Source organism: Cricetulus griseus, chromosome 4 (genome assembly GCF_003668045.3).
Source record: "Cricetulus griseus strain 17A/GY chromosome 4, alternate assembly CriGri-PICRH-1.0, whole genome shotgun sequence".
Classification (NCBI taxonomy): Eukaryota; Metazoa; Chordata; class Mammalia; order Rodentia; family Cricetidae; genus Cricetulus; species Cricetulus griseus.
In genome coordinates, this window is record NC_048597.1 from 173,430,736 (window position 1) to 173,719,093 (window position 288,358).

General features: G+C 44.3%; 4 protein-coding genes, 1 long non-coding RNA gene and 1 other non-coding gene across 13 annotated transcripts; 1 reads left to right on the top strand and 5 right to left on the bottom strand.

Moving 5' to 3' along the window:
• Window positions 1-18,939: 18,939 nt before the first annotated feature.
• Window positions 18,940-20,680, bottom strand: Rplp1 (ribosomal protein lateral stalk subunit P1). Its single transcript, XM_027414823.2, has 3 exons — window positions 20,486-20,680; window positions 19,996-20,070; window positions 18,940-19,188 (listed from the first exon to the last, which is right to left on the bottom strand). Exons 1-3 carry the CDS (start codon window positions 20,555-20,557, stop codon window positions 18,991-18,993), a joined length of 345 nt encoding a protein of 114 aa, XP_027270624.1. The 5' UTR covers window positions 20,558-20,680; the 3' UTR covers window positions 18,940-18,990.
• Window positions 20,681-20,759: 79 nt separating this feature from the next.
• LOC103161108 lies at window positions 20,760-29,934 on the top strand. Its single transcript, XR_003485174.2, has 3 exons — window positions 20,760-20,907; window positions 22,200-22,260; window positions 29,241-29,934. It is a non-coding gene; the product is annotated as an uncharacterized LOC103161108 (long non-coding RNA).
• Kif23 (kinesin family member 23) lies at window positions 23,967-53,793 on the bottom strand. The gene is given in 23 exon segments (NM_001243981.1): window positions 23,967-24,332; window positions 25,134-25,204; window positions 25,827-25,908; window positions 26,080-26,162; window positions 27,399-27,626; window positions 30,559-30,870; window positions 31,283-31,462; window positions 31,627-31,800; window positions 32,250-32,407; window positions 33,384-33,542; window positions 33,879-34,005; window positions 34,367-34,486; window positions 34,573-34,652; window positions 36,782-36,884; window positions 38,611-38,732; window positions 38,880-38,992; window positions 41,816-41,986; window positions 43,432-43,541; window positions 43,904-44,040; window positions 44,238-44,343; window positions 50,911-51,039; window positions 52,345-52,414; window positions 53,782-53,793. Coding segments are annotated over 23 exon segments (2,862 nt in total). The 5' UTR covers window position 53,793; the 3' UTR covers window positions 23,967-24,316.
• Window positions 53,794-63,631: 9,838 nt separating this feature from the next.
• Window positions 63,632-63,789, bottom strand: LOC113835570. Its single transcript, XR_003485215.1, has one exon. It is a non-coding gene; the product is annotated as a U1 spliceosomal RNA (small nuclear RNA).
• Window positions 63,790-64,771: 982 nt separating this feature from the next.
• Paqr5 (progestin and adipoQ receptor family member 5) lies at window positions 64,772-138,875 on the bottom strand. Its single transcript, XM_035444220.1, has 9 exons — window positions 138,455-138,875; window positions 137,935-138,052; window positions 99,212-99,344; window positions 87,745-87,872; window positions 84,233-84,438; window positions 80,445-80,571; window positions 75,200-75,296; window positions 72,431-72,572; window positions 64,772-65,313 (listed from the first exon to the last, which is right to left on the bottom strand). The coding sequence occupies exons 1-9, from the start codon at window positions 138,873-138,875 to the stop codon at window positions 65,072-65,074; spliced, it is 1,614 nt and encodes a 537-aa protein (XP_035300111.1). The 3' UTR covers window positions 64,772-65,071.
• A 21,058-nt stretch (window positions 138,876-159,933) lies between these two features.
• On the bottom strand, window positions 159,934-228,501 carry Glce (glucuronic acid epimerase). 8 transcript variants are annotated; one of them, XM_027414814.2, is made up of 9 exons: window positions 228,297-228,501; window positions 219,612-219,786; window positions 204,769-204,852; window positions 202,930-203,021; window positions 195,970-196,059; window positions 177,139-177,208; window positions 171,472-172,070; window positions 170,426-170,671; window positions 159,934-163,909 (listed from the first exon to the last, which is right to left on the bottom strand). In XM_027414814.2, exons 7-9 carry the CDS (start codon window positions 172,055-172,057, stop codon window positions 162,885-162,887), a joined length of 1,857 nt encoding a protein of 618 aa, XP_027270615.1. In that variant the 5' UTR covers window positions 172,058-172,070; window positions 177,139-177,208; window positions 195,970-196,059; window positions 202,930-203,021; window positions 204,769-204,852; window positions 219,612-219,786; window positions 228,297-228,501; the 3' UTR covers window positions 159,934-162,884. The 8 variants fall into 8 exon arrangements, with proteins under 8 accessions (XP_027270615.1, XP_027270616.1, XP_035299640.1 ...); XM_027414815.2 differs by lacking the exon at window positions 219,612-219,786; XM_035443749.1 differs by lacking the exons at window positions 204,769-204,852; window positions 219,612-219,786.
• Between the last annotated feature and the right edge of the window lie 59,857 nt (window positions 228,502-288,358).

The following is a 288,358-nucleotide window of genomic DNA, read 5'->3' on the forward strand; positions in this document are numbered from 1 at the left end:
AAATCCATCTCATAAAAACTAGCAAATTAGTACAATGAATGTATAATATAATATAAAGATGATGAACCTATGAGTTCAAGAGCAACCTAAGCAATTCACAGGAACCCCCTCCAAAAAAGAAACAAGACCCAGAGAGGGGTATGGCTATGCCAAAGTCAGTGTCACATACAAAGTAAGTTAGGGCTCTTAGCAAGAGTTCTTGTTTGTTGTTGGAATCAGTGGTGGGTTTTTGAGTTGGTTTTATTGTGGGATGGTCTCAGAACTGCTATGCAGCAGAAGATAATCTTGAACTCCTGATTCTCCTGCCTCCCAAGTCCTAGGATTATAGGTGTGCACTACAATGCCTGATCTATGAGGTCCTGGGGATCAAACCGGGCTTCTTGAACATCAAGCAAACACTCTATCAACTAAGCCACATGCCCCGCCAGACAATGAGTGATTGAATGGCTAGCTGAAGCTCCTGGAGTTCTTGCCCAAAGCCCTTTGGTTAGCAGGTATCTTGGCGTTGGCCCCAGCAGTTCTACTGACAGCAGATTACAGACACCTATACTAAGGCCTTAGACCATTAGAAAGCATGGCCAAGATCACACAGTGACCTACTTGCCTGGAAAGCTGCTGCCAATGTAGAACTACAAGCTTCTTCCCTCTCCCCACCCCCCCCACATCCTCCTCCAAGCAAAGGGCAGCTGGGAGGCCCTCACTGAATCCTCATGCCCAGGGTCAGCCGGGCACTCCCCACAGGCAGAGGAAATGAGGACTCACACCGATTCTGTGAGCTTTGGGTAGCTGTAGGCTGACCACCACCACAAGGAGGTGCTTCTCCCCAGGCAAAACACACCTTTGGCATAGACGAATAGGCGGAAGGACAGCCCCAGCTTTGCTCAGAAAGATCGAGTTTCGCCTAGAAGCTTTTTCCAGCATAGCTGGCCAGGAGAGATTAAGATCTCGGAGAACAACATGACTGTTGGAAAAGGTGGCTCGTCGGTTCTCAGGTGCTTGTCTCCCCAGGAAGGCAGTTTTTTGAGATCTGACTCCAGACTGCAGGATGAATCTGTGCCAGGTCCCACCAGAGCTGGCAGGAGGAGAGCGGAGAGGGAGAAGGCCTCTGGGCAGATAGAGGCAAAGGTGCCTCAGGCCAAGTCCTGGAGGACCCGGGCTTCTGAGTCCCTGGAGGACCTCGGTCTGTGACACAGGCTCTTCTTGCTGATGGCAGGTCCTCTTGAGTGAGGCTCCCAGCCTAGCTGATGCCTTGGTTCTATAGAGCCAGGCTGTGCTGAGAGGAATCCATTTGGGAAGGCTGGAGCCTGAGGGAAGGGAAGACAGAGAGAAGTGAAGAAAAGCCAGGTGTATGCAAGCTGGCAGAGCCTGGAAAGTCAAGTGTGAAAACCTGACAGTGTTTTACACAGGGAACCCCTCCCGCTGATACAGGAAGCTCAATAATGTCTCATCGCTACCGTGACCTTGAAACAAGAGGGTCAAGGAAAAAGATCCAGGCCCGATGTTTGGCTCAACTCTAATGAAGAGATAATGGAAAGTCACAAGGTAGTAAATGAAAACCAGGTAGAGGCTGGTGGCTAAAGGCAAAGTGGATACTTAGATTTTTCAGGATGTTGTGCCTTAAAGGGCTTTGGGCTCCCCCAGAGCAGGAAATGAGGGGCTAGCCACTCCCGTGTGACCTTTAGCAGCTGAGTCCACATAAGCACATGTTAGACTAGCCTAAAGATGGAAAGTGGCAGTGTGTCCCTGCTTCTCAGGAGCTCCCTCGTGAGCAGGTAAGACAAGCATTTTTAAAAAAGGAAAGAGAAGAAGGGGAAAGAACAGAAAGAGGGGATAAAAGGAGAAGGGAGAGTGAGAACTGAGATCTAGAGAGAGGCCTGGGGGTGGGGACAGGTGGCTCAGCTTGTAAAGTCAGGCCTGGCAACCTGAGTTCAATCCCCTCCTTGTAAGAGAGAAGCAACCTCACAAGGCTGTCCTCCAAACCTCTGTGTATACACAAAGAATAATAAATGAAAGATACGGAGGTCTGCAAAGACCTCATGACAGAATGGAGCATGCAGCTTTGTAGAACCTGAAAAGAGTGTCCTCCCAGCCCCCTCCTCTGCATCCAGCTCGCTCTGGAACTCTAAGGCTCATCCCTTCCAGCCTCTAGTACCACCCAAACCCCTCAGCTTCTTTCATCCACTTAGCCTTGTGCGGGCTTCACCTGCTAGCTGCTCCTCCCCTCCCATCCATCCCAGATCCTCCAGACTGAGAGGCTAAGAAACAGGACCTGATGGTGCACAATGTGTCCTAGAGGCCCAGTGGACTCGCTGCATCAAAGATGAAGTGGACAGACAGCACCCGGCTTCCTAGCCAGTGCAGTTTCCAGACCCATGGCTCCCTAGAGCAGCTCCTGCCAGGTGTCCTTAGCCTGTTTTGGTATCCATCCTGTTCTACTTCCAGAGAATGTTCTAGAGATAGTCACGGCACAGAGCCTGGGGAAGCCAGCTAAGAGCCCCACGGTGTCACACCAAACGAATACGGAGATCACAGAGTGGCTTTGTCAGAAGCCACGTCGCTCTGTCCTCCCCACTCCAGCAACACATGGGCAGACAGGTTTCAAAGACACTGCCCCCCGGGTCTGATTTCCCAGGCCCTAGGCTAGCAGCTACTCCCTGGCTTGCCCCCCAAGGAAATGCCTAATCTGGCCCCCAGACTGAGCTTTGTAAACAACCAGCAGGTGTATTTACTGAGAGTCCTTGACCTTCCAAAAGCAGGGACAGGACCACAGTCAGCTCTTTGAGTGCAGCTGGCAGTGTCCACGTACAAATTGACTTGTCCAGTAAACAGATTCAGAGCCCTGCACCACCACAGCTGCTCCAGTGCGGACCTGAGGAGCTGATGCAGAGCTCAGGGTCACCACCCAAACCCAGGAGCCTGACATCCCAACTGAATCCTGCCACAGTCACCACATGACCCAGAAAAAGACTCCCGACCTCTTGGTCTCTTCCTAGGGAACTGAGTAAGGTCCTTGGAGCTTGGATGGAATCAGGGATGCCCTGCAGAAGCCTCCTTCCAGCAGGCTCCCTACAGGACCACGCTTCCCTGACTTCACACATTGTCAGGAGCAAGCTTTGTGGGTAGTGTTTACATGGGAACAACATATTACATATGTTTCCAAATTCCTGTGTGCCCTTTTCTCACTCTCTCTCTCTCTCTCTCTCTCTCTCTCTCTCTCTCTCTCTCTCTGTCTTTTTTTATTTGTTTGTTTGTTTTGTTTTGTTTTGTTTTTCGAGACAGGGTTTCTCTGTGGTTTTGGAGGCTGTCCTGGAACTAGCTCTTGTAGACCAGGCTGGTCTTGAACTCACAGAGATCCACCTGCCTCTGCCTCCTGAGTGCTGGGATTGAAGGCATTTGCCACCACCACCCGGCTCACTTTCTCTCTTAAATTACATTTTATCTAGTGTGTGTACATGTGTGAAAATTAGAGGACAATTTGTGAGAGTCTGTTCTCTTTCCACCATGTAGATCCTGGGAATCAAACTTGGGTCCTCAGGCTTAGTGGAAAGTGTTCTAACCTGCTCAGCCATCTTGCCAGTCCCCAGTATAACATTAAAAACAACAAAACAGTATGTGTGAGAAGGATGGAAGGACTTTCCTAAAACAATTAGCAGAATGAATTAAGTTGTATTCTGAAATACATGGAGGTTAGATAATGAGGGGTATGGTGCCCCTTGGCCATTGCTGGCACTGAGTGGTAGAGCCCTGCAGCAGAGTGACTGCTTGTTAATGTCCCTATTAGTCCTGGTGTGACCAGGAAGCAAAGCTATAAGCTTTTTACAGCTGAACATGATTGTGTGTAGCACATAGAAACACATTGGTATATTTTACTAGATTTTAGGAAATTGGTTAAGAGACTTGGGCTGACAAGCTACAATATAATTTTTCCTCTTTAAAAATAATGGAAAAGTGGAGCATGGTAGCTAATGCCTGGATTCCAAAACTCTGGAGGTAGAAACAGGATGATCAAAAGTTCAAGGTCACCCTCAGCTACATAGGGAGTTTTGAGGCCAGTCTTGACTATATGAAAGTCTCTATCAAATAAAATTTTCCTTGCTGAAACAAACCAAGCCAAATATCTAAAACAATTTTTTAAATATGAAAATAAGGAGCTGTGGAGATGATGGCTCAATGGACCTGTGTCCAGGTCCCCAGCACCAAAGCAAAAGCCAGATAGGGCTGCATACAGTTGTTAACCCAGCACTAGGGGGAACAAAGACATTCCAGGTGCTTGCTGGCCAACCAGCCTTGCTGAACTGGTGAGCTCTAGGTTCAGTGACAAAGTCTATCCCAAAAACTCAGATGCATAGCAGTAGAGGAGGGTGCCAGATGTTAACCTCTGCTTCCACAAAATGTCTTTGTCCCCTGTTCACTCTCATTCAGACTCCCAACTCCCTGTCCCCAGCAACCAACAAAGTCACTCACTTCCTTCTCAGGGGACTAGTGTCTTCTAAGAGTTTAAGAAGTAGAATTACATAATATGTGCCTAGCTTTATCACCTTCAACATTCATCCACAAGGGTGGTCCACACAATCCAGGGAGCCTGTCTTAAAATACGGGTGGGGCTACAGAGATGGCTCAGTGGTTAGGAATATTGGCTGTTCTTCCAGAAACAGAGCCTAGGTTCAATTCCTGGCACCCACGTGGTGGTTCATAACCATCTGTACCTCCACTTCCAGGGGATCTGGTGCCTTCTTCTTGCCTCTGTGGATACCAGGCACACAGATGGTGAACAACCATTTATGCAGACAAAACACCTATATACATAAAATAAATTTTAAAAAAGAAATAGACAGCTCCTGAAGAATAACATCCAAAGTTGACCTCTGGTCTCCACAAGCACATTCCCGGGTGTGCATATATGAACACACTAGAGCGCTCAAACACACACACACACACACACACACACACACACACACACACACACACAAAACCATCGGGGAAGGAGGGAGAAGGTTAAAACACTAGAGTCACAAATCAAGAAAGAGCAAAGAGCAGATTCCAAAGTCAGTACCCAGAATACCCACCATGAGGGAGCCTTCTGGAGACCCCTTTGGTCCTCAGCTCTTGGGCAGAAGTTCCTTCCTAGGCCTCATCCAGTCTGGGCCTGTCTCCCAAGAGCCCCGACCCTCCTCAGGGAAGTAGCAGCTTTCTGCTGGTGCCACAGCGCCCCCTGCTGCCCACTCTCATTCTCCCGCATCAGTTCCTACTGAAGTTCACACTGCCTGAACTCTACTTTCTCACTGACCCCTTTTCCCTCTTGAAATCCCTGATGGATCCAGCATGGGGGGAAAGCATGGGTGAAATGTGGTCATCTCTGACCTTCTAGTCTATTACAAAAAGGACCAAATACCGCCCCCCACCTCCCGCCGCCCCATACCTCCCTCCCTCCTGTCACAAATAAGGAAAAGCAGAACTCTGGATTCTGTGTCAGAAACTGCAAGGCCACCCCTCCCCTGCCTGCAGTTCTTTCTACTCTTTAGACCTAGGTAAACTGAGTCTTGGGTGCCTCATCTGCAAATCGGAGGTATAAATACCTGTCTTCCCACAGGAGGGACACTGTGTGTCTAGTACCAGTATCTGGCAGGTAACAAGGCATCTGGTTGGTACTGAGAACAGACCCCTCTCCTTCTTGAGTCATGGCTTCCTGTTCTCAAGGTGCTAAACAGACACCTGATTGGTGCAGGCATCTGCCCCTCCCCTGCTTCCCTTCACTCAATTGTCCCAGTACCATACAAAGCACAACGGGGGACACTGAGGCCCAAGGGCATCTAGCATTTTGCCCCAAGTCATACTGCTGGCACAACCCACTGACAAGATTTATTCAACTCAGGCAGCCTAATCACCTTGCCACGGGGTCTTCCACTGTGCAACAGAAACCACGGTGTCTCATATGCAGTGTGCAGTTCCTGCAATGATGATGGGGAGGTGAGCAGAGGGAATTCCGAGCACTGAGAAATTCACTGCAGGGTCTTGGGTCCATCCCCACAGGCATCCTAGAGAAGGCACGGGCTGAGGCAAATCTCAATACAGCGATTACAGCAATTTGTGGGACCAGCTGTCCTCAGGAGAAGTGTGCACTCAGAAAGGCTGACATCTCCCAATGTCACAGGATCCTAGAGGGGAAAAAATGGCAGGTTGGGCCTGCTACATAATGAACACGTGGGTTGGGTATCCACACAGGGCAGGCACAGCGCCAAGTCATCCTACCTAATCTACAGCTGCCATTACACCCCTTGCACCCAAGGAAACGACTTCTTGGGTGTCTTCCCCAAGGCCTCACAGTCTGAGTGAAGACTCAAACCCAGGCAGCTGGAATCAGAGCCCTGTGCTGCACACAACAAAGCCGCAGCTCCTCTTCCCCGATCCTCACTCTCCTTTCAGCTCCACTTGGGTGGTCCTCCTGGGCGCTTTCCCTGGAGACTTCACAAAGACGATGGAGAAAGCCAACCCCACCTCTTTTCCATCCTTCAGAAAGAGAAGAGGATGCTTGGATAATCAAGACACCCGGCCTTATTCCATGTTGCTGCTGCCCCCTGCTGCCCAAAAGGAGAACTCCACAGACTCAGCCCTATTGAGAACCAGATAGGCCACCCGTGAAAAAGGCACAAGGTTGTCCTTGAGTTTGTTATTTATTTCTATTGCTAATCAACAAATAATAATGGCATATATTTGCGGGGTACCATGTGACATGGAATAACTGTATAAAATTATAATAAGTGGAGATAAATAACATATCCATAGTCGGGGGTGGTGGCACACGCCTTTAATCCCAGCACTCAGGAAGCAGAGGCAGGCAGATCTCTGTGAGTTCGAGACCATCCTGGTCTATAAGAGCTAGTTCCAGGACAGCCTCCAAGCCACAGAGAAACCCTGTCTCGAAAAAAATAAATAAATAAATAAATAACATATCCATTGCCCTCATCCTTATTTCCCACAGTGAAAATGTTTTATCCTTACATTTAGACAATTTTGAAGTATACAACATATTACTATTAACTCTGGCCTCCTTGCTATGCAACACACCTCAGGAATCTCACTCCTTCTGCCTGAATGAGACCTTTTAATCCATATAGCCCCAATTTCACCCATTCCATGTCTGGCAAATACCATTCTGTTTGCTTGCAAGTTCAATTTTGAAGTCAGCTATAGTGTGAATTCTAATTGGTCTTAATAATAAAAACCCAAAGACAGATATCAGGGGGTGAAAGCTGAAAGATCAGAGAAGCAGAGCAGCCAGCCACTAGAGTTCTTACCTCTATGAAATTCTCAGACCTCAAAAGGGGGTGAGCCCCTGTCTCTGTGTGCCTTACATTCCTCTCTCCACCCAGACATATCACTTCCTGTTTCCTCCTCCCTAGTGCTGGGATTAAAGGCATGTGCTTTCCAAGTACTGGAATCAAAGTCATGAGATACCAAGTACTGGGATTAAAGGTGTGTGCCACCACTGCCTGGCCTCTGTGGTTACCTAGCGGCTACCTCCACACTCTGATCTCTAGGCAAGCTTTATTTGTTTGAGCACAAACAAAATATCATCACAGCCAGCCATGTTGACACCTGCCTATAAACCAAGCACTGTGAGTCAGAGGCAGGAGGATCACCATGAGCTTGAGTGCAACCTGACCCATGTAGCAAGTTGCAGGCTAACTAGGGCTACATAGCAGGACCTTGTCACACCTACCCCCATCCCCACCAAAAATACAAGTTCAGGTTCACTGTTGCTGTTATTCAATGCCTTGCTGATAGGAAGCTGTCTCGGTGGTGGGAAAGTGACTCTCTGTCAACGAGCTACATCCTCAGCTCAATTCAGCAATTTCTGACTTTGCACGAGAGGTTACTTGGTGCCCATCCCTTCTGTGCCTGTCATGTTCATCCAGGCTGCTGTCACAAATGACAGGTGAAGGCTGACTGACAGTCCATTATGTCCCGGGAAAACTTCCAACCTACTTTTAATTTTCTATGTATTTATTTTATTATGTGGGACACATATGCCACCAGTCATACCCTCTGGAAGCCATCGGCAGCTTTGAAAATCTTCTTGGAGCTAGAAAAAGACTCAGTGGTTAAGATCAATAGCTGCTGTTCCAGAGGACCCAGGTTCAATCTCCAGCATCCACATGGCAGCTCATCAGTAACCCATCAGCATCACATGGCAGTTACCATCAGTAACTCCAGTTCCAGGGTGTGCTGCGACACACTCTTCTGGCCTCTGAGGGTGCCAGACATGTGCATGGCAAACAGACAAATGCCACAGCCACTGATCAAGAGTCATGATGCTGAGTTCTGGGACCACGTAACTGTGTGGCCACAGACACATCACTTGCCCTCTCTGAGCAGCGTCTCCACAAATGTAAATGTCAGAAGGGCTGGGTACACTGAAGCCCTTCCTAGATCTAGAATGCTGTGCTTCTCGCAGAGGCTCTGCTGCTTCCTTTGTGCAGGAACAGCCAGTCTAACACACAGCCAGGACGAGAAACAAAGTGCATAGGTGTAAGCAGGCTGTTCAGCCGAAAAAGGGGACAAGGAGGATCCAGGCCCTGGGAAATGGGGAAATGTTATGGGCTGGGTGAGCAGTGAGATGCTGTGGAGAGGAGCTGAGCTAGAGGTTGCCTGGCAACAGCATTGGCCAGACCTGGCAGCACCTGAGGAGAAATAGACCATATCTCCTGCAAGAGGCATCCTTAAGACCTGCCCCCACCCCCCCGGGCCTCAGAAATCTATGGGGCCTCTTGTAGTAGTTCAGTACTTATCCCTAGCATAGGAATGGACTTTGGGAGCCCATTCCACATAGAGGGATACTCCCTCAACCTAGATACACGAGGGAGGGCCTAGGCCCTATCCCAAAGGATATGACAGACTCTGAAGATCCCCCATGGAAGGCCTCACCCCCTCCCTAGGGAACAGAAAGGGTATGGGATAGGTAGGGTATTAGTGGGGGGGGGGGACTGGGATTGGAAAGAAAAATACCTAACCCCCATCCCAGAGACCTGCTTCTACTTCTCCTTACAGCACCCCAACTTCCTGAGAGGAAGCAAATGCTTGTTCAATGAGAAGCAAACGTTTCCCACCCTGGGGGCCAAGGTGAATGGCTGCATGAACGGCTGCAGAGTTCCTGCCGTCAGAGAAAAGTAATCAATTTTTCATTACCCAGTGAAGGCAACAGGATGTCTTGGATGTCAACAGTTTCTGGGCAACAAAGACAAACCTAATACACAGCCTTCTCACCTGAAAAGACATTCCCTTTACAAGCACCTGCTGGGGTGGAAAGAAGAGGAGCCAGGCAAAGAAGGCAGGAGAAACCACTTCAGCCTCACATCTGAACCTGTGACACCCTTGGCAGATCCTGTCAGACAATGACTCAATGCAGCCTGCCTTTGGGAGGGTTTGGGTGCAGGTTGAAGAGATCAGCCAATGTGGTGTGTTCATTCACTCAACACATAATTTTGAATATTCTAGCACAGGTGCTCAGACTGAAGGTGCAGTCAACCAACTGCCACTCACCACAAAAATGGACACTGAGGAAGCAGAAAGATGGCAAACCTCTGTAAATCTGAGGCCAGCTTGGTCTATATGAGGAGTTGTCCAAGCCAGCAAGGGGCTACATAGTGAGAACTTGTCTTAAAAAAGTAAATAAATAAAACAAGCAAAGAGGAGAGAGAGAGAGAGAGAGAGAGAGAGAGAGAGAGAGAATGGGACACTGAAAACCAGAGGAAGAAAGGTATTTTCCCATGGCCACTAAGAGCATAGCTGGAATTGAACCCACAGCCCATGGCACTGTGAGAGTGTGCCAAGGTCCCCAAATGTTGCTGGCTCACATGAGGTCTTGTGAAGAAAAACCTGGGAGCTTCTTAGAGACCTTCCAAGTGCTCAGCTACTGAAACCCAAAACCTGAAAGAGATCATTGTTACCTACCAGATTCGTTAGGACCAGACGAGCCTGGGCCCTGGCAGTGCTAGCCAGCTAGGCTCAGCCACCCACTTCAACCGGCCAATCAAACAGGCAAGCCATAATGAGGAGAAGGAAAAAGGAGATTATCCAATGTAGCTACATTTGGAAGAAAAACAACGAGGTCAGAGAATGCCCAAGTCCATATTCTGAGTCCTGACACAAGATTTAGGTTTAATTAGAGAACAAGAAGCATGCAAAGCCACGCAGTCCTGGTTCCTGCCCATCACTGTCCAGCTCCAGTCTCCTGTGTGGAGTTCCTTCCTTGAAGACAAGCTCCCCTCTGGCTAGCACCAGGTCTCACATTTTTCCTTCTCCTAGCACAAAATTCTGGGGGAAATTCCAATTTCTTGGGGTCCACTGCTTCAATTGTGTGACAGCCAAAGTGGGGGCACAAGTGTCTCTTCAGGATATCCTCATTGCCGCCAGGACAGTTACAAATTGGAATCTCTTCAGTGTGTACGGTACTATTTTTACCTCAGGGGGTGATTCCAACCAAAACAGAAAGCATGGCCCTTTCCAGGCAGGTTCCTAGCACTGTGTCAGGCCGGTGCTCCCAGGCTGTCTCTGTGTTTGTGTTACCCAGTGAATGTCAACGGAGGCTCAAGAATATGTCAACACAAGTCTCCCTGTATGTGCCAAGGCTTGTTAGCAGAGTAAACGGTGTGCTTAGCTCGTCTTAGAAGAATCTTTGCTGAGTAAACAGAAGGAAGGTTTTGCTTGAGAATAAACAGAGCAAGGAGCTGAGGTGGCCATGGGGCGGGAAGGCAACTCCACCACACAAGCCAGAGAGAGGGAAGCCAAGACTGGAGTCCTTGAAAGTCCTTGATGCAATGGCCAAGAAATTGAGGTTCCAGGAAGTAACTGGGACTGGCCAATGTCGCACCACAGCTCCTCTCTCTTCCACACAATCTCTGCCCTCCCCACTTCCCACTCCAGGAGCCAGCCACCTCTTCTGGTGGAGAGGCAAAATCCCAGACCCCGACAGGATCCCACAGGAAGGAAGACCCAGAAGCAATCTCATTGGCTCTGAAGTCTTTTTTGTCTTTTTTTATTATTATTATTATGTCTTCTGCCTGCCTGCCAGCAGAGGGCACCAGATCTCATTCAAGGCAGTTGCGAGCCACCATGTGGTTGCTGGGAATCGAACTCTGGACCTCTGGAAGAAGAGTCAGTGCTCTTAACCGCTGAGCCATATCTCCAGCCCCCGGCTCTGAAGTCTTAAGATACCGATGTCTTGACCTCCCCAGGAAAATGTTTGTTTTTCAAGAAAACTACAAGGCACGATGTCTTGACCTCCCCAGGAAAATGTTTATATTTCAAGAAGACTACAAGGAAACCAAGCCCTAGCTTTGTAATCCCAGTACTTGGGAGGAGAAGCAAAGAGTATCAGTAGTTTAAGGCCAGCCTTGATTATATACTAAGTTCAAAGCCAGCCTGGGTTTCATGACACCCTGTTTCAAAAACAAAATAAAAATGCGTAATAGTGGCAGGTGTAACACCGCAGCACTAGGGATGGGGATGCATGAGGCCCTGGGTTTGATCCCTGGTACCGTATAAATTGGGCGTGAGGATGCAGTCCTATAATCCCAGCACTCACAGGGATAGGAAGTTCAAGGTTATCTCAGCTACATAAGGACTTCAAGGCCCTAGGTGCTACGTGAAATCCTGTCTCAGATGGAGGAAGAATAAGGCAGAAGTAGGAAGATATTTTCTTTTAAGCTTTTTATTTATTTATTCTGTGTGCATGTCACATGTCACAGCATGTGTGGAGGTCAGAGGACAACTTATCTGAGTCAGTTCTCTCCTTCCACCATGTGATTCTGGGGGTGGAACTCAAATGGGCAGGTTTGGCAAGCAGGTGCCTTCACCACTGAGCCATCAAAAAATAATCTTGATCCCATGTAACCACCAACGTTTTGCCTCTAAGTGTTTACACTGATTCAGTATTATCTCTGGGAGGGGGTGGATAAGGGAACAAGCGTTCAGCCGGATCTTTTAACACACCTTCGACTTCCTCCTTGGCCTCATTCACATGAGGTTCTCATTTACCCAAGTAAAGAGACACCCTGGTCTAAAACCTTTGATCCATATAAACCTGTCAGTCCTAAAACTAACTTGGATCCAACCCCTGGCTAAAATCATCTCAAAGAACTTATTGTCACAGCTATGCCCAGAACCTTGTGAATGTTTCCCTCTTCGTTTAATTTACGAAGTCCTCTGTCCCCTTTCTCAAAAGGGCATGAAGACGTAGATCAAAGTGCAGATATGCAGCCAAGTCAATGAAAGAGCCCTATAAATTAAACAAGAAAAATCAGTGTCAAGTCCAGGAGGAAGAAGCAGAGGCATTGTCTGTGTGGGTCACTTCTTCCAAGAGACGGTGCTATCAATTCTCCGGATGACTTTCTCAGTGGCTGAGTGGCTAAGTCGCAGAGCTCTTGTCATTCTAAAAGGGGACAGGACTGGCAAGATGGCTCATTCCTGAACAGGGCTGAGGAATGGAGTTCAGAGCCCCAGAACCCACATGAAGGTGGAAGGAGAGAGCCGGCCCCTCAGGGTTGTGGTGTTCTGACCTCCACGTGTGAGTCCTGGCACATGCATACATCCTTGCCCACATCATGCAATAATAATTTAAAAAATAATCTTAAAAAAACAACTAGAAAGGGTTCTGGAGAGATGGCTCAGAGGTTACAAGTGCTTCCTGCTCTTCAGAGGACTAGAATTTGGTTCCCAGAACCTACCCTGAGTTTACAGCACGTAACGCTAACACCTCAGGATCTGACGCCCTCTTCTGGTCTCCAGGGGCACTGAGACACACATGGCATACACTCATGTGAACACACACACACACACACACACACACACACACACACACACACACAAGAATAAATCTTAAAAGTTAAGTAAAATAACACAAAAATCAAAGGAGAATGACACAGATGACACAAACTTTGCCCTAGGTCTCCATTTCACAAGAAATTTTCTTACTTAGGCTACACAGCAGCACCTCTGAAAGTTCATGGCAAAAGCAGAAGCCGTCATCATCTAGCTGTTTCTTTCAACAAGCCTGGAAGGGCACAGGGTCCACCCAATTGCAGGATGGCTCAGCCACATCCTTGGCTCTCAGACAAGAAATGAATTTGAAGCCGGGCGGTGGTGGCACACGCCTTTAATTCCAGCACTCGGGAGGCAGAGGCAGGTAGATCTCTGTGAGTTCGAGCCTGGTCTACAAGAGCGAGTTCCAGGACAGCCTCCAAAGCCACAGAGAAACCCTGTCTTGAAAAAAAAAAAAGAAAGAATTTGAGTGTGAGAAGGGAAAAGCCAAGTGTGTGAAAGTAAATTACAAAGAAGGTAAGACCAAATTCAAATGCACTTGGCTTCCTCTTGGCACGCAATCTTGGTTTTCTTAGCAAGGTGTAGGCTCCCTCCCTCCCATTCCAGGAGCGTCCAGCTGTGAAGCCATTCCCACAACAGGCCACTGTGGGGCAGCACTGAGCCATCATCCTTACAAATTATTTGTAACCCATGCAAATCCAACACGCACAAAATCCTACCTTCGTGAATCCCGAAATCCCAGTATTTGGCTTTACCCATAGTTAAAATATGCAAACTAAAAAAGTTCCTGCAAATCACTTCTCTAATTCCCTTTTAAACAATTTTTAAAATAATTTTTAGCATTAATTTGTTGGGGGGGTGCACTGTGGCATTTGAGTGCAAGTGAGAGGAAAAATTGTGTGTGTGGGGGTCACTTCTCTCCTTCCATTATGTGGGTCCCAGGGATCAAACTCATATCATCAAGTGTGGCAGCAGGTGTCTCTACCTGCTGAGCCGTCTTGCCATTCCATCTTTTTTTTTTTTTTTTGATTTTTCGAGACAGGGTTTCTCTGTGTAGCTTTGCAGTCTATCCTGGCACTTGCTCTGGAGACCAGGCTGGCCTCGAACTCACAGAGATCCGCCTGCCTCTGCCTCCCGAGTGCTGGGATTAAAGGCATGAGCCACCAACGCCCGGCTCCATTCCATCTTTTTATTTAAAAAAATATATGTGTTTGTTTTTGAAATGGTGTCTCATTATGTAACTCAGGATGATCTGGAGCTCAAACTCAAAGAGATCCTCTGGTCCTGCATCCCGAGTGCTGGGGTTTAAAATGTGCCCACAGCATCCAGCTCAGATTTATTTTATTTCTAATTATATGTTTTGGGGGTGGGTGAACACTGATGCTCATGGAGTCCAAAGACTTCAGATTCCCCTGGAGCTGCAGTTCCAGGTGGTTGTGAGATGCCCTACATGAATGACAGGAACCAAATCTGGGTCCCCCGCAATGGCAATATGAGCTCTTAACCACTAAGCCATCCCTGCATGTCTGTCTTTAGATTTTTAAGCATCAACCTATTATGAGAAAGCTATGACATGAAATGCTAATGCCCCATTTCCTTTGAGACAGGGTCTCACATGGCCAGAACTGGTCAGTGAAATCACCCACTGAAATGTTTGTACCTTTTCATCCTCCCAAGTGGTTGGGACTAAACTACACAACAATGACCAACTACACTAATATCCTTTTTTAACCAGAACTGTGTGCCGGGCAGTGTGGCACACACCTTTAATCCCAGCACTCAGAAGGCAGAGGCAGGTGGATCCCCATGAGTTTGAGGTCAGCCTGGTCTACAGAGCAAGTTCCAGGATAGGCTCCAAAGCTACAGAGAAACCCACTCAAAAAAAGAACTGTGTAAATGCTTTACCCATACCCACTCACCCTCCCAATAAGAGCTCAGTGAGGTATCATTAGCTACCACCACTCCCACCCAGCATACAATAAACCAGAGAGGGAGATTAATCTTTTTAAGGCCACACAGCCCTGGCATCATTTGGATCTGACAAAACGCTAGTAGTTTGCCATCAAATCACTTAACCCTGCATCCCAAAAGACCTACAAAGACATGGTAACAGGAAGATATAACGTTAGGTTTAAACATGATTTGTTACCCAGAGGTTTGTGTCCCACAATCCTTGTCTACAGTGTGGTAGTCCTGAGGGGTAGAATCCCCTGGAGATGCGACAGGGCCTAGTGGGAGGAGATTAGGCCATGAGGCATTGCCCTCAGAAGGGACTTGTGCAGGTCTTGTGGGAATGGGTTGTTAGGTGACTTGGCACCATCCCTGATATCTCTCCCATGGATGGTGTCTGTCCCCTTACACACTATGACACCAGCCACCATGTTGTGAAATAGCCAAAAGGCCCTCATTGTAACAAATGGGGCCACCCAATCTTGCATTTTCCAGGCTCCAAAACTATGAACTACATTCAAACCTCTTTTTGAAAGGTACTATGCAGGGTCAGGTCAGGGTCAGCTAAGGTCAGACTAAGCCAGCGGTTCTCAACCTTCCTTATGCTGAGACCTTTAGCCCCATTCCTCATGTTGTGGTGACCCCCAGGAATAAAAATATTGCAGCTCCTTAACTGTAATTTTGCTACTGTTATGAATTTCAATGTAAATACCAGATATGCAGGATATCTGGTATGTGACTCCCAAAGGGGTTGTGACCCACAGGTTGAGAATCACTGCACAAAGGCAAGTGGCTAGTCCAAATCCATCTCAAAATATTACCCTCCCTCTCCCAGGCTCTGAATGAAACCCAACATGGCTTTTCCTGATTCTGCTTATTTTGAGCTAAAGCTGTCTGAAAACTAGTCAGAGTTCTTGCCTCTGAAACTACCTGGAAGTTAAGTGTCTCTTCCATAGGAAATCATGCCCACATTTAAAGCAAAACAAACAAACAAAAACATTTTAGGAGAATGCCTGCAATGGTGTCACATGACACCCTAACCCTAGCACTTGGGAGTAGAAATGGGGGGATAAGGAACTCCAGGTCCTCCTCAGCCTCACAGGGGTGTGTGGTAAATGTATGATATGGGTGTGCATACAGGCACATGCACGCCTCAGCACACGTGTTTACGCCAAGGACCACTCTCAGGAGTCAGTTGCTTGCCTTTTACCTTGCTCTGAGGTGGGGCGTCTCTTCTTTCTGCTCTTTCTCCATGTACAAATTCAGACATGGGTGTGGGCATCTCAAAGGAGAGTTACGTTAGCCATGTGTAGTAGCTAGATTTATGTCAACTTGACACAAGCTAGAGCCATTTCTCCAACCCAAAAGTCGGTCATTTATTTTGGGTCAGGTGGGATACACTTGCAATCCCAGCCAATTGGAAGGCCGAAGAAAGACTATGAGTCCCAGGCCAGCCTGGGCTATATAGTGAGACCCTGACTCAAAAAACCAAAGTGGGTCTGAGGTTGTAACTCAATGTAGAGTCCTTGCCAAGCATCTAAGAAGCCGTGAGTTCAATCATCAGACAGACAGACAGACAGACAGACAGACAGACAGACAGACAGACACACACACACACACACACACACACACACACACACACACACACACACACACACACACACACACACACACACAGAGACAGAGCCTAGACTACATAGGAACAGGCAGGAAGGCAGACCGCAGGCTATCACCCAGAAACCTCCAGAATACTGTTGCTCACCACCCCTCACAGCACAAACCCGGATCATTATTTCCAGTTTAGAAATGTGTCCTGTCCCGCTCCTACTGCTTAATGAATATGTGTGCATCTCATTTTACGAAAGATCAGTTTCTTTAATGCAAGACAGGAAAAAAGCCCAGCACTAACAGGCATGCGCACAAACTTCAGGACCCATGCGCGCCCCTAGCGCTTCTCAGGCCTCATAGTCATTGAGAAACGGCTTGACTCCGGCCGCGCTCGGCTTCCAGCCCCGCCTCCTTCTCAGCGAAGAACTTCGGAGGCGCATGCGCCATAACCACCCCAGCCAGCCAACGTCCCTCAAGAAACTATACGGATGGGGCTGGAGAGATGGCTGCCTCTGCTTCCCGAGTGCCGTGGTTACCAGCGCCTCTGCATCTTTTAAGAACCTCCACAGCCCGGCTCCAGTATCTCCTGGAAAATCTTCCCAGACGCCTCGTGGACGGTAAGGCTTCTGACACCTGGCGTTAGAAGTGCTGAACTGAGCATGTGGGAAGGAATTCTGAAGCCAGACTTGGTACCAGCCCTGGAACCTAATGACAGACACCTGTCCCTGGCACGCTTGACAGTGAGCGCTTCCAGCGAGGTGAATGGATGAGGCAGGCGGGCTTTGCCCCCAAAACGGCACTTGGTACAGTTGGCACTTACGTCCCAGTTATGGCCCTCATCCCATTGATACTGGCGGGCTGGTTTGTAAACGTAGAGCTGAACTATGTATTGAAGACCAATAATGAACACTAAGGAGAGCAGTGGTCAGCTCACAATATGTGCCGAATATAGACAAGCAGTAATAGGTCTAGTTAATGATCATCTTCCAAGAGTTTTACCTAGACGCCAGAAGCCCTGGGTTCAATCCTCAGCACAGCATAAACCAGATTGCACATATGCAATCCAGACCATAAACTTCAAGCCATTCTCTACTACATAGTGGTCTGCAATATAGGGAATTTAGAATGGTAAGGTTAATCCAACCTGGAGCGGGCCCACTTTAGGAGGAATTTGGTTTAAGGAATTTGGGTTGTTTTAGCTTGTCAAACAATTCTCATCCACACTTGACTGTAGCTCTTGACATTTTACAGTGACATAGGTAGAGTGAATCCTCGCTGCATTTTCTTAATACAGTATAGGGCAGTCCTTATGCCTTATCACGGCTTTGACCCTAGCAGCAAATCTTGAGTAGCCATCTCTATTATTACCCCCGTTATCTTTGGTTACCACCTTCTTGATGGTGAAGGGCCCCTTCTTCCTCACACCCTTAAGAAGGTTCTAAGCCAGAAGTGGGCAAAGGCCAAGCTGAGTCCTGCCTGGTAAGTTGGCTGCACAACACTGCCGATCCTGGAGTCCCATCCACTTTCGTGAGGCTGAGGTAAACCATTCTACACACATTTGCATCTATTGTCTTCCAACCTGGAACTCTTCAGGTCCTGCTTCCATAAACCTAGCCCCTCTCCCCACTTCCGATCCCAGAGCTTCAGCTCTACACAGCCTCCAAACCTCCCTGATCCCCCTATCTGCAGTGCTGGGATTAGTGAGAACCAGGGTGCCAGTCCAAGAGGCCGGCCTGAGCAACCATGTTATCTATGTACTTCATCTGATGTATGGAAATCCACAGCCACAAACGTGTGTGCCACTGAGCTGTATCCTATTTCTGAATTTCATCACAATAAAACCACAAATATGCAGAAATGCTGCTTGCAACTTCAGAGTATCAATGCACGTTCCCAAATCATTTGTCAGTTCAGTCTCAGGGATTTAGCTTTTCATATGAAAACTAGTTATGCTTGAATTCTTTTAGCTCCTGCTTGTTCTACAGAAAGCCAGGTATAGCAATGCACTCCTTTAGTCCCAGTGCTTGAGAGTTCAAAGCCAAATAGTGCAGGTTGTGTTGTGTTCTTTGGGACAACAGGCTAGAACCTTCTTTACAGCTGTTAAGAGAAAAACAATGGCAGTCTTAAGCAAATGCATAATGAAACAACCCAGAGACAAGGTTCCAGCCCAAGAACCAAATGCAGGTGCACTTGGAGTACAGTTGAGACAGCAAGCCTTGACGACCAAGTTTACTGACCTGCTTATGCCAAGTGGAGTTTCACAGACAAAGACAGGGTGCTCACTAAACACAACCAACTTCTACTCAGACTCAGCCCATAACAAGTGCTAGCTATTAATAGCCTAAGTGCTTCTAGGGCTCTGCTCAAATGTCACTGGAAAGTGCCTTTCTGGAGACAGACTCAGATGGCTGAGTTTAGGGCTACAGAATAACTGACTCAGGCTTCTTTTGAGACAATTAACTCAATGCTGATCTTGAACCCAAAAACCTCCTCCTGTGACATTTTGGGGACCTGCTACCATCACTAGAACCCCAAAGAAACTTCCCGTAAAGTACAACCGAGACTAGTACAACTAAAGTTTCTTTTTATTGGACATGTTAACAAGAAAGAGGCTTAGTCAAAAAGACCAAAGCCCATGTCATCATCAGACTCCTCAGATTCTTCTTTCTTTGCTTCTACTTTCTTCTCCTCAGCTGGGGCAGCAGCGGTAGAGGGGGCAGGACCACCTGCTGGTGCAGCTCCAGCTGCTGGAGCAGGTCCACCAGCCCCTACATTGCAGATGAGGCTCCCAATGTTGACATTGGCCAAGGCCTGAAAAAGAAACAGACAGGGGCTAGAGTGATAGTTCAGTGGTTAAGAGCACTGACCACTCTTCCAGAGGACCAGAGTTCAGATTCCCAGCACACGACAACTCAGAACTGTATGGAATTGCGGTTCCAGGGATCCAGACACCCAATGAACATAAAATAAAAACAGGTAAAGCTGGGTGGTGGTGCACCCCTTTAATACCTACAGCTTTCATGGGATTTTTTAAAGGGGAGACAGACAGATCTCCGAATTCCAAGACAGTCTCAGAGAAACCCTGTCCCAAAGACAGGCAAAAAAAAAAAAAAAAAGGCCTTTAAGACCTGTCCTTTATGTTTCAATGATGCAAATTCAGCCTTTTCCAAGCCAATGCACCTGGACTAGTCAATATACAAGCAAAATTGATATTCGGTGTGAACTGGGCCGCTATTTGGTAGCTGTTTTAAACGGCAGATAGCCTCTCATGGCTAGCCAACTGTTCTAAGTAACCCAACAAAAGTATTGGGCAGACCTCCAAAGTTTCTAAATTCTGACTCCAGACCCGAAAATTGGTTGATCTCCCTTGCCAGAAATAAAGCCATTTGTAGCTTTCTGTCTTATAAGAATCTTGATTGTTCCACGCGCCAAACTTGCCAGGTCAGTAAATTCCAATTTCTACAAAACACGGGCTAACACGTACAAGATTTGCTTGTAGTGGCACGGTTAACAAGTACTTAATCTGTTAGAAACTGGGGACGGACATATAGAAAAGCTACACCAGTGAGCACAAACTAAGACACAAAATCCATTTATACAGGACTTCCCCAATCTTACCTTTGCAAACAGGCCAGGCCAGAAAGGTTCAACATTGACACCAGCTGCTTTAATGAGGGCATTGATCTTATCCTCCTGGAAGACAAACGCCAATCCATCCGAGCGATCAGAAAACGGTTAAAATCAAGTCACGGAGGTCCCTCCTGCACAGCCATGTTGTCAATTTCGGCTTTCTATGGGCAGCTCATGCATACCTGGGCTTACTTAAAGCACTGGCCAGGCTTGAAGGCTCGGGGGCCAGTGCGGTTGCCCCATAAGCCAGACCACCTGAGTTAGAATCTTACGAGCAAGTGGAAAGACAACCCACTCCTAACACTTCGCCTCTAACAACAGGCGGGCTGGCGGCCGCCATTCACGGCTGTTGAACCGCGCGGGCAGGACAGCGCACGCGCGCCACGGTCCTCCGCGCCCGACAAGTCGGCTCGCCGAGTGCCCGGTCCCCGTCGCAACACACGTGGCCGCCCCGCGGCGCCCCAGGCCGCACACTCACCGTGACTGTCACCTCGTCGTCGTGGAGGATGAGGGCGGAGTAGATGCAGGCGAGCTCAGAGACGGAGGCCATGTTGCGGACTGCCGGCACGGTGCTAGTCGCCGGATGAAGTGAGGGCCTCACCCCAACGCGGCCTTAGCTCCCTCGGAAGAACCGAGCACCTTGGCGGCAGCTGAGGAAAGGGTCACACACGCCTGCGCACAGCCTCTTATGGGGGCCGCATCGACCAATCGATGCCCGGCTCCGAGCGGAAGGGGCAGAGCCAAGAACGAGAGGCGCAGTTCCGGATTTGCGCATCCTGTTTCCGGTCTGGCCGGCGACTCGCGGCTTGCGAGCATTGGCAACGCCGAGCTTTAGGGTTTAGCAGCTAAAAGGAAAGTGATGTGGGCGAAACGCACTGGTCCGGTCCCGTACTTGAACTGGTAGGAGCGCTCCCGTGCCGTGGGCACACTGTCCGAAAAGTCACTAGCCGACTCAAGCCCTGGCGGTCACGTGGTCGGCCCCCCCCCCCCCACCCTGGAACCAGAGACTCTGGCTCTGGAGTAGGCAAATGCGGTACCCTGAGTTGTGTATCGAATGCAGTGTGTCAGGGTCCATCCCTAGAAAACTCATTACATTAAGAGAGCACAGAAGAGCCGGGCGGTGGTGACGCACGCCTTTAATCCCAGCACTCGGGAGGCAGAGGCAGGCAGATCTCTGTGAGTTCGAGACCAGCCTGGTCTACAAGAGCTAGTTCCAGGACAGCCTCCAAAGCCACAGAGAAACCCTGTCTCGAAAAACCAAACAAAAAAAGCACAGAGGGTGCTGAAGATGCCTCAGAGGTTAAGCCATTTTACTGCTCTTCCAGACGCCCCAAGTTCGGTTCTGCCACCCCAAAACTCGAATTACAGTTTAGGGGATCGGATCATAGCAAACATCAGCAGATACGCTCACACAAAAGTAAACACATTTTAAAAGTATCATGCAAGGTATGGTGGGGCGGGGGAACAGAAGTAGACCACGTGATAAAAATAGGCAACTGATCACATAGACCCCTAGAAAACTAGGAGAGTAACTTTGATAACCCGGTAAGAATATTCAGCAGAAGTTAAAAGCAATTTTTTTTTTCAGGCTGGCCTCGAACTCAAGGCCTGCCTCTGCCTCCGGAATGCTGATATTAAACGCATTTGCTACCACAGCTCCAACCAAAGCAAAGACCTTAATAGAAAAAACTTTCTTTGAAAATGGGGGAATAAACATGAATGTCTTCCTTTGCTTCTGTTTCAGTGCATAGCACTTTAGCACAACAATAGAAACCCCAAGACTGCTCACACACACACACACACACACACACAAAATCTTAAAAACACACCTCAGTGCTGGGCGTTGGTGGCGCACACCTTTAATCCCAGCACTCCCGAGGAAGAGGCAGGCGGATCTCTGTGAGTGGAGGCCAGCCTGGTCTCCAGAGAGAGTGCCAGGATAGGCTCCAAAGCTACACAGAGAAACCCTGTCCCGAAAAACCAAAAACAAGCAAGCAAGCAAACAAAAAAACCACTTCAGGTTGAGGTACAGCTCAGTTGTAGAGCTCTTAGACAGTTTGTGTAAAAGTGGCCTTGGGTTTCAAGTGCTAGGGAGTTAAAACCAGAGCCTTAAGCATACTAGGCAAGTAGTCTATCAAAAAAACAGTATTTCCAACGTGTGATGTTTTAAAGTGCATATAATTCGATTTCAGCACTACAAACAAGCTACAAAACAGTTATCACAAGGAACTTGCGGGGCAATACAGTTTTCAGGTAAGACCCTAAAGGGGCGGGGTGTGGGAGTGTCTGGGGAGATGGTTTAGAGGTTAAGAGTACTGGCTGCTCTTCCAGAGGTTCTGAGTTCAATTCCCAGCAACCACATGGTAGTTCACAACTAAAATGAAACTTGGTGCCCTCTTCTGGCCTGCCTGCATCCCTAAGGGGATAATTCTCCCTAAATTAGATAGTTCCAATCGAAATTCTATTCTCATAGAAATTTGAAAGCTGGCCTCAAATTTTAAAACAAAAAACTGACAGGGTGTCATGTACCCCAGCTAACCTTGAACTTGCTGTGTAGCTGAGGATAACCTGGAATGTCGGTTATCCTCTTTCTGCCCCTACCTGGGATTTATTTTTAAGTGTGCACAACTACAGCCAGTTCATGCAGTGCTAGGGATCAAACCCAGGGCCTGATGTACCTTATGCAAGCACTCTACCCACTCAACTATATCTCAGGCCCCTCACTATACAACCCAATTGGCCTGAAGATTCTGTAGTCCAGGCTGGCCTGGCCTTGAATTTGTGGTAATCCGTGTCTCAACCTGCTGAGTGCTCTTACATTAGAGGCTTGCACCACACCTGGCCCTAGAGAAATTCTTTATTAGTGTTATTGGCAATGCAAATAGATGTGCAGACTGGAACAGAGAGCCTTAAACACATTCTCATACTAAGAGAACCTGGTAATGTCAGTAGAAAGAAGAAATCCAAGGAGTATATAGATGGGTGTTTCAAAACAGCTTTGCCAAAGGATGGCAGGGGCTCTGATGGTAGAATGTACTCCTTGAATGCTGAGGACATGGAATCAATCCCTGGCATCATAAATAAAGGTGCCATAAAAAAGTCATAGGCAGGGAGATCCAAAGTTTCAAGTTGCAAAGGATACATAAAGTCCTACACACCCAAGATCTTACTAAGTATTTTTATTGCAAAGACTCTTATATTTGAGAAACCAAATCACAACCTGGAAATATTCATTAAACCAATGAGATCCTATTTCATGCTTATCAGTTTGGAGAGTTGCTAGTGAGAATGGCAAATTTAAAACAAATTTAAAAAACTTGGCTAAAGCTGGGTGTGCACAAAACCTACAACCAGCACTTCTAGCCATCGTCTCTACCCTCAATACGCTAGAATATATATATGCTCAAGGGGCCAATTACAGCACTATACTCTGCAGTGTAAGGAATACTGCACTCTTGAGGAACAGAGAGGATGGCATAGAACATCCTGCAGTCACCTTCAGACATGTCCATCATCTCAAGTGAATGATGGAACACTGAAATATCCTGCTAAACCTGGCCTCCATCTGAGGCTTTGATTTTGAGCACTTCCCTTCCAAGGAATGCCTGAGTTATAAATCAAAGTTGGTTTCCAACTAAATTAATCATTAGGAGCTAAGAAGTGTCCAGCAAAGCTAATGTATTAAAACAGGACGAATAGCATGGTAGTTTTGATGTCGGACTTGGTTTTATAAGCCCACGAGCAATATCTTACCTGTTTCATACCCCAACTCACTTTGTAGACCAGGCTGGCCTCAAATGCTGGGATTAAATGCATGGGCCACAACCAAGGCATGCCACAACCAACTTTCTATTCTCTACATTTTCTTTCCTTGTATCCCACTAACACCAAGTACCAGATAAACAGAACACTCCAGTTGCTTGGGATCTTGCTGAGTGAATGTCCAATACACAACTTTGTGCTTTTTAGTGCTTTTTATTTCAATTCTTTTGGCATATATAAAAGCAGAAAGTGAATATATACATACAGAATTCTAAACATCTTCCTAAAATGGTTTTACCATTGCCCACTCACCATCTTTAAATTCTTAAATATGTCTAAAGTGCATTTTTTGCGGCTAATCAATAGCAGCATTTTTTTTTTATAAAACCTTAGAAAATATTCAGAACAGTTGGAAAAGTCACAATAAAAAATACAATGTGATCCAGATACATTCTTCTGTAGGATGATTCAGATACTGCGTCTGGCACAGCTTTGGAGAAATCACCAACACAAACAAAAACATTCTTCGGCCACCAGGGCTATCAGGTCAAGGCTTCTTTCGCCTACAACACAAGAAACAGCATGTAATATTGAATTCTACACTTGGCGACACAGTCAAAACAAATTCTCTTTGTGAGAATTCCTTTTATAAGAAGAAAATTCAAGTCCTTGGAGCAAGCAAGTAACTTACAGAATGTAACAGGAAGTAGCTTCCCTGTTCTTACCCTACTACAGTCATCTTCAAAATTGTCAAAGGAACCAATCCAAGGTGAAAAATGTAGAGAGAGATGTGTAAAGATTGGTTTTATGAAGAATGGAAAAAGAATAGGACAGCTCCCCAGTGTGGATTTAACAGAAGAGCAAATGACATGCTTCATTCATCATGAATTCTGGCATTCAGCTTTACCTATTTATATAACATGTGTACACCTATTCCAAAACTATGAGGTCCATTAGGTAAGAGTGACACACACAAACAATGCTGTCAACCCCAGTGTGAGTCATCCTGCAGAAGTACAAAGAAATCAGACCTCAGCTGAGAGCAAAGTCTTGTCTGTGATCCCAAAGACAGCTAGAAGTCAACATTTTTTGTGTATTAAATGCTTTGCCATATAGCTAATAGACATGCCCCTTTCACCTCCAGCTTTCAGCTCAGCCTCAAAAAGATTTAGAAGTGGCCAAGTGTGAGCAAAAGTCATCAATCTGCTGACATCTCCTCCAGCAGCTCTTACAGCACTCTGGAGAGCACAGCATGACAGAGGCTGACCACAAACTGTCAGCCTGGCCCAGGTAAAAGCCAGAGAGTGAGGCACAGCTGGAGCAGCAGTGGTGATGGAAAGCCTGGGAAAGGGAGTGGTGCTCACTTAGGTTGTGCATGGTGCTCATATCCGGGTCCCAGTTGAGATCCTGCTCTCATCTCAACAGCAACTGAACACTAGAGGAAAATGACAAAAGAGGGAAAGGTCAGCTCCCAACAATCCAGAAGCACATGTTCATTTATACGGGCTCTACTGCGATGAAATCCAACAATGCCTTAGTTCAGCGAGGACACCTAGGTTAAACCACTAGTCACACACAATTCATTTCTGCACAGGCAACAAGAACAAGAAGGGCCTGAGAGAGTATCCAGGTATCTTTTCATCTTAGATAAGGAATGAGAGAAAGGGGGGAGTCCTGAAGAAGCTGGTGGCCAGGGCCTTGCCCGATCCTTCCCCCAGGAGCCTCAGAGGTAATGGTCACAGGAAGCACTAGGTGCTGCTTCAGGTTAGTCCATCTGCTATGATTTTCATTAGTCTGGAGCAATACTCTCCATCCACTCTTGAGTCCTTTGTCCCCCATACACGTTAGTGTGCGCGTGCACACAGACACACAGACACACACAACCTCTAACTAAAGACCAGACCTAAAGAAATGCAAGTGCCCTACTAGAATGTTAGTTACAGGCCTCCAGGCTGCAGAGGCAGTATGTTGTCCCACCTTAGCAACTTCAAAGAGCACAAAGTGCTACAGCATTAGGCAGCTAATTTTAGCAAGCAAGTATTTAATTTCACCCCTACCCTTGTTTCTACATCGGTCCATTCAGACTCTGTACCATCTGGTTGGGCAGGTGCTACTGTGGATGATCTTCGTTTTCGACTACTGAAAAAGGGGAAACACGATGCAACAATCATTTTTGCATCTAAGAATGAAAAACATTAGAAGGGGAGAAACCACCTATACCCCTGCGGAGAATTAATGATAAACTTCACAGGGTATCTGTTCCTGAGAAGAGGCTAAGAAACAGCCCTTTTATTAGTGACCAGCACTCACCCAGTCGGCGATTCTTGTTTTAAAGTCTCAATATCAGTAAACTGAACAGATTGTCCACCACCTCTGGTCTTATAAACATCACCCTAAATCCAAGAGAAAAGGTCACTAAATCGACTGATCAAATGTTTCAGAAATTTCAGTCCACCTCTTACTAACTAAAGTCCAACACAGGATAATCAGTAACATTCCTAGCTATGGGGAGTATTTTATTATACCTATAAATTTAAAAGCTAAATTAACCCAGCAGAGGCAGCTCCATGTTTAAGGTGCTGTTGTCCTTCTGGTGGCAGCAGTTATAATTAAAACTGTCGGTCCTCTTGACCTGAAATGTACACCCCCCCCCCCACACACACACAACTTTTCATAATGGCTATAATGATCACAAGAAATCTTCTATAGGCAGAAAGTCTCTTCTTTCCAAGAAAGAATTGGGGTAGCTCAGTACTGAGTAACTTTCCCAATCAAATTTTGTGCATTATTTACTTTGAAACTGTTAATTTTTTTTCATTTGTTTGGTGTTTTTCTTTTTCTTTTTTTGGTGTGTGTGTGTGTGTTGGGGGGGGGGGTGTTTGCTGCCATGGAACCCTGTAAACCAGGCTGGCCTTGAACTAACAGAGATTCGCCTACTGAGTGCTGGGATTAAAGGCGAGCACCACCACCACCTGGCATAGAACATTTTTTTTTTTTTTTTTTTTGGTTTTTCAAGACAGGTGTTTTGGAATCTGTCCTGGAACTTGCTTTGTAGACCAGGCATTTTAATGCAAACATTTAATCTTGAAATAACAGAATAGGAGATGGTTGTTTTCTTTTGCTGCTATCTGGTTTTTCAAGTTAACTATGTGCTCCAGGATGGGCTCAAACTGGTAACCTGCCTTCCTAGGCCTCCCCATGCTAGGGCTCAGGCAAGTTGTCAATATGGCTCTGGATTTTTTTGTTTTGTTTTGTTTTTTGAGACAGGGTCTCTCGGTGTAGCTCTGGCTGTCCTGGAACTCGCTCATGGAGATCTGCCTGCCTTTGCCTCCTGAGTGCTGGGATTAAAGGCATGTGCCACTACCGCCTGGCTGGGTTTACTTTTGAAACTAAGTTTTAGGTAATATGTAGTAACTAAAAGTACATCATGGATCTAGAAGAAAACCCAAGACTCTAAGCCTATTTAAGCAGATCCAGCAGATTCACAACCTAAGCAACTACATTAATTTTCTGCTAAAAGTTCCACCCAACACCCCATTTATATTCTAGATCTCATCAAGGGATAGCAGGTCAAATATTTCTCAGTGCTATTTTTTTTTATATATATATATATAAAGACTTGTTTTTACCTTAATTACTTTAGTCTGAATCTCCCCATCGGAGGCTAGTTCCTGGTGGGTCAGCATGTACTTCTCACACTTAGCTAGCGCCTTTTCATTTGCAACAGACACTGTGATGGCATGAGGGACATGTGGCTGCATGACTGTCTCAGTTTGCACATTAGAGGCAGGCTTATGATCTACCCATCTGCTCCCTGCAGAGCGGGACCTTCTGTGTCGTACAGGAATTGGTGTGTTCTGATCAGGTTGAAAGAGGAATTGAGAAACAAGCACAGCCCAGGATTACTTTGAGGTACCATTAGAAGTGCAGCAGTTTACAATGCAAGTTCACAACAACAGAAATCAAACCTGTCCAAGCTAAAGGAGTAAGTCATTTAATGTTCTCTTAGCCAAACAGAACCAACAGACATTTTTAGACAACAGTATAGAGAGAATGGTCATATGGGAGTTTCTGTTTCAATAAAGGGCAAAAGATAAGATTGTGGTGACTCTAGATCCTCTTGTTTATGGCTAGTTCGGGAAAAATAATCCATTTTGTATTCTTGATTAAAAACCAATTATTATGCCTGCTTTGTGAAGCAATACATAGACTAACAGGTCTGTTAAAGGTAACAGCAGGATCAATATAACACATAAGTATGTCTGAGGCACCTAAATAGAAAATATTCCTCCATATACAGCCAGACCAAAAAACTGCAAGCTGTTGAAGCTCTGACTTAGCAAGAAAAGCCCCGAAGAACACAGGAACTTCAGGTGCAGCATGCCTAAACAGTGTCAAGCACTTCTAGGCACTTGCAGTAAAGACTTTTAATATCTCAAAACACATGCCACAAAAGCTTCAAATATACCAACAATTTTTCTTCTCCAAATGTTTCCTAAAAGCTCCAAGAATCAAAGACGATAGTATGAAATTAGCTTGTATCATATATAAACACTAGTTGTTTTCCAGTCAAATGCTATGTGTGCTAAGTTAAACAGCACATTCAGCTCAAGAAAATGTATTTCGTGTACATGATATAGTAATATAAGCAATTGTGTCTCCTGTTTGTTAAACAGAGTACAGGCAGAGCCTTTCCAACCTATCCAAATGAGGATTCTGATTCAGTTATTCAGTTATAGGAAACCAGCTCAGGGACAGCTCTAATGACACGTGTACAACAGTCACCACAACTTGCCACTAAAGACACTGAGCTTCCATGCAGGCAGAAAACTTTCCACTCTGAAAATGGTTTGATTGATGTTAAATAAGAAAACCTAGCTCTTAGAATCTAGCACTTGGCAGAATAGCGTCCCTGAACACATTTACGGCATAATACATTCAAATCAAACTTTGAAAAGGGGACAAACTGCAGAGAATCTACTAGCAGTCATGACAAGTATTTTGAAACTCTTTCCTCACCAAAATGTAAAGCTCAGTCTTCCTGATAATTTCTGACCAATGAACATGGACACAGAGATATAACCTCATGGAAACTTTTCTGCTGCACTTCTAAAAAGATTTGGATTTCAAGAAAAAAGTTAAAGTCTGTGTCTTAGTACATCCTCCTGACTGTCGCATGGCTAAGTCAGGCATTTTCTTACTGCTGGCAGGTATAAAACAGACCTGATAAAAAAGAGTCTGGAGTCTGATAAAAAAGAGGAGGATTTACTAAAAGTGATCACAGAGACCATTCACCATGATCGGCTCCCTGAAAGGCTTAAAGTAAAATCTGCAAAGCTAGAATTTAGGACTGTAGAAGTGTCTGCTGCCTTAGAAGAACCCAAGACTGATAATCATCATTAGCAATCAGATTGCAGGGCATTTATCACATTCTAAATCCTGTAAGAATATCTTTCTGGTTTTTGAAACAGGGTTTCTCTATGTAACAGCCCTAGATGTCCTGGAACTCATGCTACAGACCAAATTGGCCTCAAAGTCACAGAGATCCACCTGCTTCTTCCTCCCTAATGTGATTAAAGGCATGCACTACCACCACCCAGCAGGTAAGAGGATCTTATGCAAGTATTTACTACAAGATCATTTTACTTAGAATAATTTTAAAAGAGCAATTAAGATTTTATTGAATATCTAATTCACAGTATTAGTGTGATGATTTATTCAAATTTCAAGGAAAATTTATCTTAATATTGAAGAAAATATTAGGTATAGTTAATCACCTCAAGATTAAAATTTCAGGATGTGAAAACTGTCAGTAGTTTCAAACAGTTCAGATCACAAAAATTAAAAAGGTGAAAGCATAGGAAAGATTGGTGATTGCCACATGCAGTGTGTGCATCTGGACAGCAGCATGGGTTGAAAGGAGAAGCCATCACTGGGTCACGTAGGACAGTGAGAGGCTCTCCACTCAAGAAATACTGTCTGCCTTACAAGTGGTGAAGAGGTGGTTACACAGGGAAATGCTCTTTTTTTTTTTTTTTTTTGAGTGTCACAGCACCTGTGACTTACTTCAGAGTATCTCAGAAGAGGAAAGCCTCTTGCATAAAATAATAGTGACTGCCAATAGCAGAGGCAGGAGAGTCTATAACCCATTAATTAAACTTTTAAAATGGGGATGGCAGGGGAGGAGGGGAGGGAAAGGGACCTGGGATTTACATGTAAAATAATTTTCTTTTTAATAAAATAAAATTAAAAAAACAAAACAAAAAAACTTTAAAAATGAAATCCCACTCCCCACCCCCGAAAAACAAAAACAAACAAACAAACAAAAAAACAGCAAGAAAAGTTATATTTTGGGAAGGGGAACCAAAAGAAAAAAAAAGTATAGTCTTATACATTCATATTTGGGTTGGGGAGATTATAGCTTGGTGATAAAGCAATTGCTTAGCATCTTAGCATGTTGAAACTCAATCACCAGCAACAAGGGGGGAAAAAATAAGGAACAAACAAACAAAAAACCCTGAGAGGGATCAAGGAAGCAGCAAGACAATCATATTCCTAGATTCTGTGCAAAGCCCCTTGTTCAGGCTGGCATTCAGGGCTCACAGGCACAGGCTTCTGCTTTCTCACATGAAGAGCTCAGCCTCAATTCAGGGTGGCTCAGTCTTTAAAAGTCAGAGCTTCTTCATTTTGGAAGCTACCCATCTTTCCATCAAACTTTTCCAACCAAGTTACAAAGAGCAAATGAGGTAAGTCTGTCACTACAATGCTTTAAAGAATGCTGGCACTAACCCTGTGGCAATGGTCCTCTTCTACGCCTATCTCACTGCTGAATGTAGGGACCATCTCCCTGCCTTCAGTCCAGTACATCCCTCGCCTTCTGTCTGACACGATACATGTTTTACTTTGTCCTGGCTCCTGCTGCCTATGCCTTGCAAGAGAGGTGACATTGACAGGTGTGCTGAACGGAGATAGTTTCTGCTCCCATTCCGAAATACAGGAAGCTACAGAAATGCTGCTGCAAGAGTTAGAGCGCCTGTGTAGCTGTGGTTGGCTCATGAGTTGCTGGCCGTTGGAAATCTGAGCAATATTGTTACTAGAAAGCTAGAAAAATTGGAGAAAAATTAATGAATAAGACTGAAAAACTGAGAGAAACAATATTACTTTTCTACAATTATTACTACATTAAGATTTAACATTGTGAGAAACTGTTTGCAGTCATTAATTTTTGTGATATGCTTTTGCTGTTTTTCTGAGACAAGGACTCACTATATAGCCGTGGTTAGGTCTGGAACTTTGTGTAGACCAGGCTGGCCTATCTCCCTCCCAAATGCTGGGATTAAAGGCATGAGCCACCATTCCCTGCCCTTTTGTGCTAAGTTTCAAAAATAGAACCTTAAAAAAATAACATGAAACAAACAATTCTCACAGAGAAACCTCCTCTAATTGGAATAAATTTTCTCTAGCACTAAGCTACACATACTAAGTGTGTAAGCACTAAGCTGCAAACACTTACAGGCACAGGCGAAGGAGAGACCGATCTCTGAATGATTTTTTCCTGGTCCCTTTCTCGGGAGGGTCTCTCTGGCTTCTCAGGTTTTGGTTCAGTCACAATGGCCCTCAACTGTTTGAGCTTTTCATCTTTGACCCACAGTTTATTCTGCATCTCCAGCTGGGTGGCTGCCACCCGACGTTCCTATGGGGATCAATGGAAAATTACAATCTACTTTACCACTCTGCATAAGCACACCACCCACTTGAAACTGACAGTTCTCTACTTCTTCCAGAATTAACAGATACCACCAGAGCTCTGCCACAAGCACAGAAATACAAAACATTTAACCTAAGGAAAACACTCACACATTCCTTCTGCCATTTCATCGATGTTTCTGTCACCATGCCTTGCAACCTGGCTTCTAATCTGCGCTTGTCAGAAAACTGCCGCTGAAGCTTCTGATTCTGGCTCTCAAGTTCCTGCTGCAGATTGCGTTTATCTTCTTCATAGATCGTGGTTGTTTTCTCCAAAATCTCGATCTGCAAAGGAGACCACTGTGCTTATCATCTGCTGTGCAAACACCTCACCTAATTGTACAATAAATAGTCCTTCAATTGCTCACAAAAGCAAATTTGTGGAAACACAGAGGGAGAAGGAGGGGGAGGGAGGGAGGGAGAGGGAGAGGGAGAGAGAGAGAGAGAGAGAGAGAGAGAGAGAGAGAGAGAGAGAGAGAGAGAGAGAGATTGAGACATCACTTTTGCTCTCACTTGAATCCTCAGTTCCACTTTGGTCTAGAAAGAAGCTACTCAACAAACCCCTCAAGCCAGGGGCCTACATCTCCTCAAGCTAAGTTCTACTTCTAAGATTAAAAGACTACACATTCTCTTCCTCCCTTCATGCCCCTTCACAGCAGTGACAGGCATATGAGGTGTTCTGAAAGCAGTGCCCAATGGGCAGTAAGTACACAGGTGAAAATGTGACCACAAACCTTATACTCCAATGTTTTATTTTTCTTTTCCAGTCGTTCTATTTCTGATTTCTGTCCTGAGATCAATTTTTCTTTTTCATTTAGTTTTTCCTGAATGTAGTTTTCTTTATTTGAAAGAGAACTGTCAAATTCTTTTAATAAGGCTTTGAAAGTCATACCTGAAACAAAGTATACAGATTGTGCTGTTTAATGCAGATATAAAACAAAACCAATTTTCTTTGGCAGACACTTGGTAGAATGTAGCACTCTAGCAAATCCCCCTATGGCAAATGTACATAAGAAAGGCTGGGAATGAAGCTGTCTGTTACATATCTGCTTTGTATATGCATGAGGCCCTGGGTTCAACACCAAAAAATGAAAAAGACTGAAACAAGTTTGGTAAGAAATCAGGAGTTTGGTTCTCATATCTATAAGAGATGTTATAGGAGCTGGAGAGATGGCTCAGAGGTTAAGAGAATTGATTGTTCTTCCAGAGGTCCTGAGTTAAAATTCCCAACAACCACATGGTGGCACTTAATCATCAATAATGAAATCTTGTGCCCTCTCTGGCAAGCAGGCATATATGCAGACACTGTACTAAATAAATAAATCTTAAAAAAAAAGAGAGATGTTCATAGAAGTATTTTGTAACCTCTCTCTAACACTTAAAGCTTGCTTACAAATGCAAAAACAGAAATAATCCTGTATTTCAGATCAGCTGAGCCTGGGCTGAAGACCTTAGCATACTGCTTGGTCACTCACAGAGACACAGTCACTTCCATGGACTAGACTTGTTCAATTGTTCTACACATTTTCAAACATCATTTCACTTTTCCCTACACCACATTGAGGTACCAACAATTACAAAATATAAATTACTTGCCAACAGGGGAAAACTATATAATATCTTGTATCCATCACTATTAAAAGTAAACACAGATGAGGAGACACCCACTTTTTTCTCCTTATATTCCTTAAAAGTAAAATTGAGCTGTTGAGGAAAACAAAACCTTGCCATTCAGATTAAAAAACATCTTGAGGCCACTACAAAGCCAAGAAACAAGTCTTCCTTAAAGAGATGTCTCACCAAGTGGAGTCACTAAGACCTGTTTCTACCTCTGAAGTCACAGTAGCTGTAAGCAGATCTGTTCTTACATTGTCTGTTAAGCTCCTCAGTCATTACTTGGCGTAGGCGATGTCGTTTCTCCAAAGTTTCGATCAGCTTTGGAAGGGTCTCCTCATCATTGATATCCAAAAGTTTGCATGGAGGCAGTGGTGGGAAGCTCTGTAGACTCACTTCAGTCACCAAAGGTTCTGTATTGAATTTAAAATTATGAAAGAGCTTTTAAGCAAGTCTGATGCTGTGAGCAGAACCCCTGAACCAGTAATCACAGAATTTTATCTTTTTTTTTTTTTTTTTTGCCCTCAACTTACTCAGTGCTAGAATTACAGGTATTCTTCACTACACCCTGCTTTAGGCATGGGATTTCTCAAAAACTTATCTAATATTTTATCTAAACATATAACCAAGGAACCTTACTTTTTAGTTCAAAGTTTCTTGCATTTGGTTCTTGAGAAGGGTGTAAATAGATTTTTTTAAAGTTTACAGAAAGACAAGCAATTGAATAGCAATATAGCATGAAATCATACCATCTCCAACTGGGCCGCCCCGAGGCAGGTTTCTATATCGTCTCCCTGGTGTCAAGCCACATATCACCTTGTCTACTGGTCTCGCTACTTCAACTTCTTGGGTTACTTCAGCAAATCTCATAACTTGCTAAAAATACAAAGCAGAGTCTGTAAAAGCAAACCTACTCAAGTACCCCGTTACAGATGGCTAAATAGCTCTGTTTACATAGCCAGAGACCATCTATTAATCTACAAAATGTGCAGTGTGACTTTTTTTTTTTTTTTTTTTTTCCCTGAGACAGGGTTTCTCTGTATTGTTTTGGAGCCTATCTTGGAACTCTTATCTGTAGACCAGGCTGGCCTCAAACTCACAGAGATCTGCCTGTCTCTGCTTCCCAAGTGCTGGTATTAAAGGAGTATACCACCACCACCTGGCCAGTGCGCCATTCTTGAGGTAGCTGTTTTCCCTAAAGAAACCCAACTGTATAGGACAAATACACTTAAATTACCAAGCTTTCTTCATAATCTTCAGCCTTTGGATTCACACACACGATCATCCGCACCTTCCCTTCCCCATCAAAGTAGTTCTTGAACAGATGAGTTAGCTTTGAATCTCGATACGGAACCATCTATAAAGACATTCAAAACCTAAGCATATTAGACAATTAAAATGCATGATTAAACCACAAAGTGGTTGACTAAGGCTGCTGTGTACCTTGTTAGTTCCATATGTCTGGTTCTCTCGAAGGACTTCCATGCATGTTCTAAGCGTCATCAGTGACTGATTAATGTTACCTGAGAGGAAGTCAGACACAGAAGACATTTGAAAACAGCAAACGTAGTACATAATACATCTGTGTGTTTGTAAAACCTAAACTTCATTTAACTGCTGGGAAATTATATAGATCTTCATGGTTCAAGTTCAAGATATGTCCATTATGGTCCCACTATACTTTCAACTATATTAATCTTAATAGCTTCAATAACCATCTTTCAGGGACTCCATTGAAAAGACTCTCCAGGGCTGGAGAGATGGCTCATGGGTTAAGAACACTGCTTGCTCTTCCAAAGGTCCCAAGTTTAATTCCCAGCAACCACATGGTGGCTCACTACCATCTGTAATAAGATCTGGTGCCCTCTTCTGGCCTGCAGGTATACATGCAGGCAGGATACTGTATACATAATAAATAAAATCTTAAAAAAAAAAAAAAAAACTCTTCAAATACAATATTATTCTTTTTTTAAAAAAAGAGAATCTCTTTTAAGCTGTTTATTTTTATTCTTTGTGTTTGCCTGTATATATGTAAATCTACTTCATGCGCTTGGTGCTCAAAAAGGCCAGAAGAGGGCTTAGGATTCCCTGGAACTAGAGTTACAAACACTTGTGAGCTGTCATATGGATAGGACATAAAAAGTGAACCCAGCCGGACTTTGGTGGCTCATGCCTTTAATCCCAGCACTCAGGAAGCAGAGGCAGACAGATCTCTGTCAGTTTGAGGCCAGCCTGGTCTACAGAGCTGAGTTCCAGGACAGGCTCCAAAACAATACAGAGAAACCCTGTCTCAAAAAACAAAATAACAAAAAAAGTGAACCCAGGTTATCTGGAAGAGGAACAAGTATTATTTAGTTTTTTTTTTTTGGGGGGGGGGTTTCAAGACAGGGTTCCTCTTATAACAACCCTGGCTGTCCTAGAACTTGCTCTATAGAACAGGCTACCTCCCAGGTGCTGGGATTAAAGATGTGTGCCACCATATTTGGTGCAACAAGAAAGTTTAACTGCTGTTAAACTTTAAGTTAAATTAATTAAATAAATTAATTAAGTTAAATTAATTAACACTTAATTTTCTGGTGGTTTCAATGAAAATGGCCCCCATAGCTCATGTTTGACTGTGTGGTCTCCAATTGATAGAACTATTTGGGAAGGAATGGAGATGTGGCCTTGGTGGTGGAGGTGTTTCATTAGGGATGGGGCTTAAGGTCTCAAAAGCACAAGCCATTCCCAGGGTCTCTGTCTCTCTCTCTCTGTGTGTGTCTGTCTCTCTGTGTCTCTGTGTCTCTCTCTCTCTCTCTGCCTCATGGTTGTGAATCATCTGATCCCACAGCTACTCTACAGTAAGCTCTCAGCTACTGCTCCAGCACCATGCCCTCTGATGTGCCATCATGGTCATGGACTAACCCCCTGATGTAAGCAAGCCCCCAGCTAAGTGCCTCCTTTGATAAGTTGCCTTGGTCATGGTATCTCTTCACAGCAACAGAAAAGTTAACAGTTTTTTCCAAACTCTAAATTCTGGCATAGACAAACTCATTTATTTGACTTGTTTCCTTTCTTTTTTAGGGGTGGTGGGGCTGGAGACTGAACTCAGGTGCCTCATACATGGGAGGCCGGTCATATCCCAAGAACCACTTCAGACTACAATGAGAAAGGGACAGAAGTCCTTCCTATACCCAGAAGGGACATGTTTCCAGCAAACTGATCCTCTACAATCTCAACAGGATTTCTTAGTCATCAAGCTTTCTTTTTCTGATTTATCTCATTTGGATTTCTGAGCCAAGATAAGGCTAGTACATTAATCACACCTCTAAAAATTCAGATCTCAATTAGATCTCCAAAGTGGTTAAGAACTTTGTTCACCTTGAACACTGACTAAAACCCTCAATCATGCCTGCCAGATACATCATTTTAGCTAGATATGATACAAGCCTGTAATCCCAGCTCAGAAGCTTGAGGCAGGATAACAAGTGCCTGCCAGTTACCTTCTGCTCCTTATCCACTGACTCGAGTACACACACAATTAAATGCTAAGTTTAATAGTCTATGTTATTCCACTGATTAATCAGAAAATTAATCACCTATTGATAAATACAAACTGCCGTTCCAAGTTGTTGAAAGTTGTAGCCATAAATAAGTACAGTACTGCACTCACCAGCCTCACGTAATCTGTTCCCTTCTGCTTTAGTCCGGTTGGTTCTTTCACTTCCAGCAAGATCTACCAGAGACAACTGGCTTATGGTAATTTGTTCTTTTTCCTGCAAGGAATAAAGCCAACAATCTAAATTATACTTCGCTACAATGTTCTTTAAGATTCAGTTAACATGGTATTAAGTCTTAATGGATACTGTATGTGCACAATACAAATACCAGAATGGCAGAGGATGCATGATACAGTAGAGTTTGCAAAAGAGCTCATGACACTGAGTACTTGTCTGCTACCTGACTGTCCTTCTCAGAGCAGACATTAACTGACTCCTTAACAGGGATTAACAGGGATTTTGTTCCATTCTGCTATAAACCAGGTATTTAGTATTCCAGACTGGGAGTATTGAGCTCTGTCTGCAGAAACACAACACACACACACACACACACACACACACACCCCAAAAAAAGTGAAAGCATATTTAAAATAACATAATTTCACAGTACCGTAACTTATACAAAGAAATGCAAGTCAGGGTGGGCAGATGCTTAGTGGTTAAGAGCACTGGCTGCTCTTGTACAAGTCTCAAATACAGTTTTCAGCACCCATGAGGCTGCCTGTAACTCTAGTTTCAGGGGATCTGATACCTTCTTCTGGCCTCCACAAGCACCAGGCTCCCACACTTGGTGCACAGACATACTTGCAGGCAAAATACTCACACACATCATATAAAAATAAAGCTTTAAAAAAAAAGTCCCTGGGCATTGGTGGCGCATGCCTTTAATCCCAGCACTCAGGAGGCAGAGGTAGGCGGATCTCTGTGAGTTCAAGGCCAGCCTGGTCTCCAGAGCGAGTGCCAGGATAGACTCCAAAGCTACACAGAGAAACCCTGTCTCAAAAAAAAAAAAAAAAAAAAAAAAAGAAAGAAAGAAAGAAAAGAAAAAGTCAAGAAGCACCTAAATGGTATTATGCTTTTAGCAGTAATTCACATCCCTAGCACCAGAAAAGTAATTCATTGGAAATCAGGAAGACTTGTCTGTGGTCATTTTCTGGCTAATATTTATTGAGTATTGACTATAATCCAAGCAGTGGCCAAGAAACTTCACACTGCTTCCCTTAATTCTCACAACCTTATGAGAAGGCTCTCTTACAGTCAGATCAGACAGCGTCAAGAACCAGAATTCAAACTGTAGTGAACCTCAGCACTTTCGTGCCAGCCTAGACATGGCCACATTAAACAGTCATAACCAGTGAAACAAGATCTTAGTATTAGCAGGAGAAGCTGTGGCAGGGATCTCTGAGCTCTAGACTACATAATAAGGTTCTGTTGCAAAAAAAACCACAAAAACAAAGTCAGGTATGGTGGCATGAGCCTTTAATCCTGGACCCAGCCTTGCCAATATAGTGAGAAAAGAAACAAAAGAGACCATGGTTTTGAAAACAAGTAAGGGAAGAGTTTTGGGAGAGGAAAGGGAAGGGTGAAATGTAATTTACACTATAATTTCAAATGAAAAACAAATGTTCAGAGTCATACTGGGCTTGTTACACGAAACCCTGTCTCATACAAGGCAAAAAAACTAAAACAATGCATCACATTTCATTTTAAAGTTTTTCAGACCCTTTTCATGACACAGAAAACTACACATGCCCACATGCTATGCACTAGGATCACTCAATAGGCAGTGCCCAGAAACAGCACTGTTGGCACTTAAAAAAAAAAAAAAAGTCACCAGCTATACAGCTATTAACTCTAGAGTAATCTGCACCACCATGGTAGCATCATCTTCCAAAACCTTTGGGCTAAATTAGTAAAGACAAGATTCATACACAAACATTACCTGTAAGACATTGTCTCCATCAGCATCCAGGGGAGCCTGGACGAGTTTAATGCTGAACACGCTATGTGAACGGCTGGATTCTCTATTCAAATGGGTGTTAGCAATACGTCTCTTTTTCTGACCTATGATGACAGAGAAATCATTGATTATACTTGGACTCAGCCATTTATTATACCAATTAATCCAAAGGGACTGCTGTTAAATCATAGCAACAACTCTGAGGGTTAAAACCATCAGTTCACACTTTTCAAATTCTAGTTGTTTCTAACCTCTCCAAAAAACTTCAAAAGCTTCTTCTGTAGATTTCACTTCTACTTCTGTACATCCTGCAACATACATATTGTGGTTCTTATCCTCCCGCAGTATTTTAGATTGTGGGAGTCTGTGGGAAAGAAAGAAATGGTTAGTTTCCTAGATGAGATACAACAGTCTTCCTTTAAGTCTAAGGTTAAAGTGCCAAGCAACACAATATCCCCTTTCACCTTAACACTGACAGAACCCAAGCCTCATGCATGCTAGCTAAGTGCTCCACCACTGAGCACATTCCCAGCTTTTCTTAAATTCATTGCATGGTTCTTTTTTTTTCCCTTTAGACAGCGTTTTGCCTGCATGTATTCCTGCACACCAGAAGAGAGCACCAGATCTCATTATAAATGGTTGTAAACCACCTTGTGGTTGCTTGGAATTGAACTCAGGACCTCTGGAAGAACAGTCCGTGCTCTTAACCTCTGAGCCATCTCGCCAGCCCCCCTTTTATTTGGGAGGGGGGTTTCCGAGACAGGGTTTTTCTGTGGCTTTGGAGCCTGTCCTGGAACTAGCTCTTGTAGACCAGGCTGGTCTTGAACTCACAGAGATCCACCTGCCTCTGCCTCTGCCTCCTGAGTGCTGTGATTAAAGGCGTGTGCAGTGATTAAAGGCGTGTGCCACCACCCCCCAGCTTCACTGCATGGTTCTAAAAGCTGGAAAGTCCATGTGTGTAGTGCTGACACCCAATGGGAGCCTTCTTGCAGTGTTATGATAGAGGCACCACATGGTGAGACAGAACAAGCATGTTCCCATGACACCCTTTGTTTAATGGACATAAATTTATATAAGATCCCCAAAGAAATGGCAGATTTAAACAAAAGATGATTACACAGTTAAGATTAGTTATAAAGCCAGAAACAATTCTGCTTTTAATGTTTGCTCTAAGTCACCCTAAAAAGTACATTAAATAACTCTGACACTTAGACTATAACAGTACTATAACACTATCTTATATAGCACAAGTTACAGATCATAATGTAGCACTTTTCCTCATTTAAAAGATCAGCATATTCAACTGGTTCTGACCTTCATAACAATGAAGAGAATAAATTCAGAAGGGATTTAATATATTCCCAGAGTGCCAATCCCACAAAGTAGCTTGGTAAGTTTTAGTTTGCAGTTGGTTAAGGTTAGGTAAGGGTGCTTGCATGTTCTGTTTTAATTAATTTTTAAGAAATGTTTTTATTTTTCATGTATGGATGTTTTGCTTGTATGTAAATATTTGCATCACAAGTGTTCTTGGCACCTACAGAAACTAGAAGAGGATATTGGATCTCCTGGAATTGAAGTTAAAGAAGATGGTTGGGAACCACCATGTAGGTGCTGAGAATCAAAAGGTTCTCTGGAAGAGCGGCCAGTGCTCTTAATCACTGAGCAATCTCTTCAGTCCCGTATTTTCATTAATTTACATGGAATTGAATGTGTGGAGGTCAGAGAACAACTTAGAAAGTCAGTTTTTCCCTACTACCATGTGGGTTCCAGGGATAGAACTCAGGTTGTCAGTCTTGGCAGCAAGCACCTTTACCTGTTGAGCCCTCTCACCAGCCCCACTCCCCACTTTGTGAATGGTGAGGATGGAGACATTTACCAACCACCATCACTGACAATCAAGGGAAGATTTCTAAAAGAAAAGAAGGGTTTAGAGGTAGCAGCCTGCCCACTGCCCCCACTAGTGAAAACCACATCCTTCTCCTTAAGAAGAGTCAGTATCATCACATACACAGACTCTGCGTTCCTCATAGGTGTACTGCAGCCTTTCCACCTATCAAAGGAATAAGGCAGACATTAATGTTCTAGAGTAGCCATCCCGCCACAGCATTTCAGTCTAGACTAGTGACAGTGCTGGTGGACATTTTAAAACCCTCCACTTGAGAGACTCCACTGCATTAAAAGCCAATAAATATTAACCACTCAGAAAAAGAGAGCTGAGCCAGTTCCAGGACAAAGCAAGTTTCAGGACAGCCAGGGCTGTTAAACAGAGAAACTGTGTCTCGAAAAAACAAACAAAAATAAAAATAAGGAAAAAAAAAAAAAAAAAAGGAAGAAAGAAAAGCAGAAAAGGAGAGCTAACACTATCCTCACATTAAATCCACAATCAGTGCAATTTAGCAGAGTGCAGGTGCTGTTTCCTTTGCATGACTAAATAAAACCAGACAGTAGTATCACTTGAAATAAGCCAAACAAACTGCAAACAAAAGAAACATAAAAATAATATAGTAGTGTTGGGCTAAGTGAGGCATGCCTTTATTCCTGGCACTTGGGAGGCAGAGCCAAGTGGATCTCTGTGAGTTCCAGGATAGGCAAGGCTACACAGAGAAACCCTGTCTTGAAAAACCAAAAAGTACAATGTACTAATCAGACACAGTATTTGTGAATCAATTCTGGCACAAAGAGAGGTACTTTTACAAAGCTATATGGTAATTGGTCTTCAGATTCTTTAAGTCAAGACACACAGATATCTAAGCAGTAGCATTTTCCTCTCGAAAAATAACAATGCAATGTGGCTTTACACTAATCCACAATGGATGAGCTAAGAATTACTTGTACAGACAAGGACCCACTCTAAGAGACCACCAAGACACAGACAGTCAAAGAAGCTGCAACCACGCCAGCACTGTCAGGGTGTTAAAGATGCCCCCAATACCATCTACAAAATTGAGATTTGTCTCAAAACTAAGGCTAAGTTTTCAAAAGCAATTTCCAAGCTGGATCTTTAGGTCACAATGCCTTAACCTGCTACAATCTAGTTAAGATAAAAGTATTTGTTGAGCATGACTACATGATTTTTGTGCATTCTGAAAACTAATGTAAGCATTATCCTCACCTATACCCGAAGAAATCAACAATTGCTGGGGGTAGTTTTCCAGGATTATCTGAAGAGACTCTCTTCGATACTTACTTGGGCTTTATGGGATCAAACTGCACCTCTTCCAATAGATCATATATGTAATTATTATAGATTTCAATGTAAGAGACAAATACACCATAGACACTGTCTTCATCAACTTCTTCTGCTTTGCAAAATTCTTGTACATTTATCATATCGGAAAATTCTGGATCTGCTTGTCTCCTGAAACAAGAAACAGATTCCTCGAAGTCAGATTTTAACCACTGTGTTGGCTGGTTTTATGTCAACTTGACACAAGCTGGAGTACTTGGGAAAAGGAGCTCTCAACTGAGAAAATACCTCCACGAGGCTGGCCAAAAGGCAAGTCTGTCTAGCATTTTCTTGATTAATGATTGATGTGGGAGGGCCCAGTCTACTGTAGGCAGTACCAACCCTGAGCCAGTGGCCCAGGGTTGTATAAGAAAGTAGGCTGAACAAACCATGGGAAGTAAACCAGTAAACAGCACTCCTCCATGGCTTCTGCATCAGCTCCTGCTTAAGTTCTTATCCTGACTTTCTTCAGTGATGGACTGTTACTTAGAAGTGTAAGATGAAATAAATCCTTTTCTCCTCCAAGCTGCTTGGTTTATGATATTTTTATCACAGCAATAGAAACCTAACTGAATTGTTGGGAGTGGTGCATGCCTTTAATCCCAACCTGGTCTATAAAGTGACTTCCAGGCCAGCCAAGAATCCAAGAATATTACACAGAGAAATCCTGTCTTGAAAAACCACAAGAACAAAACAAAACAAAACAAAACACCTGAAATACCAGGGAGGAAATACTCTAACAAATGTTCTGCCATTTAAAACTGAAATCAAAGCAATTTTATTCAGATTCAAGGTGGGTCAAGGACAACTAAGCCCTCAAGATTCATAGCACAGGCACTCACCCTCCCCAACTCACAGAAATATCCTCTCGAAACCAAACAAAATATCAGCAGTTAAGAACATGCCTCGGTCCAGACCCCTGAACATGGATGTCAATAAGGAGGCCTCTGCACATCAGGGAGACTCTGGTGGTGGATTAGTATTTTTCCCTGGTGCAAGAAGGGACTTTGAGAGCCCATCCCACGTGAAGGGTTACACTCTGGCCCTGGACACATGGGGACGGGTCCAGGACCAGCACAGGAAGATTTGGTGGACTTTGCAGAGCCCCCGTTGAGGGCCCTACCCTGCCTGGGGAGTGGTGGGTGGATGAGGTGGGGGATAGGCTGGAGGTGGGGGATGAGGGTGAGGGGAGGGAGAGGGAGAGGGGACTTACATGTGAAACAAGCTTGTTCCCTAACTAGAACTAATAAATAAATTAAAAAAAAAAAAAAAAGCTGGGCGTTGGTGATGCACGCCTTTAATCCCAGTACTCAGGAAGCAGAGGCAGGCGGATCTCTGTGAGTTCGAGGCCAGCCTGGTCTCCAGAGCGAGTGCCAGGATAGGCTCCAAAATTACACAGAAAAACCCTGTCTCGGGAAAGAAAAAAAAAGTTTATAAAAGAACATGCCTCAACCCTAACCCTCAAGTCAACTGTAAGACTAACCTCTCTAATTTGTACTCATCTTCCCCAGACCTACATAAACTGCAGGATAGAATTCCATCCACCATGCATCAGTGCTACATATGAAGTTACTCACTTGCTAGAGGGGGTCTTTGGAATGGATACAGCTTCTCTTTTCTGCCGTTCTAATAAGGCATCAACTTCACACTGTATTTCCATGCTGTTCCTATCATTAGATTTAAAAACCTAAAATAGGGGCAAAAAAAGACTTTTGAAAAGAATTTACTTGAGAAATAGCAACATTTAAAAACAGGACGCATTTAACATTTAAACTTTAGGGGAAGGACAAAGAGTCCCTGGCCTGCAACTCTTGATCCTCTTGGTTCTACTGCCCAAGTGATGGCAACATAGACATACCTACCATGCCCACCACATCTGAACATATGTAACATAAAAGCAGCTCCAATGCTGTTCTTCCTCAGTATCACTGTATCCAGAGATGTCTCAGTCCTGTGTCTACAGTGACAGTCACAACCCAAAGGAGTCACTGTATCCAGAAATGTCTCAGTCCTGTGTCTACAGTAACAACCCAAAGGAATTGTACTTACATAACGTTTTGCTTGAAATGATCCTATGCTGTTAAAGATCATGTTCAAACAACGAGGAAGCAGACCTCCGGACCCTGGAGAACCTGTCATTGTGTGAGTTTTTCCACTTCCTGTCACACCATATGTGAACAACAGACCTATAGTGCAGCATCAACAAAGAGTTATAGTCTTAAAGTTCCACATAATATTTCATTGTATTTAAAACACTTAAAATTAACAAACCCAAAAAAGGGCAATGCTCTAATAAGTTAAATCTAAATTCAATGTCAAACAAATATTAAAAGGTTTTATCACAAGACTAAATAGAGAATTCAACTAAACTCAAGAATCATACCATTCTTGCCATGAATGAGGTCATCTACCAATGGACTAGCCACAACTTCAAAAAGTTCCCTCTGAGTGGTGTGAGTGCCAAATACCTGCTTAAATGAATACTGAGTCTGTGGAGAGAAGAAAAAAATAAATAAACACATGGAATTACACTAGACTAGAAGTATATATGTTCTATGCTTGGAATGTTTCTGTTGTGAAATTTCAAATCCAGACATGTAAAGAAAAAACAAGAATGAGTTTTAACCTTGGAGCCTTCAGTAGTCACAACATACATAAATCACAGCTATCATGAACAAACACTTTCAGTCCAAGCACTGAGTAAAGTGAAGAAAAATCAAGTCCACTAATGCTGCATAGATTAAAATTGATCAAAACTGAACATTTATACCTAGTACTACAGAGGCTGAGGCAGAAGTTTGCCATGAGTTTGATGGCAGCCCAAGCTACACAGGATTATAGGCCAGATTGGGCTATAATCCTGTTAACAAAGCAAAAAAACAAAACAAAAAACAAGAACAACAACAAAAAAAAACCCCAAGGTAACAGCCTATAATTTTAAATTTGTCAGGCAGTGGTGGCATGCAACTTTTATCCCAGCACTCAGGAGGCAGAGGCAGGAGGAACTCTGTGAGTTCAGGGCTGGCCTGTTCTACAGAGTGAGTTCCAGGACAGGCTCCAAAGCTAGAGAGAAACCCTGTATTCCCACCCCACCCCCAATTAAACTTATCAAAAATTTCAAGTGTTATGGTTTTCTATTTGTTCTTTTCTTTGGAGTATGTTTGTATGAAGAGTATGTCTGTGTTCATGGCTGGCCTATAACTTGCAATGTAGACCAGGTCGGCCTTCAGTTTTCAATGATCTTTCTGCCTCTCCTACTATCATAAGCATGCACCACCACCCTGTCCACTGCTTTCTACTTTTTCTTTATAAAGATAGATTTAAAGTAGCAAGGTCAACAAGGCTCAGTGCATAAAGGCAGTTGCTCGCAAGCCTGAGAACCTGGGTTCAATCCCTGGAACCCACATAGTGAAAGGAGAAAACTGTCTCCTACAGGTTTACCCTCTGACCTCACAAGTACAGATACCACATATGAGCAAGAATAATAAATATATAGAGACATTGTAAGTAGGACAGCAAAATACCAAGATTCCAGTATTTTAAAACTAGAAATGAGTTACAAATACCTTATCTGAGTTCTTTTACAAAATGTTACTTTGACAGTGTATTTGTTATGTGTGTATACATACACATATATATGTAATATACATATACATATATATATATATATATATATATATATTATATATATTATATAACCTTAAGACAATCTCATGTAACCCAAGGTAGTCTCAAACTCACTATGTAACCAAGAATGAACTTGAATTTCTGATCCTCTTGCCTCTACCTCCAGAGTGTTGAAATTATATGCTACCATGACAGTGGGAGATTGGTTCCAGATCCCACCATGGAAACCAAACTTATAAGGATCCCCAAGTCCACTATTTACATGGCATAGCATTTGTCATTTAATATACTTTAAACCATCCTGGGCTGCCATTATACTGATACAATGGTTACTCTTCTGTGTTATAGGGAATGTCAAAGAAACATCAGTCTATACTCAGTACAGATACCTATTTTTCCCTGAAGACAGTGAAGGAGTGGGGGGGGGGGGGTGGACAGTAACTGGGGATTAAATGTAGGACCTTCCTCACATATTCTAGGCAAATGCTCTACCAATAAGCTAAAATCCACAACCCATTCTAAAGATTTTCAGCCCCCAGTTAGTTGAACTCCTAGATGTGGGATTGTAGATACTGAAGCAAAGACAGACAGATAAATATGTATGTGTGTGATTTGTCTATTATTTTAAGTATGAGTGCCTGTCTTTATGTATGCATGTACTGTTTGTGCCTGGTGCCCATGGAGGCCAGAAGAGGGCATCTGATCCTGTAAAGCCAGAGCTAAAGAAGTTGAGTCACCTGGGTGTGCTTTACCGACAAGTGCACAGCAATGACTCGCAGAGCATAGCAACCACCCTGGGAGGGCCTATGGGCCATAACAACCAGTTGACCAATCAACACAGGGCAAACCCTCCAAGCCTGGAGGCACACCAATCCTGAGCCTGTTCATAACCCTAGACACTCCCCTTGAACTGCCCTATAAGATCCCTATGCAGACTCTTCGAGCTGTCTTTCCTAGCCATCCGCCATGGTGGATGGATGGAAGGCCTGGGCTAACATGGGGTTAGCTCATTAAACAACAATAAAGCCTCGTGCAGAAGTTGAGTCACCATGTGGGTGCTGGGAACCAACCCAGGTCCTCTGGAAGAACAGCAAAGTAACAGAGTAGATATCTCTCCAGCCCTGCAAACTACTATTTTATAAATTATAAAGAAGATTAAATAACCTGTCAGAGACAAAATATCAACTTCAGGGGCTGCAAAGATGAGTTAGCAGTTTCCAGCACCAACATGGTGGCTCACAACTATGTGTGTAACTCCAGTTCTAGGAGCTCTGATGCCTGCTTCTGACCTCCATGAGCATCAGACCCATATGTGGTATACATCACATACATACATGGAGACAAAACATAAAACTTAAAATCTAAAAAAAAAAAAGATTTAAAATACATACGTCACCTAGGCTTTTACCTTTGTGAAGTTTTCATTACCACTGTACTTCAGAATAAAGACTGTAGAAGGACAAGGATATATATACAGGGCAGTGCCAAGGAAAACAGAGGCTCTCCTCTTCATCAAGAATGCCTCCTCCTTTGGCATAATGAAAACAGGTGCAAGAAGGTCCCTGCTCAAGCCCCTGAAGTGGCAAAGTCAGCTCCACATGAATGCTCTCTGAGTACTTAGTCTCCACCAAACCTCATGATTGTATATACTTTAAACTCATTTGTACAAACTTGAAATTCAGTAAGTCAGTATTCAACTCCCATTATATCCTCAAAGACCTGCTCTGCTCCAACCTTCCTGACTATTCATTCTTGCTTAATCCAGACTTACTCTTTTGACAAACAGGACTGAAAATCACATATCCTCTGGTGCTTACAAGAAGAACAGAAAAGAGACAGTGAACACAAGTATAGACATGCATGTTTCAGTTCAATAAGAGACCACAAACAATGGTGGGCCTCTAAGATTATAAAGGTGATAAACTCCTAATGCCTAAAGGAAAGAAGCTTTGTTACTCCTTGACACTAGTGCAAAAAACCTATTTGGATAGGTACAGACGCACTGTGGTACAACTGCCTACTGTATTCCATACAGCAGTAATATGTGCCGCTGGAGTCTAACAGCAGTAGTCTGTATAGCCTCTGTGTCTATTACGGCAATCTATCTAGCATATGCAAGTACACTTGGTTATGTTCACAAAATGATAAATCTGCCCAGTGACCTGAGAACACACCTTCATCTTTAAACAATGCACAGCTATCAATAAATCAATATAGTAAGTGTTATAAAGGAGGCACACTGAATGAAGACCAGAGAGTGAGGTGCTGTTTCTGCTCGGTAGTTTGAACATCCTGAGGAAGATTTAAGCTGAAATTCAAGATGAGGAGGCATCCAGGTTACAAGGGAGAAGCCAGAGTGGCTGGTAAGCATGATGCTGGCTTACAGAGGCTCTCCTCTCCAAAGACTAGATGAGTACTGAAAGATAAGGATGGGAAGACAAGCAGGAAGCTGGTTGAACAGGATTTTTCCCCATCTACAGACTATATTCCTTGAGAGAGTTTCACGGGGAAATGATAAGATCTCTTTCTACTTATCAAGATCATCTGGCAACTCTGTGGAAACCATTAGACAAGATCCTCTGTAAAAGCAGGCTGCCAGAAAGGCTTCAGGAAAGGCTCAAACCATGCTCAGCACAGCGGTTCTTCTTAACATTAAAAAACATTTCCTGCCATCTTCCATTGCTCCACCTAAGCCTGCAGTCAATGTGCATGTCTCAATGCACACATTAGTAAGCAGTAAGTCAGGGGACTCACGCTGTTAGCTACATTTAGCACAAGCTAAAGTATCTGCTGCCCTGCCCTAAATCAAGATAAAAACACTTTCCCACCACAGACAGCTTAATTAGTAACCAGCTCAGAATAAGCTAGTGGTAGAAAGACACACAGGAAAAGATAATCTCAGCATACACTTTGCAGAACTGGCAGGATGTCTATGTGTCTATGTGTGGCAACTTGAGCAGATGCCAAAGAAAAGTAGCTTCCAGGTTTCTAAACTGGGCAACTGGACAACAATGATACCATCTTCTGAAAAGGTTAAGAGGAAAACATTTAAAGGGTAGTGAAAACTCATGAGCTCCTTTCAACATATAAAAGTTGAGATGGGCCAGGCAGCGGTGGTGCAAGCCTTTTTAAACCCAGCACTCCAGAGGCAGGCAGATCTGAGTTTGAGGCCAGCCTGATCTACAGAGTGAGGTCCAGGACAGCCAGGGCTACACAGAGAAACACTGTCTGAAAAAAAAAAAAAAAAAGCTAATGTGTGAGATCCTGTCTCAAAAAAATGAAGATGAGAAAGACAAAAAAAAAAAAAAAAAAAAAAAGGGGGGGTACCCTTAGCCTAACTTAGTATTCAGCGGCTAGACAGGAGATGCCAGCAAAGGGTGGCTAGTGACAAAACAGCCAAGAGATGGGAGAGTGAAACAAGAGAGTGCTTCAGGAAGGAACATGCTGCTGAGATAATGAGGACAAATTTGGCAGCAGAGAGGACATGGGTAGTCTAAAGAATGGTATCTCTGTAGTAGTGTGCACAAACCTAAATGGCAGCCCAGTGTGGTGGCTCAGGTCTGGAATCTCAGCATACAGGAAAATGAGGAAGGCAGAATGTCAATTTAAAGCCAGTTTAAAAATTTAAAGCCAGCCCAGATACACAGCAAGCTTTAGAACAGCTTAGAGAGTAGCTATGTCTCAACAAAAAAGAGTGGATGGCAGTTAGAAAGCAGACAGCTTGAATCAATTCTCTATTTTCTGTATTCCCATGTTCCTAACCCTTCAGCAAATCTCTTTCTGCCTAATTGTATGACCCACTTATCTAACAATTGTCAATTGAGGGTATAAAGTCTATAAAGGCATGATCTTCCTTTAAAAATCAAACAAAAAACCCTCCCTACCAGCTAGCAAATAGTTTCCTACAACATTTGGGGAACTAATTGAATTCTATTGCTATATATCTTTATATTTATTGTTGTTATATTTGGAGCAGGGTTCCCTTGTTAGCATAAGCTGGCATGGAACCCATGATCCTCTTGCTTTGGCCTCAATTACAGTATCACAGATGTGAAATACTATGCTAAGCTTGAACTCATGGTTTATAATTTATTCACTACTTTGTTAATATAAAAACTCCCTTCAACAGCTTGGTAATATACCTCAGTAGTAAACACTCACAGAGCATGCAGGAGGCCTTAAGTTCATTTCCCAACACTGCAAATAATAAACAAAACACTCTCTTCATGTACTAAATATGGGGATACATGCCTCTAACACTCAAGCTGTGAAGGCAGGAAGATCACCAGTTCAAAGCTAGACAGAGGGACTCCATCTCAAAAAAAATAAATAAATGGAAGGAAGGAAGGAAGGAAGGAAGGAAGGAAGGAAGGAAGGAAGGAAGGAAGAAAAGGATATAACTATGTAGTTAGTACTCAGCTAGCATGAACAAGGTCCTGAATTCAATCTCTAACACCACAAAAATCAAACAGCAAAAACCCACTCTCAAGGTATCAATGTGGTACATACCTCTAATTTCAGAAAAAGGGAGACCAAAACAGGAAGATCAGAAAAAGTTTTGAGGCTAGCCTGGATGTGGCTGGTCTGAATGAGGAAGCTCCCGAAACTCCCCCATAAACTCATACATTTGAATGTTTGGGTCCCAGTTGGTAAACTGTTTAGGAAGGATTAGGAGGGGCTCAGTGTCTCTTTCTTTCTGCTTCATGGTTGTGGACCAGGATGTAAGCTTTCAGCTACTGTTCCATTGCCATGCCTGCCTGCCACCACACTTTCCAACATGATAATCATGGACTAACCCTCTGAAACTGTAAGCAAGACCCCAATTAAATGCTTTCTTGGTCATGGTGTCTCTTTACAGCAATAAAACAGTGACTAAGACTACATGGTGATATTGTCGAAAAACAAGACAAAACAAAACCACTCCATTACAGATTGATCCAAATACACAACACTACTGTAGATGTGGCTCAAGATGATTGCCTAGCATGCATGAGGCCCTAGGTTCAAGCCCCAGCAAAAGGAAAAACATAAAATGCCTATTATTAACTATTACTCAAATCTCCTCATGTGAAGTTATATATCCAGTATAAGAAATCCTCTGAAGCTAGGCAGTGGTGTTACAGGAGGCAGAGGCAGGCAGATCTCATCGAATTTGAATCCAGCCTGGTCTACAGAGTTCTAGGACAGCCACCCTGTCTCAAAAATACGCCCCCCCCCAAAAAAAAAAAGAAAAGGAAGTCCTCTGAATGCAATCCTCTAATTCCAATGTACCAAAAGTCTATCTGTATGTCCTAGAAATCAAAGCCATTCTATATAAAGTGGCTAAAGTATCCCTTCTCACAAGTGAGATCACATGGGAATTTTTAAATTCAAAAATGACCATTCAGAAAACATCCAGTGAAAAAAACTTGGTTCCACTAGGAACCTACCTCCTTATAGTCTCCATTTCTGTTAAGTCGATAACCCTCAGGAGTATGGAGCTGCACCGTTGTATTACTGACCACTTCTACACAGCATTCTTGATCAGGACAACTCAGTGGGCGCACCCTACAATACACCTGGAAAAAGAGAAAGGTATTTAAACAAGGTTGACTTTTTGCCTGATTTTCTTTTTGGTTTTTCTGATTGTTTTGTTTGTTGAGACAGGGTAGCCCAAGTTGACCTGGAACTCTCAGCAATCTGCCTGCCTGAGACTGCAGGCATGAGCCACCTTGATTGTTCAGCACTCACTAGATTTTTCCATTTAAGCTTTCTGTTCATTCATCTACAAATAACTGATCTTCCACTCAAACATAAACACAGAATCATGAAAAATAAAATCTGCATCTCAGAGAGGCAGGCGGATCTCTGTGAGTTCGAGACCAACCTGGTCTACAAGAGCTAGTTCCAGGACAGCCTCCAAAGCCACAGAGAAAAACAAATAAAAATCTGCAGCTCAGAATGTCCAAATGCAAAGATGCAGTAAATCAAAATAAATTAAGGTTAAAATATTAAACTGTACAGTTTCTCTCCATTCTTGTGCTCAAACAAAATTGTACCAACATAAAAATCTCTCTGAAGGGCTGGAGAGATGGCTCAGTGGTTAAGAGTACTGACTGTTCTTCCAGAGTACCCAGGGTTCAATTCCCAGCACCCGTATGGCAGCTTACAACTGTCTGTAACTCTAGTTCTAGGGGATCTGATACCTTTACCCCAATGCACATAAAATAAAGGTTAAATAACTTATTTTAAAAATCTCTCCAAAATGCCTGAAAAGACTATTAAATTCTTTAGAATTGGATGCCATGCCAAATAGCCAGCCCAGGTGGACATGGTAGCACATACATGTAATCATAGCACTTGGGGGGTAGAGGAGCTCATTTAGGGAGAACCTGTCCAGGTGTACTCAGAGGTACAAATGAGCACCAGAGACCCTCTGCAATGGTATAGTGGGGTGGTGGTATTCAGAACACTACAGAGCAAGCACCCTTCTCCAGAGGTGGTTACGAACTATGCTGACACAAGTCTCTATGAATCTTGAGTATGGGGTTCTCCTTGAGACTGGGTCAGTTACCACATACAGAGGACTAAACCTAAGAAAAAGCTCCCATCCCAAAGAAGAACCTGGTAGGAGTTTCTAACATTTAACTTTTCAAATTCTAACTAGTGACAGCCAGTTCAGGTTCAACAATTAAAGACTTCCTTTTTCTGGGCTAATCCTGTAGAGAAAGCAAACTTCAAGGCTAAAGCCAGCATTATACAATTTAACTGTGTGCTCTTTGAGACAACTTTTCATATTATTTCTCCCTCCCCCTTTCAAGCACATACAAGACAGAAACATAATAAAGGAAGAACACACACACACACACACATATAAATCTTACCCCAACTGGATCTTTAAGGTTTGTCTGAGATCCTTTTTTTAATACAGGTTTCCTGGGCATCTTAGCTTTCCTGAAAAAAAAAAAAAAAGGGAAAAAAAAACTTAAAAAGGACAAATTTCTATTCAATACTAACAAGACTTCACAAATTCTAACAATGGTAATCTAAGTCATTAAAATTGTGATTGGGAAAATACACTTTTGATATCAGAGATACCCAGGGGGGACTTTTGTTTGACTTCATTTTTTTCTTTCAAAGCTGAAGAGCAAATTCAGAGATTTGCTCATGCTGGGCAGGTGCTCTCTACAGCAAGATACATCCCCAGTCTCCTAATTTATTTGTTTAAAAGTTGGTACATTTTCTTGAGCAACAACTTTACAGTCACTACCTATTTGAGAAGACAACATTTAACTTTATACAGGTGCACAAGTGCAGTGCATAATTACCTCAATTATAAAAATGCAAACAGCAGGGTGGTAGTGGCACTTAAAGGCATGTGACACCACCGCCGGGCTGACAAAGCTACTATCCTTTAGCCCATTCCCCAAACATGGTTCCAAACAGAAAATTTCTTGCTATTTTAAGTAAACAACAGAGGAAAAAAATAATTTATTTCAAAATTATCATATGACTTTTTTTTCCTTTCTCATTTATAGGCTACGGGAATATTTAACACTAAAATTAAAGGCTGGTTTGGAATGTAGATTAAACTATTTTTCTCAATATAGTCACATAAAATAGACGAAAACCGGAGTTGGGAGATATACTGGGGTAGGTGCCCTTGAGAGTAAATACAAAGACTGACGTTTTCTCACTTAAACAAGTTCCGTTTTCGTGAAAGGCTAGCTCCGAGGTAACGATTTCTAAATCCAACCCTCCTTCGCAGCGCAAGGGTAACCAGGATAGAGGCCCTCTCAAGTGTCGAGGAATTATTGAGGAATGTGGGCGGGGAAGACAGAGTAGGCGAATGGGATGGCCTGGGGACAAAGATAGCGCAAAGTACCTGAGCTGCAGAAGGAACCTGGCCTCAAGGCTAGCACTAGAGAAGGGATGCCCGTGGAGCGGGGGGGGGGGACCTCAACTCCCCCAAGTGCCAGCGCACACTCCCGGCTGCGCGCGCACTCCGGGTCCTGACACCCACCACCTGCACCGCGGGCCCGGAGGAAGGAAGCTGAGGAAGAACCGGCAGCCCAAAGGATGGCAACCCGGTCAGCCCGAGGCGGTGTGGCAGACACACCCGAATTCGGAGCAACCTTCGCGGGCAGAGTGAGGGTGTGGGCGTGGGCACACCGGGGTCGGCGGGCAGCGGAGCGCCGTGGCGCAGAAGTCCGGCCTGTACGCCCGGGCTCAGCTCCAGGACAGCCCCCGGTCACAGCGTCAGGAGGGTGGCGACCCCCGGCCCGTAGCCTCACCAGTCCCCTCCGTGGCTTGGTACTCACGCTGGTTTCATGACGGCAGGCTCTGTGCTATCCAGACACGCGCTCCGGACGACGGACTCCGACCCGAGCAGAACTGGCGGGGACTGAAGGCTGCAGACAGCGGCCGCGGGGATCCAGACTCGGTTTGAGGAGAACTCGCTGGCGACGCTGCAGAGATAAGTGTGCGCCCGCCCGGCGCATTTCAAACAGGCCAATCAGCGGCCGCCTGCGGCGAAGGGGCGGGGCCTCGTGGAGCACCCGCGCGGCCAGCAGGGGCGCTCGTCTCCTTGGCAACCCGGGAGAAACAGCCTGAGGCAAAGAGGGCTGCGCGCGAGAAAATCCCGTGAGGGGAAATCCCGGCCCTTCCGTTCTGACGCAGAGACTGAGGTCTCCCTGCCTTTGTCCTGAGAACCTCAAAGGAAGTAAAGTTCCTGCCGGGAGTATTCTACTCTCAGGATGGATGGTTGGCTTCCAATCCACCACACTGTCTTAACCATTATAATGTATTTTATATTTTATTTTCCTTTTTTACTAATAAGTTTACGTTCTACTTTACTTTTGATATTTATTTTGTTATTTTGAGACAAGGGTCTCATGAAGTCCACGTTGGCCTCAAACTAACCTCCGGGATGATCTTGAAGACCACCAATTTGGCAGTCAACCTTCCATGAGTTTCCTTCTCTGGGTCCTCCAGCTCTTTCGCGTGTGTGTGTGTGTGTGTGTGTGTGTGTGTGTGTGTGTGTGTGTGTGTGTATTTCTTTTCGTGGTAAGCATTTCGACGGATGGGGATGGATTATGGCATTTGGGAGCCAAAGAATACTGGATGTTACAGCTGGGATGGAAAGTATTCTGGCACTTGGGAGTCAAGGAATACCACAGGTCACAGTAAGCATAGAAGCTTACAGCCCTGCTTCAGGGAAAGGCTTCCCCAGTGTATCAGCTCTGCTCCATCAGGAGAGGGCTTCCCCAGCTGTAACAAGTTCAGCTCCAGTCACCCGAAGAGCAGAGTGTAACAACTCTGCTTAGCCAGGGGAAAGTTTCCCGAGTGAAAAGTGTTGCAGCCATGCTAAGATCTGCTCTGATCTGCTCTGCTCTGCTCTGATCTCCCCTCGGTGGTCTCTGCTGTGCTCCAGCAGAGAAAGAAGGTCTCACCCAAACCTCATTCTAGAGATTTATTGGGAGGGAAGAATCCAGGAGAGTGGCTGCCCTCTGCCAGGGTGGCAGAGGACAGCCCAGCAGCCCTAACAGCCACAAGCTAAACAGACATAGGGTTTATATAGGGATTCTTAGGGAGCAGAGTTTTTCCAGGGTGGGGATTGGTCAGATTTCAATCCCTGAGTTTAGGAAGGTTAGATCTCCTGCTCAGGGATTGTTTAGTTTTCTGCACAGGTTTAGGGTCAGATTTGGCTCTGGTTTCAGGGCCAAAGTGTGTTTATTTCACTGGTCCTTTTTAGCTTTTTGGCTCTAGTTTTAGGGCCAGGGTGTATTTCTTTTCACTGGTTCTGATTCCCAAGACAGAGTGTGTTTCTTTGGCTCTGCTCAGGGTGTGTTGTTTCTTTGGCTGGCCCTTTCCCCCTACAATTCCACTAATCTATACATGCGGAACCTTCAATTCTTTTGTTTGTTTTTTTTGTTTTTGTTTTTCGAGACAGGGTTTCTCTGAGTTGCTTTTGGAGTCTGTCCTGGAACTCGCTCTGTAGACCAAGCTGGCCTCAAAACTCACAGAGATCCACCTTCTTCTGCCTCCCTAGCATCCTCCACTAATTGATTCTAATCTCACTTCAATCTTTGCCCTATGCTGATGATCATTAAGGACATAATCACACTGTGTTCTGCAACTCACACCCCATTCAAAACCTCCTTCAGGGCCAGCACTGGTAAGGAAAGTCAGTTTAATATCCATAGTTTAATGCCCTTATTATTGGCATTTGTCTTCCCAATATTTGCTTTTGCAAACTGCTACAATGAATAAACCTGGAAATATGTCTTTTTATAGGGTAGAAGTAGGATAAGTTCCCAGAGGCAGATAGTAACCTAACAGGCTTTGCAGCTACCACCTTTCAATACAGTTCCATTAGACAGCCCTCTCACCTTTAAATCACATGTCTAGGTGATACTCTAGAGTGACTTCATCACCCTTTGCTTGAGACTTTCAATAGGGCCTTGAGGCTATCCTTTTCAGCTGTGTCACCTATCACCTGTCCCTACTCCACCACACATGCTTGGGACACTTCTGGCCCCACTCTGTCTCTTTGTTGTCTCGGTCTTCCTTTCCTCTGAGGGTGCCTCATCTCTGAGATCTACTGGAGACCCTTGCTGGATACTGGAGCTCCTGCAGCCTGTCACCTGCACTGTTGATTTCAGCATTCATCTCCCAGCTGACAGCCCCTGCTTTCTGAGTCCTCTCCGAGCCTATCCCCCTCACCCTCACTAGATGGCATTGTTGTATGCCTGGCGCTTAGCATGGCCCTAAGGTTTGAGAGGCTGGATGGAGGTTCTCATTGAAGGACATTGGAGGGGCTCTCCCTTTGCTCCATCTGCAGCTCTTCTTTAGGCTGGGTTTTCACTTCCTTGCTCCTATCCATATTAAAGCTCTCTAGCTCAATCATTTATTTGATTTTGTTTATTTTGGTTTTTCGAGACAGGGTTTCCCTACATAGCCCTGGCTGTCCTAGAACTCACTCTGTAGACCAAGCTGTCCTTGAACTCACAGAAATCTGCCTGCTTTTGCCTCCCAAGAGCTCATTCATTTTCTTAAAATTATCAATCACTATAGCCCTAGAAGATCTGCATTTCCCTCTAGAATTAGAGATACAGACCAGGGCAAGTACGGAAAAGAGGACAAAGTATATCTGGGAGACATCTTTCTTATTTATTGAAATACTATATATATATATAATATTATATATATATATATATATATATAGAGAGAGAGAGAGAGAGAGAGAGAGAGAGAGAGAATTTGGCTTTTAACTGCTGAAGCATCTCTCCAGCTGTCTAAAATGAACCCTTTTTTGTTCTTAGATTTGAGGGGCTGGCAAGGGAGGCAGTAGATTGCTTGCTCACTATACACAAAGCTTGGATTCCGCCCCGAGCACCACATAACCTGGTTCTGGTGGTACATGCCTATAATCTGAGGATTTAGGAGGTGGAGGCAGGGATCAGAAAAGTTCATGTTCTCCGGGCGTTGGTGGTGCACGCCTTTAATCCCAACACTCGGGAGGCAGAGGCAGGCAGATCTCAGCGAGGGAGGCAGAGGCAGGGGGATCTCTTTAAGTTCAAGGCCACCGTTGTCCCCATAGCAAGTTCCAGGACAGCCACAACTACAAAGAAAGACACTGTCTTAAAAAAGGGGGGTAGTTCAAATTTGAGCTATAATTTCTCTCTCCAAAGAATCCCATGCTATTCCTTAGTCATCAGCACCTACTCCATTACCTTGGCAACTGTTTGTCTGATTCCCTTCCCTGATGTTTGACTTCTCTGGTCTCCTCTTTCACTCAGCATAAGGTTTTGAAATGTATCTCTACACTTCATGTCTCAGTCATTTATACCGTTTCATTGCCAAATAGCACTGAACAGCACTGCATTGTATGAATGCTTGAAGGTTCTTCCATTCATTACCTGATGGGAATTTAACTGTCCCTCATTTTGGCAATTATGAATGAAACAGCTGTAACTTGCATAAAAGTTTGTATATATGCATGTGTATTCATGAGCGGGCGCACACACTTGAGGGCACACACACACACACACTTCTTTTGGGTAGGACTATGGGTCTTGTGGCAATTGCAGCTTTAATTTCTAGACAAAGAGGGTCTTATGCAAATAATTGAAAGGAGCTGGCACTACAGATGCTTAAAACTATACTTTGTTCCAAATGCACAGAGTGATGGTTAATGTACAAGTAGCTAAGATACCCAGGTAACCATCCCAGCTATGGGAAGCCTGTGGACAACAGTAAAGAACAGCTCCTGAAGCTCAGGATATTTGAGAAGAGGTAAAATGGAGACGGCTGTTCTGCAACTTGAACCCATTCAACACACCTCAGTCACCCTGAGTGGCTGTTAATCAGTTGTATTGGAAACACTGGCTCAGGTACCCAGGCAGGTGTACATTTTTAGATGTTTATCTTTTACATACTACAGAAACAAGGAATTGATCAGGTTGAGGGGCCTATAGAATAAATCCACATGAATTAAATCCAGTCTTGTAAGCCACATTCCAAATGAATAGCATGCACAGAAAGTGAAAGTAACTGGCCCAGCATTTTAGACTTCATAGACTACTATCCCAGGCTCCAGATAGAAGGAAACTGAAACACAGCAAAGTTGTGAGGACACCCCTTTCTCACCCTGGCATGGCTTAGTAATTCTGAAACAACATGTGGAACCCCCAAGGACTGAGCAAGTCAGAAAGGGCATCATGGCTAGGTGGCTAATGGGAGTAGGTCTCCCGTTGCTGCAGGAGGGGCTCTAAACATCAGAAGATGCAACATGTTTCTGAATCTGAAATTATGTTATTTTTAAGTAGAATTGAGGCTAATGAGATGGTTAAGCTAGTAAGGACACTTGACCCCAAGCCTGATGACTGTTGGGTCCGGGGGCACAAACAATGGGGGACAGGGCACCAACATCTGAGACAGAGCAAACTTTATTAAAAAAAGAAATCACCTCGGGCACAAAAAGTTTATCAGCTGAGACCACAGCCAGAGTTCAGGCTTCTGAAACTGTGGCAATTGGGGCTGGTTTGGGGCCGCTTAAAGAAAAAATCAAGCACCAGGTGTGAGTCAAAGAGCTTTTACAACCTTGAGGTCAGGCTTAGAGTCACATTACATTTTAAGTTTTACAACTTTTGGTTATAGGATGTTAGTATGTTTGCAAAAGCCTGTGGCTAACACAGCCGCTTTTCACTGTCCCTGAAAGAGTGCAAGGCAGAGAATAGTCACATAGGAGGACAGTTAAAAATTAAGGGAATACAACACAGAGGGTCCCATAGAGGCAATAGTTAGAAACTAACCTTTGTCCACTGTACCTGCCTCACTGGGAGGCTGGGAGACAGGAGAAAATTGTTCAAAGTTTACCTCTGTACACAGTGGCTGCCAGATGTCTGCTCTTAAGGCAGAAAGAGGTTGTTAAAGGTTAACAGTGGCTGCCAGCTTTATTAGTTTTTAAAATGTGTTTGTGCACCAGGTGGTGGTGGTGCATGACTTTAATCCCAGCACTCAGGAGGCAAAGACAGGCAGATCTCTGTGAATTCGTGGCCAGCCTGGTCTACAGAATGAGTTCCAGGATAGGCTCCAAAGCTACAAAGAAACTCTGTCTCGAAAAAACAAAAAACAAAAAAGGAATAGAAAAAAAAGTCACCTGGGCCAAGCCAAACCTGTTTAATCATGTCTTTAATCCCAGCATATAGCAAGTTCCAGGCCAGCCAGCAAAGATTATATAGTGAGACCCTGTCTCAAAAAAAAAAAAAAAAAAAAAAAAAAAAAAAAAAAAAAAAAAAAAAAGGACTGGGGATGTAGCCCAGTAATAGCAATTATGAAGGAAAACAATATAGCATGTATAAAAAAAAATCTGTCTTAAGATGTTTTCTTTTTTGTGGGGAACATGGAACATGGGAGGATGGGAGGGCTCGGGAATGGGGGGGATGGATATGTAAATATGAGTGGTAATTAAATAATTTAAATAAAAAAGACAAAAAAAGTTTTCTTTTGTAAGTATATATGTGTTTGTGTGTGTGTGTGTTGCTTGTATAGGTATGCACCTTAAAAGGCCATAGTTCCTCTGGAACTAGAGTTCCAGGTGGTGGTGAGCTACCTAATGTGGGTGCTGAGAACCAAACTCAAGTCCTTTGCAAAGACAGCATGCCCTTAAAAATGTGTTTAAATTTTTATTTTCTTGAATGTGTGCACTATATGCATGCCACACCTACAGAGTCCAGAAGAGGACGCTGTATCCTCTGGAACTGGAGTTACAGGTCATTGTGAGCTTCTGTGTGGGTGCTGGGACCCAAACCTGGGTCTCCTGCAAGAGCAACAGTCTGCATAAAGTTCTTTGATATACATGTTTTTCTTTTGGGCCGAAGCAAAGTCAGTTCTCGAAAGCTGATGCTTAGACAAGATGGCAGCTGATAAGTGTCTTGCCAGAGGTGCTTTAATGCAGGACTGCAGGCATTCCGCACTTAGAAAGGAGATGGGAAAGCCCTTGAGCAATCTCTCTGGAGAAAACGCAGAACATTCCAGAATTCGTCATTGTCTTCCTGAGTGCAGTTCAGCATTGCTGGAAGGAATGGCCTGGCTCCTCTCCTTCCAGTAAGACAGCCCTCACTGGCCCTAAGGCCTGAAATGTCTGTCCAATACTCCCCAGCCAGCACAGCTCCTTTGGCCCCTGAAGTCTCTCCTGAGCTGTGCTGGGCATTTCACTGGGCTACCTTCCTCCTGAGTCCCCTAGGTCTGTTTCCTTTACCCTAATTACCTTTTTCTGGATTTATCTGCCCATCCAGGGCTAGGTTCTCAAGAGCAGGCCTCAAAGGTTTTGTTCACTTCTGCATCCAGAGTGTTGGCCCTACACCTACTGTTTTTGTTGTTTGCTTTTTAAAGATTGTTTTAAGCCCGGTGTTGGTGGCACACGCCTTTAATCCCAGCACTCGGGAGGCAGAGGCAAGCGGATCCGGATCTCTGTGAGTTTGAGGCCAGCCTGGTCTCCAGATCGAGTGCCAGGATAGGCTCCAAAGCTACACAGAGAAACCCTGTCTCGAAAGACCAAAAGAGAGAGAGAGAGAGAGAGAGAGAGTTTAGTGTATGAAGTTTTGTGTACCCTTGGAGACCAGAATGAGGCCTTGAAACCTCAACAACTAGTGCAGTGGTTCATTATTCTTGTTGTTACTTCATAACTATAATCTTGCTACTCTTATGTGTTGTACTGTAAACATATGTGTTTTCTGATAGTCTTAGGCAACCCCTGTGAAAGGGTTGCTTGATCCTTAAAGAGGTGGTGACTAACAGGTTAAGAAACACTGAACTAGAGTTATCATTGTTAGTTGCCTAATGAATCAAACTGGCCTCAGACTACGTAGCAGTGTGTGACCTGATGATCCTCCTGTCCCCATACCCCAAATGCTGGGATCACAGGCATGTAACACCATGCCTAGCATATGCAGTGCTGGGTATCAAAGCCCAGGGCATGCCAGTCAAAAACAACCAACTGAGCCACACACCCAGCCCAATTTTACACCTTTTCTTTCCACCATAAAACTGGGGCTGTGAGAATGTAAAATAGTGGGGAATGCCATGAACAATGTCAGACTGCTATTAAAGAACAAAATTTATTGTGCAGCTTGCAATTAATGTAACAAAATTTACCAGCCCATATAATTGCATCAGTCTCCCTTCCTGAATGAGAAGTAAACAGACAATAAAACAATGAAACCATATTTCTTGACCACTCACATCCAAAATACTTTGGCTCTTGTCGTTAAAGGATGACACTGTGAGCTACTGGCAATGCCATTGGCATGGCTGAACTGCTTAATCCTGGAGTGGGTGTTACAGGCCAGAGGGTATTTCAGAGGTAGCAAAGAGGACCTACCACTGTGATGGATGGCCTCCCAAAGTCTTTATCAAGCACAGATCAGGTGTTGATGGACCTCTCTTAAAATTTGTTTTGTATCAGCATTTCTGGACTCCCTGAGAACACTATAAAATGCTGAGCCTTAATTACTAATGCAACAAACAAGAAATTGCTGTGTTAGGTATCATGAGCCTAAATAACAGAGCTTCTCTAAAGACAACAAATGAATCCAGAACAGTGCTGCAATGGCTGCACCCTGTGGTAAATTACATGCACATGAGGAGTCTAGGAAAGGGTGTGTGTGTGTGTGTCCGGGCCCATAGAGGTGGCTCTGTTCCATATTGATTTAGGATCAGAGAGTTCAAAACTACCCTTGCTCTTTCAAGGTTAAAGGTCTAAGACCCAAAGGTCTAAGATGTGGGTATGGCCACTGAAGGATGTTTGGCCTAAAGTGTGGATGTCTTACCTAGATTACAGAATCCTTGATTTAAGGTTACTAGACATCTTAATCCTCAAGGCTAAATAACAAGAGGTTTGATATAAGGAGTGGTTACTAAATGTTTGGAGAATTAAGGAAGTAATTAAGTCCATTTATTTCTAGTATCATGGCAAAGAAATCTTTTGCCCCCACCCCCTTTGGTTGGGCTATAAAGAATTTTGAGCAATAAACCTAAGGTGGACCCTGGTATTCACTGTATCTTCTGTCTCTGGCCCGTTTCTTTCCTCAATTCACACTCCACTCTCAGGTATGGACCTGACAAGTCCACTGGACCTAACAAGCGTGCCTAGATACTCTCATCCATGATGATGCATGTGGGACCAGAGGCTGACATCAGAATGTCTACCTCTGAAAGATTTTAGTTTGCTGAGAGAAAAAGTTTCCCACAGGCCTTGGCTCAGGACAAGGAAATTGGCCCCAACTCCAGGGCAGACAAACAATCCTTTTTGGGTCACACCTGGCCAACAGACAATCGGAGACTTTTCAGGGTACATTCATTCTGTGGTTTTTCGTTTGTAGAAAAGCAGGTCACACCTGGGTGACCACTCTAACATGAGATCATACTTTGTAATCAATCACTTTGTGCCCCTTGCCTGTATGCTGATCTACGGTTTTTTCCTATATAAGGAGCTTGCACCCCATGCTGGGGTGTGCAGCTTTCCCGATATTGCTGACACCCAAATATGCATTCGTTCAATAAACCCTTTTGCTTTTGCAGCTCTTGGTCTGGTTTCTGAGTCTCCGGGGCTCCTCAGGACCCTGAGGCCCTTAGGGGTCTGTGGTCTTTCACCTCCATTGCTTCTACCTTGCTGAGATAGAACCTCTCACTAAGCCTCTGTGTTTAGATAGACTATCTGGCCAGTTAGTTCCCAAGGCCTGCCTATCTCTGTTCCTGGTGCTGGGGTTACAGGTTATGTGCAACCACACCTAGGTTTCCATGGTGTATGTTGGGGGATCTGAACGCATCTTGATGTTTGCACAGCAAGCACTTTACCCACTAAGCCATCTTCAGCCCTATAAGGGGCAAAATTGTTAAGGCAAAATGAGGAGGATGCTATGTTGTGTATGAATACAGTACTATTTGGTTTTAAGCATCAATAGCAAGGGTAACATTGGTCCAAGGGCAGACAGGAAGCTATGGTTAGATGCCCCTGCACAAGTATTTTCTGTGTAAGGCTGCAAAGATCATTGAACAAGGTTATGGCTCTTAGCAGTGTTTCGTTGTTGTTGTTGTTGTTGTTGTTGTTGTGTGTGTGGTGTGATTTCTTGCTACTATTTATTTTTTAAGAAGGGGTTTATTTGGGCCGGGCGTTGGTGGGGCACACCTTTAATCCCAGCACTCGGGAGGCAGAGGCAGGTGGATCTCTGTGAGTTCGAGGCCAGCCTGGTCTCCAGAGCAAGTGCCAGGATAGGCTCCGAAGCTACACAGAGAAACCCTGTCTCGAAAAACCAAAAAAAAAGGAAGGGGTTTATTTGAGCTTATTGTTCCAGAAGGGATACTGCCATCCACCATGGCAGGGAAGGCATGGGTCCTGAATATGAGCTGGCCCAGCAGTCAGGAAGATAGCTGACCTCATTTCATCCACACACAGGAAGCAGAGAGCTTTAAATCAGCATGCATGCCTGAGAGCCTCTCCTTCCAGCCTCCTTCCTGGCTTTACTTACTTTTTAGTCCAGGGTTTGACCTACAAGACTTTTTTTTTATTTTAACCTCTTTAAAAAATGTTATTGATAGTAAAAAACTCTGGAGAGAAAGCAGGAATTTGCACATAGATGGCAGGTTGCTGCAACTTTTTCTTTCTTCTAGGGGACAGCATAAACACACAGTCCCTCCACTACCACAAATTTTGCAGTTGAATTTCCCACATTTGGGGAAACTGAAGGGGTCAGCACATCTGGACAGCAATGGGTAAGCCTTGCTCTGGGAAAAGCACCTACGCGATCAAGGTATCTCCCTAGATTGCTGGAGCTTTGACCAAGCTATAAATGAAAGACACCACAAATGTCTTTAGCTTTTGCTCCTGGCCCTCCTGTGTGGAAGACCTCTTGCAGATATGCTCTTTTCCACATTTGCTCTACAAAAAGCTGTCTTTAACCTAGGAAAGCAGAACCCCTAGGTCCACCCCAGGAAATTCGTGTTACAAGCTTACCTGGTGTTTCTGTTTCCCAGGACATTTGACTGTCCCATGGGTGAGGTCTTCAACACCCTCTGCAGACACTAAGTCCAGCAGCATACTGACATGCGAAAACAATGTCAGGCATGTAACATCTCCAAAGACAGCTCCTTCATTGCTTGAAAAGGTGACAGGGAGCCCTACCAGTTGGGATGACACACTTAGCTCCAGAGATCAACACATTTTGTCTGTACTGTGGAATATTTTGCAGCAGGTCCTGTGGGATGGAACTCCCATTGTCAGGCTTGGCAGGAAGCTTCTTAACTCATTGAAACATCTCTCTCATCTGGGGAAGAAGCTTAGCTATACAAAATTCATCAAATGCAGTGGGTTTCATTTTAAACATTAATATAAAAATTAGAATGGCATGGCAATATGCTTAATACAACTGTTTAAATAGAATTGAGAATTCTATTTTTTAGAGACAGAATCTCATGAATCCAAGGATGGCCTTAAACTCACTTAATAGCCAAGGATGAGTTTGAACTTCTGATCATCTGATCTACTTCTCTGGAGCTGGAATTATAGGCATGTACCATCAGGCCAGGTTCATGCTTTGTTGAGGGTCAAAACCAGGGACTCAGTATAGTGGTGCATGCCATTAATCACAGTGCTGAGGAGTCAGAGGCAGGCATATCTCTGAGTTTAGAGTCAGCCTGGTTTACCTAGTAAATTCCAGGACATCCTGAGCTACATAGTGAGACCCTATCTCAAACAGACAAACAACAGACAAACAAACAAAACCAGACATAAACAAATTCAGGGCTTTATATATTGTAGGCAAGCATTTACCAACTGTGCTATATCCCCATCCCGTAAATACCCCGTCTTAAATAAATTTAAAACTTATTTCAATAATTTTCTTCCCCAGGACTTAAAAAGGACTTCTCCCTTTTACAGAACACTTACGGAATCAGTGCATGTGTACAGAACTCTCCCCCAGCTAAATACTTTTTGTGATTGAACCCATTAAAAAAACTGTCAAGACACCAGTCACTACAAATACTTTTGGCCACTGTAAGCTGGCACCACACCAGTGACTTAACACTGAAGCCTGGCATGTTCTGAAATCACGTTTCCTTTTCATGTAATTCAGGCTCAGGGATCCTATACAGAGCAGCTGAGAAATAAATAATGTTGCTGAGGCTGAAGATGATACATAGAAGTATGGCTGCTGCTATCTGAGGCAAAGAGAAGGGTCTGGAGGTGGCCAAGAGCCACTCCTTCCTCAGAGTCTTGTCCAGGAGGATGGCTTCCATCTGCAAATGTGTGGCGAGGATCACACACACGTGAAACAGCTGGTGACTATGACCTATGAAAAAACACAAAAGGTCATCAAGATTACCATTCAGAACCAGAGAAATGGCTCCGTGGCTCCTGCTGCCAAGCCTGGTAACCAGGTTGCCACTCCTGCAACCCTCAAGAGAATATACATTCCCACTAGTTGTTCTCTGGCCTCTGCATGTTATGGCTTGTGCATACCAATATATATATATATATATATTATATATATATATATATATATATATATATATATATATATATATATATATATGTTCACATAAAATAAATTACGTTCTGGGAAGTCATCGATCAAAAGATATATGGACACAGACTATGATATGTATGCTAAAAATGCAACGGCTAAATCCAAGGATCCAGGCCAGAGATCACACATATGATTTTATTTGTTTGTTTAACTTATTTCATTGCTGATTGTCTTCAGAGACAGGGTCTCATGTAGCCCAGACTTGACTTGAACTCACTCTGTAGCTGAGGATGACTTTGAATTCTGATCCTCCTGTCTCCACCTCCTGAGTGCTGGGATTACAGGCTTGTGCAACCACACTAGTTTTATAATTCCACTTGTAAGAAATTCTTAGAGAGGCAGGTGAAAGAGCCATAGGTGTGCCTGTATCCTCATGGACACGGGCTGGCTGAAGACATTCACAGGCCTGCAGTGCCAGGCAGATAGATGCCATTATGATGAGCAAATATATGGTGGAGAAATGGGAGCGAGAAGTGGGCTGGTTCTTGTGCTGTGGAAAGAGACAGAACTGAAGAAGCAAAGGTGGTGAGAAACAAGCTAATGTAGGTGGCCTGCTTGCCACCCAGGGCCATGGTCCTACCCCAGTAGGGTAGTTGACAATCCCAGTCTGTGTTGACACCCATTGCCCACATTACAACCAAAGGCTACATTGATGCCCCAGGGTCTGGGCTGCCACCTGTGGCCATATTGGTGTCTGAGGACTGTGCTGCCATAGTGGCCATGCCAATCTGAGTGGCCTTGGTGTCATCAGGGCCCGAGCTGCAGCTGAGGGACACATCAGGGTTCATGACTGTTATTGTTTTGTTTAAAAAGAAGAAAAGAGAAATTGCTGAGACAGACATATTGACTATAAGTTTATTATAAGGCCCGGCAGAATGGGGAGACTAAGAAGAGGAACAGGGGTAAATGGCTGACCGCCATGGCCGGTCGCCATAGAGAGACAGAGCAGGGGAAACAGAGAGAGGGGAACAGAGGAACAAAGTGGGAACAGAGAAACAGAAACAGAGAAACAGAGAAACAGAGAAACAGAGGCAGGGACTTATCTTTTAAAGGGGTCCTCTGCACCTGTGTGTAGACTTAGTTCCCATGGAACCTTGGGCTGACCAGGGTACTGCCTGTTTCACCAGGTAACAGGGGCAGGCCAGCATAATGCCTGAACCTTTCAATGACCCTACTGCAGCCAGGTCTGTGTCGGTGTCCATACTTCAGTTACCATTGAAGACCAAATGGATGCCTGTGGTTGGGCCCGCCACCTAAGGCCATGTTACTGTCTGAGAGCCATGCTCCAGCTGTGCCATACTTATCTGAGTGGCTTGTGCCACCACTTGGGACCAAGGTGACATCTGGGCCCAGGCTGCTGCCATGAGCCATGTCTGGGTCTGTGGTCCTACCAGAGCTGGGGTCTATGTTGACATCCATGGCCTGTGTTTCCACCAAAGAACCACCCAGATCCACATCCAGGGCTTTGAGTTGGCCCACTCCAGCATCTACACCATCCATGACCTGCCTGAGTGCATAAAGGGACTGGTCCTACAGAACCATGGCCTCGGGATCTCCATGATACCGGGCAATGGCAGGATGAGATATCCAGGAGGAGTTTTGGTGAGGATCTAGTGGTGTACCAGAAGCCAGAGGCCTTGAACCAGAACCGTAACTCATTACAATGAACATTTGCAAGTAAAGTGGAGTGGACAAAAGGGTACATTGCATGACACACTGCAGCTCCCAATCGCTCTAAGAAGAATGAAGAGGTGATGGAGAGGTGGGAAAGATGGAGGAATGAAATGGGGTTTTTGTTGTTGTTTATTTGTTTTGTTTTGAATTAAGTTTTAAAAAATTTGGGGGGTGGATATGGAGGAACTAGGAAATGAGCGGAATTGGGATGCATGATATGAAATCCCCAAAGAATCAATTAAAAATTATGTTTAAAAAAGAAAGAAATGCTTAGGAACATGGTTCCGTATAAGACTGTTGTACAAACATGAAGGCCTGAATTCTAATCCCTAGTACTGGTGTAAACTGCCAGGCATGGTCAGGCATGCCTCTAAACCCAGTGCTGTGGAGGTGGAAACAGGAGGATATCTGGGACTTGTGGTTTTCAGCTGAGCTCCATGTTCAGTGGCAGATTAAAGCAACAAACAAGGCAGAGAATGATAAAGCATGGCACCTAACATCTTCCTCTAGCCTCAGAATGTAAATCTAATGTGTGCACACACGCACTCAAGTACACACCCACACGTACACATGCACACGCGCACACACACTCACTCATACATATGAACACATACAAACATTTTTTTAAACCTTAAAAATGAGCTGGGCGTTGGTGGCGCACGCCTTTAATCCCAGCACTTGGGAGGCAAAGGCAGGTGGATCCCTGTGAGTTTGAGTCCAGCCTGGTCTACAAGAGCTAGTTCCAGGACAGCCTCCAAAGCTACAGAGAAACCCTGTCTCGAAAAACCAAGAAAAAAAAAAAAAACTTAAAAATGTCAGGCTGGAGAGATAGCTCAGAGGTTAAGAGCATCAACTGTTCTTCCAGAAGTCCTGAGGTCAATTCCCAGCAACCACATGGTGGCTCACAACCATCCATTATGAGATCTGGTGCCCTCTTCTGGTGTGCAGATGTACATGGAAGCAGAATACTATATACATAATAAATAAAATCTTAAAAAAAAAACCACCTTAAAAATGTCCAGAATAGGTGAAGCTTTGGCAGAGAGTAGAAATGGGAATTCTCACTGCCTGGACAGAAGGGATTATACTGAGTTGTAGACATGTCCAGAATGGATTTACATTTTGGTACATCCACTGGAAGAATTATATACCCTTGTTTTTGTTTCTGTTCTTATTTGTGACAGTTTCTTGCTGTGGCACTCAGGCTAGCCTTGAACTCACTAATAGCCATTGTCCTCTTGTTCCAGTCTTCAAAGCATTGGGACTGCAGGTGTGACTCTCCCTAGCTGCTGAAAGTAACATTGAATTGTGACTCGTCAGTGGGATAGTAAGTAGTCACACATACTGTGGTAACTGATCTTAATTGTTAACTTGTTGGGATTCAGAGTTAGCTGAGGAGACCCCATCTCCACCCCACCCCACCCATGTGTGTGTGTGGTTCTATGCTAGAGAATCTGGCCCTAATATAACTCTCTACTGTATTTATTTTTAGAAATCAACATGAGAAAACTAGAAAGACTAATGAGCAAAATTCCTTTTCTAAAGCAACTTACCCTTCACGCCCATTTTCCAAACGAAAATGTGGGCACCCTGCTCTTCTCCGGCTCTAATTCTGACTTCCACCTTATTGGAAGAGCCAGAGTTTTCCATCTGCCTTTTCCCAAGTGTTCTTGTCTCAACTTATGGCTCATCAGAGACATGACAAGGCCATCTTCGGAGAGACAGTTAAATTCCAGTGAGGTCACTGGGGTGGGGCCCTAATCCACTGGATATGATCTACACTGAGGAAGAATCCCACAAAGACCGTGGAAAGGTACTCATCCCCAGGCCAAGGAAATGATGAAGACACCATCCTGCTGACAACTACATCTCAGACTGTCAGCCTTCTGAATGTGAGAGAATAGTGTTCTGTTGTGCTGGCCACCCACACTTGTATGCAGAATTTCCCTTGTGTGTGAAAACTGCAGGCCTAACAAACCAATACAACATGACCATTAAAGAAGGCTTCTCACACTGGGCGGGCGTTGGTGGTGCATGCCTTTAATCCCAGCACTCGGGAGGCAGAGGCAGGCGGAGCTCTGTGAAACCAGCTTGGTTTACAAGAGCAAGTTCCAGGACAGCCTCCAAAGCCACAGAGAAACCCTGTCTTGAAACCCCCCCCCAAAAAAAAAGAGAAAGGAGGAGGAGGAGGAGGAGGAGGAGGAGGAGGAGGAGGAGGAGGCTTCTCCATCTCCAGATAGCTATATCCAAGTGTAGTGGCACCTACTGGTCCCTCAGCACTCTTTAGGCAGAGACAGGAAGGTCATGAATTCAAGCCCAGTTTGGGCTATGTATTGAGTTTAAGGCCAGCCTCCACTACATGTTGAGAGCCTATCTAAAAATTAAATTTTAAAAAAGGGGGGATGTGTGTGAGAGAGAAGGCTCAGTGGGAAAGGCACCTCCCACCAAGCCTGACAACTTGAATTCAATACCCTGGACCACATGGTAGAAAGTGACAGCCTGTTCCTGCAGGACCTTTGACCTCTAATGCCCACAGTAGCACACAGACACATTAAACAAATTAACACACAATTAAAAAATAATGCATGAGAAAGCACTTTATGGTACCACAAAACCCATTTCAGGCTCCAGGGGTGCCTGGCCACAGCACCTCCACTTCAGGTAGGAGCTGAACCAGGATTGCTGAACATTGGCAAGCATGCCTGCAACTTTCCTTCAGCCCCAGCCCCCTCCTGTCCTAGGGGGAAGATGAGTAAATGGCACCAAGCCTTAATCAAGTTCAAAGAGCAGGCTGTGCCCAACTCCAGATACGTGTTCGATGCAGGCAAGTGATCTGCTGTAGCTGTGACACGGTGCCAAACACAGAACCCTGACTCACAGGCATTCACTAAACCCATTTCCATTAGAGAGATGAGCAACAGACATGCCACCAGCAATGGGAGCATCTGAAAGGGCCCCAACGGGAAGAGTGGCTTCAACTATCCTACCTACCAGGTCTCAGGAGCTTCCTGTAGGCCAGGGCTAACCAGACCTGGAAAGCGCCTTCCCCTACGACACAAGCATTTTTCTGCTACATATCTTTAGGTTCAAAAGGACAGGACTAAAGAGAATAAATAAAAGCACAGAGAAGCCAAAGGGCTGGCAAGTAATGCCCAGTCTGTGATACACCCCTGTATGTCCCTGTGGTCCCCCAGCTGTCATCTACAGCTGTCTTCCTTCAAGGTGGGGCTGAAGTAGGTGGTAGTTAGAGGCCTAAGGGCCTCCAGTTCCTGACCTCTGACCCTGTTCTCTAAGCATTTGGCTAGAGGCAGTCCCTTCTGGTAGGACAAAGGAGAAAAGTGAGACTCTAATCAGATCACAAAACCTATCGGGCTGCATCTCTGAAGGAGGTGGAGAGGACTCCAGTCAAGGGCAAAAGTGGCTTGGCGAGAGCCTAGGTGCTTGCTGTGGTGGGGACAGTAACCGGCCTTTGAAGTCTCATAGTATCTAATTAAGGAACTTTTGTTTTAAAGGCTTGTCACCATCTACAGAAGCCACCCAAAGGTGCTGTGATGGCTAATACTGTCAACTTCACGGTCTCTAGAGCCACCAGGAGACAAGCCTCTGTGTATGCCTGTGAGGGAGTTTCTACACTGGGTTAACTGAGGTGGGAGAACCTGCCATTTCATGGGCTGGGGTCTGGACTGGATACAAAGAATGCAAGCCGAGCAACAGGTTCGTCTCTCTCCTCTTCCTGACTGGGCACAATATTACCTACTGCTTCATGCTCGCCACCATGCCTTCCCTGATCATCTTGGGGCATACCCTCAAAGCAGAAACCAAAATAAACCCTTGAGGTTTTGGTCACAGCAACAGAAAAGACACAGGTGCTTCCTTCCCAGGCAGTGTCAGAGCCAGGTGAGACAGATGGGGCAGGTGGGAAGAGCCCCACCCATCCTGCTCTGGAGGAAGGGGAGGGAACATTGCAGCAGCTAGGAGCTCCTTCCTGTGCTCTGACACCTCTCCCAATCACATGCCCTCTCAAGTCATACTTAGCGAGGCTCCCTCCAGTGTCACATGGTCTCTGTGAGCGCTGGACTTGCCCCAGCTTTGGAGTTCTTGGGTTAGGAGGTCTGAGTTTGGGTCTGGAAGCTGCACCTGGGACCTACGGTTCCACAAGAATCCAGGCCATCCACCCACCATGTTCAAGATAGACTTTCTCCTCTGTAAGCTGCCTGTAGTCTGGGACCTTGAGTGACCACAAAGCCATCTTCCTGCTTCCCCTCTGTGGCTGCCACACCCCCCATCATATTGTACTGGGAAGTTAGACTCTAGGTACCAACAGGATTCACTGGAATGCTTCAGGGTCCTGAGCCTACCTGTCCCCATCCTCCCTGTCCCTGGCAGTACACTAGCAACACAAATGATGGCTTCAATCAAGATTTAAGGTCACTGCTGTACCTACCATGACCTGAGCCTGGATGACTCCTGAAAGGTTCAGGCTTTAATGCTGATCGGCATCTCTTTAAGAGACAGACCCCCTCACCCCGCCCCCTGACAACAGTCAGGGCACACACAGGAAAACGTGCTATGTCATCACCACATCACTCGCCACGCATTACTGCCTGTGTGAGGACTCTGGGCATGCGTTGGACCTCATTGCGCATGCACAGTCTTCCCTTTAAAAGTCCCAACTTCCCTGCTGCTCGCTCTCTTTACTCTCTACTCTCTTTGCTTCTGCTTTGCTCTCTCTTCTCCCATCTACATGCTCTCTCTGCCTCTCTATGGCGACCGGCCATGGCAGTCAGCCATTACCCCTGTTCCTCTTCTCTCTTAGTCTCCCTACTCTGCCAGGCATCTAATAAACTGCTTAATATGCCTCATCCACCTCTTTCCTCTTTTTCTTTACATCTAATTTAAACAAAAACATAACAACTCCCACTAGGGTCATTCCTCTCCAGGTCCTCTGCCTTGTGGCTATAATACACATTGTCAAGGATGTTTCCACCCCAGCCAAGAGAGTCACCCTCTGCTTCAGGGTCACCCCTGAAGGGACCAGCTCCCCCTATCAGCAGCCATAACCGCCTAGCACGTGCTTGCCTCGTGCTGTTTGCATCAAGTTTCCGCCTCTGACTGGTGATTGGGGTGCTGCGGTCCTGGATGGAGATCCTGGGGGCCTAAGTCTCCAGGGGTCTTTCAACCCCCACCCCTGCCCCACCACACTCACCGATGTAGTCAAAGCGTCCAGGAGCCAGTCGCTCTGGCAGGTGAGCAGAGTACAAGAAAGAGGCCAGGAGGGTCATGACCATGTGCTTCTGGTGGTACAAGATGGCTTCATTTCTTGAACTCTCCCCGGGGAGCAGGAAGAGCTGCAAATGTTAAAAAAAAAAAAAAAAAAAAAAAGGCCCTGAGAAGCCAGTACTTAAATCTTACTTAGACCCACGCCTCTCAGACACAAGTTCCACAGGCCCAGGTCTCACCTCCTCAGGGTAGTAGCTTGAAGGAGAGATGTGTGGGGATGAAGGGAAAGAAAGAAGAGAAGAGGACAAATAAAGAGATGAGTGCCAGGCAGTGGTGGCACACGTCTTTAAGTGCTGGGAGGCAGAGGCAGGTAGATCTTTGAGTATAAGGCTAGCCTGGTCTACAGAGTGAATTCCAGGACAGCCAGAGCTACACAAAGAAACCCTGTCTGGAAAAACCAAAAAAGCAAACAAACAGAAAGAGAGAAAGAGATGAGCAAAGAGAAAGAAGGAAAACCCTACTAGATATTGCTGCTCCTTCTGAAGATAAAATGCAAGCACAGAGAGGTGCCCTTGCTATCTGCCCTGACTCCAGATGCAGAGCTACAGAACTGAGGCTCATAATTAAGACTTCAAGGCTTAGTTAGATGCAAGATAGCAACATGGCTCAGTGGGTAAAGTCCCTTGTCACCAAGCCTGATGACCTTAGTTCAAAGCCCTGGACCCATGTAGTGGAAGGAGAGAACTGGCTCCTACAAGTTGTCCTCTGATTTCCATATGCTTGCTGCAACTCAAAGGTGTGTGTGTGTGTGTGTGTGTGTGTGTGTGTGTGTGTGTTGGGGGGTGCACAAAAGAAATGTGATAGGAAAAAAAAACTCTTTATAAACAAAAAGGCTTGGAAACCTTTCTGTATGATCAAAAAGGATCACCATTTGGCCTGGCTTGGTGACTCAAGCTTGAACTCACTCCCTGAGGCAGAAATGTTAGAAGTTCAAGGCCCATCTAGGCTATGGAGCTAGTTGAAGGCCAGCTTGAGCAACCTAGTGAGATCCTGTCTTAAAATCAATCAATTAATCAATCAATCAATCAGTCAATCAATCAGTGCTTGGGGATCCAGCTCTATGGTAGAGCCCTTGCCTCGCACACAGAAGACCTTAGACTTAATCCCCAGCATCAACCAGGCAGACCTCAATGTATGACCATTATTTTCCTTCAAGGTTAAGCAGAATGTTTGCATTATTTTTTATAAATAACAATAGTAGCTTCCCCTTACTAGAGGCACCAGTCCAGCCATCCCTATGTCTCAGATGGGGCCTGTTGTGGTTGGACAGCTTCTGCTGGGGTGATTGGAAGGTGTTTCCTTTGGCTCCTGGGACCTTAAGGCAGACTTTACCTCTGAATTCTGCACACAAGAAAAGTGAGCCTGAGACAGACTTGCAAACCACCAATAATGAGCAAAATGAGGGTTGGAATCTAGGCAGGGTAATTTTGGTATTAATGCAGCCACCCCCTGCCCCTCCGCCCTACTGTCCCACACAGCCTCTAGACAGCACCACATGGCATGATATCTGCATGTAACTGGTGACAGCTATCAGCTGACACTCCCTATGTGCATCTGCATGACTCCCTCCAGGAAGCAGTGAGAGCTCTGATTGCACTCCCATCCCCCAGTCTCCCGTGAACCCACTCAGGGAAATACAGAGAAAACACCCAGTGTAGCAAGTGAAACTCTTCACTGCCCTGTCCCCTCACCCCTTGCCATCTGGGTCTCACACTGCCTCTGGGAGAAGCCTACTCCCAAGGAAATGCTGAACCTGTAAGATCCATTCTGTCCAGGAATCCTCATTATCTCCTATTCAGAAGCAGATGGTAGCCTCATTCACAGATAAAGAAACCTAGGCTCAAAAAGCTTAAGTGTACTGCCTAAATCACACAGCAAGTAAACATGGAGACTAGAGTTTGGAATCAGGCCCATGTGACCTGCAAGTGAGAGTCTCTTCCCTTCCTGTCCTGTTATCCTGCCTCATTCTCATTTACCCTTTAAGACCTTTATCTCCACCTTTCCTTCAGCAACACACCATATTACTGATAATACACAACCACACATATATTGGCCTTTTCCCCCCAGCTGGCACTGATTATCAAACCTCAAGCCGTCTGCCTTGTTGTGATGGTTTGGATAGGAATGGCCCCCACAGACTCATGTGTTTGAATGCTTGGTCACAGGGAGCGGTACTATTGGGAGGTGTGGCCTTGTTGGAGGAAATGTGTCACTGTGGAAGTGGGCTTTGAGGTCTCTTATGCTCAAGCTACATCCAGTGTGGCTCAAAACCCACTTCCTATTGCCTGCAGATCAAGATGAAGAACTCTCAGCTCCTTCTCCAGCACCATGTCTGCCTGCATGCCACCATGTCCCTTCCATGACAACAGTGGACTAAACCTCTGAAACTATATGCCAGTGCCAATTAAATGTTTCCCTTTGGAAGAGTTGCCATGGTCAGGGTGTCTCTTCACGGCAATAGAAATCCTAAGACACTTGCCCAGGTCTCTGTGGTTGTTCCTAAGGTCCTAAGTTGTTTGTAAGTTTGTCTGCAAGGACCTCTGTGTTCACACTATCTCTAACCGCAGCACCTGGTCTCAACTCCTGTGGGTCCCCCAGAGCCCACTATGGGGTTATGACTCCCTCAGAGCTCAGGAAACAATGAAGCTCCTGGCATTGCTGACAGGAAGAGAGGCCATGTAGCCCACGTCCTTACCCTGTAGAAGATGGGGAGTGAGTCCCACGTGTAGGGGTAGGCAAAGGCGAGGACTCGGAGCAGCTTGCAGAGCCGGGGCTTCTGGAGTTCAAGAAACCTGAAGTCAGGGAGGAAATGAAAGCTTTTCAGGAACTCACACACGAACGAACACATGGGTCATCAACAGAGGACAAGCATTTTTAACATGGCCTCCTGTGGCCCACAGCTTCTCCACAAGCCTCTCTCACTCCTCCCACACTGGTGGAAAGGACAAAACCTCAGCCAAGGAGGAGAAACTTGCTCTGAAAGCACGAAATGCAATGGGTGCAAACCAAGACTGGGGATGTGTGTCTTCAGGAAGAAACCCTGCAAAGGTCAGAGGAGCAAAGAAGTTTTAGAAGGCTGACACCACTAAGGTAGGAAGGGGCCTCTCAAGCACAGACCCCCAGCCGCACATTCTACAGAAGCAGCCAATAGGAGCCACCCAGGTGATGCCATACAAAGACCTGGGTTCAAGGGGTGGGGAACACAGGAACACTGGCCTGGGGAAAGTGAATGTGTAGAGGGTCTGTCTTTCTCTCCTCTGTGAGCTTTCCCATTACCCTCCAAAGCAAAAACAGAATCCAACTGGAACCCACTGTACTGATTAGAAGCAAGAGGCAGGACTTCCTGGACAGGCCACCACTGGGCCTGTAGAGACCTAGAGAGGGGTAAACAGCCCTCTGTTAAGCAGTACAGCCACCCAGACTGGATATCAGGAGGTTAGGGTTGAGCACGGTATCCACACAAAACTGCAGTTCTGGGGCTGGTAGCCTGTCTGGCAAGCATGCAGAAAGCCCGGGTTCCAACCCTAGCACTCATGAACCAGACATGGTGATGCATGCCTGTGATTCCAGCACTTGGAGGCCAAGTCAGAAGGATCAGGAGCTCAAAGGCACTTTAAATACATTTTGTATATTAAACATATTTTATATTAAATTTAACATATTCTATATAGTGAATTTGAGGTCAGAAGGATCAGAAGTTCAAAGTCATTTTTAATATATTTTATATAGGGAATTTGAGGTCAGCCTGGGCTATAGGAGACCCAGTGTCAAAAAACCAAAACAAAACTCAATTACCATCTTGACTATGCTGTAACACTAGGGAAGGAGGCCACAGGGCTGTGGTTTCATAGGTTTCTACACAGGCTGGACGCATGAAGACCATACTGCTGTGGCCGCTAAAGCTGTGTGTGATCTGTCTCTCCCCCACAGTGTTGTTGTAAAGACTTAAAGAAATGAGGTCCCCAAATCACACACAGCTCAGGGACTAAATGGAGCTTAGAAAAACAAACAAACCACTCCCAGTTCATCTCACAGCTATGCTGGAGCAGAGGGTAAGAGCAAGAGAGATGGGTTCTGGGTGGACGGTCCCAGAAGGAGCTGAGAACAGACACCTCAGCTTTAGCCCAAGGTATCTGTCCCACAGAGTGTCACATTGTCCCTGCCTGGCCCTGATAGGCCCAGCCTCTCTGTCTTTTTTCCCCCAGGGGCCAAAGGAAACACCTTCCCACAACCCTAGCAGAAGCTGTCCAACTGCAACAGGCCCCTTAAGCATCCGCCATGTCTGGGACAGGCTCACTCCTAAAGAGTGCTCCTTGTGGCCACTTTCATGTGAAGAAAACCTGGCTCTGACTTGTTGAGGGCTGTCCCCTAAAACATGGGTTTCCTGCAACTTGAGACCACATGTCACCGGACCTGAAAAAGTACTTCCTCACGGGGCAAACGGACCAACCTCTCCAGCAACAAAGCTGAGTCTACAGGGGACAAAAAGAAGAGCGGGGGGGGGGGGGGGGAGGAGAAAAATAGGATAGAGAAAGCAACAGAGGGGGAAAACGGTCCCTTAACCACAGAAGACTCCAGGTGCAATTCCATATCCAACCACAGGATGTCGCCACAGTCAGAGATTCCTAGAGTAACAGCCTTGGCCGAGATGCCTCCAAAGCAACCAGCAACAGTTTCCAAAGCACAGCTGGCTTACACACCCTGGGGTTGAGAGCTCTCTGCTCAGGAAGCCGTGCAGGAAACACTGAATTGGGAGAGAAGCCTCCCTTAAGACCAGGGTGAGTCAATAAATCTTAGAAACTGAAATGACAAAACCGATGCCTGATGCAAGCAGTTAATTGGAATTATTCAATTGCAAAAGTACAAAAGTGTGTGTGGTGTGTGTGTGTGTGTGTGTGTGTGTGTGTGTGTGTGTGTGTGCACGCACTCGTGTGTGTTGTCTTTTGTTTCGTGGGGGTTTTATCCTAGTTTGGAGATTCACAGGAAAGGGGACACTTTCACAGCACTCTGTTACCTGGCTGAAGTGTCACAGCCTCCAGAACTTGGTCTGCTGAGCCACTGCCCCAGCTCTGCCCCCAGCCCTTTAGAGGCTAACTTTTACCATTCTACATACTGAGATATTATTCCTCTGGCCCAGATTATTTTGTGACGGTCACCATACTAACCTCAGTGACTTTGCAAAAAAAAAAAAATTTTTTTTTGATGGAAGTTGGGAGAGGTGGTGGATGTCTGTATCACCACTGGGGCAGGTACTCTCATAAGGTGAAAGGGTAGCCATAGGCTACACAATGGATATCAGAGCAGCCAGGGCTACACAGTGGGACCTTCTATCAAAACACACTAAACCAAACAAAACTCAATGGCCAGACAGGCATGCTGAAAGGAAGATCTACAGTGACAGGTGGCGTGAGGCAGAGAACAAGGACAGCTCGCTGGGCTGTACACTGAGTGCAGGGCCATGAGGGGAGGCTCAGGAAGGGAACATGTTGTGCTTAGCTCCCCACAAGTGTGGCAGCATGAGAGGACTTGCACACGGCTGCTGGTGACGTATCTCAAGGATCCTGTGGAGAGGAAGCTGAACCCAGAAAGAAGAGTTCAAAAGATGACTGTCCACAAAGAACAAAGGGTTGTCTTCTGAGAGCCCTAGACTTGCCAGATTGCCCTGGGGCCCTCTCTAGCCATCCTCCCTCCCACCCTAAAGTGCATTGCCCCTGTTCCTGGGCCCTCCACCCCTTACACTACCATTCTTGCCCAGGCTGTTTGGTCTGCCCCAAAGGCCTTGCCTTATCTCCAGCTCCAAGGCTGCCTCTTGCTTCCTCTCAATCCTAAGACAACTTCTCAAGGCCCTGTGTATCCTAGGATCTGACATTGACACGACACACTTCCCCTGCTCTTGGTTCTGCTTCATGAGCAATGGCAGTTCCCGCTCAGAATCTTTGATGTTTTGGTGTGTGCCCTGCCTTTCCTGCACCTGGCACTCTCTTTAGGCAAGACCTCACTCTGTCAGGTGTGGCAGACTTTTCACATGGGTCCCCAAAGCCCAGGCAGCCTTTGAGGAACATTGGTCAGGTGAGTGGGGACAATAGCCCAGATGTGCTCTCTGGATCATCAGAAACCAACTGTGTCATGGTCAAGGAAAGAAGGCCTAAAAGAAGGCACACAAGACATCCCTGCATCAGTGCCAAACACCACCCAAATACACCAGGCTCACTGAATCCACAACACCCACCACTGAGCCTGCATGATCAAGGGAGACTCTGGGTTAGAAGAAAGCAGTGGACCCTGGTGGCGAACAGGTGGTCTGTCAGGTGCTTTCAAAAACTTAATTAACTTAAAAGGCTACAAACGTCCCACCTATTATGCCCCTGGGAAATCGGTTTTGCCCTATTAATCATAGGGAATGTATCTTTCACACCCGTGAGCTGCTTCAACCCCCACTACCCAGAGCATTTGTTCCTTCTGATGCCAGTTTTGAGGTGCTTGGGAGCCAACTACACAGGGCAATAACTGACCCAAAGACCAGATTCAGGCGTGTCCAGGCCTACCCAGGGGTCCAGGCAGCCAGAGAAAAAGATCACCCAGGCACACTGCATCTCCACTGCACTGTAAGTATGGCTCGTACCATGCATGCATCTTGCTACATCCAAGATGGGGACCCCACCCCTCTCCACCGTTGGTGGTGTCCCCAGATTTCCACCCTGGAGCAGGGGCTATAGACCACACAATCTAATTCCTCCTGGAACTACAAGGGCATAGCAACCCAGGACAAGGGATTTCATTTTCCTAGCTCTTCAGGTAGATTCAAGCCCTGCCCAGCTGCCAGAGAATTCTGTGATTTTCACAAAGAAAAGAGAGACCCTCCCCATCCCCAGCAGTTTGGGATGGGGTAAGGAAGAGGGAATGAAGCCACACAATCCAGTGTGGGATACACAGAAAGGTGCTTTCACCCCTAGGGGGAGCAAAACATGCCTACCCCTACCCTTCTCAAACATCCTGACAAATGGAGGGCAAGCTGGGGTGAGCCTTTCTGATTTTGTATAAAAATCTATCCTCCCGGGGCTGGAGAGATGGCTCAGAGGTTAAGAGCATTGACTGCTCTTCCAGAGGTCCTGAGTTCAATTCCCAGCAACCACATGGTGGCTCACAACCATCCATTATGAGATCTGGTGCCCTCTTCTGATGTGCAGATATACATAGAAGCAGAATGTTGTATACATGATAAATAAATAAAATCTTAAAAAAAAAAACTATCCTCCCACATTTAAAAAAACAAAAACCAGTTTGGCAGGTTCCCCCAAACCTTGGTATCAACCAGAGGAAACTGGAACCAAAAGCATCTCAAAGAGGAAACACCTACTTTGCTGGCTTTTCCCTGGAGAGGGGACAGTGCAGTTGGGGACATACATGTAACCCAGGTGCCTCTCCTGACCTGTGAATTCCTGACATAGTGGCACTATCTAGATGAGACTGTCACCTTGCCACAATCATCTGGAAGGTTTCCTAAACGACCTAGGGAGCCTGTGATTTCAGGTAGTTCATTCCTGCAAAGACCAGCATCAACTAGCACAGCCGTCCCCATGACAACACTGCTCACACTCTATCCCACAGAGTCTTTCTTAAAAGGGAAAAGGATAGCAGGATTAGAGGTGAGGAGCCTGGCATGACTTGTGGCCACTTTTGTCACCCATCATAGGTACCTAGCGATAACACATTCACTCATAACTTTGAGTGGAGGACTGTCTGCTACTGAGGAACCTTCTCTGCCAGGCTTGAGCGAGGCATCCTGGGCACTTTTGTCAGTGTTTTGTCCTAACAATGAGCAAAGTAACCAATACATAAGACAACAGGGGCTCTACGGGGAGCCTGGTGTTGGGCATCTCCCATGGGGATGCGTGCTAGGTCCTCCCCAGCTTCCCACCTGAGATCAGAGAGCCCAGTACCTGGAATAGCAGGAGAGACCAGTGCTGAGAATGGTGTTGAACACAGCCAGGGCTACGTAGCATTCATGGAAAGTACTGCTGACCAGTGCATCAGGGAACGTGTATGCAGAGTAGGCGATGGCTGACCCTGCAGAAGAAACACCAGCCTTGAGACACAGGCCAGGCCACAGCACTATGAGGACCCTGGGAAAGACTGCCTCAGCCTTCATCTTCTGCACAGACTCCTGAGCTAGCCTGCCTCTGTGCCATCTCAGAATACCTCCCCCTTGTCTCTTTGTCCACTCAAAATCCGTAAGGCTATGTCCTTCTCAGAGATTGTGTGTATGTGTGTGTGTGTGTGTGTATGTGTGTTAACTCATTCTGACTTTACAATCCTGTCCCATATAAAATTTACACTTATCTTTTTAAAAAATTATTTATTTACTTATTTATTTATTATGTATACAGTGTTCTGCCTGCATGTATCCCTGGAGGCCAGAAGAAGGCATCAGATCTCATTACAGATGGTTGTGAGCCACCATGTGGTTGCTGGGAATTGAACTTAGGACCTCTGGAAGCACAGCCAATGCTCTTAACCTTTGAGCAATCTCTCCAGCCCTATACTTATCTTAAAGATAAGCATATAGAAGCACAGGGAGATCTAGTAATTTATCTGGAGTCACACATTAAGAAAATAGAGATAAGCTTCAAACCAAGGCAGCCCGGAGATGAACCATGGCTTCTAACCACAGGCTGCCACTAATGGTGACACCAAACTCATCTTCCTGTGGAAGGTGCTTCCTGAGAATCTCAGCATCACAGGAAAGAGGGCATCCCTAAGGACAGGGATGTCCTATCAGTGGGCTGGGGGGTAACCAGTGAGTGTGGGGTTTGGCTCTGGGTTTTGGAGTATGAGGGGGGAAGCTACATCAACACCTTCTAGAAAGACTAGCTGTGAAAGGTTTTGACTGGAGGAGCAACAGATACTATTTCCTATCTTAGAGTGTCCAGGGACCTCGCCCTTACCTATGGGAGAAGCTGGAACTGGTTCCAGTTCATGTTATTCTAATACAGTGATTCTTAACCCTCCTAATGCTTCAGTCCTTTAGTTCTTCATGTTGTGATGACCCCCAACCATAAAATCATTTTTGTTGCTAATTCATAACTGTAACATTGTTACTCTTATGAATCATAACATAATATCTGTGTTTTCCAATGGTCTTAAATGACCCCTGTGAAAGGGGTATAAACCAGAGTCTCAACCCACAAGTTGAAAACCAATGTTTTCATACATCAAGCACATTGGTTTCACAGCGAGAGGAAGAAACAGGCCACATTCAACCTGCCTTTTCTCCCACTCATTATGTGGATCCCTCTAGTAAAGCTGATTACAGGGGCAAGGGACCACAGCCTAGTGGCAACCACCCGAAGGGACCACAGCCTGGTGGTAGCCACCTGAAGGGACCACAGCCTGATGGTAGTCATCTGCAATCCCAGTGCTGGGAGGCAGGAACAGATGGGTTCCTGGGGCTCAATAGTTAGGCATCCTAGCCTAATCAGTGACTCTTGGGCCAGTGAGACCACCCGAGGTCCCCTCACCGCCACACATATGTAAACAAACACAAGTGCTAACAGAGAGGGCTGAGCATCCCCTTCCTGGCACAGTACAGAGTTCCTGTGAGAACTCACCCAGGAGCTCAGCTCCAGGAGACCAGGGAACCCTTCTCCAGACCTGATGCTCAGGGAGCTGTCTGGACCAAGATGTTCCTTCGATGCTGACTGGAGCCAAGGTGTACACCAAGCGTTGCATGCAATGCAAGAGTAAAGGACCTCAGACCTACCTGAAAATACAGCAGGAAGCAAAGCTGACCTGAGCCTAGGGGGTCTGGTAGGGAATGGGTATTTGAGATGGACCAGGAAGCAGGTAAAGGTGATCTGTCAATCACAGCAATGGCTACCCTGTGAGATAGACACGAACTCAAAAGCATTTGAATTTGTTCACAACCCTCCTATGTCTGCTCTAGAGAACAAGGCTTAGAGAAACTACGAAATGTGTCTAAGACTGAATTTGGGACTGGTGGTACGAGGCCGGGATCCGGGACTGATGCCGTGTCAAAAGGGCCTGAAAGATCTAGTTCAGTTTCCAGCACCCACATCAGGCAGCTCACAACCACCTGTAACTCCAGGTCCAGGGGACCCGATGCTCGTGCTGGCCTCCATGGGCACCTGTACACACATAGCACACAGACAAATAGAAATAAATCTTTTTAAAAAAGGGTGTGTGTAGGAAGCCGGTTCCTGCATTATAATGCTGCCTGAAGACACCAAGGTGTGAATTACTTCACAGGCGCTGGGTAATCTCCATTCCTTTGATCTCTGCCTATCCCGTGGCTCATTCTTGCCTGAGGAGCTGAAGCCATTCATAGGGTAATACGTCCCAGGCGGCTGGTCAGCCCTTTATATAGGAATGGTTTTCTTAGTTCAATGTCTCTGCTCAGTCTCTGCTCAGTCTCTGCTTAGTCTCTGCTTAGTCTCTGCTCAGTCTCTGCTCAGTCTAATGCATTAAAGCTTGTCTGCAGAAGGATCCGAGTGTCCTGCGTGTGTTTCTTGCTGGCGAGGAATACAGAGCGGGCGCGGGACAGGTGTGCATTTGGGGGCTCAGCACACAGTTGGACTAGAAGGACTTCTCAAAATGCTTGCTTGTATTAAAATCCCCAGGGAGCAGCTGAGGATATAGCTCAGGTAGAGAGGGCTTGCCTGGCACACATACAGTCCTGAGTCCCATTCATAGCACTGCCTAACCTGGCAATAGTGACACATGTCTGTTTTCACAGCACTTAGAAGATGAGAACAGAAGGGTCAGAAGTCAGGTTCATCCTTGATTACATAGTAAATTCAAGACCCTGTTTCAAAAAAGAAAGGGAAGGAAAGGGAGAGAGAGAGGGAGAGAGAGAGAGAGAGAGAGAGAGAGAGAGAGAGAGAGAGAGAGAGAGAGAGATGCAGGTGTACACTTGTGAAGGAAGAGAAAGAGGAAGAAGGATGAGTGTAGCCTCCTCCTGGACAAAATCTCGCAAACACAGATACAGTGACTAGCTTTCACAGCTAAAGCACGGCCAGGAGGGAGGAAGAGCCAGCAGCAGCATCCTAAGGGTTGGATGATAACCATGTGGAGGAGAGAAGCAGGAGGAAAGGCTTCCTAACCAGGGAAAAAAAAGTCAAAGAGGATGGGGGCAGTACCACCCAGCTTCACCAACAGTTCACCATTTCACTTCTCAGCGCTTTGGGAAAGTGTAATTCCTCTAAGCCTCCGGGCAAATGTGGTTTGTGATTCCATCCTCCTTTCTCTATCAGTTATACAGATCCCAGACCTGATGTGCTGGGGTCAGCCAAACTGTGAACATTTCAGAGTCCTTGCAAGCCTATAGTTAATCTCAGCCATCACTAAAAGTTAGAATTAACTAAATTACAGTAACCAAAGTCATAAGTACTGAGTACACAGATCTGTGTGATGGAGTTACTATGTAACTCCTTGGAGGTTACACCGAGGCTTCTCCTTAGACCTCTACATCTGGTGATGCCACTCAGAGAACAGGAAGGGAAGCAAGGAGGGGGCATTTATACCAAAGGAATTGGCAAACACTCCAGGTCAGGTATATCCACAGACAGCGCAGGTATGAACAAGCCTCTTACAGAGCTCTAGCCAGGGGTTCTACATCCTCATGACTCTTCCAAAACCCATCAAATCTCCTGGGAGACAGACAAGTGGCAGTCTCAGGTGGAGGGGATGGAAGGGCAAGGGCCTCACGTACCCAGGCTGAAGAGGTTGACAGCACCATAGTCCAGAAAGTAGCAGATATGCCGGGCGTTCTTGGACATAGAGCTGAAGGTGTGTGCACAGCTGGATGCCAGGGGGTACACACAGCTGGTACACATGTACACGAGCATGGGCCATGAGTAGCTGTCATTCTGGATGTCTGTCATATACAATGCAGTCGCGAACCTCCACACAAAGAACCTAGAACAGAATATGCACCCACTCAATCTCTTCTTGATTGTTTCCTTCCACCCCACTGGGAAATGGCCCATCCAGTGACTCTTCACTTAAATGAAGTGACATGTGTTAGAGAGGCTCTGGTGGGAGTGTACCATTTTGACTTAAGCAGTGAGTTGGGAACAGACAAGTAGGGTAAGAAGACAGTCCTTAGAAACAGGATCCTACCTACAGCATCTTGCCCAAGATATTCTCCAGTCTCAGCTTACATGCTCCTAAGAATGAGGGTCTCATCCCCTTTCATGGTAGCTTTGAGTATTGGGAAGTTCATCCTTAGTCACATTTACCTGGCCGACAACCATATGTGAGTTCTGCCTACACAACACCTCCCTTCCACAAACCACTACTGGAGAGCTAGGTCCCTTTCCCACAGTGTTCATCAAGAAAGGAACTCTACAAATCTCTTCACCCAATAACTGAAGGAGGGTCACAAAGCCTTCTGGCTGTCAGTGTGGTCTTTCTCCTATGGTCTAGCAAGGGTGGGGGCACTTAAGCTGTTTGCTGTCCCCCCACCCCCAATTTTTTCCTTTTGTCAACAACAGATTGATTATTCCTCATCCTATTTGCTTGCGGTATCCTAGTGCAGATTTTTCTGGGTTCTCCATAGTGCTCTGCACTGTTGGAGTGGATCATCTGAGAGCCTGGGCTGGCACCAGGAGCTGTGAGCAGTGTAGACAGCTCAGCTGTGCATGCACGCCAAGATGCACAAGCCATGGCAGGTGTTACATGGTGTCACAAATTCCAAAACAGCCTAAACCTAGACGGGCATAAGGGCACATGTACTTCACATGTAAAGGAAGGAGGATCATCCTTGGTAATATGGAGAGCTCAAGGCTAGCCTGGGCTATATGAGACCCTGTCTCCAAAAGTCTAAACCAAGGTAACAAAAAAGCCTAAGCAAACTATGGCCCATCCTCTGGTGAGAACACCTGTTCAGAAGCTTTGGCGTCTCAGGCACAGATGATGATGATGATGATGATGATGGTGATGGTGATGATGGTGATGATGGTGATGATGGTAGTTATTATTATCACCATCATCATCATCATCATCATCATCATCACCATCATCTTCGAGGGAGATGAGCAATGGGAAGACCATGGGAGAAATGACAGGGGTCTGGGGCACACATATGCCACAGTCAAGGTTTTCTGGGAAAGCTCTGGAGGGCACACAGAAACAGGGGGCCCCAGCAGCTCCAGGGATGAGAATGAGGGCCAGAGGAACAGTCTGGATGTATTCCCTTCCACAGTCTTCAGTTTGTCAGCATGTACAGGTGGTTGTTGATATTGCTGTGAAACAGGGCCCCAGTGTATAGCCAGGGCTGGCCCTCAAAGTCACGATTTTTTCTGCCTCAACTTTCCAAGTACTGGGATTACAGCCATGTACCACCATGTTCAGATAGCATAAAGTCTTTAAAATTTTTTGTATTCATTACTGTGTATATGGAGGTGTGTGTGTGTGTGTGTGTGTGTGTGTGTGTGTGTGTGTGTGTGTGTGTGTGTGTGTGCGTGCGCGCATGCATGCCATATAACATTATGTAGAGGCCAGAGAACAACAACTTTGTGAAGTCAGTTCTTTCTTTCTACTTTTACTTACGTTCTGGAGATCAAACTCAGGTTGCCAGGCTTGATTGCTAATTGCCTTTACTTACTGACCCATCTTGCCAGCCTCTGATTTCTATGTAAGCAAAGATTTGACGTGGCTAATGGCCTGCTTGAGCTACCAGATTTTGCTGCCACTGCCCTGACTGCAGGGTGCAGGGCAGTCAGGCTTCTTTATAGATCACTCCACTTCACCACAAGACCATGTCTTCTCTCTCCCCTCCTGTTAGTTGCTGGGTTTGCACTCTGTCTTCTGACATCTAGTTGGGCTGGCTGTTCCATGCTGAAATACAGGGACCTTCCTGGGGCTCATGTTTGCTTGCCACACTCAAGGACTCTCCACCTACCTCAGCTTCTCAACATGACTCAAAGGATTTGTTCAGGCCTGGCCCAGGGCCGCTATCTGTGTGTGGTATGGAAGGTTTCCCCTCTCCAGATGCATCTGTCATCATGTCAGCCCACAGAGGTCTGGGTAGGACAGTGACCTTCTCATCTCTGGGGTCCTCCTAGGCCTGACATATACCCAACTCTCCAGACCTCCACATTCTATTTTTTTCAGATTCAACTAAAATATCCCAACGGGGAGGGACCGCTTCCTCACTGAACATATACTGACATTTTTCTTGCCCTTTTTGTCTGAACAGTGTCACAACTTTTGGCATAGTATTTACTTTGCCTCAGGTGAGGAATCTGTAGATGATTTAAAGGGCAGAGAGATAGGTAAATACTGTGCCACCCGATGCATGTAGAACTTACACATCCTGGCATCTTTAGGGGACCCTGGAACCAATCCCCACATATACTCAGGGAGAGCTGCATCTTGATTTGGAGATGTGACTCTGTCCCCCCTCTCTGTTACCAAGCAAAGGTTCGAGGTGTGTAAAGTGGGCCTTCAACCCACTTTTCTCAGCAAGGAGCCTCTTGGCCTTCCTGGAACCCCCATTTCTGCACCCTTACTTCCTGGAGCTTGGCTCCTAGTTGGCTCCACTAAAGTTGACTAATGGCATATGGTTACTATAATCCTGGGATAATTACAAACACCCACAACTGGACCCATGTCTTTTTTGTTGTCTTTTTTTTTTTTTCAGAGAGGGTCTTATGTAGTTCAGGCTGACCTAAACTCACTATGTAGATGAAGATGGCCCTGAGTTCATAGTGTGAGGCTTCTGGGCCTGGTTTATGCAGTGCTAGGGATTGGGAGCAGAGCTTGTTGCAAACATACTACAAACTGTGCTACATCTCTATCTCCTGTATCTTTGTCTTTATCAGGGCCTTCTCTCAGTTCTCGCTGCAGCCCCAAGACACAGACAGAGGATCATGCCTGCTCTACAGGCAGAAAATGCCTGGCTCAGAGAGATTAAGTGACTTGCTCAAGTTAGTGACATTTTAATAAAGACTTCTTGAAGACCGCCAAAGCCTGTAAGACTGAAGGGGATGAAGATAAATGCTACCCAGTCAATGGAAACCCTAGACTCCTGTGGCAATCCACAGCCTGGCACTTAGTCCCTGACTGTCCCAGCGTCCTCCCCCTCTGTCGTACGTGCACCTGCACCCACAGGGGGACCCCTGGTCCTAGCATAAATCCTCCCTGCCTCCCAGTGTGTCTTACAAAGTCTAGTCCCCAGGAATCCCAAATGAGATAGGCTGTCCAGGGGACTGAAGGTACCAGAAGGGCAATAGGTGCGTCCAGATGTTGAGGGTCTCATTGGTCATTTGGAAAAGGCTGAGGACACAGGCAGTGGCGGAACTCTGTGGGTGTCGGTAGCCAAAGAGGATGCCCTGCTCATGGAACACCTGTGGAGTAAAGACAAGGAAGGGGCAAGGAGGTGAGACAAAGGGAAGGGTGTCTCTGGCTAGCATCAAGTTTCCTGGGTGACTGAACAGTTCCTTGTCCTGGTTCTCTCCCTTCCTGCCTTTGTCCACTCTCTTCCCAGTTGCTTTTAAGATCCTCTGCCCTCTAAGAAGTCCCGCCCAGTTGGGATCCAAGGGCCAGGCTGGCTTTGGGAGTGCAGTCTGGCTTTGCATTCCCAGCTATGCTTACCCTTGTCATGAATGTTGTCTAAGAGTCCGTGTTTGCACTCTGCCTGAGGCCTATGGCCTGGTCTTTAGATGACTTCGTGGTTGGCTCGCATGTATGCTGTCTGCCTGAGCCAGCCTGCCCTGGATGTCAGAGGCTGGTAGGGTAATCTCTGCAGAAGAGCCTCCCGGTGGGATGATGTATTCACAAGGCGCTTCATAAAGGCCTTTTGATGATGAAGCCAGTGATGCTAAAGCCTAGACTGTGGGAAGAGGAGGCTGGCCACAGCAGGGGAACCACAGTCCCCAGGAGGCCACCTAGTAAGCACTGCTCTTTTTCCCCCAACACCTCCAGTAAGAAACAGACTGGCCGGGTAAGACCTGGGGTATTGAATTGTCTGAAGTATCGTATTATATCCATTAAAAATGGCAACCGAAGGGCTAGGAGATGGCTCAATGGGTGAAGGGTCTGTTGTGCAATCATGAGGACCTGAGTTTGGATTTCAAGCACCAGGGTAAAGTACCAAGCATGGGAAGCAGTGATGGCCTGTAATTCCAATGCTGGAGAGGTGGAGACATAAGGTTCCCCCGGGGCTTGCTGGTCAGCTATTTTAGCCAATTGGTGAGCTCTGGGTTTAGGATGAAACCCTGTCTCAAAGAATACAGTGGCAGCTGGGTGTGGTAGCACATGCCTCAGGAGGCAGAGTCAGGCAGATCTCTGTGAGTTCGAGGCCAGCATGGTCCATGTAGCAAGCTCCAGGCCAGCCAAGGCTACATAGCGAGACCCTGCCTCAATAGATGAATAGGTAGACAAGGTGGTGAAGCAATGAGGAAAATGCCCAATGTCGACCTCTGACCTGCAGATAAACACACATGCACTCATGCACACAATAACCAACAAAACACTGGGGCAAGTGGGCCCGCATCTCAGAATGTAATATCAAGTGAAGAAAAGTAGGATATAGTTCTACCATGACTATGGAAATACATATACTCACAGCATGGTGGAGATTGATTGGGAAGAGCACAGAAAAGAAAAAGAGTCCATTTGTTGAGCTAGTTGGATAACAGGAAATGATTCTTCCTTTTTGGGTTGCTTAGCTCAAGGTTTCTTCATACTTCTGGCATCTGGGGCCAGATGGTTCCTTGCTGTGGAAGACTGGCCTATTGTGTGCCCAGACTGTCTACCTGCCACCTGCTGGAAGCACCTTAAGTACAAACGCCTTCCCGTGCCAAGTTATGACATCCCCAAATGTCTTCAAATATTGGAATGGTCTCTTGGAGGTGATATTTAATTCTGGTTAAGAACACTGATTTTTGTTTGTTTTGTGACAAAGGCTCACTCTGTATAGCTCAGGCTGACCTCAAACTCTTGGCATTCCTCCTGCTTCAGTCTCCCAAATGCTGAGATTACATGTGTAAGTCACCATGCCTGGCTAGAACCACTGATTTCAATGGTTCAAAGACTGTCATAACCTTTGGAAGGAAAATTATAGCTAGTGAGATGACTTCATCAGTAAAGGTGCTTACTGCCAAGCCTTACAACCTGAGTTCAATTCTCAAACCCACACTGTGGAAGGAGAGAGCTGACTCGGGCAAGTTGTCTTCACACACACACACACACACACACACACACACACACACACACACACACACACACACACAAATTATACAGGTGAGTTGACAGAAACAAATTATTAGTGTTGCTTGGTGTCTAGTCCCCACAATGGAAATTAAGTTACACACTTTCTGAGGTTTCCCCTTTGCTTTCTTATGGGAGGAGGGGACAGCTGCAAGAGCCCCCACTGGCTTAGCATGCAGAAAGCCTTGGGTTTTATCCACAACATTGAAAATAAAAGCAAGGCACTCTGCTGCTCCCACCTTCTGCTGTCCCAATCAAGAGTTCCTACAGAACTGTAAAGAAAGTAAGCAAAAGCTCATGTTCAGAAGCCAGGCCTGGTTGGCACATTCATGAAATCTAGCACGTGGGAGGCTGAGGCAGGAGCATCTCTACAAGTCCAAGGCCAACCTGGCATACATAACAAGACTTCATCTCAAAAAGAGAAGAACCACACTGATGGCCCTGTGGTACCATAGGACCTATGAAAGGGGAAGGTGGCGACCTGTATGGTATGTGTTACAGTTTCCTTTCTCCTGCTGTGATAAAATACTCTGACCAAAAGCAATTTAGAAAAAGAAAGATTTATTTTATAAACCCAGTTCCCAGTCCTTCAGGGAGCAAAGTCAAAGAGGAAGCTCAAGGCAGGCCTGCTCACTATTCCACACATCATTAACTCCAATCCAGAAACTCATTTCACAGCCAAGAAATACAGTGGGAGCCATGGAGAATGCTGCTTGCTAACTAGCTTGCTCACAGGCTCAGGCTCAGCTAGCTTTCTTAGATAGCCTGGGATCACCTGCCCAGGGAATGGTGCTGCTCACAGTGGGTGGGATCCTCCTACATCAACTAACAGTCAAGAGAATCCCCCACAGACATGCTCATAGGGCAATCTGATCTAGGCAGTTCCTGGGTTGGGGCTCCCCTCTCAGATGACTCGAGGCTTTGTCAAGTTGACAGTGAAGACTAACCAGGGAAGCAGATATGTAGCTTTCTGGTGTTAGCTCAAATTTCAGGAAATGTTAAGTTCAATGCTGGGTAAATGGGTGAGGCAGTGGGAGGGGGGACAGAGTTGCTTTACGGTCTCATAAAGAAATACACTTTGGGGGCTGCAGAGATCACTTATCAGCTAACAGCACTTGCTGTTCTTGCACAAGACCTCGGTTCACTTTCCAGCACACACACAATGGCTTGTAACCACATAACCACTTGTAATTCTAGTTCCAGGGGATTTGACACCCTCTTTTTTGTTTCCTTGGGCACCACACACACACAATCTGACTGGGGGGAAGTGAGAAGGGGAAGTTGGGGGTGGGTAGGATCAAGATACATTCTATACATGTATTAAATTATCAAATAAAAGATGCAAATTCATATATAAGAAATCAGTAAGTGTAATTTTTTTTTAAATACAGTATTAGTTAGGTTTGGGCCCTTAGCTAATGAAAGTGATTTGCTTCCAAATTGAAAAAGCAAATAATCTTAATATTCTATCTTTTGAGGAAAGGATCTTGTGTAGCCCAGGCTGGCCTTAAACTAGATACACAGAATGACCGTGAACTTCTGACCCTCCTGCCCTCACCTCCAAAGTGCTCATTATGGCATGCACCACCACACCCAGTTTATGGGGTTCTGGAATAAAACCTAGTACTTCTAGCATACTAGGCAAGCTCTCTACTACCTGAGCTACATCCAAGCCCTGTTCCAGTTCTGAATTCACCAGTCTGCTGATGTACCTGGCTTCAGTGAACAGACTCCTACAATCTTGACTGTACTTTCCACCAGGGCTATGGACAAGGAAACACATGGCCTTCTGACTTTGATGCATGTGCAACAGGCTGTCTCGGGTTTTGGGACATTAAGAAGGTCCTCCGTCAGAAAATGTGGTTCCTAGGGGCTTCTCTTTGATCTATCAGACTTCTTTTCAAGTGTTTGCTTTTTTCTTTCCTACTTAAAAAAAAAAATCCAGTGTGGGGGTTGCTGGGAAGATGGCTCAGAATTAAGAGCTCTTGCAGAGGACCTGGGTTCCATTCCCAATACCCACATGTCAACTCACAACTATCTGTTAACTCCAGTTCTAGGGCACCCTCTACAGGGTTCTTGGGGTACTGCACACACATGATGCATATACATAGATGCAAGCAAAATGTTCATGCATACAAAATAAATAAATCTTTTAAAAGTTTTGAAGTGAACTAAAGTGCTGGATGCTTATTAAAATGCTAAGTCTCCAGAAAGGAGCATGTATAATTAATTATTTGCTCCTTTGTGTGAGTTAGCTAAGCACATCCTTGCTTTAAATCATTGTGTAACACACAACAGAGAATACTTAATTCAGGGCCAATGTGATAGCTGTGACATAGGCAAATGGAGCACATTGAGGGCTAGTAGCTGGAAAATCCCTAAGAGGTAAGAGGAGCCAGGCTAAACTAACCCGACAAGATACTTGCTAAAAACAAGCCAGAGTGGTTGACTTTATCTGGAAGAGTGGGAGATAAGGAAGCTAATCTGATAGCAAGGGTGGTTGCATGTCAAGGAGTAAGGCTTCTGGCTAACCAGAAGAGGTCACTCACAAACTGCCCAGGAGACTCAGCATGCCACCACCAACCACTCTCCTCTTTGTGGGTCCTAGCATTCTGGCCAGCACAGGTGGAAACAGTCAAAAGCCCGAGGGAAGAGCAGGGATATTGTTCCTATTGACCACATCTGAGAACCTGGTCCCAGGGTCAGGATGTAGTTCAGTGGGGAGAGAGATTGCTTGGCAAGCACAAAGCCCTGGGTTTGTTCCTCCGTGTGGCATAAACCAGGCACGGTCTGGTTTACAGGTGCATTCCTATAATCCCAGCACTCAGGAGGTGGCAGCAGGAAAAAAAGTCATTCTTGGCTACCTATGGCATTCAAGGTCAGCCTGGGCTACATGTCCCTGACTAGGAGGAGGAGGAGGAGGAGGAGGAGGAGGAAGAGGAGGAAGAGGAGGATCTGGTCCCAAATCTAAGGGGGGTGTCTTTTCCAAAAGCAGGGCTGCATACTCTTAAAGAGCCTGCCTCCACATGCCCATCTATTTTGACCTTTACATGTATGATAAGGCCATGTGACATGGGCAGGATTTCAAGTAGCTCCTGAGAAGTCATGGCAGGTGGGTAGGGGAAAGATAAAGACAGCAACTCTCTGTGACTCAAGAAAAGAGTGACTCGCTTGAAGTAACACACCGATCCATCCCTCCCCTCCCCAACCCCACCCCCGCCCTCCCCAGAGTGAACCTCTGTTTATTGGACCAAATTGCTAGCACCCAGCTGCACTCCTGCTCCTAGCAGCCCCTTGTGCAAGACAGAAGCAAGTTCCCTCCCTATCACCACCACAGCCTCAGCAGAGCACTCCTCATGGAGCTGATCTTCACAGAACACAGGCTACATACATCAAAACAGCAAAGAGAACATTTGAAAACAATTTTGTATTCCAAGCTCAGTTTGATCCCCAATGGCAAATTACAATCATCGCCTCACTACTCTGAAGCCGGGCTCCATTTCCAGTTAGCACCCCCCCCCCCGCTCCGCATACCCTCAGAGTAAGCAGGCACCTGCTTATTTGCACAGCAGAATCGATTTGTAAGGTTCCATTTCGAATCTATGGTGACAGACTGGGCAATTTGGAGTGAAATGAAACCAAGTCGCATGCAGTCTATTAGGAGTGAGAACCTCCAGGCACCCGGGGTGGAAGGGTTAATCAGACAGTTTGCTCTTCTAGTGCTTGCCATAGGCTCAGCACCACAGAAGGCTCCCTGACACACAGCAAGCCCGCCAGCTGAAGCCTGAAATTCCACCCTTTGGTTTTTCTAGCTATTAAACTGCAAATCACCTGAGGGGAACTAAGTGAGGGTCTCTGTGGTAAATAACAGTAGAGTCTGATGGTGAGAAAAGGGGAAGAGGGGACTGTGGGAGGGAAGGCAGATGTCTTCCAGCACCTGCTCTTCGTTTCCTGTCCAAATGTCACAGGATCTTCACAACCACCTTGTAGAGCCCTTATTGCCCTCATGACAGAGAAAAGAGAAGGATATCTACTCATGTTCCCAGTGACCATTGGAGTCAGGTTGAGACCCACATACAAGCCTCAGGCTCCACTTCCAGCCACTTCTCCCCTACTGCTAAGCGGGGCATTGTTGAGAGGCGCCACTCTCATCCGATCCCCTGGGGTATGATTTCGGACAGTCCTGTCCTGTACTCTGAGCTTCAGTCTCTTCTTTTAAGTGTCCTTGAGCAGAGAATTGTCTCCCCTCAAATTTATAAGTTAAAATACTACTATCCCCTAACACACCATATTTGAAGATGGCCTAGAAGCCCTGGCCTGTGGATGACTCTGAACTTCTGAGCCTTCTGCCTCCACTCCAAAGTGCTGAGATTACAGGTGTGTAGCCCCACTCTTGGCTGGAGAGGAAACCCATGCATTCTAGGCAAGACTTCTTTCTATCTGAGCTACACTCCCAGCCCTGACAAGAGTCTCCAATGAGTACAATTAACACTTAAAAGGGAGCCGTTAGAACGGGCTGTTATCGAATCTGGCTGGTGACTCTAGGAAGAGGAAGTTTGGATTGACACGGAGGCTCCAGGTGTGTGTGTACAAGGTGAGGACCCCACGATGAGGCAACAAGAGGAAAGCCATTTGTGAGCCAAGGAGGGAGGCCCGAGGAATAGCCCCACCCACATCTTGATCTTGGTCTTCTGGTACCAAGAGCAGAGAGGATTTAGCCCTCAGAACTTCTTCCAAGGCTGTTCAGCACCATTCGTAAATCTGCTTCTTGGCAGGTCACCTAAGGGTCTCACTGCACATGGGTGGCTGGTATAAGACTCTTCAGTTATTTATGTATGTGTTTATTTATTTATTTATTTATTTATTTATTTATTTATTTATTGGTTTTTCGAGACAGGGTTTCTCTGTGTAGCTTTGGAGCCTATCCTGGCACTTGCTCTGGAGACCAGGCTGGTCTCGAACTCACAGAGATCCGCCTGCCTCTGCCTCCCGAGTGCTGGGATTAAAGGCGTACGCCACCAACCCCCAGCTATGTATGTGTTTATTATCTGGGACAGTTTCATGCATCCCAGGCTGAATTCCAACTCATTATGCAGTTGAAACTAGCCTTGAACTTCTGATCCTCCTGCTTCTGCCTCTAGAAAGCAGGAATGAGAAAGTGGCCGCAGCAGGCCTAGGGGAGAGGCTGCGCTCTAACAAGCTTTCTCAGATGCTCTTACACACCAAACCATCTCTCCAGCCCCCTGAAAACTTTCTTTGGAACAGTTCAGAGGTGTGTATTCAACATAGTGGTTCACAATCATCCATTTACTCCAGTTCCAAGAGATCCGACGCCCTCTGCTGGCCACCATGAGTACTGCATGTGGACAAACACCCACAAATGAAAGTAGGTAAAACCTCAAAAATAAATAAATAAAATAATTCTTAAAAGAGGATAGGAGGCCAGGTGGTGCTGGTGCATGCCTTTAATCCCAGAACTCAGGAGGTAGAGGCAGGCGGATCTCCATGAGTTCGAGGACAGCCTGGTCTACAGAGTAAGTGATGGGCTCCAGAGCTACACAGAGAAACCCTGTTTTGAAAAACAAGCAAATGAAAACAAAAACAAAACAAAAAAGAGGCTAGGAGGAATGGAGTCACAGCTAGGTGTGGTGGCACACGATTGCAATCCCAGCACTTAGGAGGCTGCAGCAGTAGGATCACCTTGAGTTTGAGGCTAATCTGGTTTACGTAGAAAGTTCCAAGTGAGGAACTGCACAGTGAGACCCTGTCCCGCCCCCCCCCCCAAAAAAAAGAGGGAAAGGGGGAGAAGGTGAAATGAAAAAGAGTATTGACAACTTATGAATTGGTAGAACTGTTAAGTATTCAGGCCTGAGAAGTCAGGGATGGCAGGAATAGTCAGCATTCACCAACTGCCCGTGTGCTTCCCCATTTCTTAGACTTGCTTGAAGTTTGTCAAAGTCAGGTGACTATTTCCAGGTAATGCTATCTCTTGGCCAGGACAGTTCCAAGTGTCACAATGCCTTGAAATTACAGTTCATTTTTCACACTTAAAATTTTTATTTATTTACTGTGTGTGTGTGTGTGTGTGTGTGTGTGTGTGTGTGTGTGTGTGTGTGTGTGTGTAAAAGTGCTTCTATAGAGGTCACAGGATAACTAGTATGTATTGGTGCTCGCCTTCCATCATTTGAGTCCTGGGGATCGAACTTGGGTTGTCAAGCTTGGCTGTAGGTGCCTTCACCTGTGGAGCCAACAATGCAATTCAGAGGGATATTTTCCACACTCAAAACTCAGCCAACTCACATCTTTGGGGGAAATTGTTTTGGGTCAAAGGGCACAATCTTGCCTTCATTATGTTCTCTTCGCAGGGTCAGTCCACCCCCACCTACCAAGGACTCAAAGTCCTGAGCTACTTTTTTCATTTGGGACAGTTCTGAAAGGAGAAGTGCTTGGCAGTGGGGATGCAGGATGGGGGAGGAGCCGCGGTATCCAAGGCTCTCCCCACCACACAAGTCCATCACATGCCCATCACACAAGGGCTCTGGTGTGATTAGAGGCTACACCAGCTCCAGTCTCAACTCTAGCAGGAAGGCCAGGCATGGGGCTGAGCAATGGAGAAGTGTAACAGGTCTTTCTTTGGACCACCAGCTCCGAAAAAATGACATGGAGACTTCTAGTTAATTATGAAAGCTTGGTCTTAGCTTAGGCTTATTCCCATCTAGCTCTTAACACTTAAATTAACCTGTTTATATAATCTACATTCTGCCATGTGGCTTGTTTTCTCTCTTCAGTACAGTAGTCTAACTTCTGCATCTGGCTGGTGAATCCCCTGCCTCTCATATTCTTCCCAGAGTTCCTATCTCTGCCTGGAAGCCCCACCTATCCTCTCCTGCCTAGCCGTTGGCCATTCAGCTCTTTATTAAATCAATCAGAAGGTGTCTTAGGCAGGTGAGATAAAACAGTGACAAATCTTCACAAAGTGTGATCAAATATCCCACAACAGGGAAGGGCTTGTTTAATAGCTCTTCTTGACTCCTTTCTGTGGATTCCTGGGACTAGGGAGCTATCCTGATACACATGGCACTCACAGCACCCAGCTTCCATAAGCCCTAACATTTTGGTTGTATGCTGTGCCAAACTGGTGTACCTCCATCTTGCCTTGTAAAGAACAGTGTAAAACTGTACCCCTCTCTCTGGGTCCAATTTCCTTCCTGCCGGATTGAATTAGAGTCAATACTGTTTTGTGGTGGGATGTTCCATAAGAGCCCCTTTCTGCTCAGCTGATTGCCACATACTGATGTCTTACAATACTTAACCAAGCTCAACATCACCTGCAGGACATTGAGCAGAGATACCTGACAGGCTCTAATCTGGAGGTCTAGAGCTAGGTGATGCCAGGGAGATGGTGCTGGGCAGAATCATATTCGGTACAGAGCAGTTGTAAGACAAGAAAAGCTGGAAGCTCTAAAGGGGGCCCATTAGCAGGGCCCTGCCTCTGGTTTCACAGGGCCACCCAGTCCCCACCCTGCTCACATATCAGTGGGTGGGACTCGTGGGAACAAAGGACAAGTCTTGAATTTATTCATTCATGACATTTTTATTGATTTCTTCCTGTGTGCAAGATGTTTCTCTACAGGACTCAGGGAAGACTTGCAGGCAAACTCTGTCCTTACTGGGCTCCTCTGAAGCTCAGGGGGATCTCAAAACACTCAGAGAGTCCTCTGTGAAGCAACTCAGAGGAGAGACTGTCACTTCTATCTCGGGAGGAAGGGATGGGGAGGGATTAAGATGAGTTTCAGGGGTTGGGGGATTAACAGGTGGTAAGGTGTTTGTTGTGCCAACCTGAGAACATGAGTGCAAATCCCAGAACTCAAGTAAAACAGCTGGTGAGTGTTACCCTGGCACTGGGGAGGCAAAGACAGGTGTGGATCCCTGGGGCTCACTGGCCAGCCAGGGTAGCCTAGTCTGTAAGCCCCAGGCCAGTGAGTGACTCTGTCTCAGACAAAACAACAACACAACAAAAAATTAAGATGGATGACACCCGAGGAAGAACCCGCTCTGGAGATTGTCCTCTGGCTTCCACACACATGTGCACACATATGCATGCATACACATACATGCACACATGAACACATACACACACTGTAAATAAATAAATGTAATAAAAAGCAGAAATGCCGCTACATAGTGTTGAGCCTCACGTAGCTCTCTGGTGAAGAAAGGGACAACTTTGCAGTGGTATTCCTCATGGTGCTTTGTCTCAGGTCCCAGCTGCTGGTGTGGTCCAGGTTCACCATTTTTATTACCATTTATTTGAGTCATCTCTTTGCCTGTGCCTTTCAACCCTTCCTGTCCCTATAGTTTAACTGTGCCTTGTGTAAACAGCTCGTGGTTGGAGTTTTAGCTTGGCGGCACACCGTCTTTTCAGCACTCCATTCGCTCTGTTAATGTTTAGAGTGATAGTTACAGAGGGATTTGCATTTGTTCCAACTGTCTCATGAGAATCTGTTTGCTCTGCTTCTACCTTCCATCCCAGTTGTTTGGAATAAAGTGCCACATTCTTAGTTTCTTTGTTCCCTTCTCACATTCTGCCCCCCACCCCACACTTACAGACATGTTTCTCTATCTAGTGGTTTAGAGATCACTTCAACTGTTTTATTGTGAACAGCTGTACTAGGCACAAAGAGTAGACAAACAGGGGTTAAAAGTCCCAGGACCACATGCCTACAGTCTCAGCACTCAGGAGATGGAGGCAGGAGAATCAGAACTTCCTGGTCATCTTTGGCTACATAGTGAATTTGAGGTCCACTGGGCTATGAGACCCTGTCTTAAACAAGTTACCCCGGATACCTCAGTGACTTGAGGTGTCAAAGATTTCTTTCACCTCGAATTTCATAGTCACTGGGAGATGGCAACTGTAAGCAGATGGAAGATCATGTCATCTCCAAGCTGCACCATCTGAAACAGGTGGCTTCCAAGGTCACCACAGAGGGGAAGAGAAGGGCCAGCATCTTCAGTTGGGTTTTCCAGAAACAAACTTTGAGATAGAAATTGTTGTGCAGAAGGATTGTGACTTTGAGAATAGATTGTCTCGAATGAGTGAGAGTTGTGGGAAGTAAGGGGGAGAGAGAACACTTTGCAGAGCCATACTTGGGTGACTGCTCCCTGGCCTGCTTTGAGGAGCCACAGTTCCTACCCAGCCTTCTCCTACCCAGCAGCTGCTACTACTTCCCCTGGCTGGGCCAAATCTGAGGTCTCTCTGAGGACTTTGCTTCTGGATGCAACATAGATGTTGCATTAAAGGACTACCCTTTGCCAGCCTCATGCATGGGTGTGGCGAGGGGGTCCTGATTTCTACAGGAGGGTTGGAGGAGAGCCTTAAAGAGAAGGGGCCTCTGAAAAGTATCCTGAACTCCCATATTGCAGAGGCTGGTCCCCTGCAGACCCTGGAACTCAGGCATGGAATGAAAGCACGTACCTGTGGCACCTGGTCTATGCGGAACAGCATGGGGAGCTTCTGGCTCAGCATCTTGACACCTGGGTAGGCAAGGTGGCCTCCCAGCAGGTCCCACTCAGAGTTGTGGCATACCAGAGATAGCTGGGTGACTTCCCTGAAAAAGGGCAGCAAGATGAAATCAGATGAGACTCCACTTAACTCCAAATGGATCAGGTACCTGGTGGTTAAACTATTGGACATTTGCTTTAGAATGATAGCAAAAAAAAAAAAAAAAAAAAAAAAAAAAAAAAAAAAAAAAAAAGCCAAGATTCCCATGGCTAGGGAATGTAGCTCCGTTTGTAGAGTGCTTGCCTGGCACACATGAGGCCCTGGGTCCAACCCACAGCACTGTATAAGACAGGCATGCTGGTATATGCCATCAATTCTGGCCTTGAGGAGGTGGAGGCAGGGTGATCAGGAGGTCAAGGTCCTCCTTATCTCCTGACTAACCTGGGCTTCTTGAGACCCTGTCACAAAACAAAAACAACATTTCTTTAAAGTAGCAATTCAGACTACTTCATCCCTCACTCTGAGAATGCTAACAGGTAAGCAATTAGATCCTTCAATGACTGACTGTTGTGGAATGTTATTTTAAGATGTGTTACATTTGTTTATGCTGTGGAACATTTGTCTTAATGATGCAAAGATGTGTTGCATTCTTTTATATTGCAATTGTTTAACTCTGTGAAGCTGTGTTACTTTGCCTGTCTAAAATACCTGATTGGTTTAATAAAGAGCTGAATGGACAGTAGCTGGGCAGGAGAGAGAAATAGGCAGGGCTGCCAGGCAGAGAGGATAAATAGGAGGAAGACGAGGATTGAGGCGCAAGAAAAGAAGGACTTCAGGGGCCAGGCACCCAGCTACACAGCAAGATGTGGAGTAAGAAGCAAAGAAAGATATACAGAAATAAAGAAAGGTAAAATCCCAGAGGCAAAAGACAGATGGGATAATTTAAGCTAAGGAAATCTGCCTAGAAACAAGTCAAGCTAAGGCCAGGCATTCATAAGTAATAAGCCTCCATGTGTATTTATTTGGAAGCTGGGTGGTGGGTCCCCCAAAAGAGCAAAGAATCAAAAAAAAACCAACAACAACAAAAAAACTATAACTGATTACTTCAAAATCTGAATGCTAGAATTTAACCCCTGTGTGATATGAAGTAAGGCCTTTGGAAGATAATGAGGTCATGAGGGTCCCACTCTTTTGAATGGAATTAGTACTTTTATCATGAGACCCAAGGGAGCTTTCATGACATGGGGCCCTGGGAGGACACAAGGAGAAGGAGCCATTCATGAAGAAGAAAGAGTCTTAGTATGCTGCCATCCTGAAGCAGTAAATTTCCATTGTTTATAAACTGCCTAATCAAAGGTATTTTTCTATAGAAGAATGAACTGAGACTGTGGTAGAAAACCATGAGGCTGTAGAGGACCTGAGGGGCGAGCAGTAGAATGCTTTTCCCAGAGTTGCTGAGCTAGGAAGAGCTGAGGCCACTCAATCTGTGCTCCACCATAGGCTTCCCTAGGTAGGCAAGGCAATCTCAAGCTTGTGCCACACAAGGTGACATGAGGAGACAATGGGGGAGTGAGACGGTTCAGTGGGTAAATCTGTTTGACTCCAAACCTGAAGACCCATGCTCCATCCCCAGGACCCCCATGGAAGGAAACAAAACAACTCCTGTAGGTTGTCCTTTACTATTGTACTGTGCCATTCATGCACGTACACACACATACACAATAAATAAACTACATCAATTTTAATAAAAATTTAAAAGAGGACAAAGAACTACGCTCTAACTCAGAGTTGGCTCTTCCAGAGCGCTGACCACAGCTCTGTCACATGAAAGAACCAGGCCAGGCAAAAATCCAAGGAGCTTCTTGGAGACAGAGCAGCTTGGAGTAAACAATAAAGTTGATCAAACACAGGATTAAGACTGTTTAGTAACTTGTAAATAATATGTTACAGAAATCTAAAGTTCTCACACAGGCCCACAAAACAAAAAAAAAAATGCTGCTTTAGCACAGAGAGGACAAAGCTAGGGACTGACCACAGTGTGGATCTTCTCTCTGCCATCATCCCTGGACCTCCTTAGAGCCCCCTTCGTGTTCCCATCAATGGAGGGGAGTCCTTCCCTGCCTCTGAGGGCCCAGGGACCTTGCCTAACCTCCCTGGATCACCGGCCACATTCCTCCTGGGACCTCTGTGGCTGTCTGGACAGGCTCACATCATGCACATACACACAGTGAAATAAATAAAAGGAAGGCAATTAGGGAAGACATGTAGCAACCTCTGGCCTCCACATCCACACACATGAACACATACACCACCCACAAATAACAGAATTGACTTTAATTAAAGAGAATTACACCCTGGCACAAAGCACCAAGACTGAGTTTTTGCCGAGCACTGGGAGATGATGGGAAACAGGATGTTTGTGCTGTGTGTAGCCTGGGCAGCAAGTAGTGAGCCACTCCTGCCAACTCAGCAAGCTGAGGCAAATTCGCAGATAAGACAGAACTTGACTGACCTGTTTCAAAAGTGCAAGGCTTCTGCTGTTATAGTCTTACAGCATTCAAAGTGATGGTACTGTCAGACAACATCTAACATGCCCATCTTTGTTTGTCAACAATTGCAGAAGACCAGTGGCGGATAGTGGGGAGTCATGGCACACTGCCAATCTTAAGCCTATCAGACATTACTGAGCCTAGAATGAACTCCTTGATCCTTTTAGTTCTATCTGTTGGGAAACAAGCTCTTCGTTCCACAGACACTAGAAAAACCAGATTGCAATTTGCAGGATCACCAACATTGCAGCTTGGGTTGCTGTGTCTTTGTCTCAGGGTCTAGAGACAAGCTTGAACTGAACCAAAGGGCTTCTGTTCTACTTTTAATTCTGTTGCTGTAAGTCACTCTGATTAAAAAGGAAGGAAGAAGGAAGGAAGGAAGGAAGGAAGGAAGGAAGGAAGGAAGGAAGGAAGGAAGGAACTTAGGAGACAAAGGATTTATTTTAGCTAAAATTTCCAGGCTATAGTCTATCACTTCCAGGAAGCCACAGTGGCAGGAGCTTGAGAGAGCTGGCCACATGACATCAACAGTCAATAGTAGAAGTGAATACAAGCTCACTGGATTGTGGTCAGCTCACTTTCTTCATTCTTGTGCAATTCAGGATTCCCTGCCTAGGGAATGATGTCACCCACAGTGGCTTAATTTTCTTACATCAATTAATTTAAGATAATCTTGCACAAACATCCCAAAGGCCAACCCAATGTTGACAGTTTTGTCAAGTTGACAATTAAGTTAACCATCACAATTTCTAAGATGAAATCCAAACACATCAGAATGACACAGCTTATAAGTGCTGTATACAAGACTTCATCTTACAGAAGCTTCTATGGCTTTAATAACAAAGGACCAGAGATGTTTCTCAGTTGGGAGTGTCCTTGCCTAGCATGCTTAAAGATCTGGGTTTAAACCTGAGCACAATAGAACCAAGTATAATGGTGCACACTTGTAACCCCAGCACTTGTGAGGTATAGGCAGGAAGATAGTTAAAGGTCAGCTCTGAGGCAGAGGCAGGTTAATCTCAGAGTTCCAGGCCAGCCTGGTCTACAAAGTGAGCTCCAGGACAGTCGGAGATATACAGAGAAACCCTGTCTCGAAAACAAAACAATCAAAAAATTTCAAGGTCATCCTTGGCTACACAGAGAATTCCAGGGCAGCCTGGGACACAAGATGCAGCACTTCAAAAAAGGAAGTGTGGTATTGTAATATATCCATAAGGACTTGCTGGAGTTACTCTGAAATAGTCTTAAAAAACCATGAGAATAAAACCATGATCAGGAGGTTTCATGTTAGGACTCAACCTCAAGGGCATCCAAAAATCAATAAGAGGTAGAATCTGAACTTGGGTACCTCATTCATCTCATGGGTTCCCTCCCCTAAAAGACAACAACCTCACCTAGGATACCCCATGCCTTAAAGGCTCTAGGTTTATATTAACTTGACACAAGCTAGAGCTACTCTGGAAGATGGAACTGCAATGGAGAAAATGCCCCCACCAGACTGGCCTGTGGGCAAACCTGTGGTACATTTTTTTTTAAACAGATGATCAATGTGGGCAGTGCCATGGCTGGGCATGTGGTCTGGGAACCACAAGAAAGCAGGCTGAGCAAGCCATGGGGAGCAGGCCAGTAAGCAGCACCCTGCATGGCCTCTGCTTCAGCTTCCGCTCCAGGTTCCTGCCCTGCTTGAGTTCCTGTCCAGACTTTACATGATGATGGACTATAAGCCACTGCAATATAAACTTAACCCTTTCCTCCCTTTTTTGATTTTGGTAATGGTGCTTTATCACAACAACAACAACAACAAAAACCCTAAAGTACCTAACAAATATTGTCATATAAAGTGGCCTGAAATAATCTGGCGTGTTGTTTCCCCAATGACAGGGTCCAAAAATTTAATAACTTAGAGTAATATAAATGAACCAACAATTAGTCACATTATAAGCATGAGTTTATTAACTTAGTCTAATATACATATAGGATCCCAAGTGTGTTTCATACAGTACTTAAAAAATTTCAACATTAATTAAATGTATTGAAGTCTTCATCGTGTCATCACAGACAATATCTTCTTTATAAACACTGTCACTTTTTTGAGTTGCCTCATACAATTTGGCTAAAAAATACTGTCTAATCATTTGTCCATTATACAGAGGCTCAGAAAACAGCATCCCAAAACATAATTCCTCATCAAGTTGAGCACTTAAACTGTGGGAGACTAGAATGCCTCAGAAACAAGGGCTCTCCGACCTTCTCCTGCCCCGTCCTCTGTCACCTCCCTCTCCTAAAGCAAGCTGTAACACCCAGAGAGTTCATGATCTCAGGTTCCTTTGCAGATCCTGATTCCAGGGGGTCTGGCCCACATGCAAAAGGAGAGTATGCTGCACAGAGAGGCAAAACAGACTCTGAGCAGACAGGCCTGGCTGGGGTCCCACTGACAGTCCTATGTACTAGGCCACACTCTGTGTAATCATACATTTCAAATGGCTGCCCACTCTTTGTAGAACTTGAGCTTGAATACAGTTCTCACTGGGTCTTTGGGCCCGTATCTCGTGCCATAGGAAGAGTGTGTGTGTGTGTGTGTGTGTGTGTGTGTGTGTGTGTGTGTGTGTGTGTGTGTGTGTTCACGTTTGTGCATGTGAAGGCCAGAAACAACCTTATATGTCCCTCAGGTGCTGTCCACTCTTTTGTCAGACAGAATCTCCCCCCAGCCTGGAGCTCATCTAATAGGCTGGCCTGTCTGCCATCTCCACTTTCTCTGTGATGGGACTATAAATGTGTATCTTCACATCTGGCTTTTTAAATGTAGGTTCTGAGGACAGAAGCACTTTACAGACAACCATTTCCTTGACCTCCAGTGTCCTTTACTTTTGAAACAAGGGTCTCCTATAGACTGGCCTTGAATTTGATGAATATGACTTTGTACATTGGCTCCTTCATCCACCTTTCAGGTGCTGAATTGTAGGTGTTATTTTAAAAATAACTTTGCCAGTATCTTTGCTGTGTAAATCTCTCATCTGCCCAAGTAACCAGACTTGCAGTCTCTAATTGTTCAGTGTGTACCATCACTCTTGGGCTTGGTGTGAGCTGGGGAAACATCTACTGAGCTGCATCCCCAGTGCCACCAGACGTTGATTAAATAAACTCACTGTGCTTTTTCTCTTAATAACCTAACTTAGGACGGGATATTGGCTGTGACCCTTATGATGGTGAGGAAAGGGATCTCATCTTTCCACCCCCCACAGTTCAAAATCTGCACTTGTTGAAGATGTGCTCCGCACTGACTGCCGAAACTGCATCCTAACACATATCCACTCATGTGCCGTATTATACTGTTCACGGGTCTGCTTTGAAGTGCTTTACATAGCGGGACTAGAGCGATGGCTTAGGGCTTAACAGTGCTTGCTGCTGTTGCAGAGGACCTGAGTTTGGATCCCAGGACCCACATGGGGTAACGTAAAACCAACCACCTGTAACTGCAGCTCCAGGAGATCTGACACCCTCTTCTGGCTAACACACACACACACACACACACACACACACACACACACACACACACACACACACACGTGCACATGTGCACACGAGTGCATTAGTAATAAACAGAGAGAGTCTGCTCTGAAGGCAATGTTTTAACCATAGCCCCATGAATGGTTTTTCCCATGGAGCACACATGAACTCACAAGAGAGGCTAGGTAGTTGGAACTCAATCAGATGTTTAAAGTATGCTACTGTCACAGAATTACATGCTTTCCTGGGGGTTGGGGTGGGGAGGGATCAGTTCACATCCTTAGAAATTAATAAAGGAAAAAGTTCTTTAGTAAAAGCACATGACTGGTTCTGGCTAATGCACAAAAGGGAACTGACTTTGCACAGAACATTTTTGCCAGTTTATATAGGGCTTAGGCTTATACTTCCCACATACAATGTCATCCTCAAATGTCCTTCAGGTCCTGGCCCCTGGTCACACTTTGAACAATTAAACAGACATAGAAGAATGCTAGTCTGGCCACTTGGGCAGATGAGAGATTTACAAAGCAAAGTATTGGCAGAATTATTTTTAAGTACAACAGTGTTGTTCTTTTGAACAGTTGTGGTACAGAACCTTCTTGCTTCAGTTTTTAACCAGCCTGGCCAGCACATGACTTACCTTCCAGCCCTATTGGAGGTGCTGCTCCTTTAGCTAAGTCCTACTTTGTGTAACAGTAATTCCTAAGCAAGCATATTAGTAAATCCTTTATAGCATGAATTTTACTACTTCAGGCTCCTCCTGCATCATTACCAGTGGCCTCAGGTGAACTCTCAGGCAAGGTGTGCTTGAGAGTCCCCCAAAGGACAGGTAACCTGTCCTGATGTCCTTATGATGCCCTCATGCTGCTTTGCTTAAACAAATACGGGCAGCAGAAACCCAGCACCAGCTTCTCACTATGCTGGGCTAACGACGGGCATGGATGGTCCAACTGTCCCCATGCACCTCCAAATATCATCTGAGCCCAGGATGGCATTTCAATGACCTTCAGACACTGTTAGCTGAAAGGCACATCACCATTTTCATGTACCAAAAAGAGAGGAAGTAGTGCCAATTATAATCAGGAGATGCTGTTGACTGGAAATGAGTTCCAATTTTAGAACTGCTAAAATGTTAGCCTGGTGAGGGATGGTGGCTAGAGAGATGGTTCAGTTATGAGTGTGCTCATCACGCAAGCATGAGGGCCTAAATTCAATCTCCAGTACACATGTAAATGTGTCTGTAATTCCAGCACTGGGGAAGTGAGAACAGGGCGGTAGGAATAGGAAGGTGGGAATGGGGAGGTGGGAACAGGAGAATACCTGGGGCCCTCAGCCAGCCTTGCAAATAGCTTCGAGGTTGAGATACTGTCAACTTGACAGGATCAAGGATCTCCTAGGAGACAGGCCTCTGGGCATACCCATGAGGGGTTATCTTGATTAGGTTAAGAGAGTTGGGAAGACCCACCCTTATGGGCTTTGTTCCTGGACTGTATAGAGAGGAGAAAGCAGGCTGAGCGCCAGTGAGCATCTTTCTTTAGCAAGCTCTGGCCCCGATGTGAAGGGCCAGACCCTGGAACTGTGAGCACCCAAGTAAAGCCTTCCTGCTTTAAGTTGCTTTGTCAGGGCATTTTATCACAGCCACAGGAACACGACTAAGACAGTGTGTCTTTAAACATTAGGGGAAAGAACGTATGGACCTGTGATGAAGGAGCCTTGTGATGAGGGGCCATGATGACTTTAGGTCTACTTCAATGGTCACTCTCTGAAACTATTACTCAACTCTTCAAGAGGCCATCAGGAATATCTGAACTTTATTTCAAATAGAAGACTACAGTCTCCCGTCCTCCCTAACGTCCCCTCCCCCTCCACACCACTTCTCTCCTGTGCTGGGTACCTCGAGGAATCCCAAGCACCACCAACTGGAAAAGCATCACTCTGTCAGGATGCCATCCTCAAACAGTTTACTGATCAGTGTACAGGAACACAATGACCCTTCGAAACTCAAAGACTCAGCTATGACACATTTCTTAGTTTCTAAAAAATACCATGTCAGAAAACAAAATTATGGAACTCAAGACATTAGGAGCACTAGCTGCTTTCCCAGGGGTTCAGCAACCACATGGTGGCCCACGACCATCTCTAATGAAATCCCATGTCCTTTTTTGGCATGCAGGCGAACATGCAGATAGAGCGCTCATACACATAAAATACACAAATAAGTCTTTTGTGTACATCTTTAATCCCAGTACTCAGGAGGCAGAGGCAGTTGGACTCTTAGTTCAAGGCCAGCCTGGTCCTCAGAACAAGTTCTAGGACATCCAGGGCCGCACAGAGAAACCCTCTTGAAATTTTTTTAAAAAAATAAAGGAAAAGGATAAATAATAAAATTATTCTTTGTTAATAATTTCTTATTTGTGGCAAGTAATCAAAATAAAAATAAATAAAATAATTATATTTTCAAGGGCTCCAAGGAGTCCTTGGTTTTAGACTTAGCCATGAAATATCAGGAAAACACTGAGCAGCATGGACCCAGGACCTGATGGATGTGATTATGTGGAGGGAACTTTCAGACAAGACGTCACACGCTGATCCGAAGAACCAGTGTTACAGAGGGACTTCGGGGCTTGCAGAAGGAAGTGGGGAGATGTTCAGAGGCACCTGTATCATCTTTCTGCTTGTCCTCAGAAACCAATCTGCATGACTGGATGCTGGTGCCCATTAGAGCCCAGCCTCCTTGGCGTGGCAGGAGAGGCTGACTTCTTTACCCAGAACTTTAAAGACATAAGCCCTGAACATGGAGTGGAGGCTCTTGAAGAACTCTAAGCACAGGACTGGTGAAATAGCTTGTCATGTAAGCCCAGCATGGACAGGATGTCATAAGAGAGACTGTGGCTCAAAACAGCAACAGTAAAACCATCAAAAACCTGAGCACTGTGGCACATGCTGTAGTCCCAGCTACTCAGGGTCTGAGGCAGGAGGATAGCTTCCATCTACAAGTTCAGGCTGGGAAACAACAAAACCAATCTAAAAAAGAAACGAGGCCAGCAAGGTAGCTCAGCAGGTAAAGGAGCTTGCTGCAAAACCTGACAACCTGGGTTTAATTCCGGGGACCCACATGGTAGAAGGAAAGAACCAACTCCAAGGTAGTCCTTGTATCTTACATGCATGCCCCGATACAAGTGTGCCTACAAACACACACACACACATGAAATAAAAAAAAAAATTAAAGCAGCTGGGCAGTGGTGACACATGCCTTTAATCCCAGCACTCAGGAGGCAGAGGCAGGAAGATCTCTGTGAGTTCAAGGCCAGCCTGGTCTACTAGTTCCAGAACTAGTTCCTGGACAGCCAAGGCTGTCTGGGGAAAAAAATTAAGAAAACAAATGAGAGAAATATTTGCATATATTTGCTCCCAAAGACACCACTAAGTACATGGAAAGACACTTCAGCACTAACTGTCCCCGGGGATGTACAATTCAAAACCGTAACACAGCACTTCACCTCCATTAGGATGCCTACAAAACAAAATAATTTGATGGAGTGTTTCCTGGGGAGATAGCTCAGTCAGTAAAGACTGTTAACCTACCATGAAGACCTGAGTTCAAAGCCCCAGCACACACATAAAAAGCCAAGTACAGCAGTATGTGACTTTAATCTCATCATTGGAGAGGCAGAAACAGGGGGGTCCCTGGTGCTCACTGACCAGTCAGCCTAACTAAATCAGTGAGCTCCAGATTCAGTGAGAGACCCTGCCTCAAGCAATAAAGTTGAGGACAGTACCCAATGTTAACTTCTGGCCTCTACACATATATACATGTCTTGCACTCATATGTAATATACACGCGGAATGGTAAGTTTTATGTAATATACTTTCACCATAATAAAAGAAGTATTTTTAAAGCATGTATATTATTGCCTGGTCCATAATTCAGTTATGGCTATTTTAATACAAAAATATATTATCTCCAAATTTTCTAGAAAAGAAAAACATCCATGTATTGTATATTTCCTATTGCTTCCAAGCACTCTTTTTGCAGAGAAGCACAGACTTGTCCAGCCCACCCTTCTTGCTACTATATAGCCAGATACTCTAGATAGGAAGGACTTGCCTGAAGTCATTGGACAAGGCCTGGCAAAGTCAAGATTAAAAAAGCTCTCTAAGCAACAATGGGAACCTGTACATAGAAGTCCACAGAACTGGAAAATCCAGTAGCCCCACCCTGTGGGAGCCCAAACCTGAAGCCACCCAAGGGAGAAAGAGCAACCTCACAGGACAGTCAGCTAGCACGTTGCAGCTGATGTCACTCCTTAGTTAAATGACATGCTCCTGATTTGAAAGCCAGGCTGCAGTCAGGGTGTCCAAACCCTCACCTCAGCAAACAGAAACAGCCTCTAGGTAGTTCACTGTTCATGAGAGCCAGGGCACTAGGTCCCTTCCCACTGTGTCACTAGGTCCCTTTCCACTGTGTCACTAGGTCCCTTCACACTGTGTCACTAGGTCCCTTTCCACTGTGTCTTCTGTCCAAAGTGCAGGTAAGATGCTGTCAATAGGCCACAAAGTTGATTTCCTGAGTCCCATCTAGCCTGGGAAAGACTAGAGAGAAAATATCAGGGGAGGGGCCAGCATCTGTGAGACCTCTTGGGGTGGGCATTTGGAACCTAGAAACCACAGACATGCATACATGCATTTTTTTTTCCACTGGGGACCAGCCATGGATTTCATCATCTTTGGTGATATTTGTAAACTGAAAAAGGTTCCAGACCACCAGCCCCAGAGAGTGTCTGGTCAACAAGAGTTAAGCCAAACTCTGAGGCACTCTGGTGTCTAGACAGATCCCAGTGGGGCAGGGGTGGCTGTGCAGGCTCCAGAGGAGTGCAGCCGCTGATGGCTACACAGGAGTCCTCTGCTAGACTTGTCCCACGCCAGAGGAATGTCCACACCTAGAGGCAATAGACTCAGTGCTCACCCATAGACCAGCTCACCTGAAGGGTTCATATTCAGACCCAGCTGTCCTGGTGGGCCACCCAGGGGGAGCCCACACCTGGATAATGGCCACTCATAACCACTCTTCTGCAGTTACCTGGATGTCTCTACTCTGGCCAGGCTTTAGGGCCTGTCCACATCTCAAATATCTTCTGAGACCTTCAAGGCCTAGTCATGTCTGCCTCTTCACAAGGAACACCAATTCCTTCTTAGTCTCACTCAGACCCCACCAATCCCTCCAAGTGGTCTTAGGATCACAGCTGCAGGTTCAGCTTCTCCGCTTACCAGCTGGTACCCTTGAGCATGTGATTTCAGTTCTCAGCTCTGGTCCTCATAGGGGCCTGGAAGACTAAATGAATAATGGATGGAAGCTCTCTGCCTCAAGCATGCCTGCAGCAAGCCTCTCAGTGAATGAATGGGACTGCTATGCTAACATGATGCACCATTCCAAGTCTTGAAGGTGTGGTCACTTTGATAGCCTCTATTTAGATAGCTTAGCCAAAGACTGGGATTGGTCTATCTTATGAGAACCTATAAAAACTGAGTATTCTCCGATGAGGTTATACTGGCCATGAGTAAGGCGCTTGGCGAATGGGGTATATTACCATGCCGAGCCTTGGCAAACCCCTCAGAACAACGGGAACTGGTGAATGATTGGGTCAGATATTCTGTGGACAAAGGGGTGGATACCCAAAGGGTATCTTCATGAAGGGAGCACCAGTGGAGGACTAGGGTAGCTTTGCTGTGAGACTGGCATGTGTGCAAATGGAGTGTGAGAGCTCAGGGGGAGGGTACCGCAGCGGAAGGAACAGTTGGAGCCAAGAAAGCTACAAAGAGTGACAATGACCTCTGAGCTCCTTAAACAGAAAGGAAGTGATGCACCCCATTCTGGCTATGTAGAGAAAGAGCTGGGGTGTGTGTGTTGGGATGATGGGAGGGAACCTGAGTCTCCCAGCACATGTGGGGTGTAGTTTTACAGGGGAAGGGCATTCTCGGCTAATTTTCCTCCTCAACTGTTTTCCCAAGCCCGTTGGCTCACTCCCTTCTAGTGGAAAGCTGTGAGGCCAGGCAAGGAAGAGGTGGGTGCGGCAAGGGGTCCCACCCATCTCCCTTCATCTCTTTCCCCATTCCTGCCCTGCAGGCCTCAGCCAGTCGGCAAACAGGCTTGCCAGCCGCACCCTGAGCCTTCCCTTTGCTCTGCTTAGAGTGGAATGCTTAGCCCCACACAGGCACACCCCTCTCTCAGGTCAGTCACCCATCCAGGTGTGGTAAGGGCAGGGCTGTCTTGGTCTGGGAAGGCTGCCAGAGGTAGCTCTCAGGATTCTCTACAGAGTGGCCCAGACTGGGACTCCTAAGCCACATCTTAGGGAGCCTTCAGCTGCCTGAATCCAGGAAGGAGATGAGACAAGATAGACAGACACAGAGACAGAGCTCTAAAAGAGTAGAGTAGATCTCTCTACAGAGCTCTAAAAGAGTAGAGAGAGCAGGGAAGAGCTGAATACGGGGTGGGGCAGAACTCGGAAAAGGCAGGGAGTGCAAGACAAATAGCCTCCTGCCTTCTAAAGTGTTTTTAAAATTGGATTCATAGTGTAATGATGGTCACATGAAATTATGCATTGGTCAAAGGCACAACACAGAAAAAGCCCTAATATAAACAAAGACCCTGGCAGGTAACAGTGTATTAGTATTGATTTGTTTACATTTAATGGCTAGGGCTAGGTATCTTAGTATGAGATGGAGGAGGAGTGGGAGTTCAAGACCAGCCACAGATGTGGCTATATGAGGCTTTGTCTTTTTCTTTTTAAGTATCAATATCTATATATACATTTATACATCCCATTTTAATGACAGGGGACTGGAGTTAGAGTGGAGGGAACATATGGAAGCCACTGCACCTTTTGTTCAATTTTTCCTGTAAACTTAGGATGATGACTCTACATAATTAAATCTATTAAGGAAAAACATACAAGCTGGGGCTGTAACTAAGTTGGTGGGGTGCTTGCGTGGCATGCACAAAGCCCTGGGTTTGATTTCCAGCACTGCATAAACTGGGTGGGGTGGGGAAAGCTAGAAATCTCAATACCCAGGAAGTGGAGGATCAGAATTTCAAGGTTACCCTCCACTATATAGCAAGCTGATGGCTAGCCTGGGACACATGAGACCCTGTCCAAAACAAAACAAAACAAAACAAAAAACAAACCAACAACAACAAAAACCCAAACATGACATTTTCAAAGAATTACTTAAAATATTGTATAAAAACAAACTAACAAAACCCAGACCTACATTTAAGAAATTGGGAGTTAGCTGGGCGTTGGTGGCACACGCCTTTAATCCCAGCACTCGGGAGGCAGAGGCAAGCAGATCTCTGTGAGTTCGGGGCCAGCCTGGTCTACAGAGCGAGTTCCAGGATAGGCTCCAAAGCTCCACAGAGAAACCCTGTCTTGAAAAACAAAAACAAAACAAAACAAAAAACAAAAAGAAAAGAAAAAAGAAATTGGGAGTCTTCACATAGAAGCCTCAAGCCCCAGTTCCCTTGATAAACATGAAGTCACACAGTTCCGGGTTGGCTGGTCAGATTACAAAATCAAGTGTCCAATCACAAGGAGAGAAACCGTAAATTCAGCTTGGGGCTCAGAGCACACAGTGAGCTAGACCCCCATTTCCCATGGGATTGGAAGAGATGGGAGCACCAGGAAAGTTAGGAGTCCCAGGGCAGTTTCCAGACCCACAGGCCTGCAGCTTACAGAGCTGTGGCCAGGGGTTAGTGAGATGGCTCAGTGAGTAAGGGTGCTTGCTGCCAAGCTCAATGACCCAAGTTCAATCCCTGGGACCCACACAGTGGATGGAGAACACTGACTCTGTGAGTCCTCCAACTTCCACATACATGCCGTATCATACATGTGGTCCCCACAGTCATCAATGTATTTTTAAAAAAACCCATAACCATGTTTCACAGGGGAAATTAAAGCTTCCATAAATTTGAGAGACACAGAGGGAACTTTCAGAAGTGAAGAAACAACTGAGTTTCCCCAAAGGAGAAGAACACAGATAAAGAAAGTCAGGCTGATGGCACCTGTGAGGCAAAACAAAGTTGGAGTGGGGTGAAGACCAGGATTTACCCTGAGCCTCGGTTTCCCTTGCTTGCCATTAGAAGAATTGTGATGCAAGAAAGAAAGCCCTGTACACCTATACTCCAGTGTGCATCAAACCTAAGGACAGTCCATGGTCCCACTGACGTTAGGATGTTAGGAAGGGGAGCCTCTGAGGAACAGAGAGGGAAGGGAGGGCAAGACTTTGAGAGGGAGGGCACGGACTCTGTGTGAGATCTTGAGGTGAACCCCTCCCCTCCCTCCAGCGCAGCAGCCTCAGAGACATGAGAATCTACTGGGCAAGGCCGAGGTAGGCAACAAGGACAGCGCCAATGTCTGCAGTTTCAGTGACCCATGATCAACTTCGGTTAGAAATACTAGTATTTATTTTTGATCTTTTGAAAGAAAGGAACATCCATACAACTTTGTTACAGCATATTATTGTAATTGTTCTGATTTTATGGCCATTGTCAATCCAATAGTATACCTGATTTCTTTTAAAAATCATATTAATAAATAAATAAATAAATAAATAAATAGTGTGTGAGTGTGATTTAGAAGTCAGAGGACAACTTGTGGGAGTCAGTTTTCTCTTTCTGTGCTGTGGGTCCTGGGGATCGAACTCAGGTCACTGAGCTGAGCCACATTGCTGCCCACCACATACACCCCCAACTGTGCTAAATTTCCATATTAATCTTTATCATGAATATATTTATCAGAAGAGAGATGGGAGACATTGTACTTGGCAGTTTGGTAACACCCATGGCTTTAAGCATCCCAAGTCTCAGAATGTACCCCCTGGCGGATAATTGGAGTACAGTCTACAAGCCGATCTGTTTAGCATGAAGGTGGTAGGGGCTAAGTGGCAAGTAGCCAGGATGAGCTAGATAAAGGGTCAGTGCATCCCCATCACAACCAGGGAAGCACAGGCTGCCTGGGACTGTCAGGACCAGAAGCCTCAGGATGGTGGGAGGGGAAGCAGCAGCTACAATGCCCAGTGTCCAGAGTGCTAACTACTGCTCGACAAAATCTTAGCGAGCATCTTCAATGCTCGCTCTGTCATCTACCGTGTGTGCTTGGACAATGACCCACTCGTTCATGCCCTTATCCTGTGAACAAGGACAGCAGAAGTAGCACTAGCTCTTAAGAAGATAGGCATGGTGCTTGACGGTAAGTGCCCAGCCAAGGGTGGGCATGGTGCTTGATGGTGAACAAGCGCCCAGTCAAGCAAGGGTGGCCACTAACCTAGTTGCAGCCTCAGCCATCATCTCTGAGGAGGGTCCCCCCTGCCCCCCTTCTGCCCTGTGCATATAAAATCTCTGAAGACAGAGAACATCCTTTCAGTCCCAACACGCCCCCCTCACGGCACTGACATACCCCCCCCAAGTGCTGCTGGTACTGAGCCACAAATGAGGCTTAGCAGGAGGTTGCCATGGTGACCTCCCAGCTGGGCATTAGGGCTCAGGGAGGGAGCTAAACCCCCCCTTTTTTTTTCTCTTGCCAACTAAGGCAGCTATTCTAAATATTTACCACTAGGCAGTGATTGAACATCTGGAAAAGCCTGGGTGCCGTTCTTCAGCAGCAGAAATGCTGCTATGATACACCTTTGCAAACCTGGACCAAGCCACTACTAAAAATGTCACAGACCTGTGGTAACTGACAGGAAACCATGTCATGACAAGTCACTTAAGGAAAAACAGGTTATGTAATGGCATAAATCTTGTCGTACCGTTCATATAAAGACTCGTTAACATTTAACGGCTTGTATTTATGGACAGAAAACAAAAATACTTGGAAGACTGTTCCTCAAAGTGTTGGCTGGGGTTCTCTTAAGTCAGTGGGGGCAGGGCAGCCAACCTAGGGGCTTCCCTTCCTAAGCTTTCTCCAACGCTGGAGTTGCCTCACACCAAACCACACACAGATAGTGCTGTCTGCAAGGCAACTGCACTCTTCAAAGGAAACAGATGAGTGGGTCTTTTGAGCCTTGGCAGCTCTTGGAAGATTAACCTGTGTCAGTCAACTCAGAATGGTAAATGTTGAGGTTCCTGAGAAAGTCACATTTGACCTTCCTGTGGTCCCTATCCCATCTCCTGGCCCAGCAAAAGCACTGGCCTTGGAGCTTCCCCATTCAGGGTAGCTGAGGCCTGAGGGCTACTGTTAAAATGGTTTAGGCATCTGGGAAAATCATAATTCCTAGGGCTGAAGGCCAAAGTTTCTCCCTCAGTTATCACCACAGATGAGGGCTGGGACGGCCAAGTGGCCCACCCTGGAAGCACTGGAGAGGCCCATCAGCAGATCATATTGATTACCCACAGTAGGGAACCTACCATCCCTGTGTATTACTGGGATCAAAGCAGCTCTGGGCTCGCCCAGCACCTCAGGTCTAGTGGATGTGAGCTCCAGGAGGCCTTGGGAATCTCAGTATCTCTTCATTGTCCCTGAAGGTTCTGCTCTCCTCATGGTCCACACCTTATGCTCCTACAAGAAAACCTGGAGAATGGACATGGTGGTGCATACCTGTAATCCCAGCCCTAGAGAGCTAGAAGCAGGAGCATGGTGCCCAGGCCAGTCTGGGCTACAAACATGACCCTGTCTCAAAAGTAAAATCATGCAGTCCCCTCTAGTAGGTACTGGATGATACCAAATCCTCAGTGTGTCCTCAGACACATATAATCTACCCTACTCCAGCCTCGCCTCCTGCCAGCCTGGCCATTTTCCTTACCTGTTCCATCACCTCTGACCTTAATGCCAGGAGCTTCCTCCTCACTTTTGTGCTTGTTGCTGCCTAGCCACTCTCCCCACTTTACCTTAAGTGTGTGTGTCTGTGTGAACGTATACACGTGCCCGTGCAAACATTCATACAGAGGCTGAGGACAACCTTGGGAGTCATGTCCCCAATCCACAAAAAAAAAAAAAAAAAACTTTTTCAGACAGAGGCAGGTAGATCTTTTGAGTTTGAGGCCAGCCTGGTCCACAGAATGAGTTTCAGGGCAGCCAAGGATACACAGAGGAACACCATCTTGAAACAGCCCCCCAATACTTATAACAAAATGACCCTAGCAACATTTTTTTTTTAATGTAAAGATTCTGTCTGCTTCCAAAGTATCAAATGACACCTCCTCTTGGTTTTACCCTGAAAATGTTGTGGTTTCAAAGTATATACAGCAGAATACTTGAGTAGCATGCATAAGGTCCAGTTCCATAATTTATACATCAGTAAGTAAATAAACAAACAGTATAGGTTTTAATGTTCTAGAAACCTCAATTCTGTGCATCTGCTAACTCAGTCCAAATGAAAACATGCGTTTTTTTAAATAAATTTTCTTGTATTTAGTGTTCAAAATCATTTCTGTATATCAAATGATGAAATATCCACTGTTTCACGTGTTTGAAATGCCATTTTGCAAACTACAAATATGAGATGGACATAGGAATAGCCTGATCTGGTGGTAAAGAACCCTGTGTGTACTATCAGAGATGATGGGAACACCAAGGGCCCAGACCAACCCAGGAGTTTTGCAGTATTATATCTCAGTTACCTCAAGCTCTCAGGGACTCATGGGAGAGGATGCAAGGTGACTGCCAAGCACAGCAAGAACCAGAACCACTGAGGTTCTGGTCCCCAGGAAGAGGAATGGAAGGTACAGAACTACCAACTTATTGACTAGTACCACAGAACCCAGTGCCAGGGTTCTTTGAGGTCATTGGCCCCCAGGGCAAGTGCCATAGCAGGCTCCTCCCTAAGGCTGGGAAGGTCATAGAACGTAACCACAGGCCTTGACTGCTGGTGATCAGCTTCTTAGACTGCTGGGCAAGGCTGGTCCTACCACCACCTCCTCTCTAGCTGCTAATCTAATCAGAAGGAAGCCTGAGACAAAGCAGTCACTGTGTGGAAGTGTAGACAGGAGAAGTTAAACATTTTCACACTTGAAAGTGTTGTGCAGTCAGTCCTTCAGGGGTAGGAACTAAACCCAGAGAAGAGCCAGGACACAACAGGAGTGATGCCCCTGAGGAAACCAGGCCCATCTATGGGCTTGGGCTCCCCACCTTGAAGCTTGGAGCTCTTGGTGGGGAGTTGATCCTCACATGAGGTGATGAGACAGGGCTGGAGTTAGGGAGAGAAAGGGCCTGGAAACATCCAGAAAACCATCCCAAACACACTGTGAAGTCTGTTGGTTCTTTCCAAAGCTAGCTTCTCCTCTCTGGCCTACCTCTAGCATTCTGAGTCAGAGGCCCCAATGTACCTGCAGAACTTCCATCAAGTACCACTCATTGGTTTTCTTCAGATCCTATACATCTTTTGCCTTAAAGTCTCAGGGTTAGTTTCCAGGCATGGCAAGATAAGGGGCATCATCCCAAGTGCCTGTTCTCTGTAGTCTTGAGTACACTGGGACACAGGGCTACACAACAAAAACCAAAAGCATCAGGACCAAGTGGACAGTGGGTGATGGGGAACAGCCCCTGAAGAAGTACACTTTACAGGGAACTCTACAGACTCTCAGTAGGCACAAGCTCAGCACTGGAGTCACTGATAGGCCAGGTGTTGGCCATCTTAGCTGCCCTCAGAGAGAGAAAAACCCCTTTGCTGAGGTGACAAGACATCCAGCTTAACCTATGAGGGAACAGCAAGGGACAAACAAATCTGAGAGCACTTTCTTTGTGGACCTCACATCACAGGGGCCATTATCTGACCACAGGCCCTGCCTTATCCTTCCTGTGTGACACTCCTGTGGCTTTTAGATGCCCTTGCACATATCCCTCACCTGCCTGGGGAATCCCATTTCTTCCTTCATCATGCTCCTCTCTCCACTGACCCCATATGGCTGGCACCTTAGGCTTAAGGCTGGTCCTAGAGCCCAGCTGACCCAATCTAGGTGGCACTCCTACCTCTTCCTCTGCTGAATCCTCAGCCAAGCAAAGAAACCATGGAAATGGGAGGGTCCAGAGAGGGTACCCAGAGCAAGGCTGTAAGGCTCAGAGCAAGAGAGCTCTGGACAGATGCAGGATTGAACTAGGTCCCAAAGCCAAGCTCATTTTGGCAGAAGCAAGTAATGTCACTTGGGAAAGCAGAGACCTAGAGCAGGGAAGCAGGCTGTGAACAGGGAGGCTTATTGGCCCTGGGACAAGGTGCTAGAGTTGGGAGCATAGCATGGTGGGGGAGATTTTGTGTGTGTGTGTGTGTGTGTGTGTGTGTGTGTGTGTGTGTATGGACAATATGCAGGTACACACAAGCCCATGTGTAAAGAACAGGTCAAGAAACAGCACCCCTAGGTGCACTGTAGCTCCAGGCCACAGAGGTCCACAGCAAGGGAAATGGCATTCCTCCTTCTTCAGATTGATGTACACACACATGAAACACATTCCTCGACAACCATTAACTCCTACCATCATCTACCGGACTTGGGTGTGGTGGTTATTAACCAGAAACTGTGGGTGAATCATTTCACATTATCAGTAGCCAGAGGCCACACCCTGAGGGTAAGGTGGGAAGAGGGCAGCCACAGAGCCAAAGGGAGTGTGAACTGCCAGGCAGAAGGTCACCCGAGGGGCTGGCAGGCACTTAGGCTCCCAGCTGCAGCTGGAGGACATAGGGGGGCCATCCAGGCCCACCTGGGAAAGGACATAACTTGCAAGCAGACCCAAAACCAGTGAGCAGTTGGACATGGGAAGTCAGGTGGATGCCATTGCTGTGCTGACGGTTCATGTGGTGGCATGGTGGCACCACCTGACTCAGTTCCACAAGCTGAGTGTCCTGAAGCCTTTCTGAGCCTCCAGTCATCCGTTTGACAGGAGCTAGAGTGTCCTTGGAGACAAACCCCTGGACATGTCTGTGAGGGAGTTTCCAGATCGGGTAAGTTGAGGAGAGAAGACCAATCTCAGGACTCATAAGTACCATTCCCTGAGCCAGGCTCCCCACTGAATAAAAAGGAGGACAAAAGCTGAGTACCAGCATTCTTCTCGATCCCCTGACTTCAGATGCAATGTCACCAGCTGCCACCATCTCTTCCCTGCCCCTGAAACTATAGTGTGAACAGACCCTCCCTTCCTTGAACTGCTTTTGTCAGGGGTTCTGCCAGAGGTGGCTCAGTGGTTAAAAGCACTTGTTTCACAGGACCCAGGTTCAATTCCCAGCACCCACATGGCTGCTCACACTGTCCATAACTTCAGCTACAGCGAATCCAGTGTCCTCTGTTGACTTCCACGGGCTCCAACCACGGTGCACAGGCAAACACACAAGCAAAGCATTTATACATATGAAAATGAAATAAATCTAACAACAACAACAAAGCAACAAGGAAAACAACTAATGCAGCTGTTATTCTTTTGTTTAAAAAGAAGAAAAGAGAAATATTGAGATGGACATATTGACTATAAGTTTATTATAAGGCAGAATGGGTAGACTAAGAAGAGGAACAGGGTAATGGCTGACCGCCATGGCCGGTCGCCATAGAGAGACAGAGCGGGGAAACAGAGAGAGGGGACAGAGAGCAGGAACAGGGGGAGAGAGAGAGAGACAGACAGAGAGAGAGAGAAAAGGGGCAGAGGGCCTATCTTTTAAAGGGGTCCTCTGCACCTGCGTGCAGACTTCTTTCCCATGGAACCTTGGGCTGACCAGGGTATTGCCTGAATGGATTCCACCAGGTAACAGGGGCAGGCCAGCATAATGCCTGAACCTTTCAGCAGCGGTGATGTGGCTTAGAAATTCCACAGCATCAGTTTGCTGTCCACAGAGAACTGCTTCTTTGGTGGGCTTGCGCCCTGCTGAGTGTTGCATGCAGGCCTCCAAGCACAGGGGGTGTTCAATACACAATTGTGTGCAATCTGGATTCAACTAGGGCAAGTGCAGCTGTAGGCATGGAAATTGAGCCCCATTCCCACCACGGCCTTCTCCAGCTGCCCCAGGCTATAAAGTAGATGTTAAGAGTATCCATTTCCCCGTGAGCACAGACAGGATGCACCCTGCTCACTAACCGTATAACCCATTTTACAGTATTTGAATGCAGCCATGGACTAAGAGTCCAGTGGCTGATGCGGGTCATTAGGTTATCATTCTAACATTAGAAAACACAAGGTGGTTTTCTTGTTTTTAAGGGCTCAAGTAAAATGTACCACTCAAGAGCTAGTGAAGAGGGGTGGGGAAGATGGCTCAGCCTTTACTGTTTGGTAGAAGCAAGAAGACTGAAGCTTGGATTCTAAGCACTCCCTTAAGCACTGGGTGGGCATGGTGGGAGCCTGTAAAGCAGAGATGAGATCCCAGAGCAAGCTGGCTAGTATGAGAATAACTACATCAGTGAGCTCTGGATTTGATTGTGAGACCCTGACTCAAAAGGATAAGGTGGAAGGGTAACTGACAAAGATTCCCAGCATCAACCTTGGGCCTCAGCATGAGCCAGCATTTGTACACACAAGCACACCACACACACATACACATGGTGGCGCACGCCTTTAAACCCAGCACTCCGGAGGCAGAGGCAGGCAGATCTCTGTGATTTCCAGGCCAGCCTGGGCTACAGAGCGAGTGCCAGGATAGGCTCCAAAGCTACACAGCGAAACCCTGCCTCGGAAAAACCAAAAAGAAAAAAAAAAAAAAAAAAAGAAAAGGAAAACAAAACTCATGAAGATTGGAAATAATGTATCCTTCTACACCAGCTCCCTAGAACAAGGAGAGCAAGCATAACTCATCCCTCTTTAGCACCTGTCCCCCTGGGTCACTTCATGGCTCCAGGGCTGACCTTGGGGGCTCCGGCTTAAAGTTCACTCAGAACCCAGGAGAGCTCACCAGAGGAACAAGTGAGAATCAGCAAGTAGAAGAGAACATGTGGGGAGGTGAAGACATATCACTCCAGCTGTCCCTGGACGCAGGCCTACACTAGTCCCCGTGGTCCCTGAGCCCCAGCTGCTACTGCTTACTGTGAAAACGATCCACTTTGCTTAGGAATGATACCTGAGGCCTCGTTATAAAAAATGACAAGAAGAAATCATAACCACTTCCACGTGAGGACACCTTTGTCCTCCGTGTCCTATAATGCTAGGTGGTGATGGCAGTGAAATGGGGAATGACCTTAAGAGGGACATGGACTTGGACCTGGGTCTTTGTACCCCTTAGCCCTGAAATGTCATATTGGGGCTGGCATCTGTGTGAGGAGGTAGATGTCCGGAGCCAGGCCCTGTGAACAGAGATAGGCATTTTCTAAACTTTTAGAGATTTATTCCTTTGGGCTTTCCAGGAAGGGCCTGAGGAACATTCCAGAACTTTGAGAATTTGTGAACATGTAGAAATTCCTTAAAATTTCCAGGAAGGACATGTGTTTTTCTCTCCCCTTTTATCTAGCAATCTAGATCCATCAGCCCTGGACAAAGAGAATCCACTTCCCTGTGACTGGAGGCAAGCAGAGGCAGTTCAGGGAAGCAAATTCAACAGGAAGTGGGAAGTCAGGGGTGGAGAAGCCAGCTATGTGAAGACCCCCTTCACTAAGAGGAGAGCCAGGTCGCTTGCAAGGGGTCTCAAAACCTGGCTTAAGTCCAGCTTAGCCTGTCCTGAGGAGCCTAGAGGGACCCCGTGTCCTCATCCTGAGTTGGAGATCTTGCTCCCCTGCCCACCACTCCCCCTCCCTGGAGAGGTTCCTAGAGCCCATCAGACAGACTACCCTCCATTCACAGCAGCTAAAGTATGGAAGAAGCCAGTGGCCACCAATAGATAAAGAAAATGAAATCTGTACAGAGGGTGGGGTTAAAAACAAAATCCTTTCAATTGAACAAAATGGATGGAACTGGAAGGCATTGTGCTAAATGAAATGGAGCAGGGAAAATAAAAACTTCCCATGTTCTCTCTAAAGCAAGCCAGCATGCATGTACAATAGTGGTAAGTGGAAGTTGAGAAGACAAGCAGGTGGGTAAAGAGAGGCTGGGCACATGCTGTATGCCTGTGTTGAATGCTGACACTGAACCTCATACCATTAAAGTACCGATCAAAAATAAAAATGCACGTGCAATAGTCAATTGGACATCCATTAGTCAATTAAAATGTGTCACAGGGCCCTGGTATGCTCAACTCTAAGTAGGACATCCATATCCTACCCCTCCCCTAAGGCTGAGGGATCATGGTGGAAGAGGGAGTAGAAAGAGTCTAAGAGCCAGCCAGAGCTACTGGCCAGCTGCTGCAAAACTATTTGCCAAACACATTGGGGCTGCTGCTCACATGGAACTCAAAGCAGATGTGACTGTACACACAACACCTGTGTGGGGTTTGAGTAAGAATGGCCTCCAGGGCTGGAGAGAGGGCTCAGTGGTTAACAACATTGACTGCTTTTCCAGAAGACCCAGGACCCACAGTACCCACATGGCAGTTTACAACTGTCTGTAACTCTAGTTCCAGGGGATCTGACATCCTCACAGAGGTATACATGTACGTAAAACACCAATCAATGCTTATAAAGACAAATAATTTATTTAAAAAAATGACTTCCATAGGCTCATATATTTGAATGCTTTGTCACCAGGGAGTGGAACTGTTTGAAAGGATTAGAAGGCTTAGGAGTGCCCTTGTTGGAGGAGGTGTGTCACTGGGGGTCGTCTTTGAGGTTTCAAAAGCCCATGCCAAACCCAGGCTAAGTCTCCCTCTATCTCTCCCTCTCTCTCTTCTTCTCCTCATCTCCCTCTCCTTATCCCTCTCCCCCTGCCCCTTTCCCTCTCCTCCCCCCTTCTCCCCTCTCTCTCTGCCTGTGGATCAGGATGTAGCTAGCTCTCAGCTACTGTTCCAGCACACCATGCCTGCTACCATGCTCCCTGACATGATGATAATGGACTAAACCTCTGAAACTATAAGCGAGTCCTCAGTTAAATACTTTCTCTTGTAAGAGTTGCTTGGTCATGGTATTTCTTGACAGCAAAAGGAGAGTGACTAAGACAGGGTAGAAATGGGGGGGTTTCATCAAAACACATTATATGCATGTAGAAAATCCAATTCATATGTGTGTGTGTGTGTGTACAAATATACATACATGCATACATACATACATACATACATACATACATACATACATACATACATACATACGAACGACAGTGCCCAGCCCTGGCAAGATTCTGGTGCATGACAGTGAAAGCATGCTTGGACAGGACTCTAGTTCATAAAACCCTTTAGCTTCCCTGAGCAGGAATCATTTAACCCCAGAGTCCAGTCAGCTTGAGTTCTCACACAGGTAGGCGGGATGTTGAAACTGCAAAGCTAGTAGCCCAGCTCAGACAGAATAAAGCCATCTTTATCACAACTGGGCTCTTATCAGCAGAGTGTTCCCCTTTAAAAGTCAAATCTGAGGCTTTGGGTCAATGGAGGGCATTCCCAGCTCTGCAGAAGCTGTAATCCTTCTCCTGCCCCAAAGCCAGATGGCATCTCTGCCTCAGTGCCCCCTACTCTGTCAAGTCCCTGGAGGACACTCTGGTAGCCTGGAGAAAAGAAGGAATGAGTGGTTTAGGCACCTCAAAGTCAGTAGAGAATCTGGCTGGGAATGTGGAGTGCCCAAGATCACACAACCAGCTGTCAGGGAGTAAACCCAGAAGCTCCAGTTCCGTGAAGTGACAATCTAGAATGCTGTAGCACCAGTGACCATCCTGGGGCAAAGATGAAGATTAAATTGGGCCAGACTGGAAGGGGGAGGAGTGAGGGGGAGGACTACAGAGTCAGGGACTTCCCTTCTTTCCCTCTTCCTTTAACCTACTGGTAAACCAATCCTTCACCCTTCTAGACAACTTCCCCTATTTATTTCCAGAGAAGGTATGTACCAAAACTATGCAAGAGATGAGCCTCAAAGACCTGACCATCTATCCCAAAGTTTTCCCCTCCAAGGAAGCTTCTTCCACACTGGCTGACCTCTGCCTTCCCTCCTACCTCTCACCAGGAAAGCCTTCCAGGCAGCAATAGGCACCTCTGAGCTGGGTTCTGTCCTGCCCAGGACAGGATGTGGGGTAGTTTGGAAGGCATTGGGAATGAACTACTGCCAGAAATGCCAGAACCCTGCATCTGCCATGGTTCTGAGAGGAGTGAAGATCTAAGGAGACACTTGGACCCTTCTTTGTGGTGATCTGACTATTGAAAAAACAACGGACCTCAAGGAACTGGGATTTCCCCCAGGAGTCTCATGCTAGAAGAAGGAAAAGTCTGAAGCCTGTGCCAGCCTGGGGACACTTGTCTCCAGGAAAGAGATTTTACACAGTTCTAACAATGTGCAGACCACCTTGCAGGACAGACTGGAACCCAGACAATGATTACTGGGAGGTCCACCCCTCAACCAGGACTGCTTAGCTGGGTATACCTTTTGTCCTCTCTGTAAACCTAAACCTCGTCGGGACCTTGAAGATGGGCTGGGTTAGGGTAGGTGCTGGATCTCTTTATTTCTCACTCCAATATAGCCACATAAAGAACTCTCCTTTCTCTCTGTTCATTATGACATGTTGTGTAATTGGCTTATTGGGGACATGAGGTTGCACCCAGCTTGTTAGGGCTTCTAGGGCCCCCAAGTACACTAAGTACTTCTAGTTGGGATCCCCAGGCTCCTCCATTGGCAGGGAGGGGGCAGCACTTGAAGCTCCCCAGGGGTAGAAGCTCACAGATACTCCACTGGGCCCACTTTGTCCTTTCAATGGTTCTTTGTTACCTCAGTGTAACCAATTACCATGCCCTGGCATTCCTGTGGTCTGACACTCAATTCCCCCACCCCACTCCCCAATTGGGACCTTCTGTGGACTTCCTGTCTCTTTGTTCCCCTTCACCATTCCTCACACACACTGTCCAGTATGTTCTTCCTCTTTCCAGAAGCCTTCTCTATCAACCACAGCTCATCTGGGCCCTTGTATAACATAGGTCACAAAAGAGCTGGGCAAAGGGCTTGGTGACTGCAACATTATTTCCCCACAAATGTCACTCTAAAGGTATAGACCTCTTTAGACAACAAAGAGAGAGATCACAAGGTGATGACAGCAATGGCCAAATGGGTGGTGAATTTGGGAGCATCCTGTAGAATAGGGACTTCATTGTCCTCTGAGTCAAGCAACTACCATCTTGGGATATTCAGCTGTGCCTCCTTGCAAAAGAATCATCCCAGCTCTGCTTGTTGGCCATGTACACCTTCTCAAGGAGGGATGGAAGGGACCCAAGACCCTCACCTGAGTATCTAGCCACTTCCTCCCACCTGTTGTATGCAAAGCTGCCCTTTTTTGCCTTTGGGTGGGGCCAAAGTATATTTTCCAAGGAAGATTAGGGAATGGGGCCCTACCCTCATCCCTGCTGGATAAAGGTTTTCTAGGTGTGCCCTGTTGGAGAGGAGCACCCACACCCCTTTGCCTCCATCCGTCATTGGAGCCTTAGAAGGGGCAAATGTTGCTTATTTCTCCCCCTGGGAATGAATTTTAGCAGCAGATTTAGAGTTTGGGATTATGATCTAGGCCAGTAAGGCATCCCCTAAAAGATTGTATGTGTTCTGGGGAGTGTGGATCAGGCCCCCAGCCCCAAACATCAACATCACTGCCAATCATCACCATTTCTACTTATATTTTCTTCCTCCTTTTCTCTAACAACACAGGCTTAAATATTTTTCTTTTAAATTTTGTTTAGTGTGTATGAGTGTGTGTGTGTGTGTGTGTGTGTGTGTGTGTGTGTGTGTGAGTGTGTGTGTGTAAATGTGCCACAGTCTATGTGTGGAAGCCAGAGGACAAATTTTGAGAAGTGGTTCTCTCCTTCTACCATGTAGGTCCTAGAGATTGAAGCCAAGTCCTGGGGCTTGGTGACAGACACCTTTTCCTGCTGAACCATTTGCGAGCCTGTTGCAGGGGTGTGAACCATACTAAGCAAGTGCTCTACCACTGAGCCACAACTCCAGACACCATTTCTGGTATTCTGAAGCTTTTTGGGTGTTTAAGAGTTCTTTGTGTGTTGGAGAGATGGCTCAGCAATTAAGACCTGAGTTTGCTTCTTAGCACCCATGTCAAGTGGCTCATACCTACCTGTAACTCCACCCAAGAGGGGAGCAGATGCCATCTTCTGGACACTGAAGGCAACTGCACTCAACTTACATATACCCACACAATGACACACATATGAATATAATTAAAGATAAAACTAGGGCTGGACAGGTGGCTCAGGTGTTAAGAGCACTCACTGCTCTTCCAAAAGACCCAAGTTCAATTTCTAGCATGCACATGGTAGCTCACAATCATCTGGAACTCCAGTACCAGGCACCCCAATATTCTCATCTGGAGTCTGTGGGTACCAAGTACATATGTACTACACAGGCATACATGCAGTCAAAACACCACACACATAAAGTAACTTTTAAAAAAATTAAAGTAAAAAAAATTTTAATACCTCTGAAGTCAGAACCAGGGACAGGTGTGGGCGCTGAGCCTGAGAGAGAGAGAGAGAGAGAGAGAGAGAGAGAGAGAGAGAGAGAGAGAGAGAAACTAGAGAAGGGAGAAGGCAAGAGGAAGGAGGTGGGAGGCCCGCATCAGGCAGGAGGGGAAACATCTGTGCCGTGGAATCAGGCAGGAAGGAAGGTGCCCTGTGGGGCTTGAGGTTGAGGGAGCAAAGGCTGGTATCTGAGTTCATCCAGGGCAAGGCTTTGCCAATGACACTAGGAGGAATGGGCAAGGGCTTCATTCATCTGCAGAAGTGTGGCCCCAACACATCCCAGTGCGGAGACTTTTAGCACAAGCACCACCTGAGCCTGTCAGCTCACGCTTGGGGAAAGAAACCTGCTTCCACCCAGCAGCCCCAGGACCCATCCTATACTTTAACACTCTCTCACTGGCCTGCCCCAACCCAATCACAAGAACACACGCACTGGGAGTGATGGCTGACCACTGTTTCACTGTTCACACCTAGCACACACAGACTCACACCCTATGCCTCCCTCTTGGCTCTGGCCATTCTCATTCCAATGCCCCACATCTCCATTCTTCAGAGCTGCCTCCAGCCACCCAGCCACCTCCTCCAGGAAGGCTTCCAAGAGAGCTTATTTTTTTTTTAAGATTTATTTTTACAGATGTATATGTGTGTATGTCTGTGGGATATATGCCATGAATGTCTGGGTGCCTGTGGAGGCCTGGAAAAGGCATTAAATGCCCTGCAGCTGGAGTTATAGGCAGTTGTGAACCACCCGGCCCTGGGTGCTGGGACCTGAACTCTGGTCCCCTGGAAGAACATGTGCTCTTAACTTCTAAATCATTTCTCCAGCCCTGAGTGTTTGCTTATTAAGCATTCACACGATGTACTGACTCACTTACTCTTTCTATTCAAGATCTTCCCAAGGTCTCAAGTGCACTTCTGGGACTTAACACATAGAATCAGGGTTGGCGACAACATAGAGAAGGAACGCCATCAGAAGTGACTAGCTTACTTTCCTATAAGGGGGATACCATGTTTGTCAGTAGATGGAGGCAGGAGCAGTTAGGGGAAGCCTGGGTCACTGGGAAAGGTGAGGCAGTGCAAGGGAAATGGCTAAGAACAGGCCAGTTTAAACTGGCTAGCTAAGGCTTTGGGCACAGGCTGTCCCAGTTATGTGGCACTTGACCTGGTGTGTGAGAGTACAATGAGAACATGGTCCCCAGTGTGGGCTCAGACATCAGGGCCTGGTGACAGAAGCTAAGGACACAAATGGGACCTAACAAGATGCAATGGGGACAGAGGTTCTGTCCCTTTCCTCATCCAACCCTGACTCAGAGTCCACCGACCTCTCTTTCTGACAAAGTGGACCCTGATGCATGGACCGTCTGACATTTCATACACCTGACTTTACCCTTGGGTTAACTCAGCTGTCTCCCCTGTTCCTTCAATGTGTAGCCACCAACCTATAGGCACATGGCATTTTTTACACTTTATCCTGGCAGGAGGCCTAAGTCCTCCCCTGTTGCTCCAAGACCACCCCTGCTCCTGTTCTGGGAGCCTACTACCTCCACAAGGACCTCCATTCCAGAACTCCCTGCCTGCCAACTAGGGAACCTCTCATCAGTATTCATAATTCTTAAAATTTAGAAGTAACAGCAAAACCCAGAAAAACAGGGGCTGGAGAAATGGTTCAGCAGTTAAGATCACTCATTCTAGCAGAGGACCTGGGATAATTCCCAGCACCCACATGGTGGTTCAAAACATCTGTAACTACAGTTCTAGGGGATCCAATGCCCTCTTCTGACCTCCAAGGGCACCAGGCATGTATAGGAGCACAACACTCACCTACATAAAATAAAATAAACTAATTTTAACAACTCTCCACACACACAACAAAAGCTTCCTTGATCCAATGAAGGAGGATGACTAACAACTTACATTCCAGAAAAAAAATTTCCTTGGTACATAAATGTTTCCTCCAGGACCAGGGATGTAGCTCAGCTGGTAGGCTGCTAGCCTAGCATGCACAAAGCCCTGGGTTCGACATCTAGCACCATATAAACTGAGCATGGTGGTCCATATAGATGTGTAATCCCAGCACTCAGGAAGCAGAGGCAGGAGGATCAGAGGCAGGAGGATCAGAAGTTCAGGGTCATCTTCAGATTCATAAGGAATTCAAGCCTGGTCTACGTGAGACTTTGTCTCAAAGGGGGAAAAAATAAGCAAAGATTTCCTTTGATTCAGTAAGATTTCCTCTAATTCAATACAAAACCAAAAAACCTGATGAAAATTGGGCAAAACATGAACAGACTGTTCATGGAAAAGGAAGTACAAATGGCTCCTGTCTGTCATACTCACCTTGTTTGTAGTAAGAAAAATGCAAGTTAAAATGACATAGAACAGGACCGGCAAGATGGCTCAGCAGATAAACGTGCTTGCTACCAAGTCTGGCCCTCTGAATTTGATCCCTGGAACTATATGGTAGAAAGGAAGAACTAGCTCTTACAAGTTGTCCTTTGACCTCCATATATAAGCTATGGCACATACACTCCCCACATGCAATTAAAAATGTGTTTTTTTCCTTATTATTATTATTGAAAGCCTACAATCCTAGCATTCAGGAGTCCAAGGCCAGAGAATTGCAAGTTCCTGGCTAGCCTGGGCTAATCTGTGAGACCCTAACTCAAACAAACAAAAATCAAAGTAAAAACTTCAAGGAGAAGTTATCTTTTATCTCCAGAGCAGCAAGCCGTTTGAAAACAGCACCACACTGGTGGGCCACTCCATGCCTGGGACGTTACCTCACATGAAGCCACCTGCATTTACAAAGTGACTCAGGTACAGGGTGACTGTGAAATATCCTGGACAAGAGAAACTCTCTGTACATTGGGCAGAAAACACAAGATCAGATAAACACACTAAGCCCTACCTACCTGTCCATCCTGCCTTAGCCTACAAATGTCTGGGGAAAACAGCTGCCCTGCTCCCTACTGCTGCTGGGTGGGTTACTGACTCACTGGTTCTCATCTGACTTGACTGCACTCTATGGGTGGTACAGCAGCCGCCTTTGCCCAGAGCTGTCACAGCTCTCCACTATGGAGCTTTTTTCCTACTCTGACCTTGCATCTCCCCAAGTGGAGCGTGGAAGCATGGCTGGTTTTCCTGTCCTTAGTTCAGCCTTCCATCTTGGACTCTGTGTTTATCCCAAGGCTTCAGTATCTGTGTGCTGCTCACTCTTGAGGTTTGAGTCCAGCCAGACCCCTCTTCTAGCCTGAGTATCTTCAACCAACATGCCACAGGTGTGACTCACTAGCTTCTGGCCACTTTTGCTCTCCGTTTCTGGGAGGTTCCCTTGCCACTCTAGTGTCTAAAGCCTTCCTGCCATTGAAATATAGCTAAGCTGCCTCTGAAACACTCCCAGAGCCTGCCCACTTTCCCCCATCTCCACTACAGTTTGTATAACTAAAGTCTTCTTCACCAGTTACACCAGCTTCTTCACTGATCTCCCTTTGTGCTCTCTCCCCACCCAAGGACCTTTGCGGATACTCAATGTTCTCTTCTCTGCCATGGTTTGATAAAATGTCCCCCAAAGGTATGGTCCCCACATACGACACTATCTGGAGGTGGTAGAACCATTTAGATGTGGTGTCTAATGTGAAGTCTGCTAGACATATGGAAGTGAACCCTTGAATGGAATCTTGGGACTTTACTCATTACTTTCTCTCTGCTTGCCAGCCTGTTCCAACTTGTGCTCCTGCCATGGTGCTCTGGTTTATCACAGGTCCAAAGTAACAGGGCCAAGAAACCAAGGATGGAACTCCCCACACCGCAAGCCAGAATAAGCCTCTCCCACTTCTAGGCTGATTATCTTAGACACGAGGTTAATTAGTTCCATCATGGTGATGGAATGAGGGGCAGCAGAGTCTCCATCCCTGCTTACCCTTGATGAATTCGGGTTGCTTTATTGGCCTTCCTGACCCCAATGGAGCTCAGCTGAAGGGGGGCAATTTCACTCCCCAGAGAACATCTACCTCCCTACCCCTTGTGTGAGTGTGGCTACTGGCATCTAGTTCACAGAAGCCAAAAATGCTGAGGAACACTCTACAGTGTGTAGAACTGTCTCATTTACCATAGGGAATTCGATGATCCAAAATGCTGGCCATGGCTTGGAGACACAGCTCACCTGGAAGCCCTGGGTGGGGACAGAGCTCACCTGGAAGCCCTGGGTGGGGACGACACAACTTAGTTGGAAGCCCTGGGTGCCATCTCCTGCACTACATAGAGCAGCGTTGGTAGCTCATACCTGTAATCCTGGCACAGGAGGTAAAGGCAGGAGGGTCAAGAGTTCAAGGTGACCTTTAGGTACATATGACTTCTGGGCCACTCTGGGCTTTATGGGACCTTGTCTCAAAAACAAAACAAAGAAACAAAAACAGGCAAGTGTCAGGAGTGCTAAGAAGCCCCACCTCAGACTGTCAAGGCCTAGGGCACACTGTCACTGCACGCTCTGCTTCTCCTGCATGGCACCTATCAACATTCAATCTTCAGTTGTGCAAAGGTACTGGCCCACTTCCAGCCTGGGCTTAATGGAATGAATACATGAATTAAAGTCATCGCTCATGTTCATCTCTGTGTGTCCGCTCCCCACTGAGTGGGCAGAGGGCCTGGAGCTTGGCAATCAAAATGTGTGGATTGATAAGACACTCATGGGGGCAGGTAGCACTGTTCACACAGAGGCCACCTCGGGTCCTGGCCTCTGTGCCTGGATGGCAGTCCTTTCCCTTGACTGCCTACTTCTCTTTCTTACCCTCACAGGCTTATCAGACTTCTCTCACTTCATCCCACCTGGATAGTCTCATGGGTCCCCAAAGTCACCCAGCCCAAGCAGAGCCTCTCCTGTCCTCTCAAACTACCATGCCTCCTGTAAGCTCATCTAGGGAAAGGCTGCCCATGAGCAGCCACTGCCACCCCCAGGCTTTGTGAACACCCTGGTTTTCTGCCTGTATGGTTTTCTTGCCTCTAGCCTCTTTCCTTCCCAGTCCACCTGCTTTATCACTTCTGGCTACATCCTGCATGATTTGCTGCCTGAAAACTCTTTCATAGCTTCTCAGTTTCCACAGGGAAGAGCCCAATTTCCTTAGCTGGGAGCAAGACTCTACTCCTGGCCTTTTACTCCTACTACGCTTGCCTCTGGCTACAGCCTCCAATGCCAGGCACGTGAACCTGTGTACTACTCACTCTGTGACATAAGCTAGAATTTTACCCCGTTAGATATCCAGAGGGGTCATTTACCCTTGAATCCAAGGTCAAACATCTCTCCTTGAAGCATCCTAAACATAGGTACATGCCTATAATCCCAGCACTATGGAGGCTGAACAGGAAGACTGCAAGCCTCTGGCCAGCCTAAACTACATAATGATAGCCTCTCAAGAGGCTTAACTTTTTAAAAATTGTATATATTGATTGTGTGTGTGTACCCATGCACACACACCCCACAACCACCATATGAAAGTCAGAGGACAACTTGCAAAGGTCATTCTTTCTTTCCACCAACCGCATGGGTCTCAGGATTGGTATCAAATACCTTTAGCCACTGAGCCATATCTCATCCAGCCCAGGCCTATCTCAAAAAGCATACAAAACTTTGGATGTATTTATTCTTCTGATATGATCAGCAGCTCCACTTCAGGGCATACACTCCAAAAGGTCAAAGTCAGGGACTCAGCAGCTACTCACCTTCCTGGCTCAATCCAGAATCATTCACAGTAGCCAAAGGGTGGCAGTGACCCAAATGGCCAGGGGCAGAAGAACAGACACACAGAATGTGGTCCATAGCTGCCTCAGAAGGAAATTATGACTCAGGCTACATCATACACCAACCATGAGGATGTTATGGCAGCCGAGAGGTCAGCCACAGAAAGACAAATATTAGATTATTGCACTTACTACATATGGTGCAGTCTTCCTCCCTCCGTGCTCCCCAGGTGTTCATCTTTGAATGGCAGACCATTCTTCAGTCAATGGTATACAAGTACCTGTGCTCCCAGCTAAACCCTCCAAATGAAGTCTCAGGAAGACAGGAGAAGGCATGTCCACAGAGGCATGTTTCCTGTCTGCTGCCAGGAGATGCTTTGTACTGCTTCCAGACTGGCAGCCAGAGGGGCAACACTAGATACATCACCTTGGCCTTGGACCATAACTGTGGACCAAATAAACCTTTTTTTTTCATTAAAATGTAGGTTATTGTGGTATTGTATTCTATTTCCAGAGAAAAGAGATACACAGTGCTTGATGACATAGGTATCCTTAGCTGTCAGTCACAGAGACCCGAAGCAGAGGGGGTAGTTGCAGAGGGGCTGGACAGTGGGAAGTTGGTTTTATTGGGTGCAAAGTTTTAGCTGGTAAATGATGAAGTTGTGGTGCTGGATGATGGTGACAGCCGCAGAATAATGTGAATGTGCTTAGTGACAATGAATTGTATCTTTCAATATTCTCAAAATGGGGCACAGGGAATTGCTTAGCCGGTAAGGTGCTTGCCTTGAGGGCATGAGGGACTGAGGTTAATACCCAGAACCCATGTAAATAAAAAAGGCAGATATGATGGCCCACACCTGTAATCTCAGTGTTAGTGGGCCTGGCTTACTTGGTTAGTTCTAGATAAAAGTGAGAAGGCATATCTCAAAAAGGTATATAGTGCCCGAAGAATAATAACTAAGGATAGCCTCCAGCTGCCACAGGTGTGCATGGCCCATGTCAAAATGAGAAAGCTATATTCTATATGTTTTACTACAATAACAAAGAGACAAACAACAAAACCACCCCCAACAAACCCCTCCCTCTTGTGAAGTTTCTGACACTGTCACCATCTCCTCCCTAAGGGAACTCACTCCTGCAGAGTTCCCCCAGTACACAGGACCTCACAGCTTGCCACGCCCTCCTCTGTACACTTGGGCAGGGCATTAACAGACACCTTGAATTAGGGGTGCAGCCTGGGGATTTGTCTAACTCCAAGGATCCTTCCCAGTATCTAGCCCACAGCCCAGAGCCAAGTTTCTTCTTGAAGACTGTAAGAATGAATAACCCAAAGCAATTTACTTCCAAGATTCGTCAACAGCCGCAGCACCCAAGCCTAACCCCGCCAAAATAAATCTTCTGCCCTTCCGTTAAGCAACAAGGTCAGAAGGGGATTCCGTGGACAGAGTTAATAAACAGCTAACATGGAAGGAATAATCAAAACACAGCCAGGGTAGGTTGGTTGAGGCGTGAGCATGCATCTCAAAGGGCACCCAGCCCTCTCTCCTGTGGTTGCTGAGCTGATTCACTTCCTGCATCCCTTCCCAGGGCAAGGAGAGGGGGCAATGTGGAGCAGGGACACAGGAGTCATTACTGTGCTGCCCAGTACTGGAAGGTTGCTGACCATATCCATGCCTCCTAACCCCTCCTTGGGTAACTCAAGATCTAGAGGCACAGAGAGCTTAGCCTTGGCTCTCAGCATGAGGTCCAGCAGTCTTCCCTTCCCTTCTGACCTGTTCCACTCACTCCTCATTCATGCATAGGGCAAACTCATTGAACCAGCTGGAAGCCCTTTTGTACCAAGAGACATCCTGGGGGAGGGGAGGTCTTCAGAGACCTCATGCAGCCCTTCTCAACCAGAGGTGATGCTGCCCCAGGGCATATCTGGTGATGTCCAGAGGAACTCTCAGATGTCAGAAAGGACTCAGAAGCCCAGCATAATGCTACACATCTTTAATCTCAACAGATGCAGGCAAATCTCTGTTGAGTCTGAAGCCAGTGAAGGGAGATAGAGTACTGGCTACTCTTCCAGAGTACCTAGGTTTGGTTTTCAGCACCTACATAGAGACCCTATTCTGGTCTCTATGGGTAATGCCTACACACACACACACACACACACACACACACACACACACACACACACACACACACACGACTCAGAGATGATGTGGTGTGGCAGTACTGTTGTATAGAGGCTAAGGGTAATATAGCACAAGACAGCTCCCTTCTCTCTGCCACCAAATGGCAATGGTGCTAAAGGTAAGATACCTTTATAAAATCCAGGGTACTCTCACAGATAAGGAAACTGAGGCTCAGAAAGAGATAGGTCCAATGTCACACTGCCAGCTGGACAATGTTAGAACCAGAACCTGAGGTGGCTATCTGCCAGCCACATTGGCCTTCAGCTGTTGGGAATGTAGCTGAGGCCAGTGGCAGGCTCCTAGAGCAGCTGGATTCTGAGCTCTGGGATCTAGAGGTTGTATGGTTGGACTCCGTATCTCTGACAGGCTCCCAGTGAATTCTGCAAGTTGCACTGGCCACCTTGACTACAAAGCTACTAATTAACCGAAGGGGGGTGACCCTAAGGGGCAAAATGCCATGCCTGAAGTTCAGGCAACTTTCCTTCCTCAGGTCCCACAATCCAGAGTCTGCTGCAGGTGATACTGGCCTGGTCAAGGTTGGAAGGCAGGAGAATACTACAGGCTAAAATCCAGCTTAGTGAACAAATCAGAGATGAGGATGAAACTGGGCTACCACTTTGGGGAACATCATCCTTTCCTCCGAGTGCAAGAAACAATTATATCTTCGAATGTGATGGCTCCTCATTGCCAGCTTACACAATCTCATAACTATCTCCAGGGTCTTCCTTATCCCTGTCTCCAAAGATTCAACACTGTCTCCAAGTGAGGTCCAGACAGTCCAGACACTGGACAGCAGAGTGAACACTGACTCATGAAGTGTTGCAACAGGCGTACTTTTCCATCCTCTGTGGTGGAAAGCCATCAAACTGGTAGGAGAAAACCAACGTGCAAAGGGACAGAAAACCGGGTCTAAGCCATGGCCTTACTCTCTCCAAAAGAAGGGGACCCAGAGGGATGGGGAGGTCTACAATGGCCTCAGAGATAGGAGAAGCCCCACCCTGACTTATTCAGGTGAAATCTTTTGACACTTCCTTGACAGGCCCATTCCTCCTCCCCAACTACCCCAACAAGCTGGGAAATTACACATTCTTTAAGGCTGGGCTTCTATACTCCCTGCCCCTACTCCAAGGTTCGGCAGGTGCATTCCAGTGCTAACAGTGAACTGAGCTGTTTGGGGTCAAAGGCAGGGCTGGGGCAAAAAGCCAAAGCTCCCAGTGGTGCTATCAGGGTGTATCAGGGTCGGGCAGAAAAACTGCTTTCTATATGAGGGTGTGCATGCCAGCCCTGCCCCCCCCCCGGCTCTCCTCCTGCATTCCCAGGGGAACCTCTGAGTTCCCCCTCCCCTCCAGCCATCTCAGACTGGCCACTTAGCCCAGCTCATCTTTGCCTCCACCCCTCCTTAGGAAGCTGGGATTGCTCCTCATTGGGACTCTTCCACTGTCCCTTGCAGTGTCCATCAGCTCATCGAGAGATCTCTCTAGGTGACTCTGGGGGCAGCTAGGCTGAAGGTCCTTGTCTGGGTTCTGGGAGCCCGTCAAGCTCTTCTCTCTCTCCTGGCCCTTATCTCTATGGCAGAGTGTCACGTCTCCTTACACAGGGAAGAAGGGGGAGAGGGATTCAAGGCTTTCCAGGTCTCATGAATTATGGGAATTTTCCTTCTTGTAGAGATTAATTCTGATCAGTGAATACTTCTTGCAAAGCTACTGTATGCTCCATGCTTCTGATGGGGCTTGCTCTCTGGGGAACACCAGGATGCACAGTTACTGCTCAAGGGAACCATAAAGCCTACCTAGAGAAGCCAGATTAAAACACGCACGCACGCATGCACACACACCACCTGTTGGATTTGCTCTGCAGCCTACAGATGACTTTGGAGGCACACCCACTTGCTCATAAAACCTTATTTTTCACCAAAGGAAACTGAGGCAAGAAAAGTGAATTCCTTTCCCAATCCCTGGCAACACTGCAGGGTGTTAAGAATCAAGAAAAGGCAATGACAGGGATAGAGAGAGCTAGAGAGGTGGCTCAGTGGTTAAGAGCACTGACTCTTCTTCCAGAGGACCCAGGTTTAATTCCCAGCATCCACATGGCAGCTCACAACTGTCTGTAACTCCAGTTCCAGGGGACCCAACACCTTCACATAGACATACATGCAGGCAAAACACCAATGCACATAAAATAAACTTTTAAAAAGAGTTTTAAAAAAAAGAAAAGGCAATGACAAATAATGTTTCCAAATGAGACCTCCTGAGGAGTGGGGTAAAATTCCACTATGTGGGATGAAGTCTCTCATGCTGCAGCTCAGGAGAGGGATACACTGGCTGTCCACTTCACCCAGCACACTGTCTTTCTTTGCCACTACAAGAAATGGGACTAGCGATAACGGTTTTATTTGCTGAATTAAGAAAGAAGTTGTCCCGCATAGGGGCAGTGTGTGAAGGCGTCTGGAAGTGTGTCTGCAGTTTCCTGGTCCTGCATTTCCATGTCCTTGCTGCTCTTCAAGGGCAAAGACCTGCCTGCTGGAAAAGAACTCAGCTGTTTCTGGTTAACTCACGACGTTCTGGCCAAGTTTCTTCCCCATGCCAAGCACTATGGCTACAGAAGGGAACGCGGGTCCTGCCTCCTGCTGTCCGGGAGCTTAACAAGGGGTTGGATGGGTCTTGGCAGTGTTTCCTAAGGGGATTTGAGTTCTATTTGGAGGTGCCCTTGCCTTGGGCACTCCTGAACTGCAGAGGAGCCCAAGGAGAAACAGGCCCCTGCTGGTCACAACCAGAATGCAGAAACAGCAGCAAAATGGCTCAGCTGGTGGGTAAAGGCGCTTACGACCAAGCCTGACAAACCTGAGTTCAATCCCCAGGTCCCACATGGTGGAGGACGAGAACCTATCCTGCAAGTTGTCTTCTGATTTCCATAAGCACCCCCCCACACACACACACTGTAATAAACAATGTAGTAATCTCCTAAAACGCAGAAGCACCTGGTCTCAGAGGCGGTGGTTGAGGCCCACCACAGTGCTTGGGCCAAATGCTTAGCCTTTCGGGGTCTTCTTTCTTCATCTACCACCTGCATGGTTTGTCCCCGGGGAAAATCAGTATCAGGGGTGTCCATGTCAGTCATGATGGCTACTTTGGTATTCACCCTCCCCTAGCCCCCACCTCTTCTCTCTGGCTCTGAGGGAAGGCGAAACTTTCCTTTCTCCATTAGGCAGTGCGTCCTTCTCTCACTGAAGGAAGAAAGCCCATTGTGTGCATACCCATAAGGGTTTAGTGGACTCCAGTGTTCTGCACCTGCAGGCTGCAGCCCCCCTCGTGACCTAGGCTCATCAGACTTGGGCTTAAGCATGCTTGGATGGGCGTCAATGAGGGCCCGGCCTGACCAAACAGAATGAGGCAGGGAAAGTGGTAAAAAAGACAGCTCCTTGTGGCTTGTGGCTTGTGGCCGGGCACCCTTCTTATCAGGGTGCAGACCTACCTCTTTGGGCACAAAACTGTGCCTTCCATGCACACTATCTAACTGGTTCATAGCGTGCGTCTGGGGGAAGGAGGCGGGAAGTACAGACATAAACATCCCTAAGGCTTAAGAATTACCAACTGTCAGTTCCCATCCCAGGATTTTTTTTTTTTTTTTTCAGGTTTGGAGAGCCAGAATGGGGAGCGTGTCTGCTTCGCTGCTCTAATTAAGAGAAAAACTGGATGCTGGAGCAGAGGCTTCTCTTTCACGTGGACTCGGGGTGCGTGGCTACAAGTGTCTGCCTTGGCAGTCGCCTGAGGCACCGCCGTCCAGGCGCAAACTTTCCAAGATCCATCTCCAAGCAGCATCCGCGCTCTGCTGCTGCTCTGGAGCAGAGAGAAGGAGTGCATGGACTGGGTGGACGCACGCGAGGCGGAGACCCGTGGGGAACATTGGCCGAGTCCCGCCCTCTGTTACCTGGGTTCTGAGGCTCACTGGCGTCCAGTGGACAGGGTGTAGAGACACGGCAGGGGCAGATTGAAGACGGGGCACTCCTCCTGGGCCACCGCGGGCCCCCAGACTCATGGGAACTGCACCTGGAGCACCAGACGGCGCGCCCTCCAGCCGCGGGTCCCCGCCCAGGCTGTCCCGGCACGGGGCGGGGCAGGGCGGCCCGGGGAGGAGCCGAGAGATGGGCTTCCCTCCCAGCTCCCCAGCCGCGCCAGGCCTAGAGCCCTGAACCATGGGCCTCTTCATCTTCAAAGCTACCCGCGTCCTTCAGACTCAGGTGCCCCTTAGTTGGAATCTGAAGTGTACACGACCCTCTCTCGCATCCTGCACCCTCTGGTGGGTACTCCACACTATCCCTACCCTTAGATCTGAGGTCTGGGAGCCCAGAGGCCACCTTGTAGGTGCAGCTCGCTGAAGACATGAAAGCAACGGGTGTGATGCCCCACCCTGTGGAGTCCTCTCCCCTGCTGAGAGGCCCCTGGCTATGACCCCTGCCATCAGTCCACCAGGACAGTGGGTTCTTGGCAACGCTCTACTCTTCTTGGAGGGTTCTGAGTTCCAGGTCCCAGGCTCTCAGATTGGAAGGTGCTGGGCATGGTCCTCTGGCATCTAGTAGATACAGAGATAAGAAAGAAGGGACACAGAAGACAAACCTGGCTCCAGGAGTCTGGAAGCTGGCTCTCCAGGTGCAGAAGAACAGCCCAAAGCCACTGCTCCTCCTCCCGCCCCTCTGCAGGCAGTCAAGCCCCAGGATCAATCTGAAAGGCTCCAGTGGGCAGTGGACAGATATCTTGGTCCTCCCTCTAGTCGCTTCCCTTCTGCTCCCTGCCCAGTCTTGCTGGCAGGTATGGGCACTAGGACCAACAGGAGATCGGGCCTCCAGACACCTGGGCCCTAGTCTCCATTCAACCCTGACCTTGAGCAAAGCCCCTCGCCTCCCCTTCCAGGTCTATTTCTGAATGGAGTCATTGTGATGCCTTGGAGCAAATTGCCTTCAGCCCCCTTTATAGATCCCTGATCATGACATTGGGCACCTTGCTTTATTGTTTGGTGGCTGGGTTTGTTTTTTCAGATCTCTCTCTCTCTCTCTCTCTCTCTCTCTCTCTCTCTCTCTCTCTCTCTGTGTGTGTGTGTGTGTGTGTGTGTGTGTGTGTGTGTGTGTGTGTGTGTGCACGAGCATGTGTGTATGTGTTCATGTACATTCAGGTATGCTGGTTGGCCAGTGATCCCCAGGGAGCCACCTGTCTTTGCTTCCCAATGTTGGGATTACAAGCATGAGTCACTAATTCCTGACTTTTTTTCTTTTAAATTTATGTGTCTGTGTGTATGCCTTGTGTGTCCAGGTGCCCATGGAGACCCAAACCAAAGATGTTGGGTATTGGATCCCCTAGGTTATAGGTGGTTGTGAGCCACTGGATGTGGGTGCTGGGAACTGAACTCTGGTCCCCTGAAGGAGCAGAAAGTGCTCTTGCTGCTGAATCTTCTCTCCACATGGACTGTGGGGATGGAGCACAGGATTTTATGCTTGAAAGGAAAACACTTTACTAACTGAGCTATCTTCCCAGCACTCCCACATCTAATTGCTTAAGGGAAAAGTGTCTTAGCCACATAGGCAGGCAAGCATCCTCTGCAAACTAGAGTTTGACAAGGGAGTGGAAATGGGCTCCACGCTGTGCTCAGCCTTGGGTGAATCCACTAGATGGAGATGCAGATCCCTGCTTTGTCTTCCCAAGGCTATCAGCAGTAGAGAGTAAGGGCTGTGTCCCCTCCCCCATACCCCACTCTGCCAGCCTGTATGGCAGTAACTGCCAGCCCTAAGTGTTTTCTGATACCATCTTTTGATTATGGCGTAGGTATGGACTTTGGGGGTAGAAGGCAGCATTCTCTGGGAGGCCTGTTTGTATTCCTTGCCAAAGCTGCAGAGCCTACAGTATGGACATGCACCCCACTCCTACCAGCAGCCAAGGTAAACAGAGATGCGTAGTGCCCACCTTGAGTCCTGCCCACTGCAGGCATGTGCACCTTGTAAAGAGAAGCAGGCTCTTAAGCCAAATGAATGTGGTCCTTGCTGATTAATCCATCAGCATGTCTTAATTCATGACAGTCTTGCACATGGGTATCATATCCATCTTTGCTCCACCACATGGAGGGCTGGAGAGATGAATCAAGGGTTAAGAGCACTTGCTGCTTTTACAGAGGACCTGGGTTTAGTTCCCAGCATCCACATCAAGCAGCTCACAACTGCCTGTTACTCTAGTTCCAAGGGATCCAATGCACATGGTACAAGCCCATATACACAGGTCCGCACACACATCAGTGGCAGGCAGGTAGCCAGATCCTTAAACATCATGTGGAGCAGGGGCAGAGGGAGGGTGAACCCATGGGAAGATCACAGTGGGGGGGGGAAGAGAAGTGAGAGGGCTGCTGGCATAGACAGAGGAGAAAATGGAGAGTACCGGGTTCAATTCGCAGTGTCATACTGGGGAGATGGAGAGCCTGAGAGGTAAGTGACCTGCCCAAGGTCGCACAGTCACAGGACATAAGTAGCAGAGTTGAAAATGTAGACCCAGGTCCTCAGGACTAGATGTTATTTTAGGCTTTCTTTACAACCTGGGGATCCTCGGGCGACAGAGGGAGGCCCAGAGAAGATGGGGAGGATGAGGTCAGTCTTAGAGATCTGTCTCCCTCTGGCATCTCCACAAACCAACTCAAAAGAACCAGTCTAATCCACATAACCCAGGATCTCCCATCTTGTCCTTCCTCAGGTATTTGATTGCCGTCCCTTCACAGACTGCCGTCACATGGTCTTATTCTTCAGAGGACTTGCTAGCTCCTCTAGATTGGGCCTAGACTGTGACTCCTGTGTCTGCTCAAAATGCCATGTGTGGGCCATTGAGCCCTTTGCTCTCTAGAACCCACTGTGGTTGGAGATAGCTGACACCCAAAAGCTGTCCCGTGATAGCCCCTGCTGTCCCATGATATCCCTGCTGTCCCGTGATATCTCCTGCTGTCCTGTGATAGCCCCTGCTGTCTCATGATATCTCTGCTGTCCCATGATATCCCCCGATGTCCTGTGATAGCCCCTGCTGTCCTGTGATATCCCTTGCATGTCGCAGCACTTGCACACTATACACACAAACACATAAAATGTGAAAATAAAAGAAAAGCAGTGTCCACATCTGGGAGGTGACACATGCCTGCAATATGAATACTCAAGAGACAAAGCAGCAGCGAGACCCTGGCTCAGAAAGGAGGGAGAGAGGGAGAAAAGAGGATGAAAAAGAGGAAGTGCAGGGCACAGAAGAGAGATTATCTCTCAGCTTCCTGTTCTGGTGTTTCTGGTTTTGTGCCCTTCCCTCCGCTCTCTGCCTCCCATCTTTTTCCATGCTGTGCCTCCATCTCCACACCACTGTCCCTGTGTCTCCATGTCTCTCTGTTCTGCCTGTGTAAGCATACCACTTTTTGGGTCAGGACAATCTGAACTTCGTAACATCTGCAGACCCTTCTTCCACCTTGGTCATTGTTACAGCAGTGAGGATAAGGACACACAAAGGGAGACCTGTGCAACCAGAGCCTAGGTGATACTATGAAGGAAGAAAAATACTACGGCCATTTGGAGACCTTGCTAGGAGTGGGGCTGGGGGTTCACCTCCTGTGACTTCCTTTCCTGCCCATCTCAGTCTGTTGTGTGGCTGTTTCCTCTGAGACAGAGACATCCCATCCTCAGGAAGCTCCTTAAAGAGGAAGGTTAACAATTCAAAATAGCTCCAGGAAGTCCCTGAAACTGACCAGATTCACTAGGCCCCTCCCTGCCAGACTGAGCGAACAATAAAAGCTGAATGTAGCTCTCAGACAGAAATAAAGCTGAGCTGCCAAGAAGACTCAGACCTGAAAGAAGCAGAAACCAGCTGAGTGGCCTGGAAGCAGTTTAGACCAGAGTCCCTTGGAAAGGACACTCTCCAACCTGTTGCGCTGCGTGCAGGCTGTGCAGTGTGCTCCAGGTTCTGGGATTTTGTGAGCTGTCACTTATGTTTGAGTGGACCTAGATGACACAGCTATCTTTGTATCATTCCTGTTGCTGTAAGTAACTTCTCACCCACACTCCTGTAAGTAATCCAACAGAACTCACTGGTTCACCAAGTTGGACTTTGGTGGTACCCATAATTTGGTCTTATATGGGATCCCTATCTGGGGTGAGTAGATGTGTGTGTTGTATCTCCCCAGGAAAAGTTTTGTCACACAACACAGTCTGACCACAGCTATCTGAACAGTGCCAGTTGCACCCCTTCTGGTAACATCTGTCCTTCAGGGACTCTCTCTCTAGAAAGACCCCTCTCCTAGAGAAGGGGTTTGGAGAAAATCATGCTTTTCCCTGCTAGCCCCCCTGCCTCATGCCACAGCCACTCTTCTGCAACCCAGGTCCTGGAAGGCAGGTACCATATGTTTCGTGTTCTATTTTGAGAGCACAGAGCCTCAGGTAGACGCCCAGGGGCAGGGGCATAGTGGCTGAAGTCCCTCCCCATGCATGGATCATGTCCTGACAGTAGCGCTTAGACAGGTGGAGCACAAGGAACTGGCCCTTGGTGAGTGTGTTTGGTTGGGGGAAGGCTCTGGAAGGGGAAAAGGAAACCTCCTCTTGGCCAGGGCTCAGGCCCCTGCTTCCCCAAGGAGAGAAACACACATACACACATACACACACACACACACACACACACACAGAGAGAGAGAGAGAGAGAGAGAGAGAGAGAGAGAGAGAGAGAGAGAGGCCCATAGGGATCTATCATCTCAGATACCCAAAGGAAGCCCTAGGCCTGCTCTGCTTGGAAGGCTCCTAGGCCCAGTGTCTATCAAAATCAGAATGTGGGGCCTAGGGAGATGGCTCAGTGGTAGACTGCTTACCAGACAATGGTGAGAACTGGATCTGGACGAACTTAGGAGGCAGAAATGGGGGAATCCCCCAGAACAAATGGCTAGCTGAATGTGGTGATCTGACTGAAAATGGCCCCCTTAGGCTCATAGGGAATGACAATATTTGAAAGAATTAGAACACACAACTTTGGCCAGGTGTTGGTGGCGCATGCCTTTAATCCCAGCACTTGGGAGGCAGAGGCAGGCGGATCTCTGTGAGTTTGAGGCCAGCCTGGTCTCCAGAGCGAGGGAGAGGCGCCAAAGCTACACAGAGAAACCCTGTCTCGAAAAACCAACCAACCAAACAAACAAAGCAAAACAAAACAAAAAACCCCACAACTTTGTTGGAGAAGGTGTGGCCTTGTTAGAGGAAGTGTGTCACTGGGGGCAGGCTTTGAGGTTTCAGAAACTCAAGCCAAGCCCAGTGGCTCACTCTCTGGCTGCTACCTCTCCAGCACCACATCTGCCTGCATGCCACCATGCTTCTCAGCATAACAATAATGGACTAAACCTCCGAAACATAAGCCAGCCCAATTAAATACTTTCCTCCATAAAAGTTGTTATGGTCATGGTGTCTCTTCACAGCAATAGAACACTGACTAAGACACTGGACTAGGTATTGGGTAAAGTCTGGGTTCAAGAGAGAGACCCTGCCTCAATAAATAAAGTAGAGAGTGATCAAGGAAGACATCCAATGTTAACTTCGTGCCTCCACATGCACACACACACACACACACACACACACACACACACACACACACACACCACGCACACACACACACACACACACACACACACACACACACACACCTACCTGTACATCAGAAACACAACAAAGCAAAATAACAGCTAGAGTGCCCAGTAGGGCCTCCAGGCCTATCTGACCTGAAGAAGAAAATGTTTCAAGAGCAACAGAAAAGCTGCTGGAGAGACTAGAAGCTGTGTGATGTCCAGGCCTGTCTCAGGGCCCAGCCTGCCACTCTGAGGAACTGTCAACATCAGCCAAGAGCTTGGCTTTCTTGGCCCCCTGTTTACAATGGGAGAGCTGGGGGGGACCAGGCTATACTAGCACAGAGAGACACTGCTTTATAGAGGTGGAGGGTTTCATTGACAAGACTTAGGTGAGGAAACTCAAGAGATTTGAATGGCACCCCTCACCCCTGTAAGCACCCCATTACCCTTTAGAAATTGTTTCTCTTATTAGCTTAAAAGTGTCCCTGTCCTTACATCCCCAAATTACTTGTATTACCCAATTTTTCTTTACTATCACAAAACACCCAAGTCTGGGGAGTTTATAAAGAAAAGAGGTTTAATTAGCTAATTCTTTGGGAGGTTGAAAGTACAAGGTTAGGTGGTTCCCTTGATTTGATGTCAGGTGAGGTCCTCATGGCAAATGACATCAGAGTAGCAGGTATGAGGTCAGTGATCCCACAGAGAGAGGGAAAGGCAGAGAGCACTCACAGATCAGGCTCATTCTTGCAGCAACCACTCACTTCGAAACCAACCAGGGTCTCAAGACCGACAACATTGTCTGTTTTGAGAGACACACTGCCAATGACCTTGTGATCTTGCAGGAGGATCCACCAGTTCAAGGTTCCTTAACATCCCAGCACTACCACCCTTCTTACAAGCAAACCACATCCACACCATAGTGTGAGCTTCCAGGAGAGCTTCACACCAGTCCTGTGCATCTCAGTTCCAGCCAGAGGCGACACCAGTTCAGTTTGTTTAAAACCTCCTCTTAGAATTTTTGTTGTTGTTTTCATTTTAAGAGCAGGAGGCTGGAGGTGTAGCTCAGTAGGGAGAGTGCTTGTCTGGTGTGCATGGAGCCCTGGGATCCTTTCCCAGCAATACACAAATGGGGTGTGGTGGTTCACACCCAGAATGACAGCACTGGTGATTGGGGAAGCTGAGGCAGGAGGATCAAAAATTCAAGGTTGTCCTAGGCTGTCTTGTCTAGTTCTATCTTGTCTCTCAAAACAAGACGTAGAGAATGGTAGAGGAAGACACCTCTGGCCTCTACACATGCACACGTACACATAGACACATACTCATGCAATCACCATATACACACTAAAAGTTTTTGTTGTTGTTGAGATAGGGTCTTCCTAGATAACCCAGGCTAGCCTTGAATTCACCATCCTCCTGCCACAGCTTCCCAAGTTCCAGGTTTATAGGTGTGTGCCAGCAGATCCACAAGCTTCTCTGGGGAACCCTCATGTACAAGCAAGATGGTAATGCTCAGGTATGAATCTTCCTCAGCCTACTTGACTGTTGGGGGCATCACAGCAGAGACCATGTCTCCTTCCTTGTCATCTTTCATGATGGTGTTCTAGGTTAGGTCTAGCTCATTACAGTTATACACAGAACCCTTGGATGGCTCCAGGACACAAGGATGCTGGGTGGTTTTTCCCAACAGCAACTGCAATTGACTTATTGTCTGAATTATGGGCAGTGACTTGCAGCTTATGAGTGTCTCCTTTACCCTGCCTTGGGTTGGTGAACACTGTAGGTGCTGAGACTGTGGGGTGGGAGTAGGGGAGGCCCGGAGGGGCAGGTGGTAAAAGCAGGGGCAGGAGGCAGAGGCAGGAGACTGCTCACCTGTCTGCTCAGCCTCTATTCAACAATCAGGGCTCTTCCTCCAAGATAAATGCCTTTGAAGACAGGCCTGGGGCAAAATTTCATCTCACTCAGTGAGTCTAGAGACCTTCCCTGACCCTTGGTTCCCTAACAGCCCTCTGCCAGAGTGCCAGCACTCTGCTAGCCCCAGGCAAAACCCTGTGCTCAGCTCTTTGAAGAGCTGCAAAAATACTCACCACGACTTCTCCAGCAACCCTACACCTGAGAGTGTAGCCTAAGGAGACAGGCTCGGAAAAGGAAAAACACCTTGACTAAGATTCAGCTGCGGCCTCTGCGCCCAGCTCTCAGGGCTGTTAGCAACAGCATTCTTGTTTAAAAGCTAATTGGGAAGGCTGCCGCAGCACAAGAGAGCGCTGGGGATGCCGTGCCCAGTGTGACATTGCATCAGGACAGAAGCCCAGCTCTGGAAAGGTCATTTCTGTGCAGGGACAAGAGCTGGAGGAGAAGCCAAAAACAAAAACCAAATCAAAAGAAAACCAAACTGTCTAGGTTTGGGGGATTATGGGGGATTTTTTTTGATTCCTGCTATTGATGTAATATTGTTTGTATTATAAATATGTGACATGGGCTTAGAACAATAGTGTCGTTGGCCCTGTGTTCAGGGAAGGCCTTGGAATTCAGTTGTTCATGTGAACACAGGGCTACCAGGCCAGCTTCTCTGAAATACTGGCCTTTAAAGGGCAAAAGCTTCAAATGCACAAGTGTAGCATGATAAATAAAAGACCCAGAGACAGATATTGGGGTTCAAGCTTCAAGCTGAAGATCAGAAAAGCTGGAATTAAAGGTGTGTGATCCCAAGTGCTGAAATCACCTTTGAGTGAGCTATTTCTTTTAGGACTGGATCAATTTTGTATAGTCTGTGTGGCCTTAATCCTGAGTCCTGGGATTAAAAGTGTGCATCACCACTGCCTGAAGTCTACAGTTTGAGGCTGGCTTTGCTTTCTGAGTCCTCAGGCAAGCTTTAGTATATCATAAATAATATATCACCGCACACAAGGGTTCCAGGACAAGGGGACAGGGCTACTCCATAGGCAGTGGAGACCCTGAAACCTCTTTTAGGCAAGTCCCTTCTTCATACCATCCCTCATGCAGGGCAGCTGATCCCAGAGCCATTCTGCATAGTGGTAGAAAGGAGTGGCTGTTCATGGAGGGCCTATAGGCAAACAGCTTGTGCCCTGAGCTTTAGTTCTCGGGACTTTTTTTTTTTTTTTAGCATAGCGAGGATATCTGTAAGGTGTAGGGCCTGCATGGTGGTGTACACATGCACACTGTTATGAATCATAATGTAAATATTTTTGGAGATAAAAGTTTGCCAAGGAGGTTGCTAACCACAGGTTGAGAACTGCTGTCCTAGGGTATATAAGCAGCAAACTGAGCAAGCATGAGGAGCAAGCCAGTAAACATGGCTCCTCCATGGCTTCTGTATCAGTTCCTGACTCCAGGTTCCTACCCTGACTTTCTCCACTGACAGAGTGTGACTTGAGAGTTGTAAGCTGAAATAAACGTTCCTCCCCAAGTTGCTTTTGGTGCTGGTGTTCTATTATAGCAATAGAAAACAAACTTGACACCCTCCAAGGTCAGAAAGATGCTGAGAGTCCCCTGAGCTACTAGAAGGCAGGCCTGAGAGTTTTTTACCTGCTGTTTCTGCATCTTCCCATGAGGTGGGGCGGAGAGGACCCCCAGGCTCCTTGAGTCTCCTCAGCAGGAGGCTGGCTGGGCAGGGATGCTTCTACAAATAGGACTGGACTGGATAACCACCCCATGGAAGGGAAGCTGGCACTGGGCCTACAGTTCTTACAGCTTGGGTGTAGACTTCTCAAAGTTGTGGCTTCAGGAAAGGTGGGAGAGAGCCTGCCTGTGTTTTGTACTCACCAGGCTCAGGAGCTGTCAGAGGTAGCTACCGGAAAGTCCCTGCCATGCTGGCTTCCTGGCCTAGCCTGGCTGGCATGAGGCATCTCAGGTCAGATCATGGGCCCTGCAACAAGTCTGGTGTTCATATGGAAGACTATTCACACGGAGCATTCAGAGGACCAGGGAAGGCTTCACTCTGAAGGTGGAAAGAGCCAGTCTTCACCAAGCTCTTACTCCAGGCCAGCTGTGGTGAGCTCCAAGATTCCCACATTCACAGCTGTTTCAAGGTCCTGTTCACACACAGACTCTGCAGTTAACTTGTTGAATTGCTGGTTCACGTGCTCTCTGTCATAAATAATGGGTCTCTGGAAGCTTGGCTCTGGTTGGGTCCCTAGGCCTGAAACTGTCTCACTACACCACGCCCAGTGAGCACCTGCAGCCACATTGACATAGGTATCGTGGGTGCTGTTGCTGATGCCAAAGACATGAGAAGATCTCACAGGGGTGGAATGGGGATGATGAGAAAAGGAAATGAAAAGAGTCTCCAAGTCCTTCATTGAAAAAGAAGGGCAGCAAAAATGTGGAGAAGGGGAGACAGCCAGGCTAGGAGAGCCAACAGTTGCCTGAGTGCTGAAGGTAGGCACGGTCTCTGGGAAAGCTGCTGGGTGGGAATCCGAGGCAAGGGGGGGGGGGCTCTGAGATAACAATTCAATATGGCAGACTGAATGATACCAGGTTGTAGGGGCTCGGAGAGCTGTGCGATTTTCCTTCTCCTGAGATACTTAAATAATTTACAAAACTAATGTGGCTATGCTTGAAAATATTTATGTCAAATCTGAAAAAAGTGTGAAGAAACTGAAATTTGAGCTGGGCATGGTGGCACATGCCTTTAATTCCAGCATTTGGGAGGTAAAGACAGGAGGACTGTAGTGAAGCCAAACTGGTTTCCATGGTGATTTCCAAGCCAGCCAGGGTCGTCTTTAAAAATAAAAATAAAAAAAAAATCTTGGAGAGGCCTTGGTTTGTTCTGAGTCTCCACTGAATAAGGTGACTATAGTAAGACACTGGAAAGAACTTTCCTCTGCCAGAGGAAGGAACAAGAAGAAATAGCTGGTTAGTTGGTGGGGAGAGCAAAGAAGCACCTGGCTGCCTCGGTTCTCCCCCTTTGCTCTGCTGAGCCTCCACTACCCTGAAGATGGCGCTCTCGTGCCTGCTGAGACCTTCGCCCTGCTACCGAGGCTCTCGGTCTCCATTCCCTAGCCCCTAGCCTCCAGCTCCAGGTTGCTGGACCCCAGGTCAAGGCCGGAAATAGCCAGAAGGAGCTGTCATGGCAGACTCTGGAAAATCCTGCTCTGGTTTGAAGTGGTCCACCAGCTCGGGAAGTGAGGGCCCCGCTGCGGCGCTTTTGTTAGGGTGAGACTTGGATTCGATGGATAAAATCCAGAGCTGACCCGCAGAGTAGAGGCCACACCCGAAAGCCCTTGGGCTTCCCCTACCACCCTAAAATAATTGAAAGCCCCTTCTCTTTCGAACTGTTAGAACAAGCAGCAGTCAAATGTTAATGGTTACTGTTACCCTGAAGACAAGAGTGACCAGGAAGCAGGGAAAGTAGAGGCTGTGACATGGCATCTCACTCCATGCAAACTAGACTGTCACTGAATGTTGCAACTGCAGATATTTTACTTTTGTAAAATATTTACTAAGGCTTAGCTAGAGTTTTAAGAAGTTAATTGGGAATCCCAGATTTAAATAATTTGTATTTTGAGTTGTGACATTCACTATAGATAATTAGTATTTTTGCCATTTCTATCAAACAAATACTTTTCCCTCCTGGTGTTTCAAGACAAGGTTTCTCTGTGTAGCCCTGGCTGTCCTGGAACTCACTTTGTAAACCAGGCTGGCTTCCAACTCAGAGATTTACCTGTCTCTGCTTCTGACTGCTGGGATTAAAGGTGTGTGCCACCACCTGGCAAGCTACAGCCTCTTAGAAGTCCTTTACCAAGTACATGAGAAAGCAAATGGCTGCATCTACCACATCTCTACATTGAAAGAATCAAATGCCCTCTACAGAATTCAAATCAAAATTTGGCCCCAAAAGATGAACTTGGTGCAAATACAGGCAACAAAACAAACAAAACCAATAAAACGTGCCACAGCAGAAACTGTTTTCAGTGTGGATTTGATACTGACAAATATTGGCCCACAAGACAAATCGCTGCTATAAAATTTAAGGGGAAAAGAACTGGTTCCTGGTGAAAATAGTTTCGGTCAACCAGAAATGAAGAAAGGAAAACATTGGAAATAGTTTAACTGAGGTTTATAGGAAATTGATCAAGAATTAAATTGACTTAATAGAGTCCATTCCGGAAAGCGCTCTCCCAAGAACGTTCATCAACATCAGAGCACATCTCGAGAGTCCTGTGTTTGTGTTCCCAGAGGCTCCTCTATGGATTTTACAGCAAAACTAGATTTGTTTTGCAGTGGAGTTGCACCCAGGATGAGAAGAGAGGGATGGGAGGATCTTTGTGCCCTATCCTTCACAAGAACAGTAAAAGGGTTATCAGGTGACAATCTGGGTGTATCAGAGACCACCACCATCACCGCCATCACCACCATCACCACCATCACCACCATCACCACCAATATCTCACCATCACCATCATCACATCTTCTTACGTTTTCCAGGCTGGTCCCAAGCTCCTGGGCTCAGCCTCCCAAGAACCTGGGCCTCTACCACCACTAATTTGTATAATTTTCTATCCATTGTTATATGCTTGCTTGCTTGCTTGCTTGCTTCCTTCCTTCCTTTCTTCCTTCCTTCCTTCTTTCCTTTCTTCCTTCCTTCCTTCCTTCCTTTTCTGTGAAAAGTGGATGAAGTCCTGAGTGAATGTGTATTGTTGACATGAACAATGCCATGTCAAACACACTGTTGCCTCAGATCCATGGGAATAGCAAGGACTTCCCCTTGTTGAGTATAGACATTACAGTGTGTGCTGTCAGTATCAACCTCCTCCCAATGACTGGAGCCTAGGACGGCCCCCTACAAGGACCCCCACCGAGATGAGCACCTGCCTTCTCATTCAGCTGTTGGTCATAGATGCTGAGTTTCTGGCTGCTGATGCATCTCCATCAGAGCCTGATCCTAGCTTTTATTGTCATCTCTTCACTCCACATTATCACACTGAGGTCAATCCCAACACCATATAGACCATGACACATTTCCATGATGCAGAGGGAACCCAGGGACCTTATGAATGTTAGGCCACCACTCTAGAACTGAACTATGCCCCTAACTCGTATTCATTTTATTCTGATTCTGAAAAGAACATTTTTGAGGGCTCCTAAAATATATTATAGATTGTAGGCAGTGTGGATAAATTGGCCTCATAGGGTTCCAGGTAAGGGGAAATGGGAATGCCTGGATGGACCTGGGGTGTGGAGGGAGACAGGAATGCATCTGTATTGTCTTATGGAAGGTGTTAAAGCCAACCCAGCCTGCCCTCTCACAGACACTCTGCTCTTCCCAGAGCCTGGCTTTCCACTCCCCTCTCTTTTATCCTGAATCTTCTAACTCAGGAAGCTCTGTTACATTCTTGCAGTCTCAAGAGCTCATCTAAAACAATCATTTAGTTCTATGGTGCCCTTGGAAGCCTTCCTAGAGCAAACCACGGTTCTATTAGTGAGCCACGCTGCATTGTGAGCCATGGAGAGTGCATGCATAGGTCTCCTTGACTCAGCACCAGGCTATGTGGTGCCAAGAGTTGGCCACTCTCTTCAGTCCTCACCCCTGCGATTAAGCCCACCCACATGCCCACACAGAGCACCTACTTCAGGTCAGACAGACATAATGTCATTGACCCTGGGAGCTCACAGCATGAACCATGACCTGGCCCACAGGGGGCTCAGCCAGGGCCAGACCTGGAGAGTTTCAGTGCAGTCATTATCACAGTGGGTAATCCTTCATTGCAGTGGCTGTTTGGTACTCCATGGAATGTTCCAAAGAGCCCTGACCTCTACCTACTCCATGGCAGTAGCACCCCTACCCTTCAAATTGTGACAAAAGAAGTCTCTAAACTTTATCAGCTCTCCCCCAGGGGCCAAATAGCTACCAGTGAAAGCCGCTAACTCGGAAATGAGTGCTGGCAATCACATCAGAGAAGACTCAGAACAATTGGTTCAGACATAGTAGGCTCCGCCCGCACACCCATGGCTTGTAACTAAAGGGTAGAGGAACACGGGTCCAGCTGTGGGTGTGGGCTATTGGATGTTTTCTGTCAAATCTGCTCTTAAATGTGTATTTTGTTTGTCTACCCAGTAGTAATTTATTTATTTTATAATAATAATAACTATTACTATTATTTTGAGGCAGAGTCTCGGGTAGCCCAGGTTAGCCTCAGACTCACTATGTATCCATGGATGAGTCTGACCTTCTGATCCTTCTGCCTCCACTTCCTGGGTACTGGTATTGTAAAAATGTGTCACTGCTCTGCCCACTGAACTGCATCCTCAGCTTGTAGTTCTGCTTTTTGAGACAGTGTTCTACTCTGAGCCCAGTCTGTCCTGGAACTCACAGCCTCAGGCTAGCCCTCAACCTCACATGTACAGTTATTACAGCTCCTTCAGCCTGAGGGTCTGTTGTGCCCACTGCTGGCCTCATACTTGGGGCAGTCCTCCTGTCTCAGTCTCCTCAGTGCTGGGACTACAAGCCTGAGGCACTATACTTGGCTAGAAGCAATTTAATTTTTGAAACAGTCTTTAATGAATGCTTCCTCCTAGCCATAGCCCCGCCCCCATTCCCTGTCACTCACTGATCCCACTGTTCATATTCACTTCTATATCTTTTTGAAGGCTTGTGAACATATGGGTTTATGGTGGTCTCCTCCTCTCTGGCCCCCCTCCCTGTGTGTCTCCCCCCCACACCATGTGTTCCCTGTGAGTTCATGCTTATAGGGGCCAGGGATTAACTTCAGGTATCCTCAGGACACCGTCCACCTTGTATTTTGAGACAGGGCTTCATTGGCTTGGAACTCACCAAGTTGTTTAGGTTGTCTGGCTAGTGAGCCCTGTGGCCTCTCCTGTCTCTGACTCCCCACTTCTACGGTTACAAGCGCATACCACCTGGACCTCTTTTTTATGGGTGCTGGGAACAGAATTCAGGACCTCATTCTTGCAAAGCAAGCACTTTAGAGAATGAAGTATTCCTAGGACCCAAGTTCGTGTTTTTAAATATGAAGAGTATAGTGTCTTTTCCTTTTAGATTTATCTAATTTTATGTGTATGAGTGGTTTGCCTGCATATATGTACATATACCATGTATGTGGAGGCCAGAAGAGGACATTAGATCCCTTGGAGCTAGATGGTTGTGAGCCAGATGTGTGTGTGTTGGGATTTGAACCCTGATCCTTGGCAAGAGCAAGTCTCCTAATGGCTGAACCCTCACCAGCCCTAAATACAAAGGCCTTTTACTTAAGTTTGTGGCCCTTCTAAATCTCAGGCTGAATGAATTGAAAGCCCTAGCCACACTGGGCAGACCCAGCAAGTCCCTGAGAATTCTCTCTGGGTATTTTTTGGGTAAAGGTCCCCAGGATTGGCAGAGTTCTCCCCATGGCTGATCATGATCTCCTGCCAGAGGCTGGCTGCCTGGGGCAGAGGTCAATATGGAGCTCTAGAGGAATCCACACCGTCAGCAGAGGACAACCTTTTCCTCTCAGTCTATTTAAATTCAATTAGTCATTTGAGAAAAAATTAATTCACCATGAGATCTGCTTACAGCGCAGGCAGGTGGCGGGCTGTCACTGGAGGGCTGGGCACATTGATTAGAAGTGGCTGTGCTGACCCAGTGACTGTAACCCAGACAGAAAGCCTTCAGCAAATGATTTCTTTCATCTATTAAGATGTTGTTCTCGAGGAGAAAGCCTCAGAGGGAGACCAGAATAGCAGTCTAGCAGTAGGAGCCAGCGAGGGGGACGAAGGGGCCAGGTCTCATTCACTCTCATCTTTGCCTTGACCCAGGACCCACTGCCTATTCTCCTAGACACACACCCAAGAGGCTCTGGTTGTGCTGTGGGTACCCCGGCTAGACAATGAGAACTTACCAGTGATTGTACATTTTGGGTGGCTGGTGATTCAGACCTTCCAGGGTGGGGAAGGAGCAAGATCCCCACCTTCACAGCTGGATCCCTTTCCTCAGCTAAGTCCTGCAATTCTTCTTTGGTATCCAAGGACAAATCAGGTTCTCATGAGTGGGTCCAGTGTCTTTTTGGTGGGCCCAGTGTGGGTACTGGAAAGTTAAGACTGAGTTGAACTCAGTTGAATATATCTGGAATTCTAACACTTGGGATGTAGAGGCAGGAGGGTTAGGAATTCAAAGACATCCTTAGCCAGAGAGTGAGTTGGAAGCTAACCTGAGCTACATGAAAAACAAAAAGGAGGAGGGGAGGGGGCAGGAGGGACAAGGACTGAGAGAAGACCAGATTAGATCAGACTGCAGGGCTTTGGAGCCCACCAGATCTGCGGAGGACTCTGTATTACCAGAAGGCTGTCCCCGGTGTTCACCCTCATCTACAACCCTGACTGAACATTCACTAGCAAACAGTGTGGAGAACTCTGGGGAGCAGACACGTTTGAAGGGAGATGAAGACAAGGAGAAGCAGCTTTGAGGAGTATTAGTCTAACAAAGGGTCAGCCTCACCGCCACTGGGTGATGCCCTACTCTGAGAGACAGAAACCCTTGAAGACAGGAAAATGGCCCCAGAGCACCCCAGGAACCAGGAGCAGACAGAAGCCCCACTCACTGGGTATGAACTCCTGGATATCTGGAACTAATGACCAAAAGGAAGGGTAGGTCCCTTCCCCTCTCCTTCAGATCCAAACCTAGGGCTGACACAACAAGCTGAGAGACAAGATGCACCCCAAGGGCCCCAGCCTTATTTCCAGATTGAAACAGACTGAAAGGCAGCCTGATAAAGAGAATTGAACTGCCCAAAGCCCCAGATTCCGGCCCTTCTCTGTGATAGTATGGCTCTGTGTGGCTTCTGTCTCTCCATCTAGAGTGCTCCAGGGACAAAGTACAATATAAGAACTCTAGAAAGAAATCAGCAGGAAGGTGCTCTGGAAGTGCCTTAATTCCAACTCTAGCTTGGATTTGTAATTTGTTTTTTTTTAATATACTTTCCCCCTCCTTGGGGATGGGAGCTGAGCAGAAAATGTGCATACTAGTCTGTCACAATCCCATGGAGATAGTGCCCCCTGCAGGAGCTATGGAGGTAAGAGGCCTCCTCCAGTTCATCTTGACAGGTTGTGGGAATTTGGGGTTTCCCATTGTAGTCAACTGAATTCCAGAGAATTCATCTTGCCAGATGCTAAAAATGATATCAGACATCAAATTCAAATCATGCAGTTTGCTACGTATTGGCTTATAGGCAAGACTTAGATTCGGCTCCACCTCACCCGGGGGAGTTACTGTCCTCTATAGACCCCAAAGCAGTGGATACCAGGCTTTCTAGACACTAGAAATAGCCATTTGTGTGTGTGTGTGTGTGTGTGTGTGTGTGTGTGTGTGTGTGTGTGTGTGTGTGTGTGGAGGTTGGAGGTTGACCTCTGGTCTCATCTTTGTGTCTCTGTCTCTCTGTCTCTGTCTCTCTCTTAGAGACAGGGTCTCTCACTGAACTCTGTGCTCACAAATTTGGCTAGGCTGACTAGCCAATGAGCTCCCAGGAACCACCTATGGTCTCTGCCTCCCCAGCAGGTAGGCATGCAACACTGCACCTAGCTGACTGGGATTTGAACTCAGATTTTCTTGCTTTCACAGCAAGCCTTTACCAGCTGAGCCATCACTCTAGCTCGGTGGTTCTTGGCCTTTCTACTGTTGTGACCTTTTAATACAGTTCCTCATGTTGTGGTGGCCCCCAGCCATAAAAGTATTTTGTGGCTACTTCATAAATGTAATTTTGCTACTGTTATGAATCATAATGTAAATATGATGTGACCCCCCCACCAAAGGGGTTGAGACCCACTGCTTAAAGTCGCCCTTCTTCAGTTTTATCACAGAGCAAAATCCCAGGCAGGCACCAGGTCCTCCTGACTGGAGGCTCATAAGCTCCGGGTTGCCTAACAGTACTCTACCTAGCCTGTAGAGGCTGCCATTTCTCATTCCTCACGGTCTTTTTCTCTGCCCTTTTCCTGTTACTCCTTCTTGATGACTTTTTGCAGTCTTACCATTTTGTAAAATCCTTCCACTCCTGGAGGAGGATTAGCAACTTTTGAGTGGCTGCTCTTTAGAATTCAGGAAGTGCAGTTTACATATGGGAGCGATCAATCACTTGCTCCAGATGGTAAATGTATTTCTTTTCACCAGAAACGGAGCAGCAAACATTCAAATTCATCACCAACACAACATTTAAATTCACATCCATTTTAACCTGACATCCTTAATGGGCTGGTAAAATGGAAATCAGTGTTTTATCCCTAGATTGTTGACTCTTCTAAACAGTTTATAAAAATGAGAACTTGGGATTAAAAATTGTTATTAAAGCAAGATGTGGTGGCATGCTCCTTTTATCTCACCATTCAGCAGAGGAAGGTGGATGTCTGTGAGTTCAAGGCCTGCCTGGTCTGCATACTGCGTTCCAAGCCAGTCAGGGCTATATAGTAAGGCCATGTCCAAAAGCTGTTAAATAAACAAACAACAACATAAACCCACAAAGCCTTGCCATCAGGAAAAAAAAATGCTCTCTGCCAGCTCACTGTCATCATGGACACAAGTCCATGGTGGTCAGAGTTACCACAGTGCCAGGCAGGACTGGTTCACAGGGACAATGTACACAGGTGTGTGTGGAGGTTATCCATGACACCAGCTACATGAAAGGCCCTGTTTGAGAGGCTGATGTGTTCACCCTGCTGGGGTCAGAAAGAGGCTCGGAAGTTTGCTGCTGGGTCCTGGATATTCATTACTTGGTTCAGGGGGTGACCTACAACTGTTAAATAATGCATTTGCACAGTATGTTAAAGAAAAAAATGATCTCACTGGGATTTTCAAGTACTTATCTGTCATGTGTGCATGCATGTATATGTGTGTCCATGTGTGTCTGTGTGTGTGTATGTACATACATGCACCCACAGGTGTGTGAAAGCCAGACATTGGTGTTCTTCTTCAATAACTTCCAACTCTAGTTTTATAGACAGGGTCTTTCACTGAACTTGGAGCTGGATGACTGGCTACACTGACTGGCCAGGGAGCCCAGGGATCCTCATGTCTCTACCTCCCCAATGCTGGGAGAACAGACAGGTGACTCTGTGTCCAGCTTATTACATGTATGCTAGGATGTGAATTTAGTCTTCATATTTGCATTGCAAGTACTTTGCTGAATGAGCCATTTCTCCAACCCCTCTATGGCTGTAGGGGTATCTCTGAATTCTGTATTCAAAATAAAAATGTAGTTTGTTAGCATACTTTAAAAAATTCTTTTAAAAAGGTGTGTGTGTGTGTGTGTGTGTGTGTGTGTGTGTGTGTGTGTGTGCCCTATGTGTGTGTGTGCCCTATGTATGTGTATGCCCTTGGAGACCAGAGGTGTTGGATCCTCTTGAGCTGAAGTCACATGCAGTAGTGAGCTGCATGACACGGGTGTTGGGTATTGTTCTGAAAGAGTAGCATTCACTCTAAACCACCTAGCCATCTTTCCAGCCCTAAAATTCTCCATAAAAAGATGTTTATCTAAGTTGTTCTATTATATATGTTTTACCCATATCCATGTGAGTGCATCACTTGGATGTATTATATCCCCTAGAACTGGAGTTATGGGTATTTGTGAGCCATCAAGTGGGTGCTGGGAATCAAACTTGGGTCCTCAGCAAGAACAAGAAGTGCTCTTAACTGTTTTCTCTCCAGTACAAGATGTTTATTTTTAATTATGTGCACATGTGTGTGTCCAAGCACATATAAGTATGTGTAAGTGCAATGCCTTTAAAGAGGACATCAGCTCCCCCAGAGCTAGAGTTACAGGAGGCTGTGAGCCACCTGAGTTGGGTGCTGAGAACTGAAATCAGCAATCCTCTGCAAGAGCAGTATGTACTCTTGACCACTAAGCCAACTATCCAGTCCCTGATGGTACATTTTTAAAACATCATGTTAGTGTTTGCTTTGCCAATTTCCAAAAAATATCAAAACAAAAAAATCCCCTTTTCTGGATAGTACTATGAAGGAATTAAAACTTATGGCATCAAAGACCAAGTTCCTGACACAGTTGTGAGCCAGGCAGCTTTGTTGCCTGAGTCCTAAGTAGGAATCTCCGCCCCATTCATGTTTCCTAAACACCTGAGTTGGGACCCTCATTGGTTATCAAATGATTGTTCCTGTGTGCTCTGTGTGAAGAATGATAATAGGCTGAATTGTGACACCTTGCCCCCAAATTGGCATGCTCAAGTCTTAAGCCTCAATATATCAGAACATGACTCTATGTAGAGATCATGCCTTTAAAAAAGGTGATACATAAATTGGGCAGTGGTGGCACATGCCTTTAATCCCAGCACTTGGGAGACGGAGGCAGGTGGATCTCTTTGAGTTCCGAGGTCAGCCTGGTCTACAAAGTGAGTTCCAGGATAGGCAGGGCTATACAGAGAAACCCTGTCTTGAAAAAGAAAAAACAAAAACAAAAACAAAAAATAAACCCACCAAAATGGTACATATAAAAACAAGGCTAATAGTCTTTAACTCAGTGTGACCGTGTCCTTATGAGATCAGGACTCAGACAACAGCTGGAGGGACAATCATGTGAGGACATGGGGAGAAGACAGCAAGGAAAAGCATCCTCAAAGGAAACCAATCCTATCTACAACTTGATTTTAGATTTCCCATTTCTGGAATTGAGACATATCAATCTCTGTTTAAGCTACCCTAGCCTATGGTGTTTTGTTGCAGCAGCCCTAATGGATGAGGAAATGTATCATCTGCAGACCATTTCCTCAACAATGGAGACACTATTATTTATCAGCGCTCAACTGTTGCGAGCCACAGAAACAGTCGTGTGAGCCACGAATCCAGTCAACAGCAGCACACAGTGAATATCCTAAGGATACACGTGTACTCTATGGAACCTGAGTGGAGTTCCACTGCCCTCTGAAATGCACTGGATCCAGGGCTTGAACCTCTACCAAAATTCTGCAGCCCCTCCCCCGCTTTGCTTTTCTCACTTTACTTCAGTTTTAAAAATCTAACTCAATTTTGGATTCTTGCTGGGAGACTGACTGGCCTAGCAGTTGTCAGGGCCGTCCAGAGAACAGGCAGAGAAGAAGAGCTCATCAGGTATGAAGTCCTCTGTGGTATGGAGGACCTGCCCCTCAAGTTTCACAGCCAAACCATAATTTTGTCACAAACTGCAAAATCAAAGCAAGAGTAGTCCATGATCCACGCTGGTCCAAGACTGCTTCTGACTACATAGCTGTTTGTCAAAGGAAGGTGGAAGACAAGGGTCCAACTAGGAGAACAGCCTTGTGCTAAGACCTATATGGCCACTGGAATCTAACAGCTGGCTGGTGATCAACTGGAATTCCAGGTAAAGGCTGGATTCATATTTGGCAACCTAAAATCTTACTGAGGAGAGAATATGAGGTGATGCTGATCATTCTAAAGCTATGAGTACAGAAAGATGACAGGAAGCATGGAACTTTCTGCTGTGATTAAAACCAGAGCACCAGCTTGAGCTTCAGTCCCTGATTGAGCACAGTGCAGTACTTTATTTTCTGAACCTGTCCTGTGTACTCTGGTTCTACAGACTAAGGCTCCTGTGCTACACTCTGGTTCCCTGTCTGCAGGTTCAACAGGAAATGTTGGTCAAATGTTTGCTGGCCTCACACAATCACAAACTAAACAGAAAAAGAAGAGAAATACCCAAGTGTATTTCTTTTCATGATAAAAACTTTATTTTACAGTTTTATAAAGCAGTTTTACATTAAGCACAAACAACCCATTAAACTTTGTATAGAAACAAAATACCTTTCCATTTGAAAAAATCAAGTTTCGCTGTATATAAAACTAACATGTGCACATTGTGCTTGGACTGCAAAGTCTGTACAGCTTTACAGAGGACCACCCTTCAGAAGGGCATCCGGTAAACACGTTATTGCATATTTGACACATGGCATATACCCCACATGTACAATGGAGGAGAAGCGAGGAAACAATTACAAGAAAGAAAACAGCAGCTTTTGGTGAGAGTCTGTACACCAAAAAGGAAAGAGTCCCGCGGCATCTGGAGAGTGTGCTTGTGTCGTTTCTGCACTTGCTCATGGACGCTGCGTGGCTCTTGAATGAAGCCATTATATACAGTAACTCTTAAAGGGTCAAACCTGCCCTTTGTCTAGAAACTTTTGGCTGGTTTTACTACTAAAATGGCAACAGATTCAACATGGAAGCTAACTCAGATAAGTGAATCAAACCAGTATTTTTAAAGAAAAGTTTAAAGAAATACAACAAAAACTTAAAATACCCTCCCCTTCTCGCTATACTCAGGATAAGTAAACATTTACATGTTTTAAAAACCGAGGAAACTTTGTAGATTTTCTGGAGGCAAAAATGCATGGGTCCCAGGCAGTGCTCTCTACACAAGCCCAGCTCTCCCAAAGCAGCATCACCCCACCTGTTAAACATGCTGCAGATCCCACTTTGCAGGCAGACTTCCTGCACACCTAGAGTCTCATTTTGTAAACTCCCAGGTGACAGAGGCATCCTCAAGTCTGAGAAGCCAAGCACTGACAGTGCTGTCACAGGCTCAATGTGACCTCTTAGGGAATTCTGGGATCACAAGACAAGTCAAGTAGCTGTTGCAATGTGGAAGGCAGTGGAAAAGCAACAGCAGCAAACTGCCATTTCTACATCAAAAACAAAACAAAACAAACTTTCCCTCTTCAGTTGAAAAGGACAACCACATTGGTAAGGCACTGGTGTTTGTCACAAAAGCAGTACCATGATGATTTCACTGTCCCCTCTCATCTGAAGACCAGTATGCAAACATAAAGCAAAGTCGGGACCACTCTAATAACAAATCTGATAGAGTGAACAATGCTCCCATGTGGGGAAGCTTGTTTTGAACATCAGTACTGAAAATAAAAAGGGAGTCCTCATTTTTATTGCTGAGACAAATGTGCATGTTCAGAACTTGCTGAAACACCTCTTGTGTGAGAACCACAATGGTAAAATCTAGGGAACCTAAAGACCATACTGATTTCGCTGTAGGCAAAATCAAGGTGTGGTCATTTAAAGTGTGGTCACATAAACTGGGAGTTTATACTTATTTTTCAACAGTATAATATTGTCTTTATCTTCAGTACAGATCTTCCTGTCTCCTGTGATGCCCATATACTTTATATATCATTTACATGTGTGTCTATGCATCATATATATATATATATATATATATATATATATATATACACATACATACACACACACAGACACACACATATATATTTATATTTCCTGTTTCAACAGTACTTGGTAGCTGAATTCAACAGAAGTACAATGTGTGGGCAAACCATTCACCTGGCTCTTAAACATGAATCAGACAGATAGCTGGATAAACTTCATTGTTTGTCCCTAGGAAGTGTGAGACTCATGTTACCTAACTATCTCCATATTATCACACCATAAACAAAAACCAGGGCAAAACCAATCCTTGTTGCTTTTACGTAATGCCTGAAGCCCTATAACAGACACTGTCCATGGCATGAGAACTCTGAAACCCTTACAGATCCGATGGCACACGGACAGTAGACACAGTAGTATCTCTTCTGTTTCAATGCTGGAATCATTCAAAATTCAGTTTCAGAGAAACAGTGAGGACAGAAGCAATGATGTAAAAGTGATGATGACAATCCAGGCAGGAAAAACTTTACCGTGACTCCTAACATACCATTTAACCCAGTAATTTTCCTTTAAGGGGAAAAAAGTCCTAAAAGGGATGATGGTAGGCTTCAAATCATTACATCTGTCACAAATTTAGGCTTATAATTAACACTCTGGGTACTGTCCTCAAAATGGACAAAACCACCAAAGTGTAATATGAAATGAAATGCAACATTCTAGACAGTGACAAAGACACATTGCATTGGGGACAGAGGTGGGGAAGATGATTATCAGACTTCTACTGATTGTAGATCAAGTTTCATAAAACATAGCATGTCTGTAATTTCTTGTGCAGTCAACAAGTTTCATTTTAGTTGTGCTTATGTTATTTGACCATGAGACCTGAACACAGGCTGTGTTTAAATATACATAGTTCAAGAAAACCATAATTCAAAACATTTTCCATATATAATTGAACAAATGCAACAAATGCTCACTCCTTCCCAAGAAATGAACCTACAGGAAAGAAACACTGAAAAAACACAGTCCACAATCCAGGCTATACGCACATGTTTACTGCAGTACAGCACACTGTTTTCTAAAAGCCTGCTTTCAGCATAAATATAAATAATCACATTTTAAAAGCACTCCACACTAAGTTTTAGGTAAGTGCTGAGCAGCAGGCTAGCAGCAGCCACTTACCATTATCTTTCACAGACTGAGAATGACTCTGCATGGAGGCCTAAGTGATGATCAGGGCTGAGATCACATCTTTGTTCAGCGCACTGACTAAACGCTTTCAGGGCCTACATTTCTAAGCACCTGACCCATGGAATGCAATCATTTCAGAAAGACTAACTTTAAGGGTCTCTTCTCACATTGCTGTGACCCACAAACCCCAGACACACACCATCTTAAATGTGCAATGTGCTGCTGAGTTCTGCCACTGACACAGAGCTCAGCCCTTGAGTTCAGAAGGGGCTGGAATGCGCTTTTGGTTTTGAGCTCTAGTTGTGCTTTGCCCTGCTGCCTTTAAGGTAGCTTTTCCACCTCTTGACAAATTCTTTGAAGATTGGAGACTCATCGATGGTACTGAGCAGCTGCAGCTGGTTGATGTGGGTGGTGTGATAGTCCCAGCGGGCCAGGTTAGGAGCAATGCCCAGCATGAAGTGGCGAAGGTCATAGATGGTTCCGGAGCCAGTATCATACAAGGGCAGCATGGCTTTAAGAGATTCCATGCCACGCTCATACAAGGATCTCGCCTCTTTTCCAAGCTTCTCCCCTGCTGTTTCTTTTAGGTCATACAGCCCAATTAAAGAATACATAAAGCCATTTAAAACAAAAGAGCTAGGTGTAGTTGGATATTCTTCATACCAGTCATGTTTATTCATGAACACGGCTTTAACTCCATGCTGCTCTGACAGAAACTTGTATGGGGCTGTTGCCCTTAAAGCGGAATTGAGGAATATATGGTCTTTTGTTAGAAGATAGGCCCTGACTAATGTAGACATGGCTTGCCCTTGTGCCATAGCAGAGTACCACCCTGGTTCTAAAGACTTAAACCCTTCCCCTAACTTCCGGGTCACCATAATTGGCCAGCCACCTTTCTCATCCTGGTTCCTCACTAGCCAGTCACTAGCAGCAAAGAATGCAGCCATGTGGGCTGTGGTTGAGATGGTAATGTTGTCCAGGAATCCCTTCCCTTTTGCAATCAACCTAACCACCTTTTTGGGCATGATTTTGGTTGGCTTGACAGCTTTTGTGTTGGAAAGACCCACTCCTTTCCTGAGGTCAGTGACCAGGTCTCTGGTAACTGTACTCCACGAAGTTCTGGGCCCAATGCCGTAGTATATGTCCCTGTCTTTAAAAGCAATTAGCTGGGTGTTTGAAATATAATGCACAGTGAAGAGCTGATTCTTTTCTGTGGTCTCCAGAACCACAGACACACTCCCATTTGTTAAGAGCTTGAGGTCAAATGAAATAATGAAGTCTTTTGTGTTTCCCAGCTGTAAAGACACACCTTCACTGGTTTCTGTGGGGAACAGATCAAGGACTGGTTAGAATAAAGTATTTTTATACTTGAAATTTAATTGCAGTTTATTCAATGATAACTACTGACCATACAAAATTAACAGTGTTGTGTTACCAGATTTTTGCTAAGTAGAAAATCTGGTGACATGAAAGTTTCTTGCATTGTCTCTGTCTGGTTTACAGAAATGGTTCAGAACAAATAACTAAGAATTGTTGATCAAACTGTTTTTTCTAGACCTTATGCCAACTGGTCAAAAAAATCACTGATTATTTTAATATAGTTATTCCATAAAAGGGAGAAAAATAGCCAAAAGCTGATTCAAAGCATATTATTACAAGAGAGTTCTAGATAGAATGGTATATATGAAATTTCATTTCTAATGCAGCTGGTATTTCTTGCCTTATATTCTAAGTGTTTTATATTCCAGACCTTACATGATACCTGTTTAGCCATGAGTGTGCACTGTTTCACTCCTACTTTACAGATGTGCAACCGAGAGACACAGTCAAGTAACCTCCCAGATACAAAGGACAGAACTCACACTGTCAAGTCTGGTTCTTAATTTGATGTTGAAAAGTATTTTTTTTTATATTCTCTGGAATCATAAACAAAATTATTGGAAATTAAACAATGGGCTCATGTATAAGGTAAAGAGAGGGAAGGAGAAAGTACACTTTGGAGTTAAAAATCCTTCACAGTTCCTGTTCAACCAGCAGCTCTGAAAAAGTAAAACAGACCTTCCCAAGTCCCAGTTTCTTCAAGTGTTGGCAGAGACAGTATCACTTTGAAGGTTAATTTTGACAACTTAAAGAAGTCAGTGGCTTAGAACAGTGATAAATGCTGGTGACTACTCCCACTAATTACCACACACTAACAAAATGGTAAAATCTGTTTTATTTGACAAATTATGAAATATGAAATTTCTCTTGTATAGCCAGGGCACAGCAATGGCTGGCTCTAACAATTACCCACTGTGTATATTAAAACCAACTAGCAACAAAAGATAATCTCTCTCTCTCTTTCTCTCTCTCTCTCTCTCTCTCTCTCTCTCTCTCTCTCTCTCTCCTCTCTCTCTCTCTCTCCCACAAAAACACACACACACACACACACACACACACACACACACACACACACACACACGCCACATAAATTAACTCGCTCTGTAGACCAGGCTGGCCTCAAAATCAGATCTGTCTGCCTCTGTCCCCCAAGTGCTGGGATTAAAGGTGTGCACCACTTCCACCCAATAGAACATCTTAATCTTTCCATGGCTTAAATTTTTCCAAACATACCCACATACAACTTTCATTTGGTCCTCACTCTTCTGAGGGTGGTAAAACATGGATTATTTCTGCTTTAAAGATGAAGACATACAGGTTTTGTGAGGTTAAGCAACTACTAGTCTAGCAGGGACTATGATCCAGGTTTCAGGTTCCAAGTACAAATACTGTGAGGAAGACAAATGACACTGGAAATAATATGCTCAAAAGAATGTTCAGTGGAGGTTCCTTCTCTCAGACCTAGCCACAGAAGTAGATCTGTGCTTTCAGCAGTCCTTGAGAGGATCTGCATGTAGTGTCACAGGAACAAAGACCAGATCAGCCTGAACAGCACTGGCTTGTGAAGTCAAGCCTCTAAACGCTGGATCCCAGCAGTACAGATACACACGGCCTGGGGCTCTTAATGACTTCATTTGATGGAGCAGACAATTATGGAAATTGTACCAAGAATGAGTACACCATAGCAGACTTATGAATCAAATAATGCCTGGGTGACGGCTTAAAAATTGACCACAATAGTAGAATCTTAGTTCAGCAAAATCCTTTTTATCTGTCAAAATGTCAGCATGCATTTCTCACTAACTAGTACTTTCCTCCTTCCTAGTAAAAGGAAATCTGGAGCTGAGTTCAGCTACCTGAAACACTGTGGAATTCAGAAGTACAAGATTAGATTATACTTAGCATAGCACATTATCTTGAGTCCTATTTTTATCATTATTAAGTATTACATATGCTTTGGCAGACTGGTTAACAATGCCCCATCTTAGTCCAGATGAAAGGAAGCAGAAATCCATTTCCTCCCAGAATTACGGTCTAATTTTTCACCTTATTTATACAAACTGAACTAGTGACAGGGTTTAACCAATCCTCTTATTCTGTCTTAATATACCAGATGTGTCCAAAGGATTCAGTAAAGAATGAACCCTTAAAAACTCCAATTACTAATTTTTGTAAGCCCTTGACACTAATAAAGGGGGTTCTCCCGAGACATATAGTGACAGACAAGAAGTCACAGCCCTCACTCAGTCAACAATTGGAGTCTTCCCAACAATTATATGAAACCAGTTTTTCAATTTCAATATGTGGGAAGTTCCCTAATCTGTCAGACTACTGCAGGGTCAGAGTGGTAGCATAAGAGATGGTGTGGCAAATAGAAAACTCAGCAGATGAAGTTCTGAGCTCTCCTTAGAACACTGTGCTGTCTGGAGACTCCTTCCAATCTACTAACAGAAATTTGACTTCCTGACAGTTTGGATTTGCACAAGCCCATGGCCTATTTTCTGAGAAGTTATTTCCAGGAGCTACTGAAACTTTGTTTGGTATAGATGGTATATGTGTTATATTAACAAAGGAGGACAAACATGCTGCCAATTATTTTCTAGATTTGACACTAAAAGCACAAGTACTAAAAACTATCACCACCACCACCAAAACCAAACAGAAGAGTGGGACTACATCAAGCTATAAAGTGTAGCAATTAACAAAATGAAAAGGCAAAAACTATAAAACAAGAGAAAACAACTGCACACTATAGATCTGAAAAGGTGTTAATATCCAACAATATATGAAGAACTCAATAGGAAACAAAATCAATTAATTAAAGTATGCACAAAGTGTCTGAACAGACATTTTCCCAAAGTCACAAATAGCCACAGGGTATATGCAAAGGTGTTCATCCCTTATCTCAAGGGAAGTATAAACAAAACCACAGCAAAATGCCACCCACCATTTATTAGGGCTATCAAGGATAGCACAGACACTAACAAAGTTCAGCTTCAGATATGGAGACAAAGGATTCTTGTGCACTTTGTGAGGGAATGTAAATTGGTCCAGCCATTACAGCAATTTGAATAAAGGTCCCCCTCCCCCAATTAAAACCAGAACTTCAGGTGAACCAGGAATCCCACTTCTGCATCCATACTTACCAAAGGAAATACAATTAGTATCACAGAGATACATGGGTGAGAGATAACCTACGTACACTGCAAGATTAGTGGAAATAGCCTGTGTGCAGTGATGGGTAGGTGGATAAGGTGGTGTTTGTAATTTCCAGTTGTAAAAGAGAAGAAATCCTGCTATCTGAGAGCCAATGCTTAGAAAAGCAGATACTGAATGTGGAATGTCTACTATACTCTAATTATATTAAACATTACTAGTAATTAGTAAGAAAGCTGAACTCACAGACATAGAATAATGTATTTAGGAACTGGGAGCTGGGGGAAATAGGGAGATGGAGGTCAAAGAATACAAGCTTTCACACTCAAATGCAACATGACAAACTGGAGATGATATTGTCTCACACACTAAGATAAGCTGACATTTTCTACACTCTTACCAACATACACACTATTTCTATGAAGTGATGGATATGTAAGTTCTCTTCCATTTTCATGTTTTTAAAAGATTTTTATTACTTTTAACTATGTATTTGTGTGTGGGTTGGTGCATGAGAGTGCAGGTGCCACAGGGGACTAGGGGCATCAGATACCCTGGAAGAAGAGTTATAGGTGATTGTAAGCCACCTGACATGAGTGCTGGATTCCAGCCCTTTGTAAACTACTATCTTGATCCTGGTAATCAATTTACAACATATATCTGCATCAAAGCATTATATTGTACACCTTAAATATATACAAATTCATTAGTCAGTTACACTCATAAAGCTGGGAAAACAGAACAGTCTTTAAGTCAGTATCCTCACATAAAGCATAAGCTACCACCATTTATTCATTCCTCATCAACAGGTTTACTACATCAAATGGAAAACAGCTCTGCTCAAACCTGGATGAATGCTGAGAGATGAGGGTCAGGCAGGAAAAAAGGGGGAGGGGAAGTACTCAGCAGCAGCTGGGACAAACAGCTAAACAAGAGAAAGGAAGAGGAGAGATCACAAAAGTGGAAGGATAAGAATGCTTTGGGAAAGTTAACTGAAATCATGAGGGTCTACATCATTCTATTTGAGAATTAAAAAAAAAAAAACAGCCAGATATGGTGGCATATGCCTGCAATTTCAGCACCGAGAAAGAGGCAGAAAGATCAAGAGTTCAAGCTAATTCCATCCTCAACTACATAGTGAGTTTGAGGCCAGCAAAAGCTACTTTGAGACTCTATTTAAATCTCTCTCTCTCTCTCTCTCTCTCTCTCTCTATATATATATATATATATATATATATATATATATATGGTTTTTTTAAAAAAGGAAAACATTATTTAACAAATAAATAAAAGTATGTTGCAGACTTATAGAATGGTCCCCACCATGTGTGTGTGTTGATTTTTTTAAGGCTGGGTCTCACTATGTAGTCCAGGCTGCTCTGGAACTCATGACCTTCCTGCTTCTGCTTCCTAAGCAATGGGATCACAGGTGTACTACTATACTCTGCTTATAAAATCATTCTCTCCTCAAAGTGATTTTGTTCCCTTTTTGGGAGGAAAAAAAAAACTCCTTTGGGGAAAAGGTCAAGAAAGAAAAATAATCTCCAGTTCTCTAGAGCCCCAGCTTACTCATACCTACGATTTTAAGAACAAGTCCCAACTTGTCAACTATGCTCCAGACTGTTTCCCACAAAGCTGTATTTCCCAAACACTTCTCATGCCTCACAGCCATGTTTCAATGATACCATTGACTCTTGCTCTCCCTTGACTCTTGCTCTCATGCAGCTGCAATCACTCTCCCTCATCCTTACAGTACAGCTCCCAGAACATACAGAATAACAAGTGCATGCCACTCCTAGCTAGCATACTTACCAATAGGGAGCAACTCTGAGGAGGTGTATCCTCCTAACAACATGGCTTTCAACAGTTCTCTGTGTGCTTGAAACCTCCCCCCACCAAAAAAAAAAAAAAGTGGTTTTTATCTCCAGCAACTGGCCACTAAATGAATGACAGGCTAAAGTGGTGAAGATTCCTCATTGCAGGATGTGTGAATCTACCTTTTTACATTCCTCAAGGCATCTAAAAGCATAACTGAAATCTGTTGCTGTCAACAGGCCAGAGTTAGACCATTCTAAGAAAACCCTCCAGAAACTCCAGACTGATGAAAGATACAATTTTCTACCAACATCTAAACAACGCTATCAAAGTAAAACCAAACTCCTTGGGTTCACCCAAAACAAAATGTTCACTTCCTAGGTATAAAACAACTATTCTTAAGCATTTTCTTCTAACTTCTCATCTAGCCATGGGAGGTGTTTTATAATAAGCAAAGACCATCTATATACTTGAGTATCACAAAACATCATGGGAGAAAAGATGTTCTAGTCTCAATAAAACTAAAGGTCACCCTTTCTTTGCAAGGCATTAACATTCCTAAATGCATTACTCAAGCCCCTATAAGGATGTGGCTTTCCCGGTCTATCATCAATAAAGAAGGAGACAATACAAAGGAGGTCTAACCCTCTTTCTTCTCTTTTATTTACCCATTCCAGGTTGGAGGGAGGAGAAATGAGCTCTAAACCTGACAAAATTTCATTAAGCCTGAGGTGCTAAGATTATTTCACTGTCTTTTTAAGTAATGGACTCATTAATTCTCATGGATATTGATTAGTACAGGAAAATACATTACATCCCAATTAATGAGACTGTCTCAGTAAAAGGGAAATGTTGCATAAGGTTAATTTGATCTTATAAATGGTTTTATTAATGAAAATGGTTTTAAATGAAGTTTCAGATAATTTAGTACACTAACAAAATTCAGAATGAGAGCAGGCCTATTTGGTAGTGCTATAATTTCTTAGAAAAAAATAAAATGCTATTAGTTAAAAAAAATATACAAAGGAAAGGATGGCTCTTGCAGTTAAAACAAAATTTAACCTAGGGCAGAATCACTTAAAAATTCAACTATGCTATGCTGACATTATAAGCCAAGGAAGATTGAGTATGTACTACGCAGTGGCAGAATGTACAAAATCCTGGGTCAGATTCCAGTACCAAAGACTAAAGCAAACCAGAGAACTTCATTTCAGGGGATATAGACCCCAGAAGGCACACAACAACTCTATCTACATTTTTGCATCACTCTATAGCTTAATTCTTCACACAGTAAATTAACTCGTTTTCATAACACTCGTTTTCAGTTGTTCACTTTTGGGGGATTTCACTTAGATGACATCTTTTATGTATATAACATAAAGAAAGGGCTTGCTATGTTTTTTAAAAAAAACATTAAAAAATTTAAAGGTACACCAATTTGCTATAAGACAATTTAAATGTAAGACACATACAGTACAAAACTCACCTGGAGCAATAAACTGTTTAACATTAGTGGATCTAGACTTGTCAGCCACACTTGCCATGAAGCAGCCCTTGGGCACGGTCCATTCTGTAGGTCTGACATTTCTGTCCCTTTCTTCTGCTGTCTCATATACCTCTATGTGAGGGGGTTTCTCGGTTAGATTCTTACTGTAATGACTTAGTCCATACTGTGCAATCTGGATTGGGTAGAAATAGCCTTGAGGGCCCCATTGTGTAGATAATGGCACACCTATAAAAAACAAACAACAAATCACTAAACCTACAGTGAGGAGCCATTCCGAGGACATTCTTCACTGTTGCATGTCTGAGAAATGTTTTAGGGTTATCTGCAACTTGAAGCTTTTTTTTCCTGCCTTTCTGCTGTGTGTTCTGTTCTATTGATCAATTTTAATTCTTACACTGATTATACATTATTGTACATCTTTGTAATCACTCATTTTTAAAAAGATTATTCATATATAAACTGATCTTTCATTAGGTAATGAAATATTTAACTTTGGGAGACTACATCATGAAGAAAGAGTACGGGTGTTAGAAAGCTTATCAGTAGCCTGGGTCTCATTGCCTGTCTAGTCCCTGTATTAGTACAGTTTTTATTGGTGTGTGTGTGTGTGTGTGTGTGTGTGTGTGTGTGTGTGTGTGTGTGTTTGTACATGTAGGGATTGAACTCCAGGCCTTGCACATATTAGGCGAATGCTGCATCACTGAGCCATATCCCTGGTCTAGTAACTTTATTGTTTTGAAGCACAATTCTGGAGATTGGTGCCTTGACCTCACTGATGAGATTCTGAGTCAGGTTAATGGAATAATCCTATTTATTCAGTCTGGTCTTATTGCTGCCCTTAAATCACACCAACTGGAAAGTTTCAATAGGTTTATATTTCACCTGTTTCTTCTTGCTGAGACAGAGCAACAATGAAAGGTCCCTTCCCATTAAGCTATGAGTGGCTGTGTAACTAACATCTTCAGTTTCTTAGTCCTTAATACAATCAAACTAGAAAAACCCAAGTACAGCAAACAGATACCAACCTTCAACTCCACTTATACACTTGACTCTGTCTCGGACTTCGACATTGTAGCCTTCAAAGGACATAAATACACCATCAGGGTGGTAAGGGGCTCTCTGTGCATAGACTTTGGAATAGCTATGAGAGAATTCAAATCGGTCATAGCCATCATACTGGACCACCTTTCCGTAAACATCAAAGTATTTCTCTACCCAAGTGAATGGAAGAAAAACTTCATTCCCTTCTCGTCTCCCTTTAATTGTGTGTTCATCATTTATGAGGCAGTCAATCTCCTCATATTTGAGACCTAACACCTTGCTTCCCCCATTGCTATTGAAGCCCCCAACGATAGGGGGTGCTTTCTGCTGCTCCTGAGGAAATGCCTCCTCCTGCTGCTGCTTGGCCATGTGGTTGGCATAGTGGTTACTTTCAGATGCTGCTGTTCTTTTTTCTAATCCATCCACTCTGAATCCACCACTCAAATGCCGAGGAAACTGGATTGCTTTGTCGCTGGAACATTTATTCCACAAAAGTACTGTGACCAAAGTGAATAGTGCGCAGATGATAATCAAAGTCTTATAATTGACCCGAGCTGCCAAACAACGCATATTCAGACCATACCTATGGAGGCAAGAAGAAAATCATGCAGTCATTGCTGACATTTCCTAGGTAAGTTTGCTTCACTTAAAATAGTTATTCAATGTGCATATCAGGACAATCAAATACATGTAATCTGATCATATTTAAAGCTATGACCCAAACTTTCTAGCATAGGCAAAGGTAAGAGGCAAACTGCTCAGCACAGTTCTCTGAAGTATAGATGCCCAAATTTTCATTCTGTGCTCCTTTGTTACTTCAGGAATTTTTTTTTACTATGCTCCTTATTTTTAAAGTAGTTAAGACCAAACAACTTAAGTGTTTACATCCTAGCTCTTTTAGTAGCTGTCTGAGAAAACAACAACAAAACATAACATCTTTGCAACTGTTGGGTCTCTTGTTCCCTCTCAGTGTGCCTCCCTTCTTGCCTCTCTGCCTCTCTGCCTCACATGCTATGCTGACAGGCCTTCCAGTCCCAGTCTGCATGGTTCCTTATCTCTGTTCATTCTGCCGTGATCTCTCCCAGGCATCAGGCCTTAATAAGAACTTGCATGATGATCATCCCCAAATTATCAAGGCTAGATTTTCTTTGAAACTACAGATACACACACACAAATACACACACACAAATACTCTCTCTCTCTCTCTCTCTCTCTCTCTCTCTCTCTCTCTCTCTCTCTCTCTCTCTCTCTCTCGCACCTCCCACTCCCAGAACCAAGAGCTAACCCAAGTACTTGGAAGCCAAATACGCACTTTAATGCTCACAGCTTCATTCTGATCTTCTCCCTCAACCCACCCACCCTTCCACCACTCAGAATAAAAACTCTGATTCCTATGTTGCTCGCTCAGTATCTAACTGACCAACTTCGATACTGTCACAGTGGCAGAGCCATGGTCACTTTTCACATGAAGCACTTCAGCACTGGCAAAACTGCCCCCTCTTTTTCTACCCACACCTAGCACTCCACCCCCAAGTCTGTTCTCAACACAGCAGTCAGAATACTTTTTAAATTTAAGCCAACATGCTGGGCAGTAGTGGTGTATGCTTTTAATCCCAGCACTCAGGAGGCAAAGGCAGGCGGATTTATTTCTGAGAGTTCAAGGCCAGCCTGATCTACAGAGCAGTACAGCCAGGGCTACACAGAGAAATCCTGTCTTGAAAAAAAAAAAAATTAAGCCAGATAATCACACTCTAGTACTGAAGGGAGAAGACACTGATGCTGGTGGCCCTGCTGGCCATATGGCATACCAGCCAGCTATGATGATATATAGGGATCATTGGGGAACATGAGAAATTTTGTGTTAGTTCTGTGTGTGATGTATGGAACACTTGAGATTGCTCAGAGTAAAGGATGTAAAGCGTAATTTATTTTGCCACAGTCGCTCTGTAATTTTAATGTGCAGTGTGATTCCAAAATTATTTTTTGTTTGTAATCTCTTCTCACTTTCCCCCACAATATACCTTTTTAGATAGGATAAAAAGAGCAAATGCCCAAATGAAAATATTTTGTGAAAAATTAAATGATAAATTTCAGTTAAGGAAGTTAATGGTGAATATATAACCCACTCATTTCTTCCAATTCTAAGAGAAGGTAAACTTTAAGCCACTGAATGCCTAAAATCATCAATTCCAATACCTTTTCAAAAAATTATGTTAAGTGTGTATGTCTTTGTGTGGGGATGTGCACATGAGTGTGGGCACCCAGAGGACGGAAGTGTCTGGTAACTTGCTGCTGGAGTTACAGGTGGTTGTGAGCCACCTGATATAGGTGCTGGAATTGTCCTCTGGAAGAGCTTATAATCACTGAGCCATCTCTCCAGATCTTCTGCTCCCACTCTTAACTGTTTGGCAAGATGCAGATTGTGTTCAGGGCAATACTGCACTTTCTTAATATAGTTTCGGGTTACTGGTAAGGTTTGAATGCAGTCTGATACCTGTCACTGTGGACATGACTCATTAAGGAGCTTTTTGTCCATCTCATGAATTCTACAGTTTTAAAAGGAGGCCATGATGGCTGATTGTTTCTGTATCAGATGTGCCCTTTCAATCCAGCAGTGTATCCTCCTGTGGCTTAATGGAAGTACTGTCTTTGTGGCTCTCTACATGCTACAGAGTTCCTTCTTAAAAATAAAATTCTCTGTGATTACTTCTGTTTATTCCATTGACATTTTTCCTGGTTATTTTCTCTTTTTTCTACCATTAAGTTTTCCCACTACATACCTGGTAACCTCATATTAGACTCCCTCTATTAACTATAAAGATATTCTGCTTTTTGGATAGACAGAACTCGGGTCCAGAGAGGATTGAAGACAGAGAGCTCTGTTTGGGCCAAGCAGGTGCTAACCGCAGTACTCTTCTAGGTGAGAGATGAAAGGCAGCAGGCAATCTAACTGCAGGAAATCTAACTATCAGAACAAAGATGACTTTGGAAGCTTAGCCATTTACAATTTCTGTATAGAAAAATCTGCCTGTTGTTTCACCTGGGAACAATGCCAGTAACCCGAAGTCCAAGTACAGGGACAACTGAAGTGAAGTCTGGAGAGGTGAGCAGAAGGCGCAGTTGGGCCTTCTGGTACCCAAACAAAGGTGTGCTCAACTGTCATCCTTTAGCAGTCCTCCTAGTCACTTAAGCCTCTTCATTTCCTGTTTCTAGACATTTTATTTCAGTGGAACATAAAAAAAGAAAGGCAGCAAAGATCTGTGGATATCTTGAAAATATACACAGAATTTAAAAGCTGGGAACGTAATATAAGTTGAATATCTGAAATGCTTGAGAAAAGAGGGGTTGGATTTTTTCCGGTCTTTGGATTTCTGCATGCATGTGATATCTTGGAAATGGGACTCAAATCTAACCACAAAATCCATTTGCATTTTGTACATATACCAAGCCTGAAAATGAATTTTATGTATTTTTTTGATTCTTAAGTACTTTTGAATTTTATGTAGTTTAAAAATATATTTATCTATGTGTGTTTGTGCACCACATGTGTGCAGATACTCTCAGAGACAAGAGGGTGTTAGACCTCTGGAGCTACAGCTGGTGGTTGTGATCTGCTCAATGTCGGTGGTAGGAAGCTGAACCAGGTCCTCTGCAAGAGCAGTAATGCTTATAACTGCTGAGCCATCTTTCCAGCTCCAAATTTTACATAGTACTTTTGATGATTTTGTGCAAGTAGTAGTTGCAAGATGTTTTCACTTGTGGCATCAAATCAGTGTTCAAAAAATTTGGATCTGGGAGACATTTAAGATTTCTTTTTGTATTAGAAATATTCACTGTAATAATGTTTCGTAGTTTATATCATTACTATGAGAAAAACATATTAAATGATTTAAAACAAAATAGCATGAAGTACAGTACAAGCAATCTGTCAAAAATCATGTATTTATAAATTAAAGATTTCCGTAAGTTGTAATAAAGGCAAAGTGAACAGAAACACCTATGTGTTATCTTTTATATAATGTATCAGCTATGTCTGGAATTTGACCATGAAAAGAGAGATATTAGGTGTGCAAGGCAGCTCTGGCTGCACAGGTTTGACAAACCTGAGTTTAATCCCCAGAACTCATGTAATGATGGAAGGTGAGAACTGACTCCACAGTTGTCCACTAATCTCCAGTATCACACTCCAACCCCAACATCATGGCACACACAATAATAATAAAACTAAACATAGAAATACAAAGCTCTTTGTTATATCTTTGAGGAGTGTCTTTCCTCCTCTACCCAAATATGAGTAAATGTTCATAAAACAACACTACCTATATGACAAGGCATATGATGGAAAAAAACAAAACACCGTATTTTAATATACTTTTAATAACCTTAATCCAAGACTTATATCTGATAACATTTCTTACTAAGAAAAAAGGTTGGGGCTTCTTAGAGAAATGGATGATTCTAGGTGTGGAATCACAACAAACAACAAATAAACTTTCAAAAATCAATGGAATCATAATTCAGGGTCAAAAAAACTATAGATGCTGGATATGGTGGTTAGTGTTCAAGACCCCAGCACTTTAGAGGCTAAAACAAGAAGACTTTGAGTTTGAGGCTAGCTTGGGCTACACAGCAAGACCCTGATCAGAAAAAAGTTAAGAGGGTATTACATTATATTATATTGATAAAAGTTAAATCTGACCAACAGACATATTGTATATTGTTTAAACATTTCCACAATTAAAAAATACAGCATTTGGCAGCTAAAAGACACAGTGGTCAGCCTGAAAGTTCCTCTTTCCTATTTGTTAAAAATTGTGAGAATCACTAGGGGTGGTGGCATGGGAAGGCAGAGGCAGGTGTGAATTCAAGCCAGCCTAGTCTACAGAGCTAGTTCTAGGATGGAACAGTCAAGGGTACACTGAGAAACTCCTTCTCAAAAAAAAAACAAAACAAATTGTGAGAATTACATCTGGTTAATTAAAACACCTGGACTCACTAATAACTCACAAGTATCAGCACTACTCAAAAAGGAGAAATCCAGACCCCCCCAAAACAAACAAACAAACAAAAAAACAAAAACAAAAAAAACCTTGGCCATCTTCTAAAGCACAAAAATCAGTAACTTTGAGAACTATACTTCAGAATGAACCAATAGCCCCAGTCAACAAAGTATTCTATTTCCTATAAGGCCAGTTAGTAATGTAGAAGAGAAACATCAGGAAATTGGGATTATGCAATCCTTCATGAAATGATAATCACAGGCAGTTTATGAAGGTATGACTGTTAATGACCTGCTTTCTTATTAACAAATCAGAAGGGAGGAAGAAGGAAGGAAAGGAGGGAGGAAGGGAGAAAAAGGGAGGAAGGAAGGAAGGAAGGAAGGAAGGAAGGGAAGGAGGGAGGGAGGGAAGAAGGAAAAAGACGGGTGGTGGTTCACGCCTTTAATCCCAGCACTTGAGAGGCAGAGGCAGGTGGATCTCTGAAATTGAGAGGCCAGTCTGGTCTACAGAGCGAGTTCCAGGACAGCTAGGGTTACACAGAGAAGCCCTGTCTTGAAAAACCAAAACCAAAACATAAAAAAAAAAAAAATCAAGCAATTAAATTTCTTGTCATTCCTAGGTAATGAGTAGAAGAAATAGATCAATACATACTCAAGTGGACCGGTTAAGCATTTAGTCTCCAGTTACTGTGCAGCAGGTAAGAAAGGCACTAGCCATGTACCTAGAGGACAGATCAAAGGGCATCATCAGAATAACGCTATGATACAAGCACTAAAAGTTAGGAAGAATGTGCCCTGAAATAAGAGAAAGAAGCCCTTAGTCTCTTTTAATTTTTATGGGGACCAGGAACACTTCAAGAAAGTAATCAGTGGAAAACTGACTCAAGTCAGGCATGTTTTTAATCAGATTTGCATTTGCACTTGCCATTTCCCCTTCCCGATACTCTTTTTCCCTAGTATCTACTTGGCCTGCTTCCTTGCTTCATTGAGCCACTGCTTGGATGTCAATTCATTAGAAAGGCCTCAATGACCACCAGCCCATGTAAAACATCAATTCTTACCCACTATTCTCTAGCTCCTTATCAGTCTGACATACTACATACTTAGATTACTACCCATCTCCAACCCACTATTGCATTTCCAGTGACTGGGACTGTATCTAGTCCAAAGGAGGCCTTGATTAAAGATTTGTTAAATAAGTGAGACTTGTTTAAAATGCAAATTAAAAACACAGGTATTTAAGCCAGGCAGCTGTGTTTTCTTTACTGTATTTGGATATCTGAAAACCCATAAACCAAATAGAAACGAATATAAGTAATAGAATATACTGAAATGTATCTTGGCCAACTCTTTAAAACAGATTTACAATTTAGTTACTGTTGTTTACTGCTTGATAGACTAAAGGTTTAAACTATACAGTCAATTGGTTAACTTTAAAAAGATCTAATAATCTGGGTGATTAAGACCCTTCTAAAAATGTAAACAAGAATACATTAGAAAAATGACTCTGACTCGCCATAAGACAAAAGTAAGCTATGCTCCACTGAATTTTTTTTAGTAACAAAGTTAACATGATCTTTGATACATGTGGCTCAATGTTTCAAATAAGATTACATTTCTGGTGGTACAGACTGTAATGGTAGCACTTGGAAGGCTAAAGATAACCAAGAGTTCCAAGCCAGTCTGGGCAAGACTCCTGTCTGCCCTATTTTATAGATGAACTGAAGTTTTGTGATATTAAGCAGCCACTGAAGATGTGATTATTTGATGGCTCACATAACTAGTATAAGAAAGGGATCTGAACATCAGCTCTCAGACTGTGAGGTCTATGTTCTTATTATATCATGGAATGTCTATGAGCAAACACAAATACTGCATTTCAGAAACTGAATTGATTCCCTGATAGTCAACTAAACTTGCATATTATCGGGTCTTTCTTCCTTTTTTTTTTTTTTTTATGGCCTGGAATTCATCATGTGGACCAAGCAGGCCTTGAACTCACAGAGACTATCTGCCTTTGCCTCCAGGAGTGCTGGGATTAAGGATTCAAGGCATGTCCATCACACCCAGCTCTTTTTACGAAAGGCTGAATTCCGTCCCCAAACCAACTGTTCATTTACATAGAAATACAATTTATCTGTAAGAAGGATTTAAGGTGAGTCTCTGCTTTGGTATGTTTGCTTGTTTCTCATCTTGCCTGGATGCATAATAAGGGTTTTTAATCTTTTATGATGATGATTTTAATATAGGAAAAAAACATTTTCACCACAATAGGCTTGTCTGTCTCATTATTAAATGTCCCAGGTGTTTGAGAATAAGCCTGTTTGAATTATAATCAGGTAATCCTTCATCTTTTTCCTTACAGTGTTTAATAATAAATGGATCTCTATTCAACTTTCTCTGGTCTCTTCTAGAATAGAAATTCTATGTTTTAGATCTCTTTATTCTTTACTTTCTTCAAATCTTTTACATCTTTCTTTTCATTTGTATTTTGGGACAGCTTCTCAAATTTGTATTCTATATCATGAATTCAATTTTCTAATGTGTTCTCTATTCTGGTGTAGCTTAATTTGGCTACTGCATAATTCAATTTCTACTCTATTTCTTATTTTAATGCTTTTTTTAAAAGTTTCCATCCCGTTGTCCTTATTTTATCTACACCCTTTCAATTTATGTCTTCCTATTAGCTAGTACTCTTTTTTTCATCCCAACCCTACTGCCTCCTTGTGAATTCATTTTCAACATTGATAATCTCCACAATTTTCCAAACCTGCAAGCATAAAAAAATGCTTTCCAAAATTTCCATGAAGTAAACTCTTATAAGAATACATGCTTTTGTTGATATGGAGAAAACAAGCTGGAACTAAGCTGGAAGCTTCCTTCCTGACAGATAGCTTTCATAATCTCCAATGGTGCTATGTAGGTTGCCAGGGGAGAAAAGGCACTAATGAACTTACCTAACTGTGACTCCTATGATCTACAAGACTAACCTTCCAGGCAAGATGTACTGTTAGGAAAGTAACCAACTGTTCCCTATTAGATTTGAGACCTAGCCCACAGGAAGGAATCCACCTCTGGTATCATACACCTGGTTAAAAACCCATGGTGGGGGAGATCACAGGCCCTAATGGGTAAGCTGAACATTGTTTGATCCGCTAAACTGATGATCAGCTCAACTGACATTGTGTCAATTCTCAACACTGATGTGTATACCCACAGAAAACTGCTACTCTTGGCCCTAATCTGACAAGACTTTTTCCAGGGAATGTTAGTGAACATAGACTCATGGCTGTATATGGCACTGATAAATATAGATGAGTGTTCACTCATTTTTGAATACCTCTAAGATTCAGGAAGCACTGTGGAAGAGGAGTGCAAAGGATGTAAGAGCCAGAAGATAGAAAAGCTATAAATGTTATCTTCTAACAAGACATAGCCATTACAACCATGAACTCAGAGCAGCGCAGATGAATGCACAAGAATGGGCCTAGTAGCAATAAGACATCAGCTGTTCTCAACCCATAGGAGTCACATATCAGATATCCTGCATATCAGATATTTACATTATGATTCATAACAGTAGCAAAATTTGTGGTGATATATTATTTATGATTTATTACAGCTTGCCTGAGGATTCAGAAAGCAAAGTCAGCCACAAGCTATAGAGGTCAGGCAATGGTGATACACACCTTTAATCCCAGCAGCCATTGATGGGGGGTATCCTTCTGTATGCTGTTAATGTATGTTTCTCTTATTGATTGATGAATAAAACACTGATTGGCCAGGCAGGATGTATAAGTGGGGCTACCAGACAAGGAAAATGCTGGGGAGAGGACGCAGAGAAAAGCCACCAAAAAGAGATGCCATGTAGCTACCAATAAGATAGGATGTACGGGAATTCTTCGGTAAGATAAGGCCATGTGGAAATACATAAATTAATAGTTATGGGTTAATGATTAAGAGAGAGCTAGCCAATAAGAAGCCTGAGCCATCGGCCAAACACTTTATAATTAATATAAGCCCCTGTGTGTCTACTTGGATCCAAACGGCTGCAGGACCAGGCGGAACAGAAACTCTGTCTTCGAGACATAGCACTAGGAAGTGGTGTTACACACCTTTAATCCCAGGACTCAGGATTAAGAGGTAGATGGATCTCTGTTAGTTCAAAGCTACACTGAGCTACATGAAATTGATCCAGTCCTAAAGAGAAACAGCTCACACAAAGATGATCTCAGCACTTGGATCATACAACTTTAATCCCAGGACTCATGAGAGGTATCTAAGACAGGAGCAAGGTCTCAGATCAAGCATTCATTCTCCAGCCACACTGAGGGTAGGAAGACATTGAAGTCTCAGGATCCTACAGCCATGTTGAGGAGAAGCAGGAGGATCAGACCATTCAGTCTGAGGTAGTGACTGGCTGCTTTGCTTTTCTAATCTTCAGCTTCCAGTTTGAACACCAGTATCAGTCTCTGGGTCCTTTATTTATTTGTGCTACAAAAATTACAGTTAATAAGTAGCAACAAAATAATTTTATGGTCGGTGATCACCACAACATGAAGAACTGTATTATAGGGTCTCAGCATTAGGAAGGTTGAAAAACTTTGGCACTCCAGGGTTTCTACTCAAATGCTGGGCTATTTGCTACTGATAGATTCATGGAGAGGCCTAATTCTACCTTCAGTTATGAATGCACTGAAGACTCCACCAGGCACCAATTATAGTTCCAATCTAATAATCACAGACTGCCTTGACTTAACTAATGGGTCATAAAAACAAAACACCATGAATCTGGTAATGGGGGTGACAGGGATGGGAAGAAGATAAAGCAAGGCTGCATAGAGAGTAATCAGAATGTATTACATACATGCCTGAAGCTGTCAACAAAATAAATCCACTAAAAGTCTATGTTTTACCTTGTATTGTTTTTGTTTTTGGAATGTTTGGAGAATTTTCCTATAAATCAGCTAGATCAGAGGCTTGATAAAAGTAGGTATGAAATTTATCTAGGATGTATACAATGTGGAACTTTCTCTGTGATACTAAGTTAATCTGTGTATTCATGTCTTGCCAGCCTAAAACAGCCATTAAAAAAATACTCCATTAGCAATTCACCTATTAACCTTATCAGTCCTTCTGTATTAGTTGAAACACTTCAGAAAAAAACCTTGCCCTTACCAACTACTTGCTTAGCCTGAAAAGTAGTTGTACAAGAAAGTAATTACAGATTTTTTTATTTAGCAATTGTCAAAATAATGAATTGGTTTCTTCATAACATCTAAAAATGAACCAAGAACCTTTAAAAACAACTCAGAGTTTTTATAAGTTTTTATAAGCTCAGAGTTTTACCATATTTGATGGATTTCAATTTACTGTAGTTACTGGTGTTTAACACTCAAGATATTCTAACTTTAGCCAATGCCAATCTCTTTAAATTGGCTCCTAAGTCTTTTCTTTCACACAACCTCAATCGCTTTTAATAGCTTATCTGTTATTTTTCATGACAAGACATCCCAGGTTCATCATGTACACTTCTTGACTAGAACCTGAAACAGCTATTGTTTTCAAGTTCTGGTTCCTTTCAGTGTGGATATCTAGTATGCAGTTGGAATTTCTTGACATTCAGTATTTCAGGCATATAGTACTGCCCTGGGCCTCCAGTGTTGGTTTCATTTCAATGGTTCCTAGAGGTGGAGTTAGAGAGAATCAGATACCTGTGCCCAGCTACCCTGCTGACTGTGAGGACTGGGTTATGCTGTTAGAAATAGACACCATGTTCCAGCCATTGTTACTTTTTACTCACATAAAAGAAACCCAAAAGTAGGCAGTCTGAAGCTTTGAACGTAGCTACATGCTCATCAAGGACATAGCCATTTTTAATCTTTTTCTATCAACCTATGACCCAAGAAAGCTACTGAAGCTTCATCTTTATGTCTGCATTGCAGCCCAGGAAGCAGCAGAAAGGCCCAAGGGCAAGAGAGTGTCTCTCTGCATGGAATCAGTTCCCTTTAATGAGACTTCCTTTCAGTTTCACATAACGCTTCTGACATCTCATTAGCTAAACCTCAGCAACATGGCCACCTCAAGTTGAAAGAAAGGCTGAGAAATACCTTTTGTTCCAGACAGCAATGTGCTAAGTTGAAAAACCACTAGAGTTCAATGACTGAGAAGCAGAACATGGATATGGGGAGCAAGCCAGTGGACTGACTACCACACCCTCTCACCAGGGAGTCCTTCCAGTGCACAAACTAAACCACTTTCTCCTCATTATCTCTTTTCTCACATCTCAATTATACTGAATTCGTATCAGCCATACAGTGAGATATGAATTCAATTAATCATTTTAATTTTACATAGCATATGCTTAGACTGACACACTGCTTAGAAGCAGTCCTTAAGGACTGTACAATACTTCAAAGAACATTTTAGTTAGACTATAATTGCCAAGACTTTCTGAGATTGTTAGAAATCTGTTGGCATTCTCTAGACCAAAGGTGCAGGGCAAATTTGACTTGTATATTTTGCTGCTACTGATGCCTGCCACAATAGTCACTGTTGGCCATAAGTAGTAGGCTGAAATATATCTGATCTAGAAACCCAGAAGGCCTGGCCTGCTCTAGGCACAGTGTGAGTAGTTACACACCCTATCAATCTACTTTACTACGCTGTCACTGCACAGCAACCTCATCATCCCATCATCCCAAGCTGGGGCTGAGTACCACCAGCAGCACTCCACATACATTAGCAATCCTGTTACCTCTGTCTACTATGGCATGTTTGGATTAAAAAATCATCAACAAATCAGAAAGGCTGTTTTTCATTTTTGAAGAGAGGGAAAGTTACAGAAAAAATACACTCCCCATATACCGTGTGCTATATATATATACAGTAGAATTTATACTAATATTTATCTGCCTTCAAAGGGTTAAGTTTTCTCCACCAGGCCACAGTATCATATTATGTGGTTCCAGATCATTATATATTTCTGTTAACTAGGTAAGAGCAGAATAATTTGCTCACAGTTTGTTCAGGGACAATGAGCAGCACCGTGTACCAGTTTCTCAAAGGCAGATCTACTCAAGAGTCTCTAAGGTCTGAACATTCTCTAGTGGCAGCATAAGGAACTAAGAGCAAAGGGCTGCTCTGTACCCAGAAAGCAACACTACAGTGGAGCTAAATACTTCTTTGAAATATTGTATAGCACTTATATAAGAGGGCTCTCTGCTTGCTTCTAAGCAATGTGTTAAACTAAACATAAGCTATGGAAATAAATCAGTTCAGAAAGGAGTTGGAGGCCTTTGCAGCTGTGTAAAATTTCTCCACTCATTAGGAAAGCTAAGAAAAAGAGCCTAATGATGTGTTTCACTGCATGTTTCCTGAACAGGGGAACTTCAGAGTACAAGTGAGAGCTTTCCTAGGAAGTTCTATAGGTAGCTGATGGCAGTAAGTCTCAAGGAACATCTTTCCTCAAGTTTGGTGCCATCCTGTGAGACAGGAATGACACAAGGAAGGCTCATCAAGCTGGTTTACAGCAATTTTTAAACACACCCCCCTCCACCCCCAGACATGTTTTCTCAGTGTAGCCATGACTGTCCTGGAACTCATTTTGTAGACAAAGCTGACCTCCAACATCAGAAGTCTGTCTCCCAAGTACTGGGATTAAAGGTGTATAACACCTTGCCAAGTTAGCAATTTTAAAATATTAAAGACGTGGAGTCCTTAGTTATGTGGAAGAATCTGTATGTGGAAAGCAGAGCCTCAAATGATTTTTTAAATGTAATTACTCTGAAACTTTTTGATATAGACATAATGGGAAGCATTTCTGAAGTACTTCAGAAAGCATCATACAGAAAAAGTAGAACATAATGGAAATCGTGCAAAAACAACCTATTGTTGGACTACTCCTTTACTTCCTACTTTTTTAATATTTTTTAATAATTTATGGTAAAAAAGACATCAAGCAACATTGTCAGTTTCGGGTTACCACAACTAAACACCCGAGACAAGCTACTTTCAAAGTAAAGATTTATTCTTGAGATTCTGGTCCAATATTAGGCAGCCTCTTTTGTTAGGGCCTTAGATGAGCATGGTGCATCGTCACAGGGCCAAGTGTCTGGCAGACTGCTCACAGCATAGCAGAGAGAGACAGAGAAGTGATTGAGGTTCCACAGGTCCTTTGGCAGGCATGTCCCAAGGATCTAAAGACCTCCTATAAAGTCTCATTTCTTAAAGGTCTCCCACTTCCCATCAATGCTACCCTGGGAACTGTAGTACCAGCCTTGTGACCTGGCCTAATCTTTTGCAACTTAAAAAAGTGTTTTAAATATAACATTATAAATTTTTCTTAATAATAAATATTCAACAGAATAGTGAGTAGGAGACTAGGGAGCTTCTTACAAAAGGGAAGAGGAAGAGACCAGCAGTTTCAAATCCTTATCAGTCATCACATTTTCTTCTCTGAACTCTGAAGTGGGTGGCTCCACTTTCCAGATAAGAACACAGACATGGAGTCAAGTGCTGACTCATCCAGGCTTTGCTACCGCTGCCAATCACTTTTTTTGTACTAGCTCTCTCACTGGCACCCCAAAAGTGTCTAGGACTAAATGAGATTAAGTATGTACCCATGGAAATGTGAAAATGTTTCTAAACAAACAGGAAGGTGATTGAATTGGATTAAACTGCAGAATTCTATTTTTTCTTTCAAATAAGTTACTAATTTTTTCTTTTTCTTTCTGGGTGAAAGCATGTATTTTTTTAAAATTTTATTTTTAATTACTCATATTTACATATCCATCCCCCCCCCATTCCTTCACCCTCCCATCCTCCAATGTTCCCCACCCAACCCAACTCCTCCCCAGGGATAGTGAGGCCCTCCACCAAGGACCTTCAAAGTCTGTCATATTGTTTTGGGGAGGGCCTAGGCCCTCCTTGCTGTATCTGGGCTGCAAAAGTATCCCTCCATAGGGAATGGGCTCCCAAAGTCCATTTGTGCTCTAGGGATAAAGACTGGCTCCACTGTTAGAGGACCTGTAGACTGTCTTGGACTCCTAGCTGGTACCCACATTCAGAGGGCTTGGTTTGGTCCAATGTTGTTTCCCCAATTTTATGACTAGGGTCTCCATTCTATCAGTAGGTCAGGTCTCTCCATCCCCGTCTTGGCTCCTTTGCTCAACCCTCCTCCCTCTCCACAACTGAATTCCAGCAGTATGGTTCAGTGCTTAGCTGTGGGTGTCTGTTTCTGCTTTGAACAGTAACTGCATAAAGACTCTCCTTCCTCTCCCTGCCCCCAGGCTCCAATTTGGTCAGGGGTTCTTGTCCTCATCCCCTTCTTCGAGGGACTATGCAATCTTCTCTTGGTGTCCTCTGGCAGTGTGGATTGCAGGCTAGTGATCCTTTGCTCTATGTCTAAAAACAAAAAATGATTGAGTACATACCATGTTTATCTTTTTGTGATTGGGTTACCTCACTGAGGATGGTTTCTTCTAGTTCCATCCATTTGCCTTCAAATTTCAAGATTCCATTGTTTTTTTCCGCTGAGTAGTACTCCATTGTGTAAATATACCACATTTTCTCTATCCATTCTTCAGTTGACCGGCATCTAGGTTGTTTCCAGGTCTGGCTATTACAAATAATGCTGCTATGAACATAGTTGAACATATGTCCTTATTGTATGCATGTGCATTCTTTGGATATATGCCCAAGAGAGGGATTCCTGGATCTTGAGGTAGACTGATTCCCATTTTCCTGAGAAACCGCCATACTGCTTTCCAAAGTGTTTGTACAAGTTTGCATTCCCACCAGCAATGGAGGAGAGTTCCTCTTTCTTCACATCCTCTCCAGCATAGATTGTCACTGGTGTTATTGATTTTAGCCATTCTGACAGGAGTAAGATGGTACCTCAGTATGGTTTTGAATTGCATTTCCCTGATGGCTAAGGATGTTGAGCACTTTCTCAAGTGTCTTTCAGCCATTTTGGATTCATCTGTTGAGAATTCTCTATTTCTGCACTCCATCTTTTAATTGCATTGTTTGGTGTTTTGGTGGCTAGCTTCTTGAGTTCTTTGTATATTTTGGTGATCAGCCCTCTGTCAGATGTGGGGTTGGTGAGTATCTTTTCCCATTCTGTGGGCTGGCATTTTGTATTGCTATGTCCTTTGCTTTACAGAAGCTCCTCAGTTTCAGGAGGTCCCATTTATTAATTGTCGATCTCAATGTTTGAGCTATTGGAGTTATGTTCAGAAAGCGGTCTCCTGTACCACAAATAAGTTACTAATTTTTTCAAAGTTATAATTTGTTCCAAGCCTAATAAACTGCATAGGCAGAAGTCTAATAAATGATACAGGTGGAGACTAAAGCCAAATTATAGGCCAAACTCCAATTTTAAACTTTTTTGTTTTGTTTTTTTGAGACACAGTTTTTCTATGTAGCCCTGGCTGTCCTGGAACTCATCTGTAAACCAGGTTGGCCTCGAACTCACAGAGATCCTCCCATCTCTGCTTCCTGAGTGCTGGGATTAAAGGCGTGGCCCAGCCAATTTAAAACTTTTAATCCAGTGTTTGTCATACTATGTTTCTGCAGAATTTCATTGATCATTTATCTCTGTAGTACTAGAGCATGCTAAACTTTTAAAAATTTATGTTCCAAATGTCATTCATTTGCCCTCCAAAATTTAGAAACAGGAGAATTTTTTATCCTAAATTTCCAACAGAGGGCTGAGCCTTCAATGAGGTAGCACATATTTTAGGTGACATAAACTGAAGAAATCCACTAAAGAGAAATGTTATTAGAAATTCTAAAACTAGCCAGGAGGCAGAGGCAGGCGAATCTCTGCAAGTTCGAGACCAGCCTTGTCTACAAGAGCTAGTTCCAGGACAGCCTCCAAAGCCACAGAGAAACCCTGCTTCAAAAAACAAAAACAAAAACAACAACAGCAACAAATCTAAAACTAAACAGGTTATACATGAGCACTGATGGCCATTAAGCCAGAAGTAATCCAAATGTCCATCAACTGCTGGCAGGATAAAATGGCTCATGTGTACAATGGAATACAATTCAGCAAGACACAGATTCTAATGCCTGTCCCAACATGGGTCCATCTCCAAAACATTCTAAGAAACTACACACAAAAGGCTTTCTACTACCCATAAATTTATTTCTGGCAGTGGCTAGAAGAGATATCTATTGGGGGATGGAACAAAAAAACATGAATAACTTTCTGGGGCAATAAAAATATTCTATATTTTGACTGTTGTGGTGGTAAATGATAAAACTCACCAAACTGTATACTTTAAAGGGGGTGCATTTTATTATACACAAATTATACTTCAAGCCAGATTTAGTTGAGAGTCAACTTAGTAGACTTTGTCCCAAAATAGTGAGTAAGAGGACTGAGGATATAGCTCAGTGGTAGAGCACTTGCCTAGTGTGGATGAGGCCCTGAGTTCAAATCCAAGAACCTCAAAAAAAAATTTTGACTTTTTAAGCAACAGATAAAATTAGCCTTGTATAAAGGTACACAAACTATCTGTTTTGAGATGGTCTCACTATGTGGCCCAGGGTGGCTTTGCACTCCCAGTCTTCTTGCCTCAGCCTTCTAACTGCTTGAATTTTGGGCATGCATCACTAATATGGCATGTACAGGTGCGTGCGTACACACACACTATGTTTTTAAAATTACTATGAAAATAAACTAGTTAAACAGGTTAGATGAACAAAGATAGATTGTATATTTTGAGAAATACCCAAGGTTTGGGATTTGAGAGACTTAAATTTTAATCTTCCTAAGATAGGCAATCTTTTAAAAAGCAATTTTATTTTTAGAATTATTTATTAGTGTCTGGACCACCCTTATACGTGCAGAGATCAGAAGAATGTGGATCCCCTAGAATTGGAATTAGACAGCTTGAGTCACCATGTGGGTACTAACAAACAAACCCAGGTCCTCTGCAGGAGCAGCCAGTGCTCTTAACCACTGAGTGCTGTGGAATAATCCTTTTGTACACTGTAAAGATTTGTCACTTGAATTGATCTAATAAAACACTGATTGGCTACTAGCTAGGAAAGAAGTATAGGAAGGATAACCAAACTAAGGATACTGGGATGAAGAAGGGTAGAGTCAGAGAAGTCATTAGCCAGTTACAGAGGAAGAAGGACATGTACAAAATGAGGTAACAATCCATGAGCCATGTGGTAGAACTTAGATAAGAAATATGGGTTAATTTAAAATGTAAGAGCTAGTTAATAATAAGCCTGAGCTATCGACTGAGCATTTGTAATTAATATTAAGTCTCCATGTTGGTTATTTGGAAACTTGCAAGCAGGAAAGAAAAGTCTGTCTTCAACTGAGCCATCTTTTAGCCCCAAGATAGACAAAGCTATATAAATAACCTTCCTAAAATTTTTTCCCATCTATAAATCAGATATAATATCTATTTCATGAAATAGTTACAAGATAAATTGAACGCCTCCATTTAGTGCCTATCACACAGCAGACACTCATAGTAGGCAGAAAGAGGGAAATACTTAGCAAGTTATGCCTTTTAAGGCCAGTAAAATGAATGATCTTCACCTATCTATCAATTCATTTAATAAAATATTTAATAAAAATCTACTGACATTTTCCCAAATAAGCAACCTGTAAAATCAGAGTTCATATTCCCCTGAAAAGCGTTCTTTTCTTTAAGCTTCTATTATTTTTATTATCTCATAAAGTTGGTAAGAATGGCAATCAAGAGAAAAACTACAATCTGCCTTTGCACAGAATGATATATTAGTCAGGAACATAAATTTTATCAGCCATAAATGTGAATTAAGTAAGATTTAAGCTAAGCTCTCCCAGATGAACAATTTTCCAAACAAACAGGAAGGTGACTGGATTGGATTACTGCAGCAAGATAGGATTTTCCTCCACCTCCTATTTAAGGCTTCACCACATGCTGAGTGAAGGATGTTATTTTGTCAGCTTTAAAATCTGAAGTGAAAGCAAACTACAGTGCAGAAATTCTGTTTAGCTAAGTAATACAGCTGTAGTAGATGTCAAATTTCATGTAAGAATTATTCCTTAATGTACAGAAATATATTTCCTATACATAACACATAATCTAAAAGTTTAGACCCTATTTCACTGGTACTTATGTAAACAGTTTACATCAACATGATTATTGAGTTGGAAGTTGAACCTAAGTATTAGACAAAAACAAAAGTGTATCTTGTTTCCCCCCAACTACATTCTTGACCACTTCCTTGCATTTGTATAGGCATCACAAATATCTCAAACAGACTTGGATGTATTCTCTCCCTACCATAAATTCTACCACACAACCTATACAGTGTTTCATGCTAAATAGAGAAAGGAAAAGAAAGAAGAAAAAGAAAAAAGACAGTTCCTTCGAGACAGAAGTTTAATTATTACTCAGACTTGGGATGCAGCTAAGTGGCAGAGTTCTAGCCTAGAGTGCCTTGAGGCCTTGAGGCCCTGGGTCAGATTTCCAGCACTGAAAAGTAAATTACTCCTCACATTTGGTAAATTTAGATTTCAAAGACTAACAGACATTAAGAAATCGAAAGTGGCCGGGCGTTGGTGGCGCATGCCTTTAATCGGCAGAGGCAGGCGGATCTCTGTGAGTTCGAGGCCAGCCTGGTCTCCAGAGTGAGTGCCAGGATAGAGAAACCCTGTCTAGAGAAAAAAAAAAAAAAAAAGAAAGAAATCAAAAGTTAACATGATACACAAATCTTCCTTTTCTATTACACCAACTGCAATGCAGCTAAAGCTTTCAGACAGTCCAAGAGTATGGCTGTGGTAAACATTCATGATAGAAGCTGTACTTCTTTCTTGGAGACAAATTTTTATCTCTCTACAAACATAAAATTTTAAAAGAAATCTAAAGTACATACTGAATATGAAGACAGGACACCCATTTTCTACCTCTCCCTTTTCTACCCCAATTCTTTTTCAAAGATTTTACTTTTCTGGCTATGTATGGAAACTCAAAAAGTGGTGTTATTCACTAAATTCTTCCATCAAACATAGTGATATTTGGCCATTATTTGAACTATTTTTTCTGTCTCCCTATCTCCATCTATAACTTGTTATACTTTGTTAATTTGTTTGATAACATCTTATAGTTCAGTGACACAGTGATGTGTTCTTTTCTTTCTTTGAATATTTCTCTTGGTGTTTCATTTAGTATTTTTAATTACACTTCATTTAGAGTTTATGTGTTGGCGCATATGTGCCATGATATACACGTAGAGGTCAGAGAACAATTTCAGTTCTCTCCTTCTACCATATGGATTCCAGATACCAAGCCTAGGCAACCAGTGATCTTGGTAGTCCATCTGGATACACGCACTGTCAAGTCTTCAGGTTTTAACTTTCCCTTTTTTCCTGAAATATGTAACATGCTGCTGATTCCATTTCAGATATTGTTCTATTTGGGTCTCTTTTTGTAAATAAATTCCACTTTCCTTAGCATGTTCATGTTTCCTCTGTTCTCTTGGAACATAAGAAGTACATTTGTAATAGCTACCTTAATGTCTGTATCCGATAATTCCACCATATGTTGCCTCTCTTTTTACTGGTTGATTTTTGTCCTAGCTAAGGATCATAGTTTTCTGCCTTAGAGATGTGAAAAATGGTGTATTTTTCTAAATTAGTTATGAGTATATTTATCTTGTATGCTTAACTTCAGTGAAGTATTCAATGAAAGACTGCATTTTAAAAAGCAGGTTCTATTCATTATAAACATGAATGAAAATGTCCTCACTGTATTTTACCCTCTTAATTATACAGCACAGTATTTGTTATATATAAGCACAATGACGCATAAAGCCTTTTATTCTTGCTTATCTGAGACTTTACATCCACCCATAAGACACATAAACTCCCTGTTTCTCACTGCAACATAGCCCTTGCCAACTATTGCTTTACTTTCGTTGAGTCTGACCATTTTTAAACAGCCTTGAACAGTGCCCTTATGTGGTAGAAAGGCAAAGCATCTATCTAGTTTTTAAAATCCATTTCTAGGCCCTCTGCATTAATAAGGTCCCAAATCTATTTCAAGAGGGTTCTGATATAGACAATAAGTGATCTCCTAAAGGCTCTCACATTGGAAACATATCCATTAATGTTGCATACTGAATACTGTCTTAGGGTTTCTATTGCTGTGAAGAGACTGAAACTTTTTAAAAATAAATCTAATAAATCTGTCTGTCTGTCTATCTATCTATCTATCTATCTATCTATCTATCTATCTATCTATCTATCTTTACATCCCAGCCAGTTTCCCCTCTTTCTTCTCCTCTCAGTTCCTCCCACCGATTATCTGACAACCAGGGAGCCTGCATGGGGCTGATATAGGCCCTCTGCATATATGTGACAGTTGTGTAGCTTGGTCCTCTTGTGGCACTTTTAACAGTGGGAACAGGGGCTGTCTCTGACTCTTTTACTCATTTTTGGGACCCTACTCCTCATACTGGATTACCTTGACCATGGCAACTCTTATAAAGAAAAGCATTTAATTGAGGTGGTATCTTATAGTTTCAGAAGTTTAGTCCATCATTACCATGGTAGAGAGCATGGCAGCTGGGAGTATGATGGCTTGCAGCAGACATGGTGCTGGAGAATCTACATCTTGATTCAAAGGCAACAGGAAGTGAACTGGACACTGGGAGTGACTTGAGCACCAAAGCCCACCTCTACAGTGATACATTAATCTAACAAGTCCACACAAGGCCACACTTCCTTTGAAAGGGGCGGAGAGATTGTGTGGGGAAAAAATACAGCTCCAGATCTCCCAAATTTGCTGAAATCTGTGCTCAGCCACCACTGTGGAAAGCAGAGGCACCCTATGGCCTAACAAGTCTGTACTTCAATACACTCCCTGAACTGAGATGTGAAATGAGACCATGAACCGAAACATGATCTCAAAGTTACATCTGTACACCCAAGTTGACAACAGCATTGTTGTTCATAGACACGACCCACGTATCCAATGAAGGATGAATGGATTCATGTGGTCAAATACATTCAGTGGGATATCCTTTACTTTTTTTTAAAAAGAAGAAAGCTATAAAATAGATCAGTTTTAAGGGCATTATACTAAATGAAATAAGTTATACACAGAAAACAAATACTATATGACTTATAGTAGTTATAATGAAGTAGTTAGAAAGGCACAAAGAGACAAAAGAATAGTGGTTGCCAGGGGAAGTTACTGGGGACTTATGCTGGGTACAAAGTTTCAAAATGAAAAACTGTGGAGAAACATACATAACCTTTGGAATCCCTAGACTATACAACTAAAAAATGGCTAAGACAGCAAATTTCATGCTATGCATATTTTAACACACACACAAATAGAAACAACAAAAGTACAACAAATAAGATTTAATCCCAGAAGCTAAGCTCTAATGATTTAATTCACAGACAAAAAGAATAAGAGCTTAGTGGCTTGTTCAAAGTCACACAACTAGTCTGGCTATAATAACTGCTGATTTCAAGTTTTCCAAATTCCAAGGCTGTGCTTGCCTTTGTAACTTGCTACCTGAGCTTACTACTCGCTACTACTTACTACTTTCAACACAAGATGGAATAAACAAATATATTCATATTTGTTTTTATATCACCTACACAAAGTATAATCTAGTTTATCCTAGAATGTTTTAAAAGAATACTAAGTCATTGGATTCTTTATTTTTTTATTACTTTGGGCTTTTTATTTACCAAATGTGAATTAATATTTATCAAATTTTAAGGAAAAGGCCTATGTAGGTTGATGGCTTTTATACCCCAAGACAGTTTCTTATACATTTTTTTTTACCATACTTGAAATATTTTCTGTTTATTAATTTGAAGCTAATATGCTAGAAACAGTGAGCTAATACTTGATATAGATGAATTCATATTAAATGTACTATAGATGTCATTAGTAAAATAAAAAAAAACGTTAAGAACTAAATTGACAATTCTACATAAAGTCATTAATCTTAAAATTTTAGCATTACTACAGAATAAAATATAGTTAATATAAAGGTGGTTTAATCATCATACAAATGGTTTATTGATCTCACATAAAATGAGTTTATTGACAAAACAGTTTTCTTGTAAACAAATCATCACGCATCAGAAAATACAAGTCTGTATTACTATTAGCTGAGATTCAGAAATTCAACACATGCTTAGTAACTGAAATGATACTTAGTATAATATTTACAAAACAAACTATTATATAACTATAGAAGCTTTAAATTTCCTGATTTCTTTCTTTCAAAGTTTAAAATTTGTTTTCTAAGAGCAAAGCAAACACAGATATCACATACAAACCCATCATAAACCAAACATATCCTCTCAGGCTGGGTGTCACATAAGGAAGGCTATTTCAAATCCAGTGGATTATTTTATAAGCTGAAGATTACAAAAAGTTTAGTTTTAATAAATTACCTAGAATGAGTTCCTTCCAAATCTTTATTTTTCTTCTTTAGATTTTGATGTCTAAAATAGATATTTCTTTAACAGAGGTTGCAAGTTCTAATTTATATGCTAGATTTTAAAATATGTTTTTTTTTTTTCTTTAGCTCTTTGGAGATTGTTGGGAAATGCAGCATATATCTTACAGACTTTCTCAACTCCAATTTTAGTTTCTTCTAATGTTTCTAAACATTTATATTTTAGGAATCATATTAAATTAGATCTAGTACCCAAGAACAGCAAAATCCATGTGTTGAAGTCCCTTTTATAAACTAGCACAGTATTTTCATGAAGCCTCCATAAATCCTCCCACATAGTGTAAATCTCCTCCAGATTACTCACATACTACCTGTTACAATACAAATGCTTTGTCAGCAGTTGTTATACTGTTTTGTTTAGGAAATTACAACAAGCAAATGAAGTTTATATATTTTTTCCTGCAAACATCTTTGATTTGCTATTAGTCAAATCCACCAATTTGGAACTGGCTCACTAATGTACTTTTATATTATGATATTTTCATTTAAAACTCCATGTGCTATAAATTACTGTGATGGTTTGAATAGAAAAGGCCCATAGGGAGTGGCACTACTAGGAAGTGTGACCTTGTTAGAGTGGGTGTGGCATTGTGGAGGAAGTATGTCACTAGGGGTGGGCTTTAAGGTTTCAGATGCTCAAGCCTGGCCAGTGTGTCTCCGTTTCCCTTCCTGTTGCCTGCCTATCTGGATGTAGAACTCTCAGCTACCTCTCCAGCACCATGTCTGCCTGCAAGCAACCATGCTCCTTGCCATGATGATAATGGACAAAATGGCTTTGTTCAAAAAAAGCCATTTTGTCTACTATCATCATGTAAGCCAGCCCCAATTAAAAGTTTTCCTTATAGAGTTGCTGTGGACATGGTGTCTCTTCACAGCAATAGAAACCTAAGATACTTAACTTTATTGGGGCAGATAAGCATCATTCTCTCAAAGTCTTGCTAATTCTGTTTAAACTTACTAGGTAAAGCAAAATATAATTAGGATGAATCTCTTTTCAAGGAACAAAACCAGCATTATATAAACTTTTAGCTTTGAAAACAAAGAGCATTATTTAGAAATAAATAGGCACTTGGCATGCACCTACTCATGGCATTAAGTCTGGTTTAAAAAAAAACAATTATCTCATAAAATTAGCATTTATTTTTATTTATTTATTTGGTTTTGTTGTTCTTTTTGAGTCAGTGTTTCACTGTGTAGCCCTGGCTGTCCTGGAACTCATCTGGCCTCAAGCTCAGAGATCTACACCTGCCTCTGCCTCCTGAGTGCTAGGATTAAAGGCATGCGCCATCATGTCTAGCTAGAAAAGTGGTACTTGTAAGGACTTTCAGGATATGGGGCTTGGTAGAGTTACTTAGACACTTACATGCATATTTAAATTCAAAGTAATTAACTTGGCACAAAATGCTAAGATAGCCACAGACAATAACTAATGACTAGATATGGCCATGTTCCAATAAAACACTATTTACTAAAACAAGTGGCCAGGCTGTGGGCCAATTTGACCACTTCTGTCCCAGGCAAACATTTCTTTTCAATATATTACACCTTCAGTGATCATGCCATCATGTTTCCTGACAGTTGTTACAAGAAACACTAATCACACAAACGGTAAAGAATCACCCTTGCCCACTTTCTGTTGACAGGATCTCATGTATTCCAATGGGACCTCAAACCTGCTAAGTAGCTGAGGATAACCTTGAATTTCTGATTTTCCTGCCTCTATCTCCCAAGTGAGCAGATTACAGGTGTCCCTCACCACACCTGATTTAAGTGGCACAAGGGATGGAACCCAGTGTTTTGTGCATGCTAAGCAAGCACTGTATTAACAGCTATATTCTAGCCTTGAGAACCCATAAAAATGCTTTTTAGGCACAAATCTCTAGTTAGACTCAGAAATAAAAGTATGTTAATAAAATAAATATTAAACTATGTTTGAAAATGTGTAAGAGTACAATTATATTTTATTAAATAATCTTACCTTAAACAAGTGAAAGAATCAAAATCCTAATACATCTCTGGCTTCAATTCAAAAAATATTTGAATCAAACTTGAGTTTCTTATTAAATTCCTAGAAGAAAAAAATGAAAATGAAAACCTTTCAGCAAGATTTGGTTGCAGATAAAGTGTAGCAATTACAGCACTCCAACTGTCCCACCAACTCAATGTAGCTCTAAGACCTGGCTGAAATGCCTAAAATAAAATACATGGGACCCAGAAAAGTAAATGGCAATAGGCAGGTCCTATAAGAGGACCAGAACACAAAGCACCATTTTAGAATGGCCATCATTTTGGTTTCTTATGTTATCATCCAGTCAGAAGTGTGTATAGCCCAAAGAAAAGTTTCATGTTCTAGTTGTCACTGGAGAGGGAAATCTTAACAAGATTTCTTCTTACACAAGAAAGTGTAGAAGTCTCTCTCTCTCTCTCTCTCTCTCTCTCTCTCTCTCTCTCTCTCACACACACACACACACACACACACACACACACACACACACACACTCTTCTCCATTCTCACCCAGCCATCTATGGCTCAATGGCAATGAGGATCACTACTCAGAGGTAAGAGAAGCTTGCTCTCTGGTTAGAGGTGCAGCAGTTCCAAGAGGATATGGAGATTCGTGCATGCACACAAGTGTGCATGTATGTGTGATATTCAGAGCACCGCCCCCCATATCCTCCTACTTAGTCCTGAAGATGAGAATAGCTTTGGGGAGTCCACCTTAACAAATAAAGCTTCACATTTCTGTCAGAGACTGGAAAAAGGTAGCCCAGAGACCACTGGTGAGCATAAACAAGGAGATCAACAATGCAGCAAAATACTGTATTGTAGGTGCATATGACATACATATGATGGAATTACCTACTGACAACCTATCACATGTTGAAAATACTCTAAAACATGCATTTAGCACACCTAACCTACTGAATATCATGGCCTAATCTATATGTACTCTTGACACTTAGGTCACAACCAGGTGAAACCTTTTAATTCAAAGCCTGTTTCAAAATAAAGTGTTGATTATCTTGTGTAATCTTCTGAACATTATACAGGAAGCAAAAACCCAGAAAATGTGGTTTGCTTTATACTGTGACAAAGTTGAGAAGATCCTAGATCTAACCATCATAAACTGACCACTGTTTGGATTGGACAATAAGTCAACATATTAACTATACATACTGATATGACAGGGGGAAAATCTTAGAAAATTCCTAATAATACTCATCAATTTGCTCTGCCCATAACATGAAACTTCACTGCCCCAGCCCGAGTATGGGCTGAATTCTGCAACTCATTCCCAAAGGCTAGAATACAGAAAGATTTTGTTGTGGAGATACTAAGCAAATACTACCTTCTCCAAGTAGTACTATCTTTATGTACTCCCGAAAAGGGATGAAAGGCCACTTTGACTTTGTGTTGCTATTTTCTAAAACCCACTCTTTAATCATGAGGAAAGTACCAAAGTGCATGAGATACATTCTATGGAATACCCGGCTTGTACTCAGAACAATCAAGGTCATGTAAAGCAAAGACAGACAGGAGACTGTCACAGACTACAGGAGACGTTCCACAAAAGTCATGTGAAATCCTGGACTATGAGGAAGCTAGTAAGGAATGAGTTTGAAACCCAAAGTTGTTAACTTGACTACATCTGGAATTAACTAAGGCCCAATCAGCTAGGCACACCTGTAGGGGATTTGTCTTGATTGGATCATTTGAGGTTCACAAGACCCACCTTACATTTGGACCACATTTTCTGGTGGTAGCTTATAAAAAACAACATGGAAGGAAGCTTTTACCTGCTTGCCCACACTCTTAAGGGCAAATTCATTCTTTAACTAGTATTACAGCCTATTTCTTCAGGATTCCAGGGTATATTGAAGACTAGCTGAGATATCCAATGTCCTAGGCCAAATTACTATTGGATTCTTGGACTTTCCACCAGGAGATAACCATTGTTGGACTAGCAGGATAATACCCTGTGAGCCTGTAATAAATCGTGTGTGTGTGTGTGTGTGTGTGTGTGTGTGTGTGTGTGTGTGTGTGTGTGTGTGTGTGTGTGTGTGCGTGCGTGCGTGCGTGCGCGCCCATTCTACCAGTTCTGTTTCTCTAGGGAACCCTGACTAATTTAGCAAGTATTAAGGCAACAAAGTTAGTTTTTTTTAAGCTAATAACTTAGCCTGGCACAGTGGTATATGCCTGTAGTTCCTGTTACTTGTGGGGCTGAGACAGGAAAATCACAACTTTCAAGCCAGACAGGACTATATAGTGAAATCCTATCTCAAAGACAAAACAGCCTCCCACCCCCAATTGAATAAGCCCCCAAAGCTCTTTTTAAACAAGACTGACTTATGGGCCAGAAATAATGACTCAATGTGTAAAAGTGCTTCTATGTAGGCATAACATCCATGAAAAAAGCTGGTGTGACCTGAGTGCTGCATTGGGGGGCAGAGATAGGACAGGGGGTGGAGGCTTACTGGCAAGCCAGTCTTTCCAAAATGGTGATGTCTGGGGGCAGTGAGAGATTTGTTTCAAAAAGGAAGGCAGAGAGAAATAGAGAAAGACCCAATCCAGACCCCTGGCCTCCACGTGCAGGTGTTCTGGCAAAGGTACATGCCCCCACACCCACACACATTCTTAACTTACAGTCATTAGAAAATGGGGAGGGGGTAATTTATTACAAAGAGCATTCTGAAAATGAAAAACAATACTTTGTTTCCTTTTTTATTATCAGGGAAAATAGGAGTTTATTATCAGGGAAAGTAAGATATTTAAGTAAGTAGGGTAAGGGAAAACAAGCCGGTTAAGTAGAAAAGGGATTTCACAAGTAATTTCACTCCTACCTCCACTAAGGAAGCAGTACTATAAGCTTACAATAATGATTATTACATTACTCACATGTGGTCATAAAACATCAAAGTCTATGCATTTTAATAATAATGAAATAAAATTAAACACAAAGGCCCTATATGTCTCAAACACTTTCATCATACCATTTAACCTTTTGGTTACTGTTAATCCTACTTATTTTAAAAAATATTATTCAGTCAACTACTTCTAAGGCAAACTCAGTTCTCCACTGTACTACTAACGTCAGCAACAATTTCAAATAGCCATCCTCCACTCATCTATACTTGTACTACTTTCAAATGGGCAACAAATGGGTCTGTAACGAACAGCTTTCACCCCAAGGCCTTCTGTCATAATATGACATTCAATTAGAAATGAATGGTATGCTTCAAGAATTTAGGTTTTCTCCAGAAACACATCGTGGGAGAAATAATTAGCATTGGTTACTGATTCCCTTTTAACAAATCTACCTGTATGTGGTATCTGTAAAAATTCAACAAGATCAGTTTAGCTTCACTATCCATTCGAATAGCTCCTACTATCAAGCCAGGTGTTTACTGTTTCACATTATCTACTAGATGTGCCATTTACTTTTTAAAAGGTTGATCTATAACCAAGTTAGACTTCCAAAATTGCAAGACACCTGCCACCAGCTTCTGCCAGGTTAGTACATCTTGGTTGTCTCTCTGTGGCACTGGACGTGTTTATGCAACTCCTATATTTTAATGTTCAGAACCACAGAGATTTCTCTCCCTTCTCAAAAGAACCAAGAAACCCTCAATCATTATTTCTTCTTTTTTCCTTGTTGTGTAGGACCATGACACCAAACTCCTCTTTGTCTTTAGAGCTTACAATAATGCCAGCAAATAGCAGCCATCTGAATACTTCATTTATTTAGTCAATTAACAAACATTTAATAAGATAAATAAAACAAGACAAAAATCCTATGATCATGGAAATTACTGTGAGTAAATACAGTTGGCCTTTAGAAGAGGCAATGGGAAAGAAAGTCAACTCATAGCTGCTTAGTGTGGGCTGCGACCTCATCTGAGGTTGCATAACTCAAATGGAGGTCACAAAAATCAATCAACAGTAAAAGGTTCCTGCTGCATGTGCAACAACCAAAGCTTGATTCAAAAACCAACAAGCAATGATCCCAGAGTGTTTCTGTAAGTGTTCTTCTGTGATGCATCATGGACTTCACTACAACCCTGGTTCTGAAAACTTAACTCACATGGTACATATGCTTTCATGTCATGCAGTGCCAATACACACTGCCTCAAACACCTAAGCTCAGATTCTAAACCATTACACTATAAATTGCAGTGTTTTAAAATGTACATAAAAACTTTTCTGCCCTCACAGAAACATAATGGTTTAATTATTGAAATCAATGAATTTTAATTTTCTTATCATCATTTCTCAGTATGCAAACATCAAATTAGTATATCAATAATGTTATATTAGGCTCAAATATTTTATTTAAAAATGGTTATTTGGCTGGGCAGTGGGGTGGTGTTTGCCTTTAACCTCAGCACTGAGAAGGCAGAGACAGGTGGATCTCTGTGAGTTCAAGGCCAGCCTGGTCTACAAATTGAGTTCCAGGAAAGCCAAGGACAGAGAAACCCTGTCTGGGGGAGGGAGGCAGTGAAGATGCCCTACGCCCAGCAGTGTCAAATAGTTAGACAAGATTTAATTCCTATAGAAAAAAATACCCATCTCATTAGTATGCAAATTCACTTTAATCTTTAATGAATGGCAACATTATATGTAAACCAAAGAAATGTTTTTAAATCAATACATGATTATCAATAATGTTTGATTTGTACACATTTTAAATACCTATATATCTGGGGGGGTCACATGAAAATTTTTGGCAAGAGGTCACAATTGTAAAAAAAATTTAAGCAGCTCTGATAGACAATAAGCTGGGGTAACCAGGTAATTACTTTTTATTATAAAACTTTTTAAAGAACCTAAACGGGGGAGACTAAATGGTACTATTAAAAAACAACAGACCTCAGTCATTATCATTGTTACTTACCATAATATCCTACTTTTCTTCAAGTTCTATTTAATAAGAATTTTTACACATGAATTAAACCCAACAGTATATTATAGTTTCTTAGCTACTGAGGTGCTAAAAACGAAGTTCCTAGAAAACAATATTTCACAAGCACCTTTAAAATATTATAGCACATTACCACCTGCCTCTATCAAAATGAAAGCAGCTTCACTCAAGTTAATACCCTGACAGTAATACAACAAAGGTCAACCTCCACGAAAGTAAATCACTCTCTTTCAGAAACGAAGTTCTGTATCTACTTCAGTTCAGACTGTTAACAATTTACCACAGGGCTGGAGAGACACTTAAAGAACTTGCTTTAACCTGAATCCAGTCCTCAGAAACCCATGTAAAAGAAAATGTGGTCTGCTGACATATGCTTGTAATAGCTGCACTAGGGAGACAGACAGGTGGATCTGTGAGGCTCACTAGCCAGCCAGCCTCATCTTCTTCATGAGTTCCAGGCTAGTGAGAAACTGTCTCAAAAAAAACCAAAGTGTATGGATCCTAGATAATGACACCAGAAGTTGACTTCTGGGCTCCACATGCATACACACATATGTACATGAAACTGTAAATATATTTATATACCCAAAATTGTATCCAATTTAATAATGCTAAATTGCAAAAAAATCAAGAAGGGGTTTAAGAGCTTGGTATGTACCAAAATTAAGAAGGAACCTTAAAAACTTTGTGACATTTATATATTTATGTATTGTATAGCAAACTGGTTTTTTATTAGCCACTTGCTAACTGCTCTGATAAAAAATTCTGTGAGGGATACATTTGAAATTAATGCCTGGGTAGATCATCTATAAATCTCATATATCTCCAATCCATTACTATATATATATTCACTCCAATCCATTACTAAAGTTCCCCACTACTGCTTTGGGACCACTGAGAAAACTTAGATTAACTGCCCTTAGAAGTCTTGGAACAACTAATGAGAATCCTGTAATGGCCTCATAAGAGGTAAATGGCAGCTCCCTGAGAGCACAGTGGAGAACTAACGTGTGATGAAGACAAACCTTAAGAGCAGCAAACACTAAATCTCTCCCATTATGTTCAAAGTTGGGCTATTTACAGAAAAACCATACTGAGAAGGTGCTTTTGTTCTAATTAATTTATTTTTTTTAAGACTGGATCTCACTATGTAGCCTTGGCTGGCCTAGAATTTGCTTTGTAGACCAGGTTAGCCAGAAACTCAGAGATCCCCTGTCCAGTGCTGGGATTAAAGTCATGCACCATCACTTGCATCCTGAGGTTTTAATCTGCTTCTGAGTTGGCGATTCTTCACTGTTGAATACTGCTTCAAAGTCACTGCAGGTTTTTTTGGTTTTTGTTTTGCTTGCTAGCTGCTGAATGAAAGAGAGGGGACTTTGCTATCAACAATATTTGTAGAGTTAATTGTGTGTGTGTGTGTGTGTGTGTGTGTGTGCATGCACATTTGTGAACTCTCTATGTATATCAGGTTAACCTTGAACTCAGAGGTCTGCCTACCTCTACCCACCAAGTTCTGCTATCAATAGGCTAGTCTTAACTCTTTTACTTCACAGTCCCACATCTGTCCTTTAGTAAGGAAAAAAATCCAAACCAAAACCAACCTTATACTTAAAAGAACAAAATGGCGGGACAAACTGGAACCCAAGAACCCTCGAGACTGGGGCAACCTAGGCCACAGTGAGATCCAGTCTCAAATGGGAGAAAGGAGGGAAAGGAAGGAGTGGGAAGAGGTGTGGAGGGGAGAAGATGAGAAGGGAAAGCATGCCACAAACCAATCACTAGTTAGCATTTTAGTCACAATGTCTTGTCTACATCATGCAAAGAACAGAAGAGCAGCACAGAGACATTGCACCAAGCTGCAAACATTTTGTTTCTTGCCACAGAACCAAGAAATATATTATTAAAGAATTCTGTTTCAGAGATGAAAAAATTCATTTTATGGAAAAAATATACATATTTAACTTTTTGGGTTTTAAGGCAGGGTTTCTCTGTGAAAACCTGGTTGTCCTGGAACTCACTCTATAGACCACGCTGGCCTTGAACTCTCAGAGATCTGCCTATCTCTGCCTTCTGAATGCTGGGATTAAAGTTGTGCATCACCACCACCTGTCTGGGAAAAAAAAATTTGAGAAAATCAATATACCAATTAAAAGATTCTATCTAAGTTGTTTCACTAGCTATCCAAATCTCTTTAATTTTTAAAAAAACTTTTAAATTATTGTTCATTGTTTGTGGCAAATAAATGAACTTAATTATGAAAAAAAAGAATCCTGTTTCAGATTAGAATCGATTTATGTTCAAAGTTAAAGTTTTTGTTTCTATGCCTGGAACCACCTCTTTGCCACTTTGTGTTTACACACTTACTCTAAAATATTAACAACAACCTCACAAACAGTCTGTTTAACAGTAATTAGAATTTTATCTAGTTAACACAACAGCAAAGCCTGCCACAACACAGATGGCAGAAGACTTTCTCCTTTCCTCGTCAGTGTCAAAGAACTTCTATTTAATGATTAAGAAATCTGCACAGAAAAAAAGAAAGAAAAAAATCTGCACAGAGTATTTACAAAACACAAACTACAACAGGATTACTTTATTAGGAAATTCTGTACAGCAAAATCCTTGGTTATTTCTGTTTCTTGGTTTCTCAAGACTTTGGTTCTCTTTTGGTTCTCTTTTGTTCTTTTTATTTATTTAAATTAGAAACAAGCTTTCTTCACATGTCAATCCCAGCTCCCTCTCCCCTTGGTTATTTCTTAAGGTAAAGATTTTTCTCACGACACTGGCCAAACCCAATCAAATATGAGATTAAAGAATCAGGATGGACAGAGGCTGCACTATTGGTTTGACTCAGGGTCTTTAAAGCACACCAATTCCCTGAAAAGCACAAATACCTAAACTCTATGCATATTGGAACCATATAGCAGCATTTAAAAATCTCAATGTGCAAATTACACCCCAAACTCAGGTCTGAATATGAGACAAGGATGAGTATTCTTAAAACTCCTAAGCAGTTACATATGGTTCATTCCTAGCAATTTATAATACCAGGAAGCTTGGCATCTGGCACTAGCTGGGCCAACAGCAAGCTTGGGTACATCTCTGTGTGGCCATTTCCTCAGCTGGAAAGTTATTTCTAATATCTAACATGCTGTGAGTCTAGGGATATATTCTTTAGTTCTCTTACAAAGATTGAACTGGCTTCAACATATAAATTTTTCTAAGGGGGTGGGCAACAGTAACAAGAAACAGTTGGAATCCATGGTCTGTTAAGAGTTTAGTTTTGAAAGGAAAGATTATTTTATAGTATATATCAAGTTCAGCTATACTTCCACTGCAGAGATTTTTATATAACCACCTCCTTCCAAGTCATAAAATAGTATCTATGTTGGAAATGTATGAAAACTTGAATTATCTTAAAATATAACAATCTTTCGAATTTCTATAAAAATATCTACATATTTTCTGATTTTTAACAACTTTCCTATTTTGTTGAGTTCTTACAGATATAATTTTAACTTCTTTTCTTGGTAGTAGTGGTCTGATTGTTTTCACACAGGGTCTTACTATGTTCTCAGGCTAGCCTCTAACTTGTCATCCTCCTGACTCAGCCTCCACAATGTTAGAATTACAGACATGTGTCACTCACTGGACATAGCATGACTTTAACACTCTATTAATATTCACTCATTTCATAAAAGGAAACCACTAAAATATAGGAACATGGGTAAAAAGCATGTTATCTAATTGTCCTAAACCAAATTCTTACTGTCACCCAGTTCTCTTACAAATGATTTGTTACCAATTATGAAGATGCTTGAAAAAACTAATGCAACCAGATGAGCATCTTACTGTACCAGTATCTGTGGACTGGATGTCAAACTTCAAAGATGTCCCTCATGATTCCAGCTCCCCGGTATTCACATATGTACTCTAGTAACCTGATAACAAAAAATAATGACAGAAATGACATACATGATGCCACTTCTGTGACAAGGTTACTAAAGACTGATGTTCCTACTGCCATGCTCTATGCTGGGACTCTTTCTTGTCTTCTTGCTTGCACTGACAAAGTCAGCTCACATGCTCTGAGAGTTTTTTTGTTTTTTTTTGTTTTGGTTTGGTTTGGTTTTTTTGAGACAGGGTTTCTCTATGTAGCTTTGGAGCCTGTCCTGGCCTCTACTTGCTTTGTAGACCAGGCAGGCCTCGAACACAGGGATCTGCCTGCCTCTGTCTCTTAAGTGCTGGTATTAGAGATATGTGCCACCACTGCCCGACAGCTGTGAGATGTTTTGCAGGTACGTATGGCAAAGAACAGAGAAGCTTCTGGCCACAGGCAGTCTGAGAAGAAATGGATCCTGCCAACTACTGTATGAATAAGCTAGGAAGTAGATCCTTCTACAGCAAAATTGCCCATTCCCCTTAATTTTTTAACACTGCTGGAAATCAATCCAGGGCCAAGCCCATTCTAGGTAGGTGCTTTACCACCCAGCTACACCCTCAGCCTTTCCCACTCCCTCTTGAAACCACACCCATCAGGCTCCTTTCCCAAACTTTGCCTAATATCTTCCACATTACTAATTAAAATGACCAATTTCCAGTTTATTCTTACTTTACCCATGAGCAGCAGCTGACAAAAATAACCTCATCCTGGAAGCACACAACTCTCAGAATATCAGCTTTACTGGCTTTATTTTCATTCTCCTTTGCTGGTTCCCCATCTCTCTACCTGAGCCCTGGAGTTCAGTTCTTGGACCTCTCCTCTTGCACCTATGTTTATTCCCCAAGCGGCCTCCTCCAGACTTAGATATCCACCATCTACAAACTGACATATCCAAATTATTTATAGTTTGTTCTTCTCTCCACAACTGTTCTCTAATATACACAATTACCTGTTGAGCATATTTTACTTATGCATTTAATATGTATTGCATTTCAGAATTAAAGCCTTGATTAGTTTTAGCACAAACCACACAGTCTCTTCCACCGCTGGTCTTCCCCCTTTTACTAAATGACAACACTAAGTTTCCAGTTGCATAGATCAAAAACCTTAGTTAGCTCTGTTTCTTGCCTCTTCTCTCTATCCCCACCTCTCATCCTTTAGTTGTCAATTTTACTTAAAAACAAAAATCTAACCTCATAAAAAAAATGTTCACTGCTATGAGGCTCATGGATTAACTGCAATATTCTCGTAAACTGCCTTTCTGCCTTGAACCCTCAAGTCTCTTCACCGTTAAGAATAGTTAGGTCATGTGGTCACTCTGTTCAAAACTCCCCCATGGCATCATTCTCAGGTCAACAGGCAAAGTCCCAACAAAGTTTCTCACTTCTCTGATCGCTATTGTTCTCCCCTCATCTGATTCTAATTCAGTGAAGTGGCTTTCTCCTTCTTGAACATTCCAGGCATCCACAGACATTACACTTACTATACCTGGTAATTGCAATGTTCTTCCCTAAATTACAGATCAAGATTATTCCTTTTGGTCTTCACTCGTTAGCCACTTTCTCAAGCCTGCCCACCTCCAAATCCCATGTTTCTCAACCCTCTACACATTCCCTTTCTCTCCTTTTTCTCTGTAGTATTTATTGTTGATACATTGTATTTTACCATTTATTTTCTAACTCCATCCATTAGACTGCAAGCACCATAAAAGGTATATATTTAAAAATGACTATAGAAACCAATAGGATTCCCTCAGTGATTTATGCCAATATGGCAGAATAATGTGAATAACTTCAACAGTACCAAAATATCGCATTCATATTTCAATCATTTATTTACATTCTGACAAGTTTAACTCCCTAATTACCATTCTAGCATTATATTAAGTTAGTGTGCATTCTTCTGAATACATACTAATTAGAAGAGGAATCAGTGCAGAATCAAACAATAAGCAACAAGATTGTTAAAAAAAAAAAAAAAAAAAAAAAAAAAAAAAAACTTTTCCAGGACCAGGGAGACGGCTTGATGGTAAGAGGGCATGAGGACCTGAGTAATTCTTAGCACTCACATAAAAAGCCAGGTATGGCTGTGCATGCCTGTAATACTAACATTGGAGGACAGTCAGTCAGAGCCCAAGAGCTCTCTAGTCAGCTACCCTACCCCAAATTTTGAGTCTGGTTTGGAAACAGGTGGAGAGCCATACACAAAGACACCCCATATGCTGTTCCGGCCTTGGCATGTGTGCATATAGAAACACATATCCACACACTCACAGGCATGTACCATACACATACACAATGCATACATACATACATACACAACAATAATTTTCTATTGATAATCCAAGGTGAAAAGTTCACATACAACAATTTAAAGAATTCAACAATTTAAAGATATTACAGACTAGGAATTGAAAAAATACATTTTCAAATGATTTAAAAAAAAACCTTTAAAGGTATTTAATTCTTTCATATTGAGCTACATCTTCTACCAAAGACACCAATGTATTTACATCCAATATCAAATCTAGACATTATTTTCATTTTTCTTCTTCTAAACTATCAGCAATAAAAGGAATACAATATTTAGATGAGAAACTAAGTCCACAGTTAAAAGCAAGACTTGACTAAGCTGAGCTAAGTTTGTGTTGTGTAGTGTTACACATTTCCCAAGGCACTTTCACACCTTCATTATGATTGTCCTATTGACATGTAGGGCAGACAGTATCACATCTCCACATACCTCTCAATATACATGATTTTACAGATGGAAAAATAAGTCTTAGGTTTAACTAGTTTGCTCAAGATTACAAAGTTATATACAGTCATGCTGAACTATAATTGACTGGGTTTGTTGTTGTTGTTATGTTTTCTACCCTAACATATTCCATTATTCAGTGACTAAAAGCACCACTGTGCAAATTCACAAAGACTTGACTATCTCAGCTTCCTTTAGGAGTGGAGATTTTCATATTCCTATTTATTTTTAAAATGCTTTTAGATGGTACAAATGTGTTAACATCCTTATTTCTAAAAAACTTAAAAAGCCCAGGAAGTCAGTAAAGTATTGAAAGCTGAGTATCCAAAACAGTATAAACATAAGATTACTTTCACACACAGGATCAGTGTTTAATGGTTGCTTTCACACACAGGACCAGCATTTTTCCACCTTTGGACTATCAAACAGAGACCAAATACCAAAACAAGTGTTCAAGGAAGGTATTTATCAGAAGCCATTCCAGCTAAAAATCATTTTATTACTGTTAGAGCTCCTATCTCCATCTGAATATATCAGCAATCCTGACTGAAATAATAAGTTATTTTTGCCCTTCTCCCCAAAGACTTTAGCTCAGATAAACAAACAGCTCCAGGACTCATTTCATCTGAACTTCTGCCTGTTCCCTTTAATATTCCAAGGGAGGCATTCCTTGACCATTCCAATTTCATGAACACCCCACAGCAAACTAGAAACAAACCACCCCAAAAAGCACACATCATGTAAGAATGAAAGCCCTGTTCTTCCCATCACTAGAGCCTGGTGCCCCTTACCCCTTCAAAAACCTCCCATTAGTAGAATCTGAATCTTCTCAGTCTTTATTAATACATTCACTGACTAACCTAGAAGTCTACCTTTCCTCTACTTCCAGCTGTGTTAAACAGATTGATTTACCTATTATGTAAGGCTACCTGAATTGGTATTTTTTCATATTTAATGTTCAGTCATACCTGGAACATATATTAGCTAACATATATAAAAGGGATCTGTGAGGCAAAACATTCTCTCAAATCTAAAAAAAAAATTTAAAAAGTTACTCATTTAGTAAATGATTCAAAGAGAAGAAAGACAAGCATTAAGCTACAGAATGAACTTTGGAAAAGAAATGGGACAGCTCTGTTTACTTTTTATAGTGATTTTTCTCTGATAGGGTACTCCTGAAAAACTTGGAAGGAGGCAAGCACACATGGAGATGTGTCATTCTACACTCAATTTCCAGAGCTACAACTAAATGGAGGAAATAATTGAGCAACTGTAACAAGAATCCTCATTAATGTTTACAATCAATCCCGGGAAAGTTTTGTTTCATTTGTCGTTTTTTTTTTCTTGTTTGTTTGTTTGTTTGTTGAGACAGGGTTTCCCTGTATTGTTTTGGAGGCTGTCCTGGAACTCACTCTGTAGACTAGGCTGGCCTCGAACTCACAGAGATCTGCCTGCCTCTGCCTCCCTAGTGCTGGGACTAAAGAAGTGTGCCACCAATGCCTGGTTTCAGTCCTGGGAAAGTTAAACTATACTTCTGCTAACCTTGGTCTTGGGAATGGCACCCCCCTCCCTATCCCATCCCCCCAGAGAGGGGTCTCACTATGTAGATCTAACTGTCCTGGAATTCACTATATAGAGCAGGCTGGCCTCAAATTCACAGAGATGTGTCTGTCTTTGCCTCCTGAGTGCTGGGATTAAAGACATGTACCACTACACCTAGCTGGCATTCACATTTTAGGATAAAATTCTATATGATCAAATACAGAGAATACATCTTGGTTGTAAATGATTCTAAAAGAGGTAAGACTAAAAAAAGGCATCAAAGAGGAAGGAAAAAGTCTTCAATTCCAAACCACATTAGTTTTTACTATCCTCAACATCTACTCTTCCTACAGTCTATGCCTCCATACATGATATTCATCTGTCAACTTGGTTCTCCCTTATTATTGTTTCCTTGTGTGCTGTCTTCACTAACCCAGCTCCTCTTACTACAGAGCCTGGAGGCAGAGCAAGTATCCCATGTCCATTCCACACATCTACCCCTCCTCCCTAAAAACATCCAACTTGGATTCAATTGTCACCAGACTACAACCACCCACTGCCCCTACTGTTGGAATTGCCTATCAAATGTTCCATTCACTTAAGACTACAGCTGCTTATTCATTCCACCATTATCATTCTCTCCTCCCCAAATCCTTGCTTAGGTATTCCTTGATCTCTCTTCCCATGACCCTATTTCAATCTTATTTTAGCCACTTATACCCATGATCAAAGCTTAAACTGTGTTAATTTAAGTAATGCAATTATATAACATCATATTTAAGCACCAGCTTTATCAGTTTACTCTCTTTATTTTGTACTGTCCCCTCCCCACCCCAGAGCTGAGGACTGAATCCAGAGCCTTTCACTTGCTAGGCAAGCACTCTACCACTGAGCTAAGGCCCCAACCCCCAGTTCACTCACTTTTAACATCTTAACCCTACCAAGCTTTCAACCTAACAAATCTACATGCTGCTTTTAAATTAGTATTTATTTACTTGGTTTATTGAGACAGTCTCAATATGTAGTCCAGAATGAACTCAAATTTGCAGTTCTCCTGACTCATCTTCCTACATGCTAAAATTATAAGTTTGTGCCATCACTCCTTAGTCTACTGCCATCACTTTTCTCCTTTTCATTCTCTTTTGTTGTCTTCCTCAATCCCCATCTTACCTAAGTTTAAATCCCTATGCAACCATTTATTACTTTTCTGTCTTGCACAAAACCTCATGTTTTTCTCCCTCAGTCTTGGTTGGCTAAAAATGGTACCAACCCAATTCTCTGCTTATTCTTTGTTGGTACTTATACAGCTCAATGTGGCTAGAAAGAGTCTTTGTTGGATAAATCCAAGAGCAGAAATCTTCAGTGAGTCTTTAATGATGCCTAACAAGTACAACTATTTTATTCACTGTCACTCTCCTACATGACCACTTTATACCTTTGTTCTTCAGGAGTCTCCCATTCCTCCCTCTTAGTCTCATTTTCACATGCTGACCCTAGTTCCCATTTTACTGAGCACATGGAAGCAATACAAACTTTCACAAGCTCACAAACACATCTAACTATATCGGTGCCCTATTATTCTCATGTCTTTTATTACTAGCATCAGCTGGTTATGGTCAGATATGGCCCCCTCTTCTATTCATGCATTCCATCTCCAGTCACCATCCGCTCCCACTCCCTAGCAAATTTCTCCTTACTCAGCTCCTACAAACTTGTCAATTTTCCATCTAAAAAACAAATCTTTTTTCAACCTTTCATTTTCTCTATTACCAAATTTCTTCAGCAAAATTCCTAAGGATACATTCTGCCATTTTTTACTTCTTCCCCCTTCCTCTTCAATCTATTGCAATCAGATTTCCCACTACACCACTTCATCAAACTTTCTTATTAGAATACTAACTCCACGTTGTAGGGAGAGATCCTAGGTATCTGTAGATTATTCTTATTCCATATCCTGTTATAATTCATTAACACCACGTTGCCAAAAATGACAATCAATTACCAGTCCTCTTTAACGGTCAACAGCATTAGATAGCAATTTCATCCTCCTTTTGAAATATTTTCTTCTTTATCTGACCTTCAGGCCACTGTCTAAGCAGCTTTTCCTCTTAAATCAGGTCCTCCTAAGTTTGCTTTTCTGGCCCTTACTGTTCCTTTCTACCTAACTTTTAAACACTGTAGTGCCTCAAATCAGTCTTGGGACCTCACTGAAGCCATCTGATCTAATCTCTTTCAATTCCAAAACTTAAATCTCTAGTCCATTTCTTTTTTTTTTTTTTTCCAAGATTCAGGAACCAGAAGTTTTTTCAATTAGATGCCTAATATGTATCTCAAAATTACTATAGCCAAAACTTTTCTCCTCCAAAATAGTTTCCTTCAGTTTTACCCAACACAGCAAGCTCTATCCTTCTGGTACTCATGCTTAACCTTCCACTTTTCCTAATTCTTTGCACCCTGCTTTCTCACCATCAACAAACATTGTTGACCTTATTCAGTTACTTACTACTTCTACTGCCTGATCTAAGGGCCTCTCACCTAGATGGATACAGAGGTCTTCTAATGGTTTGGCTGCTTCTGCTCTTGTCCATCTTTGGTCATTCCCCCAAAGTGGAAAGATTTTTAAAAGTCCAATCATATCACTGTTTTGTTCAAATCCATCCTTCCCTATGCCTTAGACTAAAAGCTAATATCCACACAGTCACTGTGGTAATTTGAATGTAACTGGCTCCCATAATCTCACAGGAAGTGACACTATTAAGAGGCATATGCTTATTGGGAATAGATGTGGCCTTGTTGGAGGAAACGTGCCACTGTAGGGGTGAGTGTTGAGGTCTCCTTTGCTTAAACTACTCCCAGTGTCACCCTGTTGCCTGAAAGATGTAAGACTCTCAGCTACTCCAGCATGTCTGCCTGCATGCCACCATGCTTCCCATCTTGATAATAATGGACTGAACCTCTGAACTGTAAGCAAGGCACCCCAATTAAATGTTTTTCTTATAACAGTTACCGTGGTCATAATGTCTCTTCACAGCAATAAAAGCCCTAAGATCTTGTTTGATCTATCGTCCACTGCCACCACCTTTCTTATTTATTTAATTTAGAAACAATCTTATTTTACATATCAATCCCAGTTCCCTCTCCCTCCCATCCTTCCATCGATGCCCCCATCCCACCCCCCATCCATTCCCCAGGGAGGGTGAGGCCTTCCATGGGGGAATCATCAAAGTCATCATTTGGAGGAGGACCTAAGCCCTCCTCCCTGTATCTGGGCTGAGAGAGTAACCCTATATGGGGAATGGGCTCCCAACTGCCACCACCTTTCTGAACCCATCTTCTATTACTATCACTCCATTCCAATGACAGGTTTCATTCAACTACCTCCAACGTGCTCCAGCCAGCCCTGGGCCTACAATACCCTGTACTGTCTGCATACATTATTCATTGACTACCTTTCTGCTGTTTAAAAGTCACCTTGTCAGTAACTTTCTAAGTCACCTCTGTGGGAAGTGCAACTCTTCCCACACTCTCCCTCCCTTCCTATTTTTTCTTTATCATTTACCATCAAACATGCTTTATGTCTTTTTAGTCTACATCCAAAATGTAGGTTTTATGAAGATAGAAATTTTTGCTCATTTTGTTAACTGGTGTATTTCTAGGACCTACACTAGTGATTGGCATTATACAGTCATACACATATTTGACAAATGAGTAAAATCATAGCCCTTTTTCAGGTGAAATTATCTACAAAATGAACATTATTTTGAAAGGGGTCACAAAAAGCTCTCAGTTTTCTTATTTCATAAGCCTAAGTTAATTAATATCAGTTAATGCAGAATCAGAACTACTGTTCAGTCTTTTCTAATCTTTAGCCCCTTGGGATGCTTAAATATGAGTAAGCCAATCACAGATACTGTTGCATCAATGTGAAATAGGCCAAGAAACATCCTTTATTCTTTTGTTGCTGTTCTTTTTGTTTTGTTTTGTACAGCCGTGTTTATATATCTCCATTATATCTTCTGTAAGACTATACACTTTTAGGGGGCTGGAGAGATGGCTCAGAGTTAAGAATACTCATTGTTTTTCCAGGGGACTTGGGTTTGATTGCCAGCATCCACATGGCAGCTCACAACCATCTACAACTTCAGTTTCAGGGGACCCAAAGCCTGTCCCTGGCCTCCATAGGCACCAGGCATTCACAGAGTGCACAGATATACCTTCAGGCAAAACACCATATACTTTTTTTAAATTTAATTTTATTTTATTAGTTCAAATTAGGAACAAGCTTGCTTCAGATATCAATCCCTTCTCTCTCTCTCCCTCCCCTCCTCCCCAACATCCCACCTGCCCCTAGCCATCCCCCCTCCACTCCACAGGCAGGGTAAGGCCCTCAAAAGGGGCTCCCCAAAGTCTACCACATCATCCTGGGCCAGGCCTAGGCCCCACCCCATGAAAACACCATATACTTAATAATAATACATTTTTTTTTAAAAAAAGGAGTGTATGCTTTTTAAAGCCTGAGGTTAGGATGATGGATATGACTATAACAGGATGACCCAGAGATTTTTTTGTGGTGAGGGAACAGTTGTGTTATCTTGACTATGGTAATGATTACAAGACTGATGTGATAAAATTTGGTTAGGATATATATAATACATAAACACACAATGAATATATATAAACAATGATGTAATCTGGGGAAAGTATGCAGACTGTATCATGTCAGTGTCATGGTTTTCATTCTGTGCTAGAATGATATAAAATGGTACCACCAGGAGTAATGGTAAGTGGGACTTCTCTGTATCAAGGCTGCAACTTCCTGAGGACCTATAAATGCTTCAAGATTTAAAAACACAGAGTCACTGAAGTGGTATGAATATAAATATAAACGAGTATAGCATCTCAGACTGTCAATCTTCTAGTCCTTTTTCTTCAGTCCCTCTAGAAGCAATTACTCCTTTTTAAACTCACATTCTTCAAGAAGTCAATGCATATTAAATTATAAATGTTTTACTGTGTGCATGGAGATGAACACACACATACATATACAAACAATCAACTTTCTTATAATAATACTGGTGACAGACTTAGTAGACTTCCTAGGGGAGGTCCAAGGAGATGGGGGGGGGAGCAGGAGGAGAGAAGGGAGAGGAAACTGGGATTGGAATGTAAAAAAATAAATAAATGAAGCAAACAACAACAACAACAACCCATCTTCCCAATACATCTTCTTTGATTTGAAACTGTTAAACAAATTCATGAGAAGGAAAAAAAAAAAAAACAAAAAAACACTGGCATGCCATAAACCTTTCTGCAGCTCCCCTTCTCCCCACAGTGAGATGTCTGAAGAATGGAGCCAGGCATGATGGTACATCAGGAGGCCAAGGCAGAGATAGCTCTTTGAGTTCAAGGTCAACCTGGTCAACATAATAAGTTCCATGCCAGTCAGGGATACATAGGGAGATACTGTCTCAAAATAAGGGGGGTGTGTGTCTTAAGATGAACATATTAATGCTCCTTTTCTTTCATTTTATAGCTATATAACACCTCAGTGTGTAGCTGTGTCATTATTTTTTAACCACATCACATTAAGAGTCGTTTATGGCTTTTGATAATATAATTAATACTATAATGAACAAAGGAAAAATCATTAAAAATGACTGAATTAAAAAGTATGAACATTTATCACTTCAGGAAGTTAACTCACCTTCCAAAGAAATTGTGCATGCTTCTACTCCTGCCCATGGTACAGCAGAGGAATTCTACACATCCTTGCCATTACTGCTTAATCTTTGTCAATCTGGTAAGTGAAAAACTGCCCTTGTTTAAGTATGTACTTTAATAATAGTGATCAGCTATTTTGTTTTCCTGGTTTGGTTTGTGCTCTTTGTGACCAGGTCTCACTCTGTAGCCAAAACTAGCCTCCCACTCCCAATCCTGTCTAGCCGCCTGAGAGCTGGGATTACAGACATGTGCCACCATGCCTGGCTCAGAATAATTTCTTTCAAAGAACACTTAAGTGTGTCAAGGATTGCTGTGAGAGCTTCATGTATAACTCATCTAATTCTCATAACATTCCTTTGAGGAAGTAATAGTATGTTTTAATTTGTATAGGTGAGGAAAACTGAACTACAAGTAGTTTTTAAAAGCTTGATATTTAAGATTAACTTCAAATAAGAAAATGTACAAACTATAAAACAGTAGCTTAAAGTTTTTTAGCTTTCAGCTGGTGAGATGACTCAATCACTGGAATCCATAAAGAGGTAGTCAATGTCTATGAGCTGCTCTCTAACCCATATATACACACATAATACAACACAAACACACATGCAGAGGCAGAGAGAGAAAGAGAAAGAGAGAGAGAGAGAGAGAGAGAGAGAGAGAGAGAGAGAGAGAGAGAGAGAATGCTTTCTTAAAAAGCTTTAGGCTTTCTAGGAAAGTTGTCCTGTATTTATATTTTTTGGTTGTGAGCCTAGCCAGTGCTCTTAACCACTGAGCCATCTCTCTAGCCCTAAATACTAACTTTCTAAAAATTGTGTAATTGTTTTTGTTGTTGTTGTTGTTTGAGATGGGGTTTCTCTGTGCAGTCCTGGAACTTACTCTGTAGACCAAGCTGGACTCGAACTTAGAGATTTGCCTGCCTCTGCCTTCCAAGTGCTAGGATTCAAGGCATCCACCGCCACTACTGGGTGAAACTAAGATTCTTACCAGTCATTTTCAGGTAAATCTTGGAAGCCAACCAAAACAACTTTCTGGTTTTGACAAACATTGTATAACTGAGACAAAATAGAAATAAACTTACTGCAGAGACGGAAAAAATACAATCATCCAATTCTTCTTAGATCTTTGGTGTATCCATATGGCTCAGTTATCGATATACTCACTAATACAACATGTGGCATCTGCTCTATATTAGACACTGTTGAAGTGTTGGGAATAAAATAATAAGCAACAGGGTTCTGAGACAATAAAGGCAACTTAAGGGTATATCCTCAAAATCACTGACTTTAGAAGTTAAAATTATGTATACTTAACAATAAAGTTACATGAAAATAGCTGTTTTGTAAGATTTAATTCACTTTATTTTTCCTCGCATAAAAAACCTTATGTGGAGAGTACAACTGGAGCCTTGGTCCTCTGAACAGACTCTGGTGCAGGTTTTCACAAAATGGTCAGTGAATTCCTGATAAGGAGTCTAGGCAAACACAGTCTCCGTTTCCAGAGGGTGGGGATCAGATAGCTATAGGTCTTAGAAATGACATCAAAGGTGGCCTTGGCAAAGTTGCCCAGGGTGGCAGTGCAGCCCCTGGCTGAGTGTAGCAGTCATCAGCAGCAGCTTCTTGGGAACAGGAGAGAAACTATGCCAGTACCTCTGGGGACAGGGATGAGAAGTACCAACACCAAAACACAGCAGCCTGCCACTTTGCAATGAACAGTGTAGGGCTTGCCAATCTCACTCCCCCAGGAGTCTCTCTGCAAAGGGATAATGGAAAGCTTGGCCAAGATGATGGTCCCTCAGATGGCAGTGGCTACCTCTTTGGAGCACTTAAAACCAATATGACCACTGCAGTCTCCAATAACATCAAAAGCCTTGAACCTGGTCTGCTAGCCAGCCCGAGTAGGCTTCTGCACTGGCATGATTTTTAAAACCTCATCCTTTAGAGATACACCTGGGGGGAGGTGGGAGATCACTAATCTGGAATTCCTTAATGGACAGGGAGAACAGGTAGAGTTCCTCCAGGGCTTTGATCTTCATGTCCTTAATCAGGTGGCCCAGCGTGGTGACAGGGATACACTCCTTTCCTTCAGCTTTACTATCATGAGCCCCATGGCCACAGCCCCTAAAATGCTGCCTCCATGGAAGACCTCCTAATCCTGCACCCCCAGATTCTCTGGGCAATCCTGCTGCACCCTCGGTGGCCATTTGGTGAGGAAGAGAAGGAGAAGCAGCATAAAAATAGCTTTTATTTGTAGTCTATACTGAAATACGTATGAAAAAGGACTTTAAAATAAGTTTCCTGGCAGGGCAGTAGTGGTACACCTACCACCTTTAATCCCTACACTCAGAAGGCAGAGACAGGTGGATCTCTGAGAGTTCGAGGCTAACCTGGTCTACAGAGTGAGTTCCAGGACAGCCAGAGCTACAGAGAAAGCCTGTCTTGAAGGAAAAAAAAAAGGAGTTTCCTGGAAAACTATCAGATCACACTAGCATTTAACTCCCATTAAGGTATAATAATGTATGTGGTGATAAAAAAATAACTTTATGCCACATTTGGGTTATCCAATGACTGAATTACCCAGTTGTCATTAGTACAATTATATTAATATATACTGGATGTTTGGCTTCTAAATAGGAGCAAATGAATATAGTGTTACATGATAGCATGACACAAGATTACACACCTAGTTCTCATGACATTTTTCTAGTAGAGATATGCTCTGTAAATTCACACAAGATATTTTATTTTTTAATTTTAAGTAAAATAGTAACTGGAGAATAGTAATTTGCATTACAGAGAGATACCCAACACACCCTCCCACCTCCCACCCCACATGAAGCAGCAACAAAATCTTCTCATAATGGAAGTCTTTAGCTTCACTGAAGGTAAAGAGATCTCTGTTACTGTCCCATGCTTCCCCTGATTAAAAGTCAATCAAAACAGATGACAATAGCGGCTTGATTTTAAGGCATGCTAAGTGAATGGTGACCCCTCATTAAGCATGACAGAGACTTTATAGGAAGTAGGGAGGATGAGCTGATGTCTAACTTCCACTACTGCTCAAACACACTAAAATACATTTTTTCACTAGATTATTTGTGTTTATAAATACTAGTATGGCAAGGTAAAAAGAAAAGACAAAGAAATTGGCATGTACAGAGACACAAGCAAAAAGAAATTAGGCGGCCCAATAGGTAAAGTACTTACAATAAAACCCCTGACAACACACAAGGTGGAAGGAGAGAACCAACTCCTGTAAGTTGTCTTCCAACCACCATACATGGGTACCATCCCCCCAACCAACACACCTATACAATAAGTAAATGTAATAAAAAAATTTAATTGGGGGAGGATATTATTAAGAAATATAGAGATGAAGTAGGCCTTGTAGCACAGACCTTAATCACAGCTATTTCGGAGGCTGAAGCAGGATGATCACAATTTTTTTAAATATAATGGTTAACAAACAATAAGGCCTATTTTCAGAGACTGAAAATCAAGAAAGTATAGATTTCCCTATTAACATGTGATATTAGAAAAATTCATAAATGTTACAAGTAAATGAAAGCAAGTGCCTAAGTGAAAGTTTTGGCAACTGGAATTATAGTTGATGAAGAAATTTTTAAAGTAATTACAAAACCAGGTCGGAACTAGAAAGTTTAAAGGAGTAAGCACTACTCAGAGGATTGCTTTAATGCACATGAAGAAAACAGTTCTCTACTTTCATTTAAACTGCTGAGAAGGTCTTCATTATGATGCAATACCCCATGTCACCCCCTCTAACTTTCATTCTTCTCCCTACTTACATCCTCTGGGACTGCAAGGTATATTTAATCATCTATGTACCATCCAAGTTTGTATGTTTCACAAAATTACAGATTTGAGTTAGGAAGCACATTAGACATCATCCAAGTACCCAAATTAAAAAGCATTACCACTATCCTACTGAAGACTTTCTTCCTGAATGAACAACATGAAACATACTGGTTACTTTCCAAGTGTCTGTTTTAAGATATCACTTATGATTATTCTCCAAATAAATTACCAATGTCCTCTTTAAAATGTGGCAAAGAGAATTAAAAACCTAAGCTAATGCAAAAAAAAGAAAATGATAAAAAATGTGTTCTAGACAACAGACTTCAAATCAATAGAATTGAAGTAGATGCTAACTAACTTTGGAGACAGTTAAACCACAGACACACTAACTTCAGACAAATAAGGAGCCATATTCCAGTGGAGACATTTTTTGCCTTAATTAATTAATTAATTAATTAATTAATTAATTAATGCAAACAAGAGCACTGGTGTTTGCCCTCTAAATCTCCTACTCTGTATCTGTGAAGGCTTTAAAGTCCTTAACTGTAGAGCAGTCTTGTCAAAAATCTATGCAGTCTTGTCAAAAACCTGTGTATCAGATTCAAACATTTCAAATATTTTCTTAAATGCAGGCTGTTGTTCAAATTATTAAAAATAAGGTTAGATGAGGATCCTGATTCTGTACATGAACTAGTACTCTAATTCTAAAAGACAGACATTGCCCCAAAACAAAACAAAACAAAACTTACTGTATGAGTGAAAGTAGTGTCTTGAGGCATGCCACTAAGAATGTGCTGCTATTTCATCTGTGTGTGTGTGTGTGTGTGTGTGTGTGTGTGTGTGTGTGTGAGAGAGAGAGAGAGAGAGAGAGAGAGAGAGAGAGAGAGAGGCAGGCAGGCAGGCATATGCACCCTGGTATACATACATGTGTGAATGTAGAAGTCAGAGGAGGGCTCCGGTGTAGTCTTCTAAGCTGCCTTGTTCATTTGGAACAGGGTCTCTCACCAAAGGCGAAGCTTATGTCTCCCTCTGGCTAGACTGGCAGCCAGGGATCTCCAGAGATCTTCACGCCTTTACTTCCTTCAGTGTTGAGATTACAACTGTGAGCAAGATTCATCAGCTTGTTAAGTGGGTGCTGAGATCTGAACTCTGATTCTAGAGTCATCACTCTAGACCTTGCTGCTTTATTTAACACAAGTCTATTACTATTCAAACGTTGGATAGGGTCTTTTAATCAATTACAAGTCCACCTATCTGTGTTATTATTCAAGACATAATTTTTAACTTGTTAACAAAAATAACAGAATTGTCAAATGCTACGTCTACCCTTAGGGGTCCCTTTCTTTGGCTATAAAATGAGAACCAAATAAAATGACACATATAAAACATTTAAGCCAGTGTCGAGGACATATTAGGACTCCAGTGCTGAGTATATACTGCCACAGTAGTTCTGCTGTCCCTACCAGTTTATCTACTCTGCCCTATAAGGAAAGAAGTGAGGCTGTTGGAACCTGTTTTTATCATCTGTAAGCTCAATAATCAGAACCTTCTTTTATAAATATACACACATGTTCAATAATATAATAATATGTTTAAGGAAGGACACCAAACATCAGTTTCTTAGTAATATTACATTCAAAGACCTTTGTTTCTTGTCCAACACTGTACACACTTCAGCAACTAACATACTTTATATGTAGCAGGTATTATTACCAAAAATTGTTGAATACTAAGAAAAATATGAGTATTTTCTGCCTCTAATAAATTCTTTTTGTAAAACTCCCCCAAAATTACATATTTCTATTAGGTATAAATTCTTTCAGTGGCCCTATCACTTTATAATCTATCTTGAACAGGACATATGAATTCCAGTAAACAGGGACACCTGATATTATCCCTACTGATCTTGAGTCATACAAAATAGTTTTCAGTAAATAACTATCATCCCCAAATTTTATTTTTAGAAATAGAGGACTTAAAAAAACTTACTGACAAAGCAAGTATCTTCTCCCTCAACTATTAAGACACTCTAGAATCCAATTAAAACAACAATTCTTTTAAAAAGGTATATTTTATGATTTATTACTTATGTGTCTGTGTGGTGATTTATGTTGTGGAACTCAATCTGTTTAGCCAATGAGATTTGGAAGTGACTTGTCATGGGCATGGTTTTCTCTGCATAGACCGGATAAACTGAGGAGGGGGGTCAAGAGTTTGCTCTCTTGGTGTTGTTGGAGCCAGGAAAGGCTTGTGGTTGATGCTCTTCACCCTTGGGCAGAACAGCTGGATGAAGGCAGATGGATCAGCAGTGGCATCTGTTTTGTTCTGTATTCATGAGTTTGTCTTTTCTTTGTACCCCTTATTAAACTGGTAAATAGACTTTTGTGGGTTCTTACTTGAGACATATGCATGTGTGTCTAAATGTCCATAAAAGGGTATCAGATTTTATGAAGCTGGAGTTAGTTGTGAACCACCTGACATGGGTGCTGGGAACCAAACTCAGGTTCTCTGCAAGCAGTTAATTGCTAAGCCATCTCTTCATTCCCCTTCTGACTCTTATTGCTCAAACCACTTATTCAGCAATCACATTTAAGTCAAGCTTAAAAAGATCTTTAATGTATGATACAAATTACTACTATATTACTAGCATGAAAATCTTATAAAAATACATACTATAAAATGTTTATATCAAGGCTGATTAGCTTTTTAATTAGGCAAGTAAGAGTTTAGGAAAATGATAGCTTTTATTTCCAATTTTTCTACCTCAAACTCTCACTATTAACCAAGAATGTCATGAAAATTCTGCTAAAACTCTTAATTACAAGCAAAGAAATGCTAAAATGTCTAATACATAAGAGTTTTCCCCCTAAATGTTCTTCTGAATATCTTTTGTACTTCAAATAATTTCTTTTAGGTATCAACTGTCTAATTTTTTTCTTAAAAATTGGCTTTCCTTCCAAGAACAGTACTGCAGAATCAGTACTATAAACAGAAATGCTACTGTCAAAGAATTGATGTAATAATAAAAAGAGCTAAGGCCACTTGTCTTATAGAAAATTACTGCCAAATGCTGCCAGACCCTGCTTTTCTTTCTTCTGGGCCACAAGCCAGATACTAATCATTTTTAGACCCTTTCTAATTTTTTGTGCACAATACGAAATACTATACCACATCTAAACCAGACAGTATTTTAAATGAATATTCTCTAAAATTCATCTCATATATACATATATATATGCATATTCATTCTATACACTTATTTATTCATGGACACACACATTATGTACATACACACTTATGTTAGGTGCTAATAAGTAACCTCGGGAAGACAAAGTGGGTGTTATACAACTTTGTATACAAAATTTTATTCATAGATACTGGTATCTGGTATCCACATCTAATCCTTAAACATACTGGGGGAGAGATGTATATACATGAACATCTACTATTTGTAGAAGCATACACAAAAATGAGAACAGTGACTGCACCTGAGACTTAGGCCTTTGAAACTTTATGATTTTGTGATAATCATTCAATAATTTTCTCTAAGGGGAAAATGGGCCAGGAGTGGTGGTATACACCTTAACCTGGGAAGGGTCAGACAGATCTATAAGTTGCAGCCCAGCCTGGTTCACACAATGACCTTTCTAATTTAAAATATCCCCTAAAACAATGCTTAGGAATTCCTTTTAAAATCTTGTAACTATTTCAACACTGTTCTTTTAAGATTTCCACAACACACCAATGGGAATAAGAGCCTCTTTCCCCAACCAAAAATTATGGAGGAGGGGCTGAGATAGAAGACACAGGCCCGAACAGACATGCCTTCTTCTAGATAGACCACCATCTGGATTCTGGAGATCATGCAGAGAGACCTACTACTAATATCTCACTGCCAATCTGGAGACCTATATAAAGCTTTTGCAGCTCAGAACCTTTATGTAAACTCAATGTGTCCTTGTATGTCAAATATACTGAAAGTAACTCCTGGTTATAGCCAAGGAATCTATATGCCCACCAAAACACATGTACAAAACTGTTATTAGTAGCTGTTTTTCTAAAAGCTAAGAGTTCTTAGCCCAAATATCCAACAACAGAATATGTACTCATGTACACATACAATGGAACAACATACAGCAATGAACAAAAATAAACTATTGCTAATTTTGAAAAATGAATGAAGCTAGGCAGTGATGGCACATGCCTTTATTCCCAGCACTTGGGAGGCAGAGGGAGACGGATATCTGTGAGGCCAGCCTGATCTACAGAGCAAGTTCTAGGACAGCCAGGGTTACACAGAGAAACCCTGTCACAAAAAAAAAAAAAAAAGAACCTTACAGACACTAGGTTGAATAAAGAAAACTATTAAAAAAAAAAAAAACTTGCTTTCATATTTTTAATGAAGTTCAAGAGTAAATACAATCTAGATTGATGGTGATTGATACCTTTGGAATATACTAACTAGGAAAGAGAATGAAGTTTTATTATGTCATATACAGGTTCAATATCTTTATCTGACTAGTAGTTACATGTATAAAAATTCATTAAGCTAACTATTAGAAATAATTCATTCCTGGGCTAAGAACTAGAACAGGGGTTCTCAACCTATGGTTGAGGTCACATAACAGATATCCTGCCTATCAGATATTTACATTACTATTCATACCAGTAGCAAAATTACAGTTATGAAGTAGCAATGAAATAATTTTATGGTTGGGGGGTCACTACATCATGAGGAACTGTATTAAAGAGTCACAGCATTAGGAAGGTGGAGAACCACTGAACCAGAAGATGACTTCATTCAAATACACACCTATGTCCCTTCAGGGAAGTGATTAAGTTTTATGCCTGTTTTGAAACCCTCTTAGTTGGCATATTTTAGGGCACATAAAAGATTACTGGTAAGTATGATATTAATAACTCAGTAATCTGTGAAGTGACTTTTTTAAAAAGAATAAAAGGAAGGGAAAAATATCAAGATTAGGGAAGTATATGAATAAAGGGACCGAGGTAACCCCACATGACATGATCCAGGTTCAGGATTTTCTCTGAGCAGCTCTTTAAGACTCCAAGATCTTCAGCATTACTTTTCTTGGAGGGAAATATCAGGCATCTAGTATTCCTTTAAAATACCAAGGTTTTTGTTTTTTGAGACCAAGTCTCACTCACTATTCATCCCAGGATGATTTAAAACTCAAAATCCTGCCTCAGCCTCCTCGGTGCTGGGCTTATGGATGTGTGCCATCATGCCTGGCTCAAATAATAGTTTCACACCAGTGTTCACAACTAGTTTAGCAGAAAATACCTCACAGATAGGCTGGTTATGTGATTTTGAGGAAATTATTCAACCACTATTGCATATATAATGTCCTCATATGCTAAAGCTTTATGGATAAACAGTTCTATTGAACAGATCTGCATTGTGGTGAAAACAGTATAAGGATGGAATACAGGGGTCAAGCCTAAGGCAAATGACTAGAGAGCTGTTCATTCTACACCAGAATGAAATACAAACATGGAATTATTGCACAGGTATTCTGCCACAGAGTAAGGTATCAGATACAAAAAACAAAAATGCTAAAAAGCAGTAAGACTGCTGTAATGTGCAAAGCTGAATAATTCTTAATAAGAGGCTAAAATCTACAGTCCTAGTATCAGTTTGTGGGTAAGACAAGAGAAGGTAATCTAGAGGAAGATGAGTTTAGGAAAGTAGGACAAGTCTGACATGTGAGGTTAATTAATCATGAACATTATGAAGACACTGAATTTGGTTTCTAGATTTCAAGCATGTAAGGAGAGGTACAAGTATGTGTAAACAAGCAAGAGGGATTAAAAATGAACAACAAATATAAGCCTGTCTTTGAATCCAGAAAAAGATACAATTATAGCAAACCAATAAACTTAAGAGAATGAATTAACAAGATGACCTCAGTGAATAACCCAGGCAGGCTGGAAGAGTTAGGGCCAGAGAAGATAAAAGGATCTAAAATGCATAGTGTGAAGTTGAATAATAATAATAATAAAAAAACATTAGTTTTTACAGCAATATGAGAAGGCATGCTAAGCAGTGGAAAGAATCTAACTGAATGCTCTGAGTCAAGGAAACACGATGGTTCATTCAGTAAACAGCTCTCATTAGTACAACTGGAGCTTGAGGTTTATGGTGAAGAAAATGCAGATGAGCTGAAGGGATGATGAAAGGCCTTGTAATGACAGAACTAAATCCTGGAGCTAAAGAACAATGGGTGTTGTGTTAAGTAAGGAGCAATGAGATCCGCATTATGTTGAAAGCAGTATAAGGATGGAATACAGGGGTCAAGTCTAGGGCCAATGACTAGACAGCTGCTTATTCTACGACAGAATTAAATACGAACATAACATTATTGCACGTGTATTCTACCACAGAGTAAAGGATCAGATATAAAAAAAAAAAACAAAAATGCTAAAAAAGACTGATATAATATGCAAAGCTAAATGATCCAAAGAAAAGCGTACCTTCATGAATGTATATTCTAGAATTAAATACTTTCTATCTTTATAAAGAAGCTTCTGAAATCAGATATGTGTGTGTGAGTGTAAATATAAAGAACTAGGTATATTCTGAGAATGAGCCTCTCATGCTTTCTGTACATGTAACATTGCAGGATCTGTAACACAAAAACTGATGCAGTGCAATTCCGGGAACTGAGGTGTGCAAGGATTACTGACAGGGCTTCTCTTGCATCCATTATTTACAAATATACTTACACATAAAAACTAAGACCCTGAGACACTAAGAATTATCAAAGATCACACCACTAGCACTACAATGAAGGTAAGACTGCATACCTTACAATTTCCTTTCTAGAAACTGCTTTAGTATATAATATTATGATTCTAGGATTTTGAATGATAATTCAAAACCCACTTTGGTACTCACATTTTCAGCACTGTAATAATGAAACTATAAAACTATTTTTATGGTTCATATGCCTCACAGGAAAAACATAGCTATTAAATATGCCTGTATCTGACCAAAGAATAAAAATCTGAAGTCAGCACAAGAGCAGTCTCCAAAACACACACACACACACACACACACACACACACACACACACACACACACACTTACATATAATCAGATACCCAGTATCTTGAAATGTTTTTAACATTTAGCTGTACATCTTTTTTATTTTGTTATGTTCCCCACCTCAGTTATCCACGCTCCCCTGCATAACTTTCAGGTAATTGAAATACCATTTTCTCAGTAGTACAAACAGGAAGACATGGCAACATTGACAAAAACCTGCAAATACTGTATAATTCACAAACCTGCAGTGTTCAAAATGTTTTCATTTTTGGACTTAATTTTCATTTAAGCTTCTCACTAAAATAGATTCAAGGAATGTTAAAGTATGAAATCACACAGTTCTCTACCATGCAACCATCTCCTAAAGACAGCTCCAAGCATAATAAGTTCCATTTGTGCTACTACAGATTTTCTTCATGCTTACAAAAGCATTTTCAAAGAGACAATATTTACTTAGCGCCCAAACTAATTTTTGAAAAATAGTTCTAAAGGTAGAGAGCTGAGCTGGTTATCACAACAAATGTCAATTATTACTTGAGATTATTTAAGAAAAAATGATTCCCAAGGACACTGTTTTTTCTCAGCAACATCACAATTTGTTTTATTTGTTGCCTCCTTCTCAATGTAGGATGCATTACTGCAATCACTGCACCTCCAATCAGCATCATGACACCTAACAGTCTTTGTAGATGGGTATATCTATGCTTATTTAGAGGTCTAAAGCTTTTCAAAAAGGAATTTGAAGCTTCAGAATTTTGCCTATTTTGTCATTTGTCTTCTTCCTCTCTAAAACCAGTTTGAAGATGTTGATCTACTTGAATGTTTTGGGTTTTGGTTTCAACCAAATATTGCTCATTTGATGAGTTTTGATGTTCATAAAAGCCGACCAGGTAGTCTGAAGTGAGAAAATGAACATCAACCTTTGCCACCCCCAAGCCCTACTGTCACTACAATACACTATCTTGGTTTAGCTTTGTTTGTTTTATGATTTCGAATGCAAAACTTCAGTACCTTGTCCCTTTCTGACTTTTATTAAAAGACAATAGAAATTACCTTTTAAAAAACTGACAAAGACTGGCAAGGCAAACTTCCTTTTTTTTTTTTTTTTTTTTTGCCATAGTTCAATTTGTCTGCTTACAGTAATGTTTCCTCAGACTAAGGTGACATTAGGCTGCCTAACCAGAACTGTCGGGCAAATGAACAGATACTCTGACACATATTTTTAAACCACTCAAGGGCAGATACACAGAAGTCTGGTAGAGTCATCAAAGAACTCTGTAAGATCTAAACCACAGTAAAATTGCACGAGGATTCTCTAAAAGGGCTCTGAAGGCCATCCATAGCAGGTTGCCAGTGCCACTTTTGCAGAAATCTGGCTTTGAGACCTATCTACATATTGAAGTTACCCCTCTTCCACAAATGCCTTAGAAAGGACACTTCCTGGCACTATCTGACTGCCTAAGACCCAGGCAAATTCAGGACAGATTTACCATGCAGGATCACCAAAGACTACCCTAGAACAGAAAGCCCAAACCACACAGCCGCCCTTACCCAGGAGCTAAATCCTCTCTTAACCTTTGATACTGGCCCCCAAAAAACAACCACAACACACCATCCAGACAGCATGCCCAAGTCGGGCATCGCTCCTCTGGAGCTCACAGAGCTCAGGCGACAACAGTACGTCCTCAAAGGTATCCCAGGAAAAAGAAAAGAAAACAGCAGAACAAACCCAGAGTCTCCAAGTAGGCAACTGCCCCGATCAATCTTCCAAGTAAGCACTGAGTCAAATCTCATCAAAAGGAAAGAGACCAGATCAGATCGAAACCGTTAGACACCGAAAACCACAAACAGTGCCGTGGTGGAGTGGCTCCTGAACCCAGGTCTGGCACCCCTGGAGACTGGGAGCCCGCTGAGCCGCGCCCACACAGCAAGATCACGCTCCCTGTCGCCCCGAAAAGGACTGGGGACCATCACGCACAGTTACCGCCCCCCTCTGGGCGAAGCCGAAACCCCAATACAGACGCTGTTCTTCCCTGGCACGCTCCCGCCTGCACCCACACCCACCCAGCTGGTTCCTGCCCGGGGACACAGGCAGCGCCCTATCACCCCAAGGCGACCTTAAACAAACACTGGTCTCCGGAACCCTGACAGCCTCCCGCTTTACTTCAGGAATGCCAAGCAGACCCCTTCCCGCTCCGAGGGCTTCCGTGCCCTCGGGACCTGGCTAAACTGTATACTGCGCCCCTCAAGTGCCCGGGTTCGCCAGAAAAGGTCCCCTCGTCCCGGAACCCCGCGATGCCAGCACACGGGCTCCCAGGACATGGGAAGCGCTCCCGCGACCCTAGAGACCGCGGACCGTCTGGGCGGTCACCCACCCCCACCCAAAGCCGAAGGAACTCCGGGACCCCCGTTCCCCGCCGCGTCACCGAGATCCCCGCACTCGGAGCGCCGCGCATCCCGGGGAGCCGCCCCCGTCGCGAGCCCGACTGCCACGGCCGCCCCGGGTCGCCTCCTCAGCCGCGACGTGCCGAGCACCCTCACCTGAGGCGCGTCGGCGGACGAGCGGCCCCCGGAGCCCCGAGGAAAACTGAAGCGGGCGGCGGAGACACGGCGGCCCGGGCCTGCGCTGCCGCAGCTCCAGCCTCTCGGCGAGGAAGCGCTCGTGTGAGAGAGCCCGCCCGCTCCGCGCGCTACCGGGGAGCCGAGCCGCCGCCGTGCCCGCGGTTCTTCACGCGAGATCCCAGCCACGGTGAGGGGCGAGGCCACGGAGGCGGAGGCGGGGGCTCCTCGAGTGACAGCCACGGAAGCCTGTTAGCGGCGGCGCGGGAGGCGGGGCCATCTCGGGGCGGGGCCATAACGAAGGGTGGTCCCATTATGGGAGGCGGAGACTCTTTGAGGGACAGTCCCAGAAGCCTGTCAGCGGTGGCAGCGCGGGAGGCGTGACTCGCAGCTTACTGTGACCAATTGTAAAAGGGAAAAGGTGATCCTCCCGCCTCTCATCAATAACAAGCGGGCGAAGGTGTTGCTGACCTGTAGAAGCCTCGAGACCTGGGCGTTTGCAAGGTAGTTTAGATGACGAGGTTTAGGCAAAGTTTGGTCCTGCTCGGCCGCCGTAGAGACGCCTGCTTTAGCAGAAAAGCTGAATTTACTACAGGTAAACTGAGGTGCTGTCACCTTTGTTTACACTGCTATCTGAAGTAAACAGGGAAGTTCTACCAGCCTGAAGACTTAACAGCCTCAGTTTACCCATGTCTGTTTCCCCTTTTAAGGTAGATTTCCCCCATTTCAGCCTCTCCCTTTTTACCTCAAATAAGGCGACGTTCTCACGGATGCTTCAAGCTCCAGCCCAGCACATCTCGTCTAACAAAGGATTCTTCCAATTCACTTGTGCATAATTATACCTAAAGTCTTCTGTAAGGGTAGAAACGAAATAACACTGGAGTACTAACCTAACAAATCCCAAGATTACACGGAAACGTGTGTCTTTGTGGACCCTGGGGCCCAATAGTGTTTGGCACAGGCGGGGCATTGAATATGTGAAAGGAATGAGTGGAAACCGTGATACTTATCTGGACTGGCCTCACAAATTGGGCTTTCCTAGGCTTTCCCTTACACTGACAGTCATTCCCCCTCACACTTAAGTCCTCTGTTGTTATGCCTACCCTGTAGCCTTCATCTTCCCCTAGCCTCTCTTACCACAGTAAAAAGTACCTTAAGTCTTTCTCAAGGGTAACCCCTGCATTGGTCACTGGATCTCAACCAGGCCCAGAGTGTTCAACCAGCTTCCCTCCATTATCAATGTCTAACTCATTCCCAACACATTCAGTATCATCTATTCTTTGAACAGAGCAAAACGGCCCCACCTGTGTTACCCACTCAGGCTGCCTCTTGGAGACATTAAAGTGTATTCGTGATCTCCACTTTCTCATTGCTCATTTCCCCACTACAGTGCTGCTTTTGCCCACACAATCTGCGGCTCTCAGTTTCAAAAGACCTCTCTCCTAATAGACAAATGGTCTATTTGGTGGGACATTTTCCCCGATGGCCTCTCTGAAGCCCATTGACAATGTTAAAGGTGTCTTCCTTTAACACCTGCCTGTGTTCTTTTAATTTTCTAGCTACCATTTTTTCCTTAGTCCTCTATCCTAGTTAGAAAATGGTTGAATATTGATGGCCCCTTATCTTATCCCACACCTTGTGCATAATAAGAAAAATGTCCACACACCACTGCACACTCTGAGAACCACAAATTGGTTCAGACAAAAGCTGTTAGAAAAATCCAGAGGGAAGAGAGGTGGCTGTGAAGCTTGAGCTGGGTGGTGAAATAGTAGGTTGGCTTGTATGAATGAGAGGCAGAAATGGAAGCTTTTCAGAGTGAAATAATATGAACGAGAGCAAAGATGAAAGCATGTGAGCTGAGCCTGGTTGCAAGTTGGACAGTCCAGTATATAGATTCCTGGAGAAGTCAAAAGGAGGGGCGATATCCGAAAGAAACCACATAGTAGAAGACTTTAAATACCAAACCACAGTAAATGAGTTGATTTGGTGTTAAATAGAAAACCGGAACTAGCCCAAATATTTGTAGGAGCTGTGAGGAAGCTAGGCATGGAAGCACTCCTACCAAAGATATATGATGATATATATATATATATATATATATATATATATATATATATATCAAGCTAACACACTGTGAAAGTTTAAAATGGCATACTCTTTTTCCTTGATAAGTGTACTCGGTAAATAACTTGGATGGCCATGTTGGGATTTAAAATTCTGTTAACAGGGTGAGAGTCCCAAAGCTCCCTGCTGAAAGTAGGCAGGCTAAAGATCGAGAATGTAGAGTAGTAGCCTTCCTCACAATGCATCTTATAGCCAGCCCATTGTGATCATTAACATTATAAATTTAATGGGCTCCAGAAGCATTTACCAGGCAAGTTTCTGGGAACGTCTGTGAGGATTGATTGAAACTGGGCTAATTGAGATGGGAAGACCCAACCTAAATGTGGGCGGCACCACTTCATGAGGTGGGGTCCTAGACTACATAAAGGAAGAAAGGCAGCGGAGTGCAAGCATTCATCTTTTCTTCCAAACTGGATGCCAGTTAACTCAAGCTCCTAATTCCATCACTTCCCAGCCATAATGGATTGTACCCTCTGTGAGTCAGAACAAACTCTTCCTTTGTCAGGTATTCTGCTTCAGCAACATGTAGAGTAACAAATACAATAGTCCAGGCCCACACTACAAAGTAACTGCCACTCTATAGACACTTGAGCTCACATATCCAAGCTTCATTCCCACTTTCCCCACTCCAGTCATTTGACAAGCACTTTGAAAGCCCAGGGATGGAGCCAGAAAGATGGCTCAGCATATAAAAAGCACCTGCCAGAACCCAGGATAGAAAGAGAAAATGGACTTCTGAGAGCTGGCATCTGACCTTCACACGTGTGCCATGCTACATGTGTGTACATGTGTGTGCACACACTCACAAATCGTACACACTGATAAATACATTTTTAAAGCTAAGTAAGGATGCATACCTCAGGATCTAGGGGAAAGCCCACATGGACCTTGGAAGTGGGCTCAGAGCTGCTTGGATGGGGAATTCTGCCTTCTGGGTACTTGGAGGAAGGTCTGCCACAGTACAGTGAACTAAATAGCTCTATGAGCACACAGCTCTCAGCTTAATGGATCTCTGTTCATTATGTAGAAGGGCCAGTGCAGAATCGTTTAAAGAGAGGATTCAAAGAGCCAATGAGTCTCTTAGGGTTGATGAGTCCTGCCAATTTAGCCCTTGAAGAGTAAATCCATATTTTCTATGCTCCTGCAAACTTGGCCCTTACTCTGTTGTCTTAGAGGCAGGAGTGTGCTAAAAAGAAAACTGCACTCTTGGCTTCACATCCATATGGACTCTCTTCTCTCCAATGCTCAGTTTCATGGATTGTGTCACTCCAACGCCCCTCTTAATCATTAGTGTATCAGAAATCTGGTGAGAAATTGAACAGAGATGAAGTGCTCTCAGCCAGAGGGGCAGCCAACCTTAGAGCACTTACTTTGTGTTCAACTTCTAAATAAAAATGCTTTGGCAGTCAGAAGCCCCTGAAGAGGCTGCATGTGAAGGGCACACGCCAGGGTGTGTGCTGAAAAGGCAATAAGCCATCATAGATTGGGAACCTCTCTCACCATCTGTCTTTATTGCGTGATGCATCAGTCTGTGGCCTGACAGTCATCTCTGTTCCCACAACCTCTCCATCTGGTACCAAGAGCTTCTTTCCTTGTGTCTTGCTCTTGGAGCCACAGAGGGGCCAGAGCCACCTTGGTCTCTGCTTTAGGGATCAAAGCAGGGACTTCCACTCAAGGGCTCTGCTGCTTGATGGAGGTACTGAGGTGATTTAGCAGGTGGTGTTGGCACTTATTTGATCCCGGCACTGGAGTCTGCTCATAGCCTTATCAGCACCATCTGTGACTGGCTTTTGCCAACTAGCAGTAGAAGAGAACTAGCCTGTTTCTTCCTGAGTTCTTACCATCTGCAGCCTGCATTCTGACCTATTAGTCTGAATGACTACAACTGAACACTTCTACCCCCATTGGCAGGGATGCCTTAGTGGTATCCTACTCTGAGCTAACTCCTAGCCAACCTCATCTTCAGAAGTGCTACACGAGACAGTGTTCTTCAAAAAACTGGAAGAAGAGATGGCTCACCTGTAAAGAGAATTTGCTGTTCTTGCAAAGGACCTGGGTTCAGTTCCCAGCACCCACATGGAGGCTTGCAACTCCAGTTCCATGGGACCCAATGCCATTTTCTGGCTTCCATGGGCACTGCATACAGGTGGTGTGCATACATGTGCAAGCAAAACACTCATGAACTTAAAAATAAAATCAAACAAAGAAACTCTTTTTTAAGTTGGAAAAAGGAATCCAGTTAAATGCAACTTCTGTTCTTTCAGAGTTTTAGCAAATAGCTATTTGGTTAGGTTGGAAAGCTGAAGTCCTGTATGAAGTGCCCTGACATTTACCTGTCCACTTACTGACCCCTGGCTACATCTTTGACTTTGTTTTCTATTTGTGTGATTGTTTGTTGAAGATAAGGCATGAAGGGAGAAATATCAACTGCCTTGTGATGACTTTTGAAGGTCCACATTGAGTGCGGATGCAGCTCCTCTCAAGAAAGGGAGCTTACCACCTGTCCCCTGTTGGGGAGGGACACCCACTGACTCACTGCCAGCAAACAGGAGAGCCTGTGACTGTGGGACCAGATTCTCAAAAGCACTGCAGCTTCTCCCTTGATCCCTCTTTCATTGCACACTCCGAGGAACCAACAGCATAACGACCTTCAAGCAGGGGTGTACATGACAATAGACCTGGCCTCCAGGTAACACCTGTGTGAGTGAGCCATTTTGGTGATCCCAGCCCCACAAAATGAATCCTTAAGGTGCTGTATTAATCAGCCTTTCTAAGGAAGAGAACGGATAGAATTTATTAGAATGGCTTACAGGATGTGGTCTGGTTAGCCCAACAATGGACCATCATGATGGAAAAGCCAAGAACCTGGTGGTAGTTGTTCAGTCCGTGAATCTCAGTTGATCTTCAGACTATATTGGAATCCCTAAGAAATGAGTTCTAATAATGCCATAAAAGGAATGAATGCCTCAGCAGCCAGATAGATGAACTTGCCATGAAGAGTGAGAGCAAAAAACACAAAAAGCAAAAGCTCCCTTCTTCCATGCCCTTTTATATGGGTTGCCTAAAACATGTGGCCCAGGTTTAGGGTGGGTGTTCCAATCTCAAATGATCCAATCAAAAGTCCGGTATGGTGAGACACACCTTTAATCCCAGTACTCAGGAAGCAGAGGCAGGCAGATGTGAGTTTGAGGCCGGCCTGGTCTACACAGGACAGTCAGTGCTACCTAGTGAGACCGTGTCCCTCCCCCCCAAAAAAAAATCTAATCAAGAAAATCCTTTACATATGTGCTCATTTGTTTGGGTTTTAGTTGAATCCAAATGTAGACAACCTCATGAGAAAATTTGGGCCAGAACCACCTAGGAAGTCTCTCCCAGTTCCCTCATAGGCTGTGTGAGATATAACACATGTCTATGGTTTGAAAACTCTTTTTTATTTATTTTTATTTTATGTGCATTGGTGTTTTTCCTGTGTGAGGATGTCAGATCCCCTGGAACAGGTGGTACAGGCAGTTGTGAGCTGCCATGTGGGTGCTGGGAATTGAACCTGGGTCCTCTGGAAAAGCAGCCAGTGCTCTTAATCTCTGAGCCATCTCTCCAGCTTCCGGTTTGAAAACTCTTTATTCGGGATCATTTATTACATAGCAAATCTGTAGCTACTGCAATTGTTATGAGTAGTTCAATCCATTCCTACCCCTGCACAGAAATCTACCTCCCCACAGCATCAGACACCTAAGGAGCAAGAACAATAGAGCAACAGCCACAACTCACTGCATATAAAATATAAGGATCTCTACACCCATAGAAACTAGGAGAAATCCTTTCTTGATGGAAACAAAGATTTGTTGCCTTAAGTCCCGGCTCTTAAGAGCATTACAGCAATTGGAGAGAGCAACAAGCATGGAACCATTTGGAGCAGTTAATAGTAGGTCTTGAGCAGTAGGGGAACCTTTTCCACCCAAACACTTAGGTCATTTCACAAACCCACCACTTTCAGCCAATCTTGTGGAAAGTATATGTTTCCATGAATACAGAGGGGGAAAGCATCTTCTTACCCATCCAGATTATCTCAGAATAAGAAGTTGAGAGCTCCATCTATAGGGCACCGATCAAAAGAAAAGTGACATTTTGAGGACATGAAGTGTTCACACAAGAATGGGCCTTGTTTGACAGCAAGAAGATTGAGATTATACCTGAATATGATAGTATGTCTCTGAAGTCTTAACATGATGAGTTAAAATTCAGTAAGTAGTTTCTTTACCTGGTTGAAAATGAGGCAATTAGGCTCAGCATATCAAGGCTTGCTACCAAGCCTGATGACCCAAGTTCAATCTCCAGGACCTGCACAGTGAAAGGAGAGTGTTGAGTCCACAGAACTGTCCTCTGACCTCCACACATATGCCTCAGCATGGACTACCCACACACATGCACACAATAATTAAATATAACTAATTTTAAAGAGAAATACCATGCATAAAAAGAAAACCATTTAGCCATGTTGTATACATGTGCAATAAACTGAATTTTACATAGATAAGAGACATATAGATAGATCATACATACAGATCATTTACAAACTAACAGTTAACTTACGGCTAAGAAAATGTATCATTTCTATGGCTCAAATGTGTGGTAGACATCTTAATGCTTTTAACAATGAGAATAAAAGTTCATTGTGGTTCATCTTGAACCACAAGATCCTAGAAAAACAGAAAACAATTTTGCTCTCCACCCTTCCTTCAACCTGCCACTGTCAAATACAAACAACAAATAACCAAGGGAATCATGAAGAATGGGGGTCAGGGAGGAAAAACAAACAAAACCACAACAAATTCAACAGTTGCTGCAGAAGCAGAAGAAAGAAAACAGATGGAGGACTTTCCCATAGGAGTCAAAAAAAACTTCCACTCCTAAAGGCCATGGTAGGCCAGGCCTGCAGACTGCAGGAAAGAATGATTTTCCAACTGATGATTAGGACACTCTTACCGGAAGAAACGGAAAGGCTATTTCAATCTTCTTTGTCAAGGAGAGCCACATGGCTAAGATGAGAATCATACATATACTATACTCTTGTATAGTAAGTAAGGTTGACCTTCCTGACTTTACCTCTGGAGTGCTGGGATTACAGGTTTGCATCACCACATCTGCTGAATGCGGTGCTGGGGTTCAGACCCAGGGCTTTGTGGATGTTAGGCAAGTCCTCTATGACTGAACTACATCCCTGTCTTTTGTTTTTGTCTTAAGCCAATTGGAGATCAGTGCCTGAAAGTGTCCTACACGTGTGTCAAAGGACTACTGTAGAGAGAAAATTGGTAGCTCTTGGAATGGATTGAAGCTTGGTAGCCAGAAAGGTGTGGGTGTGGGTGCTTGTTGGTGGAATAAATAATACAGACAAAATCTTCAAGAACACCAAAAAAGGACAAACAAGTCTATAGAGAATAACAAATACCAGAGCAAAGGTCGGGATCTGGTTGCAGACAGATTTGAAGTTAGTCATGGTCTGAGCTTGACTCAAAGCCAAGTTCAAGCCACTGGAAATTTTAATGTCCAGTAGTGACCAGGGTGAGAGAACAATAATCAGTGTGATATCACAAGCTGTGTGAAATGAGGACACCCCAGGAATGAGACAATGAGGACAGAATTCAAGAACAGATTCCACCCAAGATGTGTGACCTCACCAGGAGGGGACTCCTCAGCAAGACAAAGCAATCAGCATTTCAATAGATAATATAAGGGAACTTATGATGCTCTGATTTAGTGGTTGAGTATCTTAGTGATTGAATCCTTAAGACTGGTCATGAACACATTCCAGAGATGTTTACTATGATCCCAACACTCAGAGAGGAGTTTGATACACCATAATAAACAAAAACTGACATTGTTGGGGATACATCCATAAAACTAAGGAAACTCAATCATGATTCATGCTATGAGAATTCCTGGGCACTATGAAATCATGCCAGGGCACCTATTCCAGCCCCATGAGTCTTTGAGGATCAGAGAAAGTGTCCCAGCATAAATGAAAGTTATGGTAAGTCTGAGGCAGGAACAGGAGGGGGGCTGATGGGCACTTCACTCAAGGAGAAGCATGTGCAAAGATTAAATGATGCTTCATCAGAGATGTGAAAAATTCCGGTGTGACTTTTCTCCAGTGATGTAAAAGGTATCAGAAGATTAGGCAGGAGGCAGTAGTAGGATGTTGGTTTCTATATGTTGTAACTCTAAGAGCAATACTAACATGCCTTTCTGAGGTTCATTAATTCCATTTGTGGTTTTGATCACACACAAAAAGAAGCCAATGAAGGACCAACCTCATTTATAGTCTAAGTGGGTGCTCAACAGATGGCTGGAGCTGAAGCTTATGGAGAAAGTCTTCTGCCTTGAAACTGCCTCCCCTGCAGATTGATGACCCCGTGGCCATTTGACACAATGAACACAAGATGGAAAATGCTAAATCTTCTAAGAAGAACATGACAACTCTCATTTGTACCAAGGTACAAACAACTCAGATGAACTTTCTTGAGAACAGGTTGCTGTGTGGCACACACTTTTTCTCAGGAGACAACACACACACACACACACACACACACACACACAGAGAGAGAGAGAGAGAGAGAGAGAGAGAGAGAGAGAGAGAGAGAGAGACTCCATCACAGACCAAAGTTAATAATTATACTGAAGTCCAGCTTGGAAAACCAGTGAAATTTTATTGGGGTTACTACCAGGGGTATGGTGAGCAGAGATAATTCAAAGCAGCTGCATCACGGGAAAGCCCACCCCAGCATGAGTGAGGACCCACCAAAGTTCCAACCCTGGAGTTATCTGCATGGCTTGCAGGCTAAATCTGTCTGCAGTCCTGTTGGCTGCAATCTTCTCTCCAGCTGCCTTACTCCTTTTATAAAGCTGGGGAGGGGCCTTTGAGAAGCCACCAAGTTATCACTTTCCCAAACTTGTGAACTTGTGTCTACCTCCTGACTCTCCAAAGCCTCTCCCTCCCTCCTATAGGGAAGGTTCAATTCCCAGAAAATGGCCATCTAACCCAGGTATGCAGATCACAGAGCAATGGATAGGGAGAAATCTGGTGCCTCGTGTAAGAAGAGGGGAAGTCCTAGAGATGGGTAGGAGGCATACAGTAGAAACACTCCTGGCACCAGAGAGGATGCCTAGTGCCCACCACACACTTGGCAGGGATTTGCAGGAAGAAATGAAATCAAGAAAGAAAGAAGGCTTGGCTTGTGTTTCAGGTTTTTAAAAACTTGGCTTTCTTCTCCCTGAGCCCTTACACATCATCATGTATAATCAATCGGCCCTCTGTATCCTGATTCTACATCCATGGACACAACCGTTCATGAATCAGAAACATATGGAAAAAATTTGGGTCCATACTGAACATGAACTTTTCTCTTGCCCTCACTCCCTTCATGACACCTACCCACATGATGTGGATATAATATTACCAATTGCATGGCATCTAGAGATGAAGTGCTTGGGAGGATGCTTGCATTTGTCTGCACTATTCTGTTTTATACAAGGAACTTAAGGGGACTGGTATCCTGGAAACAATCCTTCAAGGACACTGAGGGACCCTGTTTGTAAGACTAGGACCAAGGAATTCAGGAAAAAGAGTACAGACACTTTCTGGAAGTCTTCAAAGGCACATATCTCTTAGCTCCTGATTCTCAAGTACAGGATGGAATGGTTTTGCCTTCCAATGAGGAAGGCACACTGCTTTTCTCCAAGAAGCCTGGAACCTGGCATTGTGAGTATCCTAGAAGGCTAGTGAGCAGGTAACTATGGGTAGGCAGACACTACAAGGTTCAAGTCCAGCATTCAGACTGTGGTGACCCTCTTTCACTGAGGACTTGCTTGAAATAGTCCATTGTCCTTTTACTGACATACATTCAGACTGTTCATTAACAACTGTGATGGGTTGAGTAAGAAATGCCCCCTCTTGGTTTATGTATTTGAACTCTTTCCCCAGTTCCTGGTGGTATTTAGGGAGGTCATGTAACCTTCAGGAAGTGAAGCTTTGCTGAAAAGAAGTAAGCCACTAGAAATGGCTTTCTAGCCCTGTCTCCTTCTCTCTCCCCCTCCTGTGTGTAAAGGAAGAAAATGTGATCAGCCAGCTTCCCGATCCTGCCACCATGCCCCGCCCTCCTTAATATGATGGAACCATAAGCTAAAATAAACCATTTCTTTCTTAAGTTGCTTTTGGTCATGGTCTTTTATTACAGCCACAGAAATGTAACTAGTATAGTGTGCCCCCTCCCCCGCCAGAGATTTGGTTTAAACCACCACCATGAATCATTGCCATTGACTGTGTGTCCACACCTGTAGAATCTTTTCACCTGTATTAGGACAGAAATGTAAGAAAGACTGCTTTTGTATAATAAAAAACAAGTTCTCTTCTTTCCACATCATATAAAATACAGACCTCTTTTTTTTTTTAGTATACATTTTGACTAAAATTTCCCTCCTCTGTATTCTTCCAACTCTCTGTCAAAATGAAATACACTTGTAGAATAATTTAGTAAAGTTGAGGTGTTAATGTTTTAATGTTAACCTGACCTCTCACTGATTTCAAATTAACCAATGGGGAGGCAGTAAGCTGCTTAATGACAGTGTTATTCTCGTTAACGAGGACTACATGGGTACTAGGAAACCTCCCTGAGAACCAGCATGGGTTATATGTTCATTACAACCCTAGCATTTTGAAGGTTGTGTGATTGATGGGTCTGAAATTGAATTTGGTGATTGGAGATCTGCAAAATATGAGCCATGTTAGCAATGATTCCTTCCCTCTAGTGTATTCTAAAGATTGTTTCCATGGTGATCTACATTGTTTGGTCTAAAGTTTTCCTCATACCATTTTTTTTCTTATTGCATCTAGATATTTGCAGAGTATCTATCATTTGGGTATCTCCTTTATGAACAAGTCCCCAGGAGAGAGAAAAGAATATTTCTTGGAAGACATGATAGGCTGTCACTTGTCAGAAAGACCCAGATTTGTAAAATTATATAGGACTCAAGGGACTCCCTAAGGGACCTTCTTTCTGGGACCCATCTCCTGCTCAGGTACCTATCAAGGAGACAAAAACCCAGGTTGGGATCCCTGGCTACATCATCTAAGGCAGTAGTTCTCAACCTTCCTAATGCTGCAACCCTTTAATATAGTTCCCAACACTGTGGAAGCCCCAACCATAAAATTATTTCATTACTACTTCATAACTGTAATTCTGCTACTGTTATCAATAATAATACAATTATCTGATATGCAAGATATCTGATATTTGACCCCTGTGAAAGGGCTGTTCAATCCCCAGGAGGTCATGACCCACAGGTTGAGAACCACTGTTCTAAGGTGTCTTCTCAGGTGTTTGGACCTTTCTGGCCTAGACAGACTGAAACCAGGGTGGGAGGCATGCTGGACTGGCAGGAGAGGACCCTTAGACAGCAGGTACCAACACTATGTGTCAGAGGCAAAGCCAATCATTTTATTCCCTGTGGAATTCAGAAGATTGCATCATCTGGGGGGCAGGGAGGACAGGGGAGACCTTGGTACTATTTCAAGCCAGTGATGAAAATAGAGGCAATAAACGTTACTTCTTGGCCAACCCCTAAGATCTCCCGAGGTATCCTCTGCTATTTCAGTCACTCATTGCTTCCCTAACCTACTGGCCATCTGGATGTAAAGAAACAGTTAAGGATTCTAAAGTCCTAGAAGATGAGTGGTTGCTGGTTCTATCACTATGTGGTAGACTGTTGAACTGATGTAGATGATAAAGGAACTCAAAATTATGTAAAGCTTCTAGGCTATAAGATTGGACTGGTATCCATCAGTGAGAAGTGGCAGGTTGCTAGGCAAACCTAGAAACAAATGGCAACAGAAAGTCCATGCAGAAAGCAAAATACTATGACCAGAGATAGATAGGTCAAGAGATTGGGGCCCAGATTAGAAGTTAAGGCCAAGAAGGTGATACTGGTAGTCATAGTCTGACCTTGGCCAAGAATAATCATAGGTAGAAAGCCTTGGGGACTCCAGCCCCTGGGAACACAGTTTGTACAGTCAGGCAACCAGGGCCTTTTTTCCCCCGAAGGGAACAACCGGAATACTTAGAAAGGAATCTGATTAATTCAGAGAGGTTCAAGCCAAAGGACAGGACATAATAGACATGGTGACTTGGACCACAGTACAGGCTTGGTGGCCATGAGATGAGAAAAAAACTTTCCCACCTAGGGGCTAATGTCACAAGAACAGAGAATGAAGGTCACAGAATATGTCAGTCCTGTGGACCAATCATACTCAAAAAAGGACTGGATAGCTACACACATTGGTAGGATTTGGTAAGCACAGGCAGAGGACAGCCAGGCCTGGAAATAATCCAGGTGAACAGTGGAAACCAGGAAGCCAGAGTTCAAAATATGAGATAGGAATCAAGAGGCCTTGGACAAGACAGGTAGAGGCTGCAGGAAGAAAAGTAAAGAAGTGTCATTAATTTAATGACACTTAGTGCCAAGTCAGGAAGACTTCAAGGATGGCAATGAGGGGGAGACAAGGACTAGTGCTGGAGAGTTCAGAGATCCAGCAGTACCTGATACTAATCAACAAGGAAAGGGTATCAATACCTGAAGGAAAGGGCCTCCTCCCTTCCTAGTAGCATTGTGACCCACAGTGGACACGTGTCAGTAAGGTCCTCTGGCTCTCCCTGAACATCAGTGGGCCATGTATGTTTCACATTCCCAGTGAGTGGGAGCTGGGATATTGCTCAGGCTGCCGGCTCTGAGAAATCACTGGTTATTTAGGTACTCATAAAAGAGTTTTTACACCAATGAGTTACAAGGCTGTTAACATTTACATTCTACCCTATGCTTAGGAGTTTGGCTTGCTGCATGCTGTGGATGAGAGTTCTGTGAGCTTATCATTATGGGATGTACCATGTTTTACTAGGAAAAGTAGTTAGCAACTCTGGGGATAATTAAACTCTCTCATTCAGGGACCAGAAGGACCTAAAGTGGCCAGGGATGGTAGAAGCATATGGAGTTGGGCAAATGGCTAGTTAAGCTGAAGTTCTGTCTCTTGTGCAGAGTGGGAGATGTTTCCACACAGGACTCTCACTGTCTTGGCTGGGATTTCACCAGCTGTGATGAGTCTGCACAAACAGCTTTTAGACTCTGAGAGCTATTATCCTAAAATTCAGAATACCAGAGACACAGTGGGGTGGAGAGATGGCTCAGCAGCTAAGAGTGTTTACTGTTCTTGCCGAGGGAGGGACCAGTTTGGTTTCCAGCACCCACGTCTGGCCTCTCACAACTAACTTCCTATGATTCCAGCTCCGTGGGATCTGACTCTCTCTTCTGGCCTCCTTTGGCACCTGTGCACATGTATGCGTATATACACAAAGACACACACACATACATAAATTTAAAAAATCAGTCTTATGAAAAAAGAGAGATGGGCTTTTGTTTTATAAACTGAATACAATTTCTGATTTGAAAAATTCTCTCTAAGCTGGGTCATTCTATGGATGGGAAAACACAACCCAGAGAAACTTGTAAAAAAAAAAATCTTACAACTATGTGCTTGTTTCAATTTGTCACGCTGCCTCACCTCCACAAAGAGAACCGTTGAAGGTAGAGCCTTGCTTGTCCGAGAGCCAGAAGGCTGTGAGCAGGAACAAGCAAAATCATTGTGCAATATTTCTCTGGGAGTTTCAGACAGACACTTTGAGCTGTTGCCCAAGCTCAGCGAAGACAAGCCCATTTCATTTCCCTGCTTCCCTCCCCTGCTTCTCTCCCACTCAGTCCTAGCAGCATCGATCATTTTACTGGGTGAAACAGAAAGACTGAGCCCGGTGCTCATCCTCTGGCTCTGGGTGCTGTCAGCTGGGTGATGAATGGAGATTGGAGCTCAGCAGAGGCTTGGGCAAAGCGCTTCCTGATTACTGGTCATTGGTATTCGTGGAGGGCTCCAAATTGTCACCTGGTGATGGGGTGCTTGCTGCCCTGGGGTTAAGAGAGGTGGGGCTCTCTCAGGTGTTAGCCTTTATGTTGCACCTCTAGCTGTGAAGATTCAGATGAAAGCATCAAGTTACACTTGAAACATGGTCCTAATATCCCAACCATCTCAGTGGAAGGCAGGAAAACATAGCCCCTCCCCAACCAAACACAGCAGAAGGATAAGGGTGAAAACTATTGACCCTAATACAGTAATGTCTTCTCACTGGTTGTGGAATGTCCCAGTACCTGGGAAAGTCCTGTGGATATTGATGAAGGACCCCTGACATTCTGAAAGCTACAGATCTATACATCACTGAGTTTGAAAGAGGCTTTGGTGTCTGTCCCCTGGAATAAGAGTGTCGTTCATTTGGGATTTATGGCTCTGTGGAAGACAATTTATCTAAATGGCTACAGAGACCATTAATGGGAGACTTTAGTGCTTCCGATCCAGTGTGTGTGTAAGGGGGGGGGACGACATGCATCTGGGAGCTTTACATAAGAGCCCAGAAAATCAGATTTAAATGAACTCCCCCAAACCCTATGGCAGCAGCAACTACTAAACTGTCTTTAAAGACAAAGCAAGGGAGGGGTGCTGGAAATATTGCTCAGTTGGTAGAGTGCTTGCCTAGCACACATGAAGTCCTGGGTTCGATCCTCGGTGCTGCGTAATCTAGGCACAGTGGAGCACATCTGTGATCCCAGCATCTGGGAAGTACCAGGAGGAGGTCTGAAGTTCTTGGTCATCCTCAGCCATATATAGAGTTCACGCTCAGCCCTGGCTACATGAGATCCTGTCTTTAAAAAGAATAGTGTATCATGGTACAATGTCTTCCCTTTCTGTCTTGTTTTCTGTACATGTGTACATATACAAGCATACACATGACTTCACAAAGTCAGTACAATTTTAAGCTAAGAACTTCTGTACTTTGCATTATGCACTCTGCTTACATGGTCCTCAGGAGTGTATTCTGTACAAGCTAGCTAACACTTAGTGGTAGATATAGGCTAAGTGGTAGGTATCATGTACACACCACTTTCTGGCCTTTAGATATTTCATTGTTTCCATTTTTACCCCACCTCTGACATTCTTTGGATTAAATCCTAGAAGTGAGTGTCTTGGATGGAAGGGCATTGACACATTGCTTTCTGAGTTTTCCAGTCATTTTTTTTTTTCACTTTCCTTTGGCAGTAGGCTATGGTGGAGCCAGGGACAATCTATTGACTTTTTAATCCTTTCTGGGAGAATGACTATAGGGTGTGTCTCATTTCTTCACCACTCCCTAGCCCCACCATCCTCTAACTGGGACATTTGTCCTTGGCGTTAGTTACTCTTCTACCTTATCGAGGAGCACATTTACCCAGAACCCCTAAATCTGAGCCAACTTTGTCTTCTGACTTCCTCCCTGAAACCACCAATCTCACCTGCCCTCAGCAATCCAGCTGGTATCTCCCCCCACCCAAGAGCTTCCCCTAGACCATCCCCACTCTCCTCTCCTCCTGAACTGCTCTATAATTTATGTTCTTCACACTACTCCTCCGACAATTAATCACCACTTACCAGCTGTATGACCTTCAGTAATCCCAGAAGCTTGTCGTGAGAATTTAATGAGATCAAGCCTATAAAATAAATACCTATTGCAGTGTGGGGGGACACATCACAGTTGAGCAATAAGTGGAAGCTGTTATTATTAAGACAGCCAGTTTGCCTTGTGACATTTCCTCTGTTTAATATTACAGATGCCCTCCTCCATTGCCATTCTAAGTGCCTGAGGGGAGAGGCTCTGTGACACTTAAACCAGTCTCCTAGAGAGGCTCTTGGAACATGGCTGCCTCTGGTCAAGTCCTGGGACCACCCGGGTCTCTCTCCTCTGCTTCTCCACCTGGTTTTGCTTCTTAGCTGGCCTTAGCTCTCACCTTCCCTACCTCTGGCTCACCAATCAAAGCTGCTAAAGTCTGTGTCAAGATCCAGAGGGTACAGAAGTCCCAGTTTTGAAAATTATCCCAGTTGTGTGTTTCATTTAATTGAGAGGTAGGAATGGTGAGTATGTGCACTAGGGTTTCTGAGTCAGGAGAAAGCTTGAAGATCATCCCGTCCCTGGAACCCCATTTTGCAGATGTAGCAGGATGTCTTTGTGCTATGCCTGAATTGGGTGCTGGAAGGCCTGACCTCTGGCTCTCCTACTTATAGAACCTTACATTTTTTAATGAATTAATTAATTTGGAGTGTGTGTGTGCCAGCATGTGGAGATCAGAGGACAACTTGTAGAAGTCTGTTCTCTCCTTCCACCATGCGTGCCCCAGGGATCAAACTCCCGGTGTCAGCCTCAGTAGCAAATACCTTTACCCACTGAGCTTATGTCACTAGCCCATATTTACAAAGTTTTTGTCCTAGACAAGTCACTACCCTTTCTCATTTTCAGCTTCCTTCTCTACCAAACCAGAGGGTTGGAGTAGATTTCTGAAGCATCCTTCGATAAAATTGTATGGGTCAGTGAAACTGAAAACTCAGAGAGGTTGAGGAATATTCCCTCGATTGTGAAGTACACAAAGTAAAATAAAATCCTGCCACTCTAGTCTCATGCCAATTAGTGGTTCTCATGCTTCCCATATTAGATGTCTGGGTCACAAAGAGGGGTTCAGCACCCAGCTCTCACAGAGCTTCTACAGTGAAGCTTGGAACACAGGCATGAATGGAAAACTATAAGGTCAAGTCTAAGTTGGAGCCTCTAGGCTGTTACCTATTGTCCATTCTCCAATTCCGATAGCACAATCAGCTGATTTAATCGGGGCAAAATAAAACCCAATCTTTTGTGCTTAAGTGAAGCTAAGTGTGGCCATACAGTCAAGTTCTAGACTGTGGGATGTGCTCATGATCCTCTGGTGCAATTCCTCCTCACCCTGCTTTCCTTTACTCACTGGCTGAAATATTCAACTGGAAACTTGCTGGCTTGAATCACAGGAAGAAAGGCACTGTGCTATGGATGAGCAACAAGATAGTGGAGTCTGGGTCTCTGATGCCTGGAGATGCTGCTGGACCCATTGTTCTCTCAGAGACAGAAACATATTTCTAGATGCTAAACGAGGCACCAGTCCCATCTGGGCCTTTCTTGTACCTTCTAAATTCATGTTCTAAGTAATAGAGAGGCCAGATGAAAACCAACAGTGCTAACAGAATACAAATGACAGGGGCAATCCTGAAAGCTGTGGTGGTCAGTAACCCTGCAGAGATGACAGAATCTGAACTGGGTTTAAAGACTAATGAGGGGCTGGAAAGATACTTCACCAGCTAGGAGCATAAATTGCTCTTGCAGAGCCCCCGGGTCTGGGTTCCAGTTCTGATAGCCAGTTCACAATGACCTGTAACTCCAGCTCCAAGGGATCTGAGGACCTTTTCTAGCTTTTCCAGGCAACTGCATTCACATGCACAGACATATAGAAATACACATAATTAAAAATAAACCATTAAAGCTAGGCACAGTGATGCATACCTTTAATCTCAGCACTCAGGAGGCAGAGTAAGGATGTTCCCTGTAAGTTCAAGGCCAGCCTAGTTTACACAGCAAGTTCTAGGCCATTGAAGACTACATAGAGAGACTTGTCTCGAAAAATAAAAATAAAAATACTGATGAGTAAGAGGAGGTTGGCAGTACATACCCGTAAGTGGTCTCAACACTTGGGAAGTTCAGGCCAGCCTAGGCTATATAGTGAGAATGTCTTGAAAACAACAAACACTGATGGGTAGAAGGAAAGAAAAGCCCACTCAATCTAACTGAATTCCATGGGCTCGAGCCACCTCAGTGAAACTAGAATATAGATGGTAGTTTGGAAAGAGACTAAAGAAAAGGCTTGCCTAAGATGATGGCTTTTAGCCTGAGAGATTATTAAAATCACCTTATAGACTATTCTGATGCTGGGTTGTATCATATCTGATAAGAAGCTAGGAGCAAAACCAGGAAGACCATTAAGCAAAGAATCCATTCCTACTAAGAATGCATTTGGCATTATCCAAACTTTCTGGATTGTGTTCTTAAAAATAATTATCCAAGAAGAAGCTACCTGAGAGAAAGCTCACATGGTATCTTAGTTATTTCTATTGCTGTGATAAAACACTAGACCAAGGCAACTTATAAAAGGAGGGGTTTATTTGGCTTTATGGTTCCAGAGGGGTGAGAGTTCATCATGGCAGGGAAGCATGACAGCAAGGAGCAGAAGCTGAGAGCTCATATCTTGAACTGCAAGCATGAAGCAGAGACTGGAACTGGAGTGGGGTGAGGTCTTAAGCTCCCCAATGATATTAGTTCCTCCAGAAAGACCACATCTCCTAAGGCCTCTTAAGATAGCCTTATCAGCGGGGGTCCAAATGTTCAGATGCCCAAGTTGTGGAGGGACATTTCATTCAAACTACTACATATAGTGTCTTAGAAATAACTAGGCTTGTGGGGACAAGATGACTTAGTGAGTCAGGGTGCTTGATACCAAGCCCAACAACCTGAGTTTGATCTCTTAAATGAACTTACACAGTGGAAGAACTGACTTCCATATGTTGTCCTCTGACCCTCAAATATTCATGTGTCCTTGCACATAATGCTGTAAATAAACAAATGTCAAAAGAAAATTAAAAAACAAACAAACAAAAAAACGCTTAGGCTCTCCTTCCAGCCCTGCCCTTTGCCAACTGTGTTACAGAGCATAACACAGTTGCTCAGTTCTTTTGTGAAGGACAATAGGGAAAGTAAAGGTTGCTATGGAGATGAAATAGGAAAATGTATGTACAAATATCTAGCTCAAAGTCAACACCCAATAATGCCACTGAAATGTCAGTTGCCCTCTGGGCATGGTGTTCTTGCTCGGTGTTGTGTACAAAGGCAGGGATGACATCAGTGGCTGGGGGGGGGGATGACAGAATGAGTGGGCTAGCTGTCAGGACTGTAGTCCACCCTCAGGCACCCACTCACCTTGGGTGAGGGGACCCTGGCATCTGTTAGAACTGGACCATGACACTGTGAGCCTTTGGCCTCTGGATAAATAATTGACCCCTGTTATTATTTAGTGCTCTATGGTCAACACTGGAGGCCTGCCAAAGCCAGGCCAGGCCTCTGTGGCACAGATGGGATCTTGTGGAGTCCCAGGCAGGCTCACCCTTCATCCTTGATTTCCATTAGTTCAGGATGGAGGAGAAAGGGCATGTTTTGGAAGCTCCCAGGGTTCTGCATCATGACTTGGAGAAAATAAAAGGGCTTAATTACTTTGGGGGAAAGTACACAGGCATTTGACATTTTGAAAAATGGTTTTATGACATTTCTTTGATAGGCCTGGACCAAAGGCAGCTGCTTATACGTTAGGGAGGTGACAGCAAAAGAGAAAGAGAGGGAGTGAATGAGGAGCCCAGGCCTTTTAATAACACTCCCCTATATTTACAGAGTGCTTGCTACCATTCCAAGCAGCCTCATACTCATTACTAAATTATTTGATTTTTGTGATAACTCAACAAGAAAGGGCGGGAGGTAAAGGCACTCTGTCACTCACCAGCTGGGTAATCCTTGGCAAATTAACTTTGTCGGCATCAGTTTTCTCTCCTTTCAAATAGGGATGCTGTCTGCTCCATGGGCTTGTGGCGATAATTAAATGAAAGACTGTAAACGAGGCCCGGAGGACGGCTGCTAGCATACCATGCTGTAGGTTTCTATTTCCTATTATGTAGATGAGAAAACTGAGGGCAGAGAAATATTCGGGTCCAGAGGATGACAGGAAGCAGGATCTGGACACACCCAGGTCAGAGTTTTCTCACTACAACATGCAGATTCTTTAGAAAGGCTGTTGTACAGAAGAAAGTCCTGTTTGTGCTATTTTCCACCAAGTCCCTTTCTGGTGATAGAATCTTTGAGGTCTCTAATACACAGAAGAGGCAGGTGGGAAGAGAGAGCTCATGAGGAAGTCAACAAGGGGAGTGAGAGAGGGGAGGAAGCTGAGGTCAGACTGGCTTTAGGAGTGACTGTAGTTTGCCAGGCTTGCAGTGAGATGGACTAGCACAGGTCACAGAGCACAGGGCCTCTGGGATTAGAAAGGGTCATGTGTGAACCTGACACACATGGACAAGGATTATCAGTCAAGCAATACCAGCAAATAAAAGGCTGGGCACGGTCTCTGCAGACTGGTGGAGTTAGGTCAAATGCCAAGAGGCTAAACTCAGAGTTATGGATTGTGATGGTTAATATTGGTTTTTAACTGGACAGGGTCTACAACCACCTAGGAGACAAAGCTCTGAGCATGTCTTTAGGGATGTTTCTAGCATGAGTTAACAGTAAACCGAGCACCACCCTAACTGTGCATGGCACCATATCATGGGATATAGTTCTGGACCAAAGAAAAAAAGACACAGTAAGCTAAGCACCACATCTATCTCTGTCTGCTTCCTAAGTAGAGATGCATGTGACCCACTGCCTCAGGCTCCTGCCGGCTCGTCTCCCTTGCCATAATTCGTTGTACCCTTGAACAGTAAGACAAAACAATTCCTTGCTTCTTCCAGTTGCTTTGTTGAGTATTTTGTCATAGCAAGGAGAAAAGTAGCTAGTATATGCATTGAGTTTCAAAAGCAAAAGCACGGAGAAATACAGAATACTGACCCATTCTGCTTTCTGGGAGATGGCTGCCAATCAGGAAGCTGCCTAATGTAGCAGAAAGAACAGCCCATCAAGGACTCAGGAGCCCCAGTCCATCCTCACTACACACATGTTGTTAACTTGAGCTCAACTTGTCCTCTCTGGACTTCAGCTTCCTCTCCTGTAAAATGAATGGAGATATGGATCAGTGGTTAAGAGCACTGCCTGCCCTTCCAGAGGACCTGGGTTCAATTCCCAGCATCCACATGACTGTTCATAACTATATGTAACTCCTGTTCTAAAGGTCCAATGCCCTCTCCTGTCCTTGAGTACCAGGCATACACAGCACATCAGGGCAAAACACCCATACACATAAAAGTAAACGAATAACTGAATGAATGAATGTAGTAGACTGGGCTATGAGATAATCCTCACAGTTTATTTCAACCTCAATATACACATTCACATTTTATCCATGTAATAAAGGTTTGGCTTTTTTTTCCATTTGAAAATTTTATTGAGTCAGAGAAAGGTAAATTAAAGTAAAGAAATAATGGGCAGTGAAAATATTCTAAATGGAAATTCAAATATTCACTCACTGAATATAATACAAATACTTTATGAATCCTAAATGAGCAATAAATTCTTAGAACTAATATAAGAACTGAGCAGCCTGATAGTAGTGGCACACACCTTTAATCCCAGCACTCAGGAGGTAGAGGCAGGAGGATCTCTGTGAGTTCGAGGCAAGCCAGGTCTACAGAGTAAGCTCCAGGACAACCAGGGCTACACAGAGAAACCCTATCTTGCAAAACCAAAAGAAGAAGAAGAAGAAGAAGAAGAAGAAGAAGAAGAAGAAGAAGAAGAAGAAGAAGAAGAAGAAGAAGGGAATTGAGTCAAGTATCTGAATATAAGACAAATGCAGAACACTGAGCAACTAAACTGCTAATAATTCCAAGAATGTAATTTAAAAAATATTAACAGATCCTCAAATTGTAAAATAGCTGTTCTGTTTGCTCTTTTGTTTGTCTGAGTTTTGCTGTGCCGGGGACAGATTCCAGAACTTCACCCATACTAAGCTAAACTCCAGGCTGGACTGTGTAGTTTTAGCATCAGTTCAATGAGATCTGAGAGTGTGTCAGAAGTGGTTAATGTGAACCAAGTGTGCACAAGTAGAAACATAATGGTCACTTTAAACCAGACAGCAGCCTGGCTAGCCTCCTTTTCTGGTTCATTATGGGGACAGCACACATTTTGACAGCAGCCTGGCTAGACTCAGTTCTGGGGAAGCCTTCTTTGTAGTGGTTAATTATAGGGATAGCACACATTCGGAAGGCTCTGTAGGAAAAAGAAAGTATGTTCAGAGAGAAGCAGGGGGTGGGGGGAGGGAGCTTTTCGAACTGAGAGGTCATGTTTGAAATTGGAACAGTTAAGAACTTAGAAGTGTGTGTGTGTGTGTTTTACACACATGCTCACATGTATGTGTTCATGTGTTTCTAGAGGCCAGAGGACAACCTTGGCTCTAGTTCCTCGGGTGCTTTTCACCCTGTGTTTAGAGACACCGTCTCTCATTGGTCTGGAGCTTGCCAAGTAGGCTAGGCTAGATTGCTAGTGAGCCCCAGGGATCTGCCTGGCTCCTCCTCTCCAGTGCTGGGATTGTAAACACACATAGCTATGCCTGGCTTCTTCTTCTTTTAAACATGAATGCTGGGGAATTGAACCCAGGTCCCCATGCTTGCAAGCAAGCATTTTACCAACTGAGATGTCTCCCCAGCTCAGACTTGGAAATATTTACCACAAAGAAGAAAATTCAGGAAAGGAAACTAATAGCAGTGATTCTAATATCCAGAAAGCAACAGCTAGGAAACTAGATCAGGATGATCTTGAGCTCTGACCTCTACATTTGGACGGTTTGGGCCATCTTGAGCTTGGCACTTGGCTCTGCCTCAGTGGAGCCAGAATAGTAGGGTCCTGAGCAGAGGAAGCAGACTGTAGCTGAAGGTGCTGACCATAGGCTATAGATGGGGGCTTCACAGGGGGTGCTGGAGTTCTAGAGCATGCTGGTATTTCCTCCAATTCAGAGAGCTGAGGCTGGGAAGGGCCAGAAGTCATGGGAAAAAATGAGAGGAGTAGGGTGAAGAGGGACAGTGGGGTAGGGTAGGCTGGTTGCTTCTGTTAATGCCACATTAATTATGTGGCCACTGCTGCAGTGTGCTTGACCAGTTATTAAAGGACAAGAGGCAAAACAACACAGAGGCTGCAGGGGGGGGGTGGCCTTGGCAATCTGAGTATGGGGCAACTGACCAGGTGGGAGCCATAGGTCAACAGAGCCCAGTGTTGACTGCTTTGTCCACTCTGTGTGTTAGATCATTGGGCCCCATAGAACAGAGATTTTGCTGAGATCTTTCTTCTTCCTCCATCAGTCAGCTCCCGCACCACATAAACATACCACCAGTGCTCAATAAACATCATGTCAAGAGACTATGTGAATGGGCAAAGGAACAGCTGGAACTCAATAATAAACAGTTATTGACTCGATTAATTAATGAATTAATTAATGGGAAATTGACTGAGCCTTTCCTTCTGACCCCACAGAGTTGAAACTGTGAGAAAGGAAACTCACAATAGAGAAAAGATGGAGGTGATCTGAACAAAAGTAGCAAGAAAGGTACTGAAGGGGGAAAAGGTGGGAAAGGGATAGGGAAAAAACAAAACACAAATACTGATCAGCAAGACCATGCATCAAGACTGTCCTCTAGGAATAGTGCTTTCTTTACCAACCATACTTCTGTCTGCCCATCTACCAATTCACCCATCCACCCACCAATCCATCCATCCACCCATCCATCCACCCACCCACCTATCCATCTATCCATCCACTCTTCCATCCACCCACCCACCTATCCATCTATCCATCCACTCATCCATCCATCGATTCAACCATCCATTCATTCACCAACCTATATATACATATGTACACACACACACACACACACACACACACACACACACACACACACACACCATCCACCTATCCAACTGTTTTTCCCTTAGTTCATTCCTTTATTAGCTTTTTTGGGGGGAGGAGAGTTTACTGGAAAGTATGAGGAATATACAAGGCATGAAACCCAACTACTGTGTCTGGGATCTATATTTTTTAATTACTGAGGATACACTAAAAATAATACTTCTAGGACTCCAAGTGTATAGAAAGAGCTCCCCATTTGCCAAACTGTAAATTCTGCATACACCAGCTGGGTGTCTTCTGAGATAATTCAATTCTGTCACTACCTGATAGCATCAGGTCCATAGGTCAGGGTACAGTCCTGGAGGCCCTCCCTACTTTGGATGACAGTTGTAAGCACAGGGTTTGTGGCCAGGCTTCTGATCAAGGGGTTATCCATCAGGGTTCACTGTCTTCCTTGGGTTGGGTTAATTTTCTAGAATGACTCATGCAACTCAGGAAAACAGACTACTCACATTTAGCTACCTAATATAAATAATGTTATAAAATAAATAGATGAATAGCCAGATAGATGAGAATACAGAGGAAGCCATGTGGGTAGCGACTCAGAGAACTTCCAGGCCCTCTTTGGGCCTGGCACCTTCCATGAACTACCAAAAAGCTACCAAAAAGCTCCCAGAACCTGGGAAGGTTTGTGTGGGTGTGTGGGAGGAGCAGGGGAGGCATGGAAGCTTTTTTATGTAAGTGTGATTGATTAAACCTCTGGTTACTGGGGATCAGCTTAACCTGTAGTTTCCTCTATTCTTAAACCTTAAGGACTAGGGCTGAAATTCCACCCCTTTGATCTTGCCTTAGTCTTTCCTGTGACAACCCTCCCCTGTCACACACCTTAATAGGAAGTTCCTAGGGACTGTTGGTTTCAGTTATCTCATAAACATACCAAAATATGCATCCTTCCGAGACTTTAGAGGTAGTATGTCAGGCTGGGTGGTGGTGGTGCATGCCTTCAATCCCAGTACTCAGAGGCAGGGGCAGGTGGATCTCTATAAGTTCGAGGCCAGGCTTTTTCTTCAGAGCAAGTTCCAGGATAGACTCTAAAGCTACACAGAGAAACCCTGTCTTGAAAAACAAAAAGAAAACAAAAGTAGTATGTCAGGACACAGGAAGACAGATCAAAAATAGCAATAAAAGGGGCTGGAGAGATGGCTTAGCAGGTAAGAGCACTGGTTACTCTTCCAGAGGATCTGAGTTCTATTCCCAGCACCCACATGGCAGCTCACAACTGTCCTTAACTCCAGTTCCAGCAGATCTGATGAGTAATTCTGTTCTTCGAGATACACAGACATATATAAGCAAAACACCCATATACATTTATTTTTAATTTTAAAAAAAAATAGCAAGATGCATGGTAATTTAAGCTCATACAAACTGTACTTTCTGAGGCTACTGAACCTGGATTGTGGGGGAGCTCAGAGTAGTATCAGAAACAGCCTCTTGTCTGGAGGTGCCCAGTGGGTGGCTCACTGTTTGGGGCCCTGAGAGCATTGAACACTAGCTTGATAACCTGCTTTGCTTCATTGTGCTGGCCCTCAATCTTTACACATGGCACAGCAGCCACCACAGAGAGTGGTCACAGCCAAGCACACTAGGGCTGCCACCAAAGGTCAGCAGGTACAGCTGCTCCCTGGTGCTTGTGCCCCTCTCCATCCATGCCCCTCCCCACCAATAGTTCCTGTTCTCTAAAGCAGCAGCTATCTTACATCCCATTATCTCTGACCACCATTGGTAAACTGCTGTTTTATAAATTTTTTTTGACAGCCTTTTCCACCAAAAGGGCTCAGGCTTTGGCCCAGTGGGTCATACCGATGTTAGAATCTACTTCTGCATTCCTTCCCACTGTGAGCCTTTGACCTTCAGTTTAACTTGTATGGCACACTTGATCTTCTTTTGGGGTAAATTCTCTTCCAGGAGGCTCCTTGGTTCTTCATGTGAAGAAATTTCTGCTGGGTCTGTCCTGATAGTTCATCAACCACTTTGACCCAACTATAATCAGAATTTAGGCTCAAAGCAAGCATCCCATACTATCTGAGCATGAATAGATTGAATTGTGTGGATGCTGATCTAAGTCCTAATTGGTTGGAGCCTGGAACACTTCGTTGAAGGTTTTGGAGCTTAAGCCTAGTAAGATAAAATATAGTACAATGAACGATTCCAATACCTGCTGTCTGTATGTGTTGCGTGTGCCCTCTCCCTTCCAGGGCATGTGGCAGACATCAATAATCAATCATGGCACTGTCTAGGTTATTGCCTTTTGAACTAGCAAGAGGGCAGGAAAAGAAGAGATTTAAGATTTACTTGTGGTACGAAGGAGATGGATCAGTGGGTAAAATGATTGCCAGATATGCATAGGACTTAATTTTGAACCTCCAGCACCCATGTTAAAAGCTGGGTATGGTGGCACTTGTCTATAATCCTAGAACTGGGGGGTGGAGACAGGTGAACCTCAAGGTCTAGGCAGTCTAGATGAAAACCTCAGGCTCCAGATTCAGGGAGAAATCCTTTCTCAAAAAAAGAAGGAGAGAGAGAGAGAGAGAGAGAGAGAGAGAGAGAGAGAGAAGAAGAAGAAGAAGAAGAAGAAGAAGAAGAAGAAGAAGAAGAAGAAGAAGAAGAAGAAGAAGAAGAAGAAGAAGAAGAAGAAAGAAAAGAAGTAGGAAAAGAAAGAACAGAAGTGATTGAGGAAGACATCCACACCTCAACCTCTGGCCTTCTTATGCAGTTGCATGATGAGTGCTCTGTGTACACACACACACACACACACACACACACACACACACACACACACACACACACACAGAGAGAGAGAGAGAGAGAGAGACAGAGAGAGAGAGAGAGAGAGAGAGAGAGAGCACCAGAGTCAGACCCTCCCTTTAGATAGCTGCCACCCTTCCTCCACTGTCCCACGTAGTCCCTTAGTGAGTTTTCTAGGAAAGGTTGGGCCAGAAGATCACTGGGGGCAGAGCTGAGACTTGCCCTGGACAGAGCTTTACCCAAGCACCACACACAAGCAGTCTTTTCAGTTTCTCCCCATGGCTGGTAATGATGAGTGCTGATAATGATGATAAATCCTGCGGCGGTGCTGCCCAGGCGCCCATCACTGTAAGGGGTTAGACTTCACAGCAGCAGAGAAAGGGTTAGTGGTTCCCCAAGGCATCTTTATATGTGATGGATTATTAGACAACTCCTGACCATTTCAAAACGCACATATTCATCAGTATTACTCAAGCCCCATGAGAGCCCTCAGCCACAAGATTCTCCTAAATGCTTTTCCTAAATGCAGACTCTGTCTTTGGCTTTCCTGCTGACACCAACCACAGAGGGATGGCTGTCTTTGACTGCTTGTTGCCCTTGACGACTGAGATACCTGTTTGCAGATCTACTGATTTCCTAGGGGTCTATTTTCCAGTCCAACAAAGTATGGTGCACACATGGTTCAGTTCCACAGGAACATATTTCCAAATCTGGCCCTTTAGGTTAGGGAGTATTGAGGTTTATAGTGGAGGTAAATGGGGTGTGTCCTACATCTTCCCTATTCCATGAGCACACACATGCAACTCCATGTATTCCACCCTATGTCCGGCAGAAAACATGTATCTACTGCCCAGATTAATTGTGCACTTGTGTGTGTCAGCACATGTGTCTGTGTATGTGTATCTCTCTGTGTATGTCGTGTGTGTCTCTGTGTGTGTCTGTGTGTCTGTGTCTGTTTCTCTAGTATGTGTGTCTGTCTCTCTCTCTGTGTGTATGTATAAAATACGCACACAAACACACACACACACACAGAGAGAGAGAGAGAGAGAGAGAGAGAGAGAAGGAAAGAGAGAGAGAGAGAGAGAGAGAGAGAGAGAGAGAGAGATTTTAAAAAGGAGGCAGCTGGTGGGATTTCCCCAGAGATCATTTATTTCCACCTCTATTGCACAGTGATCTCTAGGATGGATGAGCAGGAAAAGATAGAGGCCTGGACTCTAGCCTGCGGCTCCCTCAATACCTGCCACATGCTAAGTCTCTTCTGGCCCTGGACTTGGACTCAACCATGGCATCCTGTCCTTCTGACCAGTGGGAGCAGGGTGGAGGACCAGCAAGCCTCTTGTATGTCTGATGCAATGCCCGAGAATATTAGAAGCAGAGAAGGAGCCAAGCATCCTCATTCAGCTGGGTGATCAAAAGCCACGAGAAACAGAAAGTGTACTCTTTTGTCAATTTTGTCTGCAAAGGCCATTTGGCAGAACTGGCTGAGTGGCAGAGGTTGATGCCAGTTGAGCAAGACTTCAGCCAACATGAGGGTGGCAGGTGACAGCCACCCCAAGGCTCAGGGCAGAGGCAGCTCTGTTTGCCATCTGCCATGCTCTGGCCTTTTGGCCGGGCACCACAGGGTGCCACGCCTTGTGCCTAGTCCATGCCAAGAAGCAGGAAGGGATGGCAAATGCTCAAGATGGCCCTGGGCAGGGTGAGAGGGCACAGCTGAGTTCTGATCTGGTGCCTGCTAGGATGGGGACAGCTGGGAGAGCAGGATCTGAGAAGCCAGTTTGGGCCCTAGAAGCCAAGGACAAGGCCCTGCGGGGAATCACCAAATCCAAGAGGCTGAGCATAAAAGAGCCTTGTTCATTCCTCAATCCCAGTTCCCATTTTACAGATGAGGAATCTGAGTCTCATCCAGTGCCCTTAAGCAGCAAAACAGAAGCTATAATCGTGTGTCCCGCTTTTCAGCCTGAGTCCCTTCCACCAAACATATTTGTGTATGTGGGGGGTGGTGCCCAAGTGTACACATATGCATATGGGGGTGTCAGAGGTCAAGGTCAGGTGTCTGCTTTAATCACTTCCCATCCTAATTTTTTTTTGTTTTTTTGTTTGTTTGTTTGTTTTTTGAGACAGGGTTTCTCTGCAGCTTTGGAGGCTGTCCTGGAACTAGCTCTTGTAGATCAGGCTGGTCTCAAACTCACAGAGATCCGCCCGCCTCTGCCTCCCAAGTGCTGGGATTAAAGGCGTGCGCCACAGCCGCCTGGCCCCATCTTAATTTTTGAGACAAGATCTCTCAGTGAATCTGGGGCTTTCTGACACAGCTAGAGGAGCTGGCCAGCAAGCCCAGTGGTTCCTCCTGTCTCTGCTTCCCTGATACTGGGATTGCTGCTGTGCCTGTTTTTTTTTTACATAGGTTATGAAGATCAAAATCAGGTCCTCATGCTTACATCTTACCAACTGTGCCATCTCCCCAGCCCCAGAAAATGCCTATCTTCCCTAAAAGGCACAGGGAATGATTCATAATGAGGAATGTAGTGGTAATAACAGTGCCTGGCACAAGGGTTGTTTTGCAGGTTAAGTGAGTGTCTACACTGTATAAGCCTTCCTTCCCTGGAAGTGAGATCCATCACCCACTCTCCTGCTGCTCCTCTTTGTTGCTGCAGACTGATTTCTCGAGTGTGGATGAAAAGCAGGCTCAGACTAGTCATTGATCAGCTCACCATAAAAAAGTCTGCCTTTGTATTAGCCAAGAGAGAATAGATGCCATGTGGCTATATATAGGTTTTTTGAGACAGGGTTTCTCTGTGTAGTCCTGGCTGTCCTGAAACTTACTCTGTACACCAAACTGAATTTAGAGAGTCCCACCTGCCTCTGCCTCCCAAGTGCTGGGATTAAAGGCATGTGCCACCACCACCTGGTAGTAATTTTTTATGTGGCTAACTATATACACGTATCAAACATCCTGGAGACCGCCAGTTCAGAAACAAAACAATCCATTCCCTATATCCTGTCTTGCAATCATACCAACCTCCAAATGGGCTGGAACATTGTCAGTTCACAGTGGATGTTTCTAACCCAAGCAACAAGTCACAGCTCCAAGTGTCTTCTTGGTATTCTGGCTGCCTGTGCTAGTGGCAGATGTGGCTCTGGGCTCAGGGACCAGGCTGCTGCCTTCACAGTCCAGCTCTATCACTTTCCTGCTAGGTGACCTTGCTCTGGCTGAATTGAATTTAGAGTCCTATCACCCAGCCAGCACTTTCCTAATAAGGGCAGTCACTAGGACACCAATACTCTGTTCCAGTTTCCTTTATTGCTTAAAGCCACTGATCGGCTGTCAAGAATAGCTCTTTTTTAAATTGCACAATGACATTTTCTCCCTTGAAACGACCTGGAGGGTAATGTCAAGTGTTTCCTCAGTACACCTTAAGTGCTCAATACAGACCCGTTAGTCAATTGACTGACTGGCTAGTTGATCAACAGTCCACCGCATGTATGTGTTGGGAGGCCCTGCTGGTCAGAGGTTGCAGTCTACCATGTCCTGGCAGCTTTCTCCAAGCTTGACAGCAAGAAGAACCCCCTCCCCAGGAAGGCTTCCTGCTCTCTACCTGCCCTTATTTGGAGGATGTCTCTAGGCCCTAAGGCCCGCCTGACTTATCTCAAGGATGACCCTTGACATAGTTCCCTGCAAACACTCTTCCCCTGCTGGTAATTAAGTAACATGCTCTAGCTATTTTCACAGGCTGTGTTGCCACTGACCCAGCTTTATGATAGGAGTGTGCTGTTTAATATAAATTAGGTGTTTCTCCACCTACCCTCCCCATATCTATATATTCCACATACTCTGGAATAAAACTGAGTTGTCTCACTGAAGTCATCTCCTGGAGGGCTATCTCCATTGTATCCACAGCTATTGGAACCCTGTTCTCTGCTTCTGCGGCATCCACCCTCATGGACCGGAGGCCAATGATCCTGAGGAAGGAGACACACACCAAGTCACACGTGAGGAGCCTTCCACCTTGTTTGAGACTGGGCCCCTTCTGTGTTTGTCAATAAGTACACAGTACACAGTACAGGAGGCTAGATGGCTGGGAGTTTCTGGGAAATTCTGGCTTGGCTTCCCTTCTCACCATAGAAGCTCTGGGATTACAGAGGCAGGCTTCCATGCTCAGCTTTGTGTGGGTTTTGGGAATTCAGACTCAGGCCCTCATGCTTGCACAGCAAACATTTTCCCCACTGAACCATCTCCCTATCTTTCATTTTTTATCTTTTTTTTTCCTTTGAGATGGGAGGGGGGTCTTGCTTGTAGACCAGGCTAGCTTGAAATTCACTATGCAGTTCAGGTGACCTTGAACTCACCATCATTTAGACCCAGCCTCCTGAAGAGGATCAAACTAACAGCAGCATTCAGATCCCTTTCCTTGGGGGCACATTTGGATCCAAACTGTGTCTTGCAAGGAACTGGTTGGATCCTGATCCATCAGCACCAGAAAGCCATCTCCTGTGAAAGCAGGTATTGCCTTGATGGATTCTGCCAGGCAGGGACTGTGGCCAGCTCTGCAATCGATACTGCTCAGCAGAGGCCTTTGGAGTGCATAACAGAGGAAAAGAGAAAGGTCGTTTGCTTAATAAATGGACTTGTGCTGCAGAGGGTCTGTCCTTTTCTTCCTCCCTCCCTCTCACTCCTGGTGCTCTCTCCCCCTCTCCCTCCCTCCCTTCCTCCCTCCCTCCCTCCCTCCCCACCCTCCATCACTTTCTCTTTCCCCCTCTGTCTGTCTGTCTGTCTGTCTGTCTGTCTGTCTCCCTCTATTGCTTTCTCTTCCCCCCTCTATCTGTTTTTCTGTCTCCCTCTATTGCTTTCTCTCTCCCCCTGTCTGTCTCTCCCTGCCTGTCTTCTTTTTTTCAGCTGCGTCATTCTAGCTGTTCTCTCCTCCTCTTTCTCCACCCTCCCTTCTTCCCCCATCAACATACTAAAAGATATTGCATGTTTTTAACTTATTTTTATTGTTAAAAACAATAGCTTTTGCCCAGTTATACCTGTCATAATTACTTTAAGGAAGAAGAAGGGGTAGACAATGGAGGGTGGGTTAATGGGTATGGGTGGGAGTATGGCAACGAGCTAAGTATATGGCACTTGAGCTTGCCTGCCTGTTCCTGTAAGGGACCTTTTTCTTCATCTGATTTTCTGAGTCATTGGGAGAGGGGTAAATGAAATGTCAAGCAAAGCTTCCTAATAACTCTGTTTTCTTTAAATTTCAGCTTTCCCCTCTGTTCATGGATTGGGGTGTTAGGCTATTGTGTCCCACTTGTTGAACATCTCTGTAATTTAACAACACTGTCACAGGAATAGAAGATGGGGTGTCCTCTGTGACCTGCTATATTTGGGGGTTTCCATAGTCAGTGCTGAGGCCCTGTCCTCCTACTCTGTTATCTCCTCTTTTACCACTTGGGAGGACCGAGGTTCTGTAGGATTGATCAACTGGCCCAAGGTGACAGGATGATTAGTGAAGGGTCAGGGTGAAAGGGGACAAAGGGCATGGGTTTAACTGAGTGCAGGGAAGCATTATTTGGGCTAGAGTGTCCTGGGAGTTGTCTTTGGCTGGGGGGCAGGGAGGTACAGGACATCCCCAAGGTCAGAGTCTCCAAGCCTCTCCCTCCCCAATATAAGTCCCCTTGCCATCCTAACCTCTAATTTCTGGTTTTGTTTTATCTATAGAAAATGAGAGTAGAAATATCTCCTTCTTTGCAGGTAAATTAATTTTTTCTTGTGGTACATGAGCATGTAGGGGGCATTTTATACTCAAACCATAACAACCTTTATTGTAAATCAATTCATATTCATCGGCTTTGAGGGTCAGGATGCGGGCATATCCTCTGGGAGGGGTGCCATTGAGGCAGCTGTGGGCACCAAGTAGCCCAAAGTAGACTGCTTCAAAGTGTGCATTCAGCTGCCATGCTCAGCAAATCCATCGGAGAACGTTAGCAATTAAGAGAGAAAGCAGGTTCAGAGGGAGGGGCTGACATGAAACTATCCTTCAGAAAAACTTTACCAGGGGAGTTATAGGCTCATGAGCACAGCTGTATGGCATGAGGCCCTGAAGTGGGAATGCAACTAAAATAGAAAGAATCATGGCCATAAGCAGCCATAACGAGACCTTGAAGGGAGAAAGAGCCTTCCTTTCCAGTCTCAGAATATTAGAGGAGAAGCACATCACGCCCATAGGTGGCTGTGAAGATCCTCAAAGGGGAGATATGGGAGCCTCTGGGCCCTCAGTTCCCTTAGATGCTCTATAACAAAGGGAGTTGCTGTCTTATAGGTTTTCAGGGATGTGGAGTTGGAGTGGGAAAAGTTTTGTTCCATATGACCTAGCCTGGCCTGGCCTATGTGCCCAGCAGTCAGAGGCAGGCACGAAGCTAGACCATAACCTTATCCTAAAGCTGTAAGGGGTAGGAGGAACAACTTCTAGTCCGCAGCACCACTTCTTATCAACTCTCTGTCCAAAAGGAGTACTGCAGGGGGGTGTGGCTTGATTTGGGGAGGGTGGATAAACTAGAGTGTTTATGTTCTAACAGAGGTCTCCCACTCCAGTCTGGGGTAGGTCTTTCTGGTGTGGCTGGCAGCATTGGCTGCTAAATACACAATGACTTCTCCATAGCACTACCAAATGGCTTCATCTCTTTTCATCTCCTCTCTGGAGCCAACCCACAAAGGAAACAAGCAGAAAACCAACAAGGAGACCCTAGAGTATTTAAAGAACAGCACATGAAACCGAGCAGCAACCTGTATATCTCAGCCTAGAAGACAGGAATCAGGGCTGTGAAGGAGAGCAGAGATGAAACAGAAAGAAACAAGCTCTGAAAAGCATGTCTAGTATAAACATTGTCATTTCTCTGGCTCCCAGGAATGAGTGTGCCTCATGCCTTATGCACAGGACCTTGCATCCAGATAGCCCCTGAGGCATAACTATAATATTAACCAGCAGAGCCTGGGCACCAGTTGTCAGAGTTGACTCTGACCACAGCATTGGTGTTAGGTCTCCAGCTCGTTTTCAGTCTAGACAAGGGCTGGTGACTCTGTGAACATCTGGATCTCCAGAAGGTGTGGCTGGAGTGCTGGGGTGTGAGGGAGTTCCAGGGCATTCACTGGCTTTATGACAGGGACTGGCTGTTTGACAACCAGGGTACCTGCTTTGATGCTCATCAGCTGAAAAGTAAGTATTGATAGCACCATCTTATAGATGAGCTGCAATGGTCAGAGGGTTGAAAAGTCTGTGGCTAGGCAGTGAGGCACCTGCTTAGGAAGCAAAGAATGCTGGGACCACAGATTTGATTTCAGTGAGGAAACCTCCCAGTGGGTTTTATCCAGAAGCTTAGAGGAAAGCAGCCACTCTCAGGCTAGCTTAGCAGGAGATCTCAGAGCTGCTTCCTCCTCCCGGGGGAGCTCTGAGTCTGACTGGAAAGACCAGTGAAGTTTCTTCAGCAGTGCCCAGACCTGAGGCCCCCTGCACAGCACACACACAGTAGCATTTGAAGCAGGGCATCCTTGCCCAAGAGGGGAGAGAGGATGGAATGTCCACATTCTGCCAGGTGGAGTAAAGCATTTCAACGTGGCAGCAGGAAAGGCCTGGGAGGAATCAGACCAGTTAGCTGCTGGTGAGTATTTATGGAACATTTGGCATGTGACATGTTAGTGAGTATGAGGGTCAGCTGAGGTCGAATGGGGAAGACTCTCTCATAGTCTGTTTCCTGGGCTGTCACTGTACTGCTACTGGTCTCACTGCTGTGCTGGTTTTGGGCTTTCTTTCTTTCTTTTATTCAATTTTAATTTGTGTGTACATGTCCATGTGCATGCACAAATGTGTGAACAGAAAATGTCTTTCTCAGTTGTACTCCACTATATTTTTGAGACAAGGTCTCTCACTGAACCTGGAGCTGGCTGATTTGGCCCCACTGATTGGCCAGCCAGCTCCAGGGAATCTCCTATCTCTGCCACCGTGTCAGTTTGTATTTATTCATTTATTTTAAGTAGGTTCTGGAAGTTGAGCTCAGGTCTTTCACTGGCATGTCAAACACTTTGCTAGTTGAGCTGTCTCCCCAGTCCCTACTGTACTAGTTGTAACTGGGGGAGGGGGGAGGGCTCCATTGATAAGAAAAAAAAGTTGAGAAAAATCACTGACTTCATTGACTCTCCATATATTACAAGAGAAGAAACTGAGGAACAGAATAGCAATAACCAGATGCCACTAATGGATGTAGCTTCTTGTTGGTCAGCCCAACACACTTAGGCCCTCCCACCTCCTTCTCATGTACCAAGTACCCAGCACTCTGCTTGGTTGAGGGGCATGAGATAAAGAAATCATTGGACACACACACACAGAGAGAGAGAGAGAGAGAGAGAGAGAGAGAGAGAGAGAGGAAGAGGGAGAGAGAGAGAGAGAGAGAGAGAGAGAGAGAGAGAGAGAGAGAGAGATTGGCTTGCCATCCTCCAAGCCACTGACACCAGATTATTTTTCCTGTCTGCTATGAGGCTCTTTGGCTGCATGCCCCTGCTGCCATGCTAATCTGATAGAGCTACCATGAATTGAGCCCTCTGACACCATGAGCCAGAATGGATCCTTCCTCCTTCAGTTGTTCATGGCAGACATTTGGACACAGCAATGAGAATCTGACTAATACAGGATTTTTGCGGATGTTATTAAGTTTAGGGTCTCAAGACAAGGCCATTCTGGATTATCCAGACAAATCCAGGACTTGATGTCCTTATAAGAGACACCCAGAGAAGAGGACATGTGACAATGCTGTCAGAGACTAAAGTGAAGCAACCCCTATAGAATGCCAGCAGCCAGGAGCAATGCCACCCTAGAGCCTGTTGAGGGCATGCCACTCTGACAACACTGTAATAGCAGACTTCTGGCTTCTAGAACCTGGAGAGAACCAATTTCTGACCCACCATCTTCCATGGAATCTCTTGTCTTCGCCTCCCATGTCACCTGAAGACCACTGGGACTGCAGGCATGCCTGTGCTACTGTGGTGCCCAGCTTTATGAAATTGCTGGGGATTCAAACTCAGTCTCCTATCTTCACAGTAAGCCCACTGGGACTGCAGGCACAGCCATGTTACTGTGGTGCCCAGCTTTATGTAATTGCTGGGGATTCAGACTCAGGTCCTCACTCTTGCATGGCACAATTTTCTTATGATGCAGTCTTAGAAATGAATTGCTGGGTCAAGAAATAGATCTGGGCTTGTATTATTTCCAACCCATGTCTTCAGAAAGCTTGTAGGACTCTTCCCTGTAGGCTTTGAGAGCACCTGCTTAGAAGGGAAACTTCAAAAACATTTATTGCCTGCCCATCTGATAAGTTTTAAGATGGTTTTTGATTACTTGAATGCACATTTCTTTGATCGTTAATTATAGTAGTTTGGAGCCCTGGTGGGCAGAGTTTGACAGAGGTAGAGAGAGCTCTGTCTGCCATTCTGTCAGCTCCACATCCCAACACAGTTATGGAGGTACCTGTACCTTCTAGCTTTTCCTGTCCCTACCAGGGTAGGCAAAATGTGACCTTCTCTAGTCCAAGTTGCCTTTGATTTGTACCTTCGGATGAAGGCTCTTATATCCCTGGGCTCCAAACCTGCCAGCCCCACAGGCTAGCAGAGTGAGGTCCAGCTGTCTAATCGCTCCACAGCTGGCTGGGCATGGCCCCCTGGACCCTGTTTTCATAGATCATTTGAAAAGGATCGCCTCCCTTTCCTACCAAGGCACAGAAATAAAGGAATGAAAGGGTGTGGAAATGATGTAAATGACAAATGATGCTGAGGAGACTTGGATGAACTGCAGAGTCAGAACAAGGCTTCCAAGCTTATTCATCATGTGACCAGAAGACTAAGCAGCTGTTCTCAGGAGCCTTTCTGGGCATGACAACCTGGGGTCCTCATAGCTGGGAGGCCTCAGGTAGAAATGTTCCCTACACTTTGGTGAGGAGGAAGAACTTTCTAGAAAGAGGGAGGGTAAGAGGAGGATGGAGAATGGGTGAAAGAGGGGAGCTTGGAAGTGGGAAGGGGGAAGAGGAAGAAGAGGAAGAGCAACAAGGCAAGTTAGAACATTTACTGGACATGTTTATCAGTGAGCAGAAGTTCTGACACACAACCCAGTTCTGGTGCTGCCTTGTTTCCCATGAGTCCTTGGGAAAGGAGGAGGAGGCTGTGTCACACCAAGAACAGCAGATTCTAATCAAAATGTTACCATGTTCCCTCTTCCCCATGGTCTGGTTCTTCCTTTCTTCTCCCTCCCCATTGGACAGCATATCATGCAACCCAGGCTGACCGTGAATTCTTTATGTAGCTGAAGATGACTTTAAAGTGATTGTCCCACCTTCATCTCCAGAGTGAGAAACACCATTCTTGGCTTTCTTTCCTTCCTTCCTTCCTTCCTTCCTTCCTTCCTTCCTTCCTTCCTTCTTTCCTTCCTTTTTCCCTTTCCTTCTTTCTTTTCCTTCCTTCCTCTCCCTCTCTCTTTCTCCATTTATCTCTCTCCCCTTCCTCTCTTCTTTCTTCATTCCCTCATTTCTTCCTTTCTTTCTGTTTCAAAAAGTGTGTTTTTCACTGTGTGTAGAAGACATGTATTTGGCAATACATGTGTGGACAAAGGACAACTCTATGGATTCAGTTCTCCTCTTCTTCCTTTATGCGGGTCCTGGGATTGAACTTGGGTTGTTGGCACCTTTACCTGCTGAGCCATCTTGCTGGCTCTCAACAGTGTGTTTATGAAAAGACCTTTCAGTTCTCAGATCTCTTGAATTCTTCGTATCATCTGAGGGTCCACTGAGCAGGACAACCACCTGGTCTGCAGGTGGGCCACACCTCCCACATCTGGAGCCTCATCTGCCATCAAGCTGCTGTCAAATGCCCCAGCTTGATGGCTTCTAGTGGGATTGTGTAGTTCTCTGAGCCCACTTCCTAGAACTCCACGAACCTTCAATAGCCCAGCTTGTTTACTGACTTACCTTTTTCTAGGATCTGGACAGGTACCAGCTGCCTGCCTGGTGGGGTTCTTCAACGCTCCTTTGGAGCCCTTCACTCTTGGAGTATGGGCCCCAGTGTCCCCACAGGCACACACCTATTGAATGCTTACAAATTCCAGTTTATAATGATGGTGTCCTTAGATCCTGGCCAAAGAAGAAGAGAGAAGGGGGAACACTCATTCCTCTTCTGTGTTTGCAGAACCTTGCACTACAGAGAAAACTGCAACCTGGGCAAATGATTTACTTAAGGTTACAGGGCCCAAGAAAGATCATATCTTTGTCTTCAGACCCCAGTCAAATGTCCTCCAACACAATGTCTAGCACCATAACATAATTTTTCTGGACCCTATGCACTTTTGCCTTTGTGGGTCCTTCCAGAAAAAAAAAGATATATATATATATATATATATATATATATATATATATATATATTGGTTTTTTTTAAGACAGGGCTTTTCCATGTAGCCCTGGATGCCTAGACCAGACTGGCCTTAAACTCACAGAAATCTGCCTGCCTCTGCCTTCTGAGTGTTGGGATTAAAGGCAGGCACCACCACTGCCCAACCAAATATTATATTTTATAACTGCACTGGTATACACAAATAATCAATTCATTAGTCTATATTCATTGTTGTTTCTTTCATTATTATTCTTCCTTTAAATTCCCATTTTAGGAGAAGCCCAAATTAAAACATCTTCCTGGCCCTTCAGAGTCCAGAGAGCCGCAGCATAAGGCTGGCCATGCTTAATGCGAAGGGGCCACTGCCTTGCTACCCATTTAACACTTACATAGACAGGGCTGGCTTTCTAAGTGGTTCCATACATGTGGAAGTAGTCTAGATTATTAGGAAGGAAAGGATCTCGCTATTAATAATGTAAAACACCTGCCAGCCCCAGGCCCCTCCAGCTGGGAAGCACATACAAAGGCTACCATTGATCTCCAAACAGCCAGGAAGTTAGAATTCAGGTTCCCATGGGAGCCTGATTCCTCCAAGTCTCTCTCCCTCCTCAGTCCCCGGCTCTCATTCAATCCTGATGAAACAGGCATCGTGATCTTTCTGGCTCACACACATGTGCCTGACGCTGGTGCAGAGAAGAGCTCTTCTCTTTCCTCATGAGAACACATAAAAGAGTTTTCTCATGAAGATCAAGAGCACAGGCGCTGCGACTGGGGACAGCTCCAAGGGTTAGATGGTGCTAGGAGGCTGCATTCAATTAAGAGGCTAAGTAGCTCTTTCTATGCTCGCCTTTGAAGAGACCAGGTAATGGCTCCTTCAGTTCTACTGCAAGTAATTGCAAGTCACAGTCTGCCTTTCTGCCTTCAGGGAGGGAGGAACAAGTAGAGCAGGGAAGGGAAATGGGTTGCAAATGCTACCAGCCCCCACCCATCCACCCTCTCTCTCTCTCTCTCTCTCTCTCTCTCTCTCTCTCTCTCTCTCTCTCTCTCTCATTCGAGAACACACCACACTGGAAACATTTTCATACTGTCATAGTCTGTCATCCTAGTAGAAATCCTTTGCCTTCATTGGTCCTGTCTGGTATAACTCAAGTGTGTGTGTGTGTGTGTGTGTGTGTGTGTGTGTGTGTGTATTTCTATTTCAGCCCTGACTGGCTTGAAACCTGCTATATGGTTCAGGCTATCTTTGAACTCACAGAGTTCAACTTGCCTCTGCCTTCTGAGCACTGGCATTAAAGGCATGTGCCAACTATGCTCGGTCCATATTATATTTACATTTTATGATTGCATTTGTAGAAACACCAACAATCCAAGTTGATGCCGGAATCCTCAACTACTCACTTCTTTATCTATTCATTCTTCTCTTTATGTAACTTTAAAGAAATGTGCTCCTGGGAAATCCAGCTAGCAGTGCATACTTTTAACCCTTGAAATAATAATGAGTATCTGTAGATGTGTCTGCAGGCATAAAGTGTGGATTCCATTTTACAATGGCAAACATGAATGCTGGAGGAGTTTAAATATTTAACCCTGAACATAACAACTAACAAATAGTAGAACTAAGATTTGACCCCCAAGTGACCCAGGCCCAGAATGAAACTCAATGGAGATGGAATTCTAGTAGGGATTACACCCTTAAATTAATGATGAAACATCAACTGTGAAATTGCTGGCAAAAGGGAGTGGGGAAATTCCTGCATTGGAGCCTGCCTAGAGAGACTAAGATCTTAACTCATTTCCTCCATCAAAGGTTCAAGACACTACATAAAGGCTTGAAAAGCAAGGGGAGTGTATTAGTTATCTTTCTATTGCTGTGATAAAACATCCGGACCACAGAAATTATAGAAGGGAAGGTTTATTTGACTTTCAGTTAGTTCCAAAGGGACAAGAGTCTATCATGGGGTGCGGGGCATGGCAGCAAGCAGCAGGCGTGGCATAAGGAACTGGAGGCTGAGAGCTCACATATTGAGTTGCAAGCACAAAGCAGAGAAAGCACTGGGAATGGTGGGATATTCTTTTTTGTTGTTGTTGTTTTGTTTTGTTTTTGTTTTTCGAGACAGGGTTTTCCTGGGTAGCTTTGGAGCCTGTCCTGGAACTAGCACTTATAGACAAGGCTGATCTCAAACTCACTGACATCCACCTGCCTCTGCCTCCCTAGTGCTAGGATTAAAGGCGTGTACCACCACCACCCAGCAAGATTCTTTTTTTTTTTCTTTGAACCTCAAAGTCTGTTCCCAGCGATGTACTTCCTCCAGCGAGGCCACGCCTCCTAAGCCTACCCAAACGGTACCACCAACTGGGGACCAAGTATTCAAAGGTCTGAGCCCTAGTGGGGGTATTCTCATTCAAACTACCACTGAATGTGCTGCTGTGGACTGCACACATCTGTTTCTCCAGGGACTTGTCTTTGTCTCTGGGGATGTTCTCTGCCTGCCTGTGGACTATCCAGCAGGACCTTCCAGGTATCAGGGCAAAAGTCAGTCTCCAAGGAGACCTCAGCATGAATGGCAAAAGCTCTTTCCTTAACTGCAAGGATCTGGACTGGAAGAAGGGCTCAACGATCCCACAATTCCACCAGTCACAACCTTCACAGCATGGGGGAGACTGGACAGGAGGGTTGGAGAGATGGCTCAGTGGTTAAGGAGATTGGAGAGGAGATCAGAGACTGCAAAGCAGCATCAAAAAATGAGCAAGGCATCAGACCCATTCTCCGTCTTGGGAAGGATGGTGGTGAAACTGTGTGAGGACCAGTTCCTGCAAAACAGTGAGTGAGTGAGGTGGGGGACACTTTGAAGGGAGCATCTCATGCTTGCTTCTGCTGTCCCTTTATTACCTCTTGTCTTTCTCTGCTGGTCTACACATCTAGGAGTTTCAAATCCCCATCCCTGGCACCATCCTTCCCTTCAATCAACCCAGACCTCTTCTTGTGCATTGTTTTTCTCACTGCTGTGACAAACACCTGAAAAAGCAATGTAAGGAGGGATTGGTTTTGGCTCACAGTTTGAGGATGGCCTAGAATTTTGGATGCTCACACCCCTCCCCCCTCTAAGTGCTGGGATTGCAGGCATGCATCACTGTAGCTGCTTTATGCTGCTGGGGAGGGAGCTTGGAGCTTCTAAGCAAGCGCTCTACAAACTGAGCTATAGTCCCAGTTCTGGGAATCATTGTTTCTAAGAAGCCGGATGACACCCCACAGGAGATGCACCTGGCCTCTGAGAGCTGCTGCTCTGAATCACCCACTCGCCCTCTGGTAGACCTTCAGGTTTGTAGCAGGGAAATATTTGAGACATGTATGTGTGTTTTTTCTCTTCCTCCTAGAGTTCCCAAAGTTACACAAAAAGCTGCTTCTTCAAGATGAGCCAGAGAATGTGTTCTGTAACCAGATCACTGGAGAATGGAACTGCAGTGCCAAAGCTCTGGCCCTGGTTCTGGGTGCTGAGGGCCAGATCACCAAGCAAACAGCAGAGAAACACAAAGCCAGCAGCTGCACAGCTCCAGGGCCAAGGCTGAACTTTTCATTAGCTGGACTGCTATTTGCCCTGGGGTTGCATCTGACATGGGCCTGACAGGCCATAGCAGGTGTGGCCCAATCATGCCAGCTGCCTCCACCTGCCCTAATTAACACACAACAGTTTAGGGGGTAAAAGGCAGAGCAACTACTAATCTGAGGGCACTGGGGTGCAGGGAACACACCCAGGCAATCTCAGCAATACACCCACAAAGATGGTGGGAAACCCAGGCCCAAAAAACAATGAGAAACATCGTTGGGTAACAGGAGCAGCGTCCAGAAGGCTGTAAGGACCAAAGAACTGGTCCTGCCATGCTTAAAGCTAATGTCTATTAGTGTTCTCAGCTGTGGCCTGTGGTTGGCTCCTAAGCAAGGACTCAGCCCTCAGAGTCAAAGAACCTTTCTGGTAACAATGTTAATTTTATTTTAATAAATAAACTAAGTGCCATGCCTGGTCCAATCACATCCCTTTGGTCCTCACACAAATTCAACAGATATTATTACACTGCCATTTCCAAGAGGAGGAAATAAAGGACGAGGAGGGGTAACCTAGCCAATAATGAACAGAACTTGAATTTAAACCTAGTTATGTGAGTTCAATAAGATAAAAGCAAGGTGAGCTTATCTCTCACCCTGGAACAGAGCTGTGGGTATTCCCTGGATCAGGACTCTATAAGGTCTCTGGGGGGGAAGGGCTGGGCATTCTTGCTCCCCTGTCTCAGTTCTCCCTCAGCCTCCCTTAGAAGGGCTCAGTCTATACTGAGCAAAGCAGGGGCTGAGGGTGGCCAGACAAGAGTGGGGTACCAGGGAAAGGCACAGAGAGCTGAGGCAGGGGCCTGGCCCTATTCAGTGCAGGTCACATGCCACTGTCTAAGGTGCCATTGCTCAGTCTCCTTTCTCCCCAGCAGTTATGCTCTGGGCTATCTTTTGAGATGTGAGAAAGCAAACCTTGATGTTTATGGAAAACAGAACCTGCAGACATTGTGCTAGGTCGTATTCTGTATCTCAGTCTGTGAGTAACATAAGAAGGGATGATGAAGATGTGCTCACTTTACACTAGGGGAAACTGAGGCAGAGAGGTAAAGTCCTTCACCGAGTCACCCAGAACTTAAATCCAAGAAGGAGATTACAGCAGGGGACTTGCCTTGCTGGCTTAGCTCAGAGTTTCCTAGAGAGCAGTAGAAGGGGCAGCCAAGGGGCCACAGTGATCTAAACCTACGTAGACACACATTTTGTGCCTCGGATGTCCCAAAGACACATTGACCAGCCAGCCTTAGATTTGAACAGCTTGAACTGCTGGATCAGCTGGTGGGGACTGTGGGATAGTGATCCCCAAATCCTCACATCTCAGCCTCCCCATTGTCAAGAAGAGCGCCTGAAGCCACCAGTTTATATTATGGTGAACAGAAACAGAACAACTAGAGTAAACCATGATCCAGGCAGCTAGGGCAAGGGCTTCCCAGACATGGGTCTTTAGAGGCACGTACGAGGCTAGTGACAGAGCCAGTGTGACTGTTGAAAGAGGGGATCTAGATTCAGCTGGACTTCTAGCCTGGTTTTGTTTCCAAGCTGGGCCCAGAACTTTCTCCACCCTGGATCTTCTTAGCTCTAACCTTTTCTATTAGGGTTCTACAAGAGTGGAAAGAGATAACATGTGTGAAGCCTTTGGTATATCTCCTGGTACACCAGAGGTGACCTTTCTTAAGTGTAAGTTTGTGATGGGTATTCTCTTTGTTTTTTGAGACAGGGTTTCTCTGTGTAACAACCCTGGCTGTCCTAGAACTCACTCTGTAGATCAGGCTGGCCTTGAACTCACAAAGTAGTAGTAGTAATAACAATTAATAAGGACCCAAGGCGATGGTAAAGTGTCTGTCATGCAAACATGAAGACATGAATTCAGATCCCGGCATTCAAGATTAAAAAAAAAAAAAAAAAAAAGAGGGTGTGTTGACATGTGTCTGTAAGCTCAGCAATCCTATGGCAGGGTGGGGCAGAGCCAGAAGAATCCTCACAAGTCAGCTAGCCTCACGCATACAACAGTAAATATCAAGGGACCCTGTCTTAAACACGGTGGAAGGTGATGACCAACACCCAAAGTTATCTCAGACTTTCACAAGGTACATAATGTGCTCATACTCAAACACACATAAAGATGAAAATAAAGTGAGAGCAACCGAGGAAGTCTGACTTACATGCATGCATGTACACACACACACACACACACACACACACACACACAAACATACTCCATGAGTGTGCATACACACATGTGTGCACACATTCACATATATACAGCACACACACACACAAAATAAAATAAATATTAGCTTCCTAGTGCATAGGCTGGCTTTGGGAGCTGGGAAGAGGAACTACAGCTGGGAGATCCTGACAGCTATTTCTTTCCATTCTTGGCTCTGAGAAAGGAGAAGCCTCACTTCCTGGGCCAAATACTGGGATCTTTAAGAGGTGAATCCTGAGAATCCACAGAGATTCCCTGCCACGCATGGAAAATTCTGCTGCTGGGCTGCTGGAGGAGTCAGGCTTCCTAATGTTGCCACACAACTGACTTCTCCACAGCTCTGCACAGAGAAAGGAGGCAAAAATGCATGCATCTCAGACCTTTGGTGTTGTGCCCACTCCCTGAGTCTCTGGGGAGGCAAATGGATAGTGTGAACTAGTGGGGGGGGGATCTGGTTCATGACCACAGCCAAAAAGAGACTGCTATGGTGTAAACATTATGTCCACATGTGGTGGAAGCTCTTCCAAGCTGCCTGCCTCACGGAAATCCCAAGCAGGTGCCTGCTATACCCACTCTGAAGCATAGCCTACTGGCTAACCCATCTGAGCCACCTAGCTGAGTCCTCCCTAAAAATAGATGAGAGGAATCAACATTACCTCTGTCTTAGTTAGGGTTTCTATTGCTGCTTCAAAAATACCATATCTAAAGAGCAAGCTGGGGAGGAAAGGGTTTATTTGTCTTACACGTCCAATCACTATTCATCAGAGAAAGAAATCAGGACAGGAACTCAAACAGGGCAGGAACTTGGGGCAGAACCTAGAAGCAGGAAGGGTGCTGCTTACTGACTTGCTCTCAAGGCTTGCTCAGCCTGCTTTCTTACAGAACCCAGAAAAACCAGCACAGGGATGGCAGCACCCACAGTGGACTGGGCCCCTCCTGATCAACCACTAATTAGGAAAATGCCTTACAGTTGGGTCTTATGGAGGCATTTTAAGGTTCTGTCCATTCAGATAACTCTAGTTTGTATGTCAAGTTGACATAGACTAGTCAGCACAACCTCTTTTCAAAGAAGGCTTAGAAATGGCTTTACCTATTAAGCTAGACCATCCACAGGGTGCACAAGGCATGTCTCTGCTTTCAAAAAATGTGCTAGTCAGCTGAGTGAATGGAGGGGGAAAAAATCACGAAGCTTCTTGTTAAGGATCAAAAAGAATGTTCCAGACAATAAGCTCTTGAGCCGTTTGAAGCTGACAGATCTCTGGAGCCTGGGGTGAGGCAAGGAAGCTTCGTGGCAGATGTGAGCACTGAGCAGGCTTGGGAAAGAATGATTTTCCTGAGAGAGAGAAATGGGAAAGGCTTTCTTTCCCAGCACCAGGCTGCTGTGAACAAAGGTGTGAGGGCAGGAGAGTACAGAGCATGTTGGGAAGCAGAGAAGGGACTGACAATTTGAAATGGGTAGGGATCAAAGGTGAGGAAGTCGGCGGAGGCTATGTCTAGCAGGTGGTGGCTGCTGGTTATGGTCACCCTTAATAGGAGGCTTTGGTTTGGACTGTCCAGGCAATGGGGTACTACGGCAGGTTCTTGAACGTGGAGCGGCTGGTGAAAGTGTCTATGGTAGAGTACAGAGAGAAGCCTGTAGCAACTGAGAAAGAACAGAATGAGGACCTAGACAGACCCCTGTGCAGCCCGTTGGACAGGCAGGAGATAATTATACCGTTCGTCTGGAAGATCTGAAGTGTAACAAGACCCAAGGAACAGAGGCGGAGGGCAAAGTCTGAGGGGACTCAGAAGTTCAGTTAAAGCCACTGAATAAAAGGTGTTGGAGAACAAGTGTGCATTAGGGGAAGGGGCTGCGTTTGGGAGCAATGTACAGAGCCAGTAGGATGCAAACGCAGGTATGTAGAATAGGGATGATGGAGCCCAGAACATGGGGATCATAAGGCTTCTCCAAGAATGAAGACAGTGAGAACCCTCATCTCAAATATCACTCAGCCAGGGTGGGGGACCCCAGACAAGCTCCACAGCCACCCTGCTACCTTCATGTCAACTCACCATTTAATTATCCCACTCCCAGAGAAGACCAGTATGTTATAATGATATGATTGAAGCCAATGGCAATTGAACAAAAAGGTTAATCACACTTGTTTATTTACTTAAAAAAATCAGTACAAGAGGGGAGATATTCAAAGAGTTGGGCAAACTAATTGAAAGCAAATGCTGTCACTAAATTAAATTTGGAATGAGTTTCACACCCATAGTTTGTTTTGCTAATTTCACTCAGCATCCTAGAATTTGTTGATGTGATTGATTATTTAAGTGAATAATATCTGTATACAAGGATCATTTGGTGATAGAAAATGACAGACTGGGTCATACCATTAACCAATGCCATTTGCTTGTATTTTCACTGACTGCTTAATTTTTGGTAAGTGTTGGGTCAACAAAGCTAGCTCTAATATGCAGAATGATGAGAGTGACTATGGGGACCCACGGCCAGTGGGGTCCTTCACTAAAGAGGGCTGGATACGTCCTTGTACCTTTAAAACACCAGGCCACAAATACATCTGTGGGTCATCTGCCACTATATGCTTTTTCAAGCACAAAGAACATACAAATCCAACATTCCTCTCTCCTTCCCATGTATCTGGAATTTTTGATCGAAGACTCATTTGAGGTGGAATAGTAGTTAGGTGGTTTCATATCTGATGCTGTGTGTGAGAAAACACCCAACAAGCAACTTAGGAGACAAAGAGTTCATGCTAGTTCACAATTCCAGGTCACTATAATTTGATTTTTGTGTTGGACTTTCTTTGGATCACCAGTGTTAGCATTCAGGCAGTATGCTGGCCTGCCCTTTGGGTCTTCAACTGCAGCCACTAAGAGCATTCTTTGTGCACATGTTCTGGTTAGTACTCAGGCACCTACACTGGCCAGCCCTAAGTGTCCTGACAGAATATGTCATCAAGCTGCCTGCGCATCATACCCCCTTATAAAAAAGCAGGTCCCTCCTGTGTGTCTCTCTCTCTCTCACCACTGCCATCCCAGAAGCTTCTTCTGTTGCCCTCTCCCTTCCATTCCCCTTCCCCAATTAACTTCCCATGTGAGTTCTGTTGTATGTTGTAACCTTCCTTCCTGCCGCCGCACTGCAAAAACAACAGCCAGTCCCCAAATGATGGCATAGAGATTTATTATTAATTATGAAAGCTCGGCCTTAACTTATGCTTATATCCGACTAGCTCTTATAACTTAACCTATTTCTATTAATCTACATTCTGCCACGTGGCTCTTTGCCTCTTCTCCATTCTGTACCCCTACCTTGCTCTGAGTCTCTCTGGTGAAATCTGCATGCCTCTCTCTCTCTCTCTCTCTCTCTCTCTCTCTCTCTCTCTCTGCCTGGAAATCCTGCCTAACCTCTCCCGCTGTTAGCTATTGGCTGTTCAGTTTTATATTAAACTAATCACAGCATCATTTTTCCACACAGTGTACAAATATCCCACACCAGGTCACAGTCCATCCCTTCAGGGAGTCTTTAGTGGCAGAAGCAGATCCCATCACATCCACAGTGAATTGAGAGAAATTAATGTATGCTTACTTGCTTGGGCTCAGCTCAGTGTCTCCACTCTCACACAGTTCAGGAGCCATGATTAGGAACTCTCCTTACCCCCAATTCCCCATTGTTTAAAGTCTTCTTTGACTAAGGGAACATTTCATCAGAAGAAGGTGCCCAACAGCTAGGTGCCTTGCTCTTGGTTATAATAGCACGGAGGTGGGAAGAACACAGATAATACAAACGCTTTGGCCATCCAGAAGGCTCCACTTCAAAGTGTGGGTTGGGTGGCAGCAGAAGCAGATTCATTATGAAGTGAGATCATGGAAGGGGCAGCACCAGAAATAGTGCCCAGCACTGTGTGTGTTCTCAGTCCAAGGCCATAAGACAAGGCCAGGCTGACCCTAGGGGTGTGGCACATGTATCCATATCCAGAGAGAAACGGACATGTGGAACAATAGTTACACTGCACACTGAGATGGGAATTCCAGACCAGATCTGAGGGTTCAGATGTCACTGGCATGAAGCCTGAATGTTTAGCAATAGCAGTCAGAACAGAGCTGTGAGATGGGTTCCTACAGATGGCAGGAAGAAAGAAGAGGAGCTGGAGACACACTGAACATAGGCTGGTCCTCTGAAGTGCAAGAGTTGTGAGTGTTCACTATTGGTGGTGGGGTGTGTGTGTGTGTGTGTGTGTGTGTGTGTGTGTGTGTGTGTGTGTACACCCCCGGGCACCGGTGGCATGAATATGAAGGTCAGAGGATAACTTTTGGGAGTTGGTTTTCACCTTTGACCTGCATGTTGAAACCTCCTGTTTCTGCTGTGCTGACCACTTCAAACTAGCTAGCTTGTAAGTTCTGGGTGAATCTTCTGATTCTACCTCTCATCTCACGGTAGAAAGGCTGGGACTACAGCTGTCTGTCAATACATCCAGCTTTTTGTGGTTCCAGGGATTGAACTTGGGTTATTAGGCTTTCATGGCAAGTGCTTCTATCCACTGAGCCACCTCTATGGCTCTTTGGGACAAAGACTCACAAAGCCCAGGCTGGCCTTGAGCTCCCTATGTACCAAGGTTGGCCTTGAATTTATGATCCTCCTGCCTCCACCTCCCGAGTGCCAAGATTATAGACATGTGCCACCACATCCAGTTCATTTGATGCTGAGGATCAAACCCAGGGCCTCACTCCTGCTCGGCAAACACTCCCCCTACTCGGCTACATTCCCGGCCCCAGAGTCCATGTTTCTGTGAGGGCTATCAGACTTTGCTGGGGTTTGGGGTCCAGCTGTTGACTAATTTCACAGAAAAGGTGCTGCTCCAAGCTGCACACAAAAGTGGCTTGGAAGAGAACAGTCAAAACTTCTCCAAGAGAGAGAGGGGCTGGCGTGAATGAATGCAGAATTAGGCCACGGGTTTCCAGATATCATTAACAGAATGACTTGAGAGGTCAGACTAGGCCACATGTGAAGACTTGCCGCTTGTCCCTTGGCCACAAGCATCACATCTGCTTCAAGTATAACATGCCACAGCTGCTGGAGAAGCTCTGGCTGACAAGTCTGCATTCCTAGAGCGGGATGTGCAGGTCAAGTGGGGTGAGGTTCCCCCACCCTTGAACTTTGTCAGGGTGTTGAGGCCACCTGGTGAGAAAGATCAGCAACACCCATAGGTGTCTGCAGACCCACTTTGGCTCATGGAATCCGTTTTTAAAGTCTAGAAGTTGGTAGGAAAAAAAAAAAAAAACAACGAAAGAAAGAAAAGAAAAAGATCAGATAAAAATCAAAAGTTTTCTAATAAAACCCCAAATTCCAGCAGGTTCTAGAAAGTTCAGATAATTCAGCATGGCCCTTTTTAGCAACACCTGGAGGGATCTGAGGAATGTCTGCTTCTCACAGATCAAGCGTTTGTTTGCCAATTTGCCTCAGTGCCCACTACTCCTTGTTATCCCCATGGCAAGGCTGAGTGCTAGCTGTCTTTCAACATTGACTTGAGAGAGAGAGAGAGAGAGAGAGAGAGAGAGAGAGAGAGAGAGAGAGAGAGCCCTCCCTGTCCATGTCTCTATGTGAAGTGGAAAGATAAAGGCTTGAGAAGCCCACGTGATCTCACTATTGCAGGCTCACTTTGCTTGACTAGCCAGGGGTCTGCAGAAGTCTGAGTTTGGGAGTTCACACCGAGAAGCAGCATAGTCCTTACAAATATCTGTTGTGAAGACTGGAAGGATGTCTCAGCAGGTAAAGTGTTTGCCATACAAGCATGAGGACCTTAGTTGGATGCCTAGCATCCATGTTAATGATGGTGAGTACAATCCCAGCTCTGGGGAGGCAGAGACAAGTAGATCCCTAGGACTTGCTAGGCAGACAGTCTAGCTGGATCAGTGGGCTCCAGGTTAAATGAGAGACTCTGTTTCAAAAAGACAAGGTGGAGAAAGAAGTGAAGAAGACATCCAACACTGACCTCTGACCTTCATGCTCATGTGCACAAACATGCACATGTACCCACCCCACCCCACCCCCAAACACATGAACATAGACAGACATACACACAACCACAAATATCTGATGGGGAGGGACTTAGGACTGTTGTAGATGTTCGGTTTGAAGATGCAAAGGCCCAGAGGATCCTAAGTGAAGGGACCATGCTAGAACAGAATTGGCCAACATGTTATTTCAGCGGGCACCCAGATGTCAACGGTTCTACTAAAAACAGATTTCATTGCAAGATATAGATGAGCTGTTGAGCAATCTAGTTATCCAAATGGAAATGAGAATCCAGTATAGAGGAGCAGAGGCTGCTAGAGGAAGGGGTGAGAAAAGCTAAGGAAGAGAGGTACACTTAACCAGGAATTCTGGGGATCCTGGTAACAGAGCTCCACCTATCTTCAATAGTCCAACTAAACAAACAACAGTGGAAAGCAGAAAAAAGAGACTTAGTCAATGTGGCCGTGTTGGGAAGAGGAACAAAGAGATCCAGTGACCACCACAGTCCATCTTCAGAGATCAGAAATGTGGGAAAGGACTTCCTGGGAGACAAGCTCCTCTTCTGATTGGTACCAGACTTCATCTCTTTCCCTCTCCAAGTATGAGAATCCTAGGGGAATTCCAGTTCCTTGAGGTCCATTGTTTCAATACCCCGATAGCCAAAGGGCAGAACACAAGTGTGTCTTTGAATATCTTCATTCCTGCCAGGACAGTCATACCTCTATTTATCCAGTGTGGCCTTGTGCAACTTACTTACCTAGATGTCATAAAGTGAACATTAAAATCATGGTACCTTGAAGGAACGTGATGAAGATAAAATTAAAGAATGAACTCATGTTTTTTTTTTTTTTTTTTTTTAATTTTTCGAGACAGGGTTTCTCTGCACAGCTTTGGAGGCTGTCCTGGAACTAGCTCTTGTAGACCAGGCTGGCCTCAAATTCACAGAGATCTGCCTGCCTCTGGCTCCCGAGTGCTGGGATTAAAGGTGTGTGCCACCAATGCCCGACTTGAACTCATGCTTTGCATAATGTTTGACTCATGGTAAATACTCAACAAATGTCAGCCACTATGACTTAACAAGTGGGGAAGGGTGATAGGCTATCTCCAAAAACCCTGCCAACTCTATGTTCTGTGATTTTTTAAAAAAGATTTTATTTATTTATTATGTATACAACATTCTGCTTCCATGTATATCTGCACACCAGAAGAGGGCACCAGATCTCATAATGGATGATTGTGAGCCACCATGAGTTGCTGGGAATTGAACTCAGGACCTCTCAGAAGAGCAATCAGTGCTCTTAACCTCTGAGCCATCTCTCCAGCCCTGTTCTGTGATTTTTATGTCTCATTTATCTCCAGTTTTTCCTTCCAAGAAGTTACTGAAAAAGGAGAGAAACAAGTGAATTTTCAACCTCATTTTCTTTTATTGCTTCTTTCTTATCCCCTCACCCCCACCAAGGCTTTCTAACTCATGAAACAACAACCCTCCCCCAGTTAATTGTGTGAACTACAGATTTTATTTTTAGCTACCTCTATGGCCTCTTGTACCAGACTTCCTAGTAGTCTGCTAAGGCAGGCAGAAGGTCGGCTCACTTGGAGCTGTCTGCTCGCCTCTATTGCTTCAGACTTAAAGCTGATTGCCCAGGGAACTTTGATCAGCAGGGATGACATCAACGGGCTGAATCATGCTCAAGATCAATCAGCTGCTTATGAAATGAACCTGGAGGAAGCTGGAAAACATGAAATACTGAGCCTTTGAGACGAAACCTCTTCCTTGAAATGCAGCATGAGTGGATGCTGTATGGGTTCTCCAGCTTGTGGTTTTATGGCTACATTTGATTCAGAAGGTAAAATTCATTAGAAAATCACAAGTTAGCCTGTTTTTTTCTGGTAGAAACTGATCCTGACTGGCATTAGGTCAAAGCTCTGGGTACTGGGCAGTTGGCCCAGCTGTTAAGTACTTGATAATCTTGTAGAAGACCTGAGTTTTGCTCCTAGCATCCATGTCAGGTGGATCACACCACCTATAACACTAGTTCCAGGGGATCTGACACCTCTTCTGGCCTCTGTGGGCATATAAATAATTAAAAATAAAAATAAACCTTAAGAAAAAAAAACACCCTTCATTTTGCTCAGCACATCAGCATGCCAAGCTAATGTCATTTCCTCGGGTGTCAGGGCCCATACTCCCTGTTGGTACAGCTGCTTCTGGCCATCGAAATAAAAGCCAACGTCTTGGGACAAGACAAGGAAGAGACGCTAACTTATTTTAGTCACTGGTTATCAGATAGCCTGCTTCTTCCAGCAGCAGGATCCATGAGCTGACTACTCACTGTTTCCATTGCTGCTGCCTAAGGGATTGCACCAAAACATAGTGATGTAAACAACTTTCTTTTCTCGTGAGTCTCTGGACTGACAGAGGCCCATCTAGGGTACTTGTCTGGTCTCTTGTGGTTGCAGTTGAAAAGTCCAAGATGGCCATGCCAATCATGCGCCTGGCACTTTGACAGGAGCAACAGAAGGTTAGACCTCTCTCCTCTTCCCATCTCCCAGACTGACCTCAAATGTTGTACACGAAAGAGACTTTGGACTTCTGATCCTTCTGCCTGCATCTCCCCAGTGATGGGATTATAGATGTACACCGACATGCTCAGCTTATAGGGTACTGAGCCAGGGCTTCCAGCATGCCAGGCAAGCATTCTTCCAACTGAGACCTCAGGTCCTCACAGCCCCAGCCCCCTTCCCTTCTTTCATGGCTAGCCTTGCTATCCAGGGACTGGGTCTCAACAACCAGATTTCTACCAGAGGACACTCCAGCGGGCAAGCACTTCTCTGGCCTCTTACACCATGTCTGCTAATGACCTTGACCCCTGGCCAGGCCAGTCACTGTTGAGAGGGAATGCCACAGAGTCACTAAACTGTAGAGTGATGCAGTAGCATATTATTTATACTGAAGACAGAACTGTATCTGTCCCCAAGTCCCTTCTAAGTCTTTCTTATACTTTCCCATGATTTCATCTTCATCTGTCTTGTTTTTCTTCTCTGTATAACTACCAAGCTCCCCCAAAAGAAAACAAACAAACATAATAAGAAAAAGTAAACTATGCCGTAATCAATTCCTATAAAAAGCAGCTCCATGATTGGGACCTAGGAATCTTTCTGAACCTTTCAAGCAGGAAGTTGTGAACTCATGGCCTGCAGGGCATGTTTTGATGGAAGCTATTTTGTTTTGTTTTTTTCAAGCAGGGAAATTTCATCTTATAATTCACATTCCAACTTCTTTTGAAAGTTTAAAGGGCAGGCACCCCTGGGGCCAAATTCTTCTGTGGCTAAAACTGGCAGTTGTTGAGGTGGAGACTTCTCCTCCCCCTTAAGAGGGTTTAGGGCTGACAGTCCATATAGGTTGTCTGGAACCACAGGTTCTAATAGATGTCTGAGCCGGCTCTCTGCTTTCTGTTGGCTGCCTCGCCTCTGAAGTTCTTTGTTTGTTTTGTCTTTTGGACAGGTTCTCATGGTTTCCAGGCTGGCTGAGATGATTTCAAACTTCTGGTCCTCTTGCCTCCACCTGCCTAGCATTACAGGTGTGCACCAGCATGCCCAATTTATACAACACTTATTGAAGGGCTCTAATAGGCCCCAGCATGGCAAACCTGGCACTTGGATTTTGTCCTTCACCTTTTCCTCTCCCCCTTCCTAAAAATCATTAGATTACATCCTAAAGCTAGCCACCAAGGTCTAATTCCTTATTTGGCCACTTCCTCCTCCTGAGGCTGACCACTAAAGCCCAGCTATCAAAGTATTGAAATCCAGCAATCAAAAGTCTGCCCCTTTTGGCTACCCTAATTAACATGCCCAATTAAAATTAAACATCTTATTCTAACACAGGGTTTCTCCTTTTACCTTTATAAACTGCCATTTGCCCATGGGCTATGACTGTCTCCTCTTTCCAGAGACAGCCATTTGTCCCTCTGGGGCAAATATCCCTTCCCCCTCTCTTGTTCATTTTCCTTCTCCCTTATCCTCTATCTCCTGTCTTTGTCTTCTTATCCCCTGCCCTTTGCTGAGAATTTGGTCTTGGCTTGGCCTGTGTGGACTCTGGTCCTTTCACTTATGAGGTGGGGGAGATGGAGCCCAAAGCTTCATGCTTGTGATAAAACCCTGTGAGCAAAAGCAACTTATAGAAGGAAGAATTTTTCAGGCTTACTGTTCTGGAGAAGAGCCCACAGTGGTGGGGAGGCAGGGCAGCAGGTGGCCAAAGCAGGAAGCTGAGAAATCACATCTTCAGTCACACAAGGAAAGCAGAGAGAACTAACTGGGAAGGAATGAGACTATAAACTAACTCTGAGAGCCCATCCTCAGTGAAGCCAGTGACGACTTCCTCCAGTCAGGCTTCACATCCTAAAAGTTCCATAACCTCCCCAGATAGCGCCACCAGTGTTCATATGCATGCATCTATGTGAGGGGGGAGGAGGCATTTCTCATTCAAACCCCTGTCCTAGGCAAGCACTTTACCAATTGAGCACCATTCTCAACCCCTTAGAGCTTCTCAGTTCTGGCTCCCACTTTAAACTTCCCCTGAAGTTTCTCCCTCCTCCCCCCCAACTCACCATTTTCCTCCTCTCCATAAAATATGCTTATGGTGTTTCTCATCCACTCACCACAGTTCAGTCACCATGCCTTAGCTAAAGCCTTTCTTGGCTTGAAGCCAACTCATCCAACAATGCCTTGTTTACCCAGAGTCTAAAATCCTATTTTCTTAAAAAAAAAAAAAAAAAAAAATCCCTGCATGACCTGACAGTGGCAGCATGGGGGCGGATTCTTCTGCACGTCACTGGGTGGATCTAGACTCTAGTCCGTCACAATGTTGCAGGTCAGAGCTCCATTACAAATACCTTTGGTATGGGATTACTAGGAGCTGCCTAAGATACAAGCACTAAGTCTTTGGGAAAAGCAACATTCCCCCATGTGAAGATGATACACAATGGAGTCCTATTCAAAGGGACAAATCTGGTCCAAATTTGGAGATGCATCTAGAACAACATTGTTACTGGAGTTGTTAGGGTCAGAGCCTGAGCCCTAGCAGTCCTTATAAACTAGGCACAGACTCCAGTCTTAAATAGGTCAATAAAGGAGACAGGTAATAATGAGATACATAAAAGGAATACATTTATTCCATATGGCTGCATCAGGAAGAGGAATAAATGATACTCCCCCATGGCCCTCCAAATTCACCTTTAGTGTCCTGGTATGAGGTTTAAGTTAAACACATGGCAGTGGGATAATAAGATGGCTCAGTGGGTGAGGGGTTTTGACACCAAGTCTGACTGCCTGAGTTGAATTCCCAGAAACCACATAGTGGAAGGAGAGAAATGACACTTGCCAGGTGTCCTATGACCTTCACATTTATGCCATTACATAACTTCCATAAATATTTTTGATTATGTGTATGTGTGTGGGAAGGTATGGATGTTTGCATGAATGCAGGTTCCCTCAGATGGAAAAGTCTGAGCTTGTGGAGCTGGAGCTATTGGGTTGCAAGCCACCTGATATGGGTACTGGGAACTAAACTTGAGTCCTCCACAAGAGCTATATTCATGTTTAACTCTCCAGACACAATGTAAATTTGTTTATTTATTTTAGCAGTTCTGGCATGGTCTGAACACATCTGGCATGGTGTGAACCCTGTTGTGTGGTGCTCTTCTTAGGGAGACAAGAACAAACTTCTATTCACCCTATATAGGAACCAACAGCAGACCAAAGTACAGATACAACCAAAGTCCAACTTGGTCAACCACCAAGTTCTATTGGGGTTGCTTATAGGAATACAGGTGAGGGTTTACTTACAAGACTAGAAAACTCTAAGATAGTTGTATCACCAATAACCCATTTCAGCATGAGTGACAGCCCAGAAAAGCTGGAAACCTGGAGCCCACTACATAGCCTGCAGGCAACTCAACAGGTTGGAGAATGTCTCTTTCCAGCAGCTCAGATGGTCTGAGCATCTTCCAGGCAGCTCAGCAGGCCGTACAGTTATATATGTTTAAGGGAGGGAGGGACCTAGTGTATCTGGCCAGTTTCAGGGATTTCCTAAATTCTTTGACTTGTTTACTTCCTGAGCTTAAGGCACTTTTTGTGAAGATTGGGGCATTTCACCTTTTCCTAGAACATCGGATTATCTGCCTGCTTTCTAATATCCTGTCTTCCCTCCAAGAAGGTTTTAACTGCTACTCAACAGTCCTGCAGAGGATCACCATCTCCAGCTCTCATCTCTCCTGCAAGGTGGTCTGACAAGTTGTCAGAACTGTGTGAAATCTCTTTCCTGGAGATAAGTTCCTCCTCTGGCTGATACCAGGCTTTTACTTTTCAACATGAGATTCCTGGAGGAGTTCCAGTTTCTTAGGGACCATGACTGAAATAGTGAAAGGAGAGATAAGTAACTCCTTAGAACATCTTCATTCCTGCCAGGACCGTAACAGACTGTTTCAAAGTGTACTTACAGCAGCATCTCCTGCAGAGTATATCTGAACAGGCAGTCATGAACCTGGTGGTCAGGAACTCTGTGAAGAGGGCTCAGCCATCTGGGCTTTGCCTGGCTGTCCTAGGTCATGTAAGAATATGGCCTAAAGTCAAGCCACACCAGTGGGCTCTGTGCTTTCAACATGAGCTAAAAGTTAAGTGGCTACCTGCCCAAGGGCAGGTGGGTTTTCTCTTTTTCACATTTTCCACCCTGCTTTCCATCTGTGGGCTGGTAGTTCCTAAAGCACTTGGTGCCAGTCCCACCCATCTGAGGAGTGGTACCCCAACATCCCTCCATGCTCCAAGTATAGGTCTGCGTGGGGCTGGGAAAAGTGCAGCACTCACAAGCTCTGTGGGTGAGCTGACAATCAGACAGGTGTGGGGGCATCTGTAGAAAACCCTGCTAATAGGCTTGCTTCTTCCCAACTCTTGCTGAGCACAGGTTGGGCAATTTGGTACATCCAGTCCTGCGAAATGAATCCCAAAAGCCTCCTGGTTCTCTGGAGGTTTGAAGGTCCACCAAGAGGCAAGGGAATTCCACAGAGTGACACTACACACCTGTATGCATCCGACAACACTTCTACATTCAAAACACAACACTCCCTTCCCCCATCTTACTCCACCCATGGCCGGCTCCTTGCTCTGCCTGCCCTTTGAGGTTTTTTATAATAGCACTTGACCTAGAATCTGCCTTCTGCCTGGCCACAAGGGATTGTTTGCAGACCTGCAGGAGGGCTAATAAATAAATGATGGGCTTCTTTCTGGCCACTGGAAACCATCTCAAGGTCAGTGATATTGCAGAACATGGCTTCACAGGGCTTGCTAAGATTAAAAAATCATCAGCTCCCACTAACCACATCCTCTCTCTTCTGAAACTTTGAAGCTTCCCTGCTGCAAAAAAGGAACACAATTAGGGCTCGATAAAATTTTAATAGCAGGAATTATGCACTCGGCAACCAGCCTACAATTAGCTGTTGCTATGCTACGGGCAGAACCTAATCACGATAATGAGGCAAACAAAGGGAGGGAATTAATCAGGGCTATAAGGTTAGTGCACAGCCCGTTACATCTCAAAGCACTGATTTCTGAAACACAGCAGTTGGGCCCCTGGGAAATCTCAGGTCTGTGCAAGGTTAGATTAGCTATATGTGTATATGGTGTGTGTGTGTGTGTGTGTGTGTGTGTGTGTGTGTTCTCCTGAGCAAAGAAGGCCATGTGCAATTGCTTACTACCACAATGACTCTGCATCCATTTAAAAAGAATAATGATAATTTTATACCCTATACTGGAAGCCATAGCAACCCTGCAAAAGAAAAAGATTGCTACATAGGTTGCAAACTCTGCGCTCTAAGACACCTATTCCAAGTAAGGTCGTTGTCTGGACTGCACCTGGGAGCTGTTAGAAATGCAGATACTCAGGGTTGGAGAGCTGGCTCAGTAGTCAAGAGTGCAAAATGCTCTTACAGAGGATCAGAATTCTGTTCCCAATACTCCCAGCTGCCTGTGACTCCAGCTCCAGGGGATCTGATGCCCTCTTTTGGCCTCCTAGGGAATTTTGTGTACACACACACACACACACACACACACACACACACACACACACACACACGCAAAATGCTCTTACAGAGGATCAGAATTCTGTTCCCAATACTCCCAGCTGCCTGTGACTCCAGCTCCAGGGGATCTGATGCCCTCTTTTGGCCTCCTAGGGAATTTTGTGTACACACACACACACACACACACACACACACACACACACACACACACACACACACACACCAGATCACTTCATGTGGTTTCTGTGCACAGTGAATGTACAATGGCCTGTTCTGCCAGGTAGCAACCTAGTTGCAATAACCATTATATTGTAACTATGATCTCTGCCTGGTTCTGAGCAAGGCATTCAACATGTTTGATTATATTATTTGACCCTTACAATAATCAGGTGGCAAACAAGCCACCTTCTGTTCAGCAGGAGAGACATCTGGTGAAGAACACATAAAGTTCATTCAGCGTGAAGAGTTTCTCTCCACGGTGGACAAGAAAAGGGTGATGACATTCAGAGAGGCTGAGAATCATCCAGGTCACTGATGCTTCAGAACCACTAATATATCGGGAGAGCATAGAATTGTGATCCTAGTGCTTTCTGATTCCTAGGCTTTTTACTAGTCCAAAATGACTCCTGTCATATAGCCTCGGGGAGAATAAAGAGAGCTATACTTCAGCCCAGGACATAAAAAAGGTTCATAGATAGGCTTTTAAAAAGTGAATCGTAGAACCTCGGATGACAAACACCTGTAATCACAGCACCTGGGGTAGGGGGTGGGGGGAGCATAGAAGATGGAGGATCATGAGTCTGAGATCATGGGTGGGGTGAAGATTAGAGAAGACAAAACTAGCATAAAGCTGGCATTTGTGTGATCAGTAGGATTCTTTCTAAAGATTTGTGTGTGTGTGTGCTGCACATGGGTAAGTTCAGGCATCACAAGAGAGCATCAATCACTCCCTGCCTTTTCCTTTGAGCCAGGGTCTCGGTGAACTCAGGACTAGCATTTTCTCAGCTAGGCAGGAAGCCAGGAAACCCCAGTGACCCTCCTGTCTCCACACCCCTTAGAGTTGGGGTTCTAGGCATGCACAGGATGCCTTGCTCTTCTTATTGCATGGGTGTTGGGATCTGAACTCCAGCTCTCATAACTGTACAGCAAGCACTTTTAACCACCAAGCCGTCTCTGCAGCCCGATCAGAAGGATGTTTTTTCAGCCTTCATGGTGGAAGGACCTGTGGGGTGGTGGGATCAGCTTGAAGAAAGCATAGTGACCGCAGGTCAGAGGGCTAAGGAGAATACGAACAGGACCCATGTATCCATATGTTAGGTAGGGCTGGACTCGGCCATCTTTGAATGTCAAGATAAGGGATTAAACTTCATTGGGGATTGATGAGGATCACCAGAGGATATCTGAACTGGCAGCCTGACATGCCCAGGCCAGTCTCTAGAAAGATCTGTCCTGGCTATGCTTAGCTTTATAGACAAAACCAAAGAAAACCTGGGAGCCCTGAGCCAGCATTGGGGTCATGGGGGCCAAAGAGAAAGAAGCAGTAAGATCCTGTGTAAGGAGCAGGGCAGTGGCGGTGCATGCCTTTAATCCCAGCACTCAGGAAGCTGAGGCAGAAGGATCTCTGTGAGCTCAAGGTCAGCCTGGTCTACAGAGTGAGTTCCAGGACAGCAAGACTACACAGACAAACCCTGTCTCGGAAACAAACAAAATCCTGTGTAAGGAAGGGAGTGGGGCCCAGAGGGCCACTAGGAGTCAGCATGAATTTGAGGCTCCAGCTCAAGCTTTGATGAGTGAGGGAGCAGGGAGTTCAAGAGAGAAGGATGAGTTGGGGAAAGACAGAGGTGTGCTTTGCGCTATATTACAAAGGGTATGACTCCTAGTCTCCACCGGGATCAGAGCTCATTCAGCAACTGTTTACAGAGGGTCAGGGCAAAGGACATCAGCACAGAAAGTAGCAAAGACCTCAGCTGGGTGCCTTGTGCAGGCCTCAAGCTCAGGGGCTTACAACATATGTCCCCTGTCCCTTATGCCTTTTAAAGTCATGTATCACCCAAGCATTTTCACTCTAATCTGGCCAGTCAAATTTCCTAGGGAGTTTTGGAAGCCCCAGAGCCCGGGACCCTCCCCACCCAAGAGGTATGCACTGAGCCGGATGGAAGTCCCTATCCAAAGCTATGAGGGTCTCAACTGATCCTCCAGTTCCATCAAAGACCACCAGGAACATATCAACAGTTAGATCAGTTAGAGTTATTAGT

Coding starts and splice junctions, on each gene's coding strand:
- Rplp1 (XM_027414823.2), bottom strand. CDS start 20,557: ATGGCCTCCGTCTCTGAGCTCGCCTGCATCTACTCCGCCCTCATCCTC. Junction 20,071..20,485: donor ACGACGAGGTGACAGTCACG/GTGAGTGTGCGG, acceptor TTTGTCTTCCAG/GAGGATAAGATCAATGCCCT. Junction 19,189..19,995: donor GGCCTGGCCTGTTTGCAAAG/GTAAGATTGGGG, acceptor TTTCTTTTTCAG/GCCTTGGCCAATGTCAACAT.
- Paqr5 (XM_035444220.1), bottom strand. CDS start 138,875: ATGGTTCAGGGCTCTAGGCCTGGCGCGGCTGGGGAGCTGGGAGGGAAG. Junction 99,345..137,934: donor AGTCCACTAAACCCTTATGG/GTATGCACACAA, acceptor GCCCTTTTTCAG/GGAAGTCACCCAGCTATCTC. Junction 80,572..84,232: donor TGTCAACCTCTTCAGCCTGG/GTACGTGAGGCC, acceptor TTTCTTCTGCAG/GGTCAGCCATCGCCTACTCT.
- Glce (XM_027414818.2), bottom strand. CDS start 172,057: ATGCGTTGTTTGGCAGCTCGGGTCAATTATAAGACTTTGATTATCATC. Junction 170,672..171,471: donor GTGTATAAGTGGAGTTGAAG/GTTGGTATCTGT, acceptor TGTTTTTTATAG/GTGTGCCATTATCTACACAA. Junction 163,910..170,425: donor TAAACAGTTTATTGCTCCAG/GTGAGTTTTGTA, acceptor TGTTCCCCACAG/AAACCAGTGAAGGTGTGTCT.